Raw genomic sequence first — 235,268 nt, forward strand, 5'->3', positions numbered from 1 at the left:
AACCTACCTAAACTTCCTCGTTCGGTCGGTACATCGCACGGTCATCATTCATCGTCAGGTACCGCATATTTGACAAGTCAACTCGTACGAATCTTATTATTCCAATAGAAAGAAAGAGTTCCAACGACTAAATCAATACAATTACGATATTTGTACAAAGAGCAACGAGATCACACAACAAGGCCTTCTTACCACACTTTTTACTCTTACCTTGCCATCATCTATTGCGCAAATCTCATCAACCCGCAATAATACACACACCTCACTCACTCACTCACTCGCACCTCACCCACACTCGACTTTCATCCCACACTTCACTCACATTCATCATACATACATACAACCAAGAATTCCAACCAACCCATTTGCGCGAAAGCTTCCTTATCGTTACGATTACCACTCCACTCTAATCTTATTTCGATAATCAACCTTCTCACCCGCATCCGCCCCCTACCACTTTCTTACCCGAACACCACATAACCTTCGAGCGAGCGCGTCAACCAGCACTACGGTCGCAAAAGTATCCAAGCCTTTTGTGATCTTCCCACACGTTCAAAACTTATTATCCTTCTGCAGAGAAAGCGTTGAAACAAAAATCCAATAATTATTCAGATTTCGTTTTCGGCCCATCTTCTTTATTTGCGACACCTCGAGTTTCTAAGCAATCACAACCCTCAACCTTTTAATCACAAAACCACCACTTAACACGATTTTATCACCAGAGAATGCCATGAACGCCCAGGTGTTTGTCCCACAAGGCCAGGCCTTTCGTCAATCCAATAACAACCAACAACCATATCAATCCTTATCGATGGCTACAATGAATGCCTTCGCATTAGACACTTCGTCGCAAAATACTCCACAATCAAATGGTGGCGCATCATTTACATCGGGACCGTGTTCCGTTTTAATCCGACGTTTACCATTGAATACCACTGAAGATGCACTGCGATCAATGGTAGTATGGTCTAAAGAGTTTACTGAAGCTGAAGTACTGTCTCCAGAGAAATCTGATGATGCAGGATTCCGAGCTGCTATTCTCCACTTCAAGTCCCATGCGGGCGCGCTCGAGGCTAAGAACATGCTTGATGGAAAACCAAATATTGCAAACGATGCGAATATGGTGGTGGAAATATTTTATGGAAGTCCCACTACCGCTCGTCGATATACTGTCGATGCGAACACAAACGCTGGACCATCCAGCTCCACTTCCTCCACGGCTTCTTCAGCGGGTCCGACCCCTCGACAATCTTCAAGATTCAACAACTCCTTCACATCTGCACAAAGAGTTTCACCCACAAACAACAATGGAAACTATGCAAACAATGAATTGCCAAATCCCGAGTCGAGTGCTCGCTATCAAAATTTATTCTCTCCGCAATCTCCTATTGGAAATCACCTCAATGACCGCCCCCGCATCACAGGCAAGTCATTGATTAATAACGATTCAGGCGAAGATGACGAGACAGGCGAACTTCTCAAAGATCCCGTGGCTTATGCTGAAAATGGAGCCGCATCTATTCAAACTCGACGCCCGACTAACCCTCAAATTCCCATCACCGCCCGTATGGCAAGCTTATCTCTGGCGACGAACAATGCTGGAGGTCCAGCTGCTATGTCGTCTTACGCGTCCCAGCAGACTATGCCAACCATGGCGAATGCGAACACCATGTCACCGGTATCACAGCCACCTCAACACTACCAACTTGGAAGTCAACACTATCACCGCCATAATTTCCCACCTGTCAATCCTGCTGACCAAAATCCTCCATGCAATACTTTGTATGTTGGTAATCTTCCAATAGATACTTCAGAAGATGAGCTCAAAGCCCTGTTCTCAAAGCAGCGTGGATACAAGCGCCTTTGTTTCAGGACCAAGCAAAATGGTCCAATGTGTTTTGTGGAATTCGAGGATACGTCTTTTGCGACGAAAGCTCTCCATGAACTATACGGCCATCCTTTGCACAACAGCATCAAGGGCGGGATTCGTCTGAGCTTTTCGAAGAACCCTCTTGGTGTTCGATCTGGTCCAGGAATGGTATCGCCAGGTCCTGCAAATGTACCAGGCGGCATACATGGTATGAACGGCGCTATGATGGGCGGCTTGGGGGGATCTTTCAGCACTGCGAATGGACCTCCTCCAGGTCTTTCTGCACCACCTGGCTTGGGACCAGGTAGAATGGGTTATGCTGGTGCAATGAGTTCTGGCGTTATGGGTGGTAATCAATATGCTTCTAATACTTCATTCGGGGGACCAAACAATTGGAATGGCCAAGGTTTCACGTCAGCCATGGCTGCTGGTGGCCCAACACCAATGATGAACGGTTCTAATGGCGGGTTTCCTCCTGCATATATGATGGGACGATAGACGATGGGAATCACTGCATGTGCTGAGAGTTACTGGTGTAACAATGTAGTTGGTCATTTGTGGGAGTTTGTTTGCTGCGATTAATTATTTGCACCTATCGTGTATGGTAGAGTGATGTCTTCGATTTTATCTTGTACTAGGGTTCATCAACGGGGAGTCCATCGGTACTGCATCAGGTTGCATTTTACATTTTTGTAGCGGGGTGTTTATGATCATGAGATTCCCCATCGCGTTGTTGCAATTGTGGGAGTTGCAGCAGAAGCTGGCAAAGGGAGGGACGCATTTGGCATGGTGTTTTTTATGGACTTTCTTTATGATCCCTTGTATTTTTGCAATCATTTATCGCATTTGGCGTACTTTTGCGATTTCAAGGGCGCAAGCTGGCTGGCCTGCGAGAGTTGGTACTTTTCAGCTCATGATTTGAGTACAGTTACCATCAGTCTGGGTAAACGGGATGGATTTCATGCATAGCAAGTAAAAGAGGGGATGGAAAAGGCGTCGGAACATTTCGTCATTCATCTGGGCATCTACATGAAAGGAACTTACCATGTAATTGATGGCATATCAAATTCAAGGCCATGTGTTTAGCTTGGCATATTTTCACAATAATGGGCGTTCTGGCATTCAGGGAGAGGATTTCATTGTTGTATCTTTAGAGTCGGGTTCACAACAAATTTGATCTTGAAAATGGATCGAAACAACGCCAAAGATTTCTACGAGCAATCCTTACATCTTTGTTATTGCATGGTTAGCTTTTGAATTAGCATATTTTACGATGAGTTTGAACATTTTTGGGCTTCACAACGTGAAACAAATATCCATCTAATGAGGATATAAGACGAGAGTACCGAATTAACCAAGTTATCTTGAAGGGAAGTTCAACAATTACAGGGTTCTAAAAGCTTGCTTCGGCTGGCTTTAATTTATTTCTTATGTACCTCGGATTGAAGCCAAGAACGATTGCAGGGGTGCCTACATTTGATTTTGTTCATGTGATACTAATGGAACCTACCGGCGCTAACCACTTTTTCGCTTAACTTTTTCCTGTGCTCAAGCTCTTCTTCAATTCAAATTTGATTTTTTTTTTCTCCAACAGAAAACTTATTAAATACACAACGACACAATCGTCCTCCACCACAAATCGTGGTAGGAGGACTCTTCCATCAATGGTAAGCTCCCTCATTTTTTATTTCCCCTCTGCAATCATTCTATGATGAACATCGTGTCGCCCCTATCTTACCAATGAGCTTTTGCTTCCGTGGTGATTAACCTGTCTTAACCAAACGGACTTTCTGATAATTGTTGCACAATTCTTCTTGTATTTGACCTTTTGTTATAAATACGGGATACTAATTGTCTTGCAGATCAGCAAACGGATTTCATACACTCGTGCCATCAATTCACGGATGCACCAACTTCGGTTTGTTATTGCTACCAACATTTCCACGATCCCACCATGCGATGGCATATCAACTGTACGTTACATCCTATCTTCTTGTTCAACGGTTTCAACCAAAGTACAGTGATGAACAAAACATGTACTATCAAATACAGATCAACAATGACGAATAAACTGGTTCGATTACCTGATAGTACTTTGGTTGAACTCTTCTTCAACACCGATTGAGACAGGTCCTTGAATACAATACTAATATTGGGATTCATAGAACTTCTAGCACAATTTACACTTCAACTTTCGACATATTAATCAGGTAATTACAAACTTTTCTCTTGTTCAGATTGAAATGGATAATCATCCATTTGTCGATGATGCAAAAAACATTCCATGCTAAATCCGATAGACTTGTGTCTAATGCGGAAGACAACGTAGACTTTTCATCTTTCACCTGAGGCACTTTTGCTATCAGCATACTTTATGTGGTTTTATCTGCAACTCATATACTAATATGTTTAATAGATATCTAGCATTCATATGGTGCAATGTCGCCTTTATCGTTGCTGATGGCACAAACAAATGATGGTTTGAGGTAGGAGTTGGAGGCTGAACATGGTGCGCATGGAGCACCTGTTTCTCAGGATGGCGCATAGATGCAATGCTTTTTAGTGTAAGCCTTTAGGCATCAGATACCATAATTTAATTCTTCGTTCAATAACTCGTTCTCTTCCAACCTGGCAAGCAAAAGTGAAAGTGTCATCATGCCAAATATTTTGAGTTTAATGGCTCGGGAATCAAAGTCTTGCAAAAGGTCTGCCAACCGGATCTCGGTGATGTGCCAGCTTGAAGGTCTTGAAATATAGTGGTCTATCAATGTTCTCAGGTTCCTGACCTCAAGCCTAGACTTGAATGAATTACATTATGCTAGCCATGTAGAGGGTGTACTGCAAATCATTCGAGACATTCCATATATATCTAGTAATCTGCCTAGACTTACTTGGATACGTCATTCTACATCTATTTCCTCATTACATCCAGGCTTTGACTGTGATTGAATCTCTTTTAGCAAAGTAGGTGGCAAAGACCAGCGTTGTATTTGTTGCTAGCGATATGGATTTCTGGGAGGGAAGTTGATTGGCTGGCTTTTTTGCTTGCCAGCTTGCCAGCTCTCTTGCTCTGCTACTTTCTGTGTTTCCTTTTCATGAACAGTAGATGGGTGCGGAGATGGATCATGTTCGGCGGCAGCCAAGCGTCGCAAATTCAAGTTGATACATTCATTACGATTAGGAGTCGCAGAGCATTGGTTGAGTATTGGTTGAGCATTTTTTGGATAGGTAGTAAGTGATAGTTTGCTCGCGTGTGGGTTGTGTGTGTATATGATCGAGTGAGAGGACATCGCAGAGACAATTGGGGTTGTGGTGATGTGGTGATGTGGTGATGTGTGGTGATGGGTATTTGGTGAGGTTTGTGAGTTTTGTGTAGATGGGGATGGAGGATGGATGATGGATGATGGATGATGTAGGATGTAGGATGTTCATTCCCCTGGTGGAGAGGTTGCTGGAGTCTGGAGTTGTAGTTTGCTGTGTTTGATTTGATTTTTGGGGTGTGAGAGGAGTACGAGGATGCTTGGATGCTTGGATGCTTGGATCTGTATTTTGGAGGGGTTGCGATGTTGTAGGTGTTCTTGTTCTTTCTTTTGAAGTGTGGATTTTGTGAATGGATGGGTGGGGAGTGAATTATGGATGGGTTGGGATGGCATGCTAGATGGGAATTTTGGAATTTGGTGGTAGGGTGGTGGTGCTGTTGGGACTTGGTTTGGTTTGGTTTGGTTTGGTTTGGTTAAAATCTGGCTGTTGATTTGTTGGGTTGCGTTGGGGAGGGCTGGGAAGAGATGGGAAGAGATGGATGGTATCGAAGGGATGATGGAGAGTGAATACCAGGGCGATGAGTTAGATTAGGGGAGGGCAGGATCTAGTATTATGTAGTACTGGAGTTAAACGAGTAGTATCCATACTCCCGAACAACCAGAACAAAACACAGGTGTTCAATTGCACATTCGATTTAAGTTAGACCACCAGATACCTATTCGGTTTAGAAAACGACAACGGAGCTGACACGCACGCTCTCCATATTCTTATTTCCTTGCTACCTTGCTACCGCAGAGCGAGGAGCACGCTTTGAACTCATTACCTCTTTCGAATGGTAATTTATTTTCCGAAGATGTTGTTCTCATGGAAGATGATGGTGCATCCTTGCGAAAGAAATTCGAAGGGCGTTGATAGTTATGGTTTTAGTACCGATGCACAGATGAGGGGGTATGGTAGGTATACTCTTTCCTGCATCTACAATGCGAGCGGAGCGTCCTTGAAAGGACTTGTGAAGTATAATAATATATTGTCATTGACCTTATAGCTCACACTCCTTGTTCTCTGCATCTCGATACAATTTCCCCTGTTCTGACTCCAGCATCATCGAACACCGCATCGTATCGTCGATTGCGGTATTATTGTTGTGAGGCTTGGGGATATATCAATGCCATTATCCACAAAAAGGATGTTCTTCAAGTTCACAGCAGAATTCCACGTCAAAAGTCCGCGGATGAACAAAAATCTCATTATCGTAATTACAAAAATATCTATCGGTATACTAGCATTTATTCCCCAAACTCCCTTTTCAAACCCCAGAGTCTTCTTCTCTGCTCTTCGTCTTCCATAATAGGTGTAAATATGCATTCATTCCGTTCCAATCTCGTTTGTCTCCAGATTAGACCCGACGCCTTCAAGCTCCTAGTGCTAAACCAACGTAGAAGTTTGATATATTGATGATTAAATTTTCCGTCTCCCCGATCCGTCTCCTCTATAATCCGAGCAAAATCCGGGATCTCTCTTACACTTTAGCTCACAGCCTTAATCCTGACTTGTACTAAAGTAATACTCATCCCACAACCACAAATAATCCTCGACCACACCTCCAATAAAACTTGGCAAACGGTTACTTGTTCTGTGCAAGAATCCCTTGGTAACATTTTCATAGAAAGCACCTCGTAAGGCCCACCATCCCATTGCCCAGCCTCTCTTATTCCACTGTTCTTTCTCAAGAGGAGTAGTTCTATAATTCTCGCTGCGGAGCTGGCGTGCAGCATATTCAATGCTGAGGCCTATAGCCCAAGGTTTCCAGGACTTAGGATTCTTGCGGTAATGGGAGAGAGCAATGGCATAGATGACGGGTTGAAGAATGTGCATGTATTCTGCATATTGAGAAGGTAGAGTAAGGGGGTTAAGAAGCGAGATTGGCGCTTTGATATCGTCGGCAACGAGAACTTTGGAAAGTAGATAATTTGTGACGTCGCTTGGATTTGGAAGATTTGGAAGTGTTAAGCCTGTTCTCTTTAATTTGTATTCCTTTCCCTCGCGATTCTTGCGGAGCTTCTCTTCTTCTCGCATGGCTGCCGTGTCATCGGTATCGAGCCAAGGGGGTATTTCCTCGGTTTCCGTAAGTGATTCCTCGGGTATGATATCACGTTCGGGAAGAGGTGGTGTAACAAGTGGTCGTCCTTTGGTGATTCTTAGAAGTAGGAGTTTACAGATTGCCTTGATAAATTCAAGAAATACTACCACTCTCCATCTCATCTTCTCTCCTTTCCTTTTGGCCATCATCTCCCATAATAACTCGGTATACTGTATCATACTCAGTAACATGGCAATTCTTCTATACATCCGATTGCCCTTGACCCAATATTTGGTATATCGATTATGTGCATTTTGTCTGGGCATACCGGGGAGTTTGGATAGGGCGCGAGAGAGAAGGGTATCATGATAAAGTGAGAGTAACTGAATAGAAGAATGTAGGGATTCAGATGCGAGTTCGGCATCCCGAAATCGACCGGGTATTATATATGTCAGAGAGCGCAAAGCCGATTCGATTTGGGTAACGGAAGATTGGTTTTTGAGGATGAAGTCGGAATAGAGGTGTAGCGCGTTAGGGACCTTCTCCCGCACACTTTTTAGGGAGTCCATGATTGAGATCTATTCATGAGATAAGATGATCGTTGTGACTGAAGAGATTTTGTGGAGAGAATGAAGATGAAACGCGCTTGTTGGTAGCGATTGAATGTTGGATTTGGATATGCCGTCGCAAAGGGGGGTTGGAGCTTAATTTCGATCCTCAGCCTCGGCCCCAGATTTGGACACGCACGTGAATTTTAGTGGTGGGTCGGCGATAAGTTAGCTTCCGCGTTCCTTTGCATTAATCCCTGTATATCAAAATTGATAAGACGAAGCGCGAGGGCAAATATTGAGATACATAGGTAGGTACTGACAATGTACTGAAGTAGAGAGGTGTATTAGATTTTGCCCTACGGTTTCCCTTTTGGAAAGTTTCATAGTACACCATGCCCAAACGCCGAAGATCAAGTACGTCTCAAAACGATCTACCAATAACGAAGAAACATTGCCTCCCACGGAATAAACGCGATCACATTTCTCATCTGTCCTCCGAACTTCTCATCCGTATCCTTCATCATCTACCAATTGAGACTCTCCTATCCTGCCACTCTGTTTCCCAACATTTCTATACTCTTACTCACGATTCTCAACTATGGAAATCATTATATTATTCTCGATTTGTGTTACCACGCGCATTGCGCATCCCGGGGATTAAGAGCAGAGAGAAATCGAACAAAGAAAGAAGTACGGGAGAACTGGGGGGAGAAGGGAGTAGGAATAAATCTGAGAATGAAGAAAGGTTTCGGTTTAGTTCGAGGAGGAGTAGATGGTTGGATGAGGAAGGGTTGAGAAACAGAGGTGATGGGAGAGAGACCAATTGGAAGAGGCAGTATAAACTGAGGCATAATTGGGCGAGGGGTGCATGTGAGGTTAGAGAGCTCGAAATTTCGGAGAGAGGAAAAGTACCGACTATATTGGTAAGGTTAGCAGGAGGAGTGGTAATTACGGTTGGTGAGATGGAGGGTTTGAAGGCTTGGGGTCTTAAGGAAAGGGGATTGGTTACGACGTGTGGATTGGACGAGGGAATACCTACTTGTTTAGCCGTCGATGAACAAGATGAGGAGAAAGGGAGATTAGGGATTGTGGTAGGATTTGAAGACGGAGGCTGGGGAACTTGGGTACTCGATGTGGAAAACAAGATATTTGTGAAAAATTACAGGCATCCGCCGAGCAGTAACGGGATGTTAAGCGCTATAGCTTACACACATCCATACATATTGAGCATCACGGAAAGGCAGCTCCTTTCGTTCTATACGCTTAGTCCTGTCGGGCCAATGCAAGAGTCTGAAGATAAGGACAAGATCACCAATATTCAGGAGAATGTGGAAACCCCAATCCGTCCGCATCTCTTGACATCTCTCAAATCACATTCTTCGTGGCCACCACTATCCCTATCCATCCGTCTCACCTCATCCACTATTATCGCCTCAGTCGTTTACACCCTCCCAACCTACCTAAGCGGACACACTATCTCAATTCAGGAACTTCACTTCACTCTCTCCTCACTCGAGCTCCCAACCCTAACAAACTCCCGCCTAACCTCTTCCTTCCCCTCTGGCTTTCAACCCCTAACTTCATCTGCCCCACGCGCTTCTCTCCCACGTCCAACATCTCTCTCCTACGCACACCCCTATATTCTGGCAACACATCCAGATAACACACTTTCTCTCTATCTCTGCACCAGTACACATACCTCGCTTGCTCTTTCCTCTCCCCAAAAACTATTTGGACATACAAGCTCGATTAGTTTCGCAAGTATTACCAGTAGGGGTAAGGCAGTGAGTGTTAGTGAAAGGGGAGGAGAATTAAGGGTTTGGGAATTGGAACCAGGGTTGTTTAAGAAGGGAGAGGGCTCAAGGGTAGAAAGGAGTGTGAGGGTTGGCGAGGGGAGAGAAAGGCAAAATGGCGATGGAGGTCGAGAAAGGGAAGGGAGAACATTCAATGATACCGAGAAGAGGAAGATGAGAGAGGATCTGGAAAAGAAAATCTGGGTTGGTTTTGATGAGGAAATGGTAATAGTGCTGAAATCGAGCGAGGAAGATTCAGGTTGTGAGTGCGAGGGCGACGAAGAGGAAGTGAGTCACGGGCAATTACTCATCAATGCGCATGATGAGAACGGATTAGCTGTGGGAGAGGCTAATAGTAATGAGGTCGGGAATGGGTGTACACAGCAGAGACTGGTTATATATGATTTTACATAATGTTGTACATATATATAAGGATGTGAAGGATCTGGAGTGGAAATTCGGTCATCATATTACTCATTAATCAGCGCAGATCTGCCATTTCTACACATTTCACGTGGAAAGAGGGGGGTATCATTTTCTTCCCCTCTACACCTCTCAAGATTCGAATACGTTGAGACAAGGCTCTCGTGAGACAACTTTTCTCACTTGATGGACATTAGAAAATACTTGGCAGACGTCAAAAGCAGGGCTCTCCAAGGTTTCTAATTCAAGGTTACGCAGATAGAAGTCTATCTTCTATATTCATGCCGAGTGGAACCGGCAATGCTAGTTCCATTTGATCGTCATGGACACGTACGGTTGTTAAATTTACACCTACTTTGGATACAGCTGGTATGACTAGTTGTATATTATACAGAAATGTGGATCGATATTGTCATCGAATGCTCACAGTCGCTCCGCGTCTCAGATGTACTGTAGCCTAGTAGGCTACCGTGAGTAATATCGAGAGATCGTACGTGAAATATCTAGAAGGGTTATACTAGGCTCTAGCTAAGCAAGACTGAGAGTTTAATATATTAGATAATTATATTACTGGAAATAGAAATAGTATAGTATTTCAAATTCAATTTAAAATAATCTTTGAATTTTATATTTACTATTTACTATTTACCATTTACTATTTACTATTAACTAGTGAATTTCGGATTTCAAAAACATTTTAAGTTGAAAAATTCATATGAAGTGCTATAGAATAGATAAGAATAATCGAAATGAGAAGTAGTATTCTTTCTTTGAGATGGGCGAGAGAGGAAGACAAAGAAAAATGACTAATAACAACAGACGAGACTGAGCAGTCTCTGTTCTATACTTCTTTATGAGAGGGATAGATATTCTTTGTTCTTTCATTCATGTTCTTGTCTCTCTAAATGGCATTGTTTTTTGTAAAGTTGAGGTTCTTCTCAGAGTGTGGTTTTGAGAATCTGGCTAAATGTAATTCTTGATATTCCTGTACTCACTCTCTATTAGAAGGAGGGACAGGTCTACAAGCACGATCATCATGATCTCTGCGAACGAAATATTATCAATGGCTATTCTTCCACTCTAGAAGTTTCCTGAGTTCACTGAACCAAAAATTTGAACAAGGGGAAGCATAACTGAATCTATCAGTTTCCGATACTTCTGTCGCTACATCCACTACACATCCACAAGACCTTGACCTAAACTCAGATTACATTCCAGAATGTACTTCGGATATTCATCCAAATAGTTTCATAACTCCAGATAGATTATACAACAAAGAGAAACGGACTACACGTTCTGTTAAGTGGAAGAATGAACAACTCCACTCCCACAAAAATCTTAAAGATCTCAGAACAACTCCTCAACAACACCTCTCTCGAAGGTATATACATCCCCTCAATAACCCTATTCAGTCTTCCTCTTCATTCGCTAAAACACATACACATACATACATACACACACCACACTTACACACACAAACAAACAAATCAACCAAAAATGTGCAAATCCATCAAAACCGTTTCCAGCTGCGGCCATCCCAGTTTCTGGGTCGACAGATGCAACCTCGCTCGCCGCTCCAACATCCAACCCACCACTTGTCCTTACTACCATCAGGATGTTGTTCGCCAGAACAAGGTGTGCGGGGGATGCAAGGAGAGTGAGAAGAGGACGAGATAGGAGATTAGGAGGCTAGAGAGGATGACGACGAAGGTACAAATACAATGGTAATTTCTACCAGCTTTCTTTTGTTGTAGTAGACTGCGATTCTTGCTCTCCGTGGTAAGTGTTTTGAATTAATTGATATTTTCTTCTATTTTGCAATTTTGATGGACTTTTTGGTGACTTGATATCAATGATTTGACTTGACTAATTGATTGTAATATCCACATGAATTTAAAGGAATATCCAGAATAGAGATGATGTGATATGAACTTGGAATTATATATCTATTCTCTCTCATTGTGTCCCCTTCCAATAATATATTCTGAACTTTCATAGACTCTATTTGATATTGAGTTCTCACTTCAAACTTCGAGGGTAAATGTGATTAATTCTATGAACGAGCATAAGAAGCAATCTTGGTGGTCAGGATTCTCTCTAAATTAGAAATTGGTATACATACATTGGGAAATGGGAATTGGGATATGCATTTAGACTTCTAATAATATAAACACATATACACCTTCCTCCCTAGGTTAACGATACATACACAAGCGACGAAACATAGGAATTCCAACCCGAAGGATTTACTCGATCTCAATTCATTACATCGCAAGAACGCATAAATCCATACATACTCAAGCTTGCTATAAACCCTTCTCTTCTCATTTTGCAGGTTCAAAACGTAACATTGTAGTACGTATCCATCTATCTAGATGATGTAAAGAAGATGATGAATCAATCCACTATAAAACCACCCGCTCTCAAAATCCAGAAGTTTTATAAACAGCGCGAGCTGCGTCTTTACAATCAAATACTAGCTAGATAAATGAATGAATAAATGGAGAAATGAAAATACAATCGATCAATCAGTTCATCTACTTAGCTGCTTATTTATTTCTCTTCATCAAGTGACGAGAAAGAAATAGAAGGGGGGTAATTAGGTAGGTAGTTACTAGGTAATTAAATAATTAACTCACCGACTAAGTACCTAACTTCTTGACCGCTCCCTCTCTGCTCTCCTCTCTCATCATTCTCAAAACTTGAACATTTTCAAAAATTCGATAAAACCCATTCATTAGCTCACAAAAAAGAAAAAATACATCCACTTTTCCATTCCAAATCCAGTTCTAATTCCAAGTCCAAATCCAACTCCAATTCCAAATCCATTTCCATTCCCATTTCCATTCCTTCCAACTTTTTCTTTACTTTGTTCTGCCTTACCTTTTTCTCATCAATCTATCTAACCCATCTATCCATCCATTTACCAATCCATGCATATACTCACAACATAGACAAGCCATCCCCGTCACTTTTCCTTATCAATCAAACATTTCTCGATTTTTGCTGGGGGGCATTTAGAAAAGTTACCCCTCTATGCGCTATGCGATTAGAAAATTACCCCTCTATTTGTTCTTATCGATAAGCGTGGCGAGCGTGGCTGGGTGGGATGGCTGTCAGCTTTGCTTTGGTAACATGGAAGGGTTGGTTTGGTTGGTGTTGGTGGGCGTTTGCGGCGGGGATTGGGATTGGGATTGGGATTGGGATTGGGATTGGGATTGGGATTGGGATTGGAATTGGAATTGGAATTTTGGGAGTTTACAGTTTGGAGATTTTTTGGGTTGTTTATATGCATAGATTGATGGATTGATGGATGGGTAGGTAGGTAGGTAGGTGTTTAAAAGGAGATGGTATAATGGTATAATGACATCTATCTATGAGTGTTTTGGAAATGATAGTAGATGATACCTACCGTATACTCTAGGAATGTTTCGGGGTACGTGTGATCTTTTTTGGGGGGTGGGTTTAGATGGGGAATGAATGTTCAGCTTGGTATGGGATGGTGTGGTATTGTGTGTGATGCTATGCTATGCTATGATATGATATGATATGATTACGAGTATACGAGGTATGTTACGAAATTGGGAGGGTATGGGATGGGATGGGATGAGATGATTGAGGATGTGAAGATTGAACTTCATTGTCTATCGACGGATTATGATTACATAGGAGGGAATTAAGTTCCGAGAGATAGATCGTAGATAATGTAAGCGTAGAAGGCTACCTACGGGAAGGAGATGGATGGCGATAGGAATCTTACCTAGCTACCTATGCAAAGCTGATATATGCATGCCATGTATACTGGATCTACTGGACGTGCATGGGAAGAGATGTCGTGTTTATGCTTCTGTGCAGGTTGCAGCGGGCGAACTAAGAATGGATGGAGGAAGTGGGATGTGCAACTGGGTGAATGGGTAATGTATGCACGGAGATGCTTTTGTGATGGTTTGGGTTGTGTTTGGGGTTTGGGTTGTTTCATTTAGATGCTTTGAGAGGTGCATGTTTCAGTCCTTTTCGGATGGGTTCGGGGAGGAGAAAGAGGGGTTGGGGATACGGGATGGGAGGACGGGAATACGAAGGTGAGGGCGGCGAGAATTGGAGACATTGGAGAGATTGGGGGATGGGGAAGAGGAAGAGGAAGAAAGTTAGTTGGAGATGTGCTATGACTTCGTAGAATGGGTGAGGTGATCATGGTGGTGAGTTGATGACTTTGTATCATATGATCGGGGCGATAGAATGGGATGGTGGGGTGGTGAGACAAGATGGGATCGCAATCTTTGCATGTGATGATAGGGATGATGGTCTCTGCGTTGATTTAAGATATTAGCAAGAATAGATTCTTGATTCATGAATTGAAGAGACATAATTGGAGGTGCAGATGACCCTTTTATTGGTGAGGAAGGGGGGGGGGAAGGGGATTTAAACCTTGCACGGTAGATTCAAAGGGACGGATGATCAATTCATGAGAACCTTCTTCCTCAAACTCATGATTCGTACCTCCCTAGTCTCGAGTACATCTATCTATAGTCAAGCTTATCCAAATCGCACCAAGTTCTCTCCATCCTCGAACAAAGTTAATGAGCAGAGCACGCAAGAAAGGGGGTGTGTAGATAAAAGATTCATGATACATTCAAACTGCATGTACGAGACGAATAGTACAGCATTCTCCACCCCAGAGCAAAGAAGCGCGCATTTGTCACCAATGAAGAGAAGCGATGCTACTCAAGCACGGTAGGAAAGTACTGTGTTGTACACCACAAGTGATTAAGTTCCTGTAGAAGAGTGGGGTACGTCATGATGATTTGGAGATGGGACATGACATGAGAGAGATGCCAATTGCGAAAGTCCAGTTGTTTACGAAGGACTCTCGTATGTGCATCATTGGGCTTTCGGATATCGAGAGAAAGGAGGATTAGGTAGATGTAGGTTGATGGCTAGTCGGAGATGATTGGGAATGGGGTGGAAACACGTGTACGAACGATGGTCAAAGGATGAACTCACTAGTTGGTTCGGGTGCTTGGAAGGCGCTGTAAGGTTGAAACACGTTGAAGAATGGAAATGAGGGAGGCTTGTAAGTTGTGGGATAAAGTAGAAGAGGGTAGAATAGGAGGGGAAGAGACATTTGTCAGAACTCAATTGCGAATTGGGTTGAGGATGATGTGGAGTATGGTTGTAATGAAACTGGAGATGATTATGCTTGTTGAGTTGTGAAAGGACAGGACAGGACAGGAGAGGAAAGGAAAGGAAAGGGAGGCGAAGGAAAGCAACGGAAAGCAACGCAATGGAAGGCAAGGCAAGGCAAGGCAAGACAAAACATATATCTATCATAGTTCTAGAACAGGATAAAGTCAATTGAGGCGAAGTAAGATAGAGTGGAGAGGAGGTGAGGACTGAGGAGGCCATTGGCGACCATGAGGAGAGATAGACGAGACACATTCAAAATTGCATGAATGGAATCAAGACTTTGGACACTCTTGATTTCAAATGATGGGATGTCTTGGACCAATTGAGTGAGAACATGAGCCGATGATGGAGTCAAATTGATACGTATACGAATGATGAGAATGAATTGGATGATGATTGAGACCATTGTTTTCCAACTGAGATGAATTGAGTTGTTATTCACCATTTCTTCATGATGAATGAATGAAGTGAAGCCTCATGTAAGATATGATAGAGTATCGGCTTTCCCCACATGCATCTTCATCAAGCATCTTCATCAAGCATCTTCACCATGGGCAAACACATCCAAGCCAAGCACGCAAGCAATCAAGCACGCACGAGCAAGAAGCAGCAGCAGCGGCAGTAGTATCATCTAAGCATTATTTTGGTTAATTCCCACTTATGCAATCGTGCCTTTTCATTTCTCTTCTTCTACCAACATTTGCCCGGCTGGAGGTGTATACCTACCTAGGTAGATAGGTGTAAATATACAATTGCATAAATTTATCCGCGGCCGCCGCTTCAATCCATCTGTCACACATTCTCACCCAATCTCTGATGACCCCAAACCCAAAAATAAGATAACCGGCCCAAGAAGATGAATTTCCCATAATTTCCATTCTTTTATTTTCAGATTTGGGTGCATTTCCCTGGCGCATTTCCTGGTGCATTTCCTTAGTGCATTCAGATGTCAGCCTGACCTCGAGACTAAGCCCAATGTAGTATCATGTATCATCTCACCAGCCAATTAATGAACCAATGAATTCATTATCCCACCAAGCTAAACCCAACCATGAACTTCTTCCAAGTTCCCTCCAGGTGAGTCACATCTTCTGTTACACATCTTCCTTCACTTCTTTCGCCTCTTTCATTCGACCAACCCATCCATATTGACCAACCACACGTTTCAATTGTCTTTTGGGGCAACCCAACTCATCTGAAGGTCTGCCACCGTCTCCATCCATGAACGGAAAGAAGAAAAAAGAGGGCTCCAGGGCAATTCTCAATTGGAGTCCCCGAAGCAATAAGATATCGGTAGATGATCTCATTGAGTCTAATGAGAGTTTGACTTATCAATTGATTGATTTGTATCCATCACAATGAGACAATTGAGTGGTGAGTATCAGAGTGCGTGCGTGTGAGTATGAGGATGAGGATGAGGATGAGGATGAGTATGAGCCCCTAGGTACGACGATGAGGGTGAGTACAGTAATTGCAATCCATCTTTTATCTCGTCCCCCCTTCTACCTATTAAGTTCTCACCGACCAAGTGAGCTACTCCATATCTCACTCGACAGTTGTATTTATTTTATATTTATTTTTATTCTTATTTTGCCTGTCAATATATCTCGCTGACGAATGATTGGAACATTGTATCATCACATCACGATATGATTGGCCAATTGATGAATTGTAGTATCCTTCTGGTAACTTCTACCTGAACAAAGAGAAAAAGGCAAGCAGCAGAAAGGGATCAAGGTATCGGTATCAAGGTATCTAGCTCTAGCAATCTAGCAATCTAGCAATCTACCTCTCTAGCACCGACGCATCTTGTACTATTGAAAAAAGGACGCATGTACCTCTTCTTCTTACTATACCACCCACGCTTCCCGGGACTGCCCGCCTCCTTCACTAGTACACGCAGACACAGCTACCGTCACTCCAAACAAAAACAAAGAATCCCAGGTAGGTGAGCAAAAAGAAAAGAAGAAAAAAGAATCGGGCAAGACCAACAAAGATCAAGACCCATTGGCACCAATCAGCATGGTGGAAATCCGTCTAAGAAACATCCAAGTCTAACCGCTGCCTGACCTGGCCAAGAAGCAAATTCACTCTAAAACAGCATTCACAACCTACCTAGGTACCTCCTTTTTTTGGTCATTATTTGATGATTATATTATCTCTTGTCTCTGTCCCCGCCGTTACCAGAGATTTAATTAATCTTATTGGAATTGGAATTGGAATTCTATTTCGATTTCTATTTCTATTTTCATTTTTGTTATTATTATTATTATTATTATTATTATCATTATTATTATTTTATTATTATCATCATCATCATCATCATTATTTTTATCAAGAATACTAAAACTTGATAATCCTCACACCCAAGAACTAGGATAACACCCTCCATACCTTTAACCAAACTACCATCTTCCAATTGCGCTTATTAGTGCATGACCAGTTGAATTGATCACCTCGTGGCAGGCCTACGAAACCGTCCGCTGCGTATTTTGGAATGGAATGACTGGTTAGAGTCATCCGCCTCCATCCATATTCATACACACTCCATACACACTACACACACACTACACACCCACTACACACACTCTTTATACTTCTTCTCACACCTCCCTCCTTTTTCCATTCAAAAAGAAGGGTACCATACCATACCATACCAGGCCATATTTATTATACTTATTGTTCATCTCCTTCCCCCTCCCTCCCTCTCTCTCTCTCTCTCTCTCGCACATGCAATTCGTTTTTCTCCCATTGCTTGCTTCTTGTTACTTAACTCCTCCTCATCAAGCACACATACATACATATCTCAACTCAAATCATTGCCATCTACTGTGTATTTGATTCACAATTGCTTGCATTCCTCTCTACATTCACCAACAACAATAACGCAATACCCCGCCATACCTCAATTGAAATCCCATTTTCAATAAGCAAGGTAGATCACCGCTTTGCATTGAATTGGGATCAAACACAAAGAACTCTCCAGCCTAATCCTCAGCTGACCAACACGACGCAACACTTACATATACACAGCCTTCTTGACGATATCTACGATATATCTGTCTCAACCCCCGAACTTTCTCTTTGGCACAAAAATCATTTCGACGGATTTAAGAAGCGGGACATCCGATTTCCATTTGCTTGCTAGACCTAGAGTGGCGCGGGGCAACGAACAAACGATTATGGATGACAAAACATTCACCTCGATCCGGCAACCTTCTACTACCTTCGATTTTAGACACTCACCAATTACGACAAAACCATTCATCAATTCAACAACCTCCACTTCGACACACCCAACTCAATCCATCAAGCCAATTCGTGCAGCATCTTCTCGCCCCATGAGTATGGAACGTAAGAATAAGCTTGATCTCGCCAGTACGCTTATGTCACCTCCAGAGCCACTTCCTCTCGATAATTTTACACATTCGTGCCTGCCATTCACAATGGATTCCAAGATGCGAAAATTACATTCAATCGTCGGTGCGACGTTTCCCATATCGCCACCTGTGTCTCCAGAGACCAAGGCTCGGTCACCAGAAGAGCCCGCTGGTTCACAAGCAATTACCGATCCAATTCTATACCCACTTTCCGACAATCAAAGTACATCTGCCACTCAATCATCCCTCTTCGCAGACAATGATGATCCTCTCATTACACACCGTGTAGTCGATGGACATGTTGCAGCCAGGAAAGCTAGCATGTTCCGAGAAGCCTCCCCTCCACGCCGCGATGAGTACGAGCTCGCTCTCGAATTCAAATCACAAGTTGTTAAGATTATGTCAAAGGATCCGGCTCTGTGGTTACGAAGGGAGATGGTTTATCTAAGGAGAGATCGTGAGTTACAATCTGGTGCAAGACGATGGACAAATATTGCACCTGCCGTGGGAAGAAGCACAAGAGTTTTAGGCAACACTGCTACGAGAGTCACAAAGACAGTACGCCCTCCTCGACCTACCCAGACACCTCGAGGTGTACGTACAGTATCCTCGACAACCCCTGGTCCCGATGTCAAGCGAGTTGCTCGGGAAGATAAGGATTTTGAGAACCTTCCGGATTACTGTCCACCAATTACCAGTCTTCCTAATAAACCCAATTCATTGAAAGTGGATTGGAAGGGTGCCCCAATCGATCTCCGCAGTGATCCAAATGTCCACCATCTCCACCCGGATGAGGTCTCTCTTGCAGCCAATCTTCGTCTTGATTGTGCAACTTATCTTACATCCAAACGCCGAATCTTTATGAAAAGAATCGAAGCATTGAGAGTCGGGAAGGAGTTCAGAAAGACAGATGCTCAACAGGCATGTAAGATTGATGTCAACAAGGCTAGCAAACTCTGGCAAGCATTTGACAAGGTTGGCTGGCTCAATCCATCATGGGTCAAGAAGTATGCCTAGAGCGATGACTCTTGTCGGCTGATCAAATTTCGCCACTCAACACTATCACCTACCACTATGATTCTACTGGCATTCATACCAATACACGAGCCACGATTACGACATTTGCCTGCCTTTTTTTTTTCCATTCATGAATTATTTATCGTTCTTAACTGCATTGCGACGGTTATTCGCTTACACCGAGACTCAACTTTTCTTGACATCACAGTTTACAAGCATATGGGTCCATTTATTTTCTTTCTATTTTCCGCCTGGTGCATATCATACATACATATCAACATCATATTATCTTGCATCGGGCTGCTTTGATACCCAAGAGAGCCTGCCCAGCTCCTCTCTCACGACATCTTTTTTTCTTGTTTCATCTCTTTTGTTATCCATAGCAGGGGAATATTACATTCCAGCGTGTCTCACTTCCTGCTTATTATTCTTTGACTTTAAAGTCTGGATACATACATCTTCAACACCGTGGATGGATTTCTCCTTTTTTTCATTTTTTAGATAGGATGGATTAGTTTGTTTTATGGAATATGATTGACCTCCTGGATGGTGGGATATCATTGGGCGTTTCTAGTGACATATGAGTGGTATCAACTCTACTCATGGACCATGGATGGTCTGGTTGTGGGGGTATGGCATGGCATGGACGGGCTTGTTTGGGGATTGGGTGGTTGCATTGGGTATGGGGTGGGCGGATTTTTTCCACGTGCGTACAGATTGGATTGGATTGGAAGATTTGGGAGCGAGAGGAACACAACACTGAATGCACAGTGTGGTCTGACATGGCATGTCATCATATTGAATAGTTATGGCCTTTGAAAACTCGAGAATTATCTTGTATGAAATGGGATGGATCAATGAAATTTGAAGATGGATGGATTGATACATACAGATATAGAGTGTCGTAGTGCGTAATAAGTGTGTTGTGGGTTGGAAAGTTAGATAGCCTCTCTTCCATGAGAATTCTGGAATCGATATATTTTAAAGCAATTCTGACTATGACGATAGTGTTTTTTGTTGTTGTATATTGTACAGTATGTTCTTGTTACTTTGTGATCTTTGATGATTGAATGTGTGGATGGATGGATGGATGGATGGATGGATGAAGGGGAAGGGATAGCGAGTTGATGATGTGTTGATATTGTATTGTATATATGCTTGGTCAATAGTGAATCAATCGTAAAGGCATGTATTAGAGTAGTGTGACTTATATGTCTATACCTATGTATGTGTGTATATAAATGTATATATAAATAAATGTATAAACATCTGCTATAAAGCTTAAACAGATAGATAGATAGATAGAGAGATATATTGTCATTCTATCCCATCCCATCCATTTTAGCTATCCTATCCCGTCTATCTCAGTTAATCTTATTACATATATTATATTATATATAGTATATATAATATACTATATATAATATATAACGCAAAATATATAGCATATAGCAACATGCTATATAGTATATAATATATAACACAATACACACCATATAGTATATAACATACATCATATAGCATATAACACAATACACACCACATACCACACACCATATACCACACACCACATAGCACACACTACATAAAACATAGCTAATAAGCTAATAAGCTAATAATCTAATAAACTAACAAACTCAGTAGCCGATAACCCCCCTTCCCACCCCCCTTTACCCCCCTTTTGCTTGCATTGCTTGCAAGCGAGAATCGAGAATCGAGATGAACTGGTTGTTATGAGTATTGTGGTGAGTAGTGTGGTGAGTATTGTGGTGAGGATACACTAATGATAGATACACTAGAGTCTGGATCTTGAGGTGGGTTTAATTTTATTTTGGATAAATTATACGAATAGATTGTATGGATTGTATAGTGAGGTATGCGTGTATTTCTGTCCGTCTATCTGTCTAACTGTCCTTCCTGCTAGTTAGTTATGTATGCGTTCTTTTGTGTGGCTCGCGGGATTGTATGTATATTATGAATACCTAGGTAGGTACCTAGTAGGTAGGCAGGTGCGAAAAATCAGATGAGATGCTTGTTTGGCAGGGTGGGATTGAGTGAGTGAGTGGTACTCTCATTGTTATGGTATATATAGCTAGCTGTCATGTCACATTTTCTGGTATAAAATTGTACAGTAGATAAGTATTCAGATAAATTCTTCTTCTTAGATAATAGCGAATCTATGCTTTCTCTTGGCATCATTATATCGTACCCTATCGTATCCTATTCTATCCTACCCTATCCTATTCATCTTGCAAGAACAACCATTCATTAAATATTAACCTAGATTCCCACGCACAATCAAGCCATTCCCTGCCCAGAATTAAGTAGACCCTCTCTCTTCGCTTCATTAATAGCCTTTAACTTTGCCGTTCCTACACCCGCAACACCAGCCTGTTGATCTTTGCCCAACCATGGTTTGACCGCATCTCCCAACATGCTTCCCGAAAGGAAATAGACAAACAATCCTAGGATAATTAACACAAATGCAATTGGATACAAATAGTAGATGGTGTATCCGAAAACATTGATACCAATAACCACACCCCAGAAATTGGCCGTGAGAAGCGAGATGTCGAAGAATGCCGCAGATGCCATTCGTAGGATAATAGGAGCTAGGGTATAGAAAAGTGCAAGAGCGAGTGTGTATCCAACAATATAACCTCCGACTTGGCCGTCCCAGACGGCGTTTTGGAAAGAGTGACGATCAAATATGGCAGCTGTGATACCGTTGATGATGATACCGAAGAGACCAAGCATGCCTAGGACTTCGTACATAGGCCGTTTAGAAACGAACCATTCTTCGAAAACGTTTGAAAGACCGTAGAGGGTAGCGCCTGCTAATGCAAAAAGATCACCCTTCAACATGGTAGGTGGGTTGCCTCCATTGGAACCAGTGATATGATCAGATGCAAGAAGAATACCCATACCACCACAGCAAACGAGAATGGAAATGACTTGGAGCCACTTGTATCGAACACCGAGGAATATGAACGAGACGATTACAACGCAAACGATGGACCAAAAGTTGATGAGTTGAGCGCTGAGGACATTGGCTGTAGGATGTTAGTAACTTTACACAATACATTTGTGAGAAATCAGGAATACATACTCCATCGATAAGCCAAAACTGTGAAATAATTTCCCTCAACATCCATGAAAGACAAGATGACATACTTCCAGCCATCTACCCAGAGAAGCTTGAAATAATCTCTCCATCCATACTTGTAGATGGTATAAGTCGTGTAGATAGCGCACAGCACGATGTAATTGAAGAGAGTCTGAAAGGCTGGGATCGAGGTTCCCTTATTCGCAAGGAGTGTACTGAATGTATTGGTAGCCGTGATGCAAAGTGAAAGAATTTGTCTGTTAAACGAATAGGTTAGATTTGAAAAAATATGCTAACATTGATTGGCATAAGATAAGACGTGAGAAGTCTTTTTCAGGGCAATGGTGTTAGTTGTCTCATGGCTTGGTCTCCCAGGCTCTGAAGTAGCAAATACTTTATAAGTTGCACAACATCATATGGACTCGTCGCCATCTCATGCCAAAACAGCGGAAGCAGAAAAACTTACCCAAGAATTAAGACAATCCAGAAGTCTCTTGTAAGCAAATAAGCCCACCACTTTTTATCTTTGGTCTCCAAGTTTTCAATGGCATGTTCCAAAATCTCTCCATCGACTTGATCACCCGCGGCTCTATCGCTGGCCATACCAAAGCTTCCACTGCCCTGAGCGCCATCGCTGGATTTTATATGTCTGTCCCCTTCCAAAGCATTGACATTGGTCTCTACTCCGGCAACTTTAACATTATTTCCCATTTTAGAACTCATGTTGTTTTTCCCGATTCTTTCTGTATCGAATTCCAATTGATCCTGGCCCTCGTCTTGATATTCAGAATTGACGTCTGAGCCCGAGTCTGAATGAAAGGTGTCTTCTAAGAGTCCGATTCTCGATTGTAGATCCACGATTGGTGGTGAAAAGGATTTCCAGTACTTGATTTGACGAAAGGTGGTAGTTTGGGTAGTAATGACGTTGATCGAATGAGGGGCTGGTACTAGTTATGGTCGGCTTACCGCAAAGTCGATTTTCCCAATACGCAAATTAATTAATAAGTCTTTCTACTCCTCCACCGTTGTAAATTGTGAGCGCAAAGACTTCAAGTCGCTCACTGTGATAATTATCTTATCTGGTTCATTGACCGATGTCGTATGCACAAGAGATTCAGTGAAGAGCAAAAGAAAAAGAAGAGAATCAATGATGGGAATTCAGATTACTTTAACTTTTTTGATAAGCCTCCATTTATCAAATAGTGGGGCACAAGGTGCATAGTGGATCCATCCGACAAGTAGAGTTCGTTAAAGGGAAGTTTATGATTGGATTGACGTATGCTAGTGCCAGGATCTCATCCGAAGCTAAGGGCGGGACAATGTGAGCCTAGACTGGGGTCGGACAACCCCGATGAAGAAAAATGAAGAGTTTTTTGGTAGTAAAATTGGATTAGTGGATTGGATAAGTTTGTGAATACATTGAGAAGTGGCAGGACGACGTGGACGGTGAAGAATGTCTGACACATGGGAATTGAGAGGTACGTGGGATATCTAGTCTCCAAAAATATAATATATACGCCACTTTTTACAGCTCCACAAACGCCATCAAGCCATGCTTCGTCTCATTCGTGATATACACTTGGGCTTTGAAGATATGTACATGTGCAGTATCTCACTCAACCCAAGAACTCCTTCAATGGCCCGCCGACATGTTCTACATCCAATAGGAATGTATCATGTCCAAATTGGCTCACGTCTTCTCCAAGCTCAACATGACTTACTTTGGTATTCCCTGCCTTTCTCAGCGTGTCAGCAATCTCTCTTTGCTGCCATGCAGGGAACAAGATATCGCTAGAAATGCCCATAATTAGAGTAGGATGATCTTTCATGGCTATCATCCCAGATACCAAGTCCGCAGGGGGGCCTGAAGATGGCTCAATGGGTGTATTGATACCTGTTGTCCCATTTGCTTCTGGCTGTTCCTGGTATGGGCTATCTGGGAGGGTAAGGCTGCAAGCTGCATCTCCAAGAGAAGATTCAAATTCAGCCCCAGTTCCCTTGCGGGCTAAATGATCTGCTCTTCGTGATGAAGCCGCCAGTTGATTTGTCGCTCCAAGGTCAAAGAGATCCATAGCTTTGCTGACATATAGAAGACTATTTGGATCGTACTCCAAAGAAAATTTCTCGCCTGCATGATCTAGATAAGTCTCGATAAGAAAGTCTGGACACAAGGCAGGTTGCTTGCTTGGATCTGCTCTTCGTCGACCAAATCTTAACTCCCATTCAGGCCCCGAACGGTATGTTACAGTTGCAATTTCACGCGCAAGTTTCATGCCTGCGTGAGGGGGAATATGATCGTAGTAAAATCCTCGATTCCAATTCTTGTCCATCATCAACACTTGCCGTTGAGTATGGCGCATTGCAATGCTATAAGGGTGGCTTCGTGCACATCCAGAAATACTGGCCACTCGACCAACTCGTTCAGGAAACAGAACCCCGGCAGCCAATGATTGCATACCGCCCATACTCGAACCAACACTCGCATATAGTTTCGTGACTCCTAATCCATCGAGTAATCGAAACTGTGCCCGCACCATGTCCTCCATGGTAAGAATTGGGAATCTCGTCGCATATCGTTTTCCGTCTGCTGGGTCGATTGTCGAGGGTCCCGTCGAACCATAACATCCTCCAATAACATTCGTGCATATGATATGATATTTATTCGTATCAAGACTTTTATCCGGACCTATAAACTTTTCCCACCATCCTGGCTTAGGATTCGCTTCTGTTGAATGTGCATGTGAAGATGCAGACAATCCAGTGTGCAGTAAAATGACATTCGACTTTTCTGCGTTCATTTCACCCCATGATTCATAGGCAATGTCGAATTCTCGCAAGACTCCCCCCCAGTCAAGCAATAAAGGATCGTCGCAGTGAAATTTAAGTGTTACTCCGCTAGTATAAGATGGTTCTGGGCCACTTGAAAGGGATCGAGCTTCTAGAGTCGCAGACTTGGTTTCGAGAGCATCTAGACAAGGGAATGCCATTGCCGGATTAGAAGCCTCTGCCAATGACGCCTGAGTAGCATTTCGTGAGCCAGACCCATGGTAGGACCTTGAGATATTTTGTGAGGATGTTTGGAGAGGGGTGATAGCTTCAAAAGCCAATTGTCTTGTCCAAAGTCTTGGAACAGCTTTCGTACTCCTCACACCTGTTCTCGCAGTTGCGATAAGACTCCTGGCAGTATTCATCTTTGATGGTTTGTAGATTAAAAAGAAATCTTTGTTTTACTGAAGCTTGAGAAATCAACTTACATTTTAGAATTAATATGCAATTTTGTTTTGTCAGCGATTTCGGTCAAAACAAAAGCCGCCACTACTGGCTTACAATGCAGCTTCTACTAGTAGATAGCACCATTGTCTCTCTCAGCCAATTGCGTGCTAGAACGTGACATCTAGCTGAGTACATACAAGGCTGAAGCCTTGCGTTTTTTCCCCCATCTAAACTCTCTTGTAGCCTTACGCTAATGCTCGGACCCCTGAAGTGGGTACGTCATGGAGGCAACATCCATCAACGAAGCAGCCTTGGACGTTCATTTGTGGCACAGCTGAACCGGCACAATGACAACCTGCTACCTTCAATACCCGATTTACCTGCAAAAACATGCTTCAGTTTGGGAAATATTTCTACAATACCATTTCCAACATAATGTCAGGAACAGACCAAAACAAAGAATCAGAGCTACCCCTCAACATGCAATTTTATGACTCCGAAAGATATCAGCCATCTTTAGAAGATGTGCTCACTGTTAAAAACATCCTCTTCACTCTACGCCCAGAATCACCGCTACCTCTAGAGCTCATCGATGCCATAATTGACTTATCCGAATATTGGCCTCATACAACAACCAAAGGATTTTTCTTTCCCGGTCAGGAAGAGGGTGACCAGAACGCCAACATCAGTAGACGAGAAGTCACCATCAGAGCCGGTGGCCCATCAGAGAATAAATTCCTTTTACGGACCCTTCCCATCGGCTATCTTCCATCTCAAGGAAACAACAATGATTCATCTCTTGAAATACATTCAGAAGATCAATGGAAGTTTTCTAAACAGACACCCAAGCCTTTGCCAAAAGATCGAGAAATCCCACAAGATGCCACAGAGGAAGTCCTCAATCAGTGGGCGGAGAGATCACGAATTCGTGGGGAACACCCTTGCAAGAAAATCGTATTTCATCTCAGAAGTCACGATCAAGGATGGGGAGGTGTACGTACAGACAAAGGGACATACAGAGGATCATACACGTGGTTTGACGTTGGCCTGGAAAGAACATATGCCACGAGGAAAGGTAATTCAACATGTTTCTGCAAGGCTCGCACCAACAACACATCCAATCTTCAAGATCTAACAACAGTCAACCCAGCAGAACACATCCCTGAAAGCCCCTCTTTCCGTCTCTCCAGCTCTGATTCCGACACACGAGATTCGACGAATGAGATTAAATGCAGTACACAAACAATCTTCCCCGATATTCAAAATAACCCAAGCTATGATCGCGAAAACGACGCGAATCCGGCCACCAAATACCCACAAATGTTTGTACATGCACTCAACCCCGATAACAAGATCCTCCAGAAAAACAAAACTGCAACAAGGGTTTTTGAGGATCATAAGATAACATGGAGATTCAACGATAATATAGTTCCAGAAAGTCTCGAAGCAGACGAACTAGAAGCTCAAGGTAGAGGACGAGAAACTGCTAATGGTGAATTTGTTCGTAACCTGAAAATTGGTGATGTGGTAACGCTTTGGGCGAAAGCGAGGTTTCCAGGTTGGGCTAATACTGTGGAGGATGTAAGTATGGATGTTTATTATGCGGTTTAAGTGTGTGTACTATCTACGTGATGATCCAGTGTTATTCAGGAATCATCATGGAGATTTTTAGGACCGTTTGGAGGAGCTCACACCTGATTTTTCCAAGGTGTTGTTGAAGAGAAACTGAGAAAGGTGGTGAGTCGTTACCGGAGATGAGATTGGTATCAATTTTGGCATGAGGTAGGACGTTTGTCGAGGATTATATTGTTCGCGCGGCTTTGAAATTCATGAGCAGCGGGCTGCTTGCCCATGATGAGATGATAGGATAGGGTCAAATTGATATACGAGAGGGGTGACTGATGAATTGGCTTAATGATATCATGATACCAACCGCACACAGAGAAATTTACATTGTTTCGAAGAGTTGTTTCCATCTTCAGTATCCAGCCCTATATTGTGATGACACTTGTTCCGATCTGTCTTGGGAAACACACTAGCACCCGTTCAATACTAATTGTTAAAATCGACCTATTTTGGAACGATTCATATCTATCTTAAACCCCTGTAAAGATATACACATAACAGTTTACGATGAAATTTCATTTATGCATACCCTATACACTTTTAATTTTATCATACAAGTAGTCCCCGCATCCATTTTAACTACATCACTGAATCTTCTTTCCACTAGTCGTCAACTTCAACGGTACAGGCTTGCTCCATAACCAAAGAGCGACGAATGCGATCCATCCTGTAACTGTGGCGCCGATTCCGGCAATCCAAGGCCAGGCATTACTGATTGCCCAACTTCTGGTGTATTCATCATGGGCAAAGTGTCTTACTGTGACGGTGTTCTTTTCCTCGATAGTGGTAAAGAATGGTCGCTTGTAGTTGACCTTGAAGTTAAAGATACCGTGTTGGTCTGGAAGCTTGAAGCTTGTGGTATATGTTTGAGACTCGGAAGTGCTAGTTGACGGCTTAAGCACAAGACGATGGAATGGTGAAAGCATAGAGAACTCGAGTTGGAGGGAGTCTCCAGTTGGAGGGGTAAATGGAACCCATTTGTCCCATGAATACTCAGAAAGCTCGATTTCGTATGTCTGTTAAATTGTAAGTTATGTTTCAATAATGTTTACTGCGTTACTTACCACATCGTTCTTAATTCTGTAGATCTTTGGGTTGGTGTCATTACTCTTGACACCATTTTCATGAAGGTAATGCTTGATGCTTCCAACCTTAAGGACTCCAATTTCTTTGAAGGTCCAGCCGGTAACCTCTTTCGAGAATTCTTGATTGGCAGTTTTGGTCTCCTTGGCGTCAGATCCAACACCTCCCATTCCAATGCTACGCTTGACCTTAGCATCGAACCATGTATCCTCAAGAATCTCTGATGACCCAATAACTGTGAATCTAGCAGAGTTTCTAGCTTGCATGGTGGTAATGAGTGATAATTGTTGTCCAACGGCAAATGGGTCTTCTACACCCTCGATATCCTCCTTGGGGTTGTAAGAGTATGCGGTTCTTGGAGCTCGGAGTAGTGGAGTCAATAATGGACTGGTGTTTCCCAATGTCTGTCCAACAGCTCTTGGGAAAGCAATGACTTCCCCGCCTTTGCCATCTCCACGGAAGTAGTTCTTAACATCTGGTCTGACAGCGTCTGGTCGTGGCAGAAGAACAACGTCGTGCTTCTCTGCGGCACTCAATGTATCATAGTTGAAGTGATCAACAACAAGAGAATTGCGGTCCGTTGGAAGGTGGATGTCGAGCTCCAAGAGTAATGAGACAAGGGCAGTGGGGGTAGGGTGAGATGATGAGAGTGTTAATAGAATATTTCCGCCCTTATTAATAAATTCGAGAAGAAGCTTTGGTGTCAAAGCTGGTCCCAAACCTGCTACGTGTTAATTGGGCTTATTCCAGTGAAGTAGGACTCGTACCTTTTGACTTGGATGGCAAGATGAGTAGATGGTCGAAGGAACGCTCTCCCAATTCAAAAAGTCCCAATTTCTCGTTTTTCGGTGACTCGTATGTTAATTTGTATCCTCGTGCTATTTGCGCAGATAATTCAGTAAAATGAACCTCACGATTGTAAATTCGCTACCACAAATAGCTACGACATACCTTCAAGATCTCCAAAGTATTTCGAGTATTTCGACTTCTCAGACAATTCCTCCAATACAACTAATAATTTGTTTCCGCCAGCACTCAAAGCTGAGACGGCACTGAGCAAGCCCAGCAATAGAAAAGAAAGAATCCACCTCATATTTTTGTTGTGGTTGACTTCAATATTCTTTCTTTCCAACTTGTGAATTGCGCGGCTTGGAAGCTTTAGGAAACGTATGCAATGCCAAGAGTTTCCCACGGCGACAGGGATTCTGATTAGTGTCTGATAGCTACACGTGATTCTGGTAAACTCACGACATCAACGTCGAACTTCCAGCCCCGAGCGATTTCAAACCCCGCGGAAGAAATCAGCAATAAGAAATTCTTGTACGTTATCTGATATTCGATCATTTGAGAAGAAGGAGCCATTTTATTTCTAGTAACATGCTAATAATCATAGACAAAATGTCGTCCACAATACCACGATTCTTCTCTCAACCTTTTCGCTACATGCGATGGGCAGCCATTGAAAAGCCCGCCATCTTCTTCTCCATAGCCGTCGGAAGCATTGGACCAATTCTTGTTCTCACAGTACCAAAGATCCGTCACAGACTCGGGGACGGACCAAGACCGCAGATTCCTTTGACATATCCAAGTAGGTTGATGCACAAATTGTTGTTTAGAAGCCAGTAATGTTTGCAACTACTAATGAATGTGTTTCGCGCAGTGCCTTCTGGACCAAGAAAACCTTTGAGTGGTTACGATGACGAGTAAAGTTTTTTTGGGGTTAGGGGGGTTGTCGGACGAAACAATCGTGTTTGTACATAGGAATGGCGTCAATGAATCGAGGGAATACCTTTACAAATGATATCACAGTGATATATTGTCAAAATGATCCGATGATCAAGTCCGAATCGACGCGACTGTTCAGCAAGAAAACTTGAGGTAGGGTATCATATTTGTATTCCTAGTGGAAGACGAAAGATTGATCTTTTACCCCTGCCTCAAAAAAACGATCGCATTTCTCTTTTGGCTATGGACGACTCGAAGCTTTTTATCAAGAGCCCAGTAACAGAATCTTAGGTACAATGAATACCATCCACTGGCTATCGACGTGAAGAATATCATAACTGTTCGCAAGTGCTGTCCTCGAAATCGTTACTCCGAACTGTCGTTCTTGATATTTGCAGCGTATATCATTTTGTTAGTTGCTCAACGCCTGTTCAGTCAGCATGACTTCTCTGGCTGTTTATTAAAGTAAAAGTAAAGTAAAAGTAAAAGTAAAAGTAAAATAACTGCGTCGAATTGTTGGAAGAGAAACATCCGCTATCTACATGCACCAGGCAAGTGGAGTACATCAATATCTCCTACATAGTTTATCAAATATGGCCTAAAAATGCACAGCTGGAAGAACTTCATGATCGTTTTAATTTCACACAATTGTTCACACATACAAACAGATAGTGTCAACCAGCCCTCCTCCGTATTTTGTGCTTCCAACTAAATGAATAGAAAGCAATCATCATGATTCTTCTTTCCTCCCCAAAGAAGCAACCAGCCAGCTAATCGATTTTGCTTACTTGGAGGGCAAAGTTGATTATGTCAAAAGATTTTGGTCAGACAGGCAAAACCTCAAACTCCTGGATGGAATTTATGAATTTGTGAATTTATGCGCTCCCTAGTCAGGGAATACCTCGTCAGGTTGCGTCTTGGAGTTCTCACTGGTCCCAACACCCTCGATTTCAAAGAGTCTAAGTGTTGTAATTAAACAGAATGTAAGGTCCTGAAACTGACCACTGGACCAAGAGGCCCAAAGGTCAGCGAAATTTTGCTAACTGACAGAGGGCCGCTTAATTTATCTTATATAGTAGATTGGCACTTCACTTCTCCTGATTTGATAGACCCACTCATGAACAGATTAAATCCTCATGTTGAATTTCTTCCCCCATCCGTTATTATTGCAGCCTCCAAAAGTATTCAAAAATTCTGAGGCTTTGGAGAAGCAAAACCTAATTGATACCAGAATGGTATCCCTCCTTCTCAATTTGTGAGTGCCCACGTTGGGGCTCCACTTTGAGGTTTTCCTGAGGTTTATATCATTGGTCCCAACACACACTCTTAACATCGAGTTGAAAATGTTGTAATTGACAGAGCCGGAGTCCCTAGCCACTGAACCAATTCAAAGGTCAAGGAGACTTTGCTAACTGACAGATCACAACTTATTTCACATCATATACTTAGAAGCGTGGTATATTCACTTGCATCGATCTAGTCAAGATGAGGCCCACTCACAAACAGTAGTGAATCTTCATATCGAACCACATTACTTTCAGAAGTCTTACTTATCAAAGAAGCAAAACCTACAAACCTCCCCCTATATCACACTTCTTGTGGAAGCGCAACTCGAGAGGGGGTTATCCTTGGCCCAGAAGAGAGGGTTTTCACTCTCTCGATCCTGTCATTGACGAAGCCGGATTCCCTAGACAAACCACTGAGCCATAAGCCCAAAGGTCGGAGAGACTTTGCTAAAACTGATGCAGTGTCGCTTGTTTCACATAATATTGTCATCTCCCTCAGTCTGAATTCTCAACACGCAGCCCCACTAGTCACCTAGTAAAAGAAATTTACCTACAAAAGTGTGAAATCTTCATGGGAAGTCTATCATTAACTGAAAAGCAAAACCTAATTCCTCGTCGCAGTGCGGTGAGGCCGGAAGTCATATATCCCAACAAGCTCAGCTTTCACTTCGGTGTTGTAATCATCAGAGCCAGTGTCCCTAACCATCGAGATATGCTCTCATTAGGAAAGGGAGACCTTGCTAACTGAAATGAGATCATTAAGTCAGATTATATAGCAGAGTTTTAATTCATCTTTATCTTGATGTCAATGTTGACCATTATCCGCACCCGAGTCTTCATGAATATGTCTACGGTCAAGTTTGTCTAATTGAGATTGAGATTCATCGTTTCGGCTTCTAAGCCATGCGCTGTCTTGCAATGAGCTCACGATAACGTATCAATGTGGCTCGCAATCAGAGCAAACTCATCGATTCTTGAGTTATTAGGATATGTTCTCAAATATCTTGCGCCCCAAATATCTTCATGTCATAAGTTCATATTCATACGGTACTAAAAGCCCAATTTCGAGACATCAGCGCTCGTAGGCTTTCCTTGTATCATCTCCGCCATTACTTTCCCAGTACCCAAGCTCATGCTAATACCCCAAGGTCCATGCCCTGCAGCAAGCCAGATTCCTCCATCTCTATCATTCCTGGTACTCATTCCACCCAGATTATCATCAGCCACCTTTGCCAAAATCGGCGTTCCCCTTTTCGTAACCGGTCGAAAGCACAAACCCTTTTTAACGACTTCCATTTCAGAGCTTTCGTCAAAACCAAACATTCTTCTCGCCGTGTTCTCTAATCTCTGTATAGCGTCCTCTTGAAACTTAGACTCCGTTGCAAGTTTTGGTAATGGTTCAGTCGAGGAATTTAGACCCGCGACATAGATTTCACCACCCTTCCTCGAAAATACTTCAGGACAATAACCCTCCTCATCACTAGCAAACACAGCTTGACATTCTTTATCTTCCAGTTCTTCGTTCCAATTTGGTGTTCTCACAACCAAAGAATGACCAGCCAAACTAGTGATAGGTAATTTCAACGTTGATTCTGGGAACAAGGTAGAAAATACCTCAGGTGACCAACATCCTGCTGCTATCAGAATTTTCGTACACGGAATATCTGATTCAATATTGGTAGAGGTGTTCAAGATACGTATACTAGATATTTCGGATCTCATATCTTGGTCAACGGACAATGCCTTCGCAGGGTGATGAAGTTGCACGCCGCGCTCAAGACAGCTTGCAAGAAGGAACTGACACAACTTGAGCGGGTCCACTTGATATGTTAGTGTGATTCTGCCAATGGATAGTGTTTTGGATGAACTCACACTTGAGCTGTACTTCCCTCTTTACTAATAGGTTCCATTTCATCACCCTCATTCTTTTTGAACCACTTAGGCCACTCTCCAGCAGTACTTGCCGCTTCCTTCACACCTACCCCATCATTACCACTAGCAGTCTCAGCCCTGCTCCCGCCCACTCTCAACCAATCGTCTCCTCTGACTCCCTTCTTCCCGCTCTTTCTCGCCTTTTCTGCAGCAATATGACTCACAAAATTTAAACTTCTACTCACACTATATCCCCATTTCTCAGCACCAGCATTCTTCTCGGCAAGTATTTTATGTTCCTCGAAACTCAAGAGCCCCAAGTCAGATGATTCATCACAAAACCAATCGCGAGAAAGAAAGCCAGCTGCGTAGCCTGAAGCGGATGAGAAAAGTGTGGGAGACGGGTCTACCAGTTGAATCGTGGAGGGGTCCTGGGAGAGAGAGAGATAGTATGCGGTTGAGAGACCGATTATACCGGTGCCGAGAATGACGGTGTTGGACATTTTGAGTATTCTGAGAGTGGGATTCTGATAAATCAATATACAAGTAAGATTTGAACTTAGCAAATCATACAGAAATGATAGATGTTAAGTAGGTGCTTCAATGCTGCATGTCGACGACTCCCTTCTGTCCTTCTCCGCAATCGGCATGACGTAATGGTCCAATGATAGCGAAGTCTTCTGATTTATATGAGTTGAGTGTTGGAGACAGTGGAACAAATATGTTAGCTGATAAGTCTGCGTCGAGTAATTCTAGGTAACTACGAATAGTTGAACTTCTTCTTATCTCAAACTTCCCATATGCAAGAGTGAGCAGTGTTGAAGCTTCAGATTAAGTAAACAGAAGATCTCAATTGCCCCACCAAAAGACATCACGCTTTTCTCACCACTCTTACACCCATACACAATCACCACACCATATACCACTTGAAGAACGAACGCATAAAATCATTAATACAGGAATAGAGAATGACACCAAGAACGATTCTTCTCACAGGCGCAAGTCGGGGAATTGGCCTTGCAATTGCCCAGAAACTTCTGAGGGAAAAACATAATGTGGTACTTGTAGCTAGGACTGCAGGACCCATGGAGGAATTAAAGAAACAGTATCCGGAACAGGTGGAAGTTGTTGTGGGCGATTTGAGTGATTTCAAGGTGGGTATTAAGGAAGATGTTGGCTGTTGAAGATTCCTAGATTTGAATGGTTATGGGTTGATCGTTGTACTCTAGTGAGGTCATGGTTGGAAGAGCAGCGGCAATTAATTGCCTGCTTTGACTACTTCTAGTGATGTTTTGACTGCAGTATTCCTCAGTTGACAATATATCATAGATATATCGTACCTACCTGTTCCATTATTTTGTTTCCTTCCTATAATCCAATTTTCAAGACCCAAGGGCCTACGACTGACTAAATCCTCCATTACCAGGTAGGACCACAAGCCGTCGAAACCACCATCAAACGCTTCTCAAAACTCGACAGTCTAATCGTCAACCACGGAACCTTGTCCCCAGTAAAACGTATAGCTGACAGCACCCCCGAAGAATGGCGGGGTCTATTTGACATCAATTTCTTCAGCGCGCTAGCATTCGTTCGTCTCCTTCTCCTTCTCCTCTCCTCTCCTCTCCTCTCCATACTCCAAGATCTAACCATACCCCAGATAACCCCTTCAATTCCCCATCTGCGCACCACCCGCGGCACCATCTTGCTCACCTCTTCCGGCGCAGCTGCTTCATCCTATAGCACCTGGGGCCCCTATGGCTCCTCCAAAGCAGCTCTCAACCATCTCGCTCAGACCCTTTCAGTCGAAGAACCATTAATCACCAGTCTCGCCATTAGGCCTGGAGTTGTGGATACAGAGATGCAAAAAGAGGTACGTGGTCATAGTACTAGCGGCGTAATGGATAAAAAAGATGCCGAGAAATTCATTGGTTTACATGAAGGGGGAAAATTGTTGAAAGCAGAACAGCCGGGTGGTGTTATGGCTGGATTGGCTAGCGATGAAAAACTGAGAGATGAGGGACTAAATGGCAGGTTTTTGAGGTGAGTTGTCTAATCTCGAAGATGAAAATGCAGCTAGGAACTAATGCGATTCAAACAGTTGGGATGATCAATTGTTGCAGAGATATCGGGAGTAGGTTCCGAGTCATATGTGATGGAAGGCGTAGATGGAAAAGGGCGGATGAAGCATAAATATAGAATAGCGCTTTTCTTTTCATGAAAGACTAGAGCACGATACATGAACACAGTCCAATCATAGTTCACCAGCAAACACGATATTCACTTTTGATGAAAGGAACCAGCCAATTAAATGTTTGTCCTTCACTTGGAAAAGTCTTGTTGCATATCTGAAATAATTAATTATCGTGATTTTATTGACTTCAATCGAAAGTCACAAAATGCGACTTTTCTTCTCGACCTCAATTAGAGTAGTATATCTTTCTCTCCAACATATCACCTTATCTTTACAAGAAGCATACCACGAACTGCCTGAATAAAATCCATCGATATGGAACAAATGTATAAGTTTACATCTAGCCAGCCCTCCGGGTATCATGCAAAAAGGCACCTACTCTTCCTCTTTCAACAACGGCTCTCTCCCAGCCTCCCCACCATCCATTATTGTCTGCTTTCAAACATTGACGTGGCGAATGCCAGGATAGAGTCTCTGGCTCATTGTTTCTTCTATGTTAATCTGAAGAGGCAGAGTTTACACTCACTCAAGACGAAGCTCCTGGCTTAGGACCACCCTGCGCGCTTCCGCCTCGCTTCATTAACCCGGCAAAGAAAGATGCTAATGCTTCGTTTTGAACTTTGCCTTCCACAGATGGATCAGTACGAGTGCCTGGTGCTGCTGACTCTGGTGAAGAATATGCTTGTCGGTCCTGCGCCCGGTTAGTTTTGCCCAAAGTCGCCAGGTAAGGAAAAGCACTTACCCGTAATCTTTGCAACATATCATCGGCATCGACCTGAATACCGCCCATATTAAACTGTACCGGGCCGATATGCTCACTAACTCTTCCTTCATCCGATGCTTTGTCCTCGCCATTCCCATATTCACTAGACACTTTGCGACCATTAACCAGGCGACTACTATCTACACTCGAGACATCTGGCCCTTGACTGATTGTATGCAGAATTTCGACTTGAGAAGCCAGGAAACTCTGAGCATCAAGACTAGATACTTCCAACTTAAGACCTTGTGATTCTGCAGACGTGGCTTGCAGGGCATCGAGACTGGGATCTCGAATAACTTCTTCGTATGCTGATACCGCACTTTCAGGTACTGGCAACGGTGGTTGTGAGTGTGTACTGCTATCATCGCTAGATGAATCTTCTTCGATATCAAGTGACCAGCCTTTGTTCACTTCCTCTACGTTGAAACCTTCGCGCAGGACTCGGATTTTACCCCAAGAGTCCCAATTTGGCGGCACAACTACCTTGTCGCGATCAATAAGATTGTGTCTGATAGGCTGCCTTTTGAGGAGAGAATGTATGCCGAGAGAGGAGTGTATTAAACCTTGCAGAGGACTAATAACCCCTGGTGTTGTGTAAATGAGGGATGCCCCATCTGATATAGTTAGCATATTTGTTTGATTGTTGTAAATGTATAACTTACGCTTGAGGAGAATTGTGCGCAAATACTGTAGAACGTAATCAAACTCATCTTCTCTCCACGACCGTTCCTTCTCCAGCGTTTTCGATTTTGTCAGACTAGACACCTGTTAATATAGCAAATATGCGCCTGCACAAAAGAACCTACGTTTGACAAACCACGCATAGTGGTAAACCAAAGCCTCTTCCCATTCTCCAGGACCCAACGGCAAGCTAACATCTCCCTCAGTAGCAGTGCTCCCTCCACCATCTAAGGTGCTTCCACCACGCCCTCTATCCCTCCAACTAATCATAACCTCTTCCATTTTCTCCTTACAATCCTCATCCAGAGATATCAATAACGGCCGCAGAAGACGTATCCAGTCCCGTAATTCTCTCAGCCAGAACCATGGTTGCGACCAGTCTAGTAATATGACAATAAGAGTATTTGGGATTGTTTGTGGTGTGAGAAGTGGTTGCATCAGAGGTGTGAAGGAGGGCGAAGGGTCGGCAAGTAAGTATAAGGACAATCGAGCCAAAATATCTAGATAGAGTTAGGTTCCCGTCAAAGTGGTCACCTGCGCCCAATTAAGCATACCTTCATGATCCGCATCCAAAACATCATGATATGTGTATCCCAAAGCAAAGTTGTTTGCAATAGGAGGTTGTTTGCTACTTTGTCTATCCTGAGATTTCCTGGTCTCATCCACCGATAAAGCCTCTAGAAATTCTTTCTGCGAATCCGCGGTTCCTCCTATTTCATATTAGTATATCCTCTCTTTAGCATATTCGGGATGCTGCTGCAGTACCTAGCACAAGGATATTCTTCTCCGGTAATCGTTTTCCACTTGCAACTCCATCCAACATGGACGACCACATATCCTTCTTCTCCTCATCATCCGTTGATGTCGTAGCTTGTGTATACGTCGACGCCCTGTTGTTTGCCATATCCGCTGTTTTGGAAGTTTATTTACTTCCTTTCCCCTGTATTGCACTCGTAACCATGCAGTTTGCAGGTCAATCTTTGAAGCCTGAGTAATTGTCGTTGGTTTCTCCCGACCCAAAAATTTCCCATCCGATATATGGGAGGTAAGTGATCAATGAATTCCGTATTTATCGCATTTGGCTATTCTAGGCCTCATCAAGTTCTGTGGTTTGGGGAAGCTTCATAAAGTTGTGAACGTAAATCAATGCAGTGGGAACACGCGAGGCAGGGGCCCAAATTTATTATTTTGCAGCCTTGTCCCTTGCTTCTTCCGCCTCACCTACCTAGTGCGTTTGTTACACCTCATTACTCTACGCATAACAACATGAATAGTATTCGTCAGATTCAAGAGCTTAATAGACGTGAATTGGAGAATGGAGTGTAAGTTAGCAATTATTTTTACTTCATTGTCAAACTAACTGTTCTCTAGTTCTCCGTCCGCCTCGTGGCACACGGATTATCGCGACACAGCTTACATCTACATAGGCGGCCTTCCTTTTGAGCTCTCCGAAGGCGATATCCTGACTATATTCTCACAATATGGCGAGCCTACATATATAAACTTAATACGGGACAAAGAAACCGGAAAATCTAAAGGGTTTGCATTCTTGAAATATGAGGATCAGAGGAGTACGGATTTAGCTGTCGACAATTTAGGAGGTGCGGTAATTGCGGGCAGGACGCTGAAAGTAGACCATACGAGGTACAAGAGGAAGGAGGGAGAAGAAGATACTGGAATGGATCTGAATGCGGAGCTGGATAGAGAAGGAGATGAGAGGCGGAAGAGGAGAAGGACCAGTGGGGGGAGTGAGGATAGCGAAGACGAAGAAGAGCAGAGACCAATGCTCAAAGAGGAGAGGGAATTAGCGCTGCTAATCAGAGACCACGATGAGGACGATCCGATGAAAGCATTTCTTATTGAGGAGAAGAAGGAAGAGGTCGCAAAAGCACTGGCAAAGGTCAAAGGAGGAAGCAAATCTGAGAGGTCTGAAAAGAGCAGAAAGCATAGACATCACCATAGGTCTAAGCGAATTAAGGATGAGGAAGATTTGGATGATGGCCATCGATCTCGGCATAGGTCTCATGGGCATGATAGAGACCGGGATCGAGATCGCGAGTCTAGGAGAAGATCCCCAGACGATGATGGAAAAGAAAGGAGGACACGGCGAGAAAGATCACCAAGGGAGGATGAGGGTGATAAATTCAGTTCTCGATCACGGAGAGATAAAGAAGAAGATGCGCCAAGGCGTCGCGATTATGAACGAGATGGTAGGCACAAGGATAGGACCAGTGAGCGACGAGAAAAAAGAGATGATTCAAGGGGGTACGAACATGATAGACGGAGGCACTAGTAATGTAGTGTAAGAGAACCTTAGCATTGGCCTTTAAGAGATTCTATGACCTAGTTAAAGCAATATGCAAGTTCTTGTGCATGAATAGCCCCAAATACACGCTCAATGCCCACCCATATTTAATGCAACCCAATTAACTCCAATCATAAGGGGTATTTGGCTCCTTGCCATGTCGTATCATACATGCATGCAAAGTGACTGATATTCATTCGACTCTCAAAATTCTCTTCCAGCCATCCCGGATACAGTAACGCTTGCCATCTTCACCTTCGGCAATGATAAATTTTTCCCAGCGACTGTCAATGCCTGCTCCAACAACAATTAGACTCTCATCACTAGTCCATCCGATGACACCTTTCGAGGCCTTGGGTCCAGCGTCGCTTGCTGTTAGTGGGTTAGAAGATGCGGACAAAGGCTCCTCACCAATGGAAAATGTGGCAGTTGCAAAAGAATATATGTCCGAGAATAATCGGGGCATCAAAGGTAGTTTCCCTAGAATTCCCCATTTGTTTCTTGCATCGGAATCTGGAGTCGTCGGGCTACTGTTACCACCGCCACCAAGAGATGTGAGCCGTCGATGGCCTGTCGCTGATTCCGATCGTGGAGGTTTCGAGGGATGCGGAATATCAAAAACGTGGAGCGTAGCTTTATCTGAAGTAACAGCCAGGAGCTGTCCTGATGGGGAAATGGAGATGGAAAAAATATCGGCGTGATCGACACCTCGTCTGAGTTCAGCGATCTTCGCACAATTGCTGGTTGCAAATACTCTGACCAGTGTACCCTACATTGACGTGAGCTTCGGAACTTTCAAAATAATGTGAACAACAATCAAAACTTACAGTTTTCACTGGCAGTTGCAATGATTTCATCATCACGGCTCAAAGCTAGAGCTCGAAGAGCTCCCGTGTGAGCAGGTATGATGCTAACATTTCCACTATTGAGTTCGACCACTTGTACTTGCCCAGATGTTCTACCGGGAAATATCAAGATGCTGGCACTCAAGCAACATAGTCCATAAGGATTGCTTGCAGTTTCATAGGCCTGATATAGCGTAGGGATGCTTTGGAAATGGTAAACACGAATGCTGTTTAAAAGTGCAACTACTATGTGAGTCCTCGTGATTCGAACTCCTCTGACAGAGGTAAGAACCGATACTTGTGCAGCAACCTTTGCTTTTAAATCATCCCAAATAATTACCTACGATAATATTAGGCCACAAACATGAATTAATCCTCCCCACTCGGATCTACTCACCTTATTCTGAGCGAACTTAGGTTGTTTTCCACCACCAACTAGAGCAATGTAGTTGGTATTCCCAAGCATCTGTGCTGTTCCAACCCGCCATTGAAGTCTACCTCCGTGGTCAGTACTGATCAGTTGAGAGATTGTGGCTTGAGATCTACCTCTGGCAACTCGTTGTTGACATGCTTCTGTGTTGAACACTGCAATTTATAGTCAGAAAGCCCCCCCAAAAGAATCCTCTTTTGAGACATACCACGAAATCCTGTATCGAGTCCAATAGCAAAACAGCTAGCATCGTGATTAAAGGAAGCTGATAAGGCTGTGGGATTCCTTGAGTTCTCTATCAAGGGCCTGGTATTCATCTTCGATAGCGATAACGTGCTCCAATGTTATTTATCCCAATGATTTCCAAAGAAATGATGTACAAAACGATGTGAAATTTGGCATCAACTTTTGGAGTTGTTCACTGCTCTTGAGATTCGATATTTTGATTTAAGAGATGGCTTGCGACAACTACGATATTCTCGATATAAATATTTAAAAGTACTAGGTAGGTACTGTCCTGCGCGGTACTGTATTATGCTGCTGTGTGTGAGTGGATAGGACTGCGCTATTTCGGCGGGCTAGGCATACTCTGCACAGTACCAGGCTATCAATTATCTGCAATCTCTGTCTACCTATGCAAAATGTTAGGTACGGTAACGTGGGTGTCCGCCGTTCGTAATCGTAATTAATGAAAAGACTAGGGGACCCTTCTCAGCGTTGTCCCGAGCCTAGTGGGCAGGTTTAAATGTTTTCCAACTTGTTGAACCATCAATTAAGGGTATTGAAATCATGACAGATCTGTTTCAGTGCCAGGAAGGTTTGGGTTTAACTCCCAACGTCAATTATGTACACAACGGAACAGTACAGTCCAGTGAATGAATGTGAATGTGAATGTGAATGTATCGAAATTCCCCTTCTATTCCACTGAATGTGATGTGTGCCGTTGTTATTGATGATATTGATAAGAAGAACTCAATCGTATCATGATTATGTTTCATCCCCCAAGATAAACTGTGACCACCCCAGAAAATTGCTTCTCTCAGCCTCGCACTGAGTTGCACAAGCTCTATCACCCGCTGCTTAATTAGGTAAAGCGTTATATTTCGCTAATTTATTCCCTGACCTGAAGAAGCAACGACCTTGTCGACGATAGTTTACGAGAGAGTGAATATCCGCGACTTCAATTTCCAAAGTTCAACAGAGCAAAAGCACTTATTTTCTTTCCATCAATTCTTTCTCTTCAATCCATCCTCCCCCCTCCAATTTAAAAGCCAGTTCAATCGTTTTTCCTCGTGGCTTAAGCCTCGTAGTAATCAGACAATCATGTCGTCTCCTTTGAATGCTGTATGTGTATCCCTATCAACAACTTTTTTGGTCTATGTCCAAAGTCTGGATAATCTGACCGCAACTTCCCCAATAGTTCTCATCTGGGGTTTGTTCTCACATTTCGAAGTTCGATCAATACTAACTCAGCGATTATCCTAGATTAAGATGCGAAGAAAGAAGAATGTCAAGAAGGGTATCCAGTTCTGTTTGATGGTCTGTGGTGCATCAGGCACAGGTACGATAGCACAATACATCTATGATAATATGAGTGGTATTGACTGGATTTCACAGGAAGAACCACTTTCGTGAACACTTTATGCGGCAAAAAGGTCCTCTCTGGCAAGGACGCCGACGATGCGACAACTGCTCATGTCGAGGAAGGTGTCAAGATTAAGCCAACCACAGTTGGTAAGCAACATTTGGATCTGCAAATTCTATCTAAATTGGATATTGACTGACACTCTTGCAGAGCTGGAATTAGATGAAGAAGGAACCCGTATTTCACTCACAATTGTCGACACACCTGGCTTTGGAGACCAAATCGACAATGAGGCAAGGTACGAGAGACAATTTACCACATGAACGATTTTAGCTGACAGACGCGAAGTTTTGGAGAGATTGTTGGCTATCTTGAGAGACAATACGACGATATTTTGGCAGAAGAATCCCGTATCAAGCGTAATCCTCGTTTCCGCGACAATCGTATCCATGCATTACTTTATTTCATCACCCCTACCGGCCACGGGTATGTCGCATCTCAATCTTCACCTCCCAATTTCAAGCTGACCTACTTCATAGCCTTCGCGAATTAGATATCGAGCTTATGAAGCGTCTCTCCCCTAGAGTTAATGTTATTCCAGTTATCGGAAAGGCCGATTCCTTGACACCCGCTGAACTTGCAGAATCAAAAAAGCTTGTTATGGAGGATATCGAGCACTATAGAATTCCTGTCTACAACTTTCCTTACGACATCGAGGAGGACGATGAGGATACAGTCGAGGAGAATGCTGAGCTTCGTGGTTTGATGCCATTCGCTATCGTAGGATCAGAAGATGTTGTTGAGATTGGTGGACGTCAAGTTCGTGCAAGACAATATCCATGGGGTGTTGTAGAGGTTGATAACCCAAGACATTCCGACTTCCTTGCCATTCGAAGTGCCCTTCTACACAGTCATTTAGCAGATTTGAAGGAAATAACCCACGATTTCCTTTATGAAAACTACCGTACTGAGAAGCTTAGCAAGAGTGTTGAAGGTGGTAGTGGAGGGTATGTTTTATTTATTCTAATCGTGATTGATAAATGCTAATAGCTCTACAGTGATGCTTCTATGAACCCTGAGGACCTGGCCTCTCAATCTGTCCGCCTAAAGGAAGAGCAACTCCGCCGTGAGGAGGAGAAGCTCAGAGAGATTGAGATCAAGGTGCAACGAGAGATTGAGGCGAAGAGACAAGAGTTATTGGCTCGTGAGAGTCAATTGAAGGAGATTGAGGCTAGAATGCAACGCGAGCAAACTGCTCATCTTGAAGCAACCAATGGAACGCATACGTCAGCGGATGCTGAAGCTTAATGGTGATGATGTACAGGGGAAATGTGTTTATGCGTAAAAACATGGATGGATGACTGGTGGCGATGGAGAGGCCTGTCGATTGCTGCATACGCTTTCGTTCGGATTTCTGGGGCTGGGGATTTTTCTTTTTGCAGGTCGTTGACGGCGCTGCATTTATTCTGGCTCCTCAAAAAGCTAATACCGTAGTTTCTTATTGCCTTCTAATGTGCAGCTAAATCGATATTTATTTCTTATTAGGTCAATAATTCTTGAAAACAACAAAGCTACCTACCTTGATGTACATGATATTTTCAGTGATGTGCTTTTTGTCTTATGCTTGAGTGTGGTGAACATCATGCGTGCAAAAGTTTAATGTCGTAAATTGACATGTTGATTCACCACAAAAACTTGACAGACATTTTAATCACGCTGCAACAACAATTATTTCCATGTTTCAATTACCTATGTAGCTATATAATAAATCATGCACATTTTTCCTTTGAGGAGGCGGCGCTAGTCATACAGTTACACCCCGTCATCATATGACATTACATACATTACGTTAGGCTTCCTCGGCACTTTAACTATTGCTTCTCCGCAGTGCCTCATCTAGACTTAATCATTTCAACACCTACATTCAACTTTTCAACGCTATTATCGCAGTGCATCGCAAATCATCAACGATCGCTTTTCGAGACACTAATAAACTATGGCGTCGAACACAAAATATACTCGCGCTCCCCAGCGAGACTCACTCGATGATCCCGCACATTATTCGCAAGCCCCTCCATCTTATGCTGAGCCTTCTGCATCTGCGGATAATGATGCACTCCTGGGAGGACCAAGAAGCAGTGAGGACAACATTCCGGATGACTTCAAGGTATAAAAAAGACCTACGACTTAAAACTCGCAACATATAATCTAACAAAAGTGTAGTTTGGAGGTTCTGTGGCCGAGGCAACCATCGAGATCCGAATGCAGGTATGAAGAGCTGGGCTATGAATAATCAGACTGTCTAATTTCTAACATTCCCTTTAGTTTGTCCGAAAAGTCTACGCCATCCTGTTAGTATTGCGCATTTCTACCAACATGATTTCGTTATGCTAATCTCCTTGTCAGCTCCGTACAACTCATTGCCACAGCCGCACTAAGCTCCGTCTCCTTCTTCAGCGAATCCTACAAAACCTGGATTCAGTCAAACCCTTGGATGTTATGGACTTCAGTATGTTAGATTTTCTAGCAACACTTGGATAATGCTGATATTTGTAGATGTTTGGCGCAATTGGCTTCATGCTCTTGACCTACTGGAAGCGAAAGTCATATCCAACCAACTTGTTGTTTCTTGGAGGATTCACAGCGCTCGAGGCATACTCGATATCGGTCATCGTATCGACATTTGATTCTCGCATTGTTCTTCAAGCCGTCTTACTTACTGCCGGAATATTTGTTTCGCTGACACTCTTTGCCTGCCAAACCAAATATGATTTTACGTCATGGATGCCTTATCTCTTTGGCGGACTTTGGGCATTGATTCTCTTCGGATTCATGGCCATGTTCTTCCCAAACAACAGTACGGTTGAGTTGATTTATTCTGGTATCGCCGCTCTTATCTTTTCCGGCTACATTCTCGTCGATACCCAGCTCATTATGAGACATTCTCACGTGGAAGAGGAGATTGCAGCAGCCATCAGTCTTTACCTTGACATTATCAACCTGTTTTTGGCCATTCTCCGAATCCTCAACAGCCAACAAAATAACTAGAGAGGATGCTATGATCAGATAATGGCATCGGGAAATGACCGAAGCAGGATGCCATCTTGCTTTTAAACTACAACTTTCAATGGACGAAAAATTATTATAGGGTTATGGGTTATGGGTTAATTTGAAAACTGGTACAATTAGCATGAGGTTCCTGTGGGGTTTTCTGGAGGTGGTTTATTTGTATCGATAGCTCTCTCCCCTTTACTTGAAGCAAACTCACATTCAATGTTATTTTATCAGTTTGCATGCAAGAATTCTTTTGTACATTTATATTGGATGAAGATGTCTAGGTACGACAGGTCTGATCTTGATGATTCGCCCCCTTCTATTCGGGTCAGGGGTCTAACTAACACCGAAGGGGTAACGAAACATCTCATCCCGAGAAAACCTCCTCAACGAAAAAGTCATTGTGTTGTGTGCAGTGCGCACACACTGGTGCGGTACGATACTTGCATGATGTATCCCTTGTAACGTCTAGAAGATAGCCCTCTATACTGAGACCTCGTTGAGTCAATTTACAAACTAAACTATTGATTAACTAGGTAGCTTGGCTTCTCAAATACCGGCTGTGAGCTAATCTAAACCCTGAACACTAAGTGCATATTTGGGGAGAGGGACTCCCGACTCCCGTAGAGTATATGCCCGAAGAAAAAAGTGGTCGTTGAAGTCAGATAGAAGTCAAGATAACCAGTCAAGCCAGTCTAATGCTGATCGTGGGCCGTTGTTTGGTGTACTTAACCCCTTTGGAAACATGAAGGTGGGAAAAAGAGGATCTAAAGGTGCATGTTCTCTTCCTTTTCTCTCCTTCCTCGTTCACTCAAGGGTGTTTCCCCTCCCGAGTCCCCTCCTAATAATATAGTATCTGAGTTACTTGAGAGATGATAGAACATTTCAGATAGGTACACCACATAAATTTATCCATGGATGCCTACGAGTAGGTCTTTCGTAGTATCCTTCGTAGTATCCTTCATTTAGCTATCGTCTCCTCTTAAGTCTTGACTCTTGACTCTTGAGTCTTCATAGTTCGCACATCAACAAATGCATTCTATTCGAACCTGACCCACCCGCACGATGACTGTATCATTAATTTGATTCGTCGATCGAGCCGCCTTTTTTTCTGAAATGTAAAACGAACCCCTTCTTTTTACTATTGTGACGCTGCAGCCACTCACTCAAATTGGATCCAATCCGAACCCACCTGTTACTGCAAATCGCTCGTCAAAAAAAAAAACCAAGTACAACACTCGCTGAGCACAGTTAATTACTCACTTCATTCACCGCCTTCTTCTTTGCTCACTGCCAGATAATTCAAAACTGTCCCATCCACCTTTCAATTATATACTCTCTCAAACCCACATTCGTTTTGACTCGAATCCGGACTGGTTGTACTCTCCTATAACATCATACGAGACGTAAGATATTCTATGATATATCCACCCATTTGATATTTCGGGTTTCAAAGGACAATTGAGAGAGAAATATATGTATTCCTCACTCAATTGAACCTCAACAATTGTTTGACCACCAATTCGAAATTTACCTTTTCCTCTCTCTACTTGTTTCAAGTCGCCATGAACTCTACTTCTCCAATCGATACGATTGAAGATGGGACAAACGAAGCTGCATCAGAGTGGGCACACCAAAATGGAGACTCTGTTATTCCTATAGAGAAGAAGCTCGACACTTCAATGGAATATCCAACTCGTCCATTGATGGGCAAAAGAAAGGCCAAGAGGAAAGATGATAGTCCTCTGGACATCATTTGCAGATTTATTGTGGACCATCAAACTGGTAAATTTCCCTTGCTCTGTTTATTTTTTAGGATCTCCCTTTAATATTGTGCCTTAGGACTATCTGTCAATCTTTTGATGCTCCTTTCCTTAACGCACATGTGCTTTCCAAGAGCCCGCAGACATACTCGCAAATTCTTCGAACTTTCCTACTACAATCCAGAATCTGGCGAGTATTGCGCCGGTTGGAATGATGCTTGGCTAGTGTTCTATTGGGTTGTTATCTTTACAGGACTTCGCGCTGCTTTCATGGATTATGTATTGAGACCATTGGCAAGAAAGGGTGGGGTGAAGACCGCGAGGGATGAGACGAGATTTGCTGAGCAGGCTTGGCTTATGATCTATTATTCTGTGTTCTGGACACTAGGAATGGTTAGCTAGAGCCCAAAACTCTTTGAAAACTTCTTCGCTAATACCCGGATAGTATATATACGTCAACTCAGACTACTGGTGGAATTTGAGCGAGCTATGGACTAATTGGCCTAATCGAGAGGTTGGTGGACTTCGAAAGTGGTATATCCTCGTCCAATATGCCTTCTGGCTTCAGCAGATCATTGTTATCAACATCGAGGCACGTCGAAAGGATCATTGGCAGATGTTTACTCACCACATCGTTACAACTGCCTTGATTTTCACAAGTTATGGTTATCATCAAACGAAAGTTGCAAACGTAATTCTTTGTTTGATGGACGTAGTGGATCTTTTCTTTCCAGTAAGCACCCCTCCTTCACCCCCTTGACCTAACGAGAGCTAATAGTAATCTTATAGGTTGCGAAATGTCTCAAATACCTCGGATACGATAAATTATGTGATTTTATGTTCGGACTTTTCATGCTCTCTTGGGTAATGGCCCGTCATGTTTTCTATCTTATCATCTGTTATTCGGTATGGGCGGACATTCCAAGGGTGATCAATTATGGTTGTTACCAGGGTAAAAACGGTTCTATCTCAGGTCCTTTCCCGCCTCCTGATCGCTTTGGACACCTCTTCAAACCATTTCAAGATCCAGTCGGAGTTGTTTGTTGGAACAACAACATTAAATGGGGCTTCCTTGGTGCCTTGCTTTTCCTTCAAGGTATCACACTAATGTGGTTCTGGATGATTGTTAAAGTTGCTATCAAAGTCATCAGGGGGGGCCAAGCAGACGATACACGAAGTGACAACGAAGAGGAAGAAGAGGAAGATATTGATTTGGATGATGAACCCTTTCTCGAGGAAGTTCCGCTGTTGGAAAAAGAGCCATATGAGGAAGAAGTTGGCGTCGAAGAATTGAATCTGGAGAAAAGAACGTCGAAAAATAGTCGTTATAAGAAGACTACGAGCAGTGCTAGTGGCGTAAGCATCCCGGGACACAGCGATAGAAAGGAATTGCTGGGCAGGATTGGTTGTGATAAAGGCGTTTAGAAATATGCTAGGGTTCCGACACATGATTTTTCCTGCTCCCGATGTATGGGGTAACAGGAGCGTGATGAATTGGGGAGTGAGGAAGACCTCTCGCGAGAATTAGCGAGGAATGTCATTTTTTCTTGCTTCTTGTTGGTGGTATATGGCATGGGATTTCTTATTTTTACAAAGATATCGGGACACACCGGCTGGTTTTTGGAGAGTTATGATGATAAAACATACCCGTTTCCTATTTTATGAAAAGTTGAACGAAGGAAAAGAAAGATTCCAATCGAATTTCCATTTTAAGGAGTTGCATATCACTCGAAGACTTCATGGTGATGATATCATTTTGGTAGTGGCGAAGGGAGGGACAATTGTATCTATGTGTTTATGTATGTGGATTAGATGTGAATGAAAAGATTATACCCAGTTTCAGACAGAACTTTGGTGTATTAAAACACCTATGGTTAGGTGTGACATCAAGGACAATATTCCTAAAGTCTAATGAGAGAAGAAGTAGATGTAACAGTGTGGATCATACAAATTAGCACAGCTGAAGAATACAAATATCGAGTTTAGTTGAAGTGAGATTAGGTAAAGTGTACAAAGGCATGAGGCACGAGGCTTGCGGCAGAGAGGGGGAACTGAGGAGCTGTTGGGAACTGTATCTATCTATACAGGAGAAGATGGATTTGACTATTATACTTAGGTTCTAGGTCTGCGCCCTCTTAAGCTCTTAACGAATTCAGAATGACGACTTCCAAGTTCTTCTCTTTGACTTCCGTGGCGCAGTTGGGCTGGCTCATCACATTCGATCTAGAATCACCCCCCAAATGTCCAGTGGTAAGAGATGCTTTCATGACCATTTACAAGATTCAAGAAACAGTATCAAGTATTTCCATTTATCCTTAGCAATGCTTTCATACCACCCACCCATGATCAATATCAAACCAAACTCTCTTTACTACCAACCCAATCATAAATCGACGTATTCGGACTTCTAAACAAATAGGTAATCTTCAAATAGATCCCGGATGACCGGTACTTTGAGCGGGGCCGTGGCTGCAGAAAGTGAAAAAGCATGGCGCACATGGTCTTTTTTTAGTGTAGTGTGAATACCGAGTCCGAGGTTTACGAAGAGTGGACGTGTACTCTGTGTGAAGTATTATTCGAAGGGCTCGAGAGCGAAATGTTCCATGCTTGTGGAGAAGGGTTGATTGAAGGAGCTTGGGAGGAGTAACTGTCTGGGTTATGACAGGACAATGTCAGGGCAAAGCTTGTAAGGCAGGTCCCACCGTATTGGTGTGTTTGTGTATAAGTTTGAACAATGATACATCATACATATATTTCTGGCATCTTTTAATAATCTTTCAACTTTCTTCTTTCCAAATTCTTGCTTCTACTGTGTAGAAATACTTTTGGTGAAACTCTTAATTGGGTTTGGAACCGGAGTGGGTTTTCGATAACGGGTAGCTTCATCATTGGGTACATCTGGCAGCGACATCAGGACAGCTTGAGGTGAGACATTGAAGGACAATTCAACATAAATTCGGGATGGCCGCGCCGGTAGATCCAGCGACGAGAAAGAAGGTGTTGAGAGTGGTGTTCTTCTCGCTGTTATTAGATTTGGTGCGTCTACACAATGGGCAGATTAATCGCGAAAGATGGCAAATAGCTAACACATCCATTTTAGATCTCGTATGATATACTTTTCCACATGAAACAAGCAGACATGAGGATCGCAAACTGACACGCTCTCGGGCAGATTCACATTCATATTGCCTCTATTTCCAAAGCTGCTGGAATTCTATAGGAAGTGCGTTTATCTAGTCTCTAACTATCCGGATAAATATCTAATATGGAAATAGTCTTGAGGCGCCAACTGCCTTTTCCTCTTCATCCAAGTCTCCTACACTTCTCGCACATATCCTCACATATCTAAACACATACAAAGCATCATTCGCGAAACCGATCGACTCTCGATATGATATTGTGTTGCTAGGTGGAGCTCTTGGGAGTTTATTCTCGTGCGCAAATATAACCTCGCTACCCATTTCGACCCGGCTTTGCTAATACTCTTCATCACAGCCTTCTCCAAGCTCTCGCGTCCCCTATAATCGGTACTCTCTCAGATAAATATGGTCGTCGCACAGCGCTCCTCGCCAGCATGACTGGCAACATCCTCAGTGTCCTCCTCTGGGTATGCGCCACCGATTTCCGTACCTTTCTCCTCTCGCGCGTCGTTGGCGGACTCTCAGAAGGCAATGTTCAACTCGCAATTGCAATCGCCACAGATATATCAGATGAGAAACAGCGTGGTGCAACAATGGCTTTGGTGGGAATATGCTTTAGCATAAGCTTTACTTTTGGACCTGCATTGGGTGCTTGGCTCAGTACAATTAGTACTGTACAGGCAAATCCTTTTGCTACTGCGGCTGGGTTCTCTCTATTTTTGATTGTGACAGAAACCATTTATTTGTATATGTGTTTGCCAGAGACATTACCTAGTAAGGTTGCGCAGGCCAAGTTGAATGGGGAGCCGGCTGCTACAAATGGGGTTACCAAGGCAGCCGGTTCTTCGACTGAGAAGACGCAAGCTAAGATGGTATCCTCGAGTACTGATGGGGTGAAGAAGCAGGGAAGAACAAATTCCCACTTCCTACTCAACCTTACTCATCTTTCTTTCATTCTGTTCTTCTCCGGCATGGAATTTTCCCTTCCTTTCATGACATACGACCTTTTTGGCTATACGTCCGCACTAAATGGTCGTCTCTTAGGATATATGGGACTTGTAGCATCTCTTCTTCAAGGAGGAGTAACCCGACGTCTTCCGCCTCTTCTTTCTGTTCGCATAGGCGTAGTCTCGTGTCTCGGCGCGCTATTCCTCCTCGCCCGCATCAAAACCGTTGCAGGTCTCTATCTAGCCACTACTCTCTTAGCCGTCACAACTGCAACAGTTGTCACGGGTCTCAATGCACTTAGTTCATTCGAAGCAGGCGAGGATGAAAGGGGTGGAAAATTGGGAAACCTAAGAAGTTGGGGACAGCTTGGAAGAGGGCTAGGACCATTATTATTCACAAGTGTCTATTGGTGGGCGGGAAGAGAAGTGGCATATAGTATTGGAGGTGTGGGTCTCATGGGAGTGGCATTATTGGTTACTTTTGGATTAGAGACTCCGGGAGGAGAGAAAGGAAAGAAGATTGGGGATGTTAAAGGGGAAGTGGGAGAGTTGTAGATCGGGGCATAGTCTCGATATTTGACATTGTGTTTTTGTAAGAGTTTTGGTTATACATTTGATGAGCTTTTGCCTGAGACTCGTTTCGGCAAATTCGTCTTTTTCGACTCGAAGGACATATACTCGATTTTGGGCTGCTACGAATCATCAAGTATATCCAGGTTTGGGCAATTGAAGGGAGAAGGGGACGGAGATGTAGATTAGAGATATCCTTTGGTGCATTGTATTTGTATTGAATTGTTTGCAAGCTTCGAAGAGAATGAAAGATTGGAAATGTTTTCCAATGGATGTGCTGATAAACTATTAATTAAACAAGTAAGAGAGGACAGGAGCAAAGAACGAGGAAAGGTATTGGGCGAATATTCCTTTTATAGGGTAAATTAGCTATACAAATATATGTATGTTACATCATATCACAAGATCCAGAATTAAGTTATTAAACAACTCAACAACTTCCTCCGGTACAAACACATAGGCTTTGTTATTCGTGCGGTACCTACCCAACTATCTGACTATCTAGGACTACCTAGGTATACATAGCTATGTAGCTAACCTAGCTAAGGACGAACTATCTTAAATGAAAATCTCATACTAGATACCTATCTAGCGAGAAATTCGCGATTCGGAATCTCAGGAGGAGGGAATTCCCTCGATGAGCACAACGTGTAGCAACCAGAACGAAACCAGTCTTCTTCGATAAAAATTCAATCCCGGTGAGTTTCGAACATTTTAACCATGAAACTATCAGAAAACATCAGATCAGAGCGTTATTACTTTGCTCGCTACCGAGTGAGTAGGTAAGATTATATATATTATACATTTCATATTTAGATACATACGTATGTGCTCGAGTAGATGTGCCATATGTACCTCGCTCGCCCTAGAATTAAAAATTTTCAAGAAGCTTCCTCATCCTCCATCTACACCAAATTCCAATCCTATTCAAACGCCCGTTCCTGTAAGTGAATACGGATCATTCTAATCTCATCTCGTCTCTTCTTACTTCTTCTTTCTATATACAAATACATCGGAATTCGAGATCATTAAATCCGTCGTGCCGATGAATGGATTAGTCTTAAATTCATACTCTCCCTTATAAATTATTTCCAACAATCATATGTCCATTATCCAATTTCTTCTCTCATCAATCCATGCTAAACATCCTCACTCCCCTTCTTCTTCTCTGACTTCCTTCTCAATACTCCCCCAAACCCTCTCATACTCCCCCCACTATCTTTCCCCGTATCGTTCGCACTCGCGTTACTATCTCCCCTACTCCTCGCTCCATCACTAATATACACATCCTCTTTACTCCTACTCCCCTCTCCTAACCCTGATACAACACCCCCTACAGCACGTCCTACGCCTAGACTAATACCACTTCCACCTATACTTCCTGGTCTACTTTTATTTCCTTTTGTGTCGAAAGAAATGTTGCTGCCGATAGAAACACTGCGTAAAGGTTTCCTGAAGCGAGCGGGAGTGGATTGGGAATGCATTTGTGGAGAGGGAGTTGTGATGGGGATACGGGAGCTTGGTTGGGAAGAGTGTGAATGAGATGGGGGCGTGGAAGGTATTCCCTCTCCGTCTTCAGGATGTGGCTGGGGTTTGGGTTTCAGGGCATGATGAGAACTGTCGAATCGGGGAAAGGGAGTATTAGATGTATTAGGGCCAACAGGCGAAGTTTCGGTCGAGTCGTCATCGTGTACATATGAGTTCCTGGAATGGAGCTTAGCGCGTTTCCGTGCACTATTATGGTTGTATGTGCTTTCAGGTGTATTGAGATCGGCTGATGATTCGTCCCCAGGCTGTATCATGGTAATTGGATCTGCATCGACATAGGTTCCACTTCCCATGGATTGACTCTCACTGTCTTCTTCACTAAGATAAGTCAATGATCTGGAGTTCATGGTCCCAATGCGCATTGAGTTGGTACGGGCGCGATTATAATGTTCATACTCCTCTTTCGAATGCTCTGCATTGTAGAAGGACTCCAAGGCGTCGAAAACATGCGGGAAGACTAGAGTGTTGACTTCTCGAGCCCACAAGAAATCGAGATGCTCATAGTGAGAGATTTCAATGTGAGTTGTCTGAGGCGGGAGCTCTTTCCGCATTACGTTTATGTCGACTAGTGAGTCGCTGCCGCCATACAGCAATACAATTGGTGTTTTAATGTTGCGAGTTGGAAATTTGGCGACTTTGGTGTATTTGTTTATACCACCTAAAACGGGTTGGGGCTCGTCATCGTACATTTGGAATGACTTCGTGCGGATGATTTGAAACCAATGAACAACTGCTTTGGTACTGGTGAAAGAATACAGATGAGGGTATGCCGCGAGCTTTTGTGAGGTGGACATATTCTTGGCGTGCCAGCCGAAGAGAAATTTCAACCCCATATCAATGAGACGCACGAAGATAGGGGGGTAAAGTATGGATTGCCACATAGTAGCCGATGAGAGGATAGAGCGGCGACCGAAAAGAAGAAATAGAACCTGAGGTGATGCTTTAACGAGTGCATCCACTATACCATTTGAAAGACCAGCTGGAGACATAGCAGGCGCAAGCGCAATGAATACATTGATCTGATCATTGAGCTTCGGATGGACAGCCAAAGTCGCAAAAGCCTGGGCAGTTCCTTGAGAGAATCCAATATACGATAATGATGGCGCAGAGGTTGTGTCAAGGATGTATTGAATAGTGTCAGGGATATCATAAAAGGCAAATTCATCCATTGAAAAGTCCCAGAAAGCTGTGTCTGTCGGTGAATGGTGGATGGACTTCTTGGAGTACTTGTTTCCGCGATTGTTTCCAAGCTACAAATCTTTAGTCTCTCATGTGTGCATAGTTTGACATGGGCCCAGCTTACCCAAACATCATAACCTCTTTCCACTAGGGTAAAAGCTAAGCATCTCTCTTTATCAGTCAAACAAACCCAGACCTCGCTGTTCATGAGCAAGCCATGGTGTAAATATACAACAGGCTTTTTAACGCTACCAGGTCCACTGTTGACCTTTGTATTTTCTTCTCCTTTCTTCCAACCGAGTCGATGAGCGCATAGCAGATAGCCATCTTTGGTTTGTACAACATGCTCTTCGGCATAATAACCAGCTAATTCGCAGAGATCTACAAAATCTGAAGCGTTTCGAATGGAGGTGGATATATCTGAATCTGTCAGTCCTTTTCCTCGATCAGATTCTGCTGAAAGACTGCTCCAACCTTGCTTTCGTGTCTCTGATTTCTTAGCTGCTGCAGATGTGAACCGATTGAAAAGGCGCCTCGAACCTCGATAACATAGTTTTATAATTGTCGAAGCTGTGCCATTGTTAGATAATCTTTCCGACGATGGCAAGTGGTGGGTTGGAACATACGAAGTGCCAATGTCAGTATTCTAATTATTGCTTCTAACCCAACAAGAAAAAACGAGCTTATCAGTGCCAAATACTCGCTCCTGTATGATTGATCAGCGATTGCCACATATAACAATTCAGCAGAAAACTTACGGGCAGAGCCGTCCGATGAATGGAATGTACATTGTGTTGAGTATCTTCTATCGTATCAAGGACTTTATTTGCGCGGTGAGATAGTCTTATACCATCTGAAGAGGCGATCTTGACCGCAAAACTGATAACGAGCTTGATATATGCAGCTAATTGCCCTAGAAGATCTAGAATATAAGGGTCTGCACAGAAACGGTATTAATTAAGCTAGGTTATTGACGTGGACAGAGCTCTAAAAATGCAAAGATGTAAAGATGCACACACGTAGAGTCCAATCGTTGAGACCTTCATTGATGCCACATCCACTTTCACATGCTAAATCGCATATCGCCTTCACTTCACTCACGCCTCGAGTGTTAAAATGAAAGTTGGTTGGTTGAGGATGATTGTTCAATTCAGACTTATCAAAGAAAAAAATAGGGAGAGTTGGACAAACACAATGGCAATTATCTCGAATGATTGGGCTTCAACATCAGACGATGGATTCACAGTTGTCGTCCCTAATTGCTTTATTTACTTGCGCGTTGGAAAAATCTGGGGAGCGCGGTAGAGCGGGAGAGCGGGAGCTTGATGGTCTCGGTCGGGTAATCCACGGGATTTGTAGCTTCCGCCCAAGAAAGTGGCACTTTATTAATGGTTTGTTTGTACCCGAGGAATGTCATGACAATACCTACATTCTGCGAATTGAAGCTCTTTTCAGAAGAAGTTCTATACCCTTTCCTGTACACTGTTTACTAGACTGGAAGTATTTTGATCACAAGTCTCAAGAAGACGACTAATTCAGTATGCCGAGTTCTTGTCAAGATATCCGTTCGCATCTTCCTTTCCTCTCATCAAGGCCCCGCTAAATTTTCGCAGGAGCTGCACTAGCACAATGTCTCCAAGAGTCAGACTGTGTCATGATTTATCGCAATAAGCCTTCCGATTGTCTGCGAGCTCCTCTCCTCGAGACTATGCCGACCAAGTGTCAACAATTGAAGACAGGCTACGGTGAATGCAAACGAGGCTTAGTCGATATGCGCAAACGATTCAGAGGCAATCAACCAATTTCTGTGAGCAAGGAGATTGAAGGAGGGGGGGAGAGAAACACCGGTGGGCATATGCTCTATGCTGGAAAGCCAGCTTTCGAAAGCGGAGTCAAAGAGACGAGCGGAAACGAGCCCGAAGAGAAGGATTGGAGGCAGTTGGAGAACGAGAGATACAGAAAGGAGTAAAAGAAACAAATCCCTACTTTCAGGAAGAGGCATTGGTGTATCATGCTATACATCCGTTAAATTTGGGGTTCCATATTGCATTGGACGGCGTTCAGGCATTGTATATCAAAGGCATTACGCGATCAAGGTTGATTATCATAACGAAATTGTAAGGAAATCCACTCAAGCCTCAAACTTCACTCATAACTATACACCAGTCTTCGAGATAGGGACCTCATTGCGGCCAACTCTTGGTCCGTCAAGCTGTTATTGGTTTTTGTTTCGTGGGCTGAAGCGGGATTTATGGTTGATAGGTTCTCTCAACCGGTAAATCGGATCCAAACTTCTATAGCTACACAGCCTTACTTGCTTACTTTCGGTGTGACTCACGGACAATAGGTATTGAGAAACCCGAAAGAACATGCGTTCAACTCGGGTTATCGGCCGTGAAAAAAGACTGGCTTCATCAACACCGGCCGTACTGGCAATTGATCGTATGCTGCATGAACGCGAGCATGCACTTTTTGTTTGCATCTGTAGTACAGCCGCCTCTGCCACCCTTGCCCAAACTCTGCAATCTTATATCACGCTGCAAGTTCGGCAAGAGCGGCCCCACGTCGCATTTCAGAACTGAACATTTGAAGCACGAGATACCTATCGAAAGAAGTTTTTCGGCCATTGGACTTGCGGTGAAATTCTTGGGTTGAAAACATCTGATTTGTATTATCCCTGTCTCAGGAGCTTTCTGATCTTGGTATTTGCCACTTGCCTGCTATCGTCCTATGATTAGCTCTAATTTTACCCACCCATCCTACACTCAACGCCATAAATCAACTTCGCAGAGAGGACATTCATGTCGCCGCCAAATCTCCAATCCATAAATATACAAAATCCCAAAACACCTTCGTCATTGTTCATTCAAGCCCACCAAGGTTGAATTGGTTCATAGTCCCAGCCCCATCCACCCATCCTCCTACCAGCTCACTACTCGACAACTTTTCACGTTGTTCCTGCTCGTATCGACTCAGTAGATCTTGATACATATCACCAAGGTTGTGTAACTCGGTGCTGAGCATCTTCACCTGTTCTTCGAGTCGCTGTCGCTCGTTTGCTTGACGTTTCCGAAAATTTCTCTGGGACAGGCGATTTTGTACAAGTCGACGCTATAATTTGTCAGGTTAAAGGAGCCTAAAAATTTGGAAATCGTTCTCACCATCTTTTGTGCGGGTGTCTTCTCTGTTACTGAATCTGTTGAGTCATGCGATGTCTCTCGTGTGCGACTACCTTGAGATTTGGGTTTTCGTTCACGAGAAGCTCGGTTTTGGCCTCGTTTCTATATTTTGTTTGTCAGTTAAGAAAACAAGAAGTCTCTTCAATTTAAGGCATTATTATAAAAACTTACCAATTCGCTTGACAACTCATTGATCATCTCGTTCCTTTCCGATCCATAATTTCTACTCTCTGTCGGAATGCTTTGTTCCAATTCTGGCACCATAGACACATCAATGGTATCGAGGTATGGACTCGGATACGGCGGTATAGTGTATATACTCTCCGTTTGTGGGATCGTACAGGTTGTCTGTTTGTTATATTAACGCCTTGCTATAATGAATTTAAAGAATGAACATACGTATGGAAAGGCAGATCCGAATGCTTCGGTATTTAAGTCACACGGCACGTCTTGATCAAATGTCAAAGAGGGAGGCGAAGGAGGCGAATACCAAATTGGAGTGGAAATTGCCATTGAATATCAGTCGTATGATTAGCTTGTATAAGATTTTCTGTGTAAGGTTGAAGTTTGTTAGGATGTTTGTTGTGATTAGAGTTTGTCTACGGTTTTAAAGTCTCGAAGGACTCGAACGTATATATAATCAGTAATCAGAAATGACTCCAGTAGCTTACAAAAGCTTCAACCGCCGCATATTCCCGAATATCTAGGCAGCGGCAGTAGAGCATTGCGCAGCTTAATTGGTAGCCTTTCAATAGGCTATAGCTATCGCACACACCATATATACCATGCAAAAATCCAGCTTACATATCCGATCGGCAACACAAAACACCGGTAGAGCAATCGATGGAAAGTTCTTAATGTCCGCCTTTTCAAGGGTCGAAACAGGTTCTGACATCACTTTTCACTGCTATTTCAGACGGTGAGTGGAAAGCCACACAGGTGCAAACAAAAATTTATTTGTGTAGCATTGTATCACTCATCTGCGGAAAATCAAACCACTTTGGGATGTGGTGGACGCCTTTCAACATACATGCATGATATGACGAGGCTTACCGTATTCGGTGCGTGCACTTTTAACCTGGGGGTCCACGTGTATGGACCGCCTTTTGCTTAATGAATTTAAGCTTGATATTCTTTCCGCTCTCTATCTGCAGAGTCAGCGCGAAGATAAGGATGTGATTGGATACCGAATCGAGTTTCTTCATCGAGCGTCTTGCGCAGGTGGAAAAGGTGCATACGTTCGGCCTTTCCGCGTTGCTCAAAGTTGATTACAAAGACGGATTTACGATGGCCGGGTTTAGAGCTTTATATCCAGAGGATCTGCATACTTTTCTGCCGGTTAAGTGAATTGAATGGAAGCGTTCCTTCTAATCATTCCGTGGTGGAAGCAGGTCCTAGGTCTTTTGTAATCATAATGTGTCGTGCGATTGAGAAGGGTCTGGGAGGGACTATATATACATTATTCCAATTGACAAATCAAAAAGATACTTCAGGCCATTCCGCGTTACTGCTTAAATTTATCTTCTCGTGTATAGTATATCGGCTTTACATAGAATCATAGTAGATGAACTTGGACTAGCTTCCATCTCCCCGTAAAACGTCCCCAAATAAGTAACCAACGTACTCTCCACTATCTTCCAAGTCTCAACTCCAAAATCTTGTACCTCTATCATAGAATTACCTACATACCAAGCTCTATGATGAAGTTCATCCGTAGAGCTTTCTCTGTGAAGAACTACTCGAGATAAAACTTCAATAGCTCATCCCCAGTCTATACTCGTGTCTGGTAACGAGTATACACAGGCGGGGGCGAAGAGATTGTCCTTGCTGTTTTGGAACGCTGTAGAATTCGCGCAATGCCGTTTAGATATATCAGGGAGTCCAGACGGGAACACTTGTGTATGATGGTGCGGAGAGGGTCTATGAGTCGTGGACTTGATTCATCGGGCGAAAACCAGTTCATTTCTATGAAAAATGAGCGGATGCGGGAGCCTCTTTATTTCCAACACAGAGAACCCTTTCCAATTTCCAACACTTTGCAGATAACGACCGACAGCTTGGACCGCTTTGCGCTTCGAATCCTTAGGCCTGAAAATATATGACTCTCATTCGAGACACCCTAGCTCTCTTGGCCTCTTGCAACTTTTTCTCGCGCCAAACTCGCGCATAACATGACTGCGAGCTTCGGTTCTGGCGCCTCGATCATTATCCACTTGGATCAATGTGAAGTCTCCTACTTTGCTAGAGCTTGAATTACTTTCACTTGCATCTAGATATTTTCAATGTGAGTGGGAGGTAGGGATTTGGCTTCGGGTCGTGATTAGCATTGTGTACCCTGAGTACATGAATCAGTAAACCCAGCATACTGTCAAAACTTGACGTTGAGAATTTTCCACTGGAAGTAGCTTCGTTACTAATGGTCTGAAAGATCAGCATTATACCCGTCTGTTTTGAGACTTTGCAATCTCCAACACAAAGTATCGACAGACCTGTCAGAAATTAGAACTCACCATGAATCTATTGACCCTCATCTTAAATCTCGCAGACATTTGTCACAACAAAGGATTCCGTATCATGAGCTAGATGCTTCTAAAACAAAATTGCCATGCGAAGAACATGCTTAACGCTGCAGCACCTATTTTTTGTACTCTGTACTTCGTGCTGAGGAACACGTTGTTTTTCAGTTCTGATCGGGTATTGTAAGGCTTTATAAGCATCAATTGCATAGCATTCTTGATGTTCTAACCTGGATGAGAATTTTTTTACAACTTATTACACATGATGAGAGCATGATATATGGGTAAGAGTTGAGGCGATGATGTTGCTTTTCGTTTTCTTGCTTTTTGCGTGCCATATTTCATGAGTATTATTATTTCGTAAAGTGAAGGGTCGAATCGTTAAGACAATTTTGCATTCTTGATCTTTTGATCGACATAGTACTTTTCCACAAGTCTCCGAGTCATTCACTCCTGTCTAATTCATTCCCCTCAACATTTTTGAGCTACAAACAAATGCGGACAACATAGCACCTTTCCGAATGCCACTTTCGATTCATATATCCCTACATCTTAGAAATTGTCCCAACCCTCTATCTTGGCAATTCGAAAAGCATTTCGCCGTCCCACCAGTGATTTCCGCACCAGAGAATTAGGTTGTCGAACGTTCTTGGAGAGATGAATAAGCTGTCATTGCACTGTAAAAAGCCAATAGTTTTTAGTTATACCAGCCGAATTTGGCTAAAAAGCTCAGTACCCAACATGAGCTTCGCTCCCAGCTTTGTTGATGTATACAAAATGTAGCTCAATTGTGTGTGTTCGGATTTGTATTAGTATAAAATCTCCGCTATTTATCTTCTATATCTAGGAATTTTGCTGTTCATCCAAGACCCATTTCACTCCGTCTACAACCATATCCGGCTGCGTTACCAGGATAAAGTGACCACTCTCGTCAGCAAACACAAGTTTTCCCCTCGTGGAAAGTTTCAAATGTTCCTTCATAAGTCCCTCACTTTTCTCATCAGCAATGTTGATCAGGTTCCTAACATAACTCCTCTGCTCCTCAGTCCCATTCCCCATCTCAACACCCGCTTTATACAACCCACTCCAATCTCTGCTCCTCAGGCCCCCGATCACATAAACCGGTTTATCTCCAAGAAGCGGCTGCTTATTCCGCAGCTCTTTCTTTAACAAAGTATCAAAACTCGGGGCGTATTCATCATCCTCTTTCTTTGCCTGTAGCATGTATTTCTCTGTTCCTCCTTCGCCTTCGAATGCATCCCATTCTCCCGTGGTGAATTTATGCTCGGATCTGAGACTAATACCAGAAAAGAAATCAACTCCTTCGGAAATCGCTTGGAGATTTGCATCATTAGGATTCAGCACCTGTAGCGCAGTCTCGTGATTCGCATCGACGAATACCACACCAGCGATGTGGGGGCCATTTCCTGTAAGGGCAATGAATTCGTTTATGAGTACACCGGCCCAAGAATGCCCAACAAGAATTAGGGGATTTGAGATGGAAGCTTTCTCAATCAGATAAGAGAGTTCTAAAGCAATATTCTCCGCTGTGGGCGCAAGAGGTGAGAGCTCAGAATTGCCATAGCCGGAACGGTCGTAGTTGTAGCTGCGTAATGAGGAGGGAAGTAGCCGTGTCACAGCAGCCCAAATGCGACTGGTGCTTTCTACACCTGCTATAAATAACACAACGGGATCTTTGGAGCTGCTGGGTTCTGGGCCATGAGTGTAGAGGGCGAGGGAGTGAGTGCCGATGTTGATAAGAGTGGGGGTCGAGGAAGACATTATGAGCTTATGAAGCTACGCGTTTCTGAGGCTTCTCAAATTCAAATGGGGTGTGATATATGATGATGCTCTCCAAATATCCAAGCTACTGCATCCATACATATATTCCATCACTATTAATGCTTTGTCAGGTCTCTGAGTCAGGCCGTCTTCCCTGAGCGTAAGCGAAGCTCGGACATAATCATGATTAACGATTGCTAATAAGCTCTCCATATATCTGATTGAAGATATCTACAGAGATCTCCAGGGGAATAGAAGATCTTTACGCAAAAGTACCTTGAGAGCACGTCACAAGTATTAAATGTAATGGCTGAAGGGCGTAAATCTGCGGCTATGTAAGCGCTAGCTGATTGCCAATTCAAATAACTCACGCTTACACATACTATTTGATCCTTTGAGCCGGGATCCGGGAGTGCTAATAGAAAAGCTTTTTCTCATCTATCTCAAGCCTGTAAATAGTGCTATTTTTGGAGCAGTGGCTCGAGAGTAATAGGCTTATCAGCTGTTTAAGGGGAAATCCTAGCCCTCTTGCTACCCACACAGTTTAGACTCGGATCTGTTAGCCACTTCGGGTAAACTGCAGCATACCCCTGAGCCTGATATCGGTACTGGTAACTCGGAACGACATCCAACAAAACCGACCTACATCTCGACTGCCAAGCCCGTCCATTCTCATTCTTGCTTGCTTTTCGGCATTACATGATTTTGTCTTGTGTGGAAATATTTCTTAGTCATGAACGCTTCTAGCGTTTGTGTTGCAGATGCAGATGCTCTTTTTGGTCCTCGGGTCGATCCATGTCGCAGACAATTCGACTTCACGTTACTTTTCGAGCAGAGTGTTTTCACCGTCGGGCCATCTGCAATATTTATCGTACTGCTTTCTCTGAGAATACCGAAGCTATATCGGGAGAAGAGAAAAACACTGCCGAATTCACTTTGGGAGTTTAAATTGGTGAGTTTCCCCATCTATTGTTATCATACGTGTGACGCTAACAACGACAGGTGGTAATATCAGTGATTTTATGTCTTCAAATTGCTCTTTTAGCATCATGGATAGTTTCTCAGGGTCAACAGACACCCGTATCTGTTCCAGCAACCGTCCTGTCAGTAATTGCCACTATTGGTCTCGCAGCATTATCGAACCTGGAGAATAACCGATCTATACGCCCTTCATTAGTAATTTGCACTTATCTTCTTCTTTCCACGCTATTGGATATAGCTCAAGCAAGAACACTTTGGTTGCAACATGGAAACACAGCATTGTCGGTACTATTCACAAGTAGTGTGCTAGCCAAAGCAGTTCTACTATGTCTCGAAGCATTCGAGAAAAGATCTTTTCTCAAAGATCCCTACAATAGATACCCACCAGAAGCTTTGGCAGGAGTTATTAATACGAGTCTTTTCTGGTGGCTCAATACACTCATCCAGAATGGTCACAGAAACCTGCTCAGTCTTGGTGATCTCTTTGACACCGATAAAGCCCTGTCAACTTCTTCCCTAGAGACAAAGATGCAAACTGCATGGCGAAATCAATCGCCCAATGGAAAATATTCTCTCCTCTTCGCTATTCTTACAAGCTTCAAAATCCCTCTACTCACACTCATATTTCCGCGTCTTTGCCTAATCGGATTCAAATTCTCTCAGCCATTGCTCATAAATCGAGCCATCTCGTTGATTGACAATCCGAGACGCCGGGAAATCAAAATACCGGATATGCATTGATTGGCGCAACAGCTCTTATATACCTTGGACTGGCTATTAGCACTGCCCAATACCAACACCAGATATTCCGAGTCATCACCATGATTAGAGGTGGATTAGTCTGCATTATTTATAATTCAACGCTATCCCTCGATGCAAACTCTACAGGCGATTCTGCTGCAGTCACACTGATGAGTACAGATATAGAACGCATTGGAACTGGATTCAGTAGTGTCGATAGTTTATGGGCTGGTCCGATCGAAGCAGGAATCGCAGCATATTTATTACAGCGAGAAATGGGTCTAGCATGTATCGCACCTGTCATTATTTCACTGGGTGAGTCAAATTGTGCACTTCGCAACATTCTCTACTAATCCCTGTAGCATGCACGATTGGAGCATTTTCAATCATGAAATGGGCAAAACATACTCAGAGGGAATGGGTCGAAGCGGTTCAGAAACGCGTTGCAATCACATCATCAGCACTTAAATCGATCAGGGGAATCAAGATGCAGGGACTCACAACACGATTGTCCGAAGACTTGCAGGATCTTCGTGTCCAGGAACTCGAGTATGCGAAGCCGTTTCGTAGGAATATTATTGCCACGGCAGTGTCATCTAACGTCACAACCCTCTGCGGACCGGCTATTACGTTTATTGTCTATATTCTTCTTCAAAGAACCAAGGATTCGGCAACGCTGAATATTGGACAGGCTTTCACGAGTTTGTCTCTGATTTCGTTATTGAGTACGCCGGTTTCGGAATTGGTTCAGACGATTCCTACGTAAGTTGATTTCAAGGGATACCAGAGATTATGAATGACTAACTCGAGAGAAAGATTTGCGGCCGCAATGGGTTGTATGGAAAGAATTCAGACTTATATCAGGACACAAGATCGCAACGATCCTAGATTTTCTAGACAAGATTCTGAACGCATCTCGATATCTGGGGAATCTGGAGACAATGTCAATCTTGTTTCCCATGAGATGGAGCTGCAAACGGTTCGTTCAATCATGGCCGGCCTCTTCGTCCCGTGCTCGGAAAAATGATATCCTTACAATCAAAGACGCATCGTTTACTTTCTCACCCGAAGGCACACCAGTTCTCAAAGATATCAATATCGAAATTTCTCGCGGTACTTTAGCCATGATTATCGGTGCATAGGAAGCGGCAAATCAAGGTCTCCTGAAAGCAATTCTTGGCAGAAACTACCAAGTAGTAAAGGATTTGTATTCACGAATACTTCAAGTATTGCATTTTGTTCTCAAACCCCATGGTTACCCAATAGCAAGCTACGAGAACTTGTGCTTGCGGATCAAGCTACGATGAAGTTTGTTATCACGCGGTTGCTCGCGGCTCTTGTGTGCTTCATCATGATATTGCTACGTTTCGGATGGCGAGGAGGACTATGATCGGTAGCGATGGGGCTACTCTGAGCTGTGGACAGAAGCAGAGATTGGTGGGTTGATTTTACTGTTTTAGATATATTAACCTGCTTCTTGTATGTAAGCTAATCCTGGTTAGGCCTTGGCACGCGCATTGTATTCCAGAAAAGACTTACTTCTCATCGATGACGTTTTTAGCGGACTCGATTACAAGACAAACAAAGCTGTCTTCCGCAACATTTTTGGTCAAGAAGGACTATGCAAGGAGCATAACATAACTGTCGTTCTTGCCACGCACGCAAGTAAGCGCGGATTCGAGTGAAATAGCAAAAAAACACGAACTGAGCTGACGGAATTTAGTTGAACATCTGCAATCTGCCGACAATGTTATTGTTCTCTCTAACAATGGTACTATTGTAGAACAAGGAAACTTTCGAAAACTGCGAGAAAATGATGATAGCTATGTCAAAGACTTGATTTTCCATGAAAGTCCAGACGAGAAATCAGACGAAGTCTCAGTCACAGAAACCGCGAACAAAACACCGACTAGACCAAAATCGGCTGAAACCAACGACTTCAACCGTCAAGATGGCGATGCCAGTGTATACTTCTACTTTGCGAAATCCGTAGGCTGGATCTACTTCTCTCTTTTCATCGGAACAGTACTTTTGTACACGTTCTCCAGCGAATTCCAAGCTGTTCTCCTAGAACTATGGTCCAAAGCGGAGACCAAGCATTCAGGTGTCTGCACAAATCTATACATGGGCTTATACGCAATGCTATCCATAACAGCCCTGTGTGGAATTGGGGGGTTGCTCTGCATCACATTGTTATTTGCAGGCCCATATGCTTCTATTAATCTTCACCGTACGCTCTTGCATACCGTCATGACTGCGCCATATTCCTGGTTCACGGCACATGATAGCGGGATAACGCTGAATAGGTAGGTAACTTCAATATCTAATGCGAGTCAATATCAATTAACACTCTATAGATTCAGTCAAGATATGAGTTTAATCGACATGGAGCTCTTGATAGGAATCGTCGACACATTCGCAGGTACATTCATGGCCATTGCTCAGGCGATACTTATTGCCACTGGAGCCAAATACGTCGGAGTCATTCTTCCATTCATAATCGGCACTCTTTATATTCTCCAGAAAGTGTACTTGAAGACATCGAGACAACTTCGATTGTTAGATCTAGAATCCAAATCACCGCTCTACTCACACTTTACGGAGACGCTCAGCGGACTCACGACCATCCGCGCTTTTGGATGGCAAATCCAATCCGCTGAGAAGAATCGAAAACTTCTGGATCTCTCACAAAAACCTTACTATTTACTCTACTGTATACAGAGATGGCTCAATCTTGTTTTAGATCTCATCATTGCTGGCATTGCTGTTATTCTCATCACGTTTGCAACACAGATGCGTGGCACTACTAGTGCAGGTACTCTCGGTATCGCTTTGGTGAACATTCTACAGTTCAACTCGACATTGAGTTTTCTGATTAGAAAATGGACTCAGCTAGAAACTTCTATTGGTGCTGTAGCTAGAGTGAAGAGCTTTGAAGCGAATACTTTGTCGGAAAATGGTTTCTTGGAAGTTAATCTACCGCCACCTGAATGGCCTGTTAAGGCTAAAGTCGACTTCAAAAATGTGACTGCGACTTATGGGTAAGAGCAGAATCGGAGAAGTTATATAGAATTTACTAATAGTATTAACAGTAACGATGAACCTGCTGTGCGGGATGCCTCATTTTGTATCGAGGGTGGCACGAAATTGGGTATAGTTGGAAGGACTGGTTCGTGAGTGTACCTTTTCCATTCTCAACGTTTAAAGATCTAACATATCTTCCCGCAGTGGGAAATCATCTCTAACTTAGCACTCTTCCGGATGCTCGAGCTAAAAACAGGAGATATCCTCATTGACAACATCTCCATTTCTACTCTCCGCCGTGAATCAGTACGCTGTTCCTTCATCACCATTCCCCAAGAACCTTACTTTCTATCTGGCACTGTCGGCTTCAATGCAGACCCATTTCATTCTCTAGACAATCAAGCAATCCAGACTGCGCTTGTTCGTGTTGGACTATGGGACATAATATGCGATAACGGAGGTTTGGAAGCTTCCATGGACGCAACGCCTCTCAGCCAAGGCAAACAGCAACTTTTCTGCATCGCAAGAGCATTGATCAGGAAAGTAGCGTTGGAAAATAAGGATCATGGAATTCTGGTGCTTGATGAGGTGACGAGTAATGTTGATTCTGCTAGTGAAGAGATCATGTTACGGATTCTGGATGAGGAATTTAAGGGCTGGACAGTACTTGCTGTAGCTCATAGATTGGGAACGATTAAGAGATACGATAGAGTTCTGGTTCTTGATAAGGGGAGTGTGGTGGAGGATGGAGCGCCGGAGGATTTGATCCGAAAAGAGGGAGGTCTATTTAAAGAATTATGGGAGAATGGATTTGGGAAAGAGAGTACTGTGTAGTGTGTTGAGTAGAGCTTCGTTTCTTTCTCTGCCTTTGTTGTTTCTTTTACTTGTAAACAAAGGAAACTCCTTAGATTGTCGATTAATTCCATTCTATTATACTATTCAACCTATTCATAGCATGGAATACACTCGTACCCATACCGGAAGCTTTCACCACACCCAATACAATTGGAATGTAAAACTATTCAATGTGTATACTGGAACCTATCGATAATCCAACTGGCCCCATTACATGTAGCACACTCAGTTCCCCATTAGATAGCCATCGCATGCTGTCAATGTCGTGTTATGGACTACCATCACATGTTGACCTCTTCTGACAATCACAACTCTATCCAGAGATACAGCGTCGTCGATAACTTTTTGAAGTAGAAGGGGATAATAAGAAAATTGGTTCATATGAGCGATATTTACAATATTCGCAGTTACATGGAGCAAAGCTCATTATGTGTGGAGATGAAATCGTCCCGTTGAGGCTATCACAAAGGGAATATATTTTTACACAACGCTTGTGGCCATAAACTTATTGGCAATGCTTTGTAGAAAATGAAAAGTGATCAAAACATTGATGTCGTGATATCGTGATGAAAAGAATATGTTTTACTCAAGTCTATCGACGCTTTTGAACGGCGCATCATCGGCTAAACTTACCATTTTCCCATCTTTCGTCCGAGAGCATCCGAGTCATAAATTCTCCTTTCTCTTCCTGAGGCTGAGTCAAGTCTTCTTTCTTCAAAGAAACATCATGACGACGCGGCGTCTCCGTTGGTATAAATAAATTTCATTGTCTTGTAATGCGAAATATATCTTCAATTTCTCTTTGTACCCCGATTCAATAGCGGCATCAACAGTACCAGTATTTCCCATTTCCAATTTCGACGCTTTCATGCAGATCTCTTCTCGACTCTGTTGGGTGCAAGGTCACGATATTAACAAAGGGATTCCCCTACACACCTTTCTTCCCTAGACGCAAAAGAGAGGGGATGGAGATGCCGCGGTGGAGTCCTGTCCATCTACACACCGTGGTGACCGTCTGTACCAAAAATCGCAATCAAAATCTCATTTCATGAATGTTAGGCCCCAGCAGAAATCCTGGTCATCCGGACACGGCTTTCCAGGGCATGGAGGGCATGTAGCCTGTAGGGCCAATTTTCTGAACCCCTCAAAGATTCCCTTGAGTTCTAGAACGATTGGGATAATATTGGTTCGTGCTAAGGTTGCGTGGATCCGGGAATGTAGTAGATACCTACTGGGTAGATGAGATATGAAATGGGTAATATATTACATGAGAGAGTGAATTTAATTGAATGAGGTAAATAAAATGATGAACCCGTCAAGGATCATGTGCGAAGTAATGGTAGATGGAGTTGATGGGGTAGATGGAGATTTATCTGCTGAGAGTTTCCACTACTGTACCGGTAGTACTGTTTCTCATGCGATGATAATTCTGGGTACCGATGCCATTGTGTGCTCCGTACACTACGCGGCTACGACAATTTCAATTTCAATTTCGATTCCGAATTCGATTCCGCAAAAAGAAGTCGAGGACGGTGAAGAATGAAGAGTCAAAAATTAATGGTTGACAATCTAACAGTGAACACAAAATGATGCAGCAGATTACGACTACAAACGGACATTTCTCACAGGGTAACATTAGCAAGCATCTCCATAGAAAAAGAGCCACGACTGCTCTCCAATCTTACGGATCCCCAAGCTAACAATCTAATCCAGAAAACGGAACAAGGAAATCGGCCTTGTGCATGCAGTAATGCAACAATAATGCAAACACGGCAGTGACGATCTGCGGAGCGCACTGTACCTAGCTACGTACTGCAATGAAGATCTGATAGCTATCGTAAAACAGTAATCTCTCATCCCTATGAATGGTGTATCAAAAACTCCGAGCTATCAGATCAATGCTTTTTTTCCCTTTGCTTCTTTTCCCCCATCTTCCCCTTTATGCCAAGCTTTACGATCAAACATGTTAAAAGAAAAGACTAACCTTACTTATTGCTGTTTGAGGTGGTTAACTAATTTATTCTCCTTGCTGCATTTTGTAGATAGGTAGTAGGTAGTTAGGTAGACAAGTAAGTAGGTGTAGTCGTACAACAATATTTCTAACCCATACGAAGTATTCAAAATTTGCGAGGTATATTCTCTATACGAATCAGACGAAAGTTATTTTTCTCAGTGAATCAATTCGGTACCCCTGATTCTTCCTGGGTATGTACCGGTGTTGTACCTATCAGCTTACCAGGCTTTGCTTTAGACGCTCGTGAGTAAAAATGCTCGGCTAATGGATAATTGTTCGTTCCTGATTATGGTGAGGAGATCTAATGCAGGTACAAGATTCTTACAAGCTTGCCGAGAAAATCGAAAATCCAATAAGAATGGATAGATGGATACCCTAGACCTTGCGGTTCCTCTTACTAAAGAAATATGATTCACGTATGATATGGGTTGTTGAAATGGTTTCTAGACCTCCGTCCAAGAATCTTGGAACCTCTGCAATTCCTTAACTTTGGACTTTTCAATATATGTTATCTGGAGTACGAGGTATGTAAGTATGTGTATGTACGGAGTATGTATGTTATTCCAAGTTTGAGTTTGAACATCTGTGTTTCCTCGGAGCTGAGCTGAGCTGAGCTATACGATGTAATAGCTTTTGTTTGCTCGCTACCTACCCAGCTGGCTAATTAGGTAAAACAGAAACGAAACGCAAACGCAAGCAACAGAGAGTTTTGCAACATCTCGCTGCTCATCCATGTCAACCCCAGACTCTCGTTCTTGCAATCTTGACAAGCACCAACATTCAGGGAGCGAAATTCATGCGAGACCCTGTTGGAAATCTTGTTGGTCCCACCCGGTCGTTTCATTAATCAATACGAGATGAACTGCCGCATGCTCGGTGGCATCTGGACTTCTCGATATGACATCACGTTTGCTGGATCAGCTTTTATACATATTCTTTTTCGATGTGCTTTTCCGTGGGACGGGAGGCAGGAGATCTTCGTGTGCAATTATGAACCTGTCGTTTTGCTATAGAGTTAAATACCTCATACAATGCAAAGTTAGATGAATCGGGAATTTACAGTAGGTCGATGGATGACGGCGACCCGATGACTAGATTAAATGCTTCATCAACAATTATTTCTTAGTACATGCTCTATAGACCTAGACTGCCTAGTATCTATCAATTGATCGATTTATCTGCGAAGGAATGCCTACTAGACCATTACCCAGCCAAGGCTCTTTACACCTGTCCATCAACAATCCAACAGCCGACCCTAAGGCTCACTCACCACACGACCACGGTGATCTCCACCAAACCTTTCAACCCAACCTTTTTGATCCTCCAGGAATCATCTCTCTGGTAAATATACATCACATTGAGGCTTTGTATCAGGTTTCACAATATTTCCAGAAAATACAGTCAGATTGGATTTCTTCCCTTTCCTCGCCTCCAGCGTTTCGAGATTCTCCTTACTGTACGTACATAGCTCACTAATGCATCCATCCCAATAATCTCTTCCTCCCATCTATTGAATTCTCCACGCGAAACGAATAATAGAAAAGCGACAGTTTATCGAATTAATCATCGCATTGGTAACCTTTCCAATATTGCAAAAACGTTAGATCTTCACAATGAGGTATGAAAATGAAAATGAAAATAAAATATGTCCGTCTACAGACACCGTAGTACAAAACTGTTTCAATTGAAACATGGCACTATCCCTCTCCCTCGTGCATCTCATGATGATACAATACAAGAGCGCACAAGTCCCCGACCATCATGTCCACGCATGCAACTTGTTTCGAGAGAGAGTAGCGTGCACATTCTCACAAATTGATTATTATTGTATGATTCGTATCGCGTTCTGAATCATCGTCTCGTTCGTACCTACCTACGGATTACTCACCGACACGACAAAGCTCTCACATCATTCATTGTTCTTCCGGGGTCCGCATCGATACATCGATGCTTGAATCAGAAGTGAAATTATCATCTCCAGATTTCTTATGCTTCTGCTTTCTCATTTTACATTACATTCATATTCATATTCATATAATAATTTTATTCGCATCAATATCATTTCACATCATTTCACACCACAAATTGACCGCTGTCTGTCTACCCACGAAAAGCACCATCACCACCACCAACCTACACCAGCACTCTCCATCCAAAGTTCCAAACCCACAAAGTACGTACCGTCCTTGGTCCCGGCTGTCCGAGATGAAGCCCAAAAGGCTTGTCCAAAGTGTTTCAAGCAGAGTGCAAAGTGACAGCGACCACCCCTACCAGTAGCCCATCGAGCGCCCATCCAGAATCTCCCTAGTGTCCGCACCCTCATCTTGCTGCTGCATGATTCGTTTGCTAACCCTCCGTGAGAAAGAGAGATCCAATTACCGTCGCTCGAAGAACACAACCCCCTGCAGAAAACCTCCTCTCCGCTACAAAGTCTAGTCGATGTCCATCCGAGAGAATTCGTCCAAGCCATCCTGGTTTCTTCTTGGTTCATCTTATTTCTTTCGTGCTTTTCGGTTTAGAGTACTTGTCTAGGTAATACGGAAGAAGATGTAGAGAAAGGAAAGAAAGGACAGAAAGAAAGAAAGAAAGATCTTTTATTCATCCGTTGAGTCTGCATATTAAAGAAATAATAACACGCTAGCACACTACTTGGAAATCTTTAAAGGTAAGTGAAGATTGGCACGAGTGAAGATTTTATGAGGATCGTGGATGCGCTATCTTCGGTCTATCCCGTACGCTATCAAATTGACAAGAGAGTTCTTTGACGATGAAGATAGGTGTTCTTGTCGTAAATAATGTACTTGTGTTTTTTTCTTTATGTGTTTCTATTCTGAGGAATAAAGAAGGAATTTAATGTAATTGTCTAGTTTCTATTATTGTATCCCATTCGCTTTTTGGTACCTGAATGACGAGTTTCGAGCAGAGATTGAATAAAGGGAATCTTTGCCGATAGAGAAGAGAAGAAGAGAAGTTTGATATCTCAATATAACTTTAAAGAAAATCCATCGACATTATCGATCTGTACGCAGAGTAACGGAAATTACCCTTGATTATTTAATATCCATCCAATTCCCCCTTCATTCTTCTAAACTCCATTCACCAGAATATCATCTACACTCACTCACTCATTTATTCATTCATTACCCTTTTTAGTTATTTTGATTAGAAAATATCCCGGTTAAACATCATCATCCAATCCTTCTACTTTCCACCAGAAACCCTGGACCAAAGCACTTTCAACGGACCCACTAAATCTTATTAGCACCGCTCCACAGCAAACCAACCCCAGTCTCACCCATCCATCAAACTTTACTCCTTTGAAATAAAACCACCTTCTTTTCCGCCCATCTGGATTTTGTCCTTTTTACCCACCACCACCACATTTACATTCCTTACAACCAGTCTTTCGAGGCACTTACACTCATTCGAGCAGTTTGAAATTCTTCGAAAGAATATATCCTCACGAGTCCAGCAGTGCTGCCAATCTTTTAACGCCAATTTCTTAACGAAACTCCCGGTCCAAGTACACTCACTCACTTTCTCGAAGAAAGCAACGGAAATTCCAAAAGTCATCTCAACACAAGGAAATTAAAACCCCCGCATTACCGTCAACGTCGATCAAAATGCGTTCCTCAATTGCTCTCGCTTCCCTCTGCGCTGCCTTTGCAGCTGCTTCCCCCCTCGTCAAGAAGGGTCTTGAGATCGCCGCTCCCGCCGCTCAAGTCGTCGAGACACATGTTGATGTCGTCACAAACGTGGTCATGGTCACTGTCACTGGAGAGCCAGTCATCGTTACTGCTGGAGCCGAATCTACCCCCGCTCCCGTTATCGTGACTGTCACTGCCCCAGCTCAATCTAGACCTCACAGATACTCTCAAGCCGCCCCTGCCCCGGCACCAACTACAACTTCCCAAGCTGTCGTTGTCGTTACTGAAACCCAAGCTCCAACTACCTACGCCGCCGCTCCAGCTACTACTGAAGCTGCCTCCGCCACCGATGCTCTCACCCCAACTTGTGTCGCTGCACACAACGATGCTCGTGCTAGTCATCAAGCTAGCCCCATGACATGGAATCAAACTCTTGCTGACTACGCCGCTCAAGAGGGTAGCTGCACCACATTCGCCCATGACTTGTAAGTTTTCTTCCTCTCTCATATATTAGAATATAACACTAATACAAAATAGGACCGCTGGTGGTGGTGGCTATGGACAAAACATCGCTGTTTCCGGAAACTCCGACGCAACTGCTTTTACTACCGAAGCCGCCCTCGCCGATCACATCAAGCAATGGTATGAAGAGGAATCTCTCTTCGGTTCATTGTACGGTGTTGCCAGCCCATCTGAGGCTGTTGGTGACTTCTTGCATTTCACCCAAATTGTCTGGCAAGGATCCCACCAAGTTGGATGTGCCGTCAAGACTTGCGGAACCGACAACTCCATCTACCCAGGCATGTACATCTGGTACAGTGTCTGCAACTACTACCCAGCAGGAAACGTGATCGGTGAATTCGCCACCAACGTTCTTTCTTAAATGATATCATGCCCATTTGCACATAAAGGAGTTCTTGGCGTTTAAGCTCTGTAGCTTAACTTACCTTTCATGTATGAACTTCTATTGAGAGGGGGTTTTTGTTGCCTGGCTCTGGGCCGCAACTCCATACCTTCGATACGCATTTAACGACATCATAAAAAATGGACAGAAATGGATGGATCTCGTGTCTTCCCTGGGTGTTCGACGACCTTCTTGACTTTATGCGTTGCGCCTTTTAGATACCCCTTGATAGACTTGGGTTCCTAATTGCTTCAAGTTATTTCGCACGTATTAGCATTCTTCTGCTCATCATTCAGTTCTTGTACATAGTTGAACTTAATAGGTCTTTGAGATCCTTTCTCCAAAACTTCATTAGTTCCTGATTGTATCTGTGATTGTGAATTGACTGTGATTTGATGGTGATTTGATGGTGATTTACCCCTCTGAGGCACGCCAAAGTGTAAGATGATTGATCGATTCCTTTCAGATCAATGAGAAATCTCGTTAATCTTCACCCGCGTTCTTGAGCGTTGATCCGATCTAGTTCAAACGGATCTACAACGATGTGACAATCGATGCATGGTTGAAGTGAGGTGGGATTGAGATTTGTGCGGGATGAATAAAGCTTGGCAAGAATGAGTCAGTCTTCGGTAGTGGCAGCGCAGCTGCGGGATAAAACGGTCCGTGCCTATATCTGAGCTAATCAAGACTCAAGAGGTGATTGAATACTGACGATAAGGCGATACGCCTAGAAATGCAGGTGTCTCGACTTTTTTCTATCTTCACACAATACTAGGTACATGAAGATATTGTTCTGGATTCAGGTAGTGTTTGTACTCTTCTTTTAATGCTTTGAAGATTTTCAGACATCTTTTTGAGTGTAAGATATCTTGGATTGTATCTGATATTCGTTTGAAACAAAGTCGTCCTTCCGAAACGAAAGTGTAATATTTTATCAGGATAACGAGGCAGCCGTTAGTGACCTTGAGAGTCAACTCGACAACACAGACAACTCAACTCCACTTCTCGCGCACGCGAATTTCACCTTCCCATTTGAGATTGAACATACAGATTACGGTCCACTTCGAGAACATTGAAGCTTTCAATTCAAAGATAGACACTTGAGTTCAGAGCATGATGAGTTCAAACATGCGTGGAGTGGGGGAGGCCCAAGGCATTGGACAGGCTTTGAAGGGTATGTTGGGAAAGGCCACTACGACGGTACCGGAACAGAAGAACGATAAAGTGCAGCTGGTCAATAGAGCCATTGAAAGCAAGAGTCCATATGTTCGCGCTCATTCTGCGAATCCGGTGGCATGGCAGCTTTGGGGGGATGAAGCAATTGACTTGGCGCGCCGGGAAAATAAATTGTTGTTTGTGAGCATTGGTTACAGCTCCTGTCATTGTAAGTTCTCCATTCTTTGAAACTCGCCAAAAGATACGATCAAGGGCTTACGACATGGAACAAAGGGTGCCATATAATGGAGCGCGAGTCATTCGAAAACGAAGAAGTAGCTGCGAGATTAAATAGCTCATTTATACCCATCAAAGTCGATCGCGAAGAACGTCCGGATATTGATAGAATTTATATGAACTTTGTGCAAGCGACGACTGGCTCTGGAGGATGGCCGCTGAATGTCTTCCTGACACCGAGTTTGGAGCCAGTGTTTGGGGGTACATACTGGCGGGGACCAAGTAAGACGACAGATTTCGAAGATCAGGTCGACTTTTTGGGAATTCTGGATAAATTGAGTACTGTCTGGTCAGAACAAGAATCGCGATGTAGACAGGACTCGGCACAAAGCTTGCAGCAATTGAAGGATTTCGCTAACGAGGGTACCTTGAGTAACAGACTGGGGGAGGGTGTGGACAATATTGATCTCGAATTACTGGAAGAAGTCACTGAACATTTCGCTAGTAGCTATGATCAGGCAAATGGAGGGTTTGGTTCAGCTCCAAAGTTTCCCACCCCTTCAAAAATAGCCTTCTTGCTCCGTTTGGGCCAATTTCCACAAGCTGTAATTGACATTGTTGGACTTCCTGATTGTCAAAAAGCCCAGGAAATCGCTATTACAACTCTTCGAAAAATGGCTCGTGGTGGAATTCATGATCATGTTGGAAATGGCTTCTTTAGATATTCTGCCACTGCAGATTGGTCTCTTCCCCACTTCGAAAAAATGCTTTACGATAATGCACAGCTTCTACATCTCTACTTGGATGGCTTTCTTTTGTCGCGAGACCCGGAGTTTCTAGGAGTCGCATACGATATCGCGAATTATTTGACGATCACTCTTTCACACTCGGAGGGAGGGTTTTATTCAAGCGAAGATGCCGACAGTTATTATAAAAATGGTGATTCCGAGAAACGAGAAGGCGCCTATTACGTTTGGACTAAACGAGAATTTGAAAATATTCTTGGCAGCGAACGTGGATTGATACTTTCCGCTTTCTTCAATGTTACTAGTCACGGTAATGTGGCGCAGGAGAATGATCCACATGACGAATTCATGGACCAGAACGTATTAGCCATTTCAAGCACTCCATCTGCGTTAGCCAGTCAATTTGGCATCAAGGAGGCTGAAATTATAAAGGTTATCAAGGAAGGCAAAGCGCAATTAAGAAGACGTCGAGAAGCTGACCGGGTGAAACCAGCTATGGATGATAAAATCGTTGTCAGCTGGAATGGTATTGCGATAGGGGCTTTAGCTAGATTATCCTCCGTTATCAACGGTTTCGATCCAGTCAGGGCTCAAGAGTACCTAAATGCAGCCCTCAAGGCAGCTACATTTATCAAGGAAAATCTGTATGACGATAAAGCCAAGATTCTCTACCGGATTTGGCGTGAAGGACGAGGTGATACTCAGGGATTTGCGGACGATTATGCATTCTTGATTGAAGGACTTATCGATTTATATGAAACTACTTTCGACGAGAAGTGGCTTCAATGGGCCGATGAACTTCAACGTAAGTGACCCTCATTCCAATTGATACATAGTGATACTAATGGCAATCAATAGAATCGCAAATAAATCTTTTCTACGACGGGAACGGTACAGGTGCATTCTTTTCAAGTACCGCCTCTGCTCAAGACGTGATCCTTCGTCTCAAAGATGCCATGGATTCTTCCGAACCTTCTACGAATGGCGTCTCTTCCTCGAATTTGTATCGCTTGTCTTCAATTTTCAACGATGAATCTTATGCAAAGAAGGCGAAAGAAACTGTGAAAAGTTTTGAATCCGAAATGTTACAATATCCGTGGTTATTCCCTAGTTTCATGCCGGCAATTGTAGCAAGTCACTTGGGTGTAAAGAGTATGGTGATTCATGACGCACCTGGTGATAATTTAGGGGGAAGATGGGTTCAGCAATCTGAAAAGGAGCCCCGGGGTTCTTTGGGATCGATTGTTCGGTTGAATTCTTCGGAGGGGAATGGACAGTGGTTGAGAGAGCGAAATCTATTGTTGAAGGATGCGCGAAAGAGCGACAAGACTAAGATACTCGTCTGCGAAAATGGAGTATGTAAAGAAGAGGAAGAGCCAATTTTTGTGGACTCGGGTGTCAAAATGGAGGAAAGTCCCATGGAAAATGATAGTTTTCAAATGACCGGTTTGAAAGAATCATTATCGGGCTCGGGGGAAAGTTTAAATAAGAGCCAAAGGGAACCAGTCCCAAAGGGAAATCTACAGCAAGTAGATCTTGGGGCTAAGACTAGCGTTGCGGATAAAGGAAAGGAAAATTAGGGTTACGTGAAAAGGAAAAGGTGTGGTTAGCTATCATGGCGTCATTATTGATAGGGGCTTAGCGGAGTTTCAAAGATGTGTATGGTATAGCGTATCAATGAATGGATTTCGCTCACTTGCTTACTTGTCTTGTTTGTTGATGTTCTGTTTGCTTTTAGTGAAGTGAAATGTACTTGATGGCTGGTGTATCTTCCAATTTGAAAATATGGTTATAGTAGAATGGTGGTAGGCCGCAAGCGGCTGGGTTTTTCAGGGATTGTTCGTGAGACTTGTAGAGGGGCAAATTTTCATTGGATGTTAAGTGTCGAGGTGTGTGTACTCACTCGGGTGTGAGTATGAACTGCAATCCCGAAGCTGGGAGAGCATCTAAGGAAATCAGTGGAATATCCATGTGCAAGTAGTCACCGAGGGGATAACCATGAATCGGCGCTTCATTAACGGTGCGTGCATTCTGATTTAATCATCGCGTTTGCGATGTGATTTAATCATTTAGGAAGAGTAGATACTTGATGTTTAGTTTTGTTTTGTTTAGGTCATCTTATATAGATGCTTAATATTTGCAGTAAGCATGTATTGCACATATTCATATTCATGTTGTTCTAGAGTCTGGTTTATAAATACTTGTTTCTTTTTTCTATATGTATCTCTCTTTTTTCTTTTTCTTTTTCTTGTTATTATTCTGTTTCGTTTGCTAAGGGGAGAGTAGACTCCCTTTCCCAATTTTGAAATAGTGTTATCTGATAATAGTATGTTGGATAGACTATGTGATCCGGCTTGGTGTAATTTGTACCTTGGCATTTGATAAAGACTCTTTGTGGGAATCTCGGTACATGGATGTTTTTTTTTTGCGGACTTTGGAATGCTTGCTCGATGTCGTTTTGGGGAATCGGATTTGGGGGATTGTTGATGGATATTGGATGTGTGATATTGATTCTTTTGTAGTCTGTGGATGTTAAGTCATTTTGTGTAATTAGATACTTCTCCTGATATTACAATCTTGTTCTTCAGTCATCTGTGTATCAAACTCGTCCCTCAAACTTGCACCTGTTCATAATACATACAACAGGATGGGTATTTCCAATGGTTTCATTGTAGCCGAAACGGAAAAACACGAATGTATATATGATTCTATCTAACCACACGACGTTTAAATTTTAAATATTCAGTCTAAAAGTATCCCACGTTCCCCAGTGCATGTTGTACTCGCAACCTCTCGGAAAATCTAAAGGCTCAAAATTGCACCATAACCCTCCTCACACATATGCATAGAAAAGTTCGCGTTACTCCCAACCTACCCCCCTCTTGTTTCCTTAGACCGAGATTCCATCCGTTCCAACTCCTCGCTATTAATCATACTATCCTCCCTAACCCTATTTTCACAAAACCGAGAATACCAAATATATATATGTCCAATAAGAGTTTGCACCAAAGAAACCAGGCTCAACATGCGTGTTGACCCAGCGAATCAGAAGAGGAAGATGGTGTTTCGAAATGACCCGCATGAGTACCCCGATCCATATTCTCTATCTCCGTAGTACGGTTATTTGCAATCTTATTTTCCGCTTCGCAATCTTTTCTTTCCTCGTCCGTCAGTCCAGCTGTCGCGGAGTCAATTTTGCAAAAGGGAATCAGGATGCACAATGCGATACTAGCGCATGTGACCTCGAACCAAAATACGGCTCTGTAACTTTCTCGCAAACTCCCGCTTTTGTTCTGCACGGCGTTTGCAATGATTTCAGAGAGACCGAGGCATACCGCGATAGAGAATTGCATTATCGAGTTTATCAGGGCGCCTGCAAGACCCTGTTGAGACGAAGGTAAAGAAGTAGTGATGAAGATAGTGGTGACGTTGAATGTTATATCTATACCAAGAGTTGCAAAGGTCATTGCGGTGAATACCCATGCCCAGAATGTTGCATGTATGGGAGCGAGTGCGAATAGTAAAGGGGCAATGATCCAGCATATACCAGAGAAGATAATCAGAGCTGTGCCGGGAATGAGATGGAGTATGAAGCCGCCGAATGTACCGATAAGACATCCGCCAATAGCAAGTGGAATAAACCATGCAACCAGTTGCAGGCACGAAGCACCCAGTATATTGGTACAATAGAATGTAGCATAAAGCAGGAAGACTCCAAGACTTCCGTATGTGAAGAATAAAGCGATGAATAGAGGTTTCATGTTCGGGACAGCAAAAAGCGAATATGGTAGGAGTGGCTGACTTGCAACATATCGTTCGACATACATCGCGATTGCGAAAAGAACTATCCCTGACACAAGTGTAACAATGATATATGAGGTCTTGAATCCGTGCGGCGCATAAGCGCTTTGCGTTATGGCGAAAACAAAAAGTATGAAACTGGCTGCTAGAAGCCCTGATCCAAGCCAATCCATCTGAAGGTCATCGCGCTTATCGTTTTCGGATGGAATGCAAAGCATTGCAGAAGCGACACTCAAGAAAGACAAAATAGCCCCCACCCAGAAGAACCTAAAACGAGTTAATCCAATCCATTAAATAGATATAATTGTACATACCATGCCCATTTAGCAAATTCGGCAGTCAGCCCAGCAAAGAAAATGCCAATGAAAAATCCAGCGGCCCCACATGCACCATATATACCTAAGAAGCGGTCAGATATGTATTGGTTTTATCAAGGGTTACTCACTGAAAACGAGATTCTTCCTTGGTCCTGGTCGATATGTTCGACCTAGTAACATCATCCCGGATGGCATGAATGCAGCTGGGCCCAGCCCCTGCAAAGCCCGGCATATGTCAAGCATATATTGATCTTTCGAGAATCCAGCAATCAACGACCAGAGCGTGAGCCACGCGAGACCACCGATATAAACTCGTCTTCCACCGTATATATCTGCCAGTCTACCGAAGGGTAGCATTACGGATGAAACCATCAGAGAATAAGCTGTTGCTGGCCATGTTGATGAGGATATTGGAATATTGAGATCTTTCATAAGGCTTGGAACAATGACGGCAAATCCGCTAACGAAATACTCCTGTACGAAAGGCGTAAGAACGTAACCATTTCTCACTATTTGATTTCGACATACCGAAAGAACTTGAGAAACACAAGTAGAAAATCTGAGACATCTCATACATCAGCGCTGAAAAGGGGCGGTTAGAGTCGAGACACTGTCTCCATATCGGTGGGTTTTGACTCTTCAGGTCGTTTGAGAGGAAAACCATTTGAAAGATCGACATCACCAGAAAGATCCAAGTGGAACAGATGGAACACGGCAAATTTACAAGATAGAAGAGGAGGATGACGTACACAAATCCGATTTCAGTCCATACTGTCTTGAACTGAGGCGGTCTTTGGCGACCTAAGCGCTCGATATCAGATTTCGCTAAATTCGACATGAGAAATATACAAACAGATCACCGAGGAAAGTACGGGGAGACTATTCTAGGTACTTGTACTTTCACAGTAGGTAGGGACAAACAAATTTATTAGGACGTAGAGTCCAATCAGCGGTTAAGGCGCACACTCTTGCGCACTTTCGCACATTGTTGGATGATGGTCCACATATTTCCAAAATGCCGTTCAAGCACCCCTCCAAATCCCTCAGGATATTTGCATACTCGACCAGATGGCTGGTATCAAAGAATATCCATACAGCGGATGCAGCGCCTATTCCACACTTGTCGGCGAGACTTCCCCGATCCTTGCCAGCAGATAGTTCAGAAGACACGACCAATGATATGTTTGCACATGCTGTTATGTGCTTTGATGGAGTACTCGGTCATTCTAGACGCAAAAGGACGCAAAAGGACTCAAAACTTTAACTACTGATTCTGACCATAGATAGACAAGATGGAGCAATGCTTGTTGTAATGAATATTTGGATGATTGGAAGAGATAATTCTGCTAAAGAAGATGATGGGGGAGTGGAGAAGGTCCACGAATAAGCACTAAGGGTTGACAATGGTTAGCTCAGCCGTTGCCATTTTTGCCAGATGAACGAAGAACGCCAAATGATAGAAAAGCAGCAAGCTGGCGGTAGAAAAGGGTTAAACGCCCGTCGGCAGTTACTACCTATACGAGGGCGTGTTTTTAATGATTGCCGGGTCCGTGCGCAAGCACTTTTTCCATATCAAAACTTATTCATTTTAGAATTCAATATTAAATCAATTAATATTATTATATATTTGAAATTTTGTAAAGTAATAAATTTTTATTTAAAATTTAATAATATAGTTTTAGTTTTTTTTATTAAAGTTTTTAATTAAGTCGAAATTTATATTGAATTTTTAATACTTAAAATTTCTATAAGAAATATACTTATTTTAAGAATCAAATTTCTATATAGAATTTTATTATTAATTCAATTTAAAAATTAATAATTCTAATATCAAATTAATTATTAATTAAATCTCTTTATATTTTTCAAATTTTAAAGTTTTATAATGAATATTTGAATTATTATATATTTATAAATATATAGAATAAAGCATGGTTTTGATGAGGAAATTCGCTTAAATTTTAGCTCGGCATTCATCAAAGACACGCCCTCGTATGAGCTCATGAGTAAGCCGCTTAGCCAATCACCCTATCTCGAACTTGTCTCGAGCCCATCAACTCCATAAGCTAAGCCAGCGGACCTTGAAGTTTCATCTATAATACTTCCACCAACCTTCTCTTCCATTTCAATACAAATAATGAGGTTTTGAATGTCAACCCAAGGGAAAATACAATTGAAGCCACGAGGGCATTATCGAGCCTGGCTATTGCCAGATCAGCATGCTATGGGAAGCTCGAGCCATTGAGAATTCCACGTATGGAGCATACTTGGTATTCCTCCGTGGCATCTCCGTATTTATGCAGAATCAGTTTCATACCAAGTGGCGCATAACAGCCTCTACTCTCAGCTATATTTCTTCGAGCCCGACACTCAAATGAGTGTGCATTCTCAAGGAGGACGCAAAATTTGGTACGCAAAAGCTTGCTTTTCAGAGTACTACGGTATCTGCTGCCCAAGCAAAGTAAGTGCCCGAATATATGCACCCAGAAAGATCGCTGGCATTCAGAAAGTGCCGTTATAGAGTGAAATATATCGAACAAGTATGTATGCTTGGGTACACGTGCTTTCACTCCCGAAATAGTTTCTGGAACACCTCGTGCGAAAGCATTACCTACATTGGACGGATCATTCGGCAGCGACTTGTTCGCCACGATATTTAACGGGGAAAGTGGACCGAAGAATACCCGTGACACGCACCTCTTGTTGTGGCGGTGAAATGAGCGTTTTCGGTCTCCGTCTGTTGCTTGACTAGACGACAAATAGCATGCTGAGATGCGTCAACGGTTATCTGAATCTCGAACCCACCCGATCTGTTCCACGCGATGCAAATCAGGCACTGCGGCTGAATTTCCAGGCTGCATGTACATCAACGCATAAAACAATGCTGCATCCAGAAACTCTGTGCTGTTCTTCCCTTGGCATCCGACCTCTTTAATTTGATATCACTTGAGAATACACTTCTCAGCCGCCTCATCCGCTTCACCCCTTCCATAGTACCATTCTTGAGCCTGGACTTAATCCTTCAACTCGTTTTCAAATCCTGTACACCTTTTCTCCACTATTCTGAGACCTCGCCTCAGTACAGAACTCGTCTCTTGTAACACTAGGTCGTGTGACCTCTTGAGAGTTTCTTGGTGTTCCCATATTCCCTATCATGTGTTCAATAGTTGCATTCTCTCCATAATAATAGAGAGACGACAGAATCCTCGAGTAAACGTTCTTCTCAAGCACGAAGAACACAGAGACGATGGCAAGGCCATACTCCAGTTATTCCAGTGTGTCGAGGTTGTCATCATAACATCTCTCTCCTAGCCAGTAGTTAAGCTGAACAAATGGTAGACTACATCTCTACCTCTATCTCACCCATTCTTATCATTTAATGTCTCTGTGCTATTATAGTGAGATACCAGGCTCACTTCAACTTCTTGAGGCCCTTTAATTCAATCTTCTATATATCCTAGAGTCATGCTAGGTGCATTATTGCCATACTTACCACCTGTAGACAAGATATCTTGCGCTATAAACAGCCGAACGGGAAGCAGGGTAAGCAGAAATGATTTATCTCAGCACAATTTAAGAGTTCTGGATTTACCAGAGCTGCAGGATTTATTTGAATTAAAGGTGCTTTTTCGTATGTACCAGAGACGGAAACCGATGTAGCCATCTTGCTCTTATTGAGGGCCATCGTCCGGCTAACTTCACAAACTAATCTTAAACCCAAGTTTAGAAACTCTTTCTAGACGTCTCCAGAGCCAAGTAGCCAACAATAAAAGAAAAGATTGGATAATCAGAAGGGTTCTTTGCTCGTGATCTTTCCTCAACGAAATTAGCTTGCGCTGAAGTCTAGATGGCGTCAATCCACAAATCTCTACCCGCAATTTGAATTCTAATCAGACTCTATATTCCAGATGAGTACAATATACCAAACGGATATCAAGTATCTCTTTAACAATCCCCATGATTAGACAATTCTTCGATTCATTTTCAGAAGATGCAGAAGCACAAATTTGCTGATTTCCTGGGATAAACAATTTGGTTATAAAACACCGGAGGCACGTACGTAGATTTGAAACCCCAGCATAAAGCATACTCAACATGCCCATCCCAAAACCCATCTCTCTCTACTCTACTTCATCCACCAGTCCCCCCTCAATCTCTACGTATACAAATCCAAATCAATCTCATGATCCATCTCCTCCCCCTGCGTCTCCGTCTGCGTAGCCATGCCCACAAACCCCACATTCACATTCTTGACCTCCTTCTCCACAACCTGCTCCACCCTCATCAAAACATACCAATATCCCTCTTTCATATGCTCCTCACATCTCGCATTGCGACTCAAAATCATCACATCCTGTTTCCTCTCTACCCCATCCTCATTACCCAACGCCCGGCCTTACTTAACACATCCGCCTCGCTACCCTCGGAAAATACCCCTTCGACTTCATCGCGCGGCTCGTACGCGAGAAAATATCGATGCACTTCTGTGCATGTGGTGAGGGAAAGGTGCGAAAATCGGTAATAGGTCGTGCACGCTGGGAGTTTAGCCACGGGTGAAGGAAAATACATGATAGTGAGGGAGTCGACGAGGAAAGTGTAGAAGCGTTGGAGATCAGGAGGGAAAGAAGATGAGAGAGGAAGTGGTTTGCGGCAGCAGAAATACGGCGCGCTGGGTAGGGAGGGGATGATCGTGGTAGAGGAGGGAGCGGCGGTGCGGGTGTTGGGTGGGGGAGAGGGTTTTTTGTAGGCGCCTGCTGAGGGGGGTTTGGGGGTAGATCGGGGTGTGTGTTTGGGTGTTCCTTTGGGAGTGCCTTTTGGAGTGCTCTTTTGGGTTTGTTGTTTTGAAGCTCCTTTTGAGAGAGGCTTGGTGATTTTAGATGGTTTGAGGGTTGCTTTGGTGGGTTTTAAAATGTCGACGTCGACGTCGGCGATGTCTTCTTCGGCTTCTTTACTAGGTTTGTATGTATCATCTCGATCACCTTTTTTCTGGCCCGCTCGTGGCATTTTTGCTTCTGATTGCTTATTTCTGGGTTTGACTATCGTTATATAAGGAGGAAAAGTAGATGATTTCTTCGAAGATTAAAAAGACCGAAGAATAGTATGAAATTCGTTATTCTTTGTTGTGCTAAAACTTCCCCTAAGACGCATTTCGATTCTCTTGTTTGTGTAGTCGTTAGTACTTGAAGTTTCCACATTAATGTCTCATACTGATTCCTTTGTTCTGAAAACCAAACTGATTCAGAACAACGCCGATAAAACCTCATAAAGCTATGTCATTTCTTTATGTATGGATGGAATTTCAAGCCTCTCCAATCGGATAAAGAAACATTTTGCCGGGATAGCAACACTGTAAAATTCGGATTAATTACCAGGCCCTTAAAATTCGTACATAATACAATACTCCAATTGTACACAAGTAGCAAAAGGATATCCCTATACAAATTCTCAATCCTTACAAGCATCATCCCCAAAATGCCTTGGCCCAATTCCCTTTCCCAACGCCCCCCTATCTCCACTCCAAGCGAGGGCACCAAAAACACCACCTCACCACCTTCCAAAACCCAACCCAGAATCGACGAGAAAGCAGATCACAAATCTTCTCCTACAGATCCCGATCGACGCTCCTCCTTCATCTCCCCCACCACTGTAGTCCCTACAAGTACCCAATCCACTCCACCCCAACACCTCACCGCAGAAGCCCTCCTCGCACTAACCTCCCAACCTCTCAGTCACGGCGGAGTCTGGAGTTCTGCATCCCCCACCCCACGCGCCCGATTTCTCCCACGAGCCACCGAAAAAATCTACACCCTCAGCAACGGAGCCATCTACCCCAAAACTGTCCGCCAACTAGCTGACGCTAAACGCTGGATATCGAGGCGCAAAAATAGGGAAAACTTCCAGAGAATTGAAGCAAAGGAAGAGCATCTGGCTCAGCAGAGAGAAAGAGAGCGATGGTTTAAGCCGGCGAAGAAAATTGAGTATTATGACGAGGAGGGTACAATGAGCTGGGGTGCTTGGGAGAAGAAAAAATGGGCTCGATGTTGAATTAAAATCCGGGGCAGATCTAGATATAGATTTTCTTTCCGAGCAGCGAGTAGAAATTGAACAAAGACGAACGAGATTGGAAACTTCCTTACACGTCGTATTCGCAACATCTTCTTTAATACCTTTTCTGATTCAGAGACTGGTCTCGTTGAAGAATTCTTAGTTTTTGAAATTAAATATACAATTTGACATCGTAATCTTACATAAATTTGATATTCCAGATGGAACAAATGATTGAGTGACTATACGTGAAGTGATACAAATATCAAGAAACTTTTGATTTAACAAATTGCAATCTGAGCCGGTACAAATACTGTTGTGTATGCCATGTATACATTCGTGGAGACCCGAACCACAGTCATGAAAAGTGAAAATATCAGTAAGTTTCGCTTGATAACATTTCCGATAGTTTGTGAGAATCTGGTTACATTGAACGAAAACAATGAAATGGGATTGAAAAGATTGGGAAGGAAAGGAGCGTTAGAGAGCAATCAACATCCTCGATGTAGACATTACATTATCCCCTATGCCAAAACATTATGTCTCTATGACCACACCCTTCTCTTGAAGTTCTGAAAATGATATCGCTTTCCAATGGTATACCCAACAACTTTTTAGTCAATACCAAAGAATGCACTATCAAATTGACCATGCTCCATTTCGCCTATGTCTCCTCCAACATTTCCATCGTCATCATTCCCAAAGAATAAATCATCAAATACACTTTCGTCGGCTCCGACCATATTGTCGAGATTTGAGTCCATGTTCATGTTATTATTATTGTTATTATTGTTGTCATTCGTATCATTGCCAGCAGCCATATTCAGGATATCATCCATCATATCTCCTTGAGCAGTGGTCGTAGTGATGTTTGCGCCATTATGATTATTATTGTTATTATTATTAGAAGAAGCCTCGTTAGAAGGTTGTAAATCGTTCATGTTGAAATCTTGAGGATTGCTCCCAAACGTTGAGAGGTCGAACTCGGTATTTTGTGTGTGGTTATTATCTTGACTTTGAGTATTGGTAGCTGTGTCCAGCATTGAAAAATCCATGCTGTCGAAGTTGAGAGCTGCGGAATCTACATTGGTAGCGCTGTCTGGATTATCGAAAAGGGAATCGATTGAAGAATCTTGTCCGCCTCCTGTGGCCGTTGCAGGGGCGTCTGTAGAAGCAGGAAGCGTAGTGTTTATTCCAAGGCCAATTGGTTGGGATTTGTTGTCGTTTGTACTGGGTGGAGATAAAATCGTAGGCTCTTTCATCTCTTCCTCATCTCTAGTTTCTTTCGCCATTTCAATTTTGATTGGGGTTTCCTCTTCCTTCGCAATTGTTGGCATGGAATTGTTGTCTTGGATCGTCTCTTGCTTTATTGCCGAAGTTGTATCTTCGTATGGGATATGCGGAGGTGGTGTGGGCTCATGTGCGACGGGGATCTCTATGTTTTGAGCAGGCGGGTTCTCTGCCGCAATTCGTTTCGATCGCAATTCCTCTAAATCTCGACCCAAAACAGATTTTGCTCGTATCTGTATTCTCAGGTCAATGCCGCGCAACTAAATATTCAAGCAAGCAGTCAGTCTACTTACAATCTCAGCTTCAAGATCGTCCAAAGCTCGGTGGAAATTGTCGGTTATAGATGGAATAGTCGAGTGTAGTCTTATGGCGGAAATGGCCATAGATTTCCCTCCCTCTATACCTGTAGCGCGAAGAGCTTTGCCAGTCTCTATAAGCTGATAAATGTGTTAGATTATGAGTTAATGATCGAATTCCCAGAGCACATACAATCGCATTGATCTGGATTTGCAGAATCTCCAAAGGAGTTTTGGGTTGTTGTGCTTGAGCCATGGTCAAAAGGGAGTTAGTGTGCTAGCAGCTGGTGTGAAGGTTGGTAGAAGAGTTTTCTGAGAACAAGATTGAATCTATTATAGAGGAGAGAAGAGTCGACCTTCCTGTCTAGAAAAGATATCTGTATGGTGAATATTGGTAGACTTTTAGGTTTCCACTGTTGGTTTCATCATAGTACAGATGAAAGTCATTGGAAGCTCGGCGAACATTGTTCCGATCATCCCCACTTTAAATATCACTGTACCAAGCTTACACAAGTCTCACAAGGCTTTGCACGGTTTACTAATAATTGATGCTCAATCAAAGCTTTTTGTCATATCCCCTTGTTCCTGTAGTTCGGCAGGTACGGGCCTGTATAGAGAATAGTCAGAATCAAAATCAAAATCAAAATTCAGCATATGCCAATCAGCCAGCCTATCTACATACGCATACACAACTAATCCAAAATACAGTTGAGTTATGTCTTTCCTTGATACAATTTTGATGCCTCACCGCATGCAAAGACGTTCAAGAGGCTTGTGCAAAGCTACTAACTAGGAGTGATCTTTAAAGTAAGATGGTAAAACTGGAGGGGTAATGTAGCAAAAGGAATGGTGAATGAGTAGGTATGATGTAAAGATTTATTGCCCTCAGACCTTGATGTTGCGATAGAAATGTGTTCACTCAATGCAGGTGATATCTCGCTGTTGGTTTCATGTTGGATAACGTGGAGCTATTGACGAATGAGTTGCTAACACACCCATGTTGACCTTTTCAATGCTTTTGAGGCACAAATGAGGCGTAAAATCACACCTCCCTGATAAGCAAAGCAATTTCACCCTAAAATATTACCCATCACCCAGTGGAAGCAAAGGATAGAAGGAGGTTCGATGGTATTCCGCTCCATAGGAAGTGGCCGAGACGAATCCAAAAATATTCTTGAATCAAGGCGTACAGTGCCTGATGAATCTGATAACAACCTTTAGGAGAACTTCCATAATTGCTTCATACCTAAGATGCTTATTAGTTGGTTACTCGAATCTGTTAGATGATCTCCTTAATAACACAACTTCTTATCCGTCATTAGCTTGTCGGAACTATCAAGAAAATGGGTTATCCGTCGAAACTAGAGCTGTCGGGACGTAAACTTTGATTAAACCCCTCTGATGAGATTGCAAGATAAGCTTCGATTCCATGTCTGTGTGTGGTGCTTACTGCACTGCTCAATGCTCATGCCTGGGGCCGCACGGAAGTTTAACTTCAAGAAAGATGGGATGATCTGTCCACAAGACGTTGACTTATACCTTGTACTATCGTATCGATTGAGTAATTTGCCAATCGGTATCCCTTGATATTCCTTCCCGTCGGTACAGCATCATCTACTTCCTTAAAGTAACTTTCTCGGACCGCTCCAGCGGGCAGCATTTGAATAGAGTAATGATTCCGTTCCGTGCGTGCTGTGCTGTGCAATGGGGGGTCTTGTTGGTAGTTTACATACAGACAAGACAGTTCATGCACAGTATCCTGACTGTAGGTGGTGGCCAATGAAGATTGAATTGAACCCAGGTAGGGTAGGTAGGAGACAGGTATCTGACGACCAATCAAAAGATTCCCGTGAATTGATTTGAGGAAGCAGTCGAATGAAGTAATTTGGGAAAGAATCAAGATTTTGGGTAAAGGAGATAGAAGAAGCCAAGATATTTATAGAAAGATATATTGAGGAAGTGAATCTATATCCTGTAGGTACCTAGCTGACTGTATGTTTATGATAGATGTCCTCACGGAATTGAGTTTATATCTTACCTAGTAGCTAGCTAGGGTAGGTATAGTTTACCAATTGATTGTGAATGACATGTCCCTACTCCGTACAGTCCTGAATCTGAGCCGTTCATAATTATCACATGTTCAACCAAAATCAACAGCCAGTATACAAATAAACAGCAAGTATATTACTTATTGATATGTATCTAACTTATATACTTCAATGGAATCTTGACAGAACTTCAAGCCAATGAATCTTGCGCAGCTGGAGTACTCAATGATACCCATGAGAAGAAATCATGGACGATAATGTCCCATCCAATACACGAGCAGATATCTTCCCCATCCCACCCCACCATATATAATATCCGGAAATAATGAATATCTGAAGGCGAACCTCTTAATTGAATCAATTGAATTTATCCCAAAGAGTTCACTTGCATTGAGAGGAAGGAATCGCCGTACATAAGCGAAAGAAGCAGACGGAAATTAGCAGTTGAGCAGTCAATCACATCACCTGCAGGACCTAGTAGGTATGGGATGTCCTCATGTGTATTGAGGGAGAGAAAGAATATAAAAATCTGTTGGCTTGGTGAACCCAAAGGAATGGTAGGTAGGCAGTGCGTAGAAAGAAAGGACGCACATGAATATGGATGAACCCGATTGTCGTTGTTAGTTGATATATAAACAGAATATACACATACACAGTCTCACAGTACAATTCAAACGAGTGAATCGATGATAATCCATAACCTCAGGTACCTACATATCATCCCCTAGTAATATTCCATCTTTTGGCTTACCCGGACCCTATCTGGTACCTAGTAGCCTTGTCTCTTGATTAGCGTAGAAACTAACAGAAAGAAAGAAGAGCTACAACCTACCGTTTTTACCAGAAAAAGGACCCTCCTTCATTCAACTTGCAGTAAAAGTAATTTGCGCCAAACTTCTACTTTCACCTCCCCCCCCGCCCCAGTTTCTCTTCGTTCAACATCTTTTTTCCTACTGTGTGCAAGAAAAATCATTTGCAGCGTCGTCTCTTTCCATCTCTCTTTTTCAATCTACTGTCAATACAAGGGCGTTTGGATCTTCGAGTGGTGTTTGTCTCCTCTCTATTCCTCTCGTCTGTTTTTACGGTCGTGATTGATTAATCTCTTTCATATTCATACATCTCCAATCTATCATCATCGTCTCATCCTCTCTATTTCTCACTCGGTCTTCTGGCATTTGGTCGCAGAAAACCCCTCCTTTATCGATCTCTTACTCTCTGCTACTTCTGCATCATCCGAAGCTTGATCTTGAACTTCCTCTGTTCACTTTGAATTCCAAAGTTCAATTATTCATTCACACAACAAGTGATTAACAACTTGTTGCTTATTTAACTTTCTCATCGATCTATTTCGCAAGTCATTTATCGAATTTTCGAGTCTCACGCGCTTCTTATCGTTCAAGTTACACAAGAACGTAAATCAGCGCACCTTCGCAACTCAACTTTTTTCGTTCCTTGTATCTTCGATCTCTTTTCGATCCTCTCCAGACAATTTCCTACTTCCGATTTCTAAGTCTATCTACTTCCGATCAAGTTTTTCAAGGAAACCACTTCAAGTACCATCTTTGATCATATATTACAATGGCAGACAACGGTGCTCCAGGCAGTGCTCAGCTCCCACCACCACCGCAGACTTCTGCTGGTGCGCCAGGCTATGAGAATGGCCACAACAGCCAGGGCAATCCTTCGCATATGCCACCGCCACCACTTCCACCAGTCATTATTCCGCAAAACACAAATCCAATCCCAACTGCTATTACATCTCCTATGGGCGAGAATGGTGGGGTAATGTCGCCAGACAGCGCTGGTGGATTTGTTCGCCGAGCTGCACCGGAACCAAACAAGCGCGCATTATATGTTGGAGGTCTTGACCCAAGAGTCACTGAAGAAATACTCCGTCAAATTTTTGAGACAACTGGCCATGTTCAAAATGTCAAAATCATTCCTGACAAGAATGTAGGTGCTGTCAGTATCAATCTTTTTCATTGCCGTCATATCCCAAAGCTTTGAGCCTTAGGAGCCTACGAAACTTCCTAATAGGGTTTTAACAGTTTCAACTCTTTCCTTTTCCATACATTTTCACTTGACTATAACATTATGCTAATCGAGGTTCAGTCAAAGGGATTCAACTATGGTTTCGTCGAATATGATGATCCCGGAGCAGCTGAGAGAGCCATGCAAACTTTGAATGGAAGACGTGTCCACCAGGCTGTAAGTGTCGCTCTATGGGTCCTTCAAGCAGCAGACTAATCTCATACAGGAAATTCGAGTGAACTGGGCTTACCAATCGAACACATCAAACAAGGAAGATACATCAAACCACTTCCACATCTTTGTTGGAGACCTCTCAAACGAAGTGAATGACGAGGTTCTATTACAGGCTTTCTCTGCCTTTGGATCTGTGTCCGAGGCACGTGTTATGTGGGATATGAAGACAGGAAGATCCAGGGGCTACGGCTTTGCTGCTTTCCGTGAGCGTCAGGATGCTGAGAAGGCACTAAGCTCTATGGACGGTGAATGGCTGGGCTCCCGAGCTATTCGTTGCAACTGGGCCAACCAGAAGGGCCAGCCATCTATCTCGCAGCAACAAGCCATGTCTGCCATGGGCATGACTCCTACCACGCCTTTTGGTCATCATCACTTCCCAACCCATGGTGTTCAGAGCTATGATATGATTGTTCAACAAACTCCCCAATGGCAAACCACTTGCTATGTCGGAAACTTGACACCATACACAACACAACAGGATCTTGTCCCATTGTTCCAGAATTTTGGATATGTTGTCGAGACTCGTTTCCAAGCCGATCGAGGCTTTGCTTTTGTAAAGATGGACTCTCATGAGAATGCCGCACTCGCCATTTGTCAATTGAGTGGATACAATGTCAATGGTCGTCCTCTCAAGTGTAGTGTAAGTTTGATTTTTCCCTTCATATCTCTTCTATGCTAACGATTCTCTAGTGGGGTAAGGATAAAGCACCCACCTCAGCAGGCTTCGATGGCTCTCAGCAAAGCTACAGCCCTCAAGCTGGACCAACTCCTGGTGGATTCCCAGGTACACCCAACGCTTATTTCCCACAATACGGTGGAATGCCTCCGCAAGCTGGACCTCAATCAGCTGGACCCATGGCTAATCAGCAGTCCCCAGGCCAATTCGCTGGTCAACAAGGAGGATACGGTGGCCCTCCAGCTCAATCTCCAGCACAATACAGCAACCAACCCATGGGATATGGTGGCCCTGCCAGTGCTGGAGGATATGGTCGTGGTGCTCAACCAACACCAACCGCGCAGTGGAGTGCTCCCGCTACGCAAAGTTACGGAAACGGCTTTGGTGGTTACCAAGGCTAATTTTCTATACGGCCGCACGCATTTATGACCTCTTTTGGAGCAACTATTTTCAGGTGTATTTTGCTTTGTCAAGTTCTTATGGTCTTATGGGGAGCCGGGATATTAAATTTTGGTGGCATAATCTCATTTCCGCAGCTGTGCTTTGGTCTCTTATTTGACGGCTAGGCCGAGCAGCGTTGAAGTTGCATAGGGCGCTCTATTTCAAGATAATTTTCTTTCCATCCGTCGTAGTTTTCCTATGTTCCCTAGTGTTGGAAAGGTGATTGTTACGTCCATCAAAAAAGTTGTTTTCTTCTCTTCTAGGTTATCTTCGCCTTTGGATTATTTTTCTGCATTTGATTTATGGTCTCTCGTTCTTCGCCTTTTCTCCTCATGAGTCCACGAATCTACTATAGCGACTACCCCGTTTATATTGTGCCATGACACTTCTTCTTTTTGGTCAACATTGTCATTATCGATATGGCTGGCTGTTACATAAAATATGTTATACGAAAGATTGTAATGAAAATGATAGGATTGACCTAAGATTTTTCGGCAGAATCGAAGGATTTGCTTGGCAGGTAGGAAGCCAAAATGGGATGAGGGCACTGTAGAGTTAGAATCATTCACAGCTACCCATAAAAAGTAATGCTGTCCAACATCAACAATGAAAACTACAGATCCTCTCTACTCTATATTTATGATGGTGAAATAGGAATCGATCGCTTTGTGACTCGATAGATGATCAATAGATCAGTGAAGATGCCTCACTCAAGGTTGGAATGATCCACCAAGGGGGGGGAGGGGTATCATGGTGTCTGGGTCTTGTAAGGCTGAGATTTGAAAACATTGTATGAGAAAGATCACATGGTTAGGTTAGATATGATGATCAAGCAAACTACCTACCTAGTAGGCACTAATACCTGAATATTAGATGAATAGATGAACTGACGGCATTCCTAGCTGTTAGAGGTCTTGGCCCACTGAATGGTTCCTGGCTGTTATAAGCTTGAGATCAATTGATACCAAGTGCTAATAAACTCAATAAACTATCAAATGGATGGATGTACACACAATTAGGTTTGGTAATTGCCCCATAAAATTTCCTTACATAAATCAATGTGGGGTAACCTAAATTGATTGATTTGATACGACGCGGTCCTTCCCAACGCGGCTTCCCGTGACGCGAGGAAATGACAAAACAATTTTCAATTGTTCAATTCGTCACTTACATAGTACTGTACTCTATTCACTTACCTACAACAGGAAGAGGTGAAACTAAATGCATTGCTAACAATTCGCACTTTCCCCAAACGATTTTATGCCACTTGGCCGTACCATTCCTCCAGCACTTTCTTCACTCACTAGAAGTCTTTTCGCGCAACGCTGGAGAGCGCATCCTCATTCAACATTCTACAACACCAATGCACCAACTCGAGGAGCTTCATACTCTTCTATCGCAAACGCGATGTTAAAACGAGCGGTCAAAGCTAAGGCTACAGAGCCTTCACATCCGAATGCGAAGAACGATGCAAAAAAGATAGCAATTACGCCAAATAATTTGACACGAAATGGAAATATTCAAGAATCATTAAAACCCAAACCTTCGCAGGCAATTGGCGGATTTATACAGCCCCTAAGGCCAGCTTCAGCAAATGGGAAGTTATTGTCTAAGGAGAGTCAATCGACCGTTATATCAAGTGTCGGCAGCTCTCGTATGAGTTCGTTATTCAGCGGGGATGACGCATTTAAAGATACCCAGAATAGCAGCTTTGATCTTCTGGAAGACTTTGCGGACGAATTTAGCGAGGACGATGCCATAGATTTCGATTACAGTTATACTTTGCCTACACAACCTTTGTCTACCAATGCTTCCATAGCAGCGCCCCCAAAGCCTACCTTTCCAACAATACCTTCGTCCCCATTCGGCGAACGATTCAATGCACAACGTGTGCCAAGTAGTAGCGCGCAGACTTGGTCGTCCTCGCCACCTGCAAATAAAGGAACGCCACCTGGAGCTCTAAAACGAAGAGAGCGAGAGCGAGAGCAATTGGCGGCAAAGTCTGCCATAGTCGTTGAAGACGACGAGGCACCAAAATCGAAACGACGTACATTACCATGGCTGCAGCAGAAGTCAGAACAAGATGAGGTATCGCTTAAACAAGAGCAAGCCGAAGAGTCAAGCTCCGAAGGGATTGGCTCATCTGCTGCCCCAGTTTGTTTCAAATGTAAAAAGACGGGTCATTATGTCAACGAGTGCCCTACCAATGGGAAGGGAAAGCCAAGCGAGTGGGATTTTAGCCCTCTACCTCATGACAAGAAAGATAAGCATTTGCCATGGAACACAACCGCAAGTAAGGTTGCAGAGGAGAGGAGGGCGGTCAAGGAGATGCGAAAGAGAAAAATTGACAAAGCTGAAAAGGCTGCAGCGGAGTCCCATGGGCGTACTAAGACTGCTAAACTGGCCCCGATTCAGTTAACTGACGAGCAAAATCGGGTCAAGGACCTTGTTGTGGATCAGGGCAAAAGTGTCTTTTTTACTGGATCTGCAGGTACTGGAAAATCCGTTTTGATGAGATCAATCATTGCTGCGTTGAAAAAGAAATATGTCCGCGAGGGTGACCGAGTTGCTGTCACAGCTTCTACAGGCTTAGCTGCCTGTAATATTGGGGGCGTGACACTGCACAGTTTTGGGGGTATTGGACTGGGTAAGGAGGATGTACCTACGCTTATAAAGAAAATAAAGAAAAACAACAAAGCTAAGCTTCGATGGACAAGAACTAAGGTTCTAATCATTGATGAGATTTCTATGGTTGATGGCGATTTGTTCGATAAGTTAGAGGAGATTGCCAGAGGAATGCGTAACAATGGCCGACCGTTTGGAGGTATACAACTTGTGATCACCGGAGACTTCTTCCAACTACCTCCCGTTCCAGATTACAACCAAAAAAGTCGAGGTGTCAAATTCGCATTTGACGCTGCTACTTGGGGAACTGCAATTCATCATACAATTGGTCTAACAGAAGTATTTCGTCAGAAGGATCCTGGTAAGTTGGATCCATTATATCTATTCACTTAGGCTAACACTTTATAGTGTTTGCAAATATGTTAAACGAGATGCGGCTGGGGAAGGTCTCTCAAGACACTATAAAAGCTTTCGTTGAGATGAAACGCGCTATAAATTATGAAGACGACTTGACAGCTACAGAATTGTGCGTATAGGTGCATTGTCAACCCTTTTCATTACTAACTGTTGTTAGATTCCCAACCCGAAATGAGGTCGAGAATTCGAATACATTTAGACTGAGAAACCTACACGGCAAGGCATACAGGTTTGAGGCTGTCGACTCTGGGTCAATTACCGATGAAGGGATGAGGGAAAAACTTCTTTCCAACATGATGGCTCCTAAATCGATTGAATTGAAGAAGGGAGCTCAAGTCATGCTAATCAAAAACATGGATGATGGTCTGGTAAACGGATCACTTGGAAAAGTTGTTGCTTTTATGAGTGAAAAGTCGTTCGAGATCTACGATGCCAACCCAGATATACTCAACGAAAAAGAACTTTCCGATGCCGAAGAAGAAAACCACCGCCAATCAGATCTCGCAAGGTTCAAACAGACTAACAAGGAGCTACCTATTACTGGCGTCTCCAATCATGGAAGACTGTTTCCATTGGTGCGATTTTCTATCCCAGATGGAACTGTAAGAGACCTTCTTGTTCAGCCAGAGGATTGGAAGATTGAACTTCCTAACGGAGAGGTCCAGGCGCAGCGCAGCCAACTTCCTCTTATTCTTGCCTGGGCACTTTCCATTCATAAAGCACAAGGGCAAACCCTGGAGCGTGTCAAGATTGACTTGAAAAGAGTGTTCGAGAACGGCCAAGCTTATGTTGCGTTGAGTCGGGCAACAAGTCAGGCTGGCTTGGAGGTTCAGAATTTCGATCCAAAGAAAGTTATGGCCCACCCAAGGGTTGCAGAATTTTACAACAGCTTGTATAGCGTCAACAAAGCTTTGGCACACCCAAGAGTTGCGAAAGCAGATCCGCCAAAGATACCAACGAAACCCATCAAGCCATTGCAAGACGACAATTTCTTCGACGAGGACGAGGAAGAGATGGCACGCCAATTCAGAAGTGGCGGGCATCTATGAGAATAATGCCGGTAGATTTCGGGGTGTTGCAGGAGTCACTGGAATTTGCTTAGATTTGCTCGATTGAGCTGTAAGGGTTATATGGTAGGCGATCTATGAATAGGTATTGAACCCGCAAAAACGGGATTGACTTTGCACGGCGCCATTGTTAAGTATGGGATGAAAAGACGAGTACGAGTTATACCCTCCATCTCCATGTGTATTAAATTTACTTACGAACAAATTACAAGGACTTCTTGTAAAATAGCTAATACAAACTGAATCCACACCATCACCTCCTTACCACCCATGGAATGTTTATACTTCAAGGAATGCTCGGGATATGTAATGTCGAAAATGTCTCTCATGTTGTAATACATACCTACCTACTCTCTGTGCACCACCTCACCATATATCTACCTAGTACTTCTTAAGATGATTAAATCATCATCAAAAGTATCGCCCACGAGTATATTCAAATAGATCTGGTGATAATGACGCTCTTTCTTGTTGTACCTACTAGGCACATACCTGCCTAGGTATATTGATGACTTGATTGATTGCCCAGTGAGTACGTTTCGTCCGTCTTGTAGGATCTACAACGAGACCTTCCTAACAAACCTTGAAATTCACCCCGCGCTACCTATCTATCTATCGATAAGGCGGCGGGGATGATATCTTGAGGCGGCGATTATTATCACTAGCTCTAAAACCCGATATACTTTTTTGTCTCACCTCGCGCCTCGCTATTACCTACCCTTGTAAACTCCCAACCATCAGAAAGAAAAATTAACAAAGCTGTCAAGTTTGTCAAGTTTGTTTCACGAGAAACACTTTCTCTTACACCCATTGCACCCATTTCGAATCATCATTCCACCAATAATTCTCTCTATCTTCATTCATTGAGAGCTATTTACCCAAAACTACGCGCTTATACCACCATCCATCTCTTACTGCATATCACGAAACTTTCTTCCCAGCCAGTGGTGAACTGCCAAAGAAACGAAACCCAACATGTCGAACCAATTTATTGGGCTTACCATGTTGGTGACGTTAAGTTCTCCACCTGGTGCACAATTGCGAGGTATCGTCAGTAGTATCGAACCGGGTAAAAGCTTGACTTTACGAGAAGGTTGGTGCTCACGTAACGTTAGCAAACGATTTCATTGCATTAGCTAACAAGAAGTGCCTCATAGTTACATGCCCATCTAACGGCAAATATGTCCCTGAGTTTACAATTAACGCGGCGGAAATTACGGAATTGATTGAGGCTCGGAATGAAAATGTCAAGCCGCCCTCTCCGGTTATACAACAGAAGCCAGCGGTTGTACCTGCGTCGGTTGCGAAAAAGTTTGAGGATCCGGCGATTCTGAGCATGGGAAGGAGGCCGGGATCGGTAGCTTCTCCTGCAGCATCGATTCCATCGTATTCTCAATTGGAGAGTGCTTCGATGGAACGCGATGGTTCAGCCCGAACTGTTGTTGGTCGTGAGAATAGGCGCAAAGAACAGAATACTTCATCCACCTTGCCCGATAGTTTGACAAGTCAGGAAATACACGATCAGGCGGAACTAGAGCATAAAGAAGCGGAGATTTTGGAAGAACTCGATACAGAACTAGCTGGATTGTCGGTAGAGCCCGCTTTGACCAAATCAGGACGACAACGAACTCGCAGGAGAAAGAACCAAGGAAAGAAGCCTGTAGAACGTGTCTTCCAGGAGCCAATCGTTGGCCCTTCCAAAAATACCCCCGGATCAAAAGGTTGGAGACAAACTCCTTTGCTGGAACCGGTCACTTCATTTCAACCATTTGCAACCCTGAAAAAGTCTCAAAGAAGGGGTAACAGGAATATGGACGAGAACGGATGGGCTACTGAAGAAGCAACCGACGTGCAAGAGATGGGAGATTTTGACTTTGCTGGTAGTTTGGCAAAATTTGACAAGAAATCTGTTTTCAACCAAATGCAGGCTGAGGACGCTATAGCAGAATCAGACCGCCTAGTCGGACACAATCGCTTACCCAAGGCAAAGCCCGGAACGTATGGGGGAAAGAATCTTCATCCTACCGAGAATGTTTTGGATACGCCAAACGGTGCGACAAAGGCTCCCGAACTTTGGAAGAGTGACGCTGATGATACCGACATCCAAGAAATAAGTAGTCAGAGAGGTTCAGGGAGTGGTAGAAACTCTCGTGCACGAAGACCAGAGAATAAAATAGCCAACCATCACAGACCTATTTCACGGAAAGGAAGTACTGTTCCAAGCTCCCAACCATCACGAAATATTTCAGTGGCGCCGTCAAAGCCTATGTTGTATCTTGTTCCTTCAGATCGTCGATGTGAGCCTATCTCTGCGCTACAGATGCTTAACCTGGAGAATATCGCAGATGCTGAACTTGGCCTCACCGAAGACATGATGACTGAGAATGCAGGTCGTGGTATTGCTGAAGTTGGATTGTCGGCTGTGAACACTGGAGGTCGTGGTTTGACCCAAGGCAAGAAGTCTACTGTTCCAACGGTTATAGTCTTCGCCGGGAACAATAAGAGTGGACTCCGAGCTGTAGCAGCAGGTCGACATCTCCGAAATCACGGTCTTAACGTTGTGGTTTGCGTCCTCGGTCTTGAACGTGATTCCGAACTTTTAGTTGGGCTTAGATGTCAAATCAAAGTTTTCCGCAGTTTTGGTGGTAAAGTTTTTACCAAGACCGAACTTCTTGATTTCATTAAAACATCAGGCGCACCTATCGATCTCATTATAGATGGTCTTCTTGGTCTCACAATGTCATTCGAAGAATTACGAACAGGTGATCAGGCTGCAGCTTACGAACTCATTGAATGGGCCAACCGAAGTAAAGCATCGGTTCTCGCCATTGATGTTCCTACGGGCATTGATCCCACGAGTGGAAAGGTCAGTGTAATTGATGGACGAAAATTATACATCCACGCGAGATATGTCGTTGCAATGGGAGCACCTAAGAAAGGTCTATTAGAAGCAATGAGTATGGGTGAGGGAGTTGGTGACGAGGAGAAATCAGGATTAGGAATTACAAGTGCAAACGCGAAAGCGAGTGGGGAATGGCAACTTTTCGTTGCGGATATTGGACTTGGGATGGCGGTTTGGAAGAAAGCTGGTACGAGAGTCAGAAGAGGAGTGGAGTTTGAGGGTAGTTGGGTATTGGGAATGAGGTTTCAGAGCGGTGCGGTAGTTGCATGAATCTCGCGTCGAGATTGAGATTAAGGTTTATTTCCTAGTGGGCTAATTATTATATGGTGTGCGTGGATGGGATGGGATGGGATGGGATCAAAAGCATAAATTTGGGAGTGGGTGTTGAACGGGATTAATAGCATTGCAGTGGCGTTCTAGTTGTTGCATATTTTTGGCATTGGCTTGCTGCTTGGCTAACTGGCTGGTTGGGTTGGCTTTGGAAGATGAGAAGATGGAAATGAATGAAACGAAATGACAAGGTAGTAATAACTTACTTGTTCTTAGATGAGATGATGATATCATGGAAGAGGAGAAATGGGAATTAGATATAGATATAGATATCAATACCAGTATCAATATCTTACTTTTATCAGTGAAACACAGGGTTTTCATCTTTGCTTTCATTTTGTTTTTCGGACTACTGGTAGTGAAAGTTCATCTCTTGGGTATATGAGTCATCACGCATTAGTTTTGCGATATAAAGATTACGATGCGAAGTTGTAAGGTTTGTAGATGATTAGAGGAGAGAAACTGAGGGGGGTTGGATTGAATTGGGTTGGGTGATTTGTATAGATGGTCTGTATAGATGATCTGTATTACATGTATTAAGTTCTATGTGGACTAAATTACTATTACTATTACGGATATAATATGGTATGTATAGTATGCTTTATGGTGTTGGGGTATATATCTAGGTATCTAGGTATGTGTATCTAGGTAATTCATGGATATGTGAATAGGGGTATAAACTCGGATAGTTATGGAGGAGATGTGTCAGATGGTGAGGTGGTGAGGTTGTTTGTTAATCTGTTTTATATGTGGAAGGTTGGTATTTGAGTGTGAGTGAGTATATCGTTTAAATATCAACTTCCAGTACCAAGTCAAAGTAGCTCCGCACAGAATCTATGGTAGATCCGAACGAATATGATCGCCAATCCAAGCTGGCATGTTTCGCAAGATCAATCATTCCTCTAAACTCTCAAGAGATCTATATTCATAACCGTGATACTACGAAGTCGTGTAGTCTCATGGACGTCATATCGGTAAACTAGGCTATCTTGAGTATTTATCAGCTTGGAATGGAAATATCGGGACGGTTTTTGGATTGATGAATCATGAACGCCACCGCAAGCGCAAAATAGTGCCCTGGTTATTTCTTCCAGACGGTGAGTGTGTGTTTCCCTCTGGCTTTTTCTTCATCCTTGAGCACCGGTCTCAAAGGCCCCAATGTCAAGAGATAGCAAGCGATATGGCATGTTCTACAGAGAAAGACCACGAGTATGTGTATTTATACAGCTACCTCGTGCAAAACTGGAGCACTCTATTACTACGATGTTTAGAAGCTTCAATTTCGCTTTGAATGAGATTGGGAATTTGTATATAGATTGCTACTTCGAACCACTCACAACGAGGGAGAAAACTGGAAGTCCAGGAGTAAGAGTCAAAATGAAGTGAAGTATTTGATATATCAAGTTTTAGGAGGTTTTTTTTTCTCTTAAGAAGTTTAGAAACGGTTATTTTGTTGTGTAGCAGCTTCGGTTTGCAGAAAATAACATAATGTGGAAGTTTCTCATCGAGCTTTGCTTTGGTAAATCATCTAAACTGCGTTCTAAGTGGAATAATATACCAAGATGTTGGAGATGGAGTTGATGTAAGATTACCTGGGTATGCGTGTCAGCAAACAGTCAAATACCAACATGTTGGTTTGCAATTAGTACAAATATCTAACTCACATTTCATTCATTCATTCAATCTTTCATTCACGAAAAGAAACTTTTCCTATTCTCTCTTCTCAAACACCCAAACTCAATTTCCCCAAGACACAAAATCCCCAAAACACAAAATCCCTCCCGCCAATCTCTCATCCATCTACTCCAACATGGCCTTCACCTCCATGCTCACGCAATATTTCCCCCCCGCCCCCCTCTTCACCGAAAAAGACCTCCCCTCCCAAAAAGGCAAAGTCTTCCTCGTCACCGGCGGCAACCAAGGCGTCGGCTACGAGCTCATCAAAATGCTCTACCCAACCGACGCCACCATCTGCATGGGCAGTCGCAGCTCCTCTTCCGCCCACACCGCCATCGCCGAAATCACCGCCTGCGATCCTGCCCGCGCGGAAAATCTCGTCTTCCTCCCACTCGACCTCATGGATTTCCACAGCATCCGCACCGCGGCTGAGATGTTCCTCGCGCGAGGAAAAACTCGACGTGCTGTGGAATAATGCCGGGATAGGGGGATTGCCGCCGGGGACGAAAACGAAACAGGGCATAGAGGGTCATATGGGGGTGAATGTGGTGGGGACATATTATTTCACGCGCATGCTGCTGGGTTGTTTGAGGAATGCGGTGAGGGGGAGTGTGGAGAATAGTGTGAGGATTGTGTGGACGACGAGTTGGATGGCCGAGGGGAAGAGTCCTGAGGGGGGTGTTTGCATGCAAGATTTGGAGAGGGGGGGGTGTGGGAATGAGTATGTGGATTATGCGGTTTCGAGGGCGGCGGGGTGGATGATGGGGGTTGAGGCGGGGAAAAGGTGGGGAGGAGAGGGGATTTTAAGTGTATGTATATTTTTTTCTATCCTTTTCTCCATCATCCCATCTCATCTCATCTCATCTCGACCATCCCATCCCACAAAATCCCTCCCCCAACCCCCAACCCTCAACTAACACCCCTCCCCCACCCCCCAGCTCATCCAAAACCCGGGCAACCTCCAAACGCAAGCCTACCGCACGCAACCGGCCCTCACAAAATTCTTCATCAACCTGCTCCTGCACCCCGCCAAACTCGGTGCCTACACTGAGCTCTTCGCCGGACTCAGTCCCCTCACCTCGCAACACCAAGGCGCGTATATTATTCCCTGGGGACGCATTCAGCCGCGCCATCGCCATCCGCACGCAGACATCTACGCGGCGATGGACGCGGGACGGGGTGCCGAGTTGTGGGAGTGGTGTGAGCGCATGATTGTGAGTGGTGCTGAAGGGGATGTGTGAGGTTTGTGGGGTGGGTGTATGTGGAGAGGAGTAGGGGTTGGGAATGCGAAGCGGGGGTGATGGGTGTGGTTTAGGGTTTATATCTATCCTTCTATCCTTCTATTTATCCATTCACTCGATATAATAGTAATCGTCAATCTTATAATCGTATATTCAATGCAATGCAGTGTAGTGCTCACGGACTAAATCAGATTCAGGATTTGATTCCAATCCATACCACGCATTAATTACCCTCATCAATCTCGCTATATACATACATACTAATTAAGCATCGCTGCGGAGGTATCAAGCTTAATTCTATAATCCCATAATCCAATTAGTCCAATCCAATCTCATTCGATCTCATTCAATCTAATGCCACGCAACACAATCTCATCTTCACCCATATAATACATCAACCCAACCGAATCAAATATCCAAGTCTGATCTAATCCACTCTATCTATGTACACCCCCCTCTTCGCGCGAGCGAGCTATTCTTAGGATTTCCAATCTTCTCCTCCTCTTACTCTATTAACCCCCGCGTCCCTATTATCTAGCTTCCTGAATACCCACAAGCATATATCTCATGCTCAAGTAACTCAATCCAATCCATCTTTTACCCAACCCATCCATCAATCCATCAATCCACCAATCAATCAATCTGCATGCTAATCCCCCACCCATCACGACGCACTCGCCCAAATACTATGATTAACCCTCGCGGGCAACTTCCTCCCCTTCAACCTCTGATCAATCAGCCACAAACCCACCACAAATTCATCTCTCTCCAACCTGCCATATCGCTTTTCTTTCTGACGTCCCCAATATCCTTTCCCATGGACCAACTCCCAAGCCTCCTCCAACACATCTCCACCCAATCTACTCCTCTCCCACAGATCTTTCACCACCATTCCCGGCACCGTATCCGCCGCGCCTTCAATTTCCACCATTTCCCCACGATGATCTATCGTGTAGGGGAAAAGACCTTTATTACTCGCCCAGAGCGCTTCATATCTTTTTCTTTCTTTCTCCGTAATTTCATCTCTCCACCTCTTTCGGTTTCCCTCGTCATGTTTATTCGGATGTTTCTTGACCAAGTGTTTCTTAGCCCTTCTCCGTTCCCCTTCTCCTTCTTCTTCCCTCAATTCTTTCTCCGTTTTCGGTTTCCGCATTGTAGTTTTCATAGTCGGAACTCCATTTGCTGATAAAGTGCTCTGAGGGGGTGTAGGCGTTCTCGAGTGATCGGATTGGAAAAGTTTCTTGAGTCGTCGAGGGGGAGGAGGAGCTGGAGGTTGAATAACTCCGGAAGATATAGAAGGAGTGGAAGCACGTGATGAAGCAAGGTATCCAGCTACCATAGCATTGGAAAGAGTTTCGGCAGTCATGCTCGGGGCGTAATTGGACGACTGAAGTCGTTTTTGCTCTGCTATTTTTGCACGCAAGGAGGGAGATTTGGGTTTAGGTTGAGAGGATGCAGATACGAATGAATCGTCCGAGGATCCATCATCGTCAGCATCGTTATTGTAGGATTGACTAGACACTGGTTTTCTAGACAGCGGTATGGGTTTAGAGGATCTACGAGGAGTTTTTGTGGTAGAAGGATGCCTTGATGGTTGATTGGAAGATTCCGAGGTTGGTTCAGTTCTGTGAGCTGTTGTCAATATAGGAGATTGCATTGAACGTGGCTGAGGTGCATGCATGGGAAGATTTGTCGATTGATCTCCCGATGCAGAGAGATTAGCAGGCGTGCGTCGTGGGGGCGGTAAAGAGGGCTTTTTTATCGAAGCCTTCGAGGATGGTTCAGTAGATTCCGAAGTATGAGAGGACGTAGGTCGAATAGATTGTAGCGAGGGTTTTACTGACGGTTTCACAGGTACGGGTCCGTGAGAAGAAACTGGCTGGGAGGGTTTTTGCATTGAAGGTTTTGTAGAAAGATCAGGTGTTGGGCCATGAGAAGAAGCAGGCCGAGTATTGTGTATGACAGGCTTCTGCGCTAGAGGTTTAGGAGATGGTTTTGGACCTTCGGAACTAGTAGTATGGGAGGAAACGGGTCGAGGCTGTACGTCAGATTTTGAGGGCCCAGACACTGAAGCTTGCGAAGAAGGAGGTCGTGGATGTACCACAGGCTTCGACTTCGACTTGATTTGCTCAGAAATAGTGGCTTGCTCAGAAGCAATTCGAGGTTTCACTGAGGACTCCGAAGCATGAGAAGAAACCGGTCTGGCCAGCCCTGCCGGTTTCAAAACAGGTATAGGCGCATGACTCGAAGCAGGTCTTTTCTGATCCTGTCTATTCACAATCTCGTTTCCCCTATTACTCACAAGCCCTCCTCCCTTCTTCACTCCCTTATCCGGCTGCTCCCACATCTCCACCAAATTAGACGTAGGAGGAATACTCGATAGATCCACTCTCCTATCCGTACTATCAATCGAACTCGCATAACTCTGTCTTCTACTCGGCAATGGACTTGCCTGTTTCCCTATTCCGATCCCATAATTTTGACCCGTGTGATTCGGGCTACTTTCCCGACTTCTCTTTGCCGCCAAATTAGCCGCCATAAATGCCGCCGAATTATTTTTCACCTTCGGACTGGTTTCCGATACACCCGAAAATGGGGGAAGTAAATGTCCATTCGGTCTTTGATTTCGGTTTTGAGGCATTCTCTGTCCTCCTCGATATTCCGGTCCTCCACTAACACTCCCCCCATCCGTTTCACTCTCCCCTGTCCTTTCCCTCCCTACTTTTTGATATCCATATATCTGCTGTCCACCTCCCATCCCCGCATCCATCACCGAAACCTTAGACGGACTTCTCGCTCTCCCTCCTCCATTATTAGGGGACCCTCCCCCCTCCAACCCCCGCCTTCGTAGCAGCCGCCAATGCGCCATCTCTCCCCCCCAAAACCATTCCCTCCCATTGTGTTTTACCCGCAAACTTATTCGGCACCACCGGCGTCAACTTGCCCTTCGCATTCGAAAAAGCCAGCGCCGCACCCGTCAATGCCGCACTCTGCGCTGCGCCCGTTCCTCTCCCCGTTTCCCGTTTCGATCCCCGCTCCTCCCGTATTTATATTTCGAAGCGAATTTGTACTCGGATTATAGTTTATATTAATTCGCTGTGGAGAAGATGTCGTCGTACTCGAATTAGAATGCAAAGTTGAAGTCGAAGCCGAAGCCGACGCCGATGCTGATGTTGAATTCCCAGGGGCAGATGTCGACGTGGTATCAGAGTGTGTATTCTTCGCGCCCGCAGTTTCCGGCCGAGTAATCCTTCCCGGAGTCGTACTACCCTTACCATCTAAATTCGCGTCTGCCATTGTAGCCATGGTACCAGTCACTGCGAACTATCCAACTGATATCCTCTCCTATCATATTGCAATGCAATGCTAGAATGCACCCTTCATTGGTAAAGCCCGCGACGCAAAGAATTGATATTTCGAGATCATTTGGGACGGATACGGATGCAAGGTATTTTGCGGCTCAAGGTTTCGTGAATGTTACAATCCGGCAATTAAAGATAAACTGGTAGGTAGGTAGGAATAGGTATGTAAGGTACTCGTATCGACCTCTACCATACGTATTGTAGTATTCGGCGTATAGTGGAGTCCTTTGATAATCCCGTCATAAGATCATTGCTTATGAGACATGTCAAACCGAATATTCCATCAATTGCACACCCATCAGAATCAGAACCTGACAATCAATTCGATTATTTAATCGTCCCCGTTAAAAAAGCAACAAAGTGAATACAGCAATCCTCCTCATAATCAAATAATCAATCACCGTCGCAATAAACTTTTGCAAAATGCAGGTATTATATGTCCTCATGCACCCTAATAGGAGATCTAGATATTAAACTTTCTTCCATCCACGTTTGCAGCCATCCGGGTCTAGCTAATTATTGGTTCCAGGCACTAAAGCTAGGCATGGCCCGCAGCTCAGACGCCGCATTGTAGTATCATAGTAGCATGAAAGCATACCCTAAGCTCAGTTTACCAAGCCTAAAAATAGATTAACGATGGCAGGTTGAAAGAAATACTTCCTTCCATTCCTCACCAATCAGCCCTATGGGGGAAAAAAGAAAACAATTTTATATCTAAAATAAACATCAACAACAACAACTCGAAATTACTTTGCGATATTCTTCTGAGTGAGTGAATCCATTTATCAATTTTGTAATGGCTTTATAAATAATTAGGGAATGAATGATTGTTTATTAAGTTCATGCTGATGTGCATCTCATCTAATCTTCTTCTACGTACTACTGGTCTGCATGTTTGATTACTTATCTATGTATCCATGATTTGATATAGACGAAGCATTTCATCAGATGCAGTATCTTCAGACACCAAGAACGATTTCCATTCCAAGTTGGTAGGCTGGGCACAATCAGCTGGATTTCTGGAAACGACAATATCACCACTTCTACAGTATTTTTCTTCACACATAAATACATCCATTCATTCACAATGATTCTCATAATTAAGCTTGCGTGGTTATCACGTAAGTACCCAAGAAGTATTGTTTGTATCTTCGATTTCTCTTCATATTCTTATATTCTATTTCCTCCCATTCCACCAGGGTAGGTATTGGAAAATTTCCAGCCAGTATAATGTCAAACTCGTCCCAATGCCCTAGCCATCCATCCATCAATCCCTCCCTCATCTGAAACCCCAATCCATATATAACTCCAATGTAAAGAAAAGTAATAAAACAACCCAAGTCGTATTGGACGAGCCGTTTCTAATGAAAACTCCTTTAAACCGCTCACTCGCTATCGCTATCGCAGCCCAATGTATGAAAAGTTCAAATCCCAAACTCCTCCAATGTATTCATAAAATAATCAGTCGTAAATGAAAGTTATTCATCCGCCACCGCTAATTAACACTCGCATTTGTATTTCGTAATTGGTATGCAGAACCACGCCTGCGGACCCTAGGTGCATAACAAGTTTCATTCTCGCATGTGGGATGAGATAATAGCAGTGGGTCCTTGTCTTTTGGACCTGCATTTCCGCCCGCACAACTGGATTTCGAAAATTCCCATCTCCTCATCACTAGGGTTATTAACCTGTCCAAAGAATCATCAGACCACTCCGACTTTACCCGCCATCTCAATTCCATTTTTTTCTCTTCCTTTTTGTAAAGGATCTGCTTGAACCTGGCTTTCTTCACCATGCCATGTCATACCAGTCAGTACTAGAGAATCTTCAACTCCAGCCATACACATGATATTCGACAGCCATCTGCGACCGTCGATCTGACAGTCCTTCCAGTCCAGGGAAATTTCAAACCAAAAGCTGCTATTCGATTGTTTGACCAAATATGTAATATACTGGGTAAAAGCCAGTCCATCACAATGCCAAGTAAAAATTTGTAGTCGGAATTCCTCTACCGACTGATAAAATTTTCAATCGAAAGCAAAACACCCAAGATTTCATGTGTCATCGTGCGAACAGCCTTTTTTCGTGCTCCAGGGTAAAAGTGGATAAATTGAATCAATCAATGGGGCGGATACACCCACCCATAGACAGATCGGGGGAATCCGAACATGTGGGACCAGTGTGGTTCTAGAAGGTCGGAACTCGGTATATGAAAAGAGGTGTATCCGGTAATGAAGCGTAGGTAAGTACCGCTTGAGATCCGTCCGTCGGAACTCATGAATCATTAAGTTTGAACCAGTCCAATGCCACTAAAATAGTAAAGTCTTGAGAAGCTAAATCTAGTCGAAGAAGGTGTCGCATGAATTGTGCCAGGTAGATGATGTGAATATCTAATTCTGTTTAATAAGTAATTGCAGTCCATCGAAGAGGAACTCCATCGTTTCCAATTTCGTAAGGCTTGCTGGATGCTTGTCTGGGTGGTAGAGCCCATCTTGCTCTTCCTGGTTTGCGGTCGTCCAATTTCCCATTTTTCCTCATGGCCATTTCCATAACTGCAATTCGAATAAAATCACTGTTCTCCCTCATGTCGCGTTGACGTGCGACTGGGCCGGTCGCGACCTCGGCAAAGGCTTCCTCGGAATTTCCTTGTCTGCGTCTATTGAGTCCGGTTGGTGGCGTATCTTTTGATGACTTGGAAACCTTGTATGTTTGCATTTGAATAGATGCTGTGCATTGTGTAGCACTCATTGTTTGGGTAAGAGATGTTGGCACATGAGCATCCGTGGGAGCATTTGTTGTGGGGTTAAGATACCGACGTAGTGCTGGAGTGGGTGCATCAACCAGCAAAGGTGGCATCCTTTCATCCGTAAATGGGACCTTCGGGTCAATTGACATGATAGATCTTGTAAGAAAATCATCAGGCGTAATCATAGGTGTTGTGAGACTCGAAAATGATTTTGCCGCAGACCTTAAAGCACGCAGTGATGCAGTTAAATTTGATTTAAACGCGGACTTGCGGCGTGGGGGTTCGACGCCGGTGGTATTCTGTTGATCCTTGGGTAAATCGGATGGTCTCTGAAAGACTCTAAAGTCAAGCTCTTCAACATCGACATCTGATAAAGGATGGTCGTGCAGAGTATCCTCGCCTGCAAATGTTGGCTGATACCTCCTGGTTGGTAGAGACCTTCGCCCTCTTGAACTCGGTGTTAATATTGAGCCTGGTGGAGTTGATGCATCACTAAGGGAAGCATCGTCCAAAGATGGTACAGACTCGCTGGATGTAGTCCTACTTGATATGACTGATCCCGGACCATTCTCCGAACTGTAACAATCGGTCGAATCGGTTTCTTCTGGAGGACTCAACAATAATTCCATGGGACTCATACCAAATGTTATACTAAGTTCTTTTTCCGATACAGCAGTATGTTTTAATATAGCATCCACTGTCAATCTTTGTCTTGATATACCATGTGTGCGAGCATTCCTATTTGATCTGGGAGGCGGAATGGCCGTAATCGCCAACAAGGCAGCGACCGAGGGAGGAATAGCATCCGGCGAATGGGCATCGTAGGGGCGACGACTCGATCGCACCGAGTGATTTTTGGTAGTTTGACGACGATCCTTCCTTGGCTCGAATCCTAAACCATTTTTGAAACTATCGTGGTGACTTCTTGTAGGAATCACCACTGGCGAAGACGTAAATGTGGTCGTAACATCAGTACCGAAAGTTGACTTTGGCATGATATCTGAGGTTTGTTCATAACTGAGATTGGAATTTGGGTTGGTAGAAGAAGAAGCTGGAGTTGAAGTCGAAGGTTTCGATTTCGGCTTTTGTGTTGTGAATAATGAGAATGAGGTAGGCATCTTGTTGCTCGCGTGCCCTGAGAGTTACCGCATAAACCAGTTGTGTGTATTTATTACTTGATAGAAACCAGATTTGTCGGGATTTGAATAATACGTCAACGGATTCGTTCTTGGAAAAGTAGGAAGAATTCTGAATGGAAAACAATTTATAAAATCTTATCGGAAGGGATATCGAGCTGTTTTGCATAATTTCCAAATGGACAATACTGAAAGTCAATGATCGCAGTACTTGGATTGTACGGTGATTCAAGAGCTTATCATGATATGATTGTCGGGATAACGGGTAGGATGTGGATGTTGGTATGATAACACCAAAGGAAGTGATACTACTATATAGTAGTTATATGGTCGATTTGATAGAGAAGGAGTGTAATGAATTCAACCTTTTAATTTACCAAAGGTGTGTTGAGAGTGTATTGAGATGAGAACAGGGGAGAACGAGAAGGAAATGAATGTAGATATGTTTATTAAGCAGAAGTCAATCGACAGAGATAGTTCAAGCTGATTTTGAAGTGAATCACTAGGTACTTAGGTAGGCACTTTAAAATGAAGGCTAAGATACCGGTAGGTCGTAAGTTTGTAACTTTGGAAGAATGACTTTTGAGGAAGGGGCCGATAGCCTTATTAAAAGATAAGCTAGGAAGGAGAGAAGGCAGGAAGGCAGGAAGCGAAGGGAGGAGATAAGCGATGATAATGATGATGATGATGATGAATCTACTTGGCTACTTTTAGATGACTAGTAAGTACGGAGTAGATTTGACTTGTCTGACTGACTGACTAACAGACTGATTGATTGATTGATTGACTGACTGTTTGACTGAGACTGAGACTGACTTGACTGATTGATTGATCGATTGACTGGAGACTTTCATGACATTTAGTATCAGCTCTAAAGGGAGGGAAATCTGGAGTAATAAACTATCCTCGCTATCCTCTTGTGTTTACTATCTAATGGTCACTAGTATGCAGATCGGATAAGCTTTTGGGCATTGAGAAACGATCAAGTGCGAAAGTACGTCAATTGTTGTCAATGGATCTACCCAATTCGAGGCTTGGAAGCAATCAAAGCTAAGAAGATTGGACAGAACAGATTAGATTAGAAAGTTAAATCATGGAAATCCATATCTCGGTACTCGAGTAAGAGAGCGTTGCTTTCCTTTTCTTCCTGTCTTCTCCAATAATGATAAAGGGAGAGGAGAGGAAAAAGGAAAGGAAGTTCTCATTCGTTTATCTGTTTGTATTTGCAGCAATGAATTATCAACACATGGCTCTGCTGTGCTGTTGTGTGGTGTATTGTATTGTATTGTATTGTATTGTATTGTATTGTATTGTATTGTATTGTATTGTATTGTATTGTATTGTATTGTATTGTATTGTATTGTATTGTATTGTATTGTATTGTATTGTATTGTATTGTATTGTATTGTATTGTATTGTATTGTATTGTATTGTATTGTATTGTATTGTATTGTATTGTATTGTATTGTATTGTATTGTATTGTATTGTATTATATTGTATTGTATTCTATTCTATTCTATTGTACATACTTACTTTTACTCACTTACTTTACTGCATTCGACTCTCTTCCGTATCACATATATGGTAACAATTCGGATAATATGCAAAGCAAGAGCGACCCTGATCCATTCTTTTTCAACCCATCTTTTCCATACAGACATCCTTGAACGCCTGGAGGAACTTCCTTCGAGAAGGCTTACGAAGGGACTGTAGCTCATTACTTTGCCAGGGTGAGGTGAAAGGATGATGAAGTTGTTTTATTTTGGCATGTGGAGAATCAAGATAACATCTGTATCAGCTGGATCTGTATCCGTCACAGCTTACGGAATACTCACAAGTCACACACTTCTTTTTCCTAATATGGTGATTTTTTCTTCAACGGTTATGGAGTACTGTATCGGCCAATTTATTATACTTTCCTACATTCGCCTAAGAATTTAATCAGCATCATTATTATATCATTCAGAATCACATGATTGATTATATGCTCATTGTTCTTCCATGCGTGCGTGTCGTTGTCGAGTTATTCGTCTTGTACTGTGTACTGTGATGTGAGTCTGTGATGAGCCGACCTTCTCTTTGGATAATCTTCTTCTTCTCTTTGGCTCAGCTCGTCCTTTGAGAGAAATAAGAGTTACGTTATGTACTACAGTACCTGCCTTAAGTATGTACTTAGTCTGTACTTCATATGTTACCTACTTCTCGCTACTCCTCTCCTATACATAGGGACGCACTACGAGGTGTGTGATACTAACTGCATCATTCTTATTCATGAACTTGGCCGGAAGTCCGGATACACAGCTTGGAGGTGGATGGGTGTGCATATGGATATGAATATCAATCTATTCAATCTCACTCAAATCTCAGCCGGTAACCACTTTGGAGGTGTTCATCCATCCTGTTGTATCTGTGTTTGTACCAAGCCATTTATTGTCCTATCAATTGATTTCTCACTACTGTACTACTACTGTACAGAATACGCAGAAAGAGAAGGAGTCAATCTCGCCCTAGATCCACCTTCCTGTTGTATGAGCTGAAGTGAAATTGAATGCTGTGCTGCCGCGACAACGAAATTGCCGGATGGATACCTACCTAGGAACATCATGTACAATGATACATTGGTATATTGGTAACTGACATTGGTGCATCTTGGGTTCTTGGGTTCTTGGGCGTTTGGACGATTTTTTTTGTTCAATGTGGTCCTGTGGGTCATGAAATCCTTCATGCTTCATCAAAATGTCTTTTATCTGCATTTTGGTTGTTTCCTTCCCTATCACGAGAAAACTCTTTGGCCACGTCAGTCAAACTGATCCGCTATGTTGATTTTTTTCTGATCTTTTAATTTGTTTCATCATTTTCATGGTTAGGTTGTCGCGCCTGTTGGGCGTAAGAGTTTTTTTACTGCACGAAATAATTACCCGAAATTGAAATTCAACAAAAGTTCAATCATCAATCAATCATTTCCGACCGAGGTCCCTTTTTCTTGACAGTTTTTTTTTTCTCTTTGATTATTTTGGGGATATGGTCTGATTTTGGAAGGATATCTTTCCTTGCCCTTGTTTGTAATTGATTTAAAATTTTCAAGCAGCTTCCAAAGTTTTGCAGTTACATGATTAAATCGCAGTTAAGAAAGTCATAACCCTTGTAGTATCAAGGATAAAGATGCTGATTTTCCGGCATCCTGTACGGGGAAACTTGAGATTCTCCACATCTCATACAAATTCGACTAAGGATAGCCTCACAACTCCCAAATACAATCCTGCCGCATGGTTTTCATTTCCGTCAAGATACAAACCCACGACTCCACGAGCCCACAAACATGCAAAACCAAGGGTCTTTTGAAAAAGGCTTAAGTTGGGATCAGCAGAGCTTTCTGACTCACTTCCCCATGGATTACCCTTGGAAAGTTTAGAGCAATCAAAGTAATCAAAAATGTTCTGCTTACAACAAATGGCATGTCAGACTTTTCCCTTCTTCCCCACGATATCACATTCATCCTTTCCGTCCCAAAACGCCAAAAGAGCTGAAGAGGCTCCTGCAAGTGTATGCTTAGGGAATACTGTTATCAATAAGATATGATAGGACAGAAAATGTCCAAGATGATCCACTTTCCAGGTACCAAGCAACTTCGAACTTCCTCATTTGTTCTCGAAGAAGCATGACATTTCAAAAATTACCTTCGCATCTCGCCTCGTCGGAAATATAATGTGCAAATCGACGATCGTTGCATTTCTGCCCAGGTGTGATGGTCCAGTATGCCCAGAGGAACGTGATAGCTCATTTTCCTGCGTCGCACCAGAAACCTCTTTGGTTACATTCCGCAGTCCGCATTCCCAATCTCTATACAGGATCAAGAAGAGATGGCAATTGGCAGATAAGGCATTTCACGATCGTGTCGGTACTGGCATGCCAAGATCCTCGCATTGCTTATCTCGTGGATCGGCTAGGACCGACTTAGTGCGAGAATCTGGGGTTCGAAAGGTCCTCGTGAACTGGCCTGCTTACCGTTTGGAGAATGGGGGATGGTCGTCGTGATTAAGCTGTCGAGGCTGTGTGCAGACTGGTATTGCCAATCAGAGTTGTGTAAAGGTTGGGGGCTTAGAGCAGATGAACAACTGACGTTGAAGAATGTCCTCGTGATGATCTCTCACGTGATATATGTCGTCTTTTGGTTGAGCTCTCAAGTCTTCATTCAACTCTTGATTTTGCTCATACCTCGGTGTAAAATTATAAATAGTGTTATATACACACAATGAGGATAGTAACACAAATCAAAACATGAGTTGACAACAATATACCTCTACTAAATAATTCAAATAATTCAACTTTAGCTTTGCAAACTCTACTCAAGAACTCGAGGGTTACAAAGACAACCACGTACAAGTATCAACATGATTGCTCTTCGCAAGAACATATATACTTATGAAATGAGATACGAATAAATCCTTCCACTCCGAGAATAGTAATTCCCAGTTTACATATACCTACCTAGGTAGTACATAGGTAGATATACAACATTAGCCGAAAGGGTTAAAGAAATATGATTCCAGATATTACCACGGTTTCCCGAAGTCGCAAATCGTACTTGTTTGGAGATGCGGGGATATGGGAATATGATGGATATGATGGCGAGATTGAGAATTTGAGATGGCTAGGTACTTTTTTGAGTGCTTGGTGTGGCTACCTAGAGAGGCAGAGAGGGTTGGAAATTTGATCGGATCGAATCTGATCGGATGGTTGTGTTGTGTTGTGTTGTGTTGTGTTATGTTGTAATTGAAGATACATAGCTAGCTAGGTAGCTAGGGGTGAGGGATTGGGTATTGTTTGATTTGATAATATAGTGTCAAATACCTAGGTATTTGATGTATGGTTGGTTATGTGATGATACTGGGTAGGTACAATATGATTGGATTATAACTTCTAACTTCTAACTTATAACTTGTTGTATTATCTGAAATCTGTGTTTGGAGTGGGAGTTGGGAGTTGGGAATTGGGAGGAGATGGACTGGAGTGGAGTGGAGTCGGTTTGTATTGTCTGGGTTGTTCGGAATGGTGGTGTTGTTAGATGTTTGTTAATTTTATGTTTTTTGGGGGGGAGGGGGGTATGGAAAAAAGGGGTTTATTGATATTGTATTGAAGGATGTGTATATTTTTATACTCTATACTCCAACTCCACAACCCCCTCTTCAAATTCCCATCCTCTCATCTCTACGATAAACACACCCGAGAAAAATTACCCTAGCAAAACCATTCACAGAACTCCTATCCATCTGCGTAAGATTATAAGCCGTCACCAACAACGTCAAATATTACTCATTATAATCGATATCGCCATCGCAACCGGGCGGAATGTCCGCTTGAATATGAATACAAGTTGGGGCACAATATTATCGTAGTAGTCTCACAATGTTTCTTGGGAATCGTTATGTTTATATAGGTACCTGATACTGGTATTTGAAACTGGAACACATGGTCGTTTTTAATACGTTAAGGGATCTGATCTGTTGGCGATTGGAAATGCATGGTGGAATATTGTACGGGGTTAAGGGACTCGCCGTTCCAGAGGATTTTGAAAATGGAGGTGTGCGTTGGGAACGGTTTGGTAGATGCACAGTGCCATGGCGAGGTGACGTCGTCGGTTGAGTTGTCGAAGAGATGGGTGAGTGATTGGCTGGTTGGAGACGGGTGTAGGTGCATTATTGTAAATTGCTGATGGGAGAGAGGATAAGATGACGAGGATGGAAAGCTTAGCGAGTGATATGATGTTTGGAGGGAGATAGGTTGGGCTAGGAGACTTGGCATTTTGGGGGGGGGGGTATTTACTCTTGTGTGTGTATAAATTACCATGGCATTTTGGGGGTACTTGAACGCGTAAGTATAGCTTTGAATAGTTGAGATGGATTTATTTCTCTTCCCTGATATCGGGCGTACCCATATACATAGATGCTTATGCTTGGAGTCAAAATATAATATAGTATACATACATGTGTAAACAATGCGTCTCAACTACAAAGAAGCTTTTCATATAAACCCTACTCGGGAGAAACTCTCTTCCTTCTCATGATTTTTCCTCATTCTATGAAGTATTTCATACGCGGCGCAATTCCTCTCAATCACCCATAACTACTTTTTATTCTCATCAATGTCCAGATACTTCTAGCTTGAATATTCCGGAAGAGATGTATTGTTTTCAATTTCAACATTGGGGGTTATCTGGGCTTTTTCTGGATCTTTGATACTACTAGGGCTGCCTTCATACATCTGAATTCTATTTCAAGCTTGATTAGTCTTTCACAATTAGCATCGAGGCACAATAATATTCGTCTACAAAGAAGTTTCGTTGGACCGAACAGCTGTTTGATTCAATGAATAATGATTGATGGTCGTGGATGGGGTAGACTTGTGGACCCGCTAATTCTCGCGTATTCGTCTCGAGGAGGTGTACCGTGTTGATGCCGGCAGTGGAAAGCTTGTAGGAATTTCGGATGCGGATACACGTATTTTCCGCTTGTTTGTGACGCTTTTAGAGAGACTAGAGTTTGGAGCTATATTTTATTGGGTGTTTTTGGAGATGGTATTTAGGATTTCGAGGCGTGGTGTTGGATTGGGGCGGTAGAGGGATGGGTGGAGGCTTCAGTGGTGCGGGAAGGGCGAGGTCTGGGGATTTCATGCAGAATCGAGGGGCTCGGAGATGATGTGAAGTGCTTGCTCACTCTCTCTTTTGTCTTTTTTTATTACACGCACTATATTTGTTGATGTTTAGATCATATATCTGATCGTTTTCACCAATACATCCTAGTGGCATCGGCGAGTTAATATGGGATTCCATCATAGATTTCAATTTATTTATTCCATAACATGTTGTGCAGTCTTGCAACAATACATATAGACCAAGGTATATACGACACTCTTTTCTGGAAAAATAAACATATCGCAGCCGAATTCACATAGGGTATAACATCTCCTTGTGGTTGGTTTGTAAAGCACATTAACGGACACTAAAGGGTATCGCGTTGCAAGAATATACAGTGTACTTTGTTTGTTTAATAAAATGCAGACAATGAACCGATGATTTTACTCATCTTCCTCTCAATGGAGAGGCACACTTACACTGTACGCATCTATGAAACCGAAATGCGAGGTGTCTTCGCGGGAATGATGAGGTGATTGCACTCCATAGAAACCGACAAAGTACAAAGGATCGCGATGAAATATGGTATTCTATATTGAACCTTAACAGGATTCAATCCTCAAGTCTAATACTATCGCCGAGGAAAAGGAAGAAGATCGAGTGTTTATCGCATGCATAGTAAAAAAAATCTCATTCTCAAGAACCTTTGTATTTTATTATATCAGCAGCCCGGGCGCCATGATCTCATTCAGCTATGAAGTGAGAACTTTAATCTTGATGTGAATGTGATGGATGGATAGGATAATAGATATAGATATCTGGAATTAGTATCTGGAATTACTTCCCACGAATACTAGTCTAGAAGGCTTGACTTCACGTATCGATTGCCCATTTCCTCAGGATACAAATGCAAACGTCCTAGTTTAGAAGCAGTACAGCGAGTATTCATTTGACTCTATCACTAAGTAGGTAGTCTTCATGAATCTTTCATTCACTTGTAAGCTCCGACACGTATTTTCTACACGTGTAAATCAACCCATATTTTTTTGTACCACATTGAGAAGGATTTTCCAAGCAAGTGTATGACAAAGTAAGGTTAGCGGGTTGCAAGTTCATGATAAAAATAGCAAATACGGATATTGAGTCGAGAAGCTGTACTAAAACTTCTAATAGAGATCACAGTGAAAGTTGTAGACATTTTATGAGTAAAGATTGGCACCTACCGCCTAATAAGACTATTTATGTACAGAAGTAGCCATACGCAAAGTACGACTACATTCACGTGACAGCCTGTCAATTTCGCGCTTAGCTAGGCAACCGTAAGCATTGAGTATCGAAAAGGTCTTCTTAAGCATCAACTTTCAATCATTTCAGAGTTGATTATTCTCAACATCATGAATCATGTCTTCGAGTCAACAGAATAAAAACAAAAGGCCTGACGCTGAGGCTATAGCTGATGATGAACGTCAGTATGCTCATAGCACCATTAGTAAAGAGGAGCTTAACGACAAGTAAGTTGAACAATTCAATTCATCTAGATATGATCAAAATCTAATGAAAGATAAGATATCCAAATCGTCCTCATAATCATGGAAAAACATTACCATTCCATGAATTATTCCAATCACTCTTCGATCCTCTTGAGGCCAACAAGAATAAAAAGCCAGGTCCAGCCACTGCACGCAAAAAATTAGGACCACATGGACCTAATAATCTTTCTCCTCATGAAATACGAAGAAATATCATCATCCGATTTATGTCGCGATGGCGCGACCAAGTAGGCGATGATTTCTTCCCTGCTTTACGCTTGATCATCCCTGAAAAAGATCGCGATAGAGCTATGTATGGATTGAAAGAAGCTTCGGTTGCAAAGCTCATTATCAAGCTTTTGAATCTGTCTAAAGATTCGGATGATGGGTATAATCTTATGAATTGGAAACTTCCAGCGCGAGGTCCCCCAAGTGCCAATTCGGGAGATTTTCCGGGAAGGTGTTATGAGGTTTTATCGAAAAGACCAATGAGACAGAAGGTTGGAAATATGAGTATTGGGGAAGTTAATGAGATGCTTGACAAACTTGCTTTGGCCCAAAAGGAAGAAAATCAATTGCCTATTTTTCGAGAATTTTATCAGAGAATGAATCCGGCTGAGTTGGTTTGGTTAATTAGAATGATTCTTCGGCAGATGAAGATTGGAGCTTCGGAAAAGACGTTTCTTAATGTAAGTCGATGTCGAGTATTTCTGTAATATTACTGATTTATTCCTATAGCTTTGGCATCCAGATGGAGAGGCGCTATTTAATGTCTCTTCTAGTCTCCGAAGAGTTTGTTGGGAACTTACGGATCCTAATGTCACTTTAGAAGCTGATGAGACAGGTGTGGAATTGGGATCGTGTTTCCAACCTCAACTTGCACAATTTATGGCACCTTCATTTGACAAAATGGTTCAGAAAATGTGTCCTCAAGATACCAAGGGCAAGAATAACGAGATTGAATTTTGGATTGAAGAGAAATTAGATGGCGAAAGAATCCAAATGCACATGGAAGAAAATGATGACATGCCAGGAGGTCGTCGATTTACATGGTGGTCTAGAAAAGGCAAAGACTATACATATCTCTATGGAAATAGTTTCGAAGACGACAATGCAGCACTGACAAGACATATGAAAAAGGCTTTCGATCCAAGAGTAACTAGTATTATATTGGATGGCGAGATGATTACATGGGATCCAATTACGAATAAGATAGTGGCATTTGGTACTTTGAAGACAGCCGCGATATCAGGAGGAAAAGATCCATTCTCTGCTACAGCTGCTAGGCCAGTATTCAAAGTATTCGACTGCTTATACCTGAATGGCGATAATATCACGAAACACACTTTGAGGGATAGACGGAACGCATTGGAGGCAGCGGTTCACAATGTTGAAGGACGAATTGAAAAACACGATTTCAAATCCGCCAAATCAGCTTCTGAAATTGATCCTGCTTTACGGAAAATCGTGGCTGAGGGCTCTGAAGGACTGGTGTTGAAGAATCCACGATCAATGTATAGACTAAATAGTCGAAATGATGATTGGATGAAAGTTAAACCTGAATATATGACTGGATTTGGAGAATCTTTGGATTGCATCATCATTGGTGGATATTATGGATCAGGTCATCGAGGAGGAAATTTATCGTCATTCTTATGCGGTTTACGTGTTAACGAGAAACAAATCAAAACTGGTATGATTGCCCCCCATTTTCCAATTGACAAATGAAAACTAAATCACAGGACAGGAGCAAACCCCATGAAATGTTTTTCTTTCTTCAAAGTAGGCGGTGGATTTAATGCAGATGACTATGCCGCTATCCGCCATCAAACCGACGGAAAATGGCATAAATGGGACATCGAATCCCCACCTACAGAATTCATAGAACTAGCCGGCTCTCATCAAGAGAAAGAACGACCAGATGTATGGATCAAAGCAGACGATTCAATAGTCGTAGAAGTCAAAGCTGCATCAGTAGGCATATCCGACTCATTCCGCACAAACTACACATTAAGATTTCCGCGTTTCAAACGGTTACGTCCAGATAAAGATTGGAAAAGTGCACTTTCAATTGAAGAATTCATGGAAATAAAAGCCAAAGTGGAGAAGGGGAAAGAAGACGAATTCAAAGTCGACAAGAAGAAAAGAGGTTCGAAGCGAGTCAAGAGAGAACATATTATCGCTGGCACAGAAAATGTTGGAAACACAGAATATGCGGGACCAAACACAGATGTATTTAAGGGACTCAACTTCTGCGTGCTAAGCGAGATGATTCATCCTTCTAAGAAATCCAAGGTGGAAGTCGAAAAAATCATCAAGGAAAATGGAGGAAATATCTTTCAATCTCCTACCGCTAAAGAAGAGATAATCGTCATAGCCGATAAACGCGTGGTTAAAGTCGCTGCCTTGATGAACACCAAGAAAACTAGCATCGTTAAACCGCAGTGGGTATTACACGCAGTTGCGCAAAGAGAATCAGATGCTGCACAGGGTAGAACATCTAGATTCATAATCCCATTCGAGATGATCCACATGTTATATTGCAGAGACGAAGACAAAGAAGAGATCGAAGCAAACTCAGATGAACATGGCGATCCATATTACCGGGACGTGGGACCGCTGGAATACAAAGGAATCATAGAAAATATGGCCAGAGTTGAAGGCAAAACCCTCACGAAATATCTGCAAGATATGCTGATGAAGCAAGGCGTGGATATGACTGAATTCAAGGGGAGCATGTTTTGGGGCTGCAAGGCAATTTTTGTGGTCGGGGAATTAATGACGTTCGACATGGATCTGAATGTGCGGATCGAGTTTGAACATTTTCGGATCGCGAGTGGGAAGATTGTGGAGGGAGATGATATCGACATCAAAAGAAAAGTCAGGGAAGAAGGCGTTACGCATATTTTCTTCTCTGACGATAAACAAGAGCGACTGAGAGAAATCAGAAAGGAACTCGGCGCATGCTCACCGTATCTTCTGAGCTGGAGATGGATCCGCGATTCCTGGAAAAATGAGAAGAAAGTGGATGAGGCTCCGTATTTGGTTTAGGCGATTTGTGGATTGAATTCAGGGGTTCGTTGGATTTTTGAGGGGTTATGTATATATCTGGAGTTGGGAAATTCGATTGAGATACTAGTATCCAGATGCGGGAAATGCCAATAGGGGGTTATTGCATTATTGAATATTCGATTATTGAACTATAATGGAAGTTATGAACACATCAGAAAATTTATACATCCTATTCCATTGCAATTTGATACCCACAAAATAGTACTGTTGAAACCACCTCAGTATTTAGCGCACTATAATATCTTCCATCCTCACAAAATCGCACGTCTCATCTCCAAGAAGCATTAAGCACCTGCATGTTAAGCATCTACCATCTAACACCAAACATGAAAATTCAGACATCCCACATACATAATCTCCCAAGGGCCTCAAAACTCAGGAGTACAAGACAAGAGGGAATAAAAAAAAAGAATACTGAATATCACATCACATATAGAGGCGGAGAGAAAGGGGGAGAAGCGGTATTGAGTTCAGAAGAATTCACACCCACATCTTTCTCCTCTCTTCTCCAAGGAAAAGTTTCCCGGAATACCTACCTACCTGCCCACCTATCTATTTATCTACCTCGGTAAGGAAGCGAGAGAATTAAATCAAACCCATACATCATTCTATTCTTGAAAGAGAGTGGCGAAGAGAGCTCGAGGAGAATATCATACGTACATGATGGATATAACCTTACAGATATACATAGTGCATACATATACATAATACTGACACGCGAGATATTCACATAGGTATCGAAAAGCAAAAGTCTCTCCAGCAGGGGGGGAGAAAAGAAACCCTGAACATTTCACATTCGCATTCACACCAAAACCAATTCCAAACGAAAACGTTCATGTGATATCTCGTTTCATATTTGATATTTAGCTACATGACAAGACCTCGATATCCACATCCACATCCACTCATCTCATAGAATATGTGTGAATCATAGAAAAACGCCTGATACATCCTCCAGTCCCACCCATCCATCCAAGCCAAGGCCATTCCACCCATCTCTCACTTATCCATCCCTCCCTTTTACTCCTACATATCCCCTCCCAGACCTATTACAAAAAGGGAATTTTGCTGCAAAGAAAGCACAAGATGGTATGTTTGAAAGACAAAATCAGTAGAAGAGAAAAAATAGGCCGTTCCAATCATACACGAAGCATGACAGTCGTACCAGAAAAATATCCTATGCTTGCTTGAAAGAAGAAAAAGTACAAGAAATGAAATCTGTCTAGGCCAATTGAAACCGTTAACGACAAGAGAGTAAAGACTTATAGTTCAATTGAAGAAACCCACGAACGCCAACCGCATTTTGTGTTTAACACGTTGTTCACTTAAAAAGCATCTTCATCAGTCCAGTTAGCTTCACTTCCAGAAACAATTCGCGTGCACAATCGATCGTTACTAAGAACTTGCCCAGCAGGTCCTTTGTAAAGTGGATAACCCTTTTTCTTCATCATACTACTATTTATAGTAGCACTACCACGGAATGGAGGAGCTTCATCATCTGGAGTATATCGATTTGCTCTAGCAGCCCGAAGTTTCGCGAAATAATCCTCATTTGAGTCTTCTTCTGGCTCAGTCTCAGATACATCTCCATAGGTTTCCCAGTTCTCAGAGCCAGAGCCGGTATTTGCGGAGCTAGATGTAGTAGAAAGTTGACGGCTGCTAGCGGGTGGCGCAGATCCATAAGTTAATGATTGGCCGAAATTTGATCGCATTGAAGCTCTCAAGTCCTGATACGACTGAGGTCTTTCCTTAGCCTTTGGTGGTGGTGCTTCGAAAACATCATCGGGAGATACTGGTCGGACACTGCCAGTTGAAGAATTAAAGCTCTCATCGCGATGATAGTATGTTTGAGTTGGAGGAGCCGAAGGTGGTGGTGGTTCAAATAGCTCACGCATCTTTGGGGGTGGAGCTCTTGATGGTGGTGGGCCCATCTTGCCCCGGATAGTGCTAGTCGCTTGTCTTGATTCGGGACGCATAGATCCAGTTCGTCGATCGCGTTCTGGAGAGTTGGGAAGCTTAAGACTTGACAAAGGTATACGATTTGGGAGCCTAGAAGGTGATTTTACACCACTCGCTGCGGATACTGAGGCAGAAGATTGATGTCTCCTGATTGTTCCCCCTGCGGTGGGTGTTTTGGCACCAGATCTATTTGGTGGAGCAGGTCTTGGTGCGCTGTTAGAGCGACCCAATGTTCCAGCCTTGACAACAGTTTTTGGAGGGGGCTTCATGGTACTTGGAGGTGGTCCTGCTGGTGTTTTTGAACGCGGCCCTGGAGCAGATTTGGCTTCAGAAACTTCCAATTCATCAAGGTATCGTTCACCGTGTACCATAAAAGGACGGCCATATTCTTCCTCCCACTCCTCTAGAACAGTTCTCAGTTTTGCTGCAATCTTTGGTAAGTCTTTAGCGATTCTCTTTCTCATCTTTTCCTCACGCAACAAACGTGTTGGATCACGCTTTTCGCCCTTTTGCCCACGCATCATCAAACGACTTGCATCTTGTGATGATGCTTGAAGATCATCTCTGTCTTTGACAAGTGATCGATGTTCCTCGATGAGAGCTAAAGTGGGTGCGCGTTGTTCTTTAAGGACCTCAAGACGGCCGATTTCCTGTTCGTGAGCCTCCAAAAGAGCATCACTGTAGACATCTGAGAATGCGGGAGTGAACTCGAGCATCTCTTCCTCAGAAAAGAACAGACCATCCCACAGCTCTTGTAATTTGTATCGGGCATCCTCAACAAATAGATGTAGATTTTGTCTCTTGAGCTCATTCAATCTTGATAATTCATCTTCGAATTCGTTAATCTGTCGTAGGCCAAACCCTCGATTGCCGTTCAAAAATCGTTTCTGTTCAAACTCGTCGATGCCCAGCTTTGCCCACAAAGCCTCGACTGCAGTACGTAGATCTCTCAAGCGCTTCTCTCGACTCTTCTTCTCATCTACCAATTTGCTTTGCTTCATGCGCAATCTGGAGATATCATCTTCGTGTAAACCAAGTTGCTCTGGCGCATCGCGATAGTATTTAACAATTGCGCTATCGGTCTGAGCCTGTGGCGTGCCAAGTTCAGCCCATAGTTGAATGATATTTTCCGCAGTAGCCTTTACTAGTGCGACACGGCGGGTATACTCTTCGTAAACGCGGGTGAATTCATCGTCGAGATCGCTAACATAGTTATTTGAAAGGTCGAATGTGGGAGGAATACTCGCGTTCAAAGATGTGGGTGGGAGTTCGATTTTAATGAAAGATGGCTCTAAATGGGATGAATATGACTCAAGAGCTTGAACAAGTTCTACTATGTGTCAGTACAGCCTAGTGTCAAATTGAAGGAAAACTTAAAACTTACTCTTGACTTGTTCAAATCTCTCTCTATGTATCTTTGATATATGAAGATGTTTTTCTTTTAATCCTTGTAGACATTGCATCAAGGGATAAGTAATTTGGAGGTCCTCGTCTTCGGGCTCATACTCATGGTGATCTTTATCATCATCGAGGGAAGCTTCCATCTGCTTAATTGTTGTAATAATACGGCGAGCTTCTTCTGTCAAGTCATTTTTCTCGTCCGCGACCAATCGTACTTGGTTGTGTAAGGTCTCGGAGAGGGCAACGAATAACTAAAAATGTTAGGTTTCACTACTTTCTTCTTTCCAAGCCAAGTAAACACTACATACCTCTGATTCTCGAGTCTCTCGTTCCCGCGACGGAACACCAATTTCATCGAACAAGCCATGAAGCTGATCTATGATCGTCGAGACCTGCGACGATAAGTAGCTAGTATCCATTTTGTAATACAAGCCACTCCTATGCGAAGGCACCTTACTTCGGCGGGGGAAGCAGCTTGAATAAAAAGAGATGGCTGGAAGCCCCTGATTGAAGAAAGGAGAAGTTCAATTATGAGGTAAAATGGATGATTGTGGGTTGTGGACCGTGGAGAGAATTCCTGTCTCGTAGAAGTGGAGAGGGAGGGAGGAACTGTATTGAGAGTGGAGAATTCGAATTTGGAAACAATTGAACAATGCTCAGCTCAGCTCCTCAATATGATGATCCCTCGTTCTACCGGTATTCTTGTTGCGACCACGAAACCAACCAAATCTTGAGGAATTTTCCTCTTCAATTCTCATTACCAGGTTCAAAGATTTCTTGTGGGTGCAAACTTCTTATGTGTACGTAGTTGTGCTTTGTATAAAAGTTGAGTGGTTCGTTGGTCTGGAAGATCGAGAAATGATTCGCATGGAAGAAATGGAAATAGTTTGGTAGAACCGGGAAGTTTGTATTTACGCTTAGTAAAATTGAGGCTGGAGAATTGTTGCTAGAGGGATAGTTTCATCGAAATAAACATTAAATTGGCAAATGCGGTATATGATTGGTTGGAATACAGAAATTATCAAATATAATTAGATAAGCAAGGATTTATTCCTTAGCGCAGATGGCTAAAAAAAGACCCCCCGCCTTTTTAGAGGCCGTGTGCGATTATGATTCAACCAAGGAAAGAGATCGAGCTTACCACGGTAGGCAGGGTGAATACCTCGAATACGCCATCGGAGTACCGAGCAAAGCTCACAAGGCTGCAATACAGTAGGAAATAAAGTTAACATTCCTTAAATAATCCAAGCTCTCCAACCTCCACCCTACATCATCAGGACAAGAGATCACTTGAAACGACATCACACGGCTACCCTTAAGCCTTCCCAGTCATCATAAACAACAACCTCGACGAAGAACCAAATACCTCTGACTGAAACTCCTTCCAACTGAAACTTATCCATCAACCATGGATACTGCTTTCAAGACCTGGGGTAAGTAACTGTCTAGCCTTGAAGCTCTCTTCATCTATGCAATTGCCATTGCCATTGCCATTGCCACTGCACCTGCCCCCCTCCTCCCTCACTATGCTCTTATCACGCTACCTCATTCCTGAAACTGACCTTATCAATTACAGAGCTTGACAACAATGTCCAACTCGTGGATCCCAACCGCGACGCCCTCTATACCTACGACCCCGAAGAACAAAAGGCTATTCAAAATGCCAAGCCCTGGAAAACCGATCCTCACCACTTTAAAAACGTCCGGATCTCCGCTGTTGCCCTCTTAAAAATGGTTATGCACGCCCGGTCAGGTGGTTCTATCGAAGTCATGGGATTGATGCAAGGAAAAATCGCAGGCGACACTATCATTGTCACAGATGCATTCCGTCTACCCGTCGAGGGAACAGAGACTCGAGTCAATGCTCAGGATGAGGCAAACGAATACATGGTCGAGTATTTACAACACTGTAGAGATCAGGGCAAATTGGAGAATGCGGTGGGATGGTATCACAGTCATCCAGGCTATGGATGTTGGTTGAGTGGTATCGATGTTGGAACGCAAGCCACGCAACAAATGTTCTCAGACCCCTTCCTGGCTGTGGTTATTGATCCCGATCGCACCATCTCTGCCGGAAAAGTCGAAATCGGTGCATTCAGAACCTATCCCGATAATTACAAGCCCACGGATGCAGGATCCGGCGATGGATATCAAACCATCCCCCTTGCGAAGATTGAAGATTTTGGCGCACATAGCAGCAGATACTACTCTCTAGAAGTCTCACATTTCAAAAGTTCGTTAGATTCACATCTTTTGGAATTATTGTGGAACAAATATTGGGTTCAAACATTGAGTCAGAGTCCTTTGTTCACCAACCGCGAATATAGCAGCAAGCAGATGCTTGATTTGAGCTCCAAGATCCGACAAGCAAGTTCCGGTATTAGTCGCAATGGAAGAACAACTGCCGGATCATCGTTGAGTAGGGGAATGGATCAACAATTAGTGAAGGTTGTTAAGGATAGTAGCAAAATTGCTGGGGAAGAGATGACAGGGCTGAAGGCTGGGGAGGTCAAAGCGCAGTTGTTCAATGGGCTAGGCGCGGCGCCAAAGACTGCAGCTGATCCTGCTGCTCAAATTGTTCCAGCTGTTCCAGCGGCGGAATAATGGATTTAGGAGACACCTGACATTTCGTAAGCTCTTGTGAGCATTGCTTTGGCGCATGGGTTTATGATGGCGTTTTAAAGTCTAAAAACTACACCGGATACAGTAGTTTAGAATGGGGAGGAATGAAGTTATGATACACGGCATCAATATGATCTATTCTACATTTCTCACCACGATTTTTTTTTTGGCCACAACACTCGTGACTAGTCATCCTCAAACTTTTTATACCTTTAACCAAACAATTGAGGCCCTTGCCATACTATCTATGTAATAACCTACTATTTTAATTTTCTGCAACGGAGCCCCTTTCAGCTTTCTCAAGTGTCTTCAGCCGATCCTCCATAATCTCCTTCGCAACCCCCAACCGTCTAAGGGACTCCTCCCTCCCCAAGATCGCCATAATATCCGCCGTATCCGGTCCACTCTGACCTCCTGCAATTGCCCACCTGAGATACGCATGCACGAGTTTCATCCAACTCTTCTTGATAACTTTTTGTGCATCTTCGGTGTATGGTTTTCCGCTAGCAGTAAATTCAGCAGTGCTCATCATGGCTCCTTGGTCGACGACAAGGTTTGTAAAACCTTTTAATTCAGGGGCGTTCCAATTTTCAAGGGAAATGGAAGATAAAGCGTCGAAGGAATTGGTGAAGTCGGAGGGGACAGAGTAAATTACCCCCTCGGGAGCGGAGTGGAGCTTGTGGGGCGGGGTTCTAGATTCAAGTTCGAGAGTTGTGGGGGCTGCGAAAAAGTATTTATGGTTGGAGTAAAAGGTCTCGGGGAGTGTGTAGTTTTGGATTCCAGCGCTAATTATAGAGAGGATGTAGTTTTCCTTTGCGGCATCGTTGTTCTCACAGTTGTAGAAGATCAAGTCTTCAAATTCTGGAAGAGTTTTCATACGATTGAGGATTGGCTTTGCAGCTAATTCTAGGAGATCTTGAGAAGGCAAGATAGGTTCATCTGAACGTCGTAATTCCTTATATCTTGCGGCGTGTTTTCTTTGTATGAAATTAAGCTTTTCAAATGTTACCACAGAGTCACCTCTGGTATATTTCATGCTTGCCTATATTAAGTTAGTGGATTGTCATTATGCATTGGAAAGGAGAAATGTATACATTGTCTATAAGTTCTTGCATACCCATTACATCGTAGGATCGATCGTGTGACCACCCAAGAAGAGCGACAAAGTTAGTTATAGTTTCTGGAAAATACCCTGCATCTCGATAGGTTTTAATATCAATAGCACCATCTCGTTTGCTAAGCTTCTTTCGCTCTTTATTCAAAAGGAGGCCAACATGTGCAAAGGTGGGTGGCTCCCACCCAAACGCCTTATACATAGCAACATGCATATGGGTTGATGGAATCCATTCCTTGAAGCTATGATTAGCTCGAATTCGTCACGAGAATGGAAGTTACGTACCGATCCTCGAACAACATGTGTGATCTTCATGAAATGATCGTCCACAACGTTTGCCAAATGATAGGTTGGAAATCCATCTGATTTTACCATAATTGGATCTTGGAATTCCTTAAATTCCGATTGGGGACTACGAGTCAACGTTGGTCTGATTTTACCATAAACTTCATCCTGGAAGCCTGGCCATTGTTCTGGAACTTTCATTCTAATCACGTGAGACTCTCCCCTCGATGCCTTCTCATCAGATTGATCCTTTGGAATGTGTCTGCAAGTTCCATCATAAGCCTGTGGGAGGCCCTTGCTACTCTGATAAACCCGTAATTCGTGTAGTCTTTTGGATGAGCAGAAACATCTGTAGCCTAAGTCTGCCTCGACCAGTGTTTGAGCGTGTTCCCAATACATTGCTTTTCGTTCTGACTGTTGATATCAGTATTACATTCTGATATCATGAAACTACAAGACATTGACGTACCTGCCTGTATGGGGCAAATGGTCCACCAACTTTTGGCCTGAAAATTCTTAGTTAACTCATTCTAAGAATTCAATATCGAGCTAAGATACCTTCATCCCATTGGATACCAGCCCATTCTAGATCTCTGTATAGACGCTCTTCGGCTCCAGGGACGGTTCTATCCTTCTTAATTTAGTGTGATCCTATTGGCAAAGGCTTTCTATAATTGACTTACCGTATCCGTGTCTTCAATCCGCAAAAGAAATTGGCCACCAGTAGCCTTTGCAAGCAGAAAATTAAAGAGTGCTGTTCTCATAGAACCCAAATGCAGATTCCCAGTAGGGGATGGGGCAAACCGAGTTCTGACAGGGCCGCCAGCACGAAGTTTGGTCGAGGCTACCGACAGAGGAAACTGATTTGTTTGGGTGGAGGCATATCTCTTACATATGGAACAAACATTGTTCTTCCATAATCTCTGGCCAGTATTTCTTGTCACTGGCACAGAGAGAAACCTCATCTCCAAATTTATTTCACTGTGAAAATCGTGATCCTACAACTGAAAAGTAAATCTTGAAGAATTCAGTTCAATATTTGACGGCACACCAAAAAGATTTTGTGATTGATTGGAGGACAGGAAAATACCAACAGCCACAAACTCTCAGCCACATACGCCGAGGCCTCGGTGGCTCGAGCTTCTTCCAGTTGGAAAGGCGCTAAGATAAAAATAATAGAAAAGCCGTCTTCATCATTATCTCTTCAGCCTTACCACTTTCATTTTCATTCTTCGTACAAATTTTATTTGTCGTTTTGCACATAACATTTGTATCTACTTAAGGGTTTGTTTTTCTCGTTTGTTCAAAAGCATAGAAAGACAGCCAATTTTGAAATCACAAAATCCTACGATTCGCTGAACAATCAAAGTTCCCCGCCATCAATTCTTGAGAAATTTCAATATGGCCACCAACGGCGCATCAGGGGAGACGGATCTCTATGGCGAGTTTATCAAATGACGCCATTGACCTCAAAATACTAATATCCATAATACAGCCATCCTAGGTATAAGCAAAGATGCTACAAAGTCTGAGATTAAGAAAGCATACCACAAAGTATGTTATTCCCCGCACTTAGTTTATTGAGATCTCCCATTGACTTTTATAGGCAGCGCTACAGCATCATCCCGACAAGGTAGCGGAGGACCAAAGAGAGGAAGCGGATGAGAAGTTCAAGACAGTGAGCCAGGCCTACGAAATTCTCTTTGATGAGGAGAAGAGGGAAATGTACGACGTTCACGGCATGGCTGCATTTGATGGAAGTCGACCTGGTATGGGAGCAGGCGGAGTTGATTTGGATGATATTTTGGCGCAAATGTTTGGTGGAGGTATGGGTGGCATGGGAGGTATGCCGCCTGGATTTGGGGGACCTGGAGGCCCACGAAAACCACGAAGGGGAGCGGACGAAGAGCAGCCATACAAAATCACCCTCGAAGACCTGTACAAGGGCAAGACAGTGAAGTTTACGAGCAAGAAAAACGTAATTTGCAGCCATTGCAAAGGTAGTGGAGGAAAGGAGAAGGCCAAGCCAGAAACCTGTGGCAGGTGTAAGGGTAGTGGTGTCACCCTTGGCCTCAGAAGCGTTGGACCAGGACTTGTTACCCAAGAAAGAGTTACGTGCGACACTTGCTCAGGAGCTGGTACAAACTATAGGGAGAAGGACAAGTGTAAGAAGTGCAAAGGAAAGCGTACCACCAAGGAACAAAAGTCATTGGAATTATATATACCCAGAGGTGCTAGAGACGGAGAGCGAATTGTTTTGGAGGGTGAGGCTGATCAGGTACCTGATCAAACGCCCGGTGACATCGTCTTCATTCTTGATGAAGAAGATCACGAAATCTTCCAGCGAGCTGGCGATGATCTTTCTGCGGAGCTCAACATCACTTTAGCTGAAGCTCTCACAGGATTTTCAAGAGTGGTCTTGAAACATTTAGACGGACGTGGTATCTCGATAAACCATCCTCAAGGGAAGGTATTGGAGCCCGGGCAAATCTTAAAGATAGAGGGCGAAGGTATGCCTTTGAAGAGAAGCGACTCCAAGGGTGATTTGTACCTGATTGTAAAAATCGAATTTCCTCAGAATGGTTGGACAGAAGATGCTGCTACATTCTCCACTCTGCAATCAGTCTTGCCTAAACCTGAGCCGCCAATCACGGCTGAGGAGATTGATGAGGTGGAATACGATTCTGATGCCGACATTGAAGATGTAAGTATCATTGATTAACTCTCATTTCCTTTACATGCTAATTTGCAAACTAGTTCGGTGCAAATTCTGGAGACCCTCGTGCTGGTGGCGAGTGGGAAGATGATGATGAAGATGATGAAGGAGGTGCTCAATGTGCTACCCAGTAAACCTTTGGACATAGACTAGTATTATGCGCGTCATGAAATTCGAGTTACCGACTGGTAGCACATTCTGGGGTGGACCACTTGGGAAATAGAGCGGTAAATGGGACTGCGATAGAAGAAGTCGTGGAAGGTATGGCGTCCCAGGATTTGTTCCAGCAAACATTGTAATGAATTCCCAATAATGAAGCGCCATATTTCCGCATTATTACTTAAATGTTGCATTTTCTAGAATCGAAATGGTATACTGCTTCGAAGAACTGCGATCTGTTTCCATTTTGCAGCATGCATCCATTCTGTTATTTATCGATGTAATGCAGGATTGTTGATATCTAGATCCGATTGAGTATTCCATCTTGGGTTTTTATACATGCCAAATTCCGAATAATCTAGATTTTGAATGACCACATCCTAAACCACAATTAAATACAATTTACATCGTTAGGAGCTCTATGCGCAAATTGTTGTCGTTAACACGTGATCAGCATGGAAGCCCTAACACTTTAATGCCTCAGGTAAGCAGGTTCGCTTAAGTTTCTGTGGGCTTTAAACTATGAGACTACCAAAAAAGATTTCGCTGGAGATTGTATCAACCAACGACAAACAATCGACAACCCGACGACAAGGTGTGTATTGCTATTACCATGTCTCCTGGCGAGATGCAATTACCTCAAATCCGTCATGCTGACGATTCTCTAGATGGTTTCCGCTAAGAAGCACGTTCCTATCGTCAAGAAGCGTACGTTTAATCCCCTCATCGATCCTCGACATTCGACTTGCATAGCCTGGAAACGATGAAGGGTTATGGCCGGCACTGAGTTTTGCGAATGACAAGGGCTGGACAAGATTTCGAATAATGGCTGATTGACATTTTTGTTACAGGCACCAAGCGTTTCCACAGACATCAGAGCGATACCTACAAATGTGTCGACGCAAGCTGGAGAAAGCCTAAGGGTATTGATAACCGTGTCCGAAGACGTTTCAAGGGACAAATGGTTATGCCATCGGTACGTGGAACTGAAATTGGCTGTGGTTGAAATGATACTCGCGAACAATATGGCTTGGGACTCGAGAGCATTCAATGCACAGCAGGGGTTTCAATTGAGCAGGGCTGATGAGGATATAGATTGGTTTCGGTTCCAACAAGAAGACCCGCCACATGATGCCATCCGGCCACAAGGCTTTCCTCGTCAACAACACATCCGACGTCGAGCTTCTCCTTATGCACAACAAGACCTTCGCCGCAGAGTAGGTTCAAACGATTTCAGGACGAAATCAAAACTGGCACTAACAAATTATTAGGATCTCCCACGCCGTTTCATCGAGAAAGAGAGTTGAGATTGTTGCACGCGCTAAGGCACTTGGTGTTAAGGTTACCAACGCCAAGGCCAGAGTTACTACTGAGGTTTAAGCGGATGGTTTTGTTTGGGCATTTTGCATTGGGATGGGAATGCTTGTTAGCACAAGCAAAGGGCTTTGCAGAATTATAGCAAAAGCTCTTTGATAAATGAAGATCCTTAAGCAAATCTCTGACCATCACACGAAGCGCTACATGTGATGATTATTCTCCCATCGGACATCCTATACGCTATCTATGATCTCCACGATGTTCCGATCTCGCTCTCCAAAAATCCGAATATGTGAAGGTTCGGAAAAGAATTTCATGGCGTTCGCGGGCGGTCTGTTTACCAAAAGTTGCATTGGGGAGTGGCCACTCCGAATTGTTCAAGGAATTTTAGGGCCAAACCAGTTCACAACGCTTTTGGAAACATTATAGACACGAATTCAAATGGGGGCCTCTCCCTTCACGTTCAAAACCCTACATCTCCAGGCAGTCTGAAAACCCTGTTGTGCTCCATGCCATTTTCTCATTTTTTATCTGTCTTTCAGTCTCAGTCATCATCTTATGTTCCCAAAAGCATACCAACTTAAGCATGAATCCCGGTGAATTCGCACCTCTACGTACAAAATCTTCCATTCTTCCACATTTATAATTCGCCTACTCATGTGAATTGTCCGTGATTTATCATCAACCCCGAATAGGACATTGGTCCTATCTCACGATATTCATGAATACAACTAATTTTGGAAAATGCCAGAGGCTTCCTTCCTCGTATGCCAAGTAGGCTTTTTGAAAAATCCAGAACTATATGACTACTTTGTTAGGACAACCATCCAGCAAATCTTTACATCTCCTTCCTACTATTCTTACTCTCATCTTACTTAATTTCCCACCTATGAACACCACTGAAGATTGCTAATGTAGGTTTCCTATTTGGCTCCTGCTCATCGGTTTGACAACTCAGGGTCAGTAGGTACCTAGGTTAAGATACAACTCACTTACCAGCCCCCATTAACGAAAACATCGCTCAAAAAAGCCGTGTTCAGTCTTTTCAGATGGACTCAATGACGCCACACTTTTGCTCGTTTAGATCGCTCTTGTCGTTTTTACACCGCTGTACCCCGCTTCTACTTTTCATTCTGCGAAAGAAAACAAGTGTTCTCAATGCAGGCATGGATATTTCTTGGCCGAATAGTCATTATTGCAGTATTCCAGTTTCCGACAGGAAGCGATTGATGAGGGAAATCCTAGTCAAGGACGACGCTTTGTGATGCTGGAACCGATCAGACCTCAAATCTCAAGTACGATTTGACTGGATAAATGAAGGTATCAGATTTGAAGTTTACTCTGACTATGAATCATGATATACAACGTTTCCCGTAATTGGGACATTTAGCCGATGTAAGGTTGATGTATTTGCTTGGTCAAATCCAACTTTTAAAGTATCGATCTTGGCTTATACCGTAAACGTTTGCGCCAAATTCTTTGAAATACTCGTGTTCTATCACTGGCAGTTGATCAGAATAGGATATCTTTGGCAACTCCGATGGCCGTCAAGATCGTTTTGCAAGACCCCTGTTGCTTCAAGCCAGTCAAAAGCGCTTACAATAATCCTCATAGGGGACCAAGGCAGTATTTTGCGTATTGTTTTATTATAAAATATATAATAATATATCTTTTGAATATATAGAATAAAGTCCTATACTAGTATCGAATCACATTACCAATCACGTGATCGTCGCCTATAAGCTTCCGAAAGCAACCATACGAAAACGACCGTATTTAGCTTCCGAAAACGACCATTATTAGCTTCCGAAAACGAACATATTATTCCGAAAACACGACTACTAATAAAGAATATGAAAAGGAGCTCTATTTCGAAGGAATGGCCGTATTAGGAAGAGATCTACGAGATATAACCGAAAGCGGAAGCTAGATTAGAATGGAAAGGTATATAATATGAGCTTTTTCCCTCTTATATAGGATAAGAAATTCAATAATCATATACTGTTTTCATGAAAATCACGTGTTTCATAGCTATTTAGTTGTTAATACGAGCCAGCTTTCCCATAATAGACTAATATTCGTCTATTCCCTCTTATATACTATATACTCATATACTAGCTCATGACCTACGATAGCGTGGTTGGAATAAAGTTGAAGGTGTGTTCTTAGACCACCGCGGTTTTTCTTGCAACAGAGAGTTTTCCCCGGTGTCTGGTGAGCTTTGCGCAAGAGTTCTGGCTAAGATCATTCGTGATATCTCATAAGCCGGATGCACTCGTTGGTTTCAAAACTAGGCCAAGGACACTAATTACTGCGCCAGCATGTATTGAATTCCTTATTGAAGGTTAGGTAGCCACTGATACTTTGCACATATTGGATACCTATCTTCCGTTTATATGCAATTCACCGACCTATAATATGTGGCTGTCCAACCTTGCTGTGCCACCCTTAACGTACCCGTGGACTGTGCCTCTCTCGATTCACTAAACACATGGTTCAAGTTTCCAGGGTACTCTTTTGGTCTCGTTTAATGAACTCTTCTTTCAATCGCATTTATAAAAGCCTTCAACACGCTGATTCCAAGACTATTGCAAATCTTGCTTCTATCGCCCATCACTTTCACGGACCTTTCGAAAAGGATTTTTTTTTACAATTCGATATGGCTGAAAACGCAATCGCCTTTGACTTCATCATCATCGGAGGTGGAACTTCCGGGCTTGTTGTTGTCAACCGTTTGTCAGAGGATCCAACAGTAAATGTGTTGGTTCTTGAGTCTGGTAAAAACTACCTCGGAGATCCTAGAGTTAACATGCCCGCTGGTTGGCCCGCACTTTTGGGAACAGAGGCAGATTGGAATTTTGTAACTACACCACAGGTGAGTTGTTTCCTATTCTAATAGATACCGTTCTGATGAATCCTGAATTTAGGAATCACTTGATGGCAAGATTATGGGAATTCCCCAAGGACGAGCGCTGGGCGGGTCCAGTGCAATCAATTCGTCTGTTTTCATGATGCCATCTCAGGTGGGTATAGATGCATGGGCGTCCTTGGGCAATTCTGGCTGGGACTGGAAAACTTTGGCGCCATACGTTCGCAAAGTTCATACTTTAACCACACCATCGGAGGCTGATGTGGAACGCCTTGGACTCCAAAACAATTATTCTGCAAATATACCGTCTTCTGGTCCCATTCAAGCCTCATTCCCACCTGCTCCTGAGAATCAGTTTCCAAAAGTATGGAACGAAACTTTCAAGAACCTTGGCTATGGCTTTAGCGGTGATGTCTCTGACGGTACTGCATTTGGACCATACTCAAATCCTGCTTCCGTTGATCCAAAACTCTGGACAACGAAGCTATGCAGCGCGTGCTTACTATGAGCCTGTCGTTCACCGAACCAATTTGGTCGTTCTTACTGAAGCCACCGTCACCAGAATCATTCTAGAAGGAGAATCACTACCATTGATAGCAATGGGGGTTGAGTTCTCTCATGAGGGGAGCATTAAAAGTTTAAAAGCTTCAAGAGAGGTCATTCTCGCGGCTGGTACGCTCCAATCTCCTAAGCTTTTGGAACTTTCTGGTGTCGGATCTCCTGAAATTCTCCGTAAGCATGGGATAACTGTGCGCATTGAGAACCCCAACGTGGGAGAGAATCTTCAGGATCACATCATTAGTGGCACCAGCTTCGAAGTCAATGACGGGGTTGAAACTATTGATGATCTTGCCCGAGGAAATCCAGAAGCTTTGGGCAAAGCGATGACTGAATATATGACCTCACAGTCTGGGCCATTCGGTCGTGCTGCTGTCATGTCTACCTCATTCGTACCTGTTGATGACTTCCAAACCAAGGAGGGTCGAGATGAGCTAGAAAATTTGCTAGAAGCATACCCATCATCTGCGAGTGATCGTCCTCACCACGAATTCGTCCGCTCCCTTCTTAGAAGCCGAGAGCAAGGCAATGGCATGATATTTATGTATGCTGCCCAAGGAAACTTTGGGGCTAATTTTCCAAAAGAGCTAGTTGTGGCTGATATGCCAGAGAATTTTGTCACGATAAGCGCTTTGCTCTTGAATCCGCTCAGCACTGGATACGTGCATATTTCTTCTGGAACTCATGTTGAAGCTCCTGAAATAGACTTCAAATATCTCAGTAACCCCCTCGATCTTGAAGTGCTGGCTCGTCACCTTCGTTTCGTTGACAAGCTTGCAACAACCGAACCACTTGCTTTATTGCTCAAGCCCAACGGAAAACGCAACAAGTTATGCACTCCCTGGAATGACTTGGACGAGGTTAAGAAATACGTCAAGGAAACGGGTATGTCAAATTGGCATCCTGTTGGAACCTGCTCCATGCTGCCTGAGAACAAAGGGGGCGTAGTTGACAATAACCTTATCGTGTATGGCACTAGTAATTTGCGTGTAGTAGACGCAAGCATCATGCCCGTTGTACCTAGAAGTAACACCCAAACTGTTTGTTTATGCTGTTGCTGAAAGAGCTGCGGATATCATCAAAGGCACGAGCTGATCTGAGCATCTTTGAGGTTATCTCGCCTAGCGGGGATCTCAAGAAATTGTTTTCTTGCCAGTCTCAGTCGTTACCAAAGCTTCCTCCCATATTCAATCATTTTATCACTTCTAGACTTCTTAGCACAATTTTGTACGCGTAGTATTTCAACAACGATTCTTCTTAATGTTTTATTCCTTCAACGGATGATGTCATGTCTCTAGATGTGAAAATTCTGCGGGAGCTCTTCCGTAATCTTGCCATTTTTGAATGTGCTCATTGTGATCAGTACGTCAATATGTGATCTGCTAAGCCAACCTCCAATTTAGCACTCCCAAAAGCAACTTTCATGTTATTTTAAAAAGCTCTAGATGACTTTCAAAAAATCTAACTTCTACCAAACATGTGGAAGATTTTCTTTTCACAATCAACTTCTTCTTGAGTCACATATTCTCCTTACCATTTACACCAGCTTTCAAGTAACCTCAATGATCTCCAAATCTCCAAAGTTTTGGCCTTGAATTCACTTGATAATCGAAACTATTTCAACGTTTAAATTGTTTGGAATTTCCCAAAACCTTTGATTGTTCGGTAGACTGTAGTCCGCACTGAGAGCGACAGTCGTTGCAGCACAAAATGCTACTGTCTCTTCCTCAATGCCACAAGTCACTTTAGACTATTGTATCGTTCAAGCTGCTGCTGCAAATCTCTCAGCTGGTGTCTATAAATACCAAAACGTTCGATTTGCTGCTGCTCCATTGGGTGATCTTCGATTTTGCTGCTCCTCAATGGCCACCGGTTGAAACCGAGGTTAACGATGGTACCCTTGCCGCATCGAATGTTGCATGCACAACCGCTGAGGATTGCTTGTTCATGGATATTTATGTGCCAGCTAATACTACGGTAAAGAAGCTTCCTGTTTTGCAATGGACTTATGGGTAAGTAATATTCTGTTGTTGCTCTCATACACCGACACATACTAACGAAGGATGTATTCAGAGCTAGAGCAAACAAATCCCATACTACGCCCTAAGGTCTCTATGATCTCAGCAAAGACTCCATCTTTATCACCTACAATTACCGAAATGGCATTGCCGGTGTTGCTAACGGACCAACCTTTACTCACGAAGGAGGCGCCACCAATGTTGCCGTTCGTGATACAGAACAAGCCTACATGTAGGTTTTTCCATCGAAACTTCTTTCTTTTCGCTTCTTGATTTAAAATTGACAAATTGCTAACCGATGTTGCATTCTAAAAACAGACGAAGCAGAATTCTACGCTGGTCACTACAATTGGACCGGACCATTAGTCATCACACACACGAGCTTCACGAGAAGAATAGCGACGTTACAAGCGGTATCAATAGCACCGCTGAGGTTGCCGATAGAATACGCATATACTCCCCTGGGATTACTGACACTGTCATCAACGAAATCCTCGCTCTCTATCCCGAAAGTGATTACGCCTCTCCCGGACTTCGCTTCTCAGACATAGGGCAAAGCTTCGAATGGACCTCACACAATTTGGCTTTGACTTCACAACCAAACTTGGAATGCAATGGTTGCATTAGGTGAAGCTACTCATGGTACTGATCAGGATTATTACTGGTATGGCACGTACGCTCTCTCTGGGGATATTCAAACGAATCCAGTCAATGCCACCACAGCGCGGATTATGCAAAAGTATCTTTTGTTTTCGCATTGACTGGCAATCCTAATACCCTGTGGCCAAATGACAAAATGGAATGGCCTTTATACAACACCAGTACCAATGGTGTGGAAATTGTTTTCAATACAACTATGTACTTGCAAGCGGATTCTTTAGCCAACGCCAAATCTAGATTTTGGAATAAGGCTCTGTGGTACTAGGATCTTGGTTATATTCTGCAGTATATAGTATGTATAGATGACACATCAAAGTCATAAGCTCGGATGATTTCATCTTCATTAGCTACTGATGGTAGTTTTGATTAACGCGCTTTAGACTTTAGACAATTACATATCATAAAGGTATTGTTAGAACATGCTTTTCCTCCATCTTTTAAACTGGTGCCTTGGGTCATTTGAACTCTTTTCTGCTGCCCTTTAAGCTTTTGAAGTCTTCAACTTATCACGAAGCGAACAGACAGGTAAGGTAACAACCGAGGTGTAAAGAAATGTATGCCCAATTCTGAGAAGAACTTCAACTTCGTAAGAAATTCCTTCGAAGCCATAATTCTATGAAAAGTTTTTAGACTGCAGTGATTATCTTCGCAAGCTAGACAAATACGGAGAATGAAAGTTGTGGTTTTTGCCGTCTCATTGATTTTCATCGGTGAGAAGAACATCCGTACTGAGCAGGCAGACAAATTCATGGGGTGTTCAGACTTTTCCGGCCAACTCCCTCGATTTACTGTGAGCAGTGGGGGACGATTCAGGGGACGAGGTAGAGTATTCGCTTATCTATGAGACGCGGCAAAATGAGGCCAGTTGAAAAATTTGTATCTTCATTCTATTTCAATGGCAGATCGAATTGAGGTATTTTAATACAGGTATGGTTTTTATAGCATTCATCTTGGATACGATCGAACTTCCATTCTAGTCCACTAAAGAATGCCTCAATTCGTACTTACTTACATTGTTGCTCAAGATGTATGTAATATCTTGTGTACTACAGAAATATTGCTGAAAACATGCTCGTTCAAAATTGACATCACCATGGCTTGCTTTAGAATTGAAATGTGCAGAGAGAGTTAGTTCCATGCTCTTAGAAATGCTTACTAACCAAACAAATGAAATGGTGCTCTAAAAGGAAGGGGGGTAGGATTGAATAATGACGTCGAGATATCTTCTCATGAAGATTTTTGTTGCACATCTGCATCTCTCATTTACAAGGCCTACCCTGATAAGCGTGTAAAGTGGACAATAGTAGGCATACTTGATTTCACTAGGTTTAATACTAGGCAGATTGTGTGCCCTTGATGACGGATGCTTCATGTCTATCCAATACTATCGGAATTGAAATTCTTGATAGGAATGAGCATGCGGTCTACTATCTGTGCTATCAATACCGCCTGAACTTTGGTAGGTATCTTCTTCCTGTCAAATAGAGAGGGAGACTTTGTATTTTAATTTACCAGACACGAGGATCAAAAGCTATACCGTACTTTTCTCAGAGGAACAACCTCCTGCAATGGTGCAATCCCCCAAGCATTCAAAACCGCCCGAGACTAACATTTCAGATGAAAAAAGTTTATGTGTACTAACCAGGAATATTAAAATATATGTGGAAACCCTAGAGATGTGTATACTAACCCCACAGTGAGCTTGAAAGAAGAAGCGGGGCCGGCAGATTGAGTTGGTCAATTGCATTTTGTGCCTCAAGAAATGCTGAGTAAATGTATGAATCGTATTCTTTCGTTGATGTTTTAGATCTTTAAAAGGAAGATCTCACAATTGCATACGTTCCTTCAATCGTCAAAATACCATGATATTCAAGCAATACAAATGATAAGATATCCTGAATCATTGTTGAAGATCTCAACGCTACGAAATAAAGTATAGCCTGGCTGCTCGCTAGCTTATTAAAAACTTGCTACCTCTCAACTCTAGTACATTGAATGATAGCTTTGGTACAATGCACTAGATAAAATGTAAAATGACATCTGTACTTAGTAAATCTCCCTCGTTTCTTCTTTCATTCTTCTCTAATTTGCACCGACAGATATATGATTAAGAAAATGCTTGCCTTTGATGTCTCGACCATATATCAATACGTTTCTTGCCATATATACCTATACCTGAAGCCATATCGAACATACACACATGTGTAGATTTTTAGCACGAACATATAGCCTGGCCAAATCATATGTAGACGGCGCAAGCCCTGTGCATTGTGAGATTGTAATAGTTGGTTCTCATGAACTTTTTCAATAGCACTGTTACCATCCGACTAAAGCTCCGAACCAACAAACTTTGTTACTCGTCAACATGAAGAAACTCTTTGCCAGCTATAAATTCTCCAGTATGTGGAACATCTTCAAAGCAAAGGAGAAGTCCCCCGGAGGAAAAAAGCCTTTAGAAACGATAAATTTCGAAGCGACCCCCGTACATGGCATATACAAAACCGACAAAACTGGAAGAAAGTTTCTCGTTGCCATCCAACCAATGAGAGACCGAAGAGACAGCGAAGGTATATTTCAAGTCGCTCCTACCAGTACTACTCCCAATGTTTCCTCTGATCAACCCGCTTCCACAAATAGTGAGGCTAGCGAAAGCCTCCTCGCCGAACAAGTCGCTACAGGCTACAGCTACCTTCGCGATCAACTTGAGGTACAATACAGTGAGATTTTGAACCGTTGGATGTTTAAGGACGACCTAGAAAAGCGATATATTCAGCCCGTCGAATGCGACGGACAAGCGGTCCACTTCTTTCGCCTCGACAACCCCGCCATCTATGTTGTCGTTGTAATTGAAAAGGTGGGAAAAAGTGGAGTGCCATCCTTAAGACCCAAGGCGCCTAAAAATCACAAGGGTATCAATGAAGATCTCTGGTGCCGCAACCACCTTAATGGCGCCCTCAGAAAGATGGAAGATGAAGAGGCGGCAAAGGCACGACAGGACATGGTGGAGAAGAGACATGACGCTTGGTGTGAGATGGGGGATCAACCTTATTTGAAGATCCAGAGATATCTGCAAAGTACTATTTCTTTTACTACACCTTTTGCAGATTGATTTGAAAGGTGTATATTGGGAGTTGATATTCAAAGTAGTTTGGGCGTCTCGTGGAAGCAAAGATCTCCTTTTCTTTATGCCAACTGGGCATAGAATCATTTTATTGCATATTACGGCTGCGCTCGCAGATATGCCTAGTGGAAATCAATTTGAAAACAACAATTTCATCTCTCGCAACTAATACACGACCACGAACCCACCTAATCATCGAACTTTAGATGAACAAACAGAAAGCTTCCAGGCGCCCCTGATTGTTAGCAGCCAAGTTTCATCTTGAATCCAAGAATGAGCTTCATTCTCAAACAGACATCAGACGGAATGGAATCTTCAGATGAACTTTACAAACTGCGCCGAAACACCACAATATTTGAAGGAACAGGATTCATGATGAAATACAATCATTCCGAAACGTCCACTCAATCCAGAACGTCTCGATAAACTTCCGACGTCAAAGTTATAGTCGTACCCACAAAAGAATCCATTCAACCAACAAGAATGTGGCATTGATGTTTGGTGCTCAGATTGAGCGGAAGATACTTGCGTAAGCTTCCCGAGTCGATTTTTCTTACGAGGGTTTCGATTTTACCAGATATTTGGAACATTTCAGTCCTCATCCCTTACTGAGAACGATACTTGTGGACGCCATCCATCCTAGATTGTCAGCATTATAACCATCAACAATGGCATGGCTGAAGCATGAAGATGTACCTATTATTAGGGGTTTGCCGGCATCAACAGGGATGAAGAATGCCGTTAACATGGTTACCATGAGGATCTCCATCGCGCCTACAGTATGTATTACTTTACTGGCACAGCCTGCGCCTTGCTGAAATTAATCTCCTGTAATGCTGGATATAAATTTCATTATGCAAGGCCTGTCCGATAACTATTGACCCCTCTTCAATTAATTACAAAGTCGAATACTTCCGTCGCATGGTCGCACACTTGCACAGTCGAAAAACAGAGTTTATATTCACCAGTTTAGAGTTGTACCCAACAACACCTGATACTCATCACGCCAAATCGCGAAGTCACACAGCTACCTTACCAATACATTGTCTTATGATCATAGTACAACACACGACGAGCTCATGTCGGCAACTATAACTTTAACGATGGCGCAGACGTCGGGAATTGAATCTGCATGTCCTAATTGTGGAATGGCTTTACCGCACAGCAGTTCGCAGATTGCAGCTGATGCGCAGAAAGAGATTGAGGAATTGCAAGCTCAAGTAAAGTTACTGACGGAAAAAGCGACCGCCGCTGGTAGGCTTCTCTTTATAAACCTTTGATCTTCTAGTGCTAACGATATTGCCAGTGGATAAATGGGCAGACTACGAAGACGAAATCCAATCACTTAAAAGGGCGAACTACCAGCAAATTACAGAACCTCAGCGCGCAACAACACCAACACAAGGGCACACTGAAGACCGACTTGGAAGCCCGAGTCGTTTCTCATATCTGCCTGTCCAGAATCGACTTTCTTCTCTGCTATCTCGCAAGTCCACGCCGAATCTACAGGCTCAGCAACCGCCAACACCGCCAACCCCTTCTACAACAGAGTTAGTAGCTGCCTTGACAAGGGAGCAAGGGTTACGACAGGCTGCGGAGGGCAAATTAAATGAATCCAGTGTCGAACTGGAAGAACTGACGGCACAGCTATTTACACAAGCCAATGAAATGGTTGCTACGGAACGAAAAGCAAGGGCGAAACTCGAAGAGCGAGTTGAAATTTTGGAACGAAGGGATGGAGAAAAGAGAAAACGACTGGAAAGGCTTGAAGGCGCAGTTCAAAGGATTGAAAGAGTCAGGGGTCTTTTGGCACCGGGACGTTGAGAAGAGAAAACACGACGATACGACTAAATGCATTAGGATAAGACAACGCGGAGCACAGATTATGGAAAAGGGGCTACGGAGTTATGTGCGTATGCGGCAGAAAGTCGCAGTTTCGAGTCATGCAAAATCATCCCAAGAGAAAGAACGATTTACAAGCCCCGAGATATCTTCGGCAGCAATAATGGCACAGATATCAGGGTCTCAATACCATTCCCAACCAGCGAAGTTCCCTCCTACTGAGCCACGGTCACAAAAAAGTCATCCTTCTCGTCCAAGACTTCGCGATGTATACAGACCAGTGCATTTAGCTGAGGCCTCGGAAATGGAAATTTGGCTAATAGATCTATGGAAAGACTTCCTGCTCGAACCTACACCTTACCTGGTTTTATCTGCTACCCTCTACTTGGGCCTCTTTATAATATTGTTGCAGTATTATCCGACCATCTTGAATATTGCCTACTTTCTTATTCAGCTTATACCTTGGGATGACGATTTTGGAGCACCGGGCTATCAATTCTGAGTATACCTTGAAATGCATTTGTTTGGAGCGTGTTAGATATGATACCCTACTTGTATATATTTTTTCCATAGATTTTTTAATACCTGCCAGGTGGAGGTAGATTAGTATCCACCATTAATATTAATTGTCTTCAAATCAAAACATATCACAATTACAGTCACGTATAACAAGTATCAGATGGTAGAAGGCGAAGCGGGTGGTATCTCATTCAACCTGAGGGAATCTCATCGCTATGTAACGCCAGCAAATCTTGACCAAGCAACTCAATTACCCATTTTAAGCACCTTACTTTCCAATGGTCAAAAATAGTCTATCACCCACATCTCCCAAACCTGGTTTGATCATGCCCTTCTCGTTGACCTCCTCATCCACACCCGCACACCAAATCTCCGTTCCCTCAGGCCACTCTCTAGCTGCATTTTGCAAGCCCGGTAATGCAGCCAACACGCTCAATACGATGATTCTCTTAACACCCCATTCCCTCAATGTACGAATGGCAGCAGCACAAGTTCCTCCTGTAGCAATAACGGGATCGAGCAGAATTGCGAGCTCAGAAGCGGAGGTGTTGGGGGTGTTGGAGGGAGATGATGCGGCGGGTGCGTGGTAGGGAAGATTGTTGTAATATTCGACGGGCTCAAGAGTGGTGGGTTCACGGAAGAGTCCAAGATGATGGATTGGGGTTGGGGAGGGGAGGAGGGTTTGGAGAGCTTCGACCATAGAAAGACCGGAACGGAGAATGGGGATTAGGGAAATGGAGGCGGGTGTTATGGTAGTTGTTGTATCGGTGTATCCGAGGGGTGTTTTGGCCTAGTGTAGTTTGTTAGTTTGGTTGTGGGGTGGGCTTGAGACATGATGGGGCGGGAAGATGGAGAAGAGGAATGACTGAACGCATAAACATACAGTTGGACCTTTAGACACAGTAAGTCCAGCGGCGGTAGCTTCACATCCTATTATCAATGAGATTTCATTAACAAGAGCTTTCGTTTCGCGAGTATTAGCTTCGCTGGATCGTAATTGTGAGAGTTTGGCTTGGAGACACGGATGGGTGGAGATGTGAACGTTAGGTGGGATTGATTCATTCATTTTTGAAGCTTCGCACAATTGTTGTTCAAACTGTGAAGATGTTGTAAGTACTTTTGTGATATTGATCAAATGTATAGAGTCAATGATGGAAGTGAAGCTTTATATTTCTTTGTTTATAGAAGAGGGGACGTTGATGACTGCTTGCAAGCTATGTGTTATGTATTCACACCTGCAGCTAGAGGCCGAGCCCAACCGCCCACATTTTATCAGTGGAACCTGGACCTTATCAGTCGAATCGCAAACGGGGCGGTCCCCGAGTGGATCTCGCATCAATCTAACTTTAAAAAGACGGCAACTATTCACCATGTTGCTAGGTGACGTCGGAATTTTCCCTTCATTAATGGGATTTAGATGATATCAATAGAAGTGTCACGGCCTTGGCATATAAGTGGATAATGCCAATGGAGAACACAGGTACCAAAGATACTGGAAATAAGTCTTACGACATCAAGGCCAATCCAACCCACTCGAAGTCAATAGACAGACCATCGCAAGATCGACGCGCGCGGGAGGCGCAAGATGCGGGATATGATTCACCAAAGAGTTATTCTCGACTTGATGAAGGCACTGTGCCGGCGCCGAGACAAAACACGGATGGAAACCAATTGAGACAAAATCAACCTCTAGGACATACGAATAGTAGCGAGCAAAAAACACGTCGTCGCGCAAGTCGAGCTTCTAAAACCGATAGCGATTACGACATTCCAGATGATTATGCCCATCTAGATGAACTTGCCACACCATCGCCAGTGGAAAATCCCCACGAAGTTCCGACATATAAACATAAATCTTTAGAGGAGGCCAAAGACGAAGAGCAAAAATACGAACAGGATCGTAGAAGACAAGAGCAGAGTAAACGAGATAGTATTGCCAGAGGAGAAAGACCACCGGCAGAGGAGAAGGAAAATTCCAGTCCCCCAAAGGTCTCAAAATTCGCGACAAAGTTATATACCATATCCTATCTAATTCTGTTTTCAATATTTGGAACATTGGCTAGACTAGGTCTCCAAGCCATTACCTTCTACCCCGGAGCTCCCATAATCTTCAGCGAGCTATGGGCAAATGTTGGAGGAAGTTTATTCATGGGGTTTCTAGGTGAAGACAGGATGTTGTTTAGAGAAGAATGGGGAACCGCTACCTACCACCACAAAATTCAGGAATGGAAAGCCAAAGTTAAAGATGAAGAAAATGCAGGCTCACTGGCTGTAGAACAAAATCCCGATTTACAAGCTGCCAAAAAAGCACATGCTGTAACGAAAAAGACCATTCCTTTGTACATAGGTCTTGCAACGGGATTTTGTGGCAGTTTTACATCCTTTTCATCGTTTATTCGAGATACGTTCTTGGCACTTTCAAATGATTTGCCGAGTCCTCTGAACCATCCTCAGGATTATAGTCCAATTATGGCTAGTACAACGAGTACTGTGAGCCGAAATGGAGGATATTCGTTTATGGCGACGTTAGCTGTTATCATTACGACTGTCTCATTGTGTTTGGCAGCGTTATTTTTCGGCGCCCATCTTGCTATATTTTTGGAACCGTGTACACCGAGTTTATCATTTCATAAGTCTCGCAAGTATCTAGACCCTTTTGCGGTATTCTTAGCGTGGGGTTGTTGGCTGGGTGCTATATTTCTAGCTATTTTCCCACCCGATAGAAATGACGCACCGCCTGAGATATGGAGAGGTCGCGCGGTTTTTGCCCTCATATTCGCACCTGTAGGCTGTCTAGCCCGTTTCTACGCCTCTCTTTACTTGAATGGCAAAATCTCTTCATTTCCTCTTGGAACATTTGCAGTCAACATGTTTGGGACGGCAATGATGGGTATGGCATATGATTTACAACATGTACCTTTAGGAGGTGTGATTGGATGCCAGGTTTTACAGGGAATAGAGGATGGGTTCTGTGGATGCTTGACCACGGTTAGTACATGGGTAGTGGAGTTGAGCTCGCTGAGGAGAAGTCATGGGTATAGATATGGATTGGTGAGCGTAATTGGGGGATTGGCCTTGATGGTGGTAATTATGGGGAGTTTTAGGTGGACGCACGGGTTTGAGAGGTTGATGTGTACGCATTAGAAGTTTGTTGCTGAACTGTATAGAGGTATTAATACGATAATGTTTGTGGTCAATCTATGAGTAGAATTTGTTTCGCTAGTCAGGTAGTTCGTGTACAATTCTATATGCGCTAGGACGTGTATAAAACGTGTTCAGGGGAGAATTCGACGATGTATGAAGTTGTGGCAGAAGGGCTTCATTGCGTAGGTAGGTATCCGCCTGAAACTTCCGAAGAATACCTTCAAGAATTAGCTTTCATACTGCCACCCTTTTTGCCTTGTCTTGCTTCTCTGTTTGAGTACAGGATTCTGTGTGTCACAAACTTTTCTCAACACGCCTGATGGATACTCATGCTAGTGCATTCCAAATATTGATGGTTTCTAACATCATTCCAATTTTCTCTTATCAGAGCATTAATGTCATGAACATTCACAATATAAAATGTGATACTCGTCACATCTGTCAAATCTTTGTCTTCAATATCTGGCCCTAGTACGAACATTTAATATAACAATCCAACCCGGTTAAATTGAATGTTTAGTACTCAGATTTCCCCTTCCTCTTTGAGGTTTCAACACTCATCCAGATAGCACCATCTTCTGCCACTTTCTGCTTTCTTCAAAACCTCTATATTGCCAACGCATAGACAAGACTATAATTTATGAGCAAATTTCACGGAGAGAGCAGTAGTATAGTGTTCGAACGATTGGAGAAATCAATCAGTTTTGCGAGACACGAGAAAGTTGAGGACTGGACACGACTGGACATATCAATGGGAGAGACCTTGTGGAGCTCGAGGATATACGAAAAGTATGGGGAAATTTGAATCATGAATGTTTTACCTGGACGGCTGGCTGAGATGTGGCTGCTGGCGGTATTAATTTGGCTGGCCAAGGATGGTTTGAATCCTCTTTTTGAAGTTAGAAACGCCCGTTGTTTGTGATGGAAATGCCATGGTGTAATATAGATGTTGTTATTTTACGAGCTTTGCAACATATGGAAGTTGCCGTTTAAGGTGTTCCGTCAGGCGTTTCCCAATTTCTCAATTGGCTTAACCGCATATGTTATTCAATATGTCGAAGGAAATTGGGAGAGTGAGCCAATATATCTTCTGAGTTTGGATTGCAGATGCCATGAGATCTATATAAGATGAAAGATTCTTACAGTTTCTTTCTTCGTCGAATGCAGTGGAGGAGAAGGAGAATCAGCTCCCGGCATTGACATTTACATATCCAACTCCTTTCAGATGCTTTCACAACAGCTCATAGATGATCGCATCATCATGTCAATCATCGACAATTTACTCCCTCGGTCCCTCATGATCGTCACAGTCCTCGGAATATTGACCTACCTCCTCTTGAACTTCCTATGCTCCGTCTGTGATCCCTTCGAACCTCCATGGCCACAACACGAATCCCGTATATCGGTCACATCCTTGGACTTGGACGTCGAAAATTCAACTACTATGTTGATCTGAGCCAGAAAACACGTCTCCCAATCCTTACAATACGTGTTCCGGGCGCCAAAATGTACATTGTGAATACAACCCGAGTTAATCCAGGCCGTCCAAAAACTCCCTAAAAAGCTCGCGTTTCCGCCCATTTCGGCAAGATTCGCAAACCAACTTTGTGGAGTTAGTAGGAAAGCGAGGGATGTATGGCAATTAATGTTAATGGAGATGAAGGCGATTGGGGTTTGAATATGGAGGCGACGCATGTCATGAAGAAGGCGACAGCGCCGGGACCAGGCTTGGATGGCATGAATAGGGTCATGGTTGGGATTGTTGCGGAGAGCTTGGATGGATTGATTGGCGAGGGAAAGGAGAGTGTGGAAATTGGACTTCATGCGTGGCTGAGAGCTTTAATTACTATGGCGACGACGGAATCGGTTTATGGACCGAGAAATCCTTACAGGGATGTGGAGGTTCAGGATAGCTTTTGGTATTTCTCTCTGGTGATTCGTGTGAAGTTTTGAAGACTAATCATTGCGTTAGGGAGTTGGAGAGTCAGATGGTGAGGTTGCTAATCGGAATACTGCCCTCTATCTTTGCTCGCAAAGGGTGTTGCAGCACGCAGAAGAGTCACAAAAGCTTTCGAATCATATTACGCAGGAAGTGATTTCAAGGATGCTTCTGTGCTTGCGCAAGCTCGTCTAGAGGTTAATGTCAAGCATGGCGTTCCAGTGAAAGATATTGCTAGATATGAAACTGTTATCGGAGTTGCTATTATTGTCAATACTGCACCTGCGTTGTTCTGGTTAATATTTTTCATTTTTTCGAACCTCAAGCTCCTGGGAGAAATACGCAGTGAAATTGAGGCAATTGTGGAAACAAGCTGTAATGAGGATGGAAGTCTGACACGAAGTCTCGATATCACGAACGTGAAGACAAAATGCCATCTTCTACTATCGACTTTTCAGGAAACTCTGCGTCATCGATCTGCCGGGACTTCTGTCCGGATAGTCATGGAAGATACTATGCTAGACAACAAATGGCTATTGAAGAAGAACTCCATCATTCAAATGCCCGGTCGTGTTATCCATATGGATCCCAAAATCTGGGGACCAGACGTTGCAGACTTCAATCCTCGACGATTTCTCAAAGACAAAGATATCAAACGTCCCAACCCAGCTGCATTTCGTACATTTGGTGGCGGCACCACTTTATGTCCCGGTCGTCACTTTGCTACGAATGAAATACTGGCTGTCGTTTCGATGTTTGTGATGCGGTTTGATATGAGGCCAGTTGAAAGAGAATGGAAATTGCCAAAATCTGATAATACAAATGTGACTACTGTGATAATGGAACCGGATACAGATATCGATGTAGTAGTATCTCAGAGGAAAGAGGTTGGGGATGGGAAGTGGACGTTTAAGTTTGTCGGACTCTAAGACCACAGCTTCGTTGGTGGTTGAGGATCGTGTTGACTCATAACATGCTGCACTGAGCATTGCTGCTCGTGTGAATTGCAATTTGCCGATCATTGCTTGTTTTATGACGTCATTACTTTTCATAGGTAGTTAGGTGTGTTATTCTTTTGGGAAATTAGCATCCAAGCGAATCGTGTATACAATGGCATTTCTAGTTTCTTAACCTTTTCATTCCCATGTTCGAATCTTTTTGGAATTGTTTACTTCGACATTGCTAGCTTTGATCAAAGCTAACAGAATGCGAAGGACTTTGACCTCAAATTTGTATCTAGTTCCTGAAATCTCCATTTATTGTAACAAATTCATGCGTGATATCACACGTCCAATAGACAGCTTCCTCTCCACTTTCACACCCACCATCCCTCAAATCCACCACCACTTCTACGTCCTCTTTTTCCATAAGCTCTTTAATCCCCAACTCATCAACTTCCATCAGCTTTCCCCGCTTCACAAAATTCAATTCCTCAGCACCGTCAACCGGCACAAAACTGACAGATGTCAATTCGCGGTTGATGATCCCCTTACCAGCAAACTCCGTATCCATTAATGAGTAACCCAAAGCAGCTAAAACACCTATAGGATTTGGATCTTTGCCATAGACCCCCATTTTGAAAAGGACAGAACGCGCGATAACGGATGCAATGTGTTTGCCTGCTGGGTAAGTCGGCGCGCCTCGTACTCGTATTGTGATGAATTTAGTTGCGCCTTCTCCATCCCTTACTACCAGTTTTGCGAGATCAGCCATGAACTCAATGAGAATCTTTTGGAAAGCGACAAAATCTTCGGACTGAGATGCCGCCAATGTATCAAAGTCGATTGGGGAATGTCTAGGTGCAGCCGCACCATTGGCGAACATAGTGACCATATCATTAGTGCTTGTATCTCCTTCAATAGAGATGCAATTATAACTCTTATCAGCTGCCGTACTTAAGAGTTGTTGAAGAGCAGGAGGCGTAATGGGTGCATCGGTACAAATTATACCAAGTGTGGTAGCCATGTTTGGATGGATCATTCCGGCGCCTTTGGTGATGCCCGCGAGAGAGAATTTGGTGTCTGGTAAAGATGGGAGAGTGAAGGTGCGGGATGAGAGTTTAGGGAAGGTGTCGGTTGTACAGATGCCCCTGGCGGCTTGTAGCCAGTGATTGTGAGTGGTACCCATATTCTGATGGAGTTTTGGGATGCCTTGGATGATGTCATCAATAGGGAGTCTGTATAGAATTAGTGAGTGAAGGATAACCATGTGAGAAAGCTTACCGCTGGCCACCCATCCCTAGGTCCGAGTTATTCAGTCAGTTCATTGTTCTCATGCATAGGAAGGAATTGAAGGACCCAAGTATTCTATAATATTCACCATCCAGGGCAATGAAGGTGAGCAATCCTCTAGAACATCAACTTGCCTGTATGCATGATCATTACCGGGTCTTTCCCCTTCCCGTTTCCCTCACCCAGAACCATTCCCGCCTCCTCGCTCATCTTTCTCGAGTCCTCTAGTCCTTTCTCACCCGTAAGCAAATTTGCACACCACGAATTCGCGACTACACCCCTCATTCCCCTTCCTCGACTTTTCTTTATTAAATCTCTAGTAACAAGTACACTGGGAGCTGGAAATTCATTCTTTGTAAGAACAGCAGCTCCACATGTCTCCCATTGCTTCTCGCTCGTCACTAAAATTAAGTCTGGCTGGGATAAGCCAGATGGTTTGATCCCGACATTTGTACTACCGACAAGAAAGCCTTTGGGGTAGGTACCAGATGTTGGAACGAAACGCTTTTTGGAAGCAGGAATGGGGGAATTTCCAAATGAGTCAAATTTGGTGAATGAGCGGTATTGGATATTGACCTGCAGAGGTTTCTTGCGGAAACACGTGGTGAAAATGTGAGATACTCGATACATGATTGTAGCTGTAATTGAAATAAAAACAAAATATACTTGTGAGTCCAAGGACAAAAGGTACCTAGGTAAGGTGACATACAGTTTGATGATCTCTTATGACTCCCATCCCAAGTACTGGTAGCCGAGATCCACTAAGATCGTGTGATAAGCCACATCCTATATCACAAAATAATTCCTGGGGATACTACATTTATAGATCGAAAAAATTCCATAGATACCTACCTACCTACCTTGAAACAGACGAATGTATCTCACTGCTGTGAATTAGATATGTCTGATAATAAAAGAGCATTCTGTACTCTTTTAACTGACAACAATTTTAAACGAACAAAATGCGGTGAAATCGATGAGTGTCTGGCCACAGAGCGAATCATCGAGTAGACCGCTCATAGTCAACCAATTCTGTGCGAAATGCATGTGGCTAGAGAAGGTTAACGTCGACAAAGTAACGCTTGGTACCTCAGCGAGCTCAACAAGTAGCACATCAAACTACAACAATTTTAAACGAACAAAATGCGGTGAAATCGATGAGTGTCTGGCCGCAGAGCGAATCATCGAGTAGACCGCTCATAGTCAACCAATTTTGTGCGAAATGCGTGTGGCTAGAGAAGGTTAATGTCAACAAAGTAACGCTTGGTACCTCAGCGAGCTCAACAAGTAGCACATCAAACTCGAGGAAACCGGTTGAATACTTTAATTGAGCCCGTCAGATTGTTGCGGATATAACCCATTATTTGGGGTACTTATCCTAACATAAGAGACTTCATTATGCATGCAGTCGGTCAATCAGGTACGTACCTGATACGACTTCAATATGTACTGCTGGCTCGGGTAACAGTAGCACAAGTCGGTTATGATGTGGTTGGCCATTGACATTGAAGCACCTCCCTTATCCGGTAAAGTGGACGTTATAACCTTACCATAAAAGGCAACTCAAAAACAAAATCCCCTGTCCTGTCCGAGCCCCCATCGTCCCAAGCTCTTTTCATGAACATCCTCGCACGGAATCAGCATCTCGAATACACGCAATTCGTCTTTTCTTTTACCATTACTCAAGTACGAAAGATATACCAAGCTTTGAGTAGCGGCTTAGATGCCGGATAACGGTTAGACCCCTAGGGCTCTGAAGCTCTGTTTGGTTTATCAGTGAGTTACAGCCCCAATCATCTTTTGTGGTTATCTTCGGCTTCATAGACTACATGGATTTCATTTACAATTCATTTATCATACGTGATTGTTATCGATTGTTATCCTCCCAAGAAATGGGGATCTACGAAACTATATCGAATTAGTCTCATGGGTCTTCTCGTATGCATGTCTTCCAGATAAGGTAGGTGATACCAGTAAGTTTGGCCTCCCGAGAAAAAAATTGTATGAATACTTGAGGTGAATCCGTGGCAGTATTCACCTCTACTCCTCTGCCTTCTCTTGTTTGTCCTTCTTCTACATCTCTGGGCTCAAGTTTCTCCAAGTCCTCAGTATCCGTCATGAAGTGGTCAATTGTATCCGCAATCTCTTTGCTGGCTGCATCTGCAGCTGCTGAGCACCCATTCCTTCGCAAAGGGAGGTTGGTCCCACCGATTGAAGCAGAAGACGAATTTCCTGTTTCAATCAATGCAGCTGGTGTAAATACTACAGGTTCTGCATTCTTCACCCAGCTTTTAGATCATGACAATCCTTCCAAAGGAACTTTCCAACAAAAGTTTTGGTGGAACTCCGAGTTTTGGGCCGGACCAGGATCTCCAGTAAGGATAACCACAACTTTCAATAATTGTGCTCCCACTGACAATTGTAGATCGTTTTCTTCACTCCTGGTGAAATTGCTGCTGCAAATTATGGTGGCTATTTGACGAACATCACCGTTACCGGGCGCTTTGCGCAGGAAGTTAAGGGTGCCGTTGTTATGGTTGAGCGTATGTATTTTCCACTTTCAGGTTGGAAGATATGCTGATTGTTCTACAGATCGTTTCTGGGGCGAATCTTCTCCATATGATAATCTCACAACAACCAACCTACAACTCCTCACTCTAAAACAAGCTATTGCGGATTTCGTTCACTTTGCCAAGACAGTTGACCTTCCATTCGACTCAAACCATAGCAGCAATGCAGCTTCTGCGCCCTGGATTAATTCAGGTGGTAGTTACAGCGGTGCACTCTCTGCTTGGACAGAATCAACAAGCCCTGGTACATTCTGGGCATACCATGCATCCAGTGCCCCAGTGCAAGCTATCGACAACTATTGGCAATACTTCTACCCCGTTCAAGATGGCATGCCAAAGAACTGCAGCAAAGACGTTTCTTTAGTTATTGACTATATGGACAACGTCTTGACCCATGGTAGCAAAAGTGAAGTAACTGCACTGAAGACTAAGTTTGGCTTGGAATCTGTCAAGCACAATGACGACTTCATGGCTGTTCTCGAAAATGGCCCTTGGTTGTGGCAGTCAAACAGTTTCTCTACAGGCTATTCAGGCTTCTACCAATTCTGTGACGCAATTGAAGTGAGTAGCCTCTTATCTGAATGGTAGATTATGTCCTAACTCGATAATAATAGAACGTCACCGCCGGAGCTGCTGTCACTCCAGATGCGAACGGTGTTGGTCTTACGACCGCATTGGAGGGTTATGCAAAATGGACCAAGAGCTACATACCTGGCTGTAAGTATCTGGTTGCCAATCAAAGTATTGGGGTACTAACAAAAAGCGAATAGACTGTGAAAGCTTTGGCTACGCTGCCAACGACACATCTTGTTTCGATACACATGATTTCAACAACTTGATGTTCAGAGACTATAGCGTCGGAAATGCAATTGATAGACAATGGAACTGGATGCTTTGCAACGAGCCTTTTGGCTATTGGCAAGAGTATGTATTGCAGAATTGACATTGTATCGCTTGGGCTAACAATTTTGGCAGTGGAGCGCCCAAGAACAGACCTACAATTGTTTCCCGTCTCATCGATGCGAATTACTGGCAACGACAATGTGCTTTATTCTTCCCAACTGAGGGCGAATACACATATGCCAGTGCTAAGGGTGCGACTGTGGATCGAGTCAACAGATACACTAATGGATGGGACCTCGAGAAGACCACTCGTCTTATTTGGACAAATGGGTATGTGGCTTTGTCCAACTTGCTAACAACCTGCTGACATATCGATAGTCAATATGACCCATGGAGAACATCCGGTGTCAGTTCTCAATTCAGACCCGGTGGCGAATTGAAGTCTACTGCGAAACACCCAGTACAAATCATTCCTGGCGGATTCCATTGTTCAGATCTCCGATTGAAGAACGGACAAGTCAATGCTGGCGTCCAAAAAGTAATTGATAATGAAGTGGCACAAATAGTGGCATGGACAGCAGAGTATTACAATCAAAATTCGACTCGCCCGTCATATGGAGGAGGACATAGACGAAGATATTAGTATGGCAGTAATCTACAACGAGGTAGACGGAAGAAATCTACCCGATTGAATAATGAGAAATGAAGATATTCATCAACGTTGCAGCTTCTGTGAAAGAAATAGACTGGACCTCAAACATGATTCTCAAGATATCTACTCGTATTGAACTGTGAATAGTGATAAATTCGTACATGCAAATAAACGACCTCATCCTTATTAACGTCAAAACGGGTGGGGTTTTCCAGGACGACCCGGTTTACTAGTTCCTTATCGCTTATCGTTAGCCACTTCCGAGCAGCACCGCAAAAGCAAGCTGTCCTTCCTCTCTATTAGAAATCAAACCAACTTCTGACAATCAGGTAGTTAAATCCCAAGAACTCCTTCAAAGCTAAGGGGTTTTCTTCAATCATACAAATACTTACATCTTTTATCAGAAACGAATCATCAAAATGGTTCTCTTAAAAAGTCTCGTGTTCGCTGGCCTCGCCACAGTTGCAACAGCTTCATCTGCCGTTATCGATCTCATTCCTTCGAACTTCGATCAATTTGCCTTCGAGGGCAAGCCAGCTTTGATTGAATTTTTTGCACCATGGTGCGGACATTGTAAGACCCTTGCACCAGTTTACGAGCAGCTTGCTTCGGACTTTGCATTTGCAAAGGACAAGGTCACAATTGCGAAAGTCGATGCGGATGCAGAGAAGAGCTTGGGCAAGAAATTCGGCGTTCAAGGTTTCCCAACCATCAAATACTTCGATGGAAAGAGCAAAACCCCAGAGGATTACAATGGAGGCAGAGATATCGATAGCTTAACAGAGTTCATTACAAAGAAGACTGGTGTTAAGCCAAAGAAGGCGAAGGCTGTCCCAAGTGCCGTCGAAATGTTGAACGATAAGTCATTCAAGGAGCAAATTGGCAGTGACAAGGATGTCATTGTTGCTTTCACTGCACCATGGTGTGGCCGTAAGTCTATCCAGTATCTGCGTTGACAATCACAATGACTTGCTAACTTTTTTTTTGTTTCAGACTGCAAAACTTTGGCACCAGTGTGGGAGAAGGTTGCTTCAGATTTCGCCAATGAACCCAATGTCGTTATTGCCAAGGTCGATGCCGAAGCAGAAAACTCCAAAGCAACAGCCAAGGACCAAGGCGTTACCTCTTACCCAACCATTAAGTTCTTCCCCAAGGGAAGCACTGAAGCCGAAGCATACTCTGGTGGACGTTCAGAGAAGGATATTGTCGAATTCATGAACAGCAAGGCCGGTACACACCGTGCTGTTGGTGGTGGACTTGATGCTACTGCTGGTACTATCGAGGCTTTGGATGCTCTCGTCACCAAATTTACTGGTGGTTCAAGCATTGCTGAGATCGCCGCAGAAGCTACCAAGGCTGCTCAAGAATACAAGGAGGGTGCTCAATCCAAGTACGCCGAGTACTACGTTAAGGTCTTCGACAAGTTGAGCAAGAGTGATAACTACGCCGCAAAGGAACTTGCTAGATTGGATGGTATCATCAAGAAGGGAGGTTTGGCACCAGAGAAGTTGGATGAGTTCACAACCAAAACCAACATCTTGAGAAGATTCATCGAGAAGGCAACCGGAAAGTCTGAATTGTAGAAAGATTAAGTTGTTCAATGTAAAAGGGGGTAAACGAGTTGATCTCAACACTAAAAGTTTATTTTGGATTGTTCTCGGAGACGTAGATAACTGTATGCGAATGAACACTTTATGAATCATGTACTTTTGAATAACTACCTTGGTATCTCGTCCCATGTCCTCCCATTTCAACGCCCGTTTGTACAATTGTAATCAAACTTCCGTATGCAATTACACCCGCGTTTGATAACACTGCAATCTATATACCCCCTCATCTATCGGCTCCAAAATTTAATCAAGAATATGGTAATGTAATTGTACCTTGCAGATTACATCTTCGTAGGGCTGCCTCGGCCATCCCCCTTCGGATCCATATTACTTTGCAGTGTAGCCTCGAGATTATCTAAACGTCGCGACATCTCGTCCACTATTCACATATATTTAGCCGTTGTACTCCATCATAATCCAAAAAAAGCATGTGTAAGAAGAAGAGTGTTGCGCTGGAAAGGAGAAACGCACTCTTTGCAAAAATCTCGCTCGAAACGCCAGCGAATTTATTCGAGAGAGAATTTAGAAGTTCATCGACAACGAGAGAAAGCTCAGCGGTGGCTGAGGCATCGGTTGCTGCCTTTGAGGTTTGATAGTTAGTTACGAGTACGGAAGCTTGAGGTTAGGGCGGTGCTACGGGTAGAATAGTGGTGTTTACTGACAGATGTGGTGGAGATGGTGGACATGCGATTTGGGTTTGGGGATTTAATATCGTTTGTTGCCATGATCGTGGGATAGTTGGTATGATTTTGTAGATAGATAGAGCGACGTTACTATGGTTCAGAATTTGAGGTAGAGACAGTGTAATGTTTTTTTTTGGTTTTGGGGTGAGGAAAAGAAATTACAATTATTGTTAAGGTGCATGAATACAAAGGTTTCAGCGTGTGAGAGTGGTCAGTGAGGATCGGTATTTAAGAGGGGAATGTGCCCGATGATGCCTCATTACAATGATGGATGGATCGTACAAGATATCAAATTCACCAAAACTAAGCATTTCTCGAACTTTGCTGATGCAAAATGTCTTTTCATCTTTCTCATGGATGAATAGGATATGGAATACTCCCACACAGTAATAAGAACAAAAGGATAAACAATCCGCAAATATGCCACCCCAACGCGGCGATGTCTCTCTTATATTCTTCGTCATCATGGTTCTGTGGTGGATTGCGTCCAATGACACCGGTCTCCCATCCAGCCTCGGAGACTCACAAAACACTGCAGAGGAGCAGTTGGCACATAATAGACATGTGTTTGGAGTGTTGAATACAACGAATTATGGGGATTTCGCACCGGAGAAATCGGACGATCCAAGCTATTTGAACTTGACTGGGTTTAAGGCAGAGGATGGATATAAATGGGAGAGATTGCGTGCATTCAAGGAGAGGAGTGATGAATTGAGGAAGTGGGCGAGAGGGCTGCAGGATGGATCGAATTCTGATAGGGAGGGCGGCCGGGGATTGGAGGGCAGGATTTATACCAATGTGACGGGAGTGGTGAGGGGAAATTGGGCCAGATACATGAGTGGTTTGGTAGCGGGGAAGGAGAGAAGGAGTGGATTGAATCTAAGTGTTATTGCGCCGGGGGTCGCTTGGGCCCTCACAGATGAGGAGCTGTGGACAAGGAATGTGACGGGGAGGGAGGGGAAAGTTATGTTGAGGTTGGATGAGGCTGCGGTAGAGGAGATGATTGTACAGGTGACTAAGGAACATGTCACTGAAGGCGAAAGTTCAGCGAAGGCTGAAGAAGAAGCTTCGAAGAGAGAAGCAAGGATTGAGAAAAGGGACATATCTGATGGGATTGAGAGAGTTGATCTTGGAATTGGCGCAAATCCGGGTACAGAAATACTTGTAAGGGAGATTGCGGCCACATTAACAGTTCAAGATGAGAGCAGTAGTGGAGATGGACATGAAATGAGGATGCATGGTGTACATTGGCCAGATGAAGGGGGAGTTCTTCTAACAACTACCAGTGATAAGTTCGCAGGAGCTTTTGGTCTTCCCCATTTTGCCACCGATGAGGACCATTTCACAAGCAGTGCGGAAATTATGAAGAAAATTTGTTACCGCAGACTACAAAAACTTGAGGAATCCGCGAAGGAGAATCCCAAAAGTCTGCTTGAACCAAATTCGGGCCAAATCGATGGGTTACCAACACCCCATTGCGAATATATCTTGTTTGCTCAAGTATTACCTTTGAAATTTAATGGCCTCGAATATGATGACAGATCACCCAAAGCACACAATTTTGTCCAAGAACTCGAAAACGAACTTCGATTCCCAAATGGTGCTCCTATTTCCCAGGCGCCGAAACTACAGCTATCTACAATAATCTTCTCGCCTGATTGTGGATTTATGCTCGAATCGAAAGGTCCGCCAAACTTCGCTCCTGTGGATGGAGAACACCTTGTTGGTTTGAAGCAAGAGGTTTGGTTGGAAACTATTCGTTCTTGGTTATTGGTATTTGCTGCGGTAGCTCTCGGACAGGCATTGATTCTGAAGGATCAATGTAAAGAGGCTTCTACACCATCAACTGTGGGTCGTGTTAGCATCCATACTGTTGCTATGATGCTTTTAGCAGATGGATTGTTGTTCTTCACAATGTCACTGGCGAGCGCTACATTATCTAGCATATTTCCATCTGCGTTGTTAACATCATTTGCCGGCTTGATGTCTGTGGCACTTGGAGTTCGCTTTATCGTAAATATTTATGGAGTTCAAGAACCTGAACGATTGGAGCAAGAAAGAGCACAAGCGGCTGCTTTGGCAGAATTGCAAGCTAGGAATCCACCTGCAGCTGTGCGATCAGCACCGGTTATCACGGCAGCGGGTGTAGATGCCTTACCCTTACCTATCGCATCTTCAACTCAAGCTCCACCTCGAAACACATCTCAAAATGTTCCCATCATAGTCCCTTCAGATCAAGACGTGGACGCAGAAATAGCTGAAAATGTCAATGCGACATTCGCGGTACCTCGTCCAGCGGGCGCTCCAGTTATCGTTCAACAATCGAGAGTAACCTCCGACATAACTCCCTACTATGGCCAGTTCATTCTCCTCCTAACCGTGATACTTCTTCTTTCCATCATGTCCACCACCTGGCCTGTCCCTATCCGCACAGCATATGTCTACCTTTGCTCCTTCACTTACATGTCCCTCTGGATTCCCCAGATAAAACGCAACATCACACGTAATTGTCGCAAAGCGCTTCTTTGGCGTTTCGTCATAGTACAAAGTTTGCTAAGGTTATCTCCTTTTGCTTATTTTTTCCTTTATGAGGATAATTTTCTCTTTAGTGAGAGTAGCTGGACGGCAATGATGGTTTTAACAGGATGGGTCTGGTGTCAGCTTGTAGTACTGTACAGTCAAGAGGTTCTTGGTCCCAGATGGGCAATTCCAAAACGGTTCGGATGGTACAAGGAGGGCTGGGACTATCATCCAGTGCTGCGAGAAGATAACGTTGAGTCTGGAGGTCTACCAATTGGTCTTGTGAAAGTCCCATTGGGTTCTCCTACAACTCCAGGATTTGAGGAAACAGATATGAGTGCGGATGAGAGAGATAGTAAAGCGGGGATTAGGACAGTGGATTGCGCGATATGTATGCAGATCCTTGAGGTTCCGGTTGTGGGGATAGGAGAAGAGGAGGGCGCAAAGGGTGTGTTGGGGGCGTGGGATAGGAGGAGTTATATGGTGACGCCTTGTAGACATGTTTTCCATACTCAGTGTTTGGTGGGTTGGATGAAGTATCGCTTGCAATGTCCGATTTGTAGGGAAGGCTTGCCACCTTTATGAGGTACATAGGAAGGCTTTTTCGATTGAACATTTGAACATTAAACAATGGATAAGTCGAAATGGATTAGAGGGGAAATAAAAAGTACATAAGCGTAAATATTGGATAAGATAAGGCGCACAGTATATAGCGAAAGGCCAATTAAAATTGTAATAATACCGAAAAAGAAAAATCTGTCCCCATTATCCTCCCTTCGCCCCGTTTAAGGTAAAAATCATATAATACTATGCATTAAAAACGAGAACATTTTCACTCATACAGACACACATTTAGCTTGTGAACAAAATACAGGTATATCTCTTCAACATAACAAGAACAGAAAACTAATTCTATATATCTAATATATGAACTACAAAAAAGGATGACCTCATATACCTCTTTGAGCATCTTCCCCACCAAACTTCACAATACCCCTATCTCTTCAACGTCTTCTGTTTCTCTGCATCCCTAACCAATTTCTCGCCCTCAACCCTCAATCCCTTCCTCTTCCTCACGCCATCCATATATTTCTTCGCCACATTCTCCTTATCCGCCAATTCTCCCAAATCCTCCAAATCATCCTCCGTGAATGGTGTCCAGAACGGATCTTCATCTAATACCTCGTATCCTTGGAAGATGAGTTGCGGACTAGCTGCTCCGGATGTTCTCTTGCGGATTTCATCCGAGAAACCAAAGGAGAGAGCGACGGGAAGAAGCGATACGATGGTGAAGAAGGGAGTACCCTCTTTGAGGGATTCAGAGAGAATATGTCCGCGACGACGGGTGAGCACGTCGTAGACGCGACCGAGGACTTCGGCTGTTGTTTGTGTTAGTCTATCTGATTTTCTTCCAAAATATTGATTGATTTACGATTTGCGGAAGTAACTTACTGCTAGCCTGAATTTCACAAGAGTACATGGCAAGCATGAGTCTTGGGGACCAGTCCAAGAAACCTTGTTTGATAGCTTGTTGAACCGTTTTGATCACTTCACCAGTCAATCTACCAAAGTTATCACGGGTAGATGATTCTTCGTCGGTGGAAGGAGCAATGGTGACCTCTTCGAGGAAAACAGCGATACCTTGGATAGGTTCATTGCATAGAGGTCCTTGGGCAGTGGCGAGTTGGAAAGCATAACTGATTTTGTCAGAAAAGGAACGGGCTTGGAGAGCCTGGGTTTGAGTTGCTGATTCTTGAGAATCGGCAGTGGTGTCTTCACGGAGACTTTGAAATGTTAGTATACTCTTTATGATTGAGAGTTGATTGGACTTACAATTTTCCAAGAATCCCATCTGCGGTGGAATCAATTAAAAGATTAGGCCCGGTTCTTCGTGGACCAAACGCAGTAATTTGATCTACTGCTGAAGCCCAAATATCCTTTTGACCTTTCACTCCTTCGAAAGTCTTCTGAAGTTCTTCCTTAAACTCATTCAACGACAGAACCTTCTCACCACCCAATACTTCATCAACCTCTTCCTGCTCGGCTGACTCTTGTGTAGAGTCATCACCAGTCTTCTTGCTCTTCTCCTCCGCTTGACGATCGGAATAAAGTCTCTTAATGGCACCAGCATTCTTGCCCAGGAATTCAGTGACTTCAACTGGAAGAGGTCTTACACGTAACCTGATCGTGATTTGCTTTGACGTAGTCGACAATACAACAGCACCTCTCCCAAGCTCCTTGTCTGCTGGAGGTTTCATATCTTCAGCTTTAACAATAGTTTCTCGATATGGTACAATCGGCTCTCCTGCTTGAATATCACACCCAGCAAATCTTTCACGAAGATCTGTCAAACAGCGCTCTAAATGCAACTCTCCTGCCGTGAGTAGGACATGTTCACCGCTTGCAAATTGTTCGTACTCGGCACAAGGATCACTCTGAACGAGTAACTTAAGACCCCGAATCATCTTGTCGAGATCTCCAGGCCAAGCTGGCTCTAAAGCGACACGAACGATAGGTTGAGAGCCCATGTTGACTCCTGCGAGATTAACACTCCCCTCCAATTGACTGCAGAGGGTTCCGGATTTGAGGATATGTCCTTCAAGGCCTCCAATACCGAATACAACACCTGCTGGAACAGAAGTAAGTGGCTCTAGTCCACGACCCATCAATAAGTATAAAGCAGTGACTGTAACCTTTTGTGGTTCAGGACTGTTGTGTGGATTTGCAGGTGAGAACTTTGGCGGTAATACATAAACAGAATCCCCTACAGATAGAGTCCCTGAATAAATTCGTGCAAAGCCTATCAGATGTTCTGGATCTGTTTTCTTCTCTTCTTCGGCGGGCTCTTCAAGGCTTACTGCTCCAAGCGCATCAGACACTCCATCAACAGATGTGGAGGCTTCTTCCAAAGCCTGCTGTCTTGCAATCTCTGCTCGCTTCCGTCGACCCATCTCCAAGGCTTCCTCGGGACTCAGGGCACCTCCTCGTCGCTTATTCTCGGGTAGTTCGCTCTCCGGGATCGAAACCATCTTACTTACATAAGCCACAACTGGCTCCTCCTTTGAAGTCTTAAATTTGATCATTGCTTCTCTGACCTTAGGATCTACATGCGATGCACCAGGAGATTCATCAATAAGTGCTGGTAGTCTACCTTCTTGAGCGACTGGAGGAGCGGGTAAAGATTCAATGACGGAAACTAATAAAGCGGTCGACAATGGTAACCATGCTGAGAACAATGTCGTAAGAATAGCTCGTGGATCGCGGGAACGCGTAACATGTGGAGGTAAAGTAATATTTAATGACTTTGTAATTTTCTCTGTCATGGCAGGATCACTAAAACGAAGTAGAGTTAGAATTGGGAATTGAATTGCATAAGATTGGATGTGTGAACAAGTTAAAGGAGAGATAGAATTTCACGCACCCCTTTCCGTTATCACCACCTGTTGTTGCTGCATAAACAGCCCATACCTGTTCCAAAACTAATTGGACAAATAATGGTTTCAAATTTCGCCCCTTGAGATGCTTTGGTCCAAGTACTTTTTTGGTCTTTGGATCCATATAGAAATCTCCCCACAAGACTTTCTCCATTGCGGTTCTTTTAATTCCCAGTTTCTTCTCATATAAGCTGGCAAACTGTCTAACTGTGAACGCCCATCCATCAATGGCACTGCTAAATATGACATTATTTTTCTCTGGCGCAAAGTAAATATCCTCATCGTCCTTTTCTTGGAATTCGTTGATAGCTTCGGTATCAATCGAGGTGCTTCCATCATTCGCTGTCTTTTCTTGTTCTTTCGCAGCGGCAGCGGCAATTCTCTCGTCGACCTTTTCTCTCCAGTTCAGATCTTCCTCCATTCTCTCACCTTGGAAAAAACTTCCAAGTACCGCATTAACTTGCTCCAATAATTTGCTCAAATGTGTATATGCTTCCGCTGGTGTCATCTTCAGCTCTGTAATAAGTCTGTCCATCTTATTGATTACCAATAGAGGCTTCATATGTTCTACCCATGTCTGCCTTAGAACAGTAACAGTCTGACTGCAAACTCCTTCTACAGCATCCACCAACACAACAGCTCCATCGCATAATCGCGAGGCAGTTGATACCTCACTGCTGAAATCGATGTGCCCTGGCGAATCTATCAAATTGATCAAGTATTCCTTCTTTTCGGGTGTAGCATCTGGCGCATTTCGTCTCAGCATGGAAAAGTATAAGGAAATGGCAGAAGATTCCATAGTAATTCCGCGCGTCTGTTCATCTGGTCGAGAATCCAGGTATCGTATTTTACCTGCGAGTTTCGGGGAGATGATGCCATTGGTCGCAATCAAGGCATCTGAGAGGGAAGTTTTTCCATGATCCTAAAGATATTAGCAATGGACAGAGAGATATATGAACGGGATATGTACTTACAACATGTGCTAATATACATATCTTGAGAGGACGTTGTTAGCATTGGGAGTCTTAGCATTAAATCTACCCCGCCAAAGACCTACATTTCTGATATCTGGCGCATTTTGTTGCAGAGCAACTAGCTTCTCTGGGTTAACGATCGGCATTCTGTATATGGATGTAAAATGTATGTTTTTGATATGAATGAAATATTGAACGCGAAATTTATATGCGCAAAGAGTATTTCTATCTCCCGTCGAGTCTGCCTATTTGGGGCGACTTTGTCTAGTGGATGGTTACTGGAAGTGATATCTCTATATCTATTTGAGCTTTGAACGTTTTTCTAGGTGGTATAGAATGAATATTTAATGCGCAAAAAAATGACTCATAATGATTCAATATGTTTCGAAGAGAGAGATAGTGTGTGATATATTGTAAAATATTTGAACTTCGACCATGGATACGTTAGAAAATGGATTATTTTCTGACGCGGCCGCTCTTCCGAGCATAACGTCACCGAACCCCGCCAAATCACAAAGGTTAACAATTATCACTTCACATGTTTGGGTAGATTATTTTGTGATTCTGTGAGATTACTTGAGTATTTATTGGACTAATAAGTCGCACACCACTCGAATACTTAAACATAATCGGGAACACTTTATAGAACTCATAGATGTTCCAGTTCGGTCATTGGAACTCACATGGCCCTTTGTGCTTGATTCCGAAATACCTTTCAACATCTGCAGCATCGATTTTCTACGTTCAACAATCCCATAAAGTTTCTCTTGGCCTTGTCACCGTTGGCCGTTATCTATGCATCTCAGGAGAATTTCCGCCATTCTCATTGTTCATAGAAGAAAGTGAGAACCAGTTGATACACCAGCAAGAAATAACAAGACTGTATGAAGTAGAAAGGGATATATTGATCGTACTTGCTAAAATTCAGTATAAGATAGGGTATAACCTTACTAGTAATGATATCGTACTCATCATATAAACTTGGATTTCCGGATCTGAAGCTATTGCTTAAGTGTACCTACCGTAGGTATTGAAGCGCCAAAGAAGCGAAGAATACACTGTTACACGTATCCATACTTGAAATGATCTAACATGGTATATTTCGGATGAACCGATATCCACGACGAGCGAGCGCGGCAACTTTGAGGGAGTATATATGGTAGGGGTATCTCGCTAAGCCCCTACTACACACTTTGAGCGATAACTAGACGAAGAATAATCATAGAAACTAGCTTCTACCTTTTGCCTTTCATATTGATCATGTTATTATGATGGAGAAGAATTTGAGAAGTGTTGAAGGAGTGTTAGTGGCTGTCCACATGAATGTCATTGTGTTAGGCCCACCAGTGGGTGTATCGACTGACGGGATATTGTAGGAGATTAACTTATAGATATCTTTTAATATTTCAATTTATATTGGATAGATCATTTTGTAGTTTCGTACTTGAATATCGGATTAAATCGCACACCAAATTCGAATACAGCTATTTAGTTAGATATATAGTAGATACGCTCTGTAAAACTCATCAATATCCCAATTCTGTTTTTACAATCATATGACCCTTCATGCTTGAATCCAAGATACTATTGAATAGCTTATTTCAAATATGATTACCAAGGCTTATAAAATCCGAATACATTTCTATATCCAGATTCAGATTTGACTATCAAATAACTCTTCAAGGTTAGGAATTAGAAATGGTATAGGATTTATCTTACCTATCACGTACAAGAAAGCGAAAGTAGCTAATCGACCGATCCGTAAGTATGCATACTCGAGTACTTGCTGTTGAGAAGTACCAGCATCGCACAAATGCAACTTCACATTCAATTATCTCATAAAGTTTCCGTTGGTCTTGTCTTCATTGGCCAATCATCTATATGTCTTTCAGGAGGATTTCAGTCATTCTTACCGCTATAATAACCTGTTGATGTATCAGCAAGAAAGACCAAGTAAGTGGGCATAGAGTAAAAAGAGATATATTGATTGTGCCAGCTAGGATTCGATCCAAGATACGTATGCTAGTAATGGTATCACGCTTTTCGTGTTGGTCTGGACTTCTGGAATTGAAACTATTGTTCAAGTGTGCCTACCCATAGGATAATCTAACATGGTATCTTTCGGATGAACTGATATCCGCAGTGAGTGTGGCAGGTAGGAGAGATTATAGGGGTGTTGCGATGAAGGGGTGTTTCTCTAAGCCCTCACACATTTCGAGCAATGATTAGACTAAAAAAGATGATGTGAACTGTTTGTAACTTCCACTTTTATCATATTTTGGTAAAGAGGAAGACTGTGAAGAGTGCCACAGAAACGTTAGCGACTACCTTCGTGAATATCAAATCGGCCAAAAAAATATAGAATACTGAATCAAATTAATCCACTTGGAAATGAATGTTTAGACGATGTGCCACGATTTCATAATGTGTTGCTTCTTTTAACTTAGCTAACATGCAATCACTATTCATACTGTGAATTATCGGTTCCCTATCACGTTCAAAAATCCAAAATGCAATCCTTCATCCCCCCAGAATCTCGCTTAGCACTTTCCCGGTCTGTCGACTTAGCCATCGCCGCGACTTCCCAGAGTTGAAAGAAGAAGACTAGCAGTGGCCGTCATTACCATTAGAGCTTTCACCATGTATCCTTCTTTCCCGCAGATGTTGAATATTGACTATATTAGAGTAGAAAATCGCCCACTTTCTTTGTTTTCCTCTATTTCCTTTTCATCAACTCTTCTCAATACTAATTTCTTCTCGATCGATAATTTTCTTCCTCCCGAGTTTCTTCTTATATCGTTTCGTTCTTTACTGAATGGATTCTGAGCTCTTGATTGCCACAATGCCATTGTTGAAGACCGCCTCGGCATCATTTCCACCGTCTCTCGCTGGTAACAGAGATGTATATACCTCACCACGTAAGTCAATACGATCTTCCATACCAACAACTCTTGGCAGGTCACTAATATACTTGCAGTCAGCAAATTTTGCCTTGTCGTTGAAATTGAACTGGTCAAAATGATCATCGCAGCAGGGTGAAATACTGCATGTATTGTGTTGTGACAGAGTGTGAAAGATTATATATTAAGGTATGGGTAGCTTTGCAAATGATTACAAAAAGACCTCTGAGGCTTTGGCCAATGACGATTTCAAATCGTTACGACTTTATGATGCATTGGCTACCCCATACTTCTTTACAGAACCGAGCGAGCGATCGAGCGTCCATATCGAAATCCTCAACCAAGAGAGAATGCTTGAGCAGCTCTTCGAACAAAATTTGCCCAACCCGACGAAAACGTACCGACCAAACGGGCTGGTGACTCTCTGACAAAGCAGGCTACAACGAGGTATGTTAGGCATCAATAACTTTGTCGTGTCGTTGATGCATTGTGCTGATGGAATTTAGAAGTGCAGTGTCGCTGGGAACAGGAGGCTGGAGGTAACATCGCCTCTCTCGGAAAGCCATCGCCAACAAAACTAAGTGTTGTACCTAGCTTGCGACGACATATCGACTGTGATTTGGAGGACAGCTTTGAAGATATCTTGCAGCAGAAGGGTGGGCGATGGAAATTGAGGAAAGGTGTCGTATCCATGTATTGTCCAAAAGTCAGCCTGTATGGCCAAGAATTCAAAGATTCCAATGTTCGATCCGCATGACCTTTAAATTGAAGCATGTATGATGTGATGGTAGTGTAGTGAATCATAACACGTGATGCATGGCCACTAGTGACGACTAGCTGTCTAGTTCGCTTTAGTTTTTTCCTGAGAGATATAAAAACCCCACACAACCTCAAAGGACCCAAGGCTACCACTACAGCCAGTGCGTACATATCTATCTGTGTTGCTACAGGGTGAAAAAAGCAACACAGTCTCCAAAAGTCGTAACGAGTTCTATCTATGATGATATCCGTTTTAAGAGGCAGAAAGTTTTCATGAATAATGATCTTAGGATCAAAATCCATTTGAAATACCGCTCTCGAGATGAAATTCTGAGATTATATCCATCAATGTCAAAGTCGTAACGAGTTCTATCTATGATGATATCCATTTCAAGAGGCAGAAAGTTTTCATGAATAATGATCTTAGGATCAAAATTCATTTGAAGTACCGCTCTCGAGATGAAATTCTGAGATTATACCCATCAATGTCAAAGTCGTAATGATGTTATCGATGATGATATACTCTGAGACATGGAAACAAACCCGAATGCCGGCAGTACTCAAGGGTGGAACAAATTACTGTAACAAGCATTGATAGTGGACACTCACTCTGAAGTTTTGAACCGACAACAAATCAAATTCAGAAAAGGGGGATGGAGGGCTCGATGGGGGGTAAGAAACGAAGGTGGAACCATGATGGAAACTGTTACGATCAAGCTTTCCCATGTACGACTTTAGCAGACGTCGAAAAAGCTCCGAGTACATTTTATCTTGGGAGGTAAGATGTTGAGGCTGCTGATTGGGTTTTTTCTAATTTTATCCATATTCTTATTGCTATGAAACATCTTTTGATTAGCTATATATAGGTATATTCGAGGGATGGGTGGGAGTCATGGGAATCATGGGAATCATGGGTAGGTAGATCCAATCATCATCTACTCGAGTATGTATCATTGTATCCCAATTCGCTCTCCTGCCTATCATTTCAGCCATCTAACCCAGTCCAACTCGAATGATTCGAAACCAGTTTGGCGTTCATCAGATGAATGATTAGACATCAAGGCCAAACCGCCCTTGTAACGGTTAGAGCAATGTTTGGAAGATCTTCACCCAATCAATCCTTCAAATTAAAGAATGTTCCATAATTAATTCCTACACTGTAGATTTATCCCCATCATGATCCTTGATGGATTCGGTTCACCATCATAGATTCAGAGGTGAATGATCGGGAAAAGGTCCAGATGTCAATGACCAGACCTGTTAATAATAATCCATACTAATAATAATAATAATATAAAACCACCAACCAACAGGAAAAGAAAGGAGTTGTTGTGTGAATGAACTTGTTCTTTGTGTAAATAAATAGGAGAATAACAATAAAGTAGATTCTAAATCATATTACTCTGTACTTTCATTACATTACCTACCTACATTCACATTCCCTCGTTGCCTCGAATAATGCAGTCGATTTTAACCTCATCCTCATCATATCTTAGAGAGCGGTGACGACCTTTTCTACATTATTCCATATCAACAACCAGACAGCCAGACGAAACCACATCACAAACATCATCCACCCTTCCAAACCAAAAATCGAGGTGGCTGAACAGAGCCGAAACTTCAATCCTCAAACTCTAGACCAGAGCATTTTCTCAAGATTACACTAGGAATTTTTAGGAAACTAGCTTGAGCACTTCTTTCTACAACATTTACAATAATAAACGACAGACCCGAACAACTTAATATCAAACTCCGAGCATAACCTCTCTACCACGACGAATTGAAACTCTTCGAATCATAACCCTCTCATCAAATTGCATAATCAATTGTTTACAACAGTATACATGCCTGGAATCATCATGGCGGAAGTCCAGCAACCGTCTCTACAACAAAGCCAACCACGAGCAATCCCTGGACAGGACACTGCTTTGCAGATAGCACCCCCAGCTTCCACAACATTACCTCAATCTGCCTCTACAAATCGCATTCGAAATTCGCATCTCGCTTTAGATACCTTTTCTCCCGTGAACCAGAATGGAAGCTTCGAGTTTGATCGTGTATTGAAGAGTGGTTGTTTGCAGAAACGAACAAGGAAAACAAAGGTATGATTTCATCGACTAGATTTATATTTACATTTACTCATCTACTTTCCGCAGGCATGGAAACCCGTATTCCTCGTCCTGAGACCAAATTATCTCTCAATCTACAAAGATCAAAATGAAGATAAACTTCGTCATAAGATTCACCTCTCCGATCTAACAGCCGTCGCCTTTCTCAAAGATCCCAAACAAAAGCGGCGCAATGTCTTCGGTCTCTTCACTCCCGCTCGCAACTATCATCTGGAAGCCACCACCAAAGGCGACGCCGAACAATGGGTCGATCTCATCCGCAAAGAAGCACGAATCGACGAAGAAGAAGAGGAAGAAATGTTACTCGCCAGTCCCTCCGGTAACGTAAATAGTACCTATCCGGGCTTCGACCAAAGCATGGCGCACGAACAACTCCAACGAAGAAGCGAAGCCCAAATCCTGCACGACGAAAGACTAGGAAGTAGTTCCCCGGAACCCACAGAACCCATCATCCCCCGCGCAAACAAGAAACAGAACATGTCGGCCATGGGAGGAGGGAGACGTCCCTCCAACACGATTGAATATTCCGGCAACGAACTCGTCTCCGACGCCGAATTCTCAGATACAGATCTTGCGCGCGTCCCCGGAATGTCGACGCTTTCTCTGACTCTGCACAATCCTCCTCCGAATCCCAATCCTAATCCCAATCCCGATCTCGAAGTCAAACCTCCCGCGAACACTCTCCCCCTCGGCCGCAATACATCACAGTTATCCCTCTCGCACCCTAATCCCCTCCCCGAACACGATCCCGAACGTGTAGTATACCAAGGATATCTTCTCTATCTGCGCTCGAAGAATGGGATTCGCTCTTGGAAGAATCTCTGGGTGGTGCTTCGTCCGCGCTCATTATCTTTCTATAAAAATGACTCGGAATACTCGCCCGTCATGATTTTACCCATGGAAAATGTAATTAATGTCGTGGAAATCGATCCGTTGAGTAGGACGAAACGATATTGTTTTCAAGTGATTGGGGAGGAGAAGAGTTTTAAATTCTGTGCGGGAAGCGAAGGGGCGTTGGTTAATGTGTTGGGAGCGTGTAAGAGTTTATTGGCGAAGAGGAAGGGTGGCGTGGGTGCTTGATTGTGGGATGAGAGATCGCTCATCCCCTTTTACGGGATGAAGATGAAATGGAAGAGAAGATAAGATAAGATACCTAGGTATGAAAAAGAATTCCTAGTATCCAGCGTTAGGAATTGTACATAAGCTGGTAGATTTGAGCGAAGGTGCTTGCGAGCGGGGATAGGAGTGGGAGTATGGATACAGGACAATGGATGTAGAGGAAGAGTGTGATCAAGGCGTTTGTTGGAGAGCGGAAATGGGATTGGGATGAAGGTATAGAAAGTCCCGGACTGATATAATAACGATACGAAACGAAACTTATGATGAGATGTAAATGTTAATTGCAATTCAATATGCAAATTTATTTCTTGTACTTTTGGTCTTTTGTTTGTGTTTTTGTTTGTCGTTGTGTGTATATACTTATTTACCTATCTCATTATTCACAGGCTGGTTGTTTTTTTGTTCTTATGTTGGTTATTCTTTAATGGAAGGATGTGGGAGCTGAGGGGAGGAGAGGAGTTTCTTGGTTTATTTTATTTATTTTGTTTATTTTGTTTATTCTGCTGTATTCTGCTCTGCTCTGCTCTGCTATATAATATTAAACTAATATAATATAATATATATGACACTTTGCCTTAAAAGAACTGCGAGAACAGGGTACAATTTATCCTTAGAATCTACAATTACAGAATCGGGAGCAAAGCGCTTGTAGAGCGTTCCTATATACTAGCTATATATATGTGATCGTACACATGCGCAAGCGCACACATGAGCGATCGCAACTGCGATTGGGTGCGATCCGTGACAATATAATACAATATAATAATTTATAATAATTTATAATAATTTATATTTATATTTAAATTTAAATTTAAATTAATTTGATTATAAAGAATCGGATTTGAATGTTTATTTGTTTATCTATGGGAGTGGAGGTGGAGTAAGGATATCTATTTATCTATCTATCTACAGCAGGATGGAAAATGATAGAAAGGAGATGATAGAAAGGAGATAATGGAAGGGAGATAATGGAAGGAAGAAAGGGGATGGGGTGGGTAGGCTAGTATGGTGGAAGGGAAGAGGGGATAGGTGAGCAGGTGAGCAGATGAGGAGACAGGAGAAATGAGAAATGAGAAATGAGTGAGGAGAGGGGGGGAGGGAGAGATGAGGAGAGAGATGGGTGAGCAGATGAGAGATATGGGGAGGAACGTAGGGGAGGGGAAGGGGTAGAGGGAGGGGATATATACACTGGCTTATAGGAAAGGGGAGGAAAAAAAGAGGAATGGGTGAGGAGAGCAGGGGGGGGCCAGTATGTATTACACTGACTTATGGAAAAAGAGAGGAAGAGAGGAAGAGAGGAAGAAAAAACTATTGAATATCAAATACCAGATCCCAAATCCCAAGTCCCAAATCCCAAATATTAAACATTCAATCAACAATACAAGCATATCTCAGGCTTTTCCTTGGTGAAATTTCTTCTATTTTAGCTATCTAATAGACCAAGATGACAATCTATCTATCTATCTACCTGTGTATAGAACTAGCTAGCTAGCTAGTCAGTCGTAGAAGTTTGAAACTACTTACTAGGTAGGTACTGTTGAAATCTAAATGTGCATGTAGACCTGTGATATGTACATACCATACCAGATACCACTCCTGTTTGCACTATTTCGATGGCGATTATCCATAAGATCCCTAGCATCTTGAGAAATCTTGATTCTTCCTGCAATTTTCTTCGCTATAGCCTTTCCTATCCACCATATCATTATACCCTGTGCGAGTTTTATTTATATCCTTCGTGCTATCGTTCTTGTAACATTTCCCTTCGTATCATGTCATATCAAATTCGTCTTGTAGTGTAAGGATCCAGTGCCTTATATTATACCCCATACAAGTCTCTGTACCGTTCGTCGTTGTCGTAATCTATTGCATACAGCAAAACCCAATTTCATAACAGAAATCCAATATACTTTTTGATGGTGCAATTGCAAATCAGTGCAACAAAGCCCATGCCATAGCCAATCGTCTTTCGCTCTGTGCGTGTGCGTGTTATTCGTATGATCCGTACTGTAGAACCCCAAAATCAAAATCCCCATTTTCGTTGTCCATCTAGCTACATTACCACTTCCACCACCGTTTCCTTGAATTTACTCCTTTAGATCTTTGTTTTAATATTGTGTGATCAAAACATCTGGAACATGTAAACCAACACCCTCCTCCATAACCGCAACTCCATCCTCTACCTCCAATGGTTCCGCGCCGAAAAAGTGACCATCGGACTCGGTTGCTTCCATCAAAGTGGGTGTGGTAGGCGTGGCTAGAAGTGAGACTTCGGATGGATTTTGTGGAGGAAGAGGAATGAGTACTGCATGATTTTGAACGATATTTGAACCCATTGCTCTGAATGGATTGGTATTATTTTTTGAATGGTGGATAGGGGCTGATCTCCCAACGTAAGGGAAAGGATAAGGGCTGGATTCATCAGATGTTGAAGTACCATCGGAAGAAGAGGACGGGAATGATCCGGCGGTAGAGGAAGGGGGTTCGGAAAAGAAATCAGAACGATGGTAAAGCGTAGGAACTTGAGGTACTGAGTTACAGGAATCCGTCTGAGAAGGTGAAGAATTGGTGTTCATGTTGTTGTAGTTGGATGTGTTAGTCGATCGATCAGTCAAGACACCAAGACCAAGATCAGTTGCTCGTCGTTGAAATCGCAAGTTTCGGGAACATGGTCTGTTTGGTTCCTATATCAAGTTAATTTTTGTTCTTGTGTGCGTCATGAATTTAATTATCTGAAAGGAGAACATTACAACAGGAACTGGATTTGGTCTCAATCCCAAATTTCTAACGACCTCAACATTGCCCACCGGTCTAAACTTTTGTAAATTGAACCCAAATCCAGTGGTGGCGGTACAGGGCAAGTCATCATCTGCAATGGCATTGAGACTAAGATAGCTGCGATCAAGAAGCGTGGGTCGACAAGTATGACAGCATTTAAATTGACACTCGGTACCTCTTGATGGCAACCATGGGCGTGGATTAGTAATTCTCAAATTTGGGACTGTTTGAGAAGTGGTTGGAGATGGGCGAGAGAAAGGATTGAACAAAAATCGTGGGATGTTACTGGAAGAGTTCGATGGTGTAAGGACAGGCTCCTCAGAATTGGCAAGTACATCATGAAGCTGATTATGAATGTTAGAAAGCTTTCGAAGAATGAAAGGATGTCGAGGACTTACATGACTACGTTGTTGGAGGATTGTCTGAATTTGAGAGGGTGAATAAGCTTTGAGGTCTTTGCTGTTGATTTCGTCGAGGAAACTAAATCTTGATCTACGTGCCTCTGGTCCACGTGGTCGAGGAGAAGTTGGTCTTGGGAAAATATCACAAAGGTCATCGAGTTTCTCCTGACTCTTCAACAATGTCAATAAATAATCCTAAACGCAGAAGGTAACGTTTCGGTGAAAACTTACTGCGTGTCCATGATCCATATCATCCTCCAACATAAGTTCACGATCCTGAGTACATCTCCAAAACCCATCCAAACGAACCTTCTCGAAAAACAAATCCCACATCGAAACTCTTTTGTGAAGAGTCGTGTAGTAGTCAAATGTGTGCATTGTACATTTCTTGTAACTTGTGCAGTGCGCCTGGTACTGTCTGCCACAGCAGGCAAAGAATGTCGATTTGTATTGGTAGGCATTGTAGTAGTCATTGAGGATATGATACTGGCTGTAGATGCTGATGTACGTCGTACTGGTAACTTCGAGGATCGTGTTGTAGTATTTGTTGTTGATTTGGTTGCTGCCATGATTGTAATGGGAGGATCAAGAAAGCTCCAACAAACACGTTGAGAAGTTTTCAATTGAAATGAGAGAACGATTCACTGTCAGACCTTGGAAGCCTTTGAAATTGAAGTTGTTCGATTGAATGAACTCCTGAGAGTGGAAATAATAAAGAAGCCAAATTCGAGGTTGATTGAATGAATTTATTGATAGGTTGTAAAAGTATTTTCTTATTTTTTTATTTTTTCACCAAATCAAGACAAATTTCGACTCGCTTCGAGAATCAAATTATGTGTATTTGCCCAAATTTTCTTGAAGAAAATATAACCAATAGGCACACAGACAAGAAGATACCAAAAATGACAGGTGAAAGTGAATTATAGCTTCGACGGTTGATCTCCCCATGTGAATTGGGTTGAGATGAAACCAACCATCCATAGGTATCATTGCGATTATTGGATACCCAGGTGGCTCTGTTCAGCTCGTTGAAGTTTGAAAAAGGAAAGTGTCGCATTCCAAAAAAGAACATCTTTGGTAATTTTTACACTCATAACCAGATGTGTGGGAGACCATCGTTCCTGCCATTCTCGTAAGAGGTTCAAGAGGTTCAAGAGATTTTCATTCTGGGGAGGAAGGAATAGAAAATAAATGGCCACCGTTTCTATCCTCTATCCTCTATCCTCTATCTTCTGTCCTCTCTTTTCTCTCATCCAACCTCAACAGGTACCTAGTACTCACTTGAGGCATTTACTTACTTGATACACTTTCGTGCTGAATTCCAGCATTCAATCCACTCGCAAAATTATCATCAATACTCCTTCCGTATGTATTTGATGCGATTATGTAGAGAGATAAGTTTCTGAAATGCCATCTCTCAGGGCTCTGCGGAATGCAGGGTTGCCTTGGATATTTATTTGCTCTTCAGGTTCTTTCAACATGCAAGCTTAAATCGATCTTCTTTTGGAATGACAGCTGGAACAATGCTACTTGAACCTGCTCAGAATTTCTATGCAGCTTTGACATCTGCACTCAAAGAGTGTACTTGGGGAGTTTTCTTTGCAAGTTGCAATTGTTCTTATAAACCCAAGCACGTTCGAGTTCCACCCATGAATATTTATGAAAATTCAGATTTATGCTTCACAATGCAACGCAGAATCCAAGGAACGTTCGAAAGATCTGGACGAGTGTCAGCATACAGAGGTAAATTGCCATCCTTCAAGGATAAAAACTCGAGCATACGGTACTGTATCTCACAACACGTAATCATACATGATGACAGGACGAATACACTGGATGGATCAATGTATGATTTCGTTAGCATGAAGCTATCGTGGTTTATGGGTTTTGGAGTGCTTTATCAGTTCCAAGTTGCAGAAATTTCAACTGTGATGTCTCAAAACTTGGACACTTTTTTTCATCCAGGTCCCACACATGTCTCTCATTTGATCATCCCATCATTCATAAAATTCTAGACTTCATGAGCGAGTATGCATTTATATGGAGATTGTACCAATGAATGTTTTTGAGCTTGAGCTGGCCAATGCACGAACCTGGGTAGATCTATGTTGAGTAGAGATATCAATTGAGAGCGGAATGATCGTTATTTGTCATTTCGAGAGAGTGGGAGTGGGTGAAGAAGAGAAGGGAGAGGAGCGAAGATGATAGGAAGCGACAGTGGAGAGAGAAGGAGAAGGGATATGCTGTATGAGGTGATGAGGTGATGAGAGCTGAGGGATGATGTGGATGACTGAAATGAAATGATATGATTATGATGTGAATCAAATCTGAATACCTAGCGACACTCTAACATAAACGTTAATATGGAGACGGAAAACGAGACTAATTAAAAGAAAGCAGCATGCGAGAATGTTTACGGATGTATCTATCTTAGCACGTCTTGGAAATCTCGTACCTTGAATACCTCGAGTACCCTTCAAAACAAATATTTCTGAGTGTACCTCGGACCGTCTACTCCAAAATGGACCTTCGTATCGTTAATATTAATTCCCAGCAAAGGACATGCGGCGGGCAAAGGGTTTTAACTTTTCATTTTTCTCATCAAACATTATTCTAATTTATGATTCCTAATTCGATATCCACACCAGCCACGTCCCCATCCGTCTTCGTTATCGTTTTTTAAGGTATTAAATAGGTTGAGTGGTGTGTGAATGGTGTTGGAAGTGAAGACGATCCGAATTTCGAACAGAAAGCGAAAGCGAAGAGAGAGAAGGGAAAGAGAGAAAAGAAGCACTATCGTCATTATCATTACCGTTACTATCATCACCATCATCATCACGCATTCATTCATTCACCTCGACCCTTATTAATCATCGCTGTATTGCGTTCTCTTATCTCGACTCGACAACTCTACTCCATCTTTGTTTCTTTATATCTTACTTGTATCTTGTAATCTGTATCTTGCATCTTGCACCTTGCATACTCTCTATTCGGTGAGAATTAGATGACTTTTTCCAGCAGACCAAATCCTTGTTAACCCGCTAAATCATTTAGATCAATCTCCGCACTTCCCATCCTACCCTACCCTATCCCATCCTGTCCCATCCCAATCAAATTGCAATTCAGATTCAGATTCGGATTCAGATTCAAAATCACAATCAACCGACCGATACCTCAGTGCCTACCTATTGATTGATGCCAATTTCATCAGTACTCACTCACACTCACTGGAGGGCACCTAGTATTACCTACTCCGTCCTAGGTATTATTCCTGCTTCAAACTCAAATCGAAGTCAATAATCGTATTCCATCACAATTAATACATATATGATATTACATATCTACCTGCCAGCCGACCAACCAAACCATCCATCCTTCCTACCACCTCACCTACCTACCTCCCCTACACCCTGCTGATATCCGACCCGAAAAAGCCTTTTCTTGACCTGACCTGGAAAAGCTACCTAGCTACTTTTTTCCTGCCACCAAGAATCCCTCCTCTCTCCTCTTCTCACCAGCCCAGCCTCCAACGACTAAAACCTTTTGGGCCACCAAATCTCAATTGGTTGTGCAAGAGAATAAACATCGTGTCAACAAATTTTACATCAATTACTTGCACATCAGTAATAAAATAATATCCCCCCGACAAAAAGGTCAGTTCACTTAATCCACACCCCGCATTATTTCCCAAACAATAGGTACAGAGAGATGATTAGAGAACTTTGATAAATCCTATCCATCCATCTATCCATCTATCCATCTATCCATCTATCCATCCTCTTGCGCAATTAGTCCTGAAGAGAAGAAGAGGGGGGCCTGTCTGCGCCTCGATCCAGAACTCTTAACTGTTACCTTAGCTCACCTCGGCTCCGCATCATAAACAACGAGCGTGAGAGAGAGAGAGAGTGAGAGAGAGAGAGAGCTTGTTTCTTCTTCTCCTCATTTCTTCAACTTCCCGATATCACCGTCTTAATCAAACAAGTCGCATTCACGAATGTTCACAAACTTTCATACTAATTAATTGTTGAATTAAATAGCTTCCGAGGGTTTGAATGACCTCTCACCCATCACAATGTCGGTCAAATTCGAGAAAGATACCATAAAAACCACCGGTCCTCTTGCAGGAATACAAGGCGTTCCAGCGATCGATGTTAAAGAAGTCCATCATCATCACCATTTACCAGGCCATAACTTAAGACACAATGTTGGTGTCGCATTAACTGGAGGCAAAGCCAATGAAGGAACGCGAGGATATTTATCTGTGAGCCATTGATCTTGGGAAACCACCCATCGCGCAATCAAATCGTTCAGTCACTAATCATGTTATCTTTCAATAGATGTATCTCAAAGAGCTACAAACCAATCCTCTTCGTACGAAAATGCTTACCTCTGGCACATTATCGGCTCTACAAGAACTGTTGGCCTCATGGATCGCGAAGGATCGTAATAAGGATGGCCACTATTTCACATCTAGAGTACCCAAGATGGCTGCATACGGTGCTTTCATCAGTGCTCCACTAGGCCATGTATTGATCAGTATTTTGCAAAAGATATTTGCTGGACGTACGAGTTTGAAGGCCAAGGTTCTTCAAATTCTTTTGAGCAATTTAGTTGTAGGTTCAGCTCGTTTGTTCATTGTGTAAACAAAGCTAACGATTGTTTAATCAAGGTTGCTCCAATTCAAAATACAGTGTATTTGATCTCAATGGCACTTATTGCAGGCGCAAAGACTATTCATCAAGTACATGCGACTTGGAGAGCTGGATTCATGCCAGTTATGAGAGTCAGCTGGATTACTTCTCCTCTCGCTCTAGCTTTCGCACAAAAATTCCTTCCCGAGCATACTTGGGTTCCATTCTTCAACGTCATCGCTTTCACCATCGGAACCTATGTGAATGCGACCACAAAGAAGAAGCGTCTCGCAGCTCTTCGCAAGAGACACTACGATGAGACTAGAGGAGGAAGATCCGACGACTACCCTGGACCACATAGTGGACCAGGAAGAGAAATGGGAGGACCAGGACAGAAACGCGACTACTAATTTTACGAAGGGACGAAGGGGAAGGGGGTCATTAAGATGAAATAGCACAGCATGAACCAAATTCGGCTGTGCTTATTGTCGCAAATTTTTCCTTATCATAATGTATTTTCGGTTCACGGATCTCAATTTGGCACGAGGTCAGATTTACTGGTTATGGGTGGCGACCGCTTGCAGATATCCTTGTGGTCCATGCGAGGCCTTGCTTGCTTCTTTCTCGGGGGGCACAATACCACGTAAAAAGCCTCACCCTCACCTGTTGTATAGTTTTTACGATTTCATTGGTTATAAGTAGAAATGAATGGGCGTTTGCTTGTCAATCTCTTCCATCTGAATGTGAATGCTAGGTAATACTTGGGTGGATTGGGGAAAGCAATCTGCCGAAGGCAACTTGTTATTTAACACGTCGCCTTTGCGGGATACGATTGCTACATGACATGAAGACGGAAAGGTAAGTCATATTCTTGTCATTTGTCGTTAATACCCAAACACAACATATGATTAAAAAAACGGGTGTTCTACGATATTATTGAGGGGCATAGCCATGGAGGGGAAAAGCATAAGGATAAAGTCGAAGCGGTTCTCTATATCTCAAATTTTTGGTACATACGTTACTTCTTACATCATTTTAGTTTGCACCTTTGAACGAATACATTGGAGTTTGCTTGAACTTTTAACAAACGCACGCTTTGCTCTTCGCCACTCTCTTTTACTCTTTACAACTCTCATTCTATACACTCACTACCCACCCAATACTTACTACTCACTGCTCTTGCCTCGCTTCACTCACAAAACTCGCAAGTCAGCCCACTAAGTTTCAACACAACTCTGGGCAATGTCAGCATTGATACCTTTATCCCCATACGTTCCCCCACGAGCACGCGTCCTCTCGCCATCTGATCGATATCCCGGTGGTGCCCGGGGAAACATCCATCACGGACCTCTCCTACGCAATTCTTTCGATAATGGCTATAATACCCTCGGAGGAGGTGCTATGATACCCGTCCCTGTGTTCAATGCCCGAGCCGGACATGGAGCACTTGCTCGTGGAGGTGGCGCTGGAAGAAATTACAACGATATGAACATGAATATGAACATGGTCATGCCGATGAGGAGAGGAAGTGTGGATATTTCCTACCATGGAATTCCACACGCACATGGTCATCCACTCATGGATCCGCGCATGCGACACGCACCGCAGGTACAAGTTGTAGATCCGTCGGCTATCTTCAGGGATCCGTGGAGAGGCGGGGTGGTAGGGGGGTGCACGCAGGAACCTTATACATGCCCCTGTCACGAATGCGAAGTTCTGCGATTGCCACTTGCGCCGTTGGCGGTGGGATGTCATCATGATAATCGTGGACATTCACATGCGATGGATTTGCATAATCATTGTTGCTCTGGGGGTGGAGGACACAAGGAATCTGCGTCATCTTCTTCTGGTGGTGGGAGTAAAGAAAAATCTAGTTCAGGAGGTGGAGGTGGAGGCGGAGGTAGTGGAGGAAGTAACAAGAAAGAATACGGATTCCCCACAAAAGATATCGTCATTCGCGGCAAAACGTATTCGTGTCGCAAATCCTTTCTAGCCGATCAAGGAAAATTTGAAGATTCGCTCGTCAAAATGATGGAAAAGAAAAAGGAAGATGAAATCCCAAACACCGTTCTCGACTCCCTCTTCTCCTGCATCAATGAAGAAAAAATTCTCTCTTCCGCCTCGGCCCACGATCTCGTTACGCTGAATGTTCTTTCTTCGTCTCTGGGGATCAAGAGCGTGATGGAGAAATCGCTGACGCAGCTGAAGAAACAATGTTCGGATAATATCGTGAGTGGGAGTACGTTGACGGGAATCGTGGTGACGATTATGATGAGCGCGAAAGTGGACGATGGGTTGCGGGAGTGGTTGAAGAAGTATATCAAGGGATGGGGCCTGTGGGAAGAGTTGCAGGGGTTTGCGATGTATATTAGGTGTGTGGAGGATCATCCGGAGATTCATACGGGGTTGTTGGAGTTGTTGGGGTTGAGGAGGAAGGCGGATGGGGAGGGGTATAGGATTATTTAGGGGTGGGAGAGGTGGAGGAGGTGGGAGGGGATGGGATGTGGGAAATGGGTTGGGTTGGGTTATTAGGAAATGAGTTATTGGCAGAGTGGAAGGGTACACTGATGAGATGGAGAGGAGGAGAGGAGGGCATATAAGAGAAAAATCTCCAAGCAATGATCACACAGAACAGGACAGGACAGGACAGACTGGAAAAACTGGAAATTTCACTTCTTCTTTATTTTGTCAGGGTGAAATAAAACGATGAATCAAAATGAAGGAAGAGGAAGAGGAAGAGGAAGAGGAAGAGGAAGAGGAAGAGGAAGAGGAAGAGGAAGAATATAGTGTTCTGTAAGCAGTCAGTTGGTCAGTCAGTTAGTCAGTTGAATACGTAGTTTAGTATAGTTGATAGTCTTTTAATTGTATGCTAGTATGTCATTCATTCATTCAGTCATTCAGTTGGTATTCTCTCTATATTTGTACTTGTATTGATGAGGTATCTATTAGGTATCTATCTACGGTAAATATCTAGTAGTTAGTTAGTTAGTTAATTAGTTTCTTGATACTTGGTTTCTGTTGAGGTTGTGGTTGTGGGAATCTATCTATCTATCTAGCTAGATATGTTCTTTGAGTGTCTTGATGGTTGTTACGATGGATTGTTGTTGTTATTGTTATTGTTATTGTTACCTACCTATTAGTAGGCTGGTCTGCGCTGAGTAGGCTATTTATGCTGAGTATGTATGTTACCTGGTTGGGGTGTGTTACCTACCTAGTACTTACTTAACTAGGGATTTGAGAGGTTTATGGATGAATGGATGGATGGGGTTGCTATTTATTGGGATGGGTTCGGACTGGTTGATACTGCTATGGGACTGGTTGGTACAGACTGGTACTGATAGGTATTATAGGGATCTTGGGGATTTAGTTTAGTTTGTACTCGTAGAGGGAGGTGTTTGTTTTGATGGCTTTGGGAATGTATATGGATAGATATAGATATAGATATTCTCTCAATTCTTGATGTAGTTTTGCAAGATTTATTTGTTTAGGGAGATAGGGAGGTAGATATTATTGTGTATATCCCCCTCCTCGAGTTCTCGAGTTCAAAGTCGGAGTTGAAGTTGAAGTTTTAAAATTGAAGTAGATATAGAGATAGAGATATGTTAACTGGATAATAGGTTGTAAAAAAGATGAGTAAATAAGTAAGTAAGTAACACTTACCATATCAACGGGATCTCACATCAATCCATCCATCCACTTCTCACCCCAACCAGAAACAAAATTCTCACCGCTTATAAAATGAACAATTAATAATATCACTTATCATTCATTCCTTTATGCGCGCGCGCGCGCGAGAGAGAGAGAGGGATAGATAAACAAAAAAATTATATCGAAAATCAAGAGATGATTTTGTTGTTGCGGTGCGGTGCGGTGCGAGATGCTTGATGCTAGGTAACTTTATCCCTTTGCGAGAATTTTGGGGGGATACTGGATATGGCTTGTATACGTATATGCATACACATACGTACAAACCGTAGAAAATATTGACCATTCCTCTTCCTCTCCTTCTTCCTCTCCCCTCAAATCTAGCTGGAGGTCTAGGCTTACTTAGGTACACAGCATATATCAAATTCTATATGTATAGGTATATATAGATATCTGAGATCTCTAGAGTTACACTGTCAAATGTAGGATTGGGAATAAGCGAGCGAGATTTTAGTCTTCATTTTTGTTTTTCTTTTCACTAAGTATCTAAATAGTTATTTGTAATGAATAATTAGATATAGACAGATAGATAGATAGATGAATAAATAAATAAACAGATGAAAGAAATTTTCAGGTTTTAATATAGCATAGTACTTATTACTATATAGTACATCATAATACAATACGATACAACGCCATAACACCACAATACGATCCTCCCAGTACGACACAATACATATGTAACCACACTCCCTCTCCCTCTCCCTCGCACCACGCACTACACTGCCAACACACACTTTTTACTACATACCTACGTTTGTGTGATACTCGTTGCTGTTTGCTGTGGAGTATTGGCTGTGATTGGTATTTGTATTTGTAAGATTATTCTGATTGGAAATGGAAAGGCGAATACATGGCAGGTTGGGTTGTTTGCTTGATACGTGTGTATGCTGTGGTGGAAAGGAAATATGCAGGTCGCCTTTTTATACTGGTTTGCTTGATTGTTTTTGTTGTTGTATCTGTACTCATAATGATACCTGTACCGACACCTATATTTATACCTATTCATATATCCATGAAATGATATATTGGGAGGGAGGGAGATATCAATTAGTGAGACGATGAAGCGGTTATGAAGTAGCATAGCGTGATATGATGTGATGTCATTGTACAATTAGCTACCAATGAGAGAGTGTGAGGACTACCGGTACCAGGAATGCAGTGCGGGAAGGTACAGAGTGGAGGATGGTAATGTGAGGGAGGGGGTTTGTTGGGGGATGGAGGACGGTTGGGGGATTGGAGATGAGGTTTGTTTGGTGAGTGGGTTGGAAGTTTGTTGGGGCCCTGATGGGTAGGCTTTGTGTATGGGATATCTTAAGCTCATGGAGATTTGTGGTGTGTGATGAATAGATTGTTTGTATACATACTACATATAGCACATCGGATGTAAGTAAGCACTTGTTTTCCAAATTATCCTCTTCATCCTCATTCCTCCTTTTGACATTAGCATGGCCATGTTCTTTAATTATTCTTCCAATTTGACCATCATCCTATTCTACTCTCCCTCCGTCCCTCCCCCACAACCTTCCTATGCAGTATTTCTCCACAGATATCTCAAGCTCGTTCCTCCTGCCACAGTTCCCAATAAACCAACCCAGAATTCCGTCACCAAACCACCCTCCAAACTCCAATGCACCGTCAAAGGTGCATACGCCAAATTAACAATTAAACTCTTCCTCCACCTCTCCATCCACTCTCTATGTTCCTTCTCTTTCTCTCCCTTCATCTCCGCCATCTCCTTATCTCTTCTTCCATACTCGATCCCCAACTTCACAATATCAAGTCCCACATGTACCATCCAACATCTCACACTCCAAATTCCCGCTTTCGCCTGTTTAGTTTTATCCCAGGAAAGTATATTTTTGGAACTGAGATATGCGCCGTTTTCCAAAACTTGGTAGCAGAGATTCGCAAGTACTTGGATTTGTACAATCTTTCTGATCAATGTATCTTCAGGCGGACTGTTCCACGTCGCTTTTGCCCATTTGTAAATTGCGAGCAGTCCCCAAAGACGCCCAAATGTCCTGAAATCGGATATCAATGCACTCAGTGCCTTGAATCGAGTCGCTAATAGCAATAATCGAGAACTGGGTACGGGAACAGTAGAAGGAGAGAGCACGATAGTAGTGTTAGGAGGAAGCGCAATGGCTTTTTCGATCAGAAGACGAGCGGCTTGGCGGATTTGATGGAGAGAGAGACGGGAAAGGAGGTTGGAAGTTAGGAGGGAGCTGTAGCCGATTGTGCAGAGGAGAACATCGGTTCCGGAGGGGGTACTCAGGAGTTTGGAGAGGTGAGTGAGCACGCTGTCGGTTTTGGAGAGGTATAAAGGGAGCCAGCTTTGCAGTGCTTGTGGTGTGGGAATCTGTGGGGGAGATGGTGTGGGGATGGGGAGAGGGAGAGCGGATGCGGGGGAGGTTTCGGCGGGTGGTATCCCGCTGATTTCGGACATGCTGGGTGTTGTAGATATAGATATATAGATTTGGGTATATGAAAAAGATATATATGTAAGTTTGGAAAGATGTAAGAAGAGAGACGGAAAATAAGGTAATTCCAGTTTTTGTTTACTTGGATAGATGGATACCTATGAACATGGATAAGGTGCAAGGTCGGGAGTAGATGTTACGCGATAATACCGAGGTTCGGAGCTGCAGCTTGCTACATAGCTTTTAGCTTATCTCTAGGGTAAAGCTCGGCTCTTTATTTTGATTTCGTAACTTCAAAGGAAAGATGAGCAGTCGTTATTTATTAGATGTCCACATTATTGTAAATGAAAAGATGAGAATAGAGTGAGTGGGTGAGTAGTCAGAGTATGTTATTACGTATGTTGACTATAGTAAGTGATATTGAACAAGGTATGATTTGTTTGTTACTAGTAGGTTAAGAACTCTGGTCTGTTTGAAGTTCTATTTGAGCAATGCGAGATCTCTTACTACTTTCTCACCTGGGAAGTATGTATTGACCACGAGTGAGTAGCGAGACCTATTGCACTATTCTACGTATTCTCAGACGATTCACTATGAAGTTATCACTCCATGTAAAAGGAAGCTAACTATATATCACGTTCGAGGAAGCATCTTGTCAATTCACATCACAATCAAGTCAAACTCCAGATAGATTCAACGCTTTGCATTACTTTTCAAAATGCCTAATCGCAATAAAGAACGCCCAAATTCAAAGATCCAGACTTTGGTCCGCAAGGTCTTTGCAATTACCATCGAACATACGATAGTATGCAAAGCCACCTAAGCGGAAAGTCTATCTATACGGAAGACCAATATAACTACTACTGCAAGGTAGACTCATCTGAGCCGCAAAGCATCGCCAGCAATGCTGTTTCAATTCTCCACGTATTGACTCCTCCAAGTTCCTCCGTTAATTATTTGTCAGATTCAAAGATTCCGCAAAAAGAAAAATCCAACGACATTGGCTAGTAGCCAAGAATCCCAAAAATCATATACGCGAACAACAACCATGCGCTCAAATCTATACACCTCCCAATGCCGCAGCTGCATTCAGCTTTGCCAATTCGGCTTGCAGCTCCTCTAATGGTCTACCCAAGCCCCATTCCCGCATCGCTAAATTGGGTCTCAAGACCATTCGGAAGAATCTCTGATGTTCCAAACATTTATGGTCCCATTTCTCGGCTTTGACGTCATAACCAACTCCAGCTGCAAACCACTGCAGTAAACTGACTTCCGGCCAGTCAGATGTTAGGTCTGTGGGACAGACAAAATATCGATGAGATTCAGTTTTGCCGTAGTCTTGACGGGAGGTGATGTGAATCACGTATGTTGGGGGAGGATTGGTAACGAGTGGATTGTTAATCAAGTTAGACGGAGAAAGAACTCGTTGAGGAACTAAAGGTTCTGGTTCTGTTTGTGTCCAATATGGTACGTGGGCAGTTCTGAAATCATCGAAGGAAATGTCGGCGAACGGTTTGAAAGGAGTTGAATACTGGGTTGGTCCCAAATTTCTAGTGAGAGTCAGGGATTGATGCGGCCCCGACATCTCAGTGGCTGTCGAAGACTGGAATGACCCATACGTTCCATTACGATCTGGAGAGAGTGTTGGCTCAAATTTCCAAGGTGAATTTGGAGATGTTTCAAGACGGGATGTTGCAAAAGGAGTGGGAGAGTGCGTAAGAGGTTGCATCGCTTGCATTGTCGCACGGGATCTCCACTCAGGGATTTTTGAGTCAGTGATGCTTGATCCGAGATTAGGAATGCCCGATGGTGGGGGAGCATTAGGTTTGTTTCTAAGCAATTCCACGAAAGATTGTCCAATCCCGGAAGAGAGAGATGACATCTTAGAGTTGGGCTTTGAAGATGGTTGTGAAGGCGGCGGCGTCATCAGGTGGGTTTCAAATACCGCATTGCTATTCGAAAAAGAGCGGAAACCCGAGCAATTTTGAGTTAAGATCGGTCTGGCCAGTGTGATACATGGAGAGATTGGGGGGGAAGAGGGTAATCTGAATGCACTATTCAATACTAATGGAGGGGTAGGAGATTTCGTGGAAGCCATCGAAGCAGGTGGAGCTAGATTGGTCATTTTGTGATCAGGATTATAACTTCGGATCATATCCGACAGCGTCATCGAGATAAACTCTGATTCTTCTTGGTCTGGGATGACTGCTGCACAAATTTGAGCAGCCTGGCGTTGACGTTCAGCATCTTCATGAGCTCGGACCATTTCAAGATGATCTTCGGCTGCCGATAATCGGGCTGCAAAATTGAGGAACGATTGGTAGATGGTTTTGTGAAAGTGCTTGTTAGGATCATGATAAGGTTTGTCGGAGTGTCGAGTATCGACTTCCGTGCAACAGTCGCAGCAGAAGATGTTGTCAGGAAGTGACATTGTGTCTGAACCGTGAGTCATGGTTTGGTGTCACAAAATGTGGTGTTTCATATGAGAAGTCAAATATATGATATGTGAGAGGGAGTGAGATATAAAGATAAAGGTATGAAAGGTAAGTCAGTGTGTTGTTGTTGATATTAAGAGGTATTATTGAAAGCAAGTTGCTTGAGAGTTAACGTTGTTCGAGGTTTTGGTGGTGTAAGGAAGTCGGAGGTTGCATGGAGTTTCAAGCCATTTGAAGTCTTTCTTATAGAGACCGAGGTGTGAGTACGGGTTTAGATACGGTGGCTTGTGAATCAGTATTTCTGGAGGGGTGGAAAGCAGATGAGCGGACTGCGCCACGGCATTCACTGATGTCGGGTGGATATGCGGTCAACATTTTATAGGGGGATGACCTGGGTTTGCGGGGTGAAATGGAAATTCATTTTCTTCGTCTGTGATTGACGCTTGTTGATGGAGATCAAGGAGGAACGGAAAAGATAGTTTGGTCAGGAATAGAGATGATGAGGGGCAGTTGCCCTATATGTGAATAATAGAACGAGTGTCTTTCACGACAATAGGGTGAAACGGTTTCGCAATTTTCTGTGACCTTGATTCAATGTTTGCGTTCATGACAACATGTCTATGACTCTTTCTCATCGATAGTCACGCGCCTTATAATCCGATCTCGGATAGCCGTATCAATTTATATTCACCAGCCAACTTACAAGCTGTTCTTTTTTCTTAATGTTCACTGTTAGCCTTCTCGTGTTTCCACGTGTATAGGGGGAGGGGTGGATCAATCTTTCTTTTGTGTAAGTGTGAATGGTTTTAGAGTTCATGAGAGCAACGTACACGTACTTTGCGGGATTCTTGTAGCGCTATCTTCTCTATTTTGTAAGAATGATGTAAGTAAGGGCATAAGACCCATCATTTTAAGAATTTCATTTTTATCTTTTCTCGATTGAATTTCCTTATTGGTATATATACCACACTTACAAGTTGTCCCAAAATACGACAACAAGGGACGATAAAGATACGACGATAACCAATACTTTGCGGTCTCTCCGTACTCCACTCTTAGCTATGACATGATAATGATATTTTGACTCTCTACCCCCGTTACCGTTTACGATAGATACCCACCCCCTTATCATCAAGCGAGAACGTTCATTTATCACCCCACTTCTTTATATCCGGGGAGATCTTATTGATCAACGCGTTCTCGTCTTGTGAAATATGTATGTAGAAATGTCTTTGCTATTCTCTATAATCTCGAAAATAGATTGAGGGGCTGGGTATCTTTCCGTGTACAGGGAAAGATAGGTAAAGGTAGGTAATGAATGAAGAAACTCGTTTGCCTGTCTACATCTGTGATTAGGAAGGAATGTAGGGTCTGAAATCTGTTTTGCATGGCTGGAAATTAAGTAGTGGAAGGGATGCAGGTAGGTAGATTGGGGCTTGTGGTATGCAAATGTAGGTAGGCATGTGGATAATAGGTATTCGCTATTGATATGGAGAGTTCCTGGGGGAGGGGGATGGGCGATTAGGCATCTTTCTGATATTTGAAGATTGATACATCAGAGACATAGAGCAAAGAGGTGCATGTTGACGAGAAGCAAACATTAGAAAGCACTGTTAGCACTCTGTAAATCGACTCTTTAAGCAATCAATCAATCAAGGGATCAATCATCAAATTTAACAAACTATGCTCGCCACTACACTAAGAAAGACAATCCAATCGCATTCCCAAGAATGTGCTATAAATGGTGATTACAAAATAACTAAACAATCTTTGTCCCTGTAAACACATACTGAAACAACAAAAACGCGTTCTCGAAATTTTTCTTATCCCATTTCGTTGGGGATGTGACTGCTTGGATGGTCCAATTTAAACTCGTATCACTGCAAGTAGACGAAGACTTTACATAGTAGTCTCCGATTTGACTTACAACCCAATCCCTAGCACCCTTCGAACTTTCGATGTCAAGTTTATTGCGCAGTTCTTCGCTGTGAGTTATGAAAGTGATGTTCTTAACCTCCAGGGCATTCTGTCTTCGAGACCAATAAGGAAGTTTCTTTTTCAAATCTCCAAGTTTCATACTTGGTGCATCTGAACCAGTCGTCTCGGAAGCCAATTGATCACCAAAGCTCTTCCAATCATCAGCAAACTCGTTTTTGAGATCGAAAATCGCCGAAAACCCTTGCTGCTGCCCTTCCGCTCCCGTCGCTTTCATCACTTGAAGTGTAGCTTGGTTCGCTGCTGCGCGTAACGACGGACCTCCTTCATAAGCTGTGTATTGTACGTGTAACAGCACGTCAGTGATAGATTCGTAGCTGAAAGTCCTAACCGGTGATGGGAGTTCCAGACGCCATTTCGAGATAGCGCCTGCACCCTCGAAAGGCATGTATTGAGAGGCAGAAAAATCGAGTTCAAAAACTCCAGAGTCTACATCACCGGAGCTAACGGCAATAGAAGACGTCGGAATCCGATCAGTGCGAAATGATTCACTACTTGCAGACTGAGAAGCAACATAGTCGGCAGCACTCTGGGTAACGCGGTATTTATGCGATAGCAGTGTCAATATAGCATTGGCATTGCAATTGGGTTCGAAAACCGCAGGAATCGATACAGCCACTGATCGTATCCTACGCATATAGTGGCCGGGGAAGTCCATATCGAAAAGCACCTCGTCCAATGAGAAATCGCAAGTTCCCGTGATTCTGAAATTCATCAGTGCCATAGGATCAATCTCTTTCAGGGATACAGTTTTGGTAATATTGTAGTCCGCTGAAGTATTTCCCGCTTGTGCAGCCTCAAGCTTTTTCAAATCCCAAAATAGATCCTGCGCGGCAAGCAATCCATCGCGTGAAGCATCCCAATAACCGGCTGGTTTGATGATTGAGCTTTTGCGACCAGATTCAAATGATAAGGCGTTCTGTGCTCGAAGAGCTGCATCTAGAACCAGATTATACGCTTGAAGATACAAGTTCCTAAGTCTCTTCTCCATCCAGCTGTAGAGTTGCTCGTTAGTGTATTTGGAACGATACCATGTCTCAGCCTGAACAGCTTCGTCTAGTTGGGATTTCTGCATATCGAGATCTTTCTGTATGGATTTGATATGTATCTGCTGTATCTCAATTTGTTTGTCGATGGATTTGATCTGGCGCCCACTAATATTTGCTTGGAATCGACGATCTTGCAATTGTGCTGTAAGACTGGCCTTCTTGTCGGCTTGGTCGGCTTGGCTGCATCGAGCCAGCAAATCCCCTCAATAGCGCGGAACCGGCTGCCACAAACTCTGCATACTGAGTACCGCCAGCTGAGATGCTAGTTCCAACTCCGAGAGGCTCAAAGTCCCCTTGTATTGTTGGTAACAGGTACAATGGAAGAGCCACTGCATCTGTGACTGTAGCTAGGCTGTTCTTTGAGTATGCGGATAGAGACATTGTCATTTGTAATTTTTCGTAGGGAGACATTCGCAGTTCATCTGATGACTGTACATCAATGTTTTGTGGGACATCAGTCCAATCGTCGCTAGGTTTGGGAATTTTGGTATCTGGTTCGCCAATGAGTTTGAGATAGTAATCTAATTGTGCTTCTTGAGAGCTGCGATCCATCAAAAGCGATTCAATAGTCTTTTGCGCCCCGTCAAGTTCGATTCGCTTCATTTCCAACATTCCTTGCTGTATGCCAGTGTTGTTTCGAGCCATGATGACATTGAGACTCTCTGCATCTCTTTTTTCTATTGCTGCCAAGAGACTTTCTCCCAGCGAACGTACTTCGGTACACAAGTCCAAAGCTACGCTCATGAGAGTTGCAAAACGTTGATTAGTTAGTGGACCATCTCTTTGGCCGGAAATCATGCTCAGCACATCAGATATGCTGAGACCTTGCTTGCTGAGAGCCACCAAGTCACCACTAGAACATTAGAAAGTTAGTAATTACTAAATATGGAAATACTTGAGAGGAAAATGAAAAGTCCTTTGTATGTAAGAAAGTTGAGAAGATGCAGAGGAAATATGAGACGAGAATTGGGATAAGGGAGGATAAAATGAAAGTCCTGGAGGTGCTTACGGATCAATGGGTGGATCTCTCAGCGCGTAGACCACCGGCTTTCCTTGAATATCGAAGGAATTTCGAATGTTAAAAAGAAGTTCCTGCACTAGGCTTCGCATTGTCTTGAATTTAGGATTCAGGGGAATGGAAAAATAATCTGTCTTCAGGACGCAAGTAATGCTCTCCATTTTTGGGTCAGTGCTTGAGACTGTAGCGTTTCCTTTTGGTACTATGTTGAATGAAAATGGCAGGCCTAGATCCAGTGAGACTTCATCGAATGCATTATCCTTTGTTCTTAGTTGTGCGTACGTCAGCACCTTCGATTTCCGATTTCCAAGATCTGGTACATTAGGTGGCTCGGGTCCCAGTACTCTAGCTGCCTCTATATATCGTTGAGTGGCCAATGGAAGACATTCGGATGTGCCTTGTCGGAATTGTATGTCCCCAAGGGCAATGAGGATCTCAGCATATTTCATGACAATCCATTTCATATATGAAACAGGTCGACCACGCGCGGCGGCATGCACTAGCGCACCGTATGAACGTCTTTCTTTAATTGCAAGCTCGATCTCCTTTTTCAGGTTTGCCAGATCTAGAGGATCGAACGAGCTTTCGCCTTTATTCGACATCATGCAAGCCATATCTTGGAATGGTGGAAATTTCCAACAGGATTGAGTGCTTATTGTCTTGTCGCCATTAGATCTGTCTACTTTTACGGATACTGATGGATCAAAGACAAGTCTTGCAATTTGCAGTGCTTCGTCATATTGCTGTGTAGTGGACAACCGATCAACTGCCAGATACACAGCGTGTATGCCAATCTCCCAGTTATAGATAGCAGTTGGACGACCCAGTTCGTGATATGATGCGTTTTGGCTGCCGGCCCCGTAACGTTCTTTTAGCTGGTCTGCAGGTGTTAGAGCTAGGTTATTATAAAGATTTCCTAGTGGATCGACACGGTCGGTAGTATGTTCCATGAGCTCATGAGAAAACGAATGATCCAGCTGTACAAGCTCCATATCATCCATTACTCTTTGAGTAGTCCATTGGCGTCCATCCGTCGGAGTGAGTTCTGTTCTTGGCATATTAAAGCGGCTTAGACTCATACCATCGCTATCTATGGTGCTTACTACAAGGGCCGTGACACGTTGCTGTGTTTTCGACAGAGTCCAAGTGAGATCCTTTTGTTCGTAGGACTTTAAAACCATTCGGTATCCAAATCAGAGGCTTATTTGGGAAAGAGGGATCAATTTCCAGAGCAGTTGATTTGGTACCGTTGCCTAGCACCTTCTGGAAGTAAGTTGGAAAGTCGCCGTGGATAGATGTTGTTGAGTCACTGTTGATTGTACTGATCTGATCGTTAAAGAATATGAAGCTGCCAATTTCGTTGAAGTCAGTATCTCCTATTGCCGAATAGTTTATCTTCATTGTCATCTTATTATCATCAAAAGTTGGTTCAACTCGAAATTGTGATGCAGAAGCTACCAAGCCCACAGTAAGAGTTCCTGCCGATACACGTTTGGGTGCCAACTGCCTCTGATAAGTTCAGTCCAAGCCATTGAGATTTCCCATACACGTTTAGGGGCCGCTATATCAGGCGGCTTCCCGCGTAAATCGTCGAAAGTGGTGACACCTTGAGATTGTTCCCTATATTCGTCGCCAAAGACTTCGCCATGATTGATGGCAATGAAAAGATAAAGTCGACCTCCAATTATCTCGGGGAGCAGATAGCTGCCAATGTTCTCGAGGCGATGACCTTCCCATTCTGTTTCAATCGACGGAATATCCATCTCAATCTTGGTCCACGGCTGCCAGAATATCTCACTAGTTGCCAAGATACTCACAGTGCGATAATAAAACGAATATGGCGCGGTACGAGTCCGCCCAAAAAAGTGGAATATATCAGCCTGCTTAAATTCGGGTTCGTGGACATATGTAACAATGTCAAGCTTCGAGATTTCATTCAACCCATATACATAGTTTTGAATAGCGTGCAAAAATGTGTCGATGCTCAGATCCTTCTGAAGCAGCGCAGCTTCCAAATTGATCAATAACTGGCTCTTATCATCCCGAAGCATTGGATCAATCCAATTTTCGGGATAGAGAAACAGCTTTCTGTTAGCTTCCCAGAGGGTATTGCTGCATCCAATCCCATTTGTCGCGTCGCAAATCTGTCATCGCGACGTCCTCTTCGAGCCCTAGCAAACAACGTTGTGTATATAACTGCACCACTGAAATTGCTTGTTTAATGCGTGATGTTCGCAATTGTGGACCAATTTGCACATCAACAAAGAAATATTCGAAGAGTCCATCTGCATCCCAGATATTGAGATCTTTGATGTAGTCTTGCTGCAATAGGTAATTCACAAGGGCAGCACGCTGGGTCTGCATGAGTCCATCTTCAAAGTTTTCCTGTTGTGTGGCGGTCAATCTGTTCTGAAGGTCTTGTGCAGCTTGAAAATAAGAGTCTGCATTATCTAGCTGTTGCGCAGGCCTAGCTAGGTCAAAGAGTTCGGCCATGGGAGGCATGGAGTTGATGTCAGATACACCGCCAAGGCTGCCATAGAATAACACAATTGCGTTTAAGCCCAAGAAGTTATCGTAATTACGCAACGTTGCCATCAGATTTGCTGCAGTATAGTTCGGATATTTTCGTTCAAGGCGCTTTCTACAAGCGTGTTATTCCAGCCTGTACTTGCCGCGATTTTCGTTACAATACTGCTTACATCAGTATCAGTCGAGCTAGACAACCAAGAAAATAGACTCATCAGATTGTCGTCTTTGGTGCTAGGGATACAAGTATCTCTCAAGGCGCAATAATCTTGGAGCTGGACAAGATCTTTCAGACTCGGTGAATTGAGGTCGATAGCCAGCATTTCGAATTTCAGTTGTACTTGACGGTTGAAAAATGCGATCTCTGCCGTAGTCAGCTTCAAGGTTTGGCAAATAAGTGTTGCCTTGCGAATTGCTTCAAGAACACTCGTTGTTCGCTGAAATGTCGCCGATAATAATAGCTCTTCGTCGGTAAAAGGCGTCGGCATTGATCTGCATGTTGACCAAGACACTTGAGAAGGATCAAAACCGGCTTGTAAAAGGTATGCTTGACCAGAGATCATACGAAACTGGTTCCATGTGTTTGCAGATGCATCGAAGGGCATCTTAAGTCCGTTAATGGTTATCTCAGGACTAGTACTGGTTCCCGTGTAATGTATCGTGTAATCATCAGTGGTTGTAGGTGTGAAATATGCGTCCAGATTCGTTTCAATCGAGCTTTCGATGGGTACGCTAAGACTCTGTAGAGCAGTCATAGCGGACTCGAGCCCGCTGCCGTCCTTAGTTGGAACTTTAACGACGTCCGAAATAAGACTTGATATAATCGAAACATCAACGTCGAGTATCTGGTCTTTGGTAGAGTTGAGAATGAGAGAAGTAAGGAGATCTTGGATAATGGTCGGTTTGGCCAAGTCAATAAAAGCTGCTCTTCGATTCCGAAGATAGTTTTCTGCGGCAATAGAAGATGCATCTGGAGAAGAAGATTCAGTCGATTTAGACGGTGGCTCCTCCCAATCATCAAGAAGAATGTTGCTCTGTAGCTTCCCGCTGGAGTCGGGATTGTTCTCAAAACGTGATATAATAATTTTCTGTGGAAACAGCGAAGTCGCCACCAAAGTAGCAAGTGCAGTTTTAATTGCGGGAGAGTTTTCACTTCCATCCAAGATGTTCGTCTTTTCACTTGAAGTCAATATACCACAGAGCTTTATCTGGGCAGAATATATCGTTCCTTCAATAGAAGGAATAATCGAAATCTTGTTTGGCCAGTCCTTTGCTAGGCTAACCAGTGAGTCGAGGGCCGCCTTGTCTGAAAGTTTGATATAGCTTGTCAGAATCTGAGTGCCTAGTAAAATGTCAGTAACTTAAAGTTTCTAATAGTCTAGTCTGAAGTATTTCAAATGCTTCAATTAAATTCGACTATTGGAATTACACGGATTGTCAAGTGCAATTCCATTATTTCGAATGCCTGAAATTTCAAATGAGGTTAGAGAATTCACTCACCCTCAATAAATCCTACAATTGTGCTTGCTGTTGCTGCATCAAATGTTCGCCCAACACAATCGACGACAGTTTCTGAAGTTGGTATGTCAACTGTAGAAATAGATGAAAGTGACTTTTTCAGATCCACGGTCCCTTCTAAAATAGCTCTGGTGAGTTGTAGCCCGGAGCTATCTTGATTGTCTTCAAGCTGGGTAGTCTCTAAAACATCGAGAAGTGATTCGATTGTCCAGTTTGAATTCAACAGCTTTTTCCACATTTCTAGCACTTCAAATGTGACTTCAGGGCTTGATAAGGGATTCTCCTTTGCTTCGTCGAAGAACAGTTTGAAAAATTGAGCACATTTTGTTGCAGGAATAGACAAAATCTGGGAAACAGTAGTATAGCGGTAAAGTTTTGACAGAGTGCCGACAGTCAAATGAGAATCAGAATAACCTGTAGCTTCAAGCAGATCTTTAAGATATTGAAATGGCCATTTTAGACTCGCGCATACACTTGTACCGCATGCATAAATTTGGAACTTTGAGCCGCCTGGCTCGAAGAATTCTTCGCCATCTTTTGGGATTGCGAACACTTGCCCTAGAGAAGGACGGAGAAATTTGCGGTAAAGAAACGAATCTTTACCAAAGGCATCGATAGGGCCCCATAATGGAAGTAGAGCAGCGGGTTTAATTCCACATAGATTGTTCAACTTGATAATAGACGCAATTCCATTAAGAACGTAAACAGAGATGGGTCGCGTGTTGGGGGCGGTAGTTACTTTGAAATCCGGAGAGAGCTCCATCTCATTATTACGTAAGCAGTAGATAGCTGCATCAAGATCCCTCGTCGACCATCCAAGCTTAGCCTTCAGGCGTAAAAACGATTGAAGGTCTCGGCATAAGGTAGTGTTCAGGCTTTGAAACGGTGGCTCTGACGCATTGGCTAAAAGTCTGAGGTCGTCGATGAAAGTACTGAACTCTTGCGATCCGGTTTTGTTGATGATCACTAGGTCTTTTCCGAACAGCTGGGTCTTGACTAAGTCTAGGATGTCGGGAAATCTAGCCCTGTCCTTTTCATTAGCTGTTGCTTGATGTACGTTAGGCCAAGTTCATTCGTGGACTCTAGCATTGTATCTTCATCTTCATAGCCCATTGAGTGGCAGTATCGCCTTCCAGTGGCCCTGTGGCTATGGGAATGATATCACTTGCCAATCCTTCGAGCCAAGCGGCAAACCAGGCGGGGAAGAAAGTTTCACCCGTGATGGCAGCAAACTCTTTTGATGTAAATTCAGAACTGATGCCGCAATTTGTCTCTTCAGCACCTCGGCCGATCCACGAAGCAGCCCAGTTCTCTGCTCTTCAGAGAGTTTACCACGCGCGACTTGTGTTATATTCTCGAAGAGAAGCTCAGGTGCTTGAAATACCTCGACCAGTTGTGCATAAGGTATCTGGAATATGTTGAAATATTCTTTAACAGATGACCACGCATAATCGTATGGGAAACAGGTGAACGGGTACATCTGTTGGGAGACGACTTTGGAATAAACTTCAAAGTCTGTGTTTCCGGGCCGATAGACTGGTCCGTCAGAGTGAATATCTTGCACGCAATCATCTGCGGCATCTGCAGGTGTATTAAAGACAAGTATAGAATCTTGCTCGTCGGAAGCCGGTGCAGACAGCAAAGATTGACTTTTGTAGCGAATGTATGATTCGAGTACTTCATTAACAAGATTTATATTAGGAACCAAGGTTTGTGAGTTTGCGCAGCTGAGCTCTAATTTTTTAAGATCTGGGCGCCGAGCTGAAAGCAAGTCTAGGAGACTGCTGTTTGTGCCTGAATCTGAAACGGCAGTTGTATCTTCGGTTGTTGTTCCAGCTCCACCTGTAGCTGTAGTGTTGCTTAACAAGTTCAAGAGATCTGCGAAATAAGCAGACATGGAAGTTATGGAGCAACACTCCTCGCATGCAATATTTTCGAGACGAAATATATCCGTCAAGTTATTCCAAGATTCTGGAGGACCGCTAAGGCTTGCTAAGGGCTGATTTGGCTTTACGGTATCGTCCGTTGAATCTCCGTCATCGTCCACCGGCTGAGGCTGCGGTATCATACTATCTGCCACATCAGCCTTACCTGCCTTCATCAGCGCCAGCCAAAGTTGCTCATTCCAGCAGTCAACACGCTCAGCGCAATCGTGAATTTTTAGAGCGTTCGCGGTCGATGAGCCTGCGCTTTGCAGATCAGACTTGAAATCATTCTTCGACTTGCCTGTAATACTTCGTATGGAATGATATTTTGAGTCGTAAAGACGAGGAATATCCAATGGGTCTTCAACGAGATACGAGAGAGTCTTTACAGATCTGACAAACGTAGAAGCGGAGGTGATCTCTTTGTCGGTCAACGGGGATTCATCCTGCGGAAAAAACTCCTTCAACATGCTGATCAGCTCAGAAGAACCAAGTTGAGCTTGACGCTTAACCATCAATTCTAAAATGAGTACTACAATGGTACGTGGGCGATCTTCGAGGGTAAAGTCGCCATTGTCTCTGATCATAACAAGTATAATGACGAGTGGCTGATCAGCAAGAAACCTGGCTCGCACTTGATTCACATCATTGGCAGTCAAATCATCTGGGATTGTGTTGGATTTGGAGGCTATCAACTCATCAAGTTTGTCTTGCGGAAAAAGTACTTTCGCAAGATCCTCCGGAGTAGCGTCTGGTAGTATTGTCAAGAATGCGCCACAAATATCCTCGTCGTCGTCGGTATAGATCAATAATGTCTTGATGAAGGTAAGGTATACGATGGCATTACAAGGGACAGTCCACTTTCCGAGAAAGGCATCAATAGCCCCCCTGGGATCTCCAGGCTGATTGATGTCTGCATCGGTCAACTTCTGCGTAAGATCATCGCTGAGAATACTCTTGCCAACGACTTCGATATAACTTGGCGACATGATTGAGTTTATGAGCAGAATTCAGTATAGGAAAGTAATTAAACGGGAAGTTTGTTGCTCGAAACCCTATATCGATGTGGCCAAAGGCGTTTCTTTTAAGAAGCTGAGAACGGAATTTTCCCGAGTTTACTGAGACTACATCAAGGTCTTCCTTCTAAGCTTCAATGAAGATTGAGAAGAATAGCATGAATTGTAACGTGTCAATAAATGTATTAGTGATCCTGTTGATCAAAGTTCAGCCAGTGTCTAGGTTCTGCGACAATCCAGGCACCACATATCTCCACATACATCTACCATCCGTGAGTGAAACTTTTCAAATTCCCTCTGCTTGTAATACATGTATCGGGTTCTGCGCCTGCGAGCCTTGTATCCCGTGATATTTCACAATGTAGTTCAAGTCGCATACATGTGGTAATACGTGCATGAGAAATCCCCATGATTTTACCGTAAAGAGCCTCGATTGGCGTTTGAGATGATGTAGTTGAATTGAAGTGCAAGCTTATAATCGTGACTTGCAGTTACAAAGTGGAATAGAGGGCTTTTACTTGTAGACATATATTGTCGCCGTGGTGATGGGGGCCCTGGGGTTGCACCTATATAAAAATACACTCCATGCAGCTCTACAAATAGTAGCAATCTGAACTCACAACACGTTATTCACAATATACCTGCAGCAAATTTGAGATGTAACTTGGTACCTTAGGTTTACACCCCCCATATCTCCATTCAATTGAGCTAGATTACCTTCACTCTTCATTTTCGTGTTTGTGCTTTATTCGTCATTATGCATCTGACTACAACAACACTTCCAGCCTGGTACCAGATATTGCATGTAGAACCTGACGGCAGAACTCATTCCATTGGATCAAAATCGACTCTTTTCTCTATCAGATATTGATGTTATGCGTGACAAGGTAACTTTTCATTTGTATGTATTGAATTTCTGATTCGGATATCCTTTCTCAAGATACATTCCTAACTTTGAACAGTTGTGAATGTAAGACAGACAGTATTCAATCTATATAGCAGCCCGATCATATTTGTTGTCACGTATTGTTTTCCGATTGACTGTCTGTTATCTCCAGTGTCACTTTTTTCTGCAAAGCCAACCAATTTTGTTAAGCTGAAGAAAAACAAATATCTGTAAAACCTGTTTGCGGGAAACTATACTGTAGGACATAAGTGAGGGGAAGTATGACTAGTGTCACACTTTATGTTTCTCAAAACCTAACTTTAATTAATATCTCGTAGCATTTATGCTGGTGATTCTGTTACTTGCTCATTTTTGTAGTATTTGTATCGTACCTTGTACTTGTACTTGTGCTCACGATAAATAACAAGCCAGCAGTGGCTATCATCAAGAAAAAAATATCTTTATATCCTCCTCTAGTTCAACTGTTCATTTTTTCCCCATTTGACACTCAAATCTTCGACAACCTCTCTTTATTCTACAGAATGTCTGGAACGTTTAATCCCAGATATTTATCTCTTGGTGGCTTTAAGCATGTATGTGCCATATCAGAGAAAGCTATCAACTCTGCCTTGGAGAGTGTTTTCGCGAAGCGGCCATCTTCAGCAGGTGAATTGCTTTGGGAGAATGAACAAGCATCAGATGGCCAATTGAGATCAACAATGCTGGCGCCTCAAATTGAGCTTGATATGGAGACTGTGAATAGTCTCAATTTCAAGCTGGCACTTCGGTAAATATACACTCTGCGCTCAATAAGAAAAAACTTTGTATTGATTTCATTCTCATGACAGATTTGATAAAGGCCAAATCTATTTTGGCCAGAACACTTATCAAAGAGTTGATAGCTGGGTCGTCATTTTCAACCTCGTCTGGCCCAAAGAAGCCACCCTCAATGGGACAAGAGATCAGGTCGCCGCGCTCGAAAACACACCTGAGACCGTGAATTCTACGCAATCCAGTGCCATTGGTCTCAGTCCAGGAGAATACTCTATTCATCGGCTTTTAGCCATCATTGCCTGTTCGTTGACCGATATGTTTGTTAAAGAAGAGCTAACCATCTATTTGCAGATCTTGATTGGGGTAGTCCTGTATGGGAAGAATCCTATTTGACAGACCAAGATGGAACCAAGGTTTATCTTGATAAATGGGCAGCAGATTCAAGCAACAATGCATTGTATAGTCAGGTTCAGCAGTTTATACGAGAGTTAGGACTCTCAAATAAACACGCATCTTTCCTCATGCAAAATATGCAAGTAGATATACCTAGGCCCAAAGGTGATTTTCCCTTCCCCAGCCATCTCCACTAGCTAATGCTGACTGTGTGAGAAGTGAGTGAAGACGAAGTCAACATCGGTAAATCTGTCCTAAGCATCTTCCAAACTTGTTTTTCTGACTTTGATCTAAGCTCCAAAGATGCTTCGATTGCAACAATACCCATACATCACCCCAGATAAATGGGGTGTGGAAGACACCGGATCCCCCATGACTGGCCAAACAGGGAATCCTTATAACTGTCTCTGCTTTTGCGAGATTGATTTTGATCAGGGTTCGTCCTTACCAGAGGATCCTTTGCCATTTAATGGAAACTTTGCATGGCCTGGAGACGGTTCAAAAAACGAGTCTCTGGGAACATTTGCCATCAAAAGCAGTGTGTCCCCTAGTAATACTCTTCACTACCTTGTGCAATGTATCTGCCAAGAGGTAATTGCCTACCCTCTTCCGCCTCATGTGATTGACAAAAGGCCTGGTGAGAATACAGTGTATTTATCACAAAGGTTTGCCAAGATCGATGACATGACCAACGATGAATACAATGATCTTGAACAATTTCAATCTGAAGAAGGATACTATGATCTTAGTAAGTCCTCTGATGTTCAGTATTGCTGGTCGAAGTCAGTATCCGCACTAGGAAACGATATATACTCCTCTGATGGAGCTTTCAAGGCCAACTACACTTTGACTGCCGAGACATCCGTACATTTAGGCATCGGACCGCCAGATTCCCCCATTTTTACACTCAGCGGACATGTTGAGTACTTTGGTTCGATCACTTGGCCCCAAGAAGATGTAGACAATGTTGCACAATGGTATCCGTAAGCATTATATGTAAGCCTCTTGAATCAGTACAGATGCTAATCTGTTAAAGTGATTTTAATCATGAGGTAGACTGGACGGCCACATTTAATATGGACAAATTAGATTCGGATGACCCCACTGCAAAAATCGGCAAATGTATCCTCGAAGAAGTGGACGGTGAACAGCTGTTAGTTCCCTCAGATCTCGACTCTGTAGTCCCTTCAGATCCAGATTCGAGCTGGGATTATTTCTTGAGGGGTTATAGGAAGATGGTCGGTGGAATACTTGTGCAAATACCCGACCTGCTTCGTTCCCCAGATATCAAAGTGGCGTGTCCAGGAAAGAATGAGCTTGAGTTCGGAACCGCTGCGTTGAACGCAGTGGGCGATATCATTATTCCCATTCACTACCTAGAGTGAGCAAAACATCTCAAATATAAACTAACCCGCAAGTATATTTTGACAATGAAGTAGGCCAGATGCGAGTCGAGTCACCTGGATTTCTACGCCAGAAGATCACCCCCAGAATACAAACACGGCTACAAATGTGGTTTATACTTCTGATACATCTGTCACCAAAGATACTCCACATATCACCTGGACGGGCTCGGTGACCTACGACGCCGACTCAAAACATGCGAATCTCACACTCCAAGGATCGAACAAATCTGGTGCAAAATTAGCCTTTAAATCAGTTAAGGCTACTTTTCTGAGAATGCAGGCTGTAAATGATAATTGTATCTGGAACGCAGATTGTGGTAGTTGGAGTCAAGATACAACTTCCGATTCACATTGGTCGATCACAAGAGATAGCATCCCTCAGAACCTCAAAGCAAAAGTAGAGATTGTGAATAACGAGATGCAGTTCACCATTTCTCCGCAAGGGACTGCCGGTTACGCTGATCCTGACAGATTTTTCATATCTTCAGGTGGATCCTTCGCCTTGAATTTGAACGGAAAAGCAAACACAGATGGGAATGATGATACTTTCATTGTTCAGATGACTGAAAATTGGGCTGGCCTTACAGTTTCAAAGCCAATTAACGGACGGGCAGATGCTTTCATCGCCATAGAGCTCAAGGCGGATGGTTCAAGCACAACTCCCTCCATCATTACTCAGAGCGAGGCTGATACTGAGCGAGGAGTGAAGCAGACATGATTTGCTAGAGGATACCTCAAGCGGAATGGCCAAGTTTCATTTGATTAGCCGAGTTCCTTGATATTAGGCTGCGTGAAGTAGATATGAGTCGCTGGATAGTTTTTCAACTATAACAGCAAACTTTCATTTGATGAGCTGAAATTTACGGAAACAAGATTGAAATTATTTGACCTCCTAGCTAGCCGATAATTTGATTCATACTACCGCTACAAGAATATATTATTCGCTATTTTGCCAAAAAAAAAAAAAAAAAAAAGCTGACCAATCAATAAATAACAAGGCACATAATACATAATAAACCTTAAAAGGAATGAATGTTGGGAGATTCGTAATAGGCGTGAAGAACCACCAGAACCCTGCGGTTCGAACCATGTCGAGGGAGAGGGGCAGTAGTTCCACGGAAGAAACGAATCTTTTCTTTGGCAAAATACCTATCTTATACAGAATTATCAACTGTGAAAAGAAAAAAAAAAAGTCAAATACTTGTGTGATCGTCCGCTCTAGGGATCTAACCATTTTCCCCTTCACATCTGAGAGCAAAGATGCAAAAAATTGAACAACATTATTATATATATCGCGTGATTGCCCGTTCTAGGAATCGAACCTAGGATCTCATCATGTACAAGTACTAGTGATGCGCTTTACCGCTAAGCCAAACGGGCTGTATCAATTGTTGTTCTGATGACAAACTACTTGCAAATTTAGTATATGGTTTAAGATTAATATGTCTCCACTAGGTTAATTTGACAGCCGTGGGATAGTGGAGCGTGTCCTACGTAAGCGAAAAAACAGGCGTACCAGTAAGTGGCTCGAGTGGGTGCATGAATTGATGGGACAATTCTCTACTTTTAACAAATTCATTCTTCTCTTTGATATCAAATTTCACATTCTGATTATTCTATTTCAAATGAATGGTTTTAACAATTTCTAAGATATACAATTTGATATAAAAGACACTCATAAGTCAATTCCTTTTGCAGTGTCCCGTTAGTCCGTTCATTAACTAGTGGCGGAAATTGATCTTTTTGAGGCTATCTCAATATCACTCATTTATTAAACTGTTAATTCCAATTCAGAATATATATCAAAATCTGAGAAGACCAAACGAAAACTTGGGCTCTCTTTACTTGAATCGTTTGAATTGTTATCATTCAATATTATACTAAAAAGATATATGAATTGTTAAAGTTCTTTGAAATGATGATCAGTTTTTCGCTGATGTAGAGACATGATTGCTTAGCGAATGTACAGATGTACAGAACATAGTACGATACACTTCGAGTGCGGTGAAAGAGATAAGAATTGGTTGTTTGTACAGATTACCTTAGTCGGAATCTAGCAATGTGATGTTAAAAGCAAAAGGGAAAAGGTAGGGGGTAGAAAATGTAGCATGAATTATCCTTATAAGGGGTTTTTTGGTGTGGCATGAACGCTGACATGGTTCTTATTGTGAGGAGTCATGATCAACAACTGTCGAGTTTTCCGATATATGTACATACGAGCTCAATACAAATCTAAAAGATAATGGATAAAGTGTTCCTAGTGCGCTCAAATCTCAAAGAGATGAAAACTATTTCATGAGATCAAATTCTCGTCATCTTACGCAAACCTAGGTGTTGAATCAATTGAGTGTTGAGAAGTTTTGAAGTTAAACCTGAGCTTCAGTATCTCATGTAACTTAGCTCCTTCCGTTATTGTCGTTGTTGTTAAGAAATTTTGTTCGTTCAATGAAATGAAACACACCAAGCCTGATCTGAAGTAGGCATTCAATTTTCGTAAACTCCAACTCATTCTTCAACTCTTTACTACAATCGCCAGCTATCCCTCATACTCTGGATATCAGGATGTCTGAAAGATATACCGCCTCTATTAAGGCTTTTATCAGAGCGTAGTTCGCTTGAAAAAAGACAAACCTGACGGTTTGTACAATGTGGATTTTGGAAACCTTTGTTTGGATAAGCCAGATCCGGTTATCATTTTTATATCGAGCAAGTTGCTTTGTACTATCTCAACCGGTTGCAGGATTTCATTCAAGGTAGAAATTATTTTGATGTGGCCTTTGTTTCAAGCAAGACATTTCATACTGGCTTCCTTCAAATTAAAGGTATCAAATCACTTCCAGCAAATAAATATAAATCCCAGAAATCACGAACTCCTAACCATGACTACCTTGGATGATCCAATTACAAAGAGAGGAGGGCTTCGAGAATTTGTGAGGACCGAACCAAGTTGGGAAGTCCGTCTGGGAGACAGGTGGGAATTTCAGGGACGAATCCGCAAAAGTGATAGAGCATTTATTGCGCATTTCAAATACGAAGACAGGGAAAATGAAGATAACGATCCCCTTTACACCAAAGATATAGTTGCCAAGATCCACTTTCGACGACCTACTGCAGGAGGTCGACCCAATGGCTATCCGGAAGGTTATAAAGGGTTCGCTCATGAAGGACGATTTCTCAAATATCTCTCTGGATACTACGCTTGGAAACCTTATAAGAATCGCGACTGCATACCAGACCGGCCCCAAAATATTATAAGGCATTATTGTGACCAAGTAGTGCCACCTGGCGATGGTGAGAACGAACCAATCGAAAATAAGAATGTGATCTCATTCTTAGAATATTGCCCTGGTATTGTGATCACTCTTACGCCCGAGGATCAGACTCGGTATTATGACTTAGATGTCTTCGATAAGAATAATACTGAATTCATTGAAGAGATTGATATATGGATCATCTTTAGGCAGTTTGTGAGGATGATTATGATGATGGAGTGTGGCAGTGAGATTCCGAGAGATTCTCGTCAGAGGCGGTCTATTTGGGATTCACGCAACGTGGAGATATGTCATTACGATATTCAGCCGAGCAATAGTAAGTTCCCCATGTTGAAATGTGACGATTGGCTTTTCTGACGTCAAATATAGTATTGATTGGATATAAGAATCATGAGAAAGACCGTGTTCCGGTACTTAAAGTGTGTATTACTCTGTTGCCTCTGGGAAAGATGAATAACAATTCTCACAGCTATGCGATTTCGGGGACGCGCTCGAGGTTCCTCAGTATATTGCACAACAACGTGCCGGGAGGTATACTTTTCCAATCCAAAGGAATGGCCGACCGGGCTACCAGGCTCCCGTGAGTTAGAAGAGCTCCTTTTTATTTCTTATAGCATACTCATAATCTCACTATAGGAACAACTCATCCCTGACACAGAGCATGTACATCCAGTCCGCCATGGCTCATGTAGCAACATATTCCAATTTGCGAACATTATCCGTCTTCTCATGCACGGAGGAAACTTTGCTCAACATGAGATGCATCCCGAAGATCCAGCTTGGTGCGACGATTACTTTGGAGAGTATAGTAACCGGACTCCAAGGACGTACGGATACTCTCTGTCAGAGGGCAAAAGCAGAGTAAATAAACCTGGAGCTAAAGGATACAGCGAACAATTAATAAAGCTAGTCCAAGAATGCATGAAGGAAAAGCCCGAACTTCGACCCCGTCCCATAAATCTCTTTCACTATGTCAACGACCATTTTCATGACTGCGACCAAGCTTTCAACGACCCCGATTACCCCGGACCAGGGAAAGATGATCTGCACCGCGAAAAGCCACCTCACAAACCCAATGCACCTATAATCAAATACCCACCCATGCATCCCCTCTTCGCCCTCGCAAAACTAGCCCCCCCTCATTTCCGCACCCCGCAACCCGGCTGGGAGGGAGACCTTTCCGAACACTACGACGTTGAAGATTTCAAGTGGCCGCCCACGCCCCGCACCCTAACCCCAGAGTGGCCGCGCGCACACCAATACGATGAGGACACAATCTACAACGGCGACGATCTGCCCGAACATGAACACAGCGTGTATCCGCGCTCGCAGCCGCAGGTTCCGGAACGATACCCGCATGGTCCGTCCATGATCGATCAGAGACCCAGTGTGAATATTCCGGATCGGAGAATCGAGGCCCCAGGTGCTATTGCGAGGAATTTGGGCCTTTTGAAGTATTATGATCGCTTGGGTCATATGTGGATGGGAGAGGAGAATTATTGGAAAATGTTGGAGGCGGGCTTGGATCCCGAGACGTATAATTGGGGGATGAGGATTCCGGATCCTGAAATGGATGAGGATGAGAAGGCGTTGAGCGGGCCGGAGGTTGGGGAGTGATGGGGAGGGGGGATCAGAGTGATGATGTGCGTGTATTTGGGGTTGGGCTGTGAAAAGGAGGGAAGGGTAAATTTTGACATGTCTGTTTGATGTGATGGTTTGGTTGCGTAAGTTAAGTTTGGTGATTGTACTTAATAGTTTGATACTCGGTAGATGAGAACGTCAAGATATATTTCCAGGGTTAAAAGTACAATTTCGTGGTATAGGAATAAGACTCACTCCATCTCCGATTTATCCGTAATGACCGCCCAAACAAGAACTGCTCACCAAAACAACCAATCAATGTAAACCAAGCATCAACCAACCATCAATTCACAATCAACCAATAAAAGTATATCTCCTCGACTTCTCTGGTTTGCCTCCCAAAATAGCATTCAACGCCTGTCCCAAGCCAACTCCATCATACCTCATTCCCGAAGTATCATCTTTATCTATGGCTCCCACAATGTCCTCTCTCACCTTATTTTCAGTTCCATTCCCCACATCCTCACTCTTCACCGCATCAATAACCGGATTCTTCAACATTACAGCCTGTCCCTCTTTCCCAGAATCCGATCTTCGTCCATAGACTCTCACAGCTTCAATACCCAATCTCTTGAGCTCCGTCTTGTCTACCGTGGGTGTACCTGGGCCTTCTAGATATACTACATGCGTGATGTATTTTTTCCATTCTTGCTCTTTTACCTTTTCATGATGTTCTTGTTCGTGATCATGTTCTTCCTTTCCATTCCCAGTACAACCGTGAACAATTGCCTGTATGAAATCTTTCGCCGTATACCCCGGCGTCTCGCGATCTAGACACCCATTCAAAATAAGGACTTTAAACTTAATTTTCGGATCCGCAATCGCAGGTCCTACATCTCTTAATATCAAGCAAGGGAGAATAGAAGTGTATAGAGAGCCGATACTATAAATTACGCAACTAGCGTCCTGGAGAGCAGAAAGGACTTTGGTATTGGGCGTAGGACGAATTTCTTGGCCATAGGGGTTGATGTACCAGATTCGCTCAATGGCAGAGGACAGCTCCTCGGTGTGAGATTTTTGAAAGAGGATATTTTGTTTGCGAAGGGTGGGAAGGGAACCTGGGAGATTGGCGTCTTCGATACGATCGTGGTATAGAAGGTCAATGGATTGACGCTTGTGGAAGGTGGCGGGAGAAACAGGCTGCGTAGGGACGAAGGTGGGAGCTATGGGGTGGGAGATGTTATTTTGTCCAACGATTATTGTACCTAAGAATATGTTAGAAATTGACTATGACGAGTATTTCATATAAGTGATGAGAGCTGGGTGGGTGGATCTTACCGTCTCGTAATCCTGCAGAAATATGATATGAAAAATTACTATTGATAGCCGGGATAACCTCAACATTATCTCTCACACCGGTAATACTTGATAAAAGATAAATTGCCGCCTCAAAACTTCCTGTAAAGATACGAGCACCTGTCAAGAATAAGTTGCCCACAGAAGCTGATTGGAAATTGAACACAGAGGTGGGACGAGCTCGCTTGACAATCTCGAGGTTAATAGTATTGAGGAAGGAACGAATTAGTTCACGCTTGGCAGAGGTGATGTCGCTCCATAGAGGAGAGTGACCTTCGACTATGGCTAGCCATTCATGTTTGGCCTCTTGGGGGGAGGGATCTAGACGATGGTTGAAGAAAGTGCTTAGAGCGGATCTTTCGGGATTAGTGCCAGTGGAATCTTCGGGGATAAGTCGGACTAGTCTACCTAGATATTGGTTAATCTTTTGTTTGAGTTGTCTTTGATATTTTGATTCGCATGATTGTAATTGTCATGGGCTCGACCACTTGGTAGTATCATAAGTTCAACCGTTTGATAGCACGACGGCTCAAGTCAGACTGGATATTATTGTAGCACGTGACCTAAAGCATCCACTCAGATGAAGGGTCTTCATGAAGACTTGGAAAGAGTTTGATAGAGAAACAGCCTATCCTAAAGGCACATCGAGAAGCATCTGAACTGAGATATATGAGATGGCAACATACTTCTCACATCACCGATACCAGGACCACCAAAGACACGAATAAGTTCAGAGGAAGAGCCTCCATTATCACTAATCGGAATGACACTGAAGAAACATTAATTTCATTTCCTCATACACAGTTCCATGAGATAAATTTGCACTTACTAACTCAGAGAACAGGCCTTTTCTTCGGCAACTTTCCCAAAAACATCCACCAGACTATTGGCGGCACTTCCGCCAGAAAATACAACGATACGACGATTCATGATTGAGACTTGAGACTTGATTTCTGATGGTGTATGGATATTCAAGGTCTATTTTGAAACATTCAATTTTTGGAATTGGAAAAGGAAGAAAGCTTCATTTTATCATTGCGAGAAATTGGAATTGCGTGAGTCAGAAATGGAGAGAGGAATTAAATGAACAGATCTCGGGACGCGTTGTGGTTTGTTCTTAGAAATGAAAAGGTAAGAGATGGTGAGGAGGAATGAGTGAACAGATTTCAGGGCACGGTGTGGTTTACTAGTCCCTGGCGATGAATAGATATGTTGAGTGGCAGTGTTAAATAGAAATTTTGAGAAGAGGATTATAGGTTGAGATAGATGATGGGGGAGTTTGCAATTGCGATATCAACAAAAGAACTGGGGAGCTTAAGGGAGTCGTACCTACCTACTTTGTCAAATACTTAAGTGACCTCAGGATTGACAACGAAACTCAATTGGACCGTTGTCGATTTCTTGTAGGATTGATACTTTTTTAAGATACAAAATAGCTACTTTAATAGGTACATCTAGCAGTACAATCAACTGATCAATGGTGTTGTTAGCTCATATAGCAATTCGTATGTTAGTCTATGTAGTGCGTATAGTCGTGTGTATAGTCGTGTGTATAGTCGTGTGTATAGTCGTGTGTATAGTCGTGTGTAGTGTATAGTCGTGTGTATAGTCGTGTGTATAGTCGTGTGTATAGTCGTGTGTATAGTCGTGTGTATAGTCGTTCGTATATAATCTCATGTGGCAGGTACAGGTTGGTGTATAATTTCATTCACTCACGATAAGTGTGAATAATATGACAAGAATAAAAGACTTGAGATCTCATTCAATTGTTGGCTTTTAACATATATATTTCATTTTCAAGCAGAATATTGATCTGTTAATTGATTATTGATTTTAGAAAAAAGGAAATTTGTTCTTGGTGTCTCGTTTATCTCGTCCACCCCGAACCGTATTACAAGCAGGAGAAGGAGTAGGTAGTAAGTATGCTTATTATTATTATACTTTACCTACCTACATATACGCTTCAACGTTGTATTTTGATCAACGGCTTCATATGACAGGAGAAGTCTTAAAATCCCCTGCCAAGTTGAAATATCGTCATTTTAAGTTGCTCCAGTTTGTTTAGAAATGATTGAAACATAAGCCAGGAGCCCAGGGAATCAAAACAAATTCTAGAGTCAATTCAAGGGGGATCTGGTGAAGTTGTGACCGAAACGAACCCTTTCTTTTGCAAACAATAAATAAATTTGGGTCAGTCCCACATTGATATTTGGATATTCCTCCATATTACTTCGAGATTGCCATTCCCTTCTTCTCTGATCCATCTCCATAATTGCCCATACGGAGAAAAGGGTATTTATCGCCGAATTGGATCTTATCAATATCATTTCATCCCTTTTCGTCCACCAACAATGTCAGGAATTCATCCAAGTTCATTCTCTACGCGTTCCAAGGTTCTACACGCAATCCATACGCCGCATGCATACGGAGTGTTCATAAATTCACAGATACCGGTGAAAATGGACGGGGTAGCTAGTATACAATATGAATTGAGGATACGATTTCATCTAGAAAAGTAAACAGCCCGCTTTATGATCGTTCATTCACCCATTCATTCATTCATCCATCCATCCACAATTCACAAACACGATATAAAGGAGACCGACCTATGTATGTATGTCCCAGGTAGGTAATCGTCAACGGTCAAGAGTCCATCACGGAGTATAAAGTACCTACGAGTATCTACCGTGAGTAAGTACCCTTTTGTAAGCTACTACAAAGCGGATGCGCCTACTCCCTCCCTAATACCTATTTTACTAGCTTGGAAACTATTACAAAAATAGCTTAAGGGAAATAAATCCATCAGCCAGTAACTTTTTATCATTCTATCTATACGTACCTAGTACTCGAAAACTCTTTGTAGCTTTCTTTTCTTTGCTTACCTACCTACCTACGCAATAAGGTTGATTTGCTGGCTTGCTCAGACGACACATTCGGGAGCTGGAAATTCCAATTAGACACATTTGAGCTCAATTTGCCCAAATTCCCCACTCGGAACTTCATTTACAATACTTTCTCAGCAATGAAAACGCGCGAATGGCATTTAATTTCTTGCTAATATCAAAAGTATCTTTGTTGGAGGAAGTCTGAGGGTTTTGTTTATTTGTATGCCGGCCACGAAACTATGCGAATGGCGCTTTGCGACTGACACTTAAGTTGCCATGGCATTGTTAAATCCCACCTTCATCTTTGGGGTGATAGTCCTCCTATACCTATCCTCCTTTGTACTTTTCGCCATAATACGAATTATAACAGGTATATCTATTCAGCGCATCGGTTACTTCTCCCTGAGGAGACTCGCATTTACCCCGAAAGATGGGATCAAGCTTGAGATTCGAGGTCTGGGAATAAACATCCATCGACCTACCTTCGCACAACCGACATGGCTCAGCATTGTTTTGACGGAGCTGGCAGTTACTCTGGATCTGAAGGTTTTAGATGGAGACAAATCGGCACGCATCCCTGAGGAGAATGGAGGGGTGGAAGAAGAAAAGAAGGATGGCTCAAGTCGCGAGGTCGAGCCCGAGATCAAACCACTATCTCGGCGTGCCACCTCCTTCAAGCCGCAGCGCAGCAAAATGTGGGAGCAACTTACGAGCATCAAGAATCGAATTAAACGTTTACACCGAAATATAAATTGGATTCGCATGGTGGATGTCGTGGCCTCGAATTCGTCGGTCACCATAGTTGATGTTGGTAACATACAGTTGGGAAGTTTTACAATGGCAGTGGATACCAGGAGGAAAACAGTTGATCGTGGAAGGATGTTTACACATGTGAAGCAGGCAAACAGTAACCAGCGTCCAGCGGAGTGGATGCTAACCATCCGCAGCGTTCTGTTCACACCAGAGGGAGGGGACTCTTTGGAGGTATTGGATCACCTTACATTGAACATACACGGAATACTGTACAAGGAACTTGATGGTCTGCGAGAAGCAGCAATCGCCTTGAAGCTAGGCCGAGTCCATATACCATATGACGATATAAGTACGTGTATAGACAAATATAAGGGTTGTCGCAAACCGCGCAAATCCATGGACGCAAAAACTGCACCCAAGGAGATATCTGTGGCAAGCGTTGTCGGGGAACTCGAAAGGCCTGGCAGCGAAGAGGAAAATCTTGTCCAGACGGTGTCGGATTCTAAAGAGTTTGCGAGCTCTATTCTTCGGGGTATAAAGGAAGTGCAGTTTGCAGTGAGCTACATTGGATTCAGTAAGAAAATTACGTCAATACAACCTTCAGGTTCGCCAATGTATCTCAATGCTTCTATGAAGGAGGTCGGAGTGGACCTTCATCGTTTGGATCAAAAGTCTCCCGCCCACCGAATGTATTTTTCCTCCAAAGATATTGCCCATCAGGCTCTTATTGCGGCCCTTTCTATCTCTATCGGAGTTGATGATGGTCGGGGAAAATCCGACAGACTAGTCTATGTTCCAATGGCAACTACCACAATTCGAACTACATCTCTATCAAAAACCGTTCAATTTGCTGCGGATAACAGTGCGGACGAGCGAAACGCAAATATTTTGTTCGCTAATGCCGTCGTTACATCACCCTCTATTGATCTTGATCCGAGACATCTCCCCCTTGTTTTAGCCATGACAAAATCAAAGCCAAAATCTAAGAAGAATAACACACCCGAAAGACACATACTAATATCTCGGTTGTTACCTAAAGCTAATGTCAAATTATCGATGCATGAGCCTGTTCTTCGGATTGCTTTACCCCCTGTGGAAGAAGCCGCAGACGAAGATGATTTCGATCTTATCATATCTTCTATATCCTCCATATCTCTGGATATAGAATCTTCGCATTCCGCGGTGGGAGAATTGCATTACAGTCTTGGATCTACGTTACGACTACAGTCCCAGGATCTCTATTACCAAACCTGCTCCGGATCTAGATTTGACTTGCTTCAAATTGAAACACTCGATCTGAAAGTCTCGGTCAGTGCTAATCCAGAAGTTTATGTTGTCGCTACGGGTAATGTTCAAACATTTTCGGTACATATGGTTCGACCCGAGATTAGTGACGGTGTTCGCCAAATCGTTCGCCAGCTCAGGCTCAACGTTGAACCAGATAAGAAACCTCACTCTAAAAGTTCTCGAGACCCAAATTTTATCCGTGCGCTACCTCCTTGGTTGTTGCATTTTCAACTACAGGGCTCTGATTTCAGCGCTGAAGTCGCTGGAATAGATGCATCGATAGCAGATGACACACGGGGTGTTGCAATTCAATTAGAATCTTGGACGGCCGAATACAGAGCCCAAAAAGTCGAGTCGAATGAAAGAAGAATTCGTCGTCGTGCAGGAAGTCGTTCTCTCACTCCGGATCCTGAAATATTCCTTACCATGCCTCCCTCACCTAGAAAAAGGCGCGATCAGCACCCAACTGATGGTAGGCGATTAGCAGTCCACGTTCGTGGATTTGAAGCATTTGTCGTCGAGTCAACAGAAAAATGGGAAGTAGAGCCATTTGTTGCAATTCCTAAATTTGAGGTTGCTCTCTCAACTTCGAGCGACAATCAAGGACCAATATTCCATCTCAACTCGCACGTGAAGAGCATTTTGGTGCAATATTCGTTGTATCGACACTATGCTTGCGGTGTGGCTTTGACAGTGCTTATGAAGGCCTTTGTTCGCACAAGTGCCGACGTTGCAGAAGACGAAAAGGCAGCAAGTGCATCAGCATCAACATGGAAATCCGATCCTTCCACACTTCTATCGCCTGTGACTTCCCCTGGTGGATTCGCGTGGCCTGGAAAAGATGATCATGAATTTGCTTTCGGGGTCAAGGAGTTGGTCACCGTAGACTTTAGATCTACCTTGATCCAAATCAAGGCTCATCTGCCATCGGACCCCAAGCTAATGATCCAAATATATGGCGCCGACGCTGGTCGCCACAGGTGGTCGGCACCTTTCTTTCACGCGAAGCTAATTCGCTTGTATGCCGAGGCTCCTCAAATGAAGAGGGTTTGGGCCAGAATTGCCAGCATAAAGTCGGCTAGAATCGACCTTCGCGAAAAACGCCACATGCGTAGTTCCGGTGAGATGCACGAAGAGAAGACAATAGATATCACAACCAATGCCATAAGGCTGGCGGTACCGCATCAGCTCGTTCTGCACACAATTGTCGATAACGTTGTCAATACACTCAAAGCTGTGGAACAACTTCACCATCGGATAAAAACGGGTACTAACGAATACATTCTCGATAAGCATCCAGAAGGCCCGAAGCTCATCCCAAGACTGTCAATACGTAGTAAAGCATTACTTTTCGAGGTAGAAGATGGAGCCTTCGAGTGGAAACTGGGTGCCATATACAGAGCTGGTCTGATTGAGCAACAGCAACGCTTGGCACGAGAAGCGGCATTCGATGTAAAAGCAAAGAAGATTGAAGAGGAAGAAATGCGCAGAGACACGCATCGATACCGGAACAGATCAGCACATCCTCGTGGTCGTAGCAACAACAAGGAAGATTCCTCAAGACGACACAAGAGCGCGGGCGATGACTTGCAGGAAGAGCGCTCACCTAGAACTCAACGAGGCCGGAAGTTCCGTTACGATCCTGAAGGAACATGCGGGATAAGTGGAACCGCAAAAATATCTGTCTCTGAAGCGCATGATAGGCTCCGACGCCATAACGCCCAGAGCTGGAAGAGAAGAATCGACAGGGTTTATGACATTGCAAAGGATGGCATGAAAAATCTACGTGGCGTCTTTTGGGGACCTGACGAACTACCTGACGATATGGAGGAAACTGAAAATATATTGGAAGTTCCACAGCGACCCGCATTGATGAGCACTTTAATTAGTGACCTGCATATAACGGTTGATAAACCATCTTTCCCCATGAGCCAGCTTCCTGATTTTCTTCATAAAATGGGAAAAGGTATGCCGCGAGATATGCAGTACTCACTCCTTATGCCAATGAATGTCCAAATCGATATGGGAGAAGCACGAGTGACGCTGCGGGATTACCCATTACCTCTATTGCACGTTCCAGCAATCAAAGCTGGCCAGTCACCAAGAATGCCAGCTTGGTCCCTCAAGACGGATTTTGTTATAGCTGAAGAGTTTCGAGGACCGGAGTCTGTTCGTCATGTAAAAGTCGATATCATTCCCCAACTTAATCATGAGCCAGGAACGTCAAAAACAAGAAGATTTGCCATAGATGTGCGCAGGACAGTTTCACCTGTCAAATCCTATTCGGATATACAAGTCAACATTAACACTGGGTTGCCCACACGTATAACCTGGGGTGCTTCTTATCAACCGGCCATTCAGGATATGATGATGGTCATTGAAACATTTACAAAACCACAAGTCGATCCTTCTGAAAGAACTGGATTTTGGGATAAGCTTCGTCTTAGTTTCCATTCCAGAATTGACGTTTCATGGAAGGGGGACGGAGATGTTCATTTCACATTAAAAGGAACTCGAGATCCTTACATTGTCACCGGAGATGGTGCTGGGTTTCTTATGTGTTGGCGCAACGATGTGCGGTTGAGTGTATGCCGGGATGATGATCCACGCAAATTCATCACTGTGGATAGTGGCGAGTATATCCTTGCTATACCTGATTTCAGCCATCAAGCTCGCGCCACTGCCTCAGAGCAGACGGATAATGATAGCGTGTTGAGCTCCGACAGCTTCACGCATGGTGCGACTTTCAAAAAAGTAGTAATGAAACTATCCGGCAATGTTCAGTGGCTGGTCGGTCTTATGTTTGAGAGAGATCTCGACGATGGGACACGTTCTTTCGACTTCGAGCCGCATTACAATGTAGTGACAAAGGAAGTTCAATACTGTAAAGGTCCACCAGGTCAGGAATATGATGCTTTTCGTGGTTTCCGTAGTCACCACATTCATATGTCGATTGCAGTCAAAGCACCCGTTGACCGTGAGTGGTCTGTATCGAATGTGGAGCCTTCAAGAAGTTACAACACTGTACATCTCACCCCTCGATTTTTCACCCATTTCTTTTCTTGGTGGTCGATGTTTGGTGGCACTATGTCATTGCCAATTCGACAAGGTTCGTTGTGGCCAGGAATCGAGAAGTCTAGCAAGAAATTTGGTAGACATCTTGCCACAATCAAGTACAATCTGTTACTCGCACCTTTGTTCCTTAGCCACGTATACAAACATAAAGATGCAGAGGACTATTCTGAAGATGTCGTGTCTGCTACTGGTCTCAAAATGAGATTAGATAGCTTTATGCTCGACATGCATCAACGAAGAGAAGAGTTCATGACACAAGACAAAGGCCGAAACACTCAAACCAAAACAAGCGCCATGAAATTACATCGAGCACAACTAGATTTGCTGTCGGCAGATATTCGTGCCATCTCTGCTAGTATTGCAGGAACGACACCGGAAGATCTTCAAAAGGCGTCGGCCCCTACTTTGGTATCCCAACTGGAACGAGGTCAAACAGATCTATCACATTTCGATATCCCAGACAATGATTTTACCTGGATTGATATGGATGATTTCGTTGAATTAGACTGGATACTTCCAGCCGAAGCAAACCCAGAAACGAAGATTTTGCCTTTGGCATTTGCTCCACGTTTCACATATTTCAGACAAACAGACCACGGTGACAATATTGCTGGCGATCCAGAGCGAACAAGTCCTTTCGGTAACGAACCAACACACTTCTGCATCATGAGCAAAGATGACGATCCACGACGAGTTCAATGTCAGCTTATCAATGACCGATTGATTCAACTTGATAAGCAAATTGAAGATCACCAAGAAGCCCTCGAGTCAGCCGAGTGGGCATATTCGCAAGACCCGCAAAATCCAACCCTCAAAGCTAAATATGACCAATTGAGTATTCATGGCCCATTTTTGCGCAATAAAAAGATCTTCTTGGAATCGATGAAACATGGTATGCTGGAGCGTGTGAATACCAATGATCCACGAATCATTCCTGATGGCGGCGAAGATGCTGGTCGTGAAGGTGAAAGTCCAACAGATGACTATGGTATCGAGTCAGAAGCGATTGATGACAATTCTCCCGCTGGTGATTTCGTCAGTGATTTTAATAACCGTTTCGTCATCCATAACATGCAATTGAAGTGGAATAATTTATTGCGAAACATCATTCTTCGTTATATTCACCAAGTCAGCCAAAGACGAGGCTTTGTGTATTATCTATCTCGAAGAGCAGTAAAGTTCATACTTGACATTGTCGAAGAGCAAAACAAAGCCAAGAACCCCCGGCCGACTGAAGCACAATCAAGAGAACCTTCTATGAAATCCGCGTCCAGAGCTCAAACGCCAGATGTGCCAGATGTGGCAGCGACACAGCAAGTTGAGGATCGTATCAAAGAGATTTTGGCTGACGGAAAAAAATTTGTCAACGCAGATGATCCTCAAGGCCACGAATCTATGCAAGGAGTGTCAACTGATCAACTAGTTTCTAACATTGCTTCCGAATTCACACCACAAAACAGTTATCATGTCCGACTCATCGCACCGCAGATACAACTTCAAAGTGAGAAGAATCCGAAGTCTGTCGTAATGGTAACGGCTAAAGGGATGGAGCTAAAAGTTGTCGAGGTTATGGATAACCACCGTATATTTGATGATGTCAGTGGTCTTGTACAACGTCGCTTCTCAGTCGAAATGGACGGTACGCAATTCTTCGTTACACACCAAAAATGGTTTTCATCTCAGCTTTTGGCGTTGTATTCCAACAGTCGCTATGGTACCACCGCTGGATCAGCTTGGCCTCCTTGGGTACCGATGGAAGTTATGTTCGACTTCCAAGTTGATCCATTTGGATTCAAACGTGTTGTGCAAAAGACCTCTGCAAGTTTACGCTACGAAAAATACAACACGTTGCGTCTCAAATACAACGATGAGATCAGTAACGAAAATGGCCACGCTTCCGGTCCAAATGGAATGGAGAGTCGCATCGACAATCTATGGGTAGAGTTTCCAAAGGTTCAGGCTCTATGTAACTCATCGCAATATTATGCTATGTACATTATTGTATTAGATCTGCTTATGTATAGCGAGCCTCTTGAAAAGACGAGAAATGAACGCCTCGAAAAGATTATGCTCGCGTCCGATTTCAGCGACTTGCGTGGGGCTCCTGAGATGGTTATTCGCCTCCAAGAACGGATTAGACAGCTCGATGAGATCAAAACGCAATTCCAAATCCATGCAAAGTCGCTTGATAAAAAGGGTTGGGAAGATAGAATTATGTTGGATCGAGATCTTGCCGCTTGTGAAGATGAACTTTTCTTTATGATGAAGGCCATCACAACTTCTCAGCGAAAGTATGATGCTACGCAAACTAGCGGTCTTCTAAGATGGAACATCTCCTCGGACCAAATCGTCTGGCATCTTCTTCGTGATAACAACGAACCTTTGATGGAATTCCAAATTCAACGTGCCGAGTATGATCGAACTGATAACTCTGATGGTTCGCATATCAATCTCATGCAGATCGGAAACATTGTAGGGCTCAATCTGATGCCGGATGCCATATATCCGGAGATGTTTGCTCCATACTCCGATGCTGCTGAACGTGGAGCATTCAACGAGGGAGGAAATCAACAAATGCTGAGAGTTTACTGGTACATGTTGGAAGCTATTGCCGGTATACCGGTCATGGACCATTTCGAGGTCAACCTTTTCCCAATGAAGATCCAGCTTGAGCGCGAGGTTGGTAAGAGACTTTTCGAGTACATGTTTCCCGGACATGATGACGACAAGTCGAGCTCGAATGCCACGAAAAATAAATCTCCGTTCATGGTGAAAAACATGATGCCTATGGATGACGATGAAGATGAAAATGATACCACCACGGGTAGTAATTCTATCAACCTACATGTTACTGATGTGGATAATACCGACTCTGCATCGAGGACTCGAGCAGGATCACTGGAACTTCGATTACATCCAACAATGAACTCTGAATATAGACCAACAACGTCTGCATCTACAAAAAGCAAAGCGAGCAGTATGCTTTCAGGTTACAGTGGTGACGGTCATCATTTTAGACTCTTCCAATCCAACAAGAATTCTACGGCGTCGAGGAGAGGATCATCGACAAGAACGACAATTTCAAAGAAGCCTTCACTCGAAAGCTTACAGTCCGGTCAATCATTGAAACCAACGGTAACACGATCAGGAACTTCTTCAATAATGAACGAACCAGTGTCAACGAATGGAGATGCCAAAGGCAAGCGATTTGGTGTTCGTGGCAGCAAGACAAATAAAGAGAAGCCATCGGACGACCTGACCAAAATGATGAGTCGTGCATCTGAGTACATGACCCTCGCTTACGTCAAAATTCCTAGTGTGGTTCTTTGTCTCAGTTATAAGGGTAAAGGTGACCGGAATATCGAGGATGTACATGATTTTGTCTTCCGGTTGCCCGCGATTGAATACCGAAATAAAACCTGGTCAAACCTTGACCTTGCCCTAGCTCTCAAAAAGGATGTCATTCGCGCATTGATATCGCACACTGGAGCCATCATAGGCAATAAGTTTACTAGACATCGTCCTACCGTAGCACAACAAAGTCGTTTGAGAGAATTGGCTACGAGCAGTGTTGTTCTCAGTCAGCCTCCATCCAGCAACGAGGACTCCTATGATAATAGCGATGCGAGCAGTACTTTTGCCATCAGTCCAACAGAAACCCGTCATTCCGATCGATCACTGAGCCATCAAACTGACCGACCAAAAAGTCGCGAGAGAAGAAAATCATTTGCATCTAGCCGGAATGGTATAGAAGCTCCCGCAAGTGGATCCAGTAGCGTTTACTCTGGCATCTCACAAGCTTCAAGACCCCCCTATCAAGCATCATTCACGATGACCCCGGCAAGTAGGGAAAATGATGGGGATGCAAGTTCGTTAAGACCTTTTAGCAGAAGTGGTGGGACTGAGGGACATGCAATGGAAAGGCCTCATTCTTCGGCTGGCGCATTCATGGTAAATACGTTGCAGAGGCTGAAGAAAAATCCACTTAATCCTAGGGATGCAGTGGGAAGCAGCCCAACTTTGATTGACCATGGGCGGGGATTGAATGAGGATTCAGATATAGATGCGGACGCTGGTGGAGGGGAGGTAACACATATTGAGGGGAGAAAAAAAGCGAAGTCGTTACTAGGGAGGTTGTAATTTGAAAGCTTGGGGGGGAAGAACATAGAATGGGAGGAAAAATTAAAGTAGAGGAATATGTAATTCCTTGATTCTTGTTGTCTTTTTGTACAGCTTACTTATGTGTCATACTTTGGTTTCATCTAGCGTGCATTGCAAAGGTGTTTAGATGTTGGGGAGAGGGGGAGGGTGTTTGACTGGATTTTTTTCGTGGGATTTTTTCGAAGATGGACTCGCTCTAAGGAGCGATATTTTTGTGGGAGTGATTATTTTGATAGTACATAGATGGGATATTTAAAGGGAAAAATAATTGTGTGTGTGTCATGGGGGAATGGGAAAGTGGAGTGAGATTTGTATTATAGTATAGAAGGGGGAGGAGGTTAACTGGGAGGTGTGGGCTGTAGGTAGATGGATAGATAGATAGGGGGAGTGAGCGAATGAAGAGAATTTTCTGTATTGAATGATTTTTTTTTAGAAGTGATTGTTACTGATGTTTGGAATATTGATAGGGATGCAGACTATGAAAGGGAGGGGGAAGGGGGGTTGAGATGAAATTGATATCTTGAAGGTCTCTCATGTCTACTCGTTGTTTGTATATGAAGTTTAATTTTGTTCAGCCAAAGCACTAATTTATAATTCATATCTCCCGTTTTTGAGAACTACGATCTCTTCGCCTCCTATTTTAATATACGTATAACTTTTCATTGTTGGGCGAGAAAACCGCCAGTAAGAATTATTGTATTTTTATTTTTATTTTTCTCTCTTCTAATCTTTTCGTTATGAATGAGGGTGGGAGGGTAGGTATACCAACTAATAAGATGTTCAAAATAATTATTAGTTTATACTAACTATCTAGCTGGTGGTTTAAATGCTCTGGAGTTGAGGAATGGGTACTATCGGTGCTAAGGCTCGAAAGTAACAATGCCGAAATCTTCAGATGTGCAACAATTGAGTGAACCTTGAATAAATGCCTTGAAGAAACTAAGAGAATGGATTTTTAGAGTATTTGGACGCTAAAATAAAGACGGCGTAGCTTGACTTTGTGCTCTTACTTAGATATTATTAGCTCGTGAAGATCTAGGAGGGGTCGCTCTACCCAACGCCGGAATGCTTAGACTGTGTACCGAGCCTAGTTTTCTTTGTAAATAGTCCTCAGATATCAGGAAGACTACAACTACCTACCGAGTCTGTCCACCTAATAGGCATCTACATGCCTCGGGATTATTCAAATCCCATCATCGGATAGTATATCCTCATTTCATATTCTCAAAGTATAGTATCCCCTCATGTTCATGGGAAAGATCAGCTAGAATTGATAACCCACCCACCTGCGTTAATACAATGCATACTCCACAAATGGACACCCTTCAAGCCTTTTAATCAGTCAACCCGAACCAGGTAAAATATCACTATGGCACGATCAATCAATTGCATCGCATAGTTTCGATTATTATCTCTTTTTGCTATCTGTTTTACTTTATCGCAGGTTTTCCATTCCTTTCTATCGTCATTTGCTTGCTTGCATTTCATTTGATTCCTGTCTTGATTCATGCAATTCACTGTTTCGTAGCTGTTCCCGCAATTCAATAAACTTCGTTTGCTCTCCAACCAGTTCCCCTCAGCCTTGCCGACAACGCAATTGTGTTGCATTCGTCCTGTTTGTTTCGCGCCCAACTAGTTCAGCTACTACTCTGCGATCCTTTCGGGCTACCGACATATGGGCATCCATACATCTTTCTTATCTTCGAAAAACAATTCGTTTAGACGTACAGAATACCCTGCCTTCAAAGACGTAGCTGTCCGTCTGCACGAAACGGCGCGAAACCCAATCAAGACATATGTAATTTTGAATTGGGGACTGCAAACGCGCAAAGCGAAGGTTTTTTAATATATGGGGAAGGGAGGGAAAGCACTTGCGCTTGGCACATACTTGTCAGGAGAATACTCGCACAATGTCTGCGGTACCGAGGACACCAAGTTTGGCAGACAGATTCGGGAAGAGCAGCAACACAGATGGAATCAATCATATTCTTGAGGGTCGCAATTTTAAATGGGACTTGAGGCTTCCGGTGAACAAGATCGAGTCACCCCAGCAGCGACAATTAAAATGTAAATCGGAAGAGGAGGAATGTGTCAATAAGATTGTGGCCCGAATCAGGTTCCTCTATTATAAGGACAAAGGTGGACTGCTCGATGCTCTTGAAACATTCGATGCGCAAGCTCACAAGCTATATGGTGGGTGGGTATTAAAGTTAATGCTGATCGAGGCGTTTTACCTGACAAGACTCGCCATAGGCCACGTCCAATAACATCCGACGAAAGAAGGAAATTACAAGAGGAATTTTTGAGAGTTCTAAATCTCAAATACGCAATCACAGCAAGTCGTTCACACCAAGATAGTTCATCGAAAGCTTACACGTCTCTCCGCTCAGCTGGGGAAACACCAAAGCCTGACGACAGTCCTCTTCCTTTTCCGCTCAGCTCCGCTAGGAAAAACGAAGGCAAGCATCGCCTAGAACCGTTTCCTAGTATTAATCCCAGCATGAAAAAGGCGAAAGGGCCGGCGACCAAGTCGTCAGGCCACGAAGGTCTCTCTAACCCTCCATTGCCGCGATGGAACGTATCAAAGTCCCAATTTACAGATACGGATCAATACAAAACGGTGCCTCTGAAAGATGATGGAAACTCAAATGGGAATACAAGTTTTACGACAAATGCATCGACCATATTCTCACAGGGGTGTAGTAGCACTCTCGTTAACACCCAAGCTACCGAGCCAGAACCGGAGCCCATCATGAAGTTACGGATAGAACCCCACTCATTGGATGATCAAGGGCCAAGAACACAAAGTTCTGATTTCGGTAGTAGTTTTGATGCTATTGAAGCCGAGAGGGTGTGCCAAGTGATGGAAAGTTTTGGTACCAATATGCCGTCGCAAGCTGGACCTCAGTTTGATATGGCTGATGGTATGTTTGATGACACGGAGGAGGAATCAGCCGATGAGATATTCAAGCAGATCATGAATGACACAAATCAAAGAGAAACAGAGAAGTGCTTGAATGAAGTTCTACGTAAGTTTACCTAATGCTTTTTGACATTGCGACTCAGGCTCAAGGTTGCTGATATTTCACTGTAGCAATATTACCGCATTGCCTGAAAAAGGCTCCCTTCTTTGTCAGTTATGAAATTACTCGCGTGTTTCTCTTCGTCGAGGTTTCGATGGCCGAATTCACCTTGCCATACACTAAAGAGTGGGAACAATATGATAAACTCTGGAATATGTTGAAAGCACTTCCGGTTCTTCAGGCTAAAAAGTTTCCGGAAAGATGTGCAGCCGATGTTTGGGAGGTTGCTATGAAAGGATACATTCGAGGTTTTAATGGAGTGGTCTTTACCGCTGCTTTGCTCGAAAACAAAAAGGAGTCGAGACCCCTGCTCTCCTTTCAGCTGAAACCTATGAGATTGGATTTGACTCACCGTCTCGAACGAAAATTCGGTAGTGATAGGTTTTTTGAAATTGCGATACCCGACTTGGGGAGTAGAAGAAAGAGTTCCGCGATGGCAAAAGTAGATCCTGATGCATGGAACGCTTTGAAATCTTGGCTGGTGAATGGAGATCATCAAATTTTGGGTAGAACTTACAAATCATATTTTGTCAAGTGCGGCGAAAGAAAGAAGAAGAGCACTTTGAAGTCAGATGCTGAGGAGGATAGTTTTGCCTTACCCTATCGTGCCTTTCTCTTTGCGACTGATGGCCATGGCTTCTTCAAGGGAAGTAGAACGAGAAATCCCACTCCAAATTTCCTTGTTCGTATGACAGTTGATGAACTTCTGAATAGTATCAGACCGACTTCAGAGAATGATCATCAACCATACATGAAGCTGTTTGCGAGAACCGCTTTGGTTGTCTCTAGGAATCGAGCAACTGTTACCATTGAAGAGACTCAGATTCGTCGCAAAGAGGATATCAGAAACCCGGATAGAAATGATTCCAGCAAGACTTACGTTATGACAGATGGTGCTGGTAGAATGTCATTAGCTTTAGCCAGAAAGATAGTTCTCAAACTCGAGTTGTCATACATACCATCAGCATTTCAGGGCAGATTTGGTGAAGCAAAAGGCCTTTGGGTTGTTGATCGTACCCAGGATATCGAAAATGATTGGATTGAGTTATATGGTGAACAATGCAAATGGAAACGTGGAAAAAAGGGCAGCCAAGATTTTGATCATCCTTCCCATCGCACCTTTGAAGTTGTGGGACACTCTGCTCCTTTAAAGACGGCCGATCTAAATACTCAGCTTCTTCCAATTCTCATGCATCAAGCCACAAATCCAAAGAAGATGGAAAATGCAATCGTGGATGCATTGAAAGAAGGGTTAAAACAATCGTTGGAAGAACTGAGAAGCGCTTTGAATTCTCCTCAAGAACTTCGTTGTTGGAATCGGCTCACAAATTCTTCTCTCCAAGACAGGGTCAAGAATGGTACTCTTCAATGGCTTGGAGGTTTACCAGCAAAGCATGAAGATAAACTTAGTGTACTTCTTGATGCTGGTTTTGATCCCCGAAGACTACAGTTTGTCATGGACTTGGTTAAAAAAGCTTTCGATATGAAATGTGCGGAATTGAAAGAACGCCTCAATATCACTGTTGCGAAATCTACCAAAGTGTACATGGTTCCAGACTTTTGGGGTGTTTTGGAGCCCAATGAGGTTCATTTGGATTTCTCAAGTTTTGTGGACAATGAGACTGGATTGTCTGATACTCAACTGGAAAATATCGATGTACTCGTTGCTAGAAACCCTGCTCATTATCCTAGCGATATTCAACGCGTCACTGCAGTTAACAAACACGAATTGAGGCATCTTAAAGATGTTATCGTCTTCTCTACTAAAGGTTATCCAGCCCTAGCCGATAAATTATCAGGTGGTGATTATGATGGAGATATTGCATGGGTTTGTTGGGATCGTGCTATTGTTGAAAGTTTCGCTAACGCGACTGTTCCCAAAGTTCCGGATCTTGTCAAAGAGGGTTACATTGAGCAAGACAAAACTACTTACGCACAGTTGACCAAGGGCTCTTCTGATCCTACGAACAAATTTCTGAATGCTAGCTTTGACTTCAATATGTGTCAAAGTTTGCTGGGTCAATGTACGGCTTGGAAGGAATCGATTGAGTACAAGATTGGTGATCTTAATAAGCCTGAAATCACATTTTTGGCAACTTTGCTTAGCAATTTGGTTGATCAGGGAAAGCAAGGTTATATTTTCTCGGAGAAGCACCTTCTCAGAGTTAAGAATTACATAAAGGAAAGTGTGGGTGTACCTCGCATTCCAGCATACAAGGTCAAAAATTTAAGTGAAAGGCAAAAGCTCACAAATCACATTCTTGATAAAATGACGAGTGTGGTTGAGGTACAAACTGACAAATTTCTTGATGAGCTTCGCAAAAGCATCAGTCCTCCTCCACCTCAATATGATTCCAGCTTGGCTCAATTCTACAAGGATCAAAGAGTCAAGGCAAAAGTGAGGGTGGGTGAAGATGTGACTTTGGAGGAAATCGAAATAGCAGCGGAATGGAAACTTCTTCTCGATCAATTGGATGAGGATATCGCTAGAGTTAAGAACAAATGGAATGGTTCTTTCAGAAGAACACCATCTAAGAGATTTCATTCTGATGATGACGAATCCCGACCAGATTTTGCACCGATTCGAGATTCATGCTTTGAAGATTTCTGCGAGATCAAACCTCTCCCAAGCAGCAAATTGATTCCAGCATGGCCAGATCAAGATACTGAATCGAAATCGGGAACATGGGCACTTCTGAGAGCGAGTGCTCTTTATGCCACATACGAACCGAGGAAAAATTATAGCGATAGGATATCGACATTTCCGTGGTGGATGGCGGGATTGCAGCTTGCGTTGATTAAATCGAAACAGAATGGACAGGTTCCCATGGCGGGGTGTATGTATGCGATGTTGAAGGCGAATACGGGGTTTGTGAAACAGTTGAGGGGGTATGAGGGGGTGGGGATGGGGATGGGAATGGGGTCAGATGTTGAGATGGGGAGTTTGGATGAGGAGGAAAGTGAGATTGAGATTGAGAATAAGAGTGAATTTGAGTTTGGGTTTGATGATGATGATGATTTTTTTCATGAGTTTTGAGAGGGAGAGGAGGGAATCAACTGGGTAACTATCTTATGGCTTTATATCTTTAGGGATATTTGGTTAAATTGGCGATGGAGGATGGAGTGGAGGAGTGAGGGGTTGAAGGGGTCGAAGGAATGGAAGTAATGTGATGCGTGAGTCTAAGTGATTCATCTTTGGAATACGGGATAAACTGAAGAGTTTGAAAGCAGGATCTATTAATGTTGGATATGTATTTAATAAAGGAAGGATTGAATATGGCGTTTTTTTTGTTCTCATTCTAGCATAGAGACTGGGATGGGGGTTTGTTAGTTTGTTAGTTTGTTGGTTAGTTGGTTGGAGGATACCCATTGTTTTTTGGATGTTTTTTTGGATGTATTTTTGGATGTTTTTTGGATGTATGTGTGGTATTGAGAATTCATTTTATGATTTTTGATTTATGATTTTGGGATTGGAGTTTTGGGATTGAGAATTGTGATTGGAAGTAAATGTCAAGTTGAGGGGGTTTGGATGCTTGTGTGTGTGTGTGTGTATATGCTAGTATCATAATCTGATATATAGTAGGTTTGGGATTTTATTGGAGGAGGTATTGGGAATTGTATGGTATTGTGTGGTATTGTATAATGAATACCTATCTACCTATCTAGGTACCTACCTCATGTTTATATTCAAGCCTATCAAACTCGGTATCTGAGAGTGTAGAAGGAGAATGGTGGAATGATGAAATGATGAGATGGTGAGATGGTGGAATGGTAGATCTGATCTGACCTGATCTTCAAAGTGTGGGATGGGATAGAAGAGAAGTAAAGGGAAAAAAGGAAAGGAATTTTTGGAAAGAAAAGGAAAGTAATAAGTTGAGTGAGTGAGTAATGCAATAGTATGTATGAAATGTATGTATAAATTTATATATATTCATAAACTACTAGGTACTTCTAATCTGAAGTTGAAGTTGATGATGATGTTAATATTGAGATTAAGATTAATATTAAGGTTTATATAGAGGTCTGTACGGAGGTCTGTACGGAGAATTATATTATTCTGTAATCGTAATAGGAAAGAGGAAAATAAAGCAAATATCTAGTAAGTCATTAGTTAGTATGTTAGATGAATAAGAAAGAAAGAATTGAGTTTGGGTGTTTGTATAGGAGTTGGGGAGTGGGGAGGTGGGGAGTTGGGGAGTGAGGAGTTGGGAAGTTAGAGAATTAAGGAGTTGGGGAGTTGAGGAGTTGAGGTGTGTAGAGATGGTTGGGGTATGGTAGGTAGGGAGGGAGGGAGGGAGGGAGGGAGGTATGGATAGCTATAGGTAGGTAGATATTTAGGCAGATATTAGATAAATAGGTTACAGGTATTTAAGACTTATATTTTGATGTATAGGAGATAGGAGATGGGAGATGGGAAATGGGAAATGGGAAATGGGAAATGAGAGATGAAACTTGAAACTTGAGATTTGAGATTTGAAAGATTGAGAGTTAGTGAGGGGGGTGGATTATACTGTCGAGGCTGTTTATTGGTGAGGAGGGGGTTGTTTTTTATACTAGTGTTATATGATGTTATACTATATTATATTGTATGATGTAGTAGATGTGATGGTTATGCTATATATGATTTGAGGGGGGGGTTATGGGATGATTAGAGTAGTTATAATTTATATGGGATGATAATAAGAGTCTCTCTCTACTTTATACTCTACTTTATACTCTCTTCTACTATACTCTTAAATTTAAAATCCAAAATTCTTATGATTGATTGATTGATTTAATTTAACGTCCCGCTTTAGTCCATGACTATATAAGACGGCTAGGCCATAAGGGCACTAGCGAGTAACTTTTGAAATATATAATGGGGATGGAATATTGGGGGAAGTGAAAACAAATACTGGGGTATATTGCTTATTATTGTATGTAGTTCATATAATAGGTTTTGAAGAGGGTTTTACTCTTCTCTTTCTTCTCTTTCATCTCTTTCCTCTCTCTCCTCTTTCCTCTTTTGTATCTCTTCTTCTATTTCTCTAATTGCTCTTTCTCCTTCGCTTATTGAATCTATTTCTTTAACTATTTCGTTTTGAATTTCGGCTCTAGCTAGATGCCAGGTCCTTGTAGCAATTTAGTAGTATTGATGAAGTTGATTGCTAGTTCGATGCCTATTTTCGTATATAATAGGAATTGTAGATTGGTTTGAGATATTGGTAGGTTTTTGAAGATTTCTTTCCTTTCTTTTCTGTATATCGGGTATCCAATCAAAAGGTGGGCAGTAGTTTCGATATTGTTGTAGATACATTTATTATTAGAAAGCTTAAATCGATATAGGTAGGACTTGATATAACTATGGCCAATTTTGAGTTAAAAGAAGGTGTTAGTGGTATTTCGCTTGGTGCTTTTCGGTAGCTTGATTTTGGAGCTAATTTTCCATGAGAAGAGTTTCGAATAGGTTGTATCGGATTGATTCGGTCTGGATTTATATTGATTGAGAGTCTTTAGTTATTGATCGGAATCGTATTCTTTAATTATTATGTTAAGTAGCCTTATACTAGTTTCGCTTGAAGTGGTCTGTATTGAAGTTGCCTCTTTTGCTAATTTATTCCGCTATTTCGTCCAAAATTCTTATATCTTTATATCTTTATATCTTTATACTCTTATTTAATACTTTTACAAATTCTAGAGTATTAATAATAAATATACATAAATATATCCTATCCTCTCCTCTTCTCTCCTCTCTACTAAAAAAACCCTCAAAACAATTGTAACGGAATAAGAGAAATATTCATCTTCCCTCCCCAATACCCACCTACCTAGCCTCTACTCCGTAGAAACACTCACTGATAGCCCTGGAGTACCTAGATAGTAACAACAACTCCAATTACATCGCATAACCCGGAAACCGAAATACGGAAACCAAACCCCCGAAAAACGGAGTTGATTACTATAGTACCTAGATATGAATACCATAGATTTCCCGGATCGGTATTTGTAGATTGTACTGTAGATCATGTGAGTGAGACTTTTTACTGTTGGTGCATAGGTATCCATGATTGGTATGGATGCCCTACGATAAGTCTAAGGTGCTTAGGTTACTTGCTTGTGGCGTGCAGTGCTATGGTGCTGAGGACCTTGGGAGATGGATGGATGGATGGATGGATGCTTTTAGTGCTGTAGGTAGTGCTGTAGGTAGGTAGTTGGTAAATCTTTAGTGAATAATTAGTAAATAATTAGTAAATACTTAGTAAATATTTAGTAAATATGCAGGACATTCGGCGTGGCGGGGTTGGATTATTATCCGTTGGTAGATACGGAGTAGATGGTTTGGAGGGTTGATTGAATTCATTTGACTTGATTTGGTGGACTCGAGGTGGATTGGTTGATTGGTTGATTGATTGATTGATTGATTGATTGATTGATTGATTGATTGATTGATTGATTGATTGATTGATTGATTGATTGATTGATAAATCAAAAGGGAGAGAAAGTAGAATTAATTCCACAATTACCGGTATTACATAGGTAGGCATCTTATCATATCATATCAAACAAATCAAACAAATCAAACGCATCATTACATAAACAAGTAGTGGTACCATACAATACTCGTGTTCTGGAAATAGAATGACGTAGTACAGAGGAAGATGATTGAATACTCTGTAGATTCATGTGGGAAGAGTAAGATGATTTGGATTGGTTGGGAGAGGGAGTTGGAAATGTTTTGAGGGATGAGGGATGAGGGATGATTGATGATTGATGATTGAAATGTCTACCTAATAACCTATCAGTGGGTTCAGAAAAAGGCCAAGGAATATAAAAAGTGTACGGAGCTTGGTGAGATGTGAGGATGTGAGGATGTGAGGATGTTGTAACGAACGAGTGGTCGAAATACGAGTTGAGGTTATGAGACATGTGAAATTGGGATGGGGAGATGGATGGGGGTGATGGATAGATAGATAGGGGAGGAGGGGAGGATAGAGAGATTGATGGAAATGGTGATGAAGATAAAGATGGAGAGACTTTGAAAGAATGAATTAAAATCATCTATAAGAGAGAGAGAAAGAGAAAGGAAGGAAGAAAGATTTCAATCAATACTTCGTATTTGATATAAAGTACCCTTTCCCTTTGTACTTACCTCCATCCTTTGCCTCCTTAAAGGATGGATGGAATCCCAACTGAGACCTCTTTGAAGAATACTAGGTACCTACTTAAATTGGCAATTTTATCAGTCTAGATGAGATAAGATAACGTCTCTCGTCAAGATATACAAGATATACAAGATATACAAGATATTCATCAATCAACAATTCAAGAATGATATCTGTCGAGAGATCTGATTAATATATATAGAGATGATGTAGAGAAGAGTACTGATGATTTATATATGTTGAATATTGAGGATTGAAAACTTGTTGAGAAATTCTATATATAGATTTACTTGGACATGTATCGTAGTAGATATGCTAGGTGAGGTAACTACCTCGTACTTATGCAAGTCACAGGAAGTCCGAGGATAAGCTATTTTGGTTAGTTGTTGGTAGTGTTGGTATTGTTGATAGTGTTGGCTTATTGAGGAGAAGGGTAACCCCTTCTAATATTGGGTAGGTGGAAGCCTTATTACTTAGGCAATACTTCACTCTTTTTACTCTTCAAAGTACTAGGTAACCTTTCATTTCAATCTTCACTTGTCACATTTTTGATCACCTTTCACTCTTCAAAGTAACCTTTCATTTCAATCTTCACTTGTCACTTCTCAAACCTTAACTCTTAAATAACCTTTCACCCTTCACTCGTCACTCTTTATTACTTTTCATCTTCACCCTTCACTTCTCAAACCTTAACCTTCACTCTCAACCTTAACCCTTATTAATCCTTAATCATTGATTGACCTTCTTTAAACCTTCTTCCACCAATGCAATGCCAGTGCCACACCACACACATCATTCCATTACATTATCCCAACCTAGGATACGGTACCTTGATCTACCCTCCAATGAAATTCCATCATTCCTGATCCTTCTCCACTTTTCTCTTTTGAGTTTTGGTTCTCGAATCCATCATTCGGTCATCTGTATCTCCATCTCCATCTGTATGTGTGTGTGTGTGTGTGTGTGCACTGTGTTGTGTTTGTCTTGTGTGTCTTGCTTTTTTTTTTCTTTCGTTTTTTGCCTGAGCCTTGAGCCTTGAGCCTTGGAGTGAACCCACATCAGACCCTTCCTATGTAACCTAACCTTCCTAGTAGCATTAAACAAAATTTATTCTCTTTCTCTCTTTCATATTCATTCATCCCTCCCTCATTTCCATCTCCATTTCCATTTCCATCCCCATTCCCCTCGTTCCAAATTATCAACGGTACTTTCGTTAAGATCAACAATAAATCAACAATCTAAAACATTAAGATTGTTCTTTTCCTATTTTACGAAATATTCAACGGCAAATCACATTCACATCCACATCATCCACATCATCCACGTCCATACTCATACACACACACACACACACACACACACACACACACACACACTCACACTCACATTCACACTCTCGCTCATACCGATTACCCAAAAATCAAACTTTCTTCATCTATTTGCGACATTTCCACACAATTCTGCCAAGTTTACCAATCAATCAGTAACAAGACTTTAAACATACCATCCACACAACAAAAACCTATTCCAAAGACTGAATACAATTTTCTTTTCATTCCTCCATCTACCTCAACAAAATCTTTCGTTTGACACCTGGGAATAACGATCGATCTTCTCACACAATGTATTCCCGGTCATTAAGATTATTGTCAGTATTGGCAATCATCTTCGCCATTGCCCAAGCCGGTTGGATTGATCGTGGCGTCTTTAATCGACGAGCAGATAGTACCGGTGCCTTAACATCAGGAGGTGGAAGTAGTGCTGCCACCAGTGCCGGAGGAAGCGGAGCAGATACAGATACTACCACTTCAGCAGCACCAACAACATCTGCCACTCCAACCACATCAGCAGAGAAAACAAGTGAAACTTCAGCCACTACCTCAGCAGCACCCACAACTCCAACAACCACATCAGCAGCCCCTACAACTGCAGCTCCTACAACTTCTTCTGCAGCAACAACTCCCGTATCTGTTCCTGAAACGACATCTTCAGCAACCACACCAGCCCAAAACCACGGCCTGCTCAAACTACCGAAGATGCTCAAACTACTCAGACATCCGCGACTAAAACATCTAGCACCAAGAGTAGCAAGTCTTCTACATCTTCATCATCAACCGTTCCATCTACCACTTTCTCTGAAGTCACCATTACCCCATCCGCAACTCAAGTCGTCGTAACCGTCGTTTCAACATCAAGTGGAAGTACTATTACCTCGGAATACACTACCTCTACTACTCCTGCCGCATACACCACTACAACCGCTGTTCCCATTAGTGATTCTTCATCCTCCTCTTCCACGGGTATGTCAACCAAGACACGCAATACCGTTATTGGTGTCGTAGTTGGTATTGGTGGTGCCATTCTTCTCGGAGGATTATTCATCGTCGCATGGAGAATCTGGGGACGCAACAAGAAGGAAGATGAGAATGATGGATTGATGGGAGGTTACGATCCAGTATCTGCCGGTCACGAAATGAAGAATGAAGGTGGTGTTGCACCCAATCCTTTCCAAACTACTTTGGAAGGTTATCATCAACCTGGAAGAGGAAATGTTTCGGCAAACTTCTAAAGGATGATCTCCTGATTTTTTAGTTTTTGGGAGGACATTTTTTGTTTGTTTTTTTCATTATGAAACATCACTTCGCTGTATATGTCAGATGGATAAGGGTTTGCATTGCATTGCATGTATGTATGTATGCATGATGGATAGGAGATTGGAGTATATTGGCCAGCGAGTCAGAGATTATTCATCTCTTTTTTCTTTTTATTTATCACATTTTGCAATGGGGTATCTGGGTGGTGTGATATAGTGACGTTTTAGATGGAATGGAATTCCTCACTGGTAAACACCAACACATCATTAGCATTTTTATAGTTTGAGTTTTTGAGTTTTACAAAAAGCACTTGTATGCCTTCCATTCCTTTTTTTTACGGCCTGAAGTTATTACAGCGTTTATATA

The 235,268-nt window shown here is 43.0% G+C and overlaps 73 protein-coding genes across 73 annotated transcripts; 46 read left to right on the forward strand and 27 right to left on the reverse strand.

The window, feature by feature from the left end:
- Window positions 1–730: 730 nt before the first annotated feature.
- EAF02_006375 (uncharacterized protein) lies at window positions 731–2,368 on the forward strand (the record flags this gene model as incomplete). Its single annotated transcript, XM_038902423.1, has 1 exon — window positions 731–2,368. The coding sequence occupies one exon, from the start codon at window positions 731–733 to the stop codon at window positions 2,366–2,368; it is 1,638 nt and encodes a 545-aa protein (XP_038757643.1).
- A 4,302-nt stretch (window positions 2,369–6,670) lies between these two features.
- Window positions 6,671–7,780, reverse strand: EAF02_006376 (uncharacterized protein; the record flags this gene model as incomplete). Its single annotated transcript, XM_038902424.1, has 1 exon — window positions 6,671–7,780. The coding sequence occupies one exon, from the start codon at window positions 7,778–7,780 to the stop codon at window positions 6,671–6,673; it is 1,110 nt and encodes a 369-aa protein (XP_038757644.1).
- Window positions 7,781–8,154: 374 nt separating this feature from the next.
- Window positions 8,155–9,969, forward strand: EAF02_006377 (uncharacterized protein; the record flags this gene model as incomplete). Its single annotated transcript, XM_038902425.1, has 1 exon — window positions 8,155–9,969. One exon carries the CDS (start codon window positions 8,155–8,157, stop codon window positions 9,967–9,969), a length of 1,815 nt encoding a protein of 604 aa, XP_038757645.1.
- Window positions 9,970–18,344: 8,375 nt separating this feature from the next.
- On the forward strand, window positions 18,345–19,559 carry EAF02_006378 (uncharacterized protein; the record flags this gene model as incomplete). The annotated part of the gene is made up of 1 exon (XM_038902426.1): window positions 18,345–19,559. One exon carries the CDS (start codon window positions 18,345–18,347, stop codon window positions 19,557–19,559), a length of 1,215 nt encoding a protein of 404 aa, XP_038757646.1.
- A 2,298-nt stretch (window positions 19,560–21,857) lies between these two features.
- Window positions 21,858–23,388, reverse strand: EAF02_006379 (uncharacterized protein; the record flags this gene model as incomplete). The annotated part of the gene is made up of 3 exons (XM_038902427.1): window positions 21,858–22,612; window positions 22,669–22,922; window positions 23,132–23,388. 3 exons carry the CDS (start codon window positions 23,386–23,388, stop codon window positions 21,858–21,860), a joined length of 1,266 nt encoding a protein of 421 aa, XP_038757647.1.
- An 893-nt stretch (window positions 23,389–24,281) lies between these two features.
- Window positions 24,282–25,856, reverse strand: EAF02_006380 (uncharacterized protein; the record flags this gene model as incomplete). The annotated part of the gene is made up of 1 exon (XM_038902428.1): window positions 24,282–25,856. The coding sequence occupies one exon, from the start codon at window positions 25,854–25,856 to the stop codon at window positions 24,282–24,284; it is 1,575 nt and encodes a 524-aa protein (XP_038757648.1).
- A 457-nt stretch (window positions 25,857–26,313) lies between these two features.
- EAF02_006381 (uncharacterized protein) lies at window positions 26,314–27,489 on the forward strand (the record flags this gene model as incomplete). The annotated part of the gene is made up of 2 exons (XM_038902429.1): window positions 26,314–26,953; window positions 27,032–27,489. The coding sequence occupies 2 exons, from the start codon at window positions 26,314–26,316 to the stop codon at window positions 27,487–27,489; spliced, it is 1,098 nt and encodes a 365-aa protein (XP_038757649.1).
- A 424-nt stretch (window positions 27,490–27,913) lies between these two features.
- On the reverse strand, window positions 27,914–29,680 carry EAF02_006382 (uncharacterized protein; the record flags this gene model as incomplete). Its single annotated transcript, XM_038902430.1, has 4 exons — window positions 27,914–28,520; window positions 28,569–29,308; window positions 29,355–29,465; window positions 29,539–29,680. 4 exons carry the CDS (start codon window positions 29,678–29,680, stop codon window positions 28,089–28,091), a joined length of 1,425 nt encoding a protein of 474 aa, XP_038757650.1. The 3' UTR covers window positions 27,914–28,088.
- Window positions 29,681–29,985: 305 nt separating this feature from the next.
- Window positions 29,986–30,294, forward strand: EAF02_006383 (uncharacterized protein; the record flags this gene model as incomplete). The annotated part of the gene is made up of 2 exons (XM_038902431.1): window positions 29,986–30,175; window positions 30,248–30,294. The coding sequence occupies 2 exons, from the start codon at window positions 29,986–29,988 to the stop codon at window positions 30,292–30,294; spliced, it is 237 nt and encodes a 78-aa protein (XP_038757651.1).
- A 2,354-nt stretch (window positions 30,295–32,648) lies between these two features.
- Window positions 32,649–33,973, reverse strand: EAF02_006384 (uncharacterized protein; the record flags this gene model as incomplete). The annotated part of the gene is made up of 2 exons (XM_038902432.1): window positions 32,649–33,438; window positions 33,471–33,973. 2 exons carry the CDS (start codon window positions 33,971–33,973, stop codon window positions 32,649–32,651), a joined length of 1,293 nt encoding a protein of 430 aa, XP_038757652.1.
- A 465-nt stretch (window positions 33,974–34,438) lies between these two features.
- EAF02_006385 (uncharacterized protein) lies at window positions 34,439–35,605 on the forward strand (the record flags this gene model as incomplete). Its single annotated transcript, XM_038902433.1, has 4 exons — window positions 34,439–34,624; window positions 34,897–35,058; window positions 35,128–35,510; window positions 35,569–35,605. 4 exons carry the CDS (start codon window positions 34,439–34,441, stop codon window positions 35,603–35,605), a joined length of 768 nt encoding a protein of 255 aa, XP_038757653.1.
- A 199-nt stretch (window positions 35,606–35,804) lies between these two features.
- EAF02_006386 (uncharacterized protein) lies at window positions 35,805–38,202 on the reverse strand. Its single transcript, XM_038902434.1, has 6 exons — window positions 37,871–38,202; window positions 37,660–37,815; window positions 37,227–37,605; window positions 37,087–37,181; window positions 36,404–37,038; window positions 35,805–36,352 (listed from the first exon to the last, which is right to left on the reverse strand). Exons 1-6 carry the CDS (start codon window positions 38,007–38,009, stop codon window positions 36,188–36,190), a joined length of 1,569 nt encoding a protein of 522 aa, XP_038757654.1. The 5' UTR covers window positions 38,010–38,202; the 3' UTR covers window positions 35,805–36,187.
- A 169-nt stretch (window positions 38,203–38,371) lies between these two features.
- EAF02_006387 (uncharacterized protein) lies at window positions 38,372–39,419 on the forward strand (the record flags this gene model as incomplete). The annotated part of the gene is made up of 2 exons (XM_038902435.1): window positions 38,372–38,427; window positions 38,477–39,419. The coding sequence occupies 2 exons, from the start codon at window positions 38,372–38,374 to the stop codon at window positions 39,396–39,398; spliced, it is 978 nt and encodes a 325-aa protein (XP_038757655.1). The 3' UTR covers window positions 39,399–39,419.
- Window positions 39,420–39,603: 184 nt separating this feature from the next.
- EAF02_006388 (uncharacterized protein) lies at window positions 39,604–41,002 on the reverse strand (the record flags this gene model as incomplete). Its single annotated transcript, XM_038902436.1, has 4 exons — window positions 39,604–40,118; window positions 40,238–40,595; window positions 40,653–40,840; window positions 40,894–41,002. The coding sequence occupies 4 exons, from the start codon at window positions 41,000–41,002 to the stop codon at window positions 39,604–39,606; spliced, it is 1,170 nt and encodes a 389-aa protein (XP_038757656.1).
- A 1,006-nt stretch (window positions 41,003–42,008) lies between these two features.
- On the forward strand, window positions 42,009–43,948 carry EAF02_006389 (uncharacterized protein; the record flags this gene model as incomplete). Its single annotated transcript, XM_038902437.1, has 7 exons — window positions 42,009–42,029; window positions 42,171–42,246; window positions 42,303–42,419; window positions 42,481–42,568; window positions 42,619–42,756; window positions 42,810–43,277; window positions 43,329–43,948. The coding sequence occupies 7 exons, from the start codon at window positions 42,009–42,011 to the stop codon at window positions 43,576–43,578; spliced, it is 1,158 nt and encodes a 385-aa protein (XP_038757657.1). The 3' UTR covers window positions 43,579–43,948.
- A 318-nt stretch (window positions 43,949–44,266) lies between these two features.
- On the forward strand, window positions 44,267–45,318 carry EAF02_006390 (uncharacterized protein; the record flags this gene model as incomplete). The annotated part of the gene is made up of 5 exons (XM_038902438.1): window positions 44,267–44,437; window positions 44,494–44,538; window positions 44,596–44,621; window positions 44,677–44,779; window positions 44,827–45,318. 5 exons carry the CDS (start codon window positions 44,267–44,269, stop codon window positions 45,316–45,318), a joined length of 837 nt encoding a protein of 278 aa, XP_038757658.1.
- A 1,571-nt stretch (window positions 45,319–46,889) lies between these two features.
- On the forward strand, window positions 46,890–48,512 carry EAF02_006391 (uncharacterized protein; the record flags this gene model as incomplete). The annotated part of the gene is made up of 4 exons (XM_038902439.1): window positions 46,890–47,109; window positions 47,167–47,480; window positions 47,533–47,820; window positions 47,877–48,512. 4 exons carry the CDS (start codon window positions 46,890–46,892, stop codon window positions 48,510–48,512), a joined length of 1,458 nt encoding a protein of 485 aa, XP_038757659.1.
- Window positions 48,513–50,048: 1,536 nt separating this feature from the next.
- EAF02_006392 (uncharacterized protein) lies at window positions 50,049–52,178 on the forward strand (the record flags this gene model as incomplete). The annotated part of the gene is made up of 4 exons (XM_038902440.1): window positions 50,049–50,127; window positions 50,232–50,310; window positions 50,363–50,521; window positions 50,583–52,178. 4 exons carry the CDS (start codon window positions 50,049–50,051, stop codon window positions 51,727–51,729), a joined length of 1,464 nt encoding a protein of 487 aa, XP_038757660.1. The 3' UTR covers window positions 51,730–52,178.
- A 377-nt stretch (window positions 52,179–52,555) lies between these two features.
- On the reverse strand, window positions 52,556–55,408 carry EAF02_006393 (uncharacterized protein). Its single transcript, XM_038902441.1, has 4 exons — window positions 55,230–55,408; window positions 55,098–55,177; window positions 54,596–55,041; window positions 52,556–54,542 (listed from the first exon to the last, which is right to left on the reverse strand). The coding sequence occupies exons 1-4, from the start codon at window positions 55,259–55,261 to the stop codon at window positions 52,884–52,886; spliced, it is 2,217 nt and encodes a 738-aa protein (XP_038757661.1). The 5' UTR covers window positions 55,262–55,408; the 3' UTR covers window positions 52,556–52,883.
- A 603-nt stretch (window positions 55,409–56,011) lies between these two features.
- On the forward strand, window positions 56,012–56,440 carry EAF02_006394 (uncharacterized protein; the record flags this gene model as incomplete). The annotated part of the gene is made up of 2 exons (XM_038902442.1): window positions 56,012–56,036; window positions 56,085–56,440. 2 exons carry the CDS (start codon window positions 56,012–56,014, stop codon window positions 56,438–56,440), a joined length of 381 nt encoding a protein of 126 aa, XP_038757662.1.
- Window positions 56,441–57,333: 893 nt separating this feature from the next.
- Window positions 57,334–58,163, reverse strand: EAF02_006395 (uncharacterized protein; the record flags this gene model as incomplete). Its single annotated transcript, XM_038902443.1, has 4 exons — window positions 57,334–57,582; window positions 57,633–57,752; window positions 57,822–57,998; window positions 58,050–58,163. 4 exons carry the CDS (start codon window positions 58,161–58,163, stop codon window positions 57,334–57,336), a joined length of 660 nt encoding a protein of 219 aa, XP_038757663.1.
- A 2,846-nt stretch (window positions 58,164–61,009) lies between these two features.
- On the reverse strand, window positions 61,010–61,948 carry EAF02_006396 (uncharacterized protein; the record flags this gene model as incomplete). Its single annotated transcript, XM_038902444.1, has 1 exon — window positions 61,010–61,948. The coding sequence occupies one exon, from the start codon at window positions 61,946–61,948 to the stop codon at window positions 61,010–61,012; it is 939 nt and encodes a 312-aa protein (XP_038757664.1).
- A 733-nt stretch (window positions 61,949–62,681) lies between these two features.
- Window positions 62,682–67,528, forward strand: EAF02_006397 (uncharacterized protein; the record flags this gene model as incomplete). The annotated part of the gene is made up of 11 exons (XM_038902445.1): window positions 62,682–62,900; window positions 62,951–63,432; window positions 63,711–63,985; window positions 64,033–64,432; window positions 64,487–64,649; window positions 64,937–65,107; window positions 65,173–65,335; window positions 65,394–65,976; window positions 66,028–66,711; window positions 66,763–66,839; window positions 66,951–67,528. 11 exons carry the CDS (start codon window positions 62,682–62,684, stop codon window positions 67,526–67,528), a joined length of 3,795 nt encoding a protein of 1,264 aa, XP_038757665.1.
- A 5,658-nt stretch (window positions 67,529–73,186) lies between these two features.
- On the forward strand, window positions 73,187–74,093 carry EAF02_006398 (uncharacterized protein; the record flags this gene model as incomplete). Its single annotated transcript, XM_038902446.1, has 2 exons — window positions 73,187–73,695; window positions 73,748–74,093. 2 exons carry the CDS (start codon window positions 73,187–73,189, stop codon window positions 74,091–74,093), a joined length of 855 nt encoding a protein of 284 aa, XP_038757666.1.
- A 759-nt stretch (window positions 74,094–74,852) lies between these two features.
- EAF02_006399 (uncharacterized protein) lies at window positions 74,853–78,043 on the forward strand. Its single transcript, XM_038902447.1, has 3 exons — window positions 74,853–75,498; window positions 75,564–77,057; window positions 77,111–78,043. The coding sequence occupies exons 1-3, from the start codon at window positions 75,228–75,230 to the stop codon at window positions 77,830–77,832; spliced, it is 2,487 nt and encodes an 828-aa protein (XP_038757667.1). The 5' UTR covers window positions 74,853–75,227; the 3' UTR covers window positions 77,833–78,043.
- A 1,229-nt stretch (window positions 78,044–79,272) lies between these two features.
- On the reverse strand, window positions 79,273–81,208 carry EAF02_006400 (uncharacterized protein; the record flags this gene model as incomplete). The annotated part of the gene is made up of 5 exons (XM_038902448.1): window positions 79,273–80,320; window positions 80,368–80,452; window positions 80,499–80,844; window positions 80,899–80,929; window positions 81,120–81,208. 5 exons carry the CDS (start codon window positions 81,206–81,208, stop codon window positions 79,273–79,275), a joined length of 1,599 nt encoding a protein of 532 aa, XP_038757668.1.
- Window positions 81,209–84,735: 3,527 nt separating this feature from the next.
- On the reverse strand, window positions 84,736–85,374 carry EAF02_006401 (uncharacterized protein; the record flags this gene model as incomplete). Its single annotated transcript, XM_038902449.1, has 1 exon — window positions 84,736–85,374. One exon carries the CDS (start codon window positions 85,372–85,374, stop codon window positions 84,736–84,738), a length of 639 nt encoding a protein of 212 aa, XP_038757669.1.
- Window positions 85,375–85,842: 468 nt separating this feature from the next.
- EAF02_006402 (uncharacterized protein) lies at window positions 85,843–86,415 on the forward strand (the record flags this gene model as incomplete). The annotated part of the gene is made up of 1 exon (XM_038902450.1): window positions 85,843–86,415. The coding sequence occupies one exon, from the start codon at window positions 85,843–85,845 to the stop codon at window positions 86,413–86,415; it is 573 nt and encodes a 190-aa protein (XP_038757670.1).
- A 614-nt stretch (window positions 86,416–87,029) lies between these two features.
- Window positions 87,030–88,257, reverse strand: EAF02_006403 (uncharacterized protein; the record flags this gene model as incomplete). Its single annotated transcript, XM_038902451.1, has 3 exons — window positions 87,030–87,938; window positions 87,999–88,142; window positions 88,195–88,257. The coding sequence occupies 3 exons, from the start codon at window positions 88,255–88,257 to the stop codon at window positions 87,030–87,032; spliced, it is 1,116 nt and encodes a 371-aa protein (XP_038757671.1).
- A 3,370-nt stretch (window positions 88,258–91,627) lies between these two features.
- Window positions 91,628–93,391, forward strand: EAF02_006404 (uncharacterized protein; the record flags this gene model as incomplete). Its single annotated transcript, XM_038902452.1, has 4 exons — window positions 91,628–92,011; window positions 92,162–92,257; window positions 92,307–92,954; window positions 93,005–93,391. The coding sequence occupies 4 exons, from the start codon at window positions 91,628–91,630 to the stop codon at window positions 93,389–93,391; spliced, it is 1,515 nt and encodes a 504-aa protein (XP_038757672.1).
- A 1,300-nt stretch (window positions 93,392–94,691) lies between these two features.
- On the forward strand, window positions 94,692–97,522 carry EAF02_006405 (uncharacterized protein; the record flags this gene model as incomplete). The annotated part of the gene is made up of 3 exons (XM_038902453.1): window positions 94,692–96,417; window positions 96,465–96,582; window positions 96,631–97,522. The coding sequence occupies 3 exons, from the start codon at window positions 94,692–94,694 to the stop codon at window positions 97,520–97,522; spliced, it is 2,736 nt and encodes a 911-aa protein (XP_038757673.1).
- Window positions 97,523–98,515: 993 nt separating this feature from the next.
- EAF02_006406 (uncharacterized protein) lies at window positions 98,516–100,712 on the forward strand (the record flags this gene model as incomplete). Its single annotated transcript, XM_038902454.1, has 2 exons — window positions 98,516–98,633; window positions 98,698–100,712. The coding sequence occupies 2 exons, from the start codon at window positions 98,516–98,518 to the stop codon at window positions 100,710–100,712; spliced, it is 2,133 nt and encodes a 710-aa protein (XP_038757674.1).
- A 1,870-nt stretch (window positions 100,713–102,582) lies between these two features.
- On the forward strand, window positions 102,583–102,924 carry EAF02_006407 (uncharacterized protein; the record flags this gene model as incomplete). Its single annotated transcript, XM_038902455.1, has 1 exon — window positions 102,583–102,924. The coding sequence occupies one exon, from the start codon at window positions 102,583–102,585 to the stop codon at window positions 102,922–102,924; it is 342 nt and encodes a 113-aa protein (XP_038757675.1).
- Window positions 102,925–103,099: 175 nt separating this feature from the next.
- On the forward strand, window positions 103,100–103,690 carry EAF02_006408 (uncharacterized protein; the record flags this gene model as incomplete). Its single annotated transcript, XM_038902456.1, has 2 exons — window positions 103,100–103,258; window positions 103,388–103,690. 2 exons carry the CDS (start codon window positions 103,100–103,102, stop codon window positions 103,688–103,690), a joined length of 462 nt encoding a protein of 153 aa, XP_038757676.1.
- Window positions 103,691–103,909: 219 nt separating this feature from the next.
- Window positions 103,910–106,460, reverse strand: EAF02_006409 (uncharacterized protein; the record flags this gene model as incomplete). The annotated part of the gene is made up of 1 exon (XM_038902457.1): window positions 103,910–106,460. The coding sequence occupies one exon, from the start codon at window positions 106,458–106,460 to the stop codon at window positions 104,355–104,357; it is 2,106 nt and encodes a 701-aa protein (XP_038757677.1). The 3' UTR covers window positions 103,910–104,354.
- Window positions 106,461–106,606: 146 nt separating this feature from the next.
- On the reverse strand, window positions 106,607–106,996 carry EAF02_006410 (uncharacterized protein; the record flags this gene model as incomplete). Its single annotated transcript, XM_038902458.1, has 1 exon — window positions 106,607–106,996. One exon carries the CDS (start codon window positions 106,994–106,996, stop codon window positions 106,607–106,609), a length of 390 nt encoding a protein of 129 aa, XP_038757678.1.
- A 2,456-nt stretch (window positions 106,997–109,452) lies between these two features.
- Window positions 109,453–110,916, reverse strand: EAF02_006411 (uncharacterized protein; the record flags this gene model as incomplete). Its single annotated transcript, XM_038902459.1, has 1 exon — window positions 109,453–110,916. One exon carries the CDS (start codon window positions 110,914–110,916, stop codon window positions 109,453–109,455), a length of 1,464 nt encoding a protein of 487 aa, XP_038757679.1.
- A 3,451-nt stretch (window positions 110,917–114,367) lies between these two features.
- Window positions 114,368–114,970, forward strand: EAF02_006412 (uncharacterized protein; the record flags this gene model as incomplete). Its single annotated transcript, XM_038902460.1, has 2 exons — window positions 114,368–114,478; window positions 114,551–114,970. 2 exons carry the CDS (start codon window positions 114,368–114,370, stop codon window positions 114,968–114,970), a joined length of 531 nt encoding a protein of 176 aa, XP_038757680.1.
- A 3,997-nt stretch (window positions 114,971–118,967) lies between these two features.
- On the forward strand, window positions 118,968–122,337 carry EAF02_006413 (uncharacterized protein; the record flags this gene model as incomplete). Its single annotated transcript, XM_038902461.1, has 4 exons — window positions 118,968–119,077; window positions 119,133–119,784; window positions 119,834–120,788; window positions 120,843–122,337. 4 exons carry the CDS (start codon window positions 118,968–118,970, stop codon window positions 122,144–122,146), a joined length of 3,021 nt encoding a protein of 1,006 aa, XP_038757681.1. The 3' UTR covers window positions 122,147–122,337.
- Window positions 122,338–123,492: 1,155 nt separating this feature from the next.
- EAF02_006414 (uncharacterized protein) lies at window positions 123,493–125,946 on the reverse strand (the record flags this gene model as incomplete). The annotated part of the gene is made up of 3 exons (XM_038902462.1): window positions 123,493–125,456; window positions 125,511–125,778; window positions 125,836–125,946. The coding sequence occupies 3 exons, from the start codon at window positions 125,944–125,946 to the stop codon at window positions 123,493–123,495; spliced, it is 2,343 nt and encodes a 780-aa protein (XP_038757682.1).
- A 989-nt stretch (window positions 125,947–126,935) lies between these two features.
- Window positions 126,936–128,131, forward strand: EAF02_006415 (uncharacterized protein; the record flags this gene model as incomplete). Its single annotated transcript, XM_038902463.1, has 2 exons — window positions 126,936–126,960; window positions 127,104–128,131. The coding sequence occupies 2 exons, from the start codon at window positions 126,936–126,938 to the stop codon at window positions 128,129–128,131; spliced, it is 1,053 nt and encodes a 350-aa protein (XP_038757683.1).
- Window positions 128,132–128,414: 283 nt separating this feature from the next.
- On the reverse strand, window positions 128,415–130,513 carry EAF02_006416 (uncharacterized protein; the record flags this gene model as incomplete). The annotated part of the gene is made up of 6 exons (XM_038902464.1): window positions 128,415–129,191; window positions 129,244–129,498; window positions 129,549–129,962; window positions 130,018–130,046; window positions 130,107–130,179; window positions 130,232–130,513. The coding sequence occupies 6 exons, from the start codon at window positions 130,511–130,513 to the stop codon at window positions 128,415–128,417; spliced, it is 1,830 nt and encodes a 609-aa protein (XP_038757684.1).
- A 436-nt stretch (window positions 130,514–130,949) lies between these two features.
- On the forward strand, window positions 130,950–132,398 carry EAF02_006417 (uncharacterized protein; the record flags this gene model as incomplete). Its single annotated transcript, XM_038902465.1, has 4 exons — window positions 130,950–130,989; window positions 131,044–131,102; window positions 131,155–132,252; window positions 132,306–132,398. 4 exons carry the CDS (start codon window positions 130,950–130,952, stop codon window positions 132,396–132,398), a joined length of 1,290 nt encoding a protein of 429 aa, XP_038757685.1.
- A 500-nt stretch (window positions 132,399–132,898) lies between these two features.
- On the forward strand, window positions 132,899–133,803 carry EAF02_006418 (uncharacterized protein; the record flags this gene model as incomplete). The annotated part of the gene is made up of 6 exons (XM_038902466.1): window positions 132,899–132,915; window positions 132,964–133,018; window positions 133,092–133,131; window positions 133,275–133,399; window positions 133,519–133,640; window positions 133,695–133,803. 6 exons carry the CDS (start codon window positions 132,899–132,901, stop codon window positions 133,801–133,803), a joined length of 468 nt encoding a protein of 155 aa, XP_038757686.1.
- A 2,596-nt stretch (window positions 133,804–136,399) lies between these two features.
- On the forward strand, window positions 136,400–138,228 carry EAF02_006419 (uncharacterized protein; the record flags this gene model as incomplete). The annotated part of the gene is made up of 3 exons (XM_038902467.1): window positions 136,400–136,615; window positions 136,668–137,031; window positions 137,102–138,228. 3 exons carry the CDS (start codon window positions 136,400–136,402, stop codon window positions 138,226–138,228), a joined length of 1,707 nt encoding a protein of 568 aa, XP_038757687.1.
- Window positions 138,229–139,175: 947 nt separating this feature from the next.
- Window positions 139,176–140,110, forward strand: EAF02_006420 (uncharacterized protein; the record flags this gene model as incomplete). Its single annotated transcript, XM_038902468.1, has 4 exons — window positions 139,176–139,179; window positions 139,276–139,417; window positions 139,504–139,812; window positions 139,909–140,110. The coding sequence occupies 4 exons, from the start codon at window positions 139,176–139,178 to the stop codon at window positions 140,108–140,110; spliced, it is 657 nt and encodes a 218-aa protein (XP_038757688.1).
- A 2,100-nt stretch (window positions 140,111–142,210) lies between these two features.
- EAF02_006421 (uncharacterized protein) lies at window positions 142,211–142,954 on the forward strand (the record flags this gene model as incomplete). The annotated part of the gene is made up of 1 exon (XM_038902469.1): window positions 142,211–142,954. The coding sequence occupies one exon, from the start codon at window positions 142,211–142,213 to the stop codon at window positions 142,952–142,954; it is 744 nt and encodes a 247-aa protein (XP_038757689.1).
- A 680-nt stretch (window positions 142,955–143,634) lies between these two features.
- On the forward strand, window positions 143,635–143,939 carry EAF02_006422 (uncharacterized protein; the record flags this gene model as incomplete). The annotated part of the gene is made up of 2 exons (XM_038902470.1): window positions 143,635–143,745; window positions 143,871–143,939. 2 exons carry the CDS (start codon window positions 143,635–143,637, stop codon window positions 143,937–143,939), a joined length of 180 nt encoding a protein of 59 aa, XP_038757690.1.
- A 130-nt stretch (window positions 143,940–144,069) lies between these two features.
- EAF02_006423 (uncharacterized protein) lies at window positions 144,070–144,790 on the forward strand (the record flags this gene model as incomplete). Its single annotated transcript, XM_038902471.1, has 2 exons — window positions 144,070–144,220; window positions 144,273–144,790. The coding sequence occupies 2 exons, from the start codon at window positions 144,070–144,072 to the stop codon at window positions 144,788–144,790; spliced, it is 669 nt and encodes a 222-aa protein (XP_038757691.1).
- Window positions 144,791–144,851: 61 nt separating this feature from the next.
- EAF02_006424 (uncharacterized protein) lies at window positions 144,852–145,310 on the forward strand (the record flags this gene model as incomplete). The annotated part of the gene is made up of 1 exon (XM_038902472.1): window positions 144,852–145,310. One exon carries the CDS (start codon window positions 144,852–144,854, stop codon window positions 145,308–145,310), a length of 459 nt encoding a protein of 152 aa, XP_038757692.1.
- Window positions 145,311–145,491: 181 nt separating this feature from the next.
- On the reverse strand, window positions 145,492–146,542 carry EAF02_006425 (uncharacterized protein). Its single transcript, XM_038902473.1, has 2 exons — window positions 146,211–146,542; window positions 145,492–146,117 (listed from the first exon to the last, which is right to left on the reverse strand). The coding sequence occupies exons 1-2, from the start codon at window positions 146,391–146,393 to the stop codon at window positions 145,596–145,598; spliced, it is 705 nt and encodes a 234-aa protein (XP_038757693.1). The 5' UTR covers window positions 146,394–146,542; the 3' UTR covers window positions 145,492–145,595.
- Window positions 146,543–146,788: 246 nt separating this feature from the next.
- On the forward strand, window positions 146,789–148,471 carry EAF02_006426 (uncharacterized protein; the record flags this gene model as incomplete). Its single annotated transcript, XM_038902474.1, has 1 exon — window positions 146,789–148,471. One exon carries the CDS (start codon window positions 146,789–146,791, stop codon window positions 148,469–148,471), a length of 1,683 nt encoding a protein of 560 aa, XP_038757694.1.
- A 1,377-nt stretch (window positions 148,472–149,848) lies between these two features.
- Window positions 149,849–151,339, forward strand: EAF02_006427 (uncharacterized protein; the record flags this gene model as incomplete). The annotated part of the gene is made up of 4 exons (XM_038902475.1): window positions 149,849–149,986; window positions 150,092–150,390; window positions 150,444–150,462; window positions 150,509–151,339. 4 exons carry the CDS (start codon window positions 149,849–149,851, stop codon window positions 151,337–151,339), a joined length of 1,287 nt encoding a protein of 428 aa, XP_038757695.1.
- Window positions 151,340–151,646: 307 nt separating this feature from the next.
- Window positions 151,647–153,271, reverse strand: EAF02_006428 (uncharacterized protein; the record flags this gene model as incomplete). The annotated part of the gene is made up of 3 exons (XM_038902476.1): window positions 151,647–152,586; window positions 152,633–152,648; window positions 152,824–153,271. The coding sequence occupies 3 exons, from the start codon at window positions 153,269–153,271 to the stop codon at window positions 151,647–151,649; spliced, it is 1,404 nt and encodes a 467-aa protein (XP_038757696.1).
- Window positions 153,272–154,758: 1,487 nt separating this feature from the next.
- On the forward strand, window positions 154,759–156,697 carry EAF02_006429 (uncharacterized protein; the record flags this gene model as incomplete). The annotated part of the gene is made up of 7 exons (XM_038902477.1): window positions 154,759–155,016; window positions 155,067–155,184; window positions 155,234–155,772; window positions 155,826–155,928; window positions 155,982–156,135; window positions 156,187–156,384; window positions 156,433–156,697. The coding sequence occupies 7 exons, from the start codon at window positions 154,759–154,761 to the stop codon at window positions 156,695–156,697; spliced, it is 1,635 nt and encodes a 544-aa protein (XP_038757697.1).
- Window positions 156,698–157,125: 428 nt separating this feature from the next.
- EAF02_006430 (uncharacterized protein) lies at window positions 157,126–158,324 on the forward strand (the record flags this gene model as incomplete). Its single annotated transcript, XM_038902478.1, has 2 exons — window positions 157,126–157,636; window positions 157,700–158,324. The coding sequence occupies 2 exons, from the start codon at window positions 157,126–157,128 to the stop codon at window positions 158,287–158,289; spliced, it is 1,101 nt and encodes a 366-aa protein (XP_038757698.1). The 3' UTR covers window positions 158,290–158,324.
- A 273-nt stretch (window positions 158,325–158,597) lies between these two features.
- EAF02_006431 (uncharacterized protein) lies at window positions 158,598–159,041 on the reverse strand (the record flags this gene model as incomplete). The annotated part of the gene is made up of 3 exons (XM_038902479.1): window positions 158,598–158,695; window positions 158,788–158,896; window positions 158,979–159,041. The coding sequence occupies 3 exons, from the start codon at window positions 159,039–159,041 to the stop codon at window positions 158,598–158,600; spliced, it is 270 nt and encodes an 89-aa protein (XP_038757699.1).
- A 378-nt stretch (window positions 159,042–159,419) lies between these two features.
- On the forward strand, window positions 159,420–162,104 carry EAF02_006432 (uncharacterized protein; the record flags this gene model as incomplete). Its single annotated transcript, XM_038902480.1, has 1 exon — window positions 159,420–162,104. One exon carries the CDS (start codon window positions 159,420–159,422, stop codon window positions 162,102–162,104), a length of 2,685 nt encoding a protein of 894 aa, XP_038757700.1.
- A 411-nt stretch (window positions 162,105–162,515) lies between these two features.
- Window positions 162,516–166,073, reverse strand: EAF02_006433 (uncharacterized protein; the record flags this gene model as incomplete). Its single annotated transcript, XM_038902481.1, has 6 exons — window positions 162,516–162,898; window positions 162,972–163,303; window positions 163,353–164,852; window positions 164,941–165,875; window positions 165,928–165,948; window positions 166,011–166,073. 6 exons carry the CDS (start codon window positions 166,071–166,073, stop codon window positions 162,516–162,518), a joined length of 3,234 nt encoding a protein of 1,077 aa, XP_038757701.1.
- Window positions 166,074–168,769: 2,696 nt separating this feature from the next.
- Window positions 168,770–169,584, forward strand: EAF02_006434 (uncharacterized protein; the record flags this gene model as incomplete). The annotated part of the gene is made up of 5 exons (XM_038902482.1): window positions 168,770–168,845; window positions 168,905–168,962; window positions 169,027–169,224; window positions 169,264–169,274; window positions 169,334–169,584. 5 exons carry the CDS (start codon window positions 168,770–168,772, stop codon window positions 169,582–169,584), a joined length of 594 nt encoding a protein of 197 aa, XP_038757702.1.
- Window positions 169,585–171,430: 1,846 nt separating this feature from the next.
- Window positions 171,431–172,795, forward strand: EAF02_006435 (uncharacterized protein; the record flags this gene model as incomplete). Its single annotated transcript, XM_038902483.1, has 2 exons — window positions 171,431–171,688; window positions 171,743–172,795. The coding sequence occupies 2 exons, from the start codon at window positions 171,431–171,433 to the stop codon at window positions 172,793–172,795; spliced, it is 1,311 nt and encodes a 436-aa protein (XP_038757703.1).
- Window positions 172,796–174,942: 2,147 nt separating this feature from the next.
- Window positions 174,943–176,346, reverse strand: EAF02_006436 (uncharacterized protein; the record flags this gene model as incomplete). Its single annotated transcript, XM_038902484.1, has 4 exons — window positions 174,943–175,518; window positions 175,585–175,956; window positions 176,011–176,184; window positions 176,245–176,346. The coding sequence occupies 4 exons, from the start codon at window positions 176,344–176,346 to the stop codon at window positions 174,943–174,945; spliced, it is 1,224 nt and encodes a 407-aa protein (XP_038757704.1).
- A 3,739-nt stretch (window positions 176,347–180,085) lies between these two features.
- Window positions 180,086–181,054, forward strand: EAF02_006437 (uncharacterized protein; the record flags this gene model as incomplete). Its single annotated transcript, XM_038902485.1, has 3 exons — window positions 180,086–180,274; window positions 180,351–180,626; window positions 180,683–181,054. 3 exons carry the CDS (start codon window positions 180,086–180,088, stop codon window positions 181,052–181,054), a joined length of 837 nt encoding a protein of 278 aa, XP_038757705.1.
- An 832-nt stretch (window positions 181,055–181,886) lies between these two features.
- On the forward strand, window positions 181,887–183,110 carry EAF02_006438 (uncharacterized protein; the record flags this gene model as incomplete). The annotated part of the gene is made up of 1 exon (XM_038902486.1): window positions 181,887–183,110. One exon carries the CDS (start codon window positions 181,887–181,889, stop codon window positions 183,108–183,110), a length of 1,224 nt encoding a protein of 407 aa, XP_038757706.1.
- A 2,767-nt stretch (window positions 183,111–185,877) lies between these two features.
- On the reverse strand, window positions 185,878–186,798 carry EAF02_006439 (uncharacterized protein; the record flags this gene model as incomplete). Its single annotated transcript, XM_038902487.1, has 1 exon — window positions 185,878–186,798. One exon carries the CDS (start codon window positions 186,796–186,798, stop codon window positions 185,878–185,880), a length of 921 nt encoding a protein of 306 aa, XP_038757707.1.
- Window positions 186,799–187,832: 1,034 nt separating this feature from the next.
- Window positions 187,833–189,203, reverse strand: EAF02_006440 (uncharacterized protein; the record flags this gene model as incomplete). Its single annotated transcript, XM_038902488.1, has 1 exon — window positions 187,833–189,203. One exon carries the CDS (start codon window positions 189,201–189,203, stop codon window positions 187,833–187,835), a length of 1,371 nt encoding a protein of 456 aa, XP_038757708.1.
- Window positions 189,204–190,966: 1,763 nt separating this feature from the next.
- Window positions 190,967–200,227, reverse strand: EAF02_006441 (uncharacterized protein; the record flags this gene model as incomplete). Its single annotated transcript, XM_038902489.1, has 9 exons — window positions 190,967–192,431; window positions 192,484–193,104; window positions 193,261–194,314; window positions 194,373–194,778; window positions 194,817–195,353; window positions 195,427–195,906; window positions 195,969–197,137; window positions 197,296–198,360; window positions 198,508–200,227. 9 exons carry the CDS (start codon window positions 200,225–200,227, stop codon window positions 190,967–190,969), a joined length of 8,517 nt encoding a protein of 2,838 aa, XP_038757709.1.
- A 1,455-nt stretch (window positions 200,228–201,682) lies between these two features.
- Window positions 201,683–204,580, forward strand: EAF02_006442 (uncharacterized protein; the record flags this gene model as incomplete). The annotated part of the gene is made up of 7 exons (XM_038902490.1): window positions 201,683–201,927; window positions 201,989–202,215; window positions 202,266–202,472; window positions 202,527–202,550; window positions 202,603–203,290; window positions 203,344–203,688; window positions 203,747–204,580. 7 exons carry the CDS (start codon window positions 201,683–201,685, stop codon window positions 204,429–204,431), a joined length of 2,421 nt encoding a protein of 806 aa, XP_038757710.1. The 3' UTR covers window positions 204,432–204,580.
- Window positions 204,581–206,592: 2,012 nt separating this feature from the next.
- On the forward strand, window positions 206,593–208,602 carry EAF02_006443 (uncharacterized protein; the record flags this gene model as incomplete). Its single annotated transcript, XM_038902491.1, has 4 exons — window positions 206,593–207,301; window positions 207,355–207,404; window positions 207,455–207,565; window positions 207,622–208,602. The coding sequence occupies 4 exons, from the start codon at window positions 206,593–206,595 to the stop codon at window positions 208,600–208,602; spliced, it is 1,851 nt and encodes a 616-aa protein (XP_038757711.1).
- A 318-nt stretch (window positions 208,603–208,920) lies between these two features.
- On the reverse strand, window positions 208,921–210,852 carry EAF02_006444 (uncharacterized protein; the record flags this gene model as incomplete). Its single annotated transcript, XM_038902492.1, has 4 exons — window positions 208,921–209,831; window positions 209,905–210,330; window positions 210,609–210,691; window positions 210,752–210,852. The coding sequence occupies 4 exons, from the start codon at window positions 210,850–210,852 to the stop codon at window positions 208,921–208,923; spliced, it is 1,521 nt and encodes a 506-aa protein (XP_038757712.1).
- A 2,231-nt stretch (window positions 210,853–213,083) lies between these two features.
- On the forward strand, window positions 213,084–222,062 carry EAF02_006445 (uncharacterized protein; the record flags this gene model as incomplete). Its single annotated transcript, XM_038902493.1, has 1 exon — window positions 213,084–222,062. The coding sequence occupies one exon, from the start codon at window positions 213,084–213,086 to the stop codon at window positions 222,060–222,062; it is 8,979 nt and encodes a 2,992-aa protein (XP_038757713.1).
- A 1,931-nt stretch (window positions 222,063–223,993) lies between these two features.
- On the forward strand, window positions 223,994–228,203 carry EAF02_006446 (uncharacterized protein; the record flags this gene model as incomplete). The annotated part of the gene is made up of 3 exons (XM_038902494.1): window positions 223,994–224,280; window positions 224,337–225,112; window positions 225,178–228,203. 3 exons carry the CDS (start codon window positions 223,994–223,996, stop codon window positions 228,201–228,203), a joined length of 4,089 nt encoding a protein of 1,362 aa, XP_038757714.1.
- Window positions 228,204–233,930: 5,727 nt separating this feature from the next.
- EAF02_006447 (uncharacterized protein) lies at window positions 233,931–234,877 on the forward strand (the record flags this gene model as incomplete). Its single annotated transcript, XM_038902495.1, has 2 exons — window positions 233,931–234,272; window positions 234,362–234,877. 2 exons carry the CDS (start codon window positions 233,931–233,933, stop codon window positions 234,875–234,877), a joined length of 858 nt encoding a protein of 285 aa, XP_038757715.1.
- Between the last annotated feature and the right edge of the window lie 391 nt (window positions 234,878–235,268).

This window comes from Botrytis sinoallii (genome assembly GCF_014898435.1).
Source record: "Botrytis sinoallii strain Bc 23 chromosome Unknown BSIN_010, whole genome shotgun sequence".
Lineage (NCBI taxonomy): Eukaryota > Fungi > Ascomycota > Leotiomycetes > Helotiales > Sclerotiniaceae > Botrytis > Botrytis sinoallii.

Bases quoted from the DNA above. Each gene is read 5' to 3' on its own strand.
- EAF02_006393 (XM_038902441.1), bottom strand. From the start codon at position 55,261: ATGTACATTCCATTCATCGGACGGCTCTGCCC. The intron at 55,178-55,229 runs GTAAGTTTTCTG...TCAATCATACAG, and splicing joins TTCATCGGACGGCTCTGCCC to GAGCGAGTATTTGGCACTGA. The intron at 54,543-54,595 runs GTAAGCTGGGCC...AAAGATTTGTAG, and splicing joins AAAGAGGTTATGATGTTTGG to CTTGGAAACAATCGCGGAAA.
- EAF02_006425 (XM_038902473.1), bottom strand. From the start codon at position 146,393: ATGAATGAATCAATCCCACCTAACGTTCACATCTCCACCCATCCGTGT. The intron at 146,118-146,210 runs GTATGTTTATGC...AAACTACACTAG, and splicing joins CTGTGTCTAAAGGTCCAACT to GCCAAAACACCCCTCGGATA.
- EAF02_006399 (XM_038902447.1), top strand. From the start codon at position 75,228: ATGATGAGTTCAAACATGCGTGGAGTGGGGGAGGCCCAAGGCATTGGA. The intron at 75,499-75,563 runs GTAAGTTCTCCA...CATGGAACAAAG, and splicing joins TGGTTACAGCTCCTGTCATT to GGTGCCATATAATGGAGCGC. The intron at 77,058-77,110 runs GTAAGTGACCCT...GGCAATCAATAG, and splicing joins ATGGGCCGATGAACTTCAAC to AATCGCAAATAAATCTTTTC.
- EAF02_006386 (XM_038902434.1), bottom strand. From the start codon at position 38,009: ATGGCAAACAACAGGGCGTCGACGTATACACAAGCTACGACATCAACG. The intron at 37,182-37,226 runs GTTCTTTTGTGC...ACAGGTGTCTAG, and splicing joins GCGTGGTTTGTCAAACGTAG to TCTGACAAAATCGAAAACGC. The intron at 36,353-36,403 runs GTAAGTGCTTTT...AACCGGGCGCAG, and splicing joins ATATGTTGCAAAGATTACGG to GACCGACAAGCATATTCTTC.